This window comes from Brugia malayi (genome assembly GCF_000002995.4).
Source record: "Brugia malayi strain FR3 genome assembly, contig: Bm_v4_Chr2_contig_001, whole genome shotgun sequence".
NCBI lineage: Eukaryota > Metazoa > Nematoda > Chromadorea > Rhabditida > Onchocercidae > Brugia > Brugia malayi.
In genome coordinates this window covers 7,696,151-7,984,508 of record NW_025062476.1, presented here as the reverse complement: position 1 = coordinate 7,984,508, position 288,358 = coordinate 7,696,151, and the positions used below count along the sequence as shown (strand labels likewise).

The following is a 288,358-nucleotide window of genomic DNA, read 5'->3' as shown; positions in this document are numbered from 1 at the left end:
ATAGATGAAAAGAATAGAAAGGGATGAAAGCATCAAAATGAAATTGATGAAGGTTGGTGACACGAAATTATGAATAGAAATGCTAATCATATATTCAGACAATAAGTTAATGAAATGAAAAGTTATTACAGCGATATATGCAGATCTTACTTGAAAAGCAAATGATTAATTGTCGTGCATAACTGCAACAATGATATGTATTCATATCAAAAATAGAGAATAAAGTTTCTCTTATAAAGTCAGCAAAATTTAGGAAATAACTTCTCGCATATAATCTTCCAGATTGTCTTGCATTTCAAATGACTCTTCTCAATTTTATCCAACTCATTCTTTTCGCCCTAATTTTTGGACAAATAAAGGAACAGTTACATAGCGGCATGCTTCATTTTCCATTTTCGTTGGTCCATAAAAAGTTGCCAAGCTTTTAGGGAGAAGAAACAAGGTAGTACTCTGTGTTTCCGAATTTTATTTTTTTCCTTTGAATTTTTTCTACTATCATTGATTTTACTTATCCGTTCTTTAACCTTTCCCTAGATCAATTAATTAACGTGGCGTAGCACAATACGATACACGTGCGTGTGTATGTATGTGCATGTCTATGTATATATATCTGTGTGTGTACGTGAATGACTCTGAGGGATTTGCCTATTTTTAAATGAATGTCTGTGAGGGTTTGTCTGTGCGTGTGTTGAAAATCGATGCATTTGCATCGTTTCAAAAAAGCTATTAAAATGCATTTTCCAATTTCGTTGTCACAAGCTCAAATATAGCTTATATGTATGAATATGTGTGTAATCATCCTCCCATCGATGTGTTTCTTCATCCTTTCTACTCCTATCATATCCTTTGGTTCCCATTTTATTTCATTAGCTAATTCTTTTTTCCTATTTAACTCTTAATCTTCCTAGCATTTTTCCTCTCAATTTTCTTTCTGCTGTTATTTTGTCAGCACATGTGACCGACATTAAAAATTTTAAATTTCAACTGAAAGTTGTGGCATAAAAAATTTGTTATACATAGATAAAAATATTAACTTATTACTATTAGGACCAATGAAAACATTAATTGTGAGGCAACCAATTTAACACTAATTATGAGGTAATTTAAGTTAAATGTGTAAGTCTGAGAACGACCCAAGTTAATCATGTATTGGAATTATAAAAGGTTACCATCCACAAGGAGTCACCCTCAAATGGCAGTTAGGAAGTTATTAAGCAAACAAAGAAGGTTTTAAAAAGTAATAATTCAATAGATTTGTATTCACCAACAAGTTTGTATTTTATTAATCATATTGATTTATGACCTGCGCTATTGCTTCTCAAACCTTCTTTATTGACAAAGCCACATTTTCTCTTCGCATTCTTTCGTTTTCAAAATTCTAAAAATTTTTAAGAGGCATGTGATGTGAGAGCGAGTGTTTCCCCTCTATCGGTGCTTTTTTGGGTTAATTTTTTCAATAATCAAATTTCAATTTCAAATCGTCTTTTCTTAGCTATCTCTCCCTCTCTTCCGTTTTATAGCTTTCATTTTTTTTTTTTTTTTTTTTGAAAAATTTTTAAATTAATTCTATCTTTTTACTACCCGATTTCAATTGCTTTTTCTGCTTTTCATTGCTCAATGTCTCCTTTCCTCTCCATTCTCAATCAGTTGACGTCTGTTTTCACTTAACTTCAACAATTTAATGACACTGCACCGCTAATTTTAATGTTTTTAAAATTTGGAAATGATTTGATATCATCCTGTACGTTTTGAAGACAGCAAACAAGAAAACATTTTCTGAAAGGAGGGAGTGACATTAATAAAGAGGGCAAAGGTTCGGAAATAAAGAGATTGGTTTTGAATTCAGGTAAGGCTTATGAGAATAATGTTTGATTCAAAAGAAAAGAAGAAAATGCAAATGGGCAATCAAATATGAAATTTGTTGTACTGTAGATGAGGGTCAAAAGTGAAGTGTCAAGGCAAACAGAAATGAAATTGCAAAAGCTAAGGTCTTCGAATTTGATAATATTCTCTTAATAATGTATTCAGCCGAGCTCCATATGGTTAATGTGTTCATTGAAAATAGATATAAATATTCACAATAATTTCGAAATTAATGTCAGTAAATCTTTCAAATTTAAAGTTTAAATTGCGTTTGATCAAAACATAAAAATGTTTTTTTTTTTTTTGTTCTAACTTGATTTTACCAATTTCTTTTTGCTTTACTTATTAATTTAAATTATTACGATGAAATCAGTTGTACTCAGTAATTCTAGACATTGAAATGGAAGATCAGAATTAATTACTAGCATAAATTTCAAATGATTTTTTTCGTTGGTTCTTATGACTTTTAAAAACTTTTTCAAATTTTTAAGCTGCAAAGAATTTGGAAACTATGGATAATGACCAATTCTATTGTTATTATTGCTGTTTTTATCAGTGATAGCGTGTCTGTGATTGCCGATATTAACAGCATTGATAAGGATGATAATTAATGATGGAAGTATGTCAACACACGAGTAAAACACTTGTCCTTAAGTACTCGACAGTTGCATAATCTAATCATTATTATTCACTCGAATAGTTTATGTTTGTTTGATTTTTAAACAGTTCTTTTATTGATAGTCTTCTGTTCGACTTTTTTCTTAAGAATGAAAAATCTAGCAATTCCATTAAAAGAAAAAAATACTGGTTGTTTGTAAACATCCTATAAGTGATTTCCAGTTTATGCCAAGTTTTTGAAATAAAGAGGGAGTACCGTTGAAGCGAATTATTTGTATTATCTGTTGGCTATATTTATTTCGAATTAGTGTTAAATATTTACTACCAAAGCACAATCAAAAATTCTTAAAAAAAAAAAAAAAAAAAAAAACATTTTTCATGTTGGCTCATCATTTTCCGTTGCTCACTACTGGGACTGATGTTGTCCCTATCCAGTAGGAGTAGGAGTCCATTTATAGCAAGCATTGCTCCCACCAATCTGAAAAAAATTAATTTTGCATTTTCAGGTTACTTACTTGAAAAATGTGTTACAAATGGATGACATCTCATTTTGAAACAAGAACGCTGAAATTTAAAATGGATTTAAGTATGTTGTTGCTATGTTGAACTGAAGTGAAAGAAGCATTTATTGTTGCAAATAGCTTCACTTATCCAATTTCATTGTTCAACATCCATTTAAATTTTCATATTGGAAAAAGATGAACGATGTTTTTTGATTTATGTTCTACAAATGTCTTTTGGTTGTTAGCGAGAATTAGCCTTTGAAATCGCATTATGTCGCAGGACAGTTGTGTCCCTCTGATCAATTCCATTTATTCATTAACCTAAATATTAGCAATAAATTTCAAGAAGCTCATTAAATTATAATTAGCTCGGTTGTTTCGTGCTTTTCCTTTCATTCTTATAATTTGTTCAAAATTTTCACTCCATTATTGAAAAAGAAATTCATTGTTGTGGTAAATTTCAACTGTAATTATTATTAGACTAAAATATTTAAAATGATTAAATTTTTTAAATGAAAGACATTGGACCACTTTAATTTCATTTATAGTTCAGTTCAGTAAATTTTCATGAAACAATTAAAGGTATGTGAACATTAATTTACAAACTCTAGATTAAAGGAGTAGATATGTATTCGCTTGGCTTGTATTTGCACAAACAGATAGATACTCAATAACTACAACTTTCTCAACAAAGCTTTAGTAAAAGTTTCATTAATGAGTTTTGAGCGAATGAGGGAGAGAGTGAATGAAAATGAATTGGAAATAGTGAAATAGTATTCTACTAACATGCCGTAGTAGTAGTATTGATGGTTGTGATTTTGCAAATGGCAATTAGTGAACTGCTTTTGGATTTAAAAGCTGAAAGCGAGAATAAGGGTGGAGTTTCGCAATGAATTAAATAAAAGTTATTCTCAAAAACAGTTTCAAGTTAGTAGTAATAGCACTAGTGGTGATAACTGCTGCATCAAATCACAACATTCATTGGTCACAGTCTCTAATATTTTCATTGTTATTTTTTAGTGTATTGTTGTTTTACTGAATGATTATTCTGTTAAATAATTGATCCACAACGAATGACAAATAACCGATTAAAGTAGAGAAAACTGATTTTTTACTCCTAATTATATTACATCAACTTAAAAATTTCTTTAACTGTTTGAATTATAATTTATATTGCATTTATATCGAACTGATATAAAATCAGTCTTTCCTTCGATATTAATTTTTCAGCCATCATTTACAAATGGTCAACTTTTCTATCCGTTGATGTAATATTATCTTTCATTCCGCTCTGCTCAGTGCGCACATGAACGCTATTTTAAAATCTAACAGTGATTTCATAAATTTAATTGTGAAGAAGTGAAAAGACTAAATATTTCTAACATTTCGTTTAAAAAATTTGAAATATTCTTCACCTTCTAATTTTTTAAGAGTGACCAATTTAGAAGTACTGGCCTATTATAACATATCCATAGGTTTACTTCTGCATGGAAAATATTGAAAGAGTCTGAATTATATCATCAATTACGTTTTGAAACCAAGCAATCATAGTTTGACAGCTATTTGGAGAAATTCCATCTGCATGAAGTCAAGAAGCAAACTGTAGTTTTTTGATCGTCGCATGCTGGAAATCTCTTAACAAAATTTTCACAAACTACTGTTTAATTTTTCTACATAAAGATATTAATTAAATATTTTGCTATAACGCATTAATCTTTCAAAATGCGGTTGTGTTCTTACAAATGACCAATTTTGTGAATGATGACCATTAAGTCACTTCAACGAATCAGTATTTAGAACTTAGTGAGGTATTTTGAAGTAAGAAAAATTTGTTTGGTTTCTTAAAAATGCATACAAACAACAAAACAGTCTGATCGATTTACTTTTAATTTTATTACAGCATTGAAATATTTTTCCCGACGAAGTCACCTTTTTTGGAAAAGATTCGTAATTTTAATTTGCTTGAAAGCATGCACTTACAAATCGAATAATATTTCAATTGCTTCTTTGAAATTGGAAAAGGCTTTCAAAGCTTTTTAAAAATATATTTTTTCCCCACTCTCCGTCTATGCAATGTTATATTTAATGGATGTGAAATTAAACTTTTTGGAAAATATGCTAAAAAAAGTTCAAAATTTGCTTTGAATTGACAAGCTGGAGATCGACAAATATTTGTTACTCAGTTTTCCTCCATTCTTAAAAAATTCACAGACTATTTTTATAAGTTCAAACAGTTCCCTTAATTTTACCTCTGAGAATACTTCTCGCTTTCTCTCTGTCTTTTTCTACAGTAAGCAAATTTGGATAGACCCGAAATATGCAAGAAAATAACTTTTGCACAAGAGGAGCAATCTGGAAAGTTTTTAAACATTTCAAAGATTTTGCAATTAAGGTTTGTTTTCTGGTTTTGCAAATATTTTTTAAACTCATCTGGATTATATTAATTGTGGCATTATCTATTTGTTCTAATCTTGCAAGATTTTTTATAAAGATTAATCCCAAATTTTTTGCTTGATATGTGGCTTTTTAATCTTTTCATGAACAATAATTTGCTAATCCCATACTTTTGATCCCTATTGCCTTTCCTATTGATAAAGATTTCCATCATTCAAATAATTTTTTGAAAGAGTTTTTAAATTAAGTTCTATAATCTGCTAGAATTTTAATCAAATAAATAGTATCTCTTCAAAAAAAAAAACTACACGTTCCAGGAAGCAAAGAGAGAGTTATTGCTTTCTGAATAAAAGTCTGCATGATTTGCAATATCTACCATTTATTAATTAAATACCATTGAATTCAGCTAAATTCGAAACGTAAATACATTTTCTGTATAAAGTTGAAACTGATTAAAATCAAAGCGCTTTCTATTCATTGTTCATTTTTCTATTAATTTTATCACTTATTATTTTAGTTTTAAATGCCAAAAATTGTATTAAAATTTTCTTCGCTTTTGAGCGGTCAGTGGAATATGAATTCGTTTTCTTAAGGCAGTTATTGCTTTCAGAATTCGTTGTGTATTATATATTTCCGTGTATCACATAAACAAAATACCTGATACACAGTCCGTTTAATGACGATTCAATCTTATGATTATTTGTTAGGAAATGCTTGAACCGTGGAAAGACACTATGAGATGAGTCAATGGTTTTTTTTTTTTTAATTTTACAGTGAAAATTCTCTTTCACTTCATGGCACAAAGAGAAGAATGGTATCACATAAAGACTGAAAAACTTCTATTTGGAAATTTAGCATTTTATTGGAAAGAAGTATCTTATATTTCCAGAAAAGGTTATGTGCATTTTTATTTAAATGAAACAATTTAAAAACTGAAAATTATAATTGTGGCATTAGGTGAAATAATATTATTATGTTACAAGAGACGGCTAAAAAGATCATCATCATCTCTTGGTATAGAAAATGTTACCCTTTTTATGGTGCAACATTTGACACAACGGTTTTTGGGCGGTGTCATTTTTTCCTTTTTTTTTTTTTTCTTAAATTTTTCTTTAATATTTTATGTAAAATTGATCATTACTTCAATTTTTAAAAGAAAGGCATTTTATGAACCTTGAAAAATTTTTTCTTTTCATATTAATTAACTGCCGAAAAAGACTCAACATTTTTTGATATAAGAACAAGTCTTGTAAAGTGGCATGACAATGGCATCAACTTATTTTTTTTTTCCCTTTCTCACTCAAAGTAATCAAATTTCCATCTGAAATTCATGACATTCTATCACTTTTTCTTCCAAATATTTTTTCAATTGTTTGAAATAGAGATTTCTTTAATTTTTGTTGCATTTCTTTCAAAATTTTTATTCAGTTTATTTTTCTGTAAATTGCATTCAAATTTATGCTGGAAGCCAAAATTATTTTGATCGCTTTGAAATCGCCATCGTTTCGCATTGACTTTTAACTTTGAAGAATCCATTTCGGTCATCATAATATATGAAAAATTGGATAGCAGTATAACAACAGCATGATATTGATGATGGAAGGGAAAAATTACACCGTTAATTTTTTAAGCTAAATCAAGCTTTTTTAATTATTCATTCGAAAGACTTAATCACTAGAATATAATTGATCATAAATAGAATCAATTTTAAAAGCCATGCTTGACTTTTCCAAACTTTATTTATAAATTTCACTTCAAAAACATTATATGTCAACTAGTCACTAGAAATCTTCAAATACAGACGTGAAACCAAAAAATTGGCATTCTAACCTTTTGGTAACTTTTAGACGAATCTTTGATAATCATCCATTCTGCATTGATAATGTGAAGAATTTTTTTATTATTAATTAAAAAAAATTATTTAATATAATTTTTTTGGAACGCTACCGTTGTTGCTACGATGGCTATTGATATGGAACTGAATGCTTCGAATACACAAACAAACAGATGGACCGAAACGGAATGGGAAATACTTACATGCATGATATACATTTCAGGGAGACATAATTACACAACGTTTTTGGTGGACCCCAAATGGCTCCATTTCAATTAAATTACCAATTTTCTTTTCAAAAATAAATTTTTCTTTGTGTCTTTTTCTCTCTTATGAATATGTATTATACGTTTGTTTGCTCATTGGTCCTTTGCAAAAATAGTGGGTGCTTTTTCGAAATATAGAGGCTTTTTTTGATATAAATATGAATATTCTACTTCTCCGCTCTGTCCACTTTTCATAGCTCAGCCATAAGGCTATATATAATTTGGTCTCATATATTTCTTAATTTAATTTGTTGAATCCGAGAACAAATCCAAATTGATATGATGACTGGATGGTAATTGCTTCATTTTCATTGAATTACTGTAAATGAAACAATCATACACTTCTCACTTCAAAGACTTCAATCTGAGAAGGATCTTTTGAAATTTAAGAAATTCAATTCGACGATTTGTGATTGTTGCAATCTGAACAATGATCATGAATAATACAAATTTTTGTTTAATAATTTTAACATTTTTCGCTTCGATCATATGTCGCGATTTCTGTTAAATGCTTAGCAAGTTCTTTTTTTTATTGGCTTAACAAAACCATGCTTTTGCAAATGTCATATTATCATTTTGAATCTTTGTTGCTTTTATTATTTGCAATTTTAAGAAGTCCCGGGAAGAATTACGTTTTTTTTTTTTTTTTTATTTTAAAATGAAGCAGAGCTAATGTCTTTGAAGGCATTAGTTATGCTTCATTCAAAAGTTATGATACGAAATTGTGCTACATTTCGTCCGGTTTTCAATTTATACTTAATATTGTAATTTTCATTTCATTTTAGACCTGGAACGCTTTCACGTCCAAAGTAATCGTATTTGTTGAAGCGCGTTAACTTGCAAACTGATAGAAGAAACAATATTTGGAGTAAGTCTCATTGATAGTAGTGATAAGAAATGATCGCGCACTAAGTTTGTCTATACACAAATATTCTTGAAAAGACAAATTCGAAACTTCAGTAAATATTCAATAGTTTCAATTGCTGAAATATTTGATAAAACTGATTTTTCCTAATTGGAACTGTGTTATATGGTTAAAGTTATTCGATATAAATCTTTCATTAGGGATCGCTTAATCAGATGTTGACTGGATAAAGTGAAGCAACTCAATTTAATTTATAGTGACTAAAATTTAAGGCATAAACAAATATCTGTATTTGGATATCACTACATACCGTTAATTTATTTGTTGAGATTGTTCTTGTTACCTTGGCAAGTAGAAATGTACTTTTGCTGTTGAACGAATGTCTGAATTTTTGCTACAAATTAATCCGTAAATCTCACGATTAGCAAATAAAATGGTAGCAACAGTAACTTTGGATGTTCGTAATTTTTCACTGTCGATCTAGATATAAGGCTGAAAAATGTCATTTTCTTTTAATGGGCAAATGCTTTTCAAAAAAAAAAAAAAAATAATAAAAGGAGGTGGTTTTTCTTGCTCAATGCTAAAAGTTAGCAGCTTTTAAAAAATTTTCCAAAGAAAGCCTCCAAGCAAGAAGGCGAAATGAGGTGCGCTCCCATTCTAAGTTAAGTAATGCTACGCTTCAGTTAGCTCCTCTCAAAAGAAGTAAATTTAGGAAGTTTATTTTCCCTCCTACATCTTCCCATCCGCATTTACTTTTCTGTTTACACCTCAACAATTAAAAGGAAAAAAGCCTTTTAAACTTGATTCTCGCCTCACAAAACTTTCTCTCTTTTCATTAATTTAAAAAAGAGCTTTGTTCGTGTGCACTTCCCATTTTTCTTCTGTTTTGCAGTCACATCCACGCACAAAAATTTTCCAGTTATTTAACATTTTACTTAAAATTTGCTAGAAAATGGTCAGTTGGACATATGGCTACTTCAAATATTTTTATTTATTAGTGGTATTCAATTACTTTCTCACTACATAGTGAAGTGTAAATTTCATTGTATCAGGAACTATACGCTTAAATGCTATCAGTAGTTAGACTCTTTAAAAGTTTACTCTTTCGAAGTTATGGCTTTGGCTAACTAAAGCAATGCATATAAGAACTGAAAACCAACACTGATCACTGATCATTTTCAGAAAATATGGATGGCTGAACGAAAATGGCAGAAATTGGTGCCAACGAATGCATTCTTTATCACACTGAACTTTACTACACTATATCAGTTATTGTGATATTACATAACAGTTGGTTTTTCTTTTTTGCTTCTGAGACTTTAATTCTCATTTTTTCGGTTTGAAGAGATTATGTTGCAAATATCTGCTTGCAACTTGCACAAATGTTATTAAATAGAGCTGGAAAGAGGACCATTCACATTTCATGCTTTCTGTCTATTCAAAGTATCTATAAATTTATAATAACTGGAAGAAAGTTTCTAAATTCAAAGATCAATTGAAGATTTTTACACTCCATTCTTTTGTCCTGCATGGAATGATAGATAATGTTTGAAAAAGCTTTACCAATCTCTTCATTTTATCAGGAATCAAAAATATCATTTTAAGAAGGAGGCTTTTTTCCACTTATCTCCTGCTGAACGTCTTTTCTCAACAAGTAGCTGAGATAGTTCGAAATTTTTGAATGCTTAAGTGAGATTATTGGAATTAGAATAATTAAAATGAATTCCAAATGAATGAAAGAAACATTCAATCATTTTCCAATAGAAACTTTTGTAACAAAGGTAACAAAGCTTGTAACAAAGCTCCATTATTTACTTCATGAGTTTAAAAGTTTCCACTACTTTCCCTCACCAATTAACTGATTTGTGAACCCTCCGCCTTTCAAAAATTTCTACTTTTTTAATTCAGGAAACTGCTGGCTCATTATTGTAATTCTGATTACTTGTGCTTTCTGCAATCAAATTCCTGCACTAATTTCAGAGTTAGTTTTTGCTTCGTTGTACTTTGCACATAAAAATGGTTAGGTAATCTCCCGTCTGGAATGAAATCCAGATTTAAAAAAAAAAAAAATTTAACTGGTCTTAAAATCTGTATCAATCCTTCTGTTAACTATTACCTTCTTTAATATTGTGCACTGATTAGGCCCAATAAATTGCATTCTATTAAGCACTCAAATGTTGAAAGCTGCCTTTAGAAAATGTTGTGAAAGTCTTTTTTAACAAAAATGTATTTTCCATTTCAATTGGATTTTTGTGTGCATTTAAACAGATTCAAAATTGCTTCCTGAATGTGCCAAAAAACTTTTTTCTTGGCAAAAGAGAAGAAAAGGGAGGCTATAGACGAGAAATGGATTTACGAATTTGAAAAGGTCCAAGAAGCGAACATCTTTTCTATGAAATCCTTGATCCTCTGCAGTATTACTGGAAAGAATCATACCAAATTTGTCGATATTATTATTTCTTTGTAAAGAAACGGGAATAAGCAAGTTTTGCAAGAATTTAAAGTTTTTAAAAGCTAGTCTTATTTGCAAATGAACTTTTAAATGAGACTGAAAATTTGTTTCTGGCTAACAGCATATAATTATTGCTAACTAACAAGAAAAAATGAATTAGATTAAATAGTGGTCAATTAAGTAATAAATTTTGTTAGATATATGAAAGGATATAATTCACCAGAAAGAATGATAGTGTGATACTTGCATTGATTGAAAGTTCTAGGTTTCGATGCACAAAATTGTTTTTACATGGTCTTAACATATTTTAATGCAGAGTCAAATAAAGTAATATTTAAATTACTCTCCTATTTTCGGTCTTTAGAGTTAATTTGTTTTATTGCGAACGGATATCTTTTTGTTGAGTTATTTACTCAAAGGTCATTTACTCAAAGTTGGGCCAATCATAACCATTTAGATATTATTTAGGCGCCCAATATCAACCGTTGTTTGCAGATATAATTTGAATAATATCAAGCAATGTTTATTTTAATAGTTGAGACAAATGGAATCAAAAAAAAAGGATTCAGTTAGTTGTGTACAATTAGTTAGACTAGAACCAGAATGAATACTAAGTAACAGTCTTGTTTTTATAGCTTCATTTAAGTGATAAGCTATTGTCGAAAAAGAAACCACTGGTAAAGAATCTTTTTACACTAAAACAGAATCTTTTCTTTGGAAAGTCTTATGTTGCATCGATTTAAATGCAAATCTAATAAGAGAGCTGTTTCATTCTAAATCAAAAAATGAATTTAAATTTTTCTTCGCCAAATTTTCGTAATTTTTCCGTCGATCTCCGTTTTTTTTTTTTTCTGCAGCATTATTCATTTTCATGCGTTTTCAATTTACTTAAAGCACTTTTGAACAATTTACACAATTTACTTAACTTAATTTGTCCCCTTGACTTTGCTCTTCCGCGGTAGAAATTCAATTATTTAAAGATAGACCATTTACAAAATAATTTTGTTCTTTCGTTTTCTCCCATTCAGAATCTCTTTATGAATTTCTCACTTCATATATATGCTTGTTAATTCCTGTTACTTCATTAAAAATTTCATCGTATTCTAATATCTTTTAGTTCATTATAGTAAATATTATAGTAACTCCGATAACTATACTAGTTTGCGGTTTCAAGTAAAAGTTCTGAAGTATGAGACATATCAATAAGATATTAAGAAATGATTATTGCATTAGGTATAATTTAATTTTCAATAGATTGGAAAAAAGGCATATATAGTTTAATTTATATAAAATAAAGGGCGGCTTCTGAATGTATAAAAATTAAGATTAATTTTAATTAATAAACGACCGATTTTCACGGAAGGCAGATGTTTTTGGAAAATTATTAATTTCTATTATCTTGTCATAATTTTGGTGTTTCATTAGTCTTCTTTAGACTTCATTTCCCTACCCGCTCTCTTGTCTTTGTCCCAAAAAAAGACTAAAAAACTAATACAATTACTCACAGATTCTTTTCAAATAATTTTTCTTATTTCTGATTTCCTTTCTCTTTCTTCTTCTGATTTCACTGAATATTATACTGTTCTCGCGAACTTATGAAAAGAGTGTTATACTGATTTCGAATAGATTAGATAAATATCGTTTACACTTTTATATTCAAATCATTATTATGGATCCAGTAGAATTATTTTACCCGTGCCTATAATAATTTCATCCATTTACATGGCATAATGATTTTACCATTTTTATCCAGCTTTCCACTTAGTAATTTAAAATAGCATATGCCGTCGCATTTGATATAACTTTTCCATAATTTTAAATTTAGTGGCAAGATTAATTTCAGATGGTAAAAGAATATCAAATTATGAATTAGTCAACTTTTTTCCATCAGAGATATTTGTCGAGTTCAACATTTTAAGACCATTTTCCTTTCACTTATCATTGTTATTCCTGTAGTTATTGCACTACCCCAATTTAGTGTATTTTTACCCGCAGAAATTCTGATCAATTATGATCCTATGAAAAATAATCATACCAGGTACGCAGATTAATTAATGATTACTTGCTATTTATGAAGGCATTAATGTAAAAAATGATTCACATAAATAGCTAGCAAAATGATTCAGATAAATTCAGGTAAATGGATAAATAGTTAGATAAATTATTTATAATTATTTTATGCCATATTTTACTGGTCAGACGAAATACAGTGATTCTATAGCTTGCACACAATTAAACCACTCTTGAGCCTAATTAATTTTTACTTGAAAAAAATTTTCACAACAATAATGTTTTTTTAGTACTTATTTCAATTGATGGCGAAACAAAAGCGAAATTTACTGGAAGCTAATTTCAAGACTTCTGATTTCTACTGCATAGTTTAAAATTGTTCTAACAGACGAACTGACTTACATTTAAAATAAAACAGCTACAATATGTTCGCGCACTTTTTTTTTTTTTTGAATATTTAAAGACTATGATTTTTAAGTAGATAAATTATTATAATTAGGCCCTTAATGAAAATTTTATTTAGGATCTTTTTTTACGACTAAATTGTAAGGATATCCAGAATTAAGAAAAGGAAGAAAATGTGAAATAAATGAAATTAGCATTGTTAAAAAAGTTTAGACTGATAAGATCAAAGATTTTCTCTTTCTCAATAAAAATGACGATTAACTTCTGAATTAATCATAAGAATTCAGTGTTCTCTCTCCCGGTCCATCTCCAAGCTTCATGCCAAATACAACGCTACACGATGCTTAGACTTCATCATCGTTTTGGATAATAAAATTTTAATTTAAAAAAATTCTATCGAAAGCTTTGGTCACGCAATATAGAGTTCGTGAAGAAAACCGCAATGTATGTCAAAAAATTGGCTCCAAATTGGCAATATTAGAGTTTTGTGGTGATTCTTCATCCATTTTATTAAATTTTCTTTACGCTTTTTTCCTTTTAATCTCGTTTTTCCTCTTTCTTATACACACACTTTTTTAGTTTTAATTTTCATTTATGTGCGATTAATGCATTTCTGTTTTTAGTTTATAGTTTTTTATTTCATGTTTCTGTTACCATTTTCTTCTTGTTATAATTTCCCTATCCCTTGTAAGTAAAAAGTGGAAATCTAGCACAATGGACAAGATCATAGTGGTTAGCAGTTTTTGCAAGCAAGCTTGTCAAATTCAAAACACGCTTCAATGATTGATAGTAACACTACTGATCCGATTTTTAAATGAAAAAGGAGAAGCAATTATTTAAAAATCATATACATCGTTAAGAGGTAATACACATGACCTGCATGACCTTTTGTTGTCATCTAAAAAACAACCCATCCATATTGTGCTCGTAAGCACTATGCATTTTGAAATGTGGCAATGTTGCATTCCAAATCATTGCGATAAATGTTTTTTGGATGAGATTTAAATTATTGTTGGCAATAATTCTTTTGCAGTTTAAGTGTTACTTTTTATGTGGTAAAATTGCACTGATTATTAAACTTTTATTAATGTGTTGGTATGTGTACATGTATATATATGTATGTATGTGTGTGTGTCTGTATGTGTATGTGTGTATATATTTACCGCCTGCCTTTTTCATCCGTTTGGTTGATATTTGTAGGGTAGTCATTTGCTTCAAATCGCCAAAAAATTGGGAAAAACTGTGTGGAGCAGGAGCAGCTAAAATCATATTTTTCTTCGGAGCTATGCCATCCGATGAAAAAACCTTTCCTGCAATCCTATACCCTATCCATCTTTTCTCGGGTCGACTATTTTAGGAATTTACGCATTTTGATAGTAATAGCAGCAATCTTTTCTCTCCCCGTTCTACCTTTACTTCCTTTTGACCCTATCGTTATATTTCCCTTCTCCTCACGATCTCCTCTTCTCCCATCCTAATCCAACCTTTAAAAAAGAAAAACTCTATTTCGTATTCAACATCCAACACCGTTCACTCAAAACGGCGCCACATACCTATATTTTTACTTATTCTGTTTCTTTATGTTAACATGCTTTCTTGATCTGTTATTCCATTTCAAAAATTATCTCTCAATTCAAATATTTCTGTAACGAATGGTAATTTCTGATTTGAAAACCTAGTCGTCTAACATGAAATGTTAAGCACAATATAGTTCGGTTAGATAAGATGTAAGTTTGGCTATCTATAGTTGATTATTCAATTCGAAAGTGAGTATAAAATGGATTCCGTGAAATCAATGTATCTTCTCTTAGGTAATAATAAAGAAATTACACTGACCCGCAGTTGACACAAGCCCAATTGACAGCTATGGCATAAATATACCAACTCGCTTTAGCTCTCCTTCAATAACTCTCGGAACGAATTCCTACTAATATAGCTATTTGAAAAAAAAAAAAAAGGTGTTTTATTATTGCGAAGGATAAACTGAAAAATAGGATACAGATTGAAATTCTTGATAATGGACAATATGAATTACAGCTTTATTACAATTCACATCAAGATGCTAACAATCAAAAATATCGTTTCACAATGATTCCAGAAATTATTTTAGCGCATTCATTTTGTTAACTTTGTGGACTTCTTGACCTAACAATATTTTCAAGTATTCTTCTTTTTCTGACATTTTAAATTAGCTATTTTAAAGACTACTTAATGTTTGATTTGAATTAAATAAGTTTTGTGGTAAAATAATTTTCATAATTTCTTCACAAATATTATTTATAATGGTATGAAATGAAAAAAAGATTGAGTGAATATTTTCGAATGATAAAGTGAAGTGATGAGGTGTGCTTTAGATTTAAAGAGATTAGTGTTTTGTGAAATTGACGAAAGATCATTGGAAACAATGAGAGCGAATGATTAAATAGTGCATTTTGTTGAATTGCGGAGGAACTGGCGGGCTTCACATCATTTTGAGTGGGTTTGGATAGAAGCACAAAATGACTGACCCCTGTCAGTTGACCTCTCTGTGGGTGTACTTCCTTCCGGACGATATTAAAGAGACTTGTGTATCGTGGCTGGAATTTAATGTGAACAATGAAAAAAGAAAAACTGCAGAGAGGAAAGGTTCAACGGTTACAGAAACAACGAATCGCCTCAGTAGCATTGAAAATTTTTGGTACTAGTAAAACCGAATGCATCTTTTTCCCAAAAGCAACACTAATTTGATTTGACCCCGGGCAAATGGCTACTGCAATGTCCACTAGTGCGGTTTTATCGCCGCATTTCATCTTCATCATGCATTTGGAGTGACCTTCAAAAAAGAAATGATATTGACCACCGAAAACAACAGTCCTTCCAAGTGATAAAACTCTGAAAATTTTCACATATACCAAAAGTTTTTCAGTATTTGTGCGCTCGAAAAGATTGTTCTTTGCGAGAAAGTATATCACTGGACAACAAAAATGACCTTCAAAATAAAATTTTCAATAGTAATTCAACAATGATTTTTTATACCATCATTTTATTAAAATTCTGAACATAAAACATATATTTATGTACATTTATTTACTTGTCTATTTACTTCTTAAAGTTTTTTTTCTTATATTTGTAAACATTGTGAAAAAAATTAGTGGGTTAGACAAAGTTTTTTTATTTCTAGGAAGTTAGGTATTATGTGCTTTCACTTTGTCCTCATCATTTTCCACATTGTAAAGACACGATAACATTTGACGGAATTATTTAAGATTGAATTATCGAAATTCCTTTACAGAAAACATGCTTTACTGCCTGAAATTACTCTGATAACGGCAATAAAGGAGTGCAGCAACTTTAGACCTTCAGATTCTTTTCTCATTTATGTTAAGATGCCTTTACAATTTTAATCGAGCTAAAAAACCTGCTTAACACATCAAGTCTTTCTCATAGTTTTTTTTCTACCCTGGTTAAAGCAGTCATAATTAAAACATCTTTATAGCGTACTTTAAATATGAAAGAAAAATATCTAAACAAAGCTATAAAAATTGGCGGAAGTGCTCGATGTGTCGCTACTTCTTTGTTTAACAAATTGTTAAAGAAGCCTAATTTTTTACAGAATTGAAAATGTACTGTAATTATATTTGTCTACAATCTTCTTGTGTTGTGTGGCTAATTATATCTGATCTTCATCATTGGACATTTCATTTTTATTCTAGCATCTTTCCGAAGTAAAACAAAAAGCAGCACCTGGTGAACATACTTGGAATGAGTACAAAAGCAGAAAATGGATAAAATAAGCAGTTCAGCAAACAGAACAGATGCAAATGACCGCTATAAATTTCATATGTATTATTATTTACTATTTTTCATAGCGGGACGAAGCAGAAGGTCAAATTTATAATGTTCCAGCCTAATATTGTCCTTTAATAGAGTAAAAAGTGCTGGAATTCTTCACCTTTTAAAACTTCAGAAGGCAAGAAATATTAATATATATATGATGTTTGGTTCTTTCCTTACTCAAACATTGTTTCTATTGCAACAAAGTTCCTATTTGATGTAATGTTATGGATAAGGAAAGTAGACAAATAACTTTAAACAAGTGTATATTTCAGTTACATAGAGTCTATATTTTTATTCAGGGTTCAATTCGAACACCGCTGAAATAGAGATTTCCTTTGTGAATTTGCTTCTGTGAATTGAGTGTACAACTATAAATTGAGATTATAATATCGGGATAGAAATTTAAATGAAATTCAGTCATTAAAGCTTCGGAAAATTATGGGAGATAAAATTTAATTTCTTGAAGCTTTTCTAATCAAATTTTTGATAGCGCGGGAAGAAGGTTGAATTTGCGATGTTTCTACCGCCTTTAATTAGTATCATTGTGCTGTTACTTTTTATTGTCGTTCCAAGGCTGACCTATCATCCTTCATTGTTTTATCTTTCTTCTCTATTGTTCTAAAAGTTTCTTGTCAAAGTTTTTTTATCGAAAACTAACAAGCAGTTATAGTTTTTGTTGTCTAACTATGTCTGCCACAATGCTTCTACTCGATATTCTTTGTATCTCTCTTTAACCATTGATGTTTATCCTTAATTTATACAGTTTTTCAGAACTTATTCCAACTGTTACAATAGAATTTGAAAGGGTGGGGTCAGGCTGTAGAAATGAGGCACCTTTAACTAAATTCCTCTCTCACTTGCTTGCATTTTCACTGACCAGTGCAATATAAGAGAGAGAATCAGTGACCGTTTGGTTTTCATTTCATTTCCATATCGTTGAATGCGTAGCGCCTTCTATACCTTTCTATTCCTAAATTCAAATTCATTGATTTGACCTTCGATACGTCATTATCTAAAAAAGTATTTTTTAACTTCCAAATACTCTATTTCTATATGATGAATTGCTAATAACGTCAGAAATTAAACGTTATATAAGTCTCGAAATTCCCAATTTGTAATTCCGGGAAAAGATAATTACTTATTCATAGTGAGTCAAATTTTGAGTTCGGTTTGATTTGATTTGATTATTCATTCTTTTTTGATAAAATTGCAATCTACAGATTTTAGGAAATTTTAATATTATCTGTAAGGCACCAGGCAATAAACAGAAAGTCAGAACACGTTTGGTATCGTTGATTTTACGACGGTAGTTCAGTGAAGAATCACTGATACGAATTAATTTTGGATTCATATATTTATCGATTTAAACTGCTACAAACAGTGGACGTAAATCCCACATCAATTCGGGCGATAAACCAATAGAAAATCCAAAAGCAGTCTAAGTCGAAATTTAGGAATTCGTCGTAAATGTGAATATATCAAAATATGAAAAAAAAAAAACCAATTATTAAAAAATTGTTGTTTTTTTTTAAACTGTCGTTTCAAAAAGAAGCGTAGATTTATTTTTTTATTCGTAAGTGATAAAAATTATTGCTTTCTAAAATTTTTTAGAGCGTTTATTTCATGCTATATATCGAAAAGTTTATTATCCTTTTTTCCCTTCGATATCAATGTAGACTGCTAACACCGAATTAGCGTTTTAACTTAAACCAAAATTTTATATAAAAGAAAATGTAAGAGATCAAAATTGCCAAAATTTCAGGTAATGAACATATCAGTATAAACTGGATGACAGCGTCTGAAAAATATATTTCTAACAAGTTATTTATGCCATTTACTTGCCTAATTATAGAATAACTTTATAATCACCTTTTAATCAAGGGAGTGCTCATTCTATCTTTTGTCATCAAAAAGTTTTTTATTTAGGATTATCGAAAAACAGCTTTTTTCGAATTTTTGAAGAGATCTGAGAATGTATTGCGCTGAAGTATTGCTTTTTCAGTTGAAGTGATCGAGTAGTGTGAATCAGGGTGCACGCGTATCAACGTTTTTATACAGCTATTACGGTAATTTTTTAGTCTATTATTCGAATGCTTTCTAATCGATTTCCAATTATTTCAATTAAAATCATAGCTACATTTAATTTCCCTGAAATCAGGAAGCCGCTTAATTTTTGTGCTTTAGTCTACTTTTCACTAGATTCACTTTTTATGAGACTTTCATTTGTGTAGAAATTTAGGATTTGCTCACAACATTTCATTGATCCAACCAAATTTAATTTATTTTAGTTTCAATCACATTTATTCATAACCAAAAAAAATTTAAATATAAAACCTATGGGAGACAAAACTCTTGTGTCAGCGCTGTTTTCCCATGGAATCAAGTTAGGAAGGATTTCGAGTTATACGTCATCTGTTTTTCTAGATTTTCCACACATAGTTTCAGATAACCGGACTTCCAATAACTAATCATGAACGTGATTAGTTATTGGAAGTTCCACATTCTTAAAGTAATCATGAAATTATAATTTCCGGATTTCATATATATTAGATAGGAATTTTCAAGAAGTCAAAATTTTTGTATTCTAGATGTATATATTGTGTATGCCCTTGATGACCAAGTACCATATTAATGTCATATTTGAATGGCTGCAGAGCTTAATATTCCGACAATTTGAATAAATAAAGTCATCTCTAAATGAGCTACCACTGAAATTCAATACCAAATAAAAAATTTGTCCATATTTTGTCGATAGGTTGTCTAAATGGTATATGGTACCAAAACTTCAGCAAAATGTTGTCATCCTCCAATGAATGATTTCGGAGACTTCCTGGCGCCGCCTCCAATTTAGTCGCTCCACCTCCAACCTTCTTGCTTTCTTATTGTCGTTCATATGGTGGGTGTCCTTATACTTTTACGCTAAAAGCGGTGATGACAAATATTTGTAAAAAAAAAAAATTTACACGAATGTAAAAAAAAAAACGAAATATTGGTTAGAAAGATTGGTGTTGAGCCACTGGTCAGAAGCCAAGGAATATAGAAGTGAAACTGGAATGAAGCGAATTCATTTCTTCGTCAGCACCCCATTATACATGAAAACAACAGATCACTGCCACAAATCAATATTACAGAGGACACAACGCTTGAAATCTATGAAATCGCTTAATTGTTTTGCATTTTTTAGCTCCTTTAGAATCAACAAAAGTTGGCGTCAAAACTTGAACAGACCATTTTGTGATTTTCGAACTAGTTTTTTTTCCAAAATTTCAAACAACACATGTGTACGAAATGTAAAAAGACAAGCAATGTTGAATAGCCTGAACAGAAAAATACTCTTAATTCTTGAATATTTTCAACCACATCTTGAGTGCATTTGTAGAAAAGATCAACTTTGGGATCTTTTCAGGCATTCAATTTTAAAGCAGTTCTAAGGAAATAGAAAGCAACACTGTTTGAATTTCATTTTGCGATCAAATTGTAGAGAATCTCGGAAAAACCGGACTTACAGGTATTTTTTGGAATCTGATTCTTTGCTTGCATGATACGTGGACATTACTGATGATTTATGTTTAATATTTGTTTTCATTTCACAAATAATACCATTACGTTGTTGCTCATCAGCACACCCAACAGACAACAGAGAATCTTAGAATATAAACGTACCTAGCCTACTGTCTCATCAGTTGTGCACCGTTTGTGTATGATTTCGAAACTTGATAACTTTTTAAAAAACTTTCGTCTTTAGGAAATGCGACAATTTTTATAATATTATTTTATTCATACAGTAAAAAGGACAAACTGATCTTGCTACATTTTTTCTTCGTACAAAAATCTTAAATTTTACGTTTAAGCTTTTCCGTAAGAAAAAAACAGTGTAAAGTTATTATGCTGTGAAGGATTCAGAAGAGAAAGTGATTTTCATCCGTGTAAAAAAGCTGATTGCAAAAGAATTGGGTAGAGGTCAAGTTCATTCGGGAGATGGGAATTTTTTTTTTTGCGGTAAGATGAAGTGCGAGTAAAGGACTACTACCATTTGATCCAACTGCTCCTTGTGAAGCGATCACAAATGCAAATTTTTACAGCAGATACATTCCCTTCGCATCTTTCAGTTTTTTTTTTCCGTTGCATTTGATTATTTTAAAATAATATAAAGAAAATGAATTATTACAAAATTGTAGAATTAAAAAGTAGGTCCAAAAAAATATCCAAATGACAAGTGGTAAGATGCAAAATCACATTTAGGTTTTCTTGTTTTGCTAATTAATCTTTAATATTATAAAACGACATCTTCCAAGTTTAAATCTTATGGTTGTAACTTTCATTCACTTTGCTCATGCTTATGAATTCGTATACCCTTATCACTGCTGTATACCTGCGTTCATGTGATAAAGTATCCCACCAGACATCGAACCTTTTTAGATAGAATATATAACCTTCCGCTTTATGAGACCCTATTGGTCTACACTGTTCGAAAGTATGAGAGGAGGAAAAAACATGATGTATTCCACTTTTTTTTTTTGGAGAAGTAAAAAGTTATGAATCGATTACTTTAAAAGAGTTTACTTTGGATTCATGTAAACTGTTATCACTCATATGAAAGGCCTTCTGATAGTGCGTGCATTACAGTATTGGGCAGATTGCGACTTGGTTAAATCATTTTTGATGTGTGAGAGAGCAAAAATTTTTTCCAGCAGACGTAAATTGACCTTTGTTGGGCAGCCTAAATTAAATGACCATTATCAAGAAAGATTAGTGATCAGAGATCTGGAAAGAGCATAATAACTCGGAAATTAGATAGATAGAGATTGGAAATAGTGAGTTGCAGAGAATTAAGAAAAATAGGAAGTCAGAAAGATAGGAAGTCAGCTGTTTTGTGGCAATCATTCTTCCATTTGGAATTTGTTTGCTCGATCGTTCGAAGATGAAAAACCCAATTTATGGGATGGTTGGAATAGGAAAACGGAATACAAGAGAGGTCGAGTTACAGAAGGAAGGAGAGATGGAGTATTAAATTTGATGAGAGGTGTTGAATTTGACCAGAGAGCTCCAGCTCTTTAATAGTTGACCCCACGAATGCTGAACATACACTACCCTCTCAGCATAGTCAAATGAATGACCAACTGTCCAGTTTTTCCGCCTGTTTTTTCAAGAGGGACTGAAAACTGAAGAGGGGTCACCGTCCTTGAAAAAAAAACTTTTTTCCCTTTCCCTTACTTTCAAACTATTTCTTAGCACTGCTCATGATATTGATAATCTGGAAGACTACTGGACACAATTCTAACCTTTTTAGAATGCAAAACCTTGGTTTTTCTACTAATTATCCAATGACATCGAGAAAGAAAGTTCTTTCCATGTTAGCTTTTTCCCTGCATTATCAATCTGCTATTATGTCGCTTTAATATTTTGAAATGATCATCTCCAACTTTAGTGTTTTCGTTTTACATAGCTTCTACATAGCTAACAAAAGTAATCAGGAACAGTGGTTGCTGATTGCTTTTTTTACAGAAAAATTCATAATGAAAAGTAGCTGTCGCTTCAAAAACACCTTCAATACACTTTCTTCCAACAATTTTAGAAAGTCCAAAAGAAATTTTTCGTTATAATAAATTTTGATTGTGAGCGTAAAAAGATGAAAAAAAAGGATGTAATTCAATCAAAAAATGCCCTTGGATTGTTTGATTTTTTTGTGATTTATTCATTTTGAGGGGTGCAGAAGGCGATTTATGCCACTATTATTGCTACTGGTCTGAAGTGATACGAGGGCAAGGCAAGCGATGTTGAGAAAAAGTAGTTGTCGGAGCTCTGAGCTCTGATACCTACAATTTGCCGGCTAGCTGGATTTTTTTTTTTCGCTTAAAAAGCGAGTTTTCAAAAATGGATTTTTTGTCCGGACGAGGAAAGGATTTTTTCACTATACATGTAATAATCTTTCAATTCTTAAGCTATTCTTTCAAACGTGGAACAAAGAATGAAAAAGGATGGAGTTGTCGAGGTAGGCCGTTGAAGACAGAGTTTGGGGCTATAATGGGAATGAAGCTGGCGACTACTGCAAGGAGGAAAAAAGGGAAGGGACGAGTGCGCATTCTTCTGTATCCATATTAAACGATTTTTTGTAGCGAATTGCCTGCATCCATCCATATGTGCCTATCGTTTTTGCTTGGCGTCGAATTATGTGTAACTGCCGCTGCTGCAGTTTTTACTCAACAAAAAATTTTTGGAATTTTTTTCCTGGCTGACATGGGGCAAAGCCACATTGCTTCATAGTGCAATGATTTCTAACGTCTCAAAGAAATGGCAATTGGTTTCTTGTAGAATGAATTTACTTTCCTTCTTATCCATAAAATCTGTTATAACTTTCTTTTGTGATCATTAAAATCAAGATGAAATTACCGGAGTACTTTTCATCTTGAAGCAGTACTCTCTTTGGTGTATATAGGCACACATAATGAATTTACTTTACACTTTAATTCCAAAAATTCAGTGTTGTGCATGGAACACTTATGAATTATTTAAAAAAATTTTTTTTTAACATGAACCCTTCCTTGAAAGGTTAAAAAAGTAAAATTTTATGGGTCATTGTCACATACTTTTCAATTAAGTAATATACGTCAGTCATCTCTGAGAACAAAATTTCTAAAGCATTTCTTTAGCAAACACATAGCAGTAGGCAATGAAGAATTGTATTGAAAGATATAAAGCGATAATAAATCATCGCTTTTTAAGTAACTAATTTTTTAGAACCATTAAGGAACAGTAGGCAGCCTGGCTAACATTTTTTTAATTTTCCATAGATCATACATTGTTCAAATCTCCTTATAATTTTCTTCATTTCCGAAAACGAATTTCCTCTTTTAAATTTTAAAAGCATATGATCTTTCCGTAGCTCCATATTGTAATTTTGAAATTCACCAGGATTTCTTTCCTTTTGCATGTTGCTCTGTTATTGTTCTTCTCGTTATTTTGATTTATGATAAACTTAAATTTCAGCAGTTATTTTTCCTATTGAAAGATTTTAAGGAAATCTTAGAAAACATAATGGCAGTTGAAATTTTCAACTACTCTTCCTAAATTTTGTTTATCCCGTTACTACTAATGCTGTCAGTAGCTAGACATCTTAAAGGACAGTGAATAAGTCTTCTTGAAATCAGTATGATGAAATCGTCTGCTAAAGAACTGTAACAGTTTAATGGAATTGTTTTACGGCACTCCTTTACTTTAGTTAATAAGAAATCACTTTAAAAAAGTAAAATTTGAATGACTCTTCTATTATTTGAAACAGAGATCAGCAAAAATATATCATTGGTTTTTACTGAGCTGTTTCGAGACCGAAATGTGACGAGTCGTGGAGGCATCATATCACTTTAACGCAAGGAAGTATGCTGAAAATAATCTGAAGTTATTGTCAAGCGGAAATGCAATGCTATGACTCATTGAAAATCATGTTGAGAAAGCTTAAAATGTATGAACACGCACAGCGAATCAAAAACCATCTATTTAAATGAAAAACATAAAGCAGGACTGGAATCAGCATTTCACTAAAATGTTATCAGAAATAATGAATTGATAAGTTATGCTATTTCAGTGGTTTATGAATAGAAAAATTCAGGAGAGAAAAATTTTGTTTCGTCGAACTGATCTCATCTGATTGGGAAAGACTTTCTTTCGGCTTTGTGATACTATCTTGAATCATTCACTTTGAGTTTGAACGAATCAATCTTTCCAAATCTAAATCCTCCTAATTTGAATTATAATTTCGAAAAATCATAAAAATTCAAGTGATACGTCTTATGAAAGAGATTAGAGCTCAAGTCCGAACTTTCTAACTTGGCATATTCCCTTGTTTTCAGAAATTTTTTTGCAAATTTGATTATTAAGCACTCGTCTCCATTGATTGGTTATGTCTGTATGGAATTCTGAAACGTTTTGTTTTAAGGCATTAAAAATTACAGCTTTCCTTTTATCAAGGATCCATAGAGTTAAAACTTCTAATAAATTGCAATTAGAGCACAAAAGATATAGATTTCGAAAAATATGTAAGCTTAAATTCTGAGGTCTCCTTTTAATTTTATGCATTTGTTTTATGAACAACATCGTGATAATTGGTTTTCAATTGTTTCGTTTTATTCAGAAATCACGTTGTTTCATTGCAAGTTTTGAGCACTGGAACAATTTTTCTTGACAAATAGAAATTATAATATCCTTTTGCTACTAAAACCAAAATTCTTGTTTTGAAATCTGAAAGGAAATTTTGATGTGTATAAGTACGGTGGGGATAAGCGCCTGATTTTTGGAATTTTTAAAACTCCTTTTCTTGAAGTTAGAAATGTTTATGAAAATGGTTAACCTTGTTGGCAGCTATCTTTTTCTTGTTATATGGTCTAAAAAAGAATTAGAGAAAAGGATATGCCTGGTAAACAACAGCTTTAGCATTTGAGACGACTCAGAAAAGGTCAGAAACTTGAAGTGACAATGTTTGGAGCAATTCCTGATTATCTCATCTTTAAAAACTCTTCCTTCACTATCCCTTATTCTTAATCGTAGCCTAATTCTACTCATGCCATATCTCATAAAAAAATCCAAAAATTTCTTGCACGGAATTTAAAATCAGAAACGATCCGGTGGCGAATTTCTGCCAGTGCCAGGCGCCATCATCGCCATTCCCTGTTTCTTTATCTCATTGTCACTTCTACCCAACGCATACTCGTTTCTTTTTTAAAAAAAAAACTCATTGCTCTCAAAAATTTCATCCTTTTTTTTTGTATTTTGGAACGAACGGCACACAGACGAACAGACAGACAGACAGACAGACAGACAGACAGACAGACACACACACACACACACACACACACACACACACACACACATATACATATATATATTTATATACATAAAACATATGTATTATATTCAGGAGATAGAAGTACACGTAGAAACAATGATTGCGACTTATCTAAATTCTTAATTTGTGTCATTGGGAAGTTAAGTTATCAGTACATAATGCTTAATTCATTATATTATGTCATGGAAGATTGTGCCTCAGCAATAACTTACCTTAGCACATTTTTTAGCCCATTTTGCTACGTCATTATGTAAACATCGTTCGCTTTTATTTTCTAATTAATTGTTGCTAAGACAAATTCCAAATAAGTTTATACATTTTCATGAAAAAACTAAATGCTTTTAAAAAATGAATAATGCAATAGAAAATATTTTAGAAATATTATTTAGATATCAGATTTCATTTTAATATTTTGCAGTCATGGTTAATATAGAACCTGGTGAATATCATTATTTGCATCTCAGTAGACAAAAAAATTTAGGCGTCGAATATTTCATATAAAAATAAATGCTTTTAGGAAATCTTGGATTGTGTTTTTTTACTTTAGATTTATTTTTTCCATCTGGTCACTAGTAACTTATGAAAATGCACTTGGATCAATAAAGTATCTATAGATGTATGTCTCATTGGAATATGATAAGCCCATTTAATGATACTATTAATAAGTATTGCTAATAGACTACTACTTTTCATGCTTATTTATGTCACATACACAATTCAGTACAACAGTATTCTGACATTCTCAACTTTTTTGTATTTCGACATAGTAAGAAGCATTTCGAAACTTTTTGGTAATATTTAACTATTAATTTGAACTTCTGTGTTACTCATTAAGAAACCAAACTTTTTCTTGACTGTGTATACTCCATTCGATTTGTTGTGCTATTAAAGATTCATTTTGCGGTAACATTTGCTTCAATGTTATCTAGTGAAATTTGGCTTCATAACCTTTCTGTCACACTTTCCATTGGAGCAGAATTGGCAGATAAATTTTTATCAAAACTACTTGAATGACTTTCTTTGATTTCTAGTATTTCACATTCATGATTTGTTTTCTTCTTGGTTAAATTCCTAAAAATTTTCATTATTTTTGAAATATCATATGTCACTTCTATAAATATTTGTTAAAAGAAATTTATCGTCTGGATGATTATGTTAATTTTAAGTTCGATACGTCTCTTCAAAACTCTTTAGACCTTTATAAAAAGCATGGCGTCTCTCTATTCTATCCATATTTTTTATTTCACCTAGTGTTATTAAAATATCGATCTAATTGCATCATTTACATGATAGTTTTGTATTCTTTTTTTGTTTTGCTTCACTGTTACCTTCTTTCCGGCATACTTTGTAATTTTTGTCGATAACAGAAATGATGCTAATGTTTATCCAGTTTTTAATGAAGTCAATGCAATAAAAGCATTAAAATTATATTGTGTATCCTTGAAATTTTTTGCTTGTACGTTCTGTTTTACAATAACAAATATACCGGTTTCTGTTATCAAAATAATATTTATGCACCTGTCCAGCTTTTATCACCTCTTTTTTGAATAAATTTATATGTTTTAGAATTATAATAGCAATTACATAAATAACAATTACTTATTTTGCTACCATTTTAGCTTTCTTTTTCGTTAACATCTAGTTGCTTATTTATTAAATTTAACTTCATTATAGAAACATTTATTAGAATATTAAAACTGAAAGAATTATATTACCTTTCAATTTGCTTTATACGGGGGTAAATCAGAGAAATCGGGGAGCTCATTTATTTCATTTAAATATAAGGAATATAAGAAATAGTCAGATAGTAATTCTCAGGTTTGAAACTTTTTAATTATTTTTTAAGCATTGAACTTTAATTATTTTTAAACTTGAATTAAACTTCTGCTGTCGAGTAATAAATCATTCTCCGTCTCTTAATTGATCTCCTAATTTTTTACGCCATAGTTAGTTCATGTATAAGTTATTGAGATTAAGTCTCATAAAACTTAAATCTCATAAGAAATAACCTATAAATTTCAAATGCAATTTTTTAAAGTATTTGAAGCTATCTACCACTCTTGGCGATATTGAATGAGTTAAGCGTGTTGTTTTCCTCTCTATTAAAATGTTATTTTCTCAAGTGGATTAATAAATAATTGAATTTATAATAGCTTATAAAACTCATTTTATTCGTCATAAAATTAGTTGCATTATTATTTAACATCGTTATCTTCTATTTTGATTTATTGCAGGTTACAAGATGTATTTCATCTAAATTAATTCATTTGCAAAGAGATTGGTATTTTTGTGTTTTTGTTTCGCACCAGAAAATTTATGAACTTTCTGCGATGTAAAGATACGCTGATTGATGACTTGTTGCAAAGTTTTGAGGTGTTGGCCAGGATGGTAAATGGTGATAGAAGACTGGCTTACTTACCCATCTGTCTGCCTAGTACAGCAATGATAGTTTTATTCAGCGGCGTCAGGGTTGACCTTTTTAAATGAAATTTTCAAAAAATTTGTCCTTTATTTCTTATAACTTTTTTATATATATGTTTTGTTAAAGTGCAATATAAGTGTAAGATTTTTGTTTTTTTCCAGAACAGTTTGGGAAGGATGGAAGAGGAAAAACACATTTACTGTTTCTCTTTCTGCATTTTTTCTCTCTCTCTCTCTTTCCCAGATACTTCTTTTCTACCCTTTTTTTTTTTTTGATAAATTACGACATTTTTCAAGAGAAGCCATTTTGTTTTTCTTATTGCTTCGAAACCATTTCAGATTTTTATAAACTTTTCCATTTTTTTTTTTTATTAAAAAACAGCCGAACTAATGATGATGCACTTCAAAAAAGCCTCTGCTTTTGTTTAATTTACATCTTAATTTAAACGCCACTCATAGAAACTCAATAACAGCAACGTTACTGTCCCATCAGAGAAACACATCTTTCCGCACTGCCATAATTCATTTTTCATTTCCTCTCTTTAATTATTTAAAAGATAACAAAGAAATTTATATTTCTGACTTTTACATCAGTAATTGGATGAAACTTGTTGAGACAAATTAATGCATACAGCAATGCGTCGTACTATCCTCATAAGGTTGAGGTCATTCTTCTGAACTGCCAATAATTTCTTCTTTCCTGTAACGGTTGAGAATCTTGTGGCAATTGAATCATGTTGCTTTTCCATTTAGTTAATTTAGTGACTATCATTAATGGAGCTTAATTTCTTAATGGTGAAAGATGAGATTTGATAATATTTTGTCTTTTAACATGAGATTATTTTTTTTTTCCACTTATTCCAACGGCTATTTCTTATTTCTAATCATTTTAGTGTAGTTTAAAATATATAATACAATGAGTAGAAACACTAATAATAATTAATATAAAACTGAAGTAAAACAAAGAAGTAATGATGAAGACCATGTTTCAATGATTTATGAACAAATTTAATAAATGTATTTCCTACTTATAAATATAGGACTAAATTATTTGTTGCATCTACGAATTTTTCATTCATCGAACAAAAGCACATGGCAAATATACTCCGTCTATTATGATTGTTACTCCTACTATCAATGCCATTCAAATTGCAAATCCGAGTTAAACTACGGCTCATTGAGGTGAATCTGATCAAGTTGTTATTTACATTATTGTATATTGTTGTTATCCAGCCGTTTTAATCTTTCAGTTTCCATGCTTCGTTTTCTGAAAATTGAAGTCGTTCTTGAAAAAAAATTGAAAATTGAAAATTAAAATAAACTTTGCTATTATCATTACTCATAGTATTATCTTCCAAGATTCTTCTGGCGCTAAATAATTTAGAAATGGGAATGTGAATCGATGTCATTGTTCTTCCATCATTTGATTAATTGTATGATAATAGGTAGTACTATGTATATTTGCATAGAGTTGCATACGTAGTTAGTAGGTTATCGAGCTAAATCTTTTTAGGAAAGTCAAGTAGGAAATGTTTCGTAATTTCCAAGCATAAATGCAGTTTTTCTGGTTTTTGAGCTTTTATTAGTTGAAACAGTGGATAATAGAGACTTTTGTTGCTTACGTCCATAATCAAAAGCGAATCTAATTTATCGCAGTTTTTGCAAATAGCAATTAACAGATTTGCAAGGACTATTCGATGATTTGTATTATTATTTTGGACAAATAAATTGTTATTCAAAGACCTTTGTAGTAAAATTAAACTATTTAAAAAATTAATTGCCATTTTTGCTTAAAGTCTGGAAAATTAAATTCTCGAAGCATTCTGAAATTGGAATAATTAACTGATTTGATCCTCCTCTACTCGTAAAACACAGCTTATAGAACTAACTAGCATATGGTGCATTTGTAAAATCAAATTCATTCACTAAGATTTAGCTATTTTGAATTTTATGAATTAATTTGGAAGCTTACTATTATGAAATGCAGCAAAATGCTTGAATTTTTCTACAAAATAATTTCAAAATTTATGCTAGTTTGCTGGTAATCAATCCCACCCTTAGCAATTTGCTTCAATCATTTCCGACATAATATCCTGATATTACTGCTATTTCTCTTAGAAGTTGGATAATATAACTTTTCCTTATTGATAATTATTTCACTGACAACAATGCGTTATAGATAACATTTCATTTTTAAACATTAAATGTTCAGTCGCATTTCTCATTCATTTTGATTTCTTTTTCTTCCGTTTTTTTCACTCACCGATGTCCTTCACTCAACTTTCCAAACAGTAATAGCTATAGTGATTTATCGGAATTTAAAAATTAACCTGAAATAATTGCGCTGAATATCATCACAAAATCTTACAAAAATATTCACACAGATATGATATTTCTTCTGCTTCTGTTTCACTTAATGTCTGCTTATAATTTAACAATTCAAATTACTAATTAAATGTCATGTTTAAATCCCTTGTGACTACAATAGACAATATATAGAAGAGCAGTAAAAAGCAAAGTCGTAAAATGATATTTATTCATTGCTTTCTTTTTCTTAGCCGAAGTTTTTATTACTAACTATTACTTTTTTTGTGAATGCATGCATACAGCAAATAGAACTGTAGTGGTGAGACTCCGATTTTCTCCATCTGAACACATTTGATGGTCAATGTCGCCGTAGAAGGAATATGGGACGAAGAAAGAATCTGAGAATGCGAAGTAGGAGAAAAGACGAATGGAATGGTAGAGGACGGGAAGCTGTCGGTGCAGAAACATATGTTTTTTTTTAAATGTGAAGTGGGTTGTATGCAATAGAATTCGAAACATTTTCTTGTTCAGTAAGACCTCAACATACTACTACTATCACTGATATTATAGATGAAGAAAGCTGTGATTTTGCTAAGTACAATTTGCATAAAGTCGAGCCCTTTTTTGCAGAAGATGACTTTTAGTTTTAGCTGGAAATATCACAATTGGTGAGATGGATATTGGTGAGTTATCTTTAATATTACTAGTAGCAGCTACCATCCAGCACTTTAAAAATGTCATGTTAGAGTCAAGCTCGAATGGTTAGTTTCATCTGATAGTCAGAATTTAATAACATTCTTCTACAAGGTATACACTACCGTCCGGTAAATCTCGGATTACTCTCGAGATGGAAAATAATGTTTCTGCTTGAGTAATTAGTTGCGTCAAAGACATTTAGTATTTGCTGTTTGTAGTTTTTTCACAGTTTCACTGCTGCAGAAGCAATGAATTCAACCGAAAGTTTGTTTTATTTCATCATATTCTATAAAAAAATTTTCTTTAAGCTAAATCTGAGTGATTTTAGTTTATGGATTTAAGATTTACATCAATGGAAGATTACAGCAAGCTTAAATCAATAATTTTTTAGTGCAAACGTTAATAGAATTATCTTTTATGATAGTACTGACATTAGTATGCTAAATAATTTAGTCAACTGGCGAAGTCTTATATTGCACTAAATCCATTAATATTTATTCTTACCTGTTAATCTTTGAAATGTCAGACTGAAAATATCTCTTTTTTTATGATATAAATTCTATTTTATCAGATCTTTCAACAACATTTCATAATAATGTTACATCTTTCTTAATTAAAGCTTGAAACTTCTTTTTTGCTGATTGAAGCATTCGAAGCTTCTTTTTCTGATAGCTTGAAATTGTTGGAAGCTAAACAATCATTTGTGCATTGTAATCAAAATTTTTAGTAGCAGTATTTAATTGAAAAGAATGGGTGCAATAAAAGATCAGCGGCTTCTAAGCTTCTGATTTAATTTCATGGATAGAGAAAGAGTATGGGTCAAAGGTGGAGGAGAGATTCAGTACTTCCGTTATGGATCAAGAGAATGTATGAAAAGGACACTCTGCCAATTTTTTATGACTAAAGCAGTTAAGCCATAATTGAAATTATAACATAAGTTGAAATTTCATTCATTTCGAATCACACTTTAATTTGCTTTGTTTTTCTATCTGTTACGTAACACTTTCATATTTATAAACCGAGAATATTCCTCTTTTTTCAAAATCGTTTGTCTTCCTGTTTTTTCTTCCAAATATAGCTAGAATGCTTGGTATTTTCAAGGTATTTTCAATCTGTTTTAAAATTCCATATATGTATGAAAATTGTTATATTTGAAGTGTTAAATTTCATGAGATATTTTAAAAAAGAAAGAAGACTTTCGGATTGAGAAGTCATTATGAAGACATATAATAGTATGCTTACTGAGCTAAGCTTGGACAGTTTATAACTTCAATGAAAGTAAATTCAATGAAATATGTGTTGCTTCCGAATGTGATACTTTGTATTGTTTAAATTATTCATTGTGGAATTTTATTCGCTAATATATCTAGAAAATTTAAAATACATGCAAAGCTTTATTTTCCATTCTTGTAATCTAATCAAGTAGCGGCATTGGTTGCAGATAGCAGACACGAGAAAAAGTGTTGCTAAGCGCGGGTAGTGTGATGGGGGAGGGGTGGGAAGGTTGGGTCTAAATTTTAATGAAATGTTTGCTTGTGCTAGCGGAAAGCCAAAGTTTACATTTTTGTGAAATTTTTGTTGAATTTCGTTAGTGGTTAACGGGTCTGGGAAATGCAGCGCATACATTTCTAGCTGCTTGGGTTGAGTGTTTACATTCTGTATTTATTCATTCATTCAATTTGTAATCATTTCGATTCCTCCCAGTTTATTTACTTTTCTTCCTCTTTCAACTTTTTTTTTGACGTTTGGTTTTTCATTCTTTTAGCGGCAGTGTTTTCTTAAGAAATTTCAAAAAATTCAAATTCCGGATACGACCAAATTTTCAGCTGACTTGCAGCGTCTAAACTTTTTATTTACCTTTCTGGCCATTTCACAAGCAAAAATCCATTGCTAGAAACGTTTTTTTTTTTTTTTTTTTTTTTAAAGCAGTTTTTAGAATTTAAATTTTAAACATTAACTGCTAACTTGGTCTTATTTTTCGTATACAATGACATGAAAATTTCTGACCGTTATTTACAAAATTTTTACATGAAAATCATAGAAAAACAACATTTTATGCTATTACTGCTACCACTACAAATTTTATAATTTCAAAAGCCTTTTAATGATGAATACTTCTTATTTAAATTACAGGTACTCATAACCTTCAATTCATATATTTTTTTCGTTTAAAAGTTTAAAAAAATTTGATTTTGAGAGAATGAACTAATTGCCCCTTGAGGTACATAACAACCTCTTAAAAAGTATCATTATATCATTTACATAAACTTAATGGATGATTCCATCTTTTTAATTTAATTAAAAAAGAGCGAATAATTTTTTTTCATCGACATATGTGCATAAAACGCATAACAGATGCTTATAACTTTCGGAGAGATAAAGGAAAATGAAAAATTTTGTTGGGTTGAAAGAACAAAACGTGAAATTTTGTTAATAATTTGAGCGGAAATTGAGGAAGTATTTGGATTTTAAAACTGTTATGATTTAAATTTAAATAACAACGAATTTTATCACTTCTGGCAATGAATACACATATTTTTGCAATTTTGCTAACAAATCCTTTTTTCCGGTAATGATAGTAACTCATTTCTAAAAAAGTTTTTTGAAAATGAAACATGGCTATTTCTCAAGAAGAAATTTATTGTTTTCTTCATGCTCTTTTCTTGGAAGAAATTAGTTACTTATAACTAAGTTGACAGATTTTTTTTTTTTAATATATTACAGAATTAATTAATTTCCCTTTAGGTTGCAACTCAAAAACATTCCGATTTATGCCTAACCTAAAAAATTAGTTTAAATAGTTGGTTGAGTGTCAAGATGTGGAAAACATTCGTCTAAAAGTAATTATAGGACAAATATTCATTCAGAAAGCCTTTTTTGAAAATAAAACTTGGCTAATTTTCAAAAACAAGTTCATTGTTTTCCTCATGTCCTTTTTTGAGAGAAGTTCATTACTGTGTATGCAAGACCTTTCTCCAAAAATTATAAGATGACATTTTTCTAAAAAATTTTCTTATCATCAGGTCCTTTTATTTTTTTTACATCAAAGGACACTAATAAAGTAAAGATTAATTTCGGATATTTGCCAATGTATTTTTGTGTGAATTTTTGTATGATATTGTATGATATTGATGTACCTAAAATAACAAAAAGGACTGTCAAAAACTCAATGCTGATAAGATGATTCCATTAGCAGTATCACTTCTAAAACCAAAAAAAGGATTAAGTTAAAATGTCTCTGGCAAAGCAAGCCACGTATTGCTGAGTAATAAATTAAACCATAAATTCCTTAATTCACCGCACGGTTCCATATTAAGGACAAAGATAACAAGGCCATTACACCTTAAAAATTAATGTCAGGTATACTAGTAGATACTGCGTTACATCACAGAATGCCAGATAAAATATGAAAACAAAATATAGGGAATAGAAAAATGACATAAGTGGTCATAAGTAATTACAAGTTTCGCGACTGTTGAAGTCCGTTAATTACATGATCAGTTTGATGCACCTGGTGTAGACAGTGATGAATTTCGGATAGAACGATTGATCTGCAGTTTGACTAAGTGATTCCTTTTTCATCAAACAAAAGGATGTGTTGGAAGCTGAATTAATCACCTTGTGGTTGTTAAGATAGCTATACAGTGTTCAAGAAATGTCAAAAATCAATATTCAAAACTTTTGAATTTATTATCAGGTTTTTTAGTACAAATTATTATTTTCGATAAGCAGTAAGTGGATGAGAACTTTCGGGTATGAAAATTCGAAACAAAAACTTTTTTCCGTTTTAATGCCTGGGTTAGTGTGTTTTGTTGATTGAATGAATGGATTAAAAAAGTGTTTCATGACGAATGGAAGGAAATAAAATGAACAAAATTTATGAAGTTGCTTTACTGTTTCGTGTTAAAATACTTTGAAAAGATTTCAACATACCAATATAAAAAGCCTTTTCTAATGAAAAAAGTGTAGAATTACTGGTATTGAGATAATTTTGAAATGGAATTTTGTTATGCTGCTGAAATAGCAATAATGGCCGAAAAATGATGACAATGATATGTAGTGATAATAGTGATGATGGTATTAATAATAATGATATAATAATAGTAGTAGTAGCAATAATAATAATAATAGCAAGAATAATTTGTTATTATTTTTATTCATTGTTACCATTATTATTATTATTAATTATAATAACAATGATTGTTTGTAATGGTAATGATGATGATGATGACGGTGACGATGATGCTAATGGTGATGGATGATTATTGTGATGATGGATGATGACAGTGTGATCATGTTATTCAATCTTTCCATTTTCAAGCATTGCCTTTTGACTTTGCGCAATGATTTACTGAAAAAATTCTCCGATTTTCTCTGCTTTCTGTTGCAATATCGATTCGTTATTGTCTGGTAATGGTTGTCAGCGCTTTAAAACAATTTGAAACTCTTCTTCAATCAAAAAATGGAGAAAATTCACGGTCCTCTGCGTTCATCATCATAGCAGTAAATTGTAACAGTCAGTGCAGGAAGATTGAACTCTTTCAGCACTTCAATGCATGAAAGTTTCCAGTAAAAGTTTGAGGAAATACCACTTTTGTTATATGCTTCTTTAAATTTTTAAAATTTCGTTCCATAAATATATTTGTATTTTCAAAGGTCTGATATGTTCATGCAGTTTTTAGTTTTCTTTGTTCTTTCTCAGATTCAACTGAGTATATGGACAGGGCAGCCCCTTCGTTTATCATCTTATTATCATCTGTGGTACTTCAGCAGAACGATATTCCATCTAGTTTTTTAATGTTTGAGGAAGAATTTCAAATATTTGATAAATCTAATAATCACATCTCACTAACATGAGAATGTGATTATAATGATTAGATTTGTTTTTTTTTTTTCCCTATTTCATCACTGATCAACAACAACTCATCAAAGGCAGTATTTCACATTTATTTATACTAAAAGCAATAAAAAAATTCTCGCTATTGATAGTAGTAAAGATTGGCTTTTGATTCCTGAATTTACAAGTGGTACCAGCTAGGAAAAAGATAGTAAATGAAGTTAGCTAAAGTAGACATGGTGATCCGAATTCCCGAGGAAGCTCGAAGAAGCAAGCAGAGATCTTGAAACTACTAAATTGTAAATAAAAGTTTTATAGTTATGTAAAGTGCTCGCTGCGACATTTTGTGTGCTCGCATACACATGTGAACGTTTCGCCTGCTCTGTTTATATATAATATGTGGTTATATGAACATGTCCGTTCGCTAACTGATGAGTTGTGTCGCCTTACGCGTGACAGCCAGTTTGTTCTGTTTAATTCGATAATCATCAAAAGGGTTGTCAAATTTAGGAAATTTCTTCGCATTTCAAATTACTCCACAGGAAAAATGCCATGATGAGATCCATCCGTACGTGTTTATATTTTGTGGATAGGTAGGTAGATGGGTGAGCAGCAATCAACATTGAAAACATATTCCATACCTTTGCAGACAAGCAAACAAGTGGTGGGTGATATGCTTGAGACAAGTGGGCAATCAGAACTTTAGGCACGCAAAGATAGTGACGAATTCTAGTTAAAACATTTGCTAATAAGTAAAGGAGACTAGTAAAAGTAAGTGTTGATGTCAAGCTTCTTACTTTTGATAAAAGTCATTTATAAGAAATATAAAACACTGCTATTGTGTGACATGGTGACGCTCAATTAAAAACACTGGTTGTTATGAGGTGAGGGCAGTCATAATAGTTGTTTCTCATTCGATTTATATAATTATTTTGTAAAATGTGTGGAAATTTAAAAGCTGACAGTAGTAATAACACCGTAACAACCAATGCACAAACATTTCCACCTATTTTTTACCCTATCGTCAATAATCATTATTTCAACTATTTCGTCATTTGCGTAAATGATGTCAAATGCCTAAAAGTTTATTATTACATGCCGGTTCATTTAAAGTAAATTTAATTTTTAAACAAAGAGCTTCAGTTATTGTGCTACCGTTCTCAATGGCGAAATCTGAACTTGCTAAGGATAGTCAGAAGTTTACGGCAATACTTCACTCTTCAATTTTGTGGCCCAATTCCATCCAAATAGTAGTATTCAATGACAATGAAAATAAAAGACATAATCATAAGTCCACTAGATGAAATGTGAGGTACGGCTGCAGCACTCAAATAGACTAAACTTTCCAAAAAACTGAAATTCGAGATGATTTAAAACAATACACAAATGAATGTATTTATAGTGTGAAAAGTACATGAATGTTAAATTTCTTACTTTTTAGCTGTTACCTTTTAACTATTCCTTTTTCTTAATTTGTATGGATATCTTCAGAAATCTCTTGAATGTTGCTGTCTTGCAAATATGACCACCTATAATTTAGTATTTCATAGGACATAGCCATGATTACTTCATAGTTAAATCATTAGTAAGTGTGGATAAGAAGATAATGTAGAAATCATTTTAATCACTTACACAAAACACTGTACAAATGATTCATAACTTTCAGAATTAAAAGTCATTAATAAAATCGATGAAAGTGAATGAAAATTTCGTTATCGGTCAGCACCATCCATTGTGTTTGTTAATTGTTATCAGTACTGCTTGCGGTTGTTGCCGTCGTCGTTTTGATACTATAGTGAGATAATAAGTTGGAAACTATGCATATATATGCATGTGTACATTATTATAATATATAAAATTTTGGTTTTAAAAATTTTTCAAATTTTTAAAACTTTTAAAATTTTTAAAACATCTTAACTTTTTTTTAATTTTTTTTTTAAAAACAAAATTTAAAAAATTTTTAAAACATCTTAACCGATCTTTGTCCCTTCCAACCAATATTATTACTTCCCTTTTGAATTTATTGGCCGTCTTGATTTTCATGTATTTTTACCTGAACTAATATTTACTATTACTTATTGCTTCTATTATATCACTGCTATTATCACCATCAATACTACTACCATTATCACTGCTGCTACTATCATCGAAAAGGGCGGGCAGCGGCTTCCTATTATTCTGTTTGATTCTCTGTCTAATGTGCTGATCATAATTTCATGATTTTCTTTTGAGAATTTCCAATAAATCATATTTCATACCAAATCATTCATTCATTTAATTTAATCCTGTTCAAAATCAGGATTGCAGCTCTTCACCACTGGACAGCTCTTCCCACTTTTATCCCGCCTTGATTCTTTCCCAGTCCATTCATTTCGAAATACAATTGTAACTGGATTATTTTCTTCCTCCCATTGTTTTTAAGAAGCTTTTATTATGGATTGCTACAAGATCACACCAAACCGTTCCATATTGACATTTCTTTTTTTAGTGCTGATAATTTTTTGATTTTCAACATTTTTTAGTGACAAAGTACAATTTTTCTTCTCTTTTTTTCTTTTTTGATATTGTGTTTAAATTCCTATTGGCAGCTGCTCCTATTAATTTCTTGCTTTCAGTAAGCAATATTATATATTTTTATGCCATTTTATCGTATTTTGAAGGGTAGATATGTCGTACCACGACACCTTTCATCACTTAGCACTTTAAGCGTACTGTGTTCGATAATACGTGAGTAGAGATTACTTCTGATCCGAATGAGAAATTTACTCTTTATAAATTCACAATGACATTCTTATCAGATCTCTTAAACATTTAATGAATACTGAATATACAAAAATAGGTTTCATTTTATTTTATTGTTTTTTTTTTGGAGGGGGTGATGAAATTGGTTTACCAAAACATTTTCATCTCTTTGCCCTTATCAGTTGTTTATCATTATCAGTTTACCCAGTATCACCGACAATTAACACTTCTATCACTTAAGGTGTTGATTGCGGATAATTTATTGGGAATAAAGCTTTAATAAAATAATTATTGAAATAGTAGAAGAAAAATGTTCAGAAAACTAGTTATAAACCTGTGTTCTCTAGTTTTTTCTTTTTTTTTCCAAACCAAACAATAAAATGCGAAATTCTTAACAATATATTGCTGGGTATGTTTTCCAGTTTTTTTTTTCTTTTGAGCAAATGAAGGGACATCAGGACATACTATACTTGTATTTGCTGAGACTAGTCAAAACTTGCTTAAAGATGACTGTAAATGAGGACATCAGTTTTTATTCTCATTTAAACATATCATTCTTTTGCATGTTTTATGAACTTCTGAGTTTTGGTTTTTCTGTATTAAGCTTTGTCATCTATGATGAATTCATGAGATTTTCTTGGTCGTTTATTACAAAAACAAAATTCTTTTTCTCCTTACATTTTGTACAGAACGTAAAATAATTGCAATTAACAGTGAAATTTTATATTAAAGTTAAATGTACTGCAGGTTCACACATTTTGCACTTTAGACTTGTCTACACTATTACGATAATATGTTCACTTGAAGTTTTCCCAAATTTAAAGACTTTGAAATGAAAATAGTGGATGATCACAATATTTCATATCAACTTAGTCCAAACAGTTATTTCATTCAATTGTTTGAACAAAACTTTAATTCACTTACATTGTTGAAATAACTGTATATATGTGTGAATGTGTGTATGTGTTTATATGTCGATGTGTGTAAAGAAATATTACTTTTTTATTGATACTGTTGCACCCCGCTCATCCATTGTTTTGAGTGCTCTCATACCATCTATTTTTACGGTTTGTATTTCAAGCACTTAGAGAAATGTTCTAGCAACAACCGACATAATCCAAGCTTTTTCTGGAACTGATTAACTGCTGCTTCAGTTGGAAAGTTTTTAGTTTTAGTTTTTATTGTTGATTTCTTTTTTTTCATATTTTGGGTTGGAATTTTGAAAATTATTAATGAAATCTAGGAAAAGTAAAAATTCAGTTCAATATAACCAATTTCAATTAAATATGCTACATTTGTATTTTTTTTTTTTGATTAAATATAGTACATTTCTTGTTTCTTTTATCAATCCTCATTTGTCTGAGAATTCTTATTTGAACCTGGTATCCACAGACATCAATACTTGTGAGAGTACGGAGGTAAATAGGAACTGTTTCAAAGCGATTAAGAATAATGACTGATGATGAATTAGTAAATCTTTCATCGCTAAATTATATACTAGATCATCATTCTAAATGAAAATTTCGATGAAATTATATTTTGCTAGCTAATTTTCTATAGTTATCGTATCTACAACTGATCAAAAATCAAACAAATTGGCTAAAATGTTTATCGATCCTCTCTTGAGATGCCATTTTTTATATCTCGATTAAGATGTTCTTGAGGGTGGACTGATTTTCCTATAATATCATTATTGTCTGTAAGTGATCTACGCGGGAAACCTTTGTACAGACGGCATGAATTAATTAATATTCATTTCGCCATTCATGAATCGCTATAACTCGTTAGCTTTGTCAGGGTATGTTTAGTTCCTTGTTGGTAACGTGATTTCTTAAGGTCTTACGTGTTGGTAGTATATATCCTGTAGTACAAGAATTACTTTATTTTGCAAATTTTCACTGCATCAATTGCAGCTTTTTAATGATACATGGGAAGATGGAAATTGGGATTCACCTTACTCATCTACTGATTTAATTAAATAGATGAAATTCATAAAACATACTTGGAGTGGGCTTCTTTCTATCCATTCATTATTCGCTTAAATTGATTAAAATCCTAGAAAAAGTGATTTTCTCAAGAGAAGTTCAAAACATTTTGCGAAAGTCTGTAATGGCGATGTTCTCGAGTGATCAGAAAAAATAAAATAGTCTGAGCCATATTTATAGAAACTAATTAGTTAGACGAGACTTCCTTGCATGTTTGCATGTTTCTTCTGTTGCTACATAAAGAAAATAGAGATCGAATAAGATCAAAAATTTGCAAGTTCTGCAGACAAAATGATGCATGCTTGCACTCGTCATCAATAGCGTGCATTTAGAGATTTTCGTGGTGTTTGGAGATCATGACTTCTTTTATTCATATGAGCTAATGCAGTTCTCATTTACTTATACAAGACGGTGACGGTTTATATAAAATGATGAAAGGTTTTAGAAGTTAGATGAAGCAGCAGTGCTCTTGAGTGTATTTGCAGAAAACAGCGCCATGTTCAACTGTACTTGCAGGAAACAGCGCCATGCTCAACTGTACTTGCAGAAAAGAACGCCGTGCTCAATCTTGCTTGCTTCTGTCCGCACAAAACTAACGTTACGATTACCAGCGAAAAAAATTTTTCGAATTGTAAATGTTTGCATTTTTCTCGATTAATCGTATTACCGACTTCAAAGAACAGACCAGATTTTCTGTTTTGCATGACATTTGCGCTAATTAGTTTTTAATTTGAATTGCTTTTTTTTTTGAAATGATCTCAAAGAGATGTTTTGTAAAGACTTCCGTTGGAAAAAAGAAAAATATTAAGGTAGTACTTACAGATGCCACATGTCGGAGCCCATATAAGCAGTGCCAGCATTTGTTGCCAACAATTTTTTTTTTATTAATTTTAGCCCTATCGTTGTCATATTCAAATCGTTTTCATTCCATTTTCAATCATAAATTGAGCAGTGTACGTTGAATTAATGATTCTGTGCTCTATGTCATCGCCGCCGTTAATCTTCATTAATATTCCGAATTCATTCGATAAATTTGTTAAATTTTGCCATTTCTTTTCAGGGTAGTGTCCGGAATCAGCAGTAATCGAGCTTTGTTCTGGAGTCTTTAAGGTAAATATTGCAACTGATTTTAACTAGCAACTTCAAAAAAGTCCCGGTAAACTTTGGACTTGATCATCATATTCAAATCATTCTAATCCACTCCTGAACCAAAGAACTCACTGCAATGTCTCTAGTGATTTCCTCTTAACTAAAGCTGTTTTCTCAAAACGAAAGATAAACCTTTGAATTAGCTTCTTTTACATTTTACTCGTAATATTTAATATTCATCATTTCCGGTACTTTTCATTCTCGATCACAGAACTTACAACCATGAGGGCGATGATCATTTAGTAGAACCTAAATGACCATCGTAGTGACTCATCTGAATCAACCAATGAAATATTACGTCATATTTGTCAGTTTGTAAATCTTTGCTGCTTGTCGATTTGTTTGAAATATTAATGAGATGTAATGTCTTGTGGCTAATTTTACAGTTATGGTGTGCATCTTAATCTGTGTGAATTCCATTTCTAGTAATGGGATTCGCATTATTCATTTCCTCAATACTTTTTTTAATATTATGATGAGATGTGAACTGCTCATGCACAGTGTGCGCAGAAAAGCAATAAGCGCCTCCTGGAGATATGGACGGATGTACGTGCATGACTGTGTCTCACTGTGCTCTCATCTGTGTATGTTTCAGTGAGATACGCACGTAATTGGGGACTGTTGCCTGTTAAGCTTTGGTAGTGTTCGTGTGGCGCAATGTGGAGCTGAGCGCAAAAGAGGAGGGTTGGCTCGGCTCAGCTCAGCTCATCCCGGGTGCTCTTACTTTCTTTCTCCTTTCGAGATTACACTAATAAGTTACGGTAACACCATGTCTTGCTATTTAAGATTGAAATGGCCAGGCGGTAGTTGTTGTGATATGCACGTATGTCCGTATACATAATGAAATATTCCCGCGTTTCCCTTCCGAAAGAGTTTGAGGAAATTCTCGTCAGTGGCTACGTTTAGAGAGCAAACCTGCTACGATCACCTCTACCCTTTCCCTCTCCCCGTCCCCGTACCCTCTTCTCTCCCCCTATTCCTATTTCCTTAGGTATATTCCTTTGTACTGATCATTTCCATATTACACTGTTCATTTGTCATTTGCATTTTTTGCTTTTTTCTCTTTCTCGAAAATCATTTTTAATTCCTACGAAACAAAACTTTTGCCCATTCTCTTCCCGTTTTACGCCCTCTTCTTTCAGGGAATATTTTCGGTCCTAGAATTTAACTCAATTACCGCCATATCCATTATTCTTTTTAATCAATAAGCGAAAATTTGAAACATGGTCATCTCCGTTGCATACAATGGAGAATTGAATATGACTATAAGTTGTAGTTGTGTGGATTGAAGGAACAATGTTGACTTTAAATTTTCCGCGACTTAAAGTGATTATCTGTCCCATGTAGAAGTGAGGTTGAGCTGTTTATGCTATTTGCACGGATTATCATGTGACAAGATTTTTCGTCCACGCAACGAGTGGTATTCATTTCAATTCGAGTTCTTTTTCAGCTTCTTTCTGGTACAGTCAATCGTTTGTCTCAAATCGAGGAATATACCCCATTCAAAACGTCATGTGCCCACACCTCAATATTTTTTTTACTCCTAGCTTATCTCACATTACCTGCTAATTTCTTCGCATCATTTTTAGGAAACGAGAAAGCTTGATATTTCATTGCTATTTCATTTCTGAAATTTGTAGATTTTATGGAAAAATTACAGAGTGGAAGTAGTGTCATATGATGATGCCATCGAGTTTGGGTGGCGATAGTGGAAGTGCTAAACATCATCAACACCTCATGCAATCTGCTTCCATGTTACCTTCGCCTTACAATTTTTTACCATCAGTTTTTGCAAATGCGCAGTTGGATATACCATTATTCCGACCTCCTGAATCAGTACGTTTTGATCTACGAAATTTATTTAGATGCTACCAAACAAACTTAATGCAAATCTTTATTTCAGAATTTGGGAGCAATGTATCTAAGCCAGTTAGCGGCAGCAGCAGCTCTAAATCAGGGTCAGAATAGCAACAACGGTAGCACCACAAATGAACAAGAAGAAACCGTTGGTGAAAATAATAAAGCAGAAGTAACAGCGTCAACTTCATCAGAAGTGGCGACCTCTCCATGTGATGCCGAGTCACCGTTATCACCCAAGCCATTTGGTACTGTGGATAGAGAAATGGAATCTACAAACGAACAGGATTCTGTAGATGACACTGCACTAAGGTTTTTGAGCTTCACTGATTTCCACTGTGTTCGGATCAGGAAGGTTTGGTAGTCTAATTAAGAGAGTTCGGTTTGAATTTGATTTATTTCAGCTCACCGAAAGTAAATACTGAGGATATTACCCTGACAGAGAACGAAAATTTGCAACCTCCATCAGCATCGGAGTTACAGCAACTTGATCTTTCAAAGTGGATCTCTGATTTTTTTCCAGGATTGCCAAATAATGTCTCCGCCCTGTAAGCTTACCAAAACTTAGTAAGAAACATTTGATGCTTGCTTTCACAATCTGTTGGAATTCCAGAAACATGGCTGCTTTAACACAACGAATGCCAACCATGCTGGAGCAGATGCAGCTAATGAATCAGTATTTCTCTCCCGGATCAGTTGAAGACTCTCTCCGAGTCCTAGCAGCACTTGGTAGTACCAATGGTTCTGCGGGTATGGTTCCATCAGCAAATTGCAGCCCAGGCTCAATCCTCAATTCACCATTTGCTAGTAGTGCTGGGCATTCGAAGGTAAATCCGTACTGCTTTCATTCAATCGGAATTTCTTCCTCTGTTAAGAAAAAGTGCAGGGTTATTCATTCCAACTGAAAGCCATTTTGTTGGCTATTTGAGCTGCTGAGCTACACTCCGAAGGAACCCTGTTCTTCAACTTTCCAGGATACTTATTGCGAAATATGTGACAAGAATTTTTGCAATCGCTACTTTCTTCGAACACATAAGTGGAAAAAACATGGCATTCCATTTCCGGGCAAAAACTCACCATCCGAATGCAATGTAACATCACTAGCGTCACGTTAGTTAGTCTTGTACTTACAACTGCGAATTGGTGTAATTGCTCAGCATGTGGCAAAATGGACATACATTCTGGATTTGCATGAACCGAAAGCAGTTCGGTTGTCAAGATCTGTCTTTTTTCTCACTTTAGTATTTGTTGAATTGAGGATTGGGTCACATTATCTGTTGAAATTTCGATCGTTTTGGGTCTTCCGTTTTACTTTATTATCTAAATGACTTTTTTAGCAAGTGTTTCACAGAACCTTCCTCTGGATTTGCCGACTACCTCGACGGGAATGAATATTAGTCCAGCTGAGTTTATCGCTGCACTTTGCAATCAGAATGTACTGGAAGCTTCACAGATATCTCCTTCAAAAACGACTTCATCTCAACCGACTTCTGTTATTGTCAATTGCTTATCTAGTGCGGACTCATCACCCAGTAAACGAGCGAGAGTGAATGAGGAAGGAAGTAATGATGATGAGTTACTCGGTGGAGCCAGGTAGATTTTTTTTGTCCACGTATTACCACTAACGCATAATCATTTTATTTGTTGGATAGATTAGTCGTAAATAGTATAATTATAGGTCGGAGAGTGTCAGGATTGATGAAGAAGCACTTGCTAGCGTCGCAAGTCAGTTACCAAACACAGGTGATTTATTTGCTATGATTGCTCGTCAGGCTCAAGAGAATGCGATTGCGCAGGAACTGCTATCGTCATTTAAAGGTGATGGGATACATGCACAACAACAGTCGTAAGTTATCATTTTTGTTACTTCCGATTGATATTGCATTTATGAAGTTTCTTGTACTTCATTTTCTTACTGCACCACTTAAAAAATTTTTTAAGAATCAAATTTCATTTTAGATCACCATCAAGACATTCATCGGCTAATAAAGAAGCATGCGAAATGTGTGGACAGGAGTGCGAGAGCCGAGCTACCCTGCAGCATCATTTGTTATTGCAGCATAATATCTTGAACAGCTTTCTTAACTCATTCAACTTATTGTCTCCAATGGGTCAGTTACAGCCACAACAACAGTCACAGAAGCAGCAAAATAATCAAAGTATTGATGCAGATCGACCTCGTAATTCAGCAATTGCACCAGGAATGGTTACGTCGCCCATTAGTGTTGTATGTTTTTATTTATTGTTTTTTTTTTTTTTTTCCTTCATTTTGAATTCAGTAGATTTAGTGTCTTTAATACTTGGATGTTTCGAGCCCCGATCTCTCACATTTACATTCACTGGCAGGAAAAAAAAAACATGTTTCCTTAGCTTTAGTCACGACAGCCGAAAAAACAATATACAACAACGGGCAAAAATTACTGCGATGTTTGCAACAAGGAAGTATGCAACAAATATTTCCTTCGAACGCATATGCTCAAAATGCACGGCATTGTCATTGATGAACATAAAACGATAATTGCGAACATCGATACTTTAGAGAAGGAAAAATCTGGCACGATCGCTTTTCGGTATACATTACAAGAAATTTAGTAACTAATGATGACTGGCATATTAGTTTTCCAATTGTTTCAGCTGCGATATCTGTAATAATATTATATGAATTATATGCAGGTTGAAGGAAGTCGTAGACAAAGCTCTTGCTGTAAATCTGAACAAGCAGAAAAAGGGAAAAAAGCAGATTTGCTGTTTTCTTTTCAGCTGCGATATTTGTAATACAAATGTGGGGCAGACTCGTGAATCTCTGAAGCAACACAAACAAGAAGTTCATAATGTTGTGTCATTACCAACGTCTCGTGGTCATCGCGGATCTCTAAGTTCTACCTCAAGTATCACCAGCACATCGACTCTCAGCCAAGCCCTTAAAACTTCAGATCAAAGTGGAAATAATATTGAGTAATTTTTTCCTTATCAATTTTGGAGTCGGTTTAAAACTTTGTGTATGCAGGACTTTCTCTATGAAGTTCTGTTTTTGTGAGAACTTTTTTCGACATGACTTGAGGAGCCGATAACCGAGATAATGATGCCTGGAATATTTTTTGATAGGCTAAAGTAACGATCCTGAAAAGTAATGCTTTCTGTTGGAGAAGGAAGAAAGGGAAACATACTTCCCCCTTCCGAATACTAGAAGAATTTTCTTCGGCAATCATCAGCTAAAGAGAGCGCACGAAGTACATTTGTCAGTAAAATCGATCGCGGCGGTCGTGAAGTAAATGTGACATGCGTTGTTGCTGTTGCGGTGCCTGTATAGAGTGTAGTGGAGCGAGAGAGAAAGACGTCCGTTCTTTTTTCTGGGAAATTTTGCTGAAATTGATGCCCATTCTTTGTTCTCTTTGAGCTACTCTTTACTACTGCTATTTCCTGTGCCCTGTCCTATTTGCTTAAAATATTTGATGCCCCGTATTAGTTTGTTTCTTTGATTTGATTTGGCACAAATTAGTGCCAAAAATGCAGCGTTATTCGGCTCGCTTTTTAGAAGATTTGAAGATTGCATTTGAAAGAGCATTTGCCCTTCAGACGAACCTAGTCGGGTAAGCTTTAAGAACTTATATATATATTTCTAGTAGCAAAGTGAGTTAAATTAAATTAGAGATTGGCAATGCGTATTTTCCAACTTCACATTGCTGTCTCTCTAAAGTAGAATCATAATGAAGCAACTTCTTAATTCTGATGTACGAACATTAGATTTGAGGAGAGGGTGGTGGCTGGCTGAGCTTTTGAAAATTATGTAATATGTTTTATCTTCTAGTCAATTGCGATGTCCGTTCTGTGATATAAGAACCGCTGGTGTGGTTGCAATGCAGAAACATCTTAGCGAGAAACACAGAATGGATATGGGCTTAGAATCAGTAGAGGGTTTCTTGAAGGTAAAAAACCTTTTTGTTTTTGAATAATGGTGTTTCCAGAAAACCCAGTAAATAGTCTCAGACTATTCTACTAAAGAATATTTTTGGCTTGTCTGCGACTAGTCCTCAGTTCAGCCTTATCTATAGTGATGCTTACTTTGTTAATCAATAATAAATGAGTGGCATTTTGTAAGCAGTATTCTTCCTGAACTGATTCGCTCGTTTTGAGGATGCGTATGATATTAAAATCGGGCAAAGTGCTGCAACTCTTGATGGGTCTCTTACAACGAACTTACAGCAGCAAGAACGAGGTGAATTTACCTGCTTGCACTGTGCAGATATATTCAGTGATCAAATTCAATTTCAGCTGCATATGATCCATAATCATCCCCTGGTTATACGTAGTCCAGGTTTGTTGTTACTAATCATAGCGATCGATATGAAATAATAAAGTAATGAGAGTTTAAATGACACTTGAGAAAAATCGAAATAAGGGCTGCTGAGTGGTCTAGAATATCCCTACTGTTTGGTTGCTTCTGGAATATGAGATATATTCGTGTATATCAAAGAAATAATGTTTTTACAACTTCCATGAATGATTATTATTTTTTTTTTTATTATTTTACTCTTTTTAAGATGAGACGGGTTCTCCTGCAGTGACAGTTCATGGTATGGAGCAGCTTTGTACACAGTACAGTTTCCAGTCCTCTAGTATGGCAGATTCATGGGTTGATTCTGAGAGGAAAATTGCAAATAGAAGCGCAGAAAGCATGAGAGAGGACGAAACATTAGGAGATGAGCATGGAGTGACTCATAAAGTTGTGAGTAACTGATTTTATCGTTATGTTTTTTTGATCTGTCATTTCTGCACATCATTTTAACCGATTTCCTACAGATTGTTGATTTCTGGCCTTATTCTCTTGTTGTAGGCGCTTTAGGTGTCATGGTAATATGGGACTTAACTTCTGGAATCTCAATTTCTCGAAATGCTTCCGTATTACATATTGTTTACTCTTAGTATACGAAGCCATAATAGTTAACCATCAGACGAATAAAAGTGAGAAAAGAAGTTTAGCTATGAATGGAATTATGTAGGTCAGTTTTCTTTCAGTGGGAACTTTCAGTGGGAATCTCATATAGCAATGTTACTAAATGTGATTTGTTCGCTGAGAAAGCCCGTATGAGAGTTTTGAAATCTTAGGTTTAGGAAAATTTCAATTTTAGGAGAAATTTTTTGATTGCCCGATATCATGGTGTTCACGACGATATCGTAATCCTGTTATACTGAGTAAACACATTTCTGTTGTTCATCAGTGGAGACTGAAGTTTTCACCGAAGAATGGAAAGAATAAATCTCGTGATGTTATCGTGTCTCGTAAGTTTTTGTTGTGTATTCTCCATATAAGCTTATCTCAGTTGAAACATTAGAAAAGAATTGTGAAAAGGCTGTAAATTATAGTTCTATGAAAGTGCTTATTAGTAGAGGCAGTTGAAATTATGAAAGCTTTGAGGACATCTTTGCCATGCGTCTCTCTATTTGAGCAATTAAAGATTCTGGATAGGTTGATCTCATTGGTTATAAATAACGGTTTGTGACCTATTAAATGTGCTATATTTTTTATCTGCTTTGCAGTAATGCTTACTGTGCTAAGATATTACTTGCTGCATACGTTTTTATTTTAAAATTTAACTCCTTTTTGCAATGGGTTTTAACTCTATTTTTACTTCTTAACTCTTTGACAAAAGCAAATAGATTAGGTTATACTCATATTGCTAGATCTAACATATCAGGTAAATTATGGAAGAAGCGCTATATTTGCTTGTTCGAAGGCTGCAAATATCGCTTTTGGTCACGAGACAATTGCGAAAAACATCTTTTGTGTCACATTGGGAACCAAACAAATAAAACAAAATCGAAAGGACCAATAGTGAATGGTTCGACAGAAAATGGGCGAAGTCAAGATGTCAGTAAATTGTTTGGAATGAGAAAAGGGAAAATCGTGTTGAATATAAAAAATGGTAATCGAGAAGAGCATGAGCGAAATACTTATACTGTAGGTCATTATTTGAATATAACTGCAGTTCAGAATTTTGAAAATCCAGAAATACCTTGAGAATTTTGTTGTCCAAGTATAGGCTTTGTTGAAATAGAACAAATGGTTATGTTTTTTTTTTCTTTTTTTTTCTTTTAATTTGTAAGGCATTATACATTTATAAAGCACTCAAAATATTCGTTTGTAATATGTTTTTCAAAACGTAGTCATGAGGCAACAGATTGGTAACTGAATTTGTACAGTGTTTTTGAATTTTTTTGCAAAATATAAAATCTACTTTTTTAGCCAAACTCGTTAGATTTGGATGTGATGCCAGAAGGACATGGGCAACTGTCTACAAATAAAAAACCTTATACAGTTCAAACATTTTTGGTGAGAGAGCAAATATCTCAATCATCTTCCTCAACAAATAGTGCAACAGCAGCAGTAGGTGTTTTTGATGAAATGGTTGCACATTTACCAGTGCGAAACACGGTACAAGAAATGGTACGAGTGAATGTGGAACTAGTACCAGCACCTCTACAGATTTCACCCATTTTGCATCTATGAAATAAATTCAAGTTATGCGTTTTTGCTAAGGAAGTTCTCAGCAGTCCTCCAAAGCCATTTTCTTAGGATCAGAAAGTTACTGGAATGTTTTACTCTTATGTCATCACTTTATAAGTCATTTCTGACTCTAGCGTAAGGAGCTGAGAATAATCATTTATTAATTAATGATAACTTACTTTCTTTTGGAATAAGATTTTGAAATCTTACATATTCTGATTGCTTTGGAACGTCGCAGGAGCAGCGTATCCAGCTGCATCTTCAAATATTGAAGGTAAGAAAAAACGAAGATGGAAGTTGTGATGGAGCTACTAGGCATACTTAATAGTGTTTGGCGTCTTGTCTTCCCTGCACAAGACGATTTCGGTAGCAAGAAAAAAAAAGCAATGACAAATGGTTAATCGAACAAGCAAGATCTTCAAAAAAGATTTGATGAAAACGCTTCGGTTGTGTTCAGGTCATTAGAGTTGGTAGTGCATAAGTTACGGTTCTCGATTATTTTCTGTTCATTAACAGAGCTGTTTTGATGTTATCCGTTAACATTATAAATTCGTAATCTCAGGTAACTGTAATCATTAATTCAGGAAAATTTTTAATGTATAACAAGTGATTTTGATCTTTTTTAATTGTGTCGACTAATATATTTGTGGTGAACAGTTCTAATTGCTATGTTCGTTTAATATTAATTCCAGTACTACCTGAATTCTTTTTAAATGTTCTCTGTTTAATGTGTTTTTAAAAAATTTTTTAGTTTCGATATAAGTTCAAGAAATCATTTTGGTCTCATTACTACACGAAATACATATCATATAGTTTCGTGCGCATATCTCACTTCTCAACATTAGCTTAATATAATCCATTGTTAGCCGGTTCCTTTTCTTGTATGCCGGTGTGCTGTTTGCAGCCCTAGTGACATTTCTGCTATCTGCATGTTAAATGATTGGAAGATGCCTTCACGCAAATTTTTAGAGTAATGCACAAATTTCATTAGCAATTATACTATTGGACTGCAAGCAGTGCATTGAAATTTAAATATTTAGGTTGAAGCTGTAGTAAATTTTTAAACGTGCAATATCAGCGGTGATGTACCAAAGTGGGTTTCCGCCACTGTTGATAGTTTTCTCAGAATTTAAATCTGCGGCAATCTTTTTTTTTTTTTGGACATCTTAGTGCCATATCTCTTTTTTTTGCTGTTTGTATTTTGTAAGGGAATGTGTTGTTGGATGGTTTTTTAGAAGGAAAGTTTAAGATTTATGCATGAGAAGGGGAATAAAGAGAGCGGGAGTTCGATGCTTCATCTGTCACCTCTTCCATTTGTTGATTCCTCGCTAGGATTGGATTTCGTAGATCATTTACAATGGAACTAATCTCACTTTTTATGGGTGTTCGCAAAGTACAAGTGTGTAATCTTACTAGCAAAATTGATTGGAAGTAGTTTCATTGTACAGCTTTTAATGTATTAAATAATTTACCAGTAACTCGTTAGTTGTATTTTTTTAATACAGTGTCAATTTTAGCATGTGTTTTTTAATCATTTGCACTCCATTTTTGCCCATATTTTTTGACAGTTTTCTAAAGTTGAAATAAATTCTTTCGTTTAAAGTCCGTTCCAAAAAACGTGAAATATCGATATTGACAAGATCGATGTTTAGAAAAAGAAGAAATCAGAAAGTGCGATATCGTGGTGTTGTAATCCGTTAATCATATGTCATCGTTTGTTGAAATGCTGTTCAGTCATTGCAGTACTGATGGGAACTGTTGACTATAATGACTAGTGGACACGAATGGGGAGAAATGGGTTGTGGTAGGAGGGTGTAGTTATCTAGGAGTCAGTGCTTAACGAAGATTTCTATGCATTCGGTTGGGATTGTAAATAATCTATTGCTGTGAAACCTTTGTTTTGGTCATTAGAGACCAATGAAGTGTTTCACTAAGATGTTTAATTGGTTTGTGATTAGTCACTGTAATGCGATAATACTATTTCAAACAATTCAAGGAAGGTTATGCGAGTTGGATTATAGGAGTGACTTTTTCACTTATAAGCGGATTATGCCGATGCAATTTTCACTTTTTATTACTTGGAACATCCTATGTGGTTGAATTTTTTGTCGCTATGGTTATTCACTGCTGAATGTTTTCTCATGTTGGTGTTCTATGACATCAATTTAATTTAATTATAACATTCACAACAGAAAATTAAGACGATTATCGACATTACATCATTTTGTACTTAGGGATCTGTACATTGCAGTATTTTCTTGTGCTACACTCGGTAAAAATATTTTAATATTTTTGAGCTTAAGATTCAAACCAGTTTTTTTAAAATCATGTATTTGTTCCTGGATGTTGCTCCGAAATTCGCAAGTATAAGCGTTAGTCAACATAAGTGACGTTTAATTCAATTTCATTATCTTTTTCATCAGGAAGGTTATTTCAAATTTGATAAGGACGAAACACACTTTTAATTTTTTGAGAATATTTTTCTTAGAGCTAACATTCTTAGATATTCAAAAGTTTTCCTAATGATATTCTGAAAGGATGCAATTTGCATATGACTGCGCTTGCAATTTCCCTGCAGTAAACGAGAAAATAGCAGCGAAAGTAAAATTGACCATCTGAAATGTGTGATAAATGCTCAACCTCTGCTGCTTGAAAAATGTGTCGCTGAAACAGATAGCATATCAGTGTGCTACACAGTGGAATTTGCTAATACTGCTACCATACTCTACGGTTGTACTGTCCTTAGTCAGGTATAATTGCTCTGCCAGCCTAATTCAATTTTCATTAGCCGGTGATCTTCCTCTTAACAATTATTCTTGCTAGTTCATTCAGAATTATGTCTTCTTTTTATATGAATGTTCTTCTATTTTGATCAGCACCATTTTAAAGTGCTTTTATCAATTCACCACATCTATCTCTTCCATCTTAAAACAAAACTACATAATTTCTTAACTGTGAAGGTGATGAAGGAAGTAGAAGATTCAGAAAATACCAAAAATTTTGAAGATTTGAGTCAACTTTAACAAGTGAAAAATGAATGTTGTAATAATAGGTAGTATATTTAAGCACAAAACATCGACTGATAGTATAAATTGTCACAATAATATGTTCAATAAGTGTCCTGTAACACTCAATAAATCTCGATTTCCTCCTTATCAACATTTGCAATATTGCTGCTGCAATACCACGAAGTGCAACGGAAATTACCTACACAGAAGTATTATTTTTAGATATTTTTTCAGAAGTTACAATTTTCCAATTTCTTTTATACTTCATACAAGAAAATTTTTAATTCTTAAAAGTTGTGGCAGTTAAGTTTTGAATTGAAATATAAGATAGAAACTTATGTTTATGTTTTCTCTTGAATTCATAAATGCGTTAGTGCTCCGTTTTATTAAATTAATTAAAGTTATGGAATTAAACGGAACTTAGATGGTCTTTTAGGAGAAGCAAAAGTACTTCCCAAAGGAACTGATAAAAATAGGTCAGATGCGGAAATGCCAGGTTAGCGAAAGTTTTAAATTCTAAATCAACAGTTGTTTAGGAATACCAAACTGTTTTTTCTAATTAATAAATTTCAAGTTTATGTTTTTACCATATGTTAGAAAAACACTTCTATTTACATTTCTAATAATTTATAATGTGACGGGAAAAACCGGTAAAAAAAATGGAATTGAATTAGAATGGACAAACTTAAGATTTCAAATCAACTTAAGCTTTACTGATACTAGCCTTGATGCTGTAAATTATATTGTTATTATCTACGACACCAAACCTTTACTGAAATATTTCACAGAATTGAAAAGAGCAGTACTAGATGTAAATATACCGCAAAGGATGAGTGGTGATGGTGACTCAGTGGTTACTAGTAAAGTGAGTAAGACTTCCTGGGGTCTTATCAGTGGAGTGATATGCGCAGCTGTGGTCATTGCTTGTCTCGTCGGTGCTGTCATTGTTTTAATCAACAAAAGACGACAGAAGCATCGCGCTGTGTAATAACAAGTTTATCTTTGAAAATAAAGCATCAAAAAAAATTTGATGAAGCGAACATTTTAAGTTTTCACTTTTTTTTTTTAATTATCACTTTATCAACTGAGGTATAAGATAAAATGAAATGTGTAAAAATAAAATGTGTGTGTGTGAATGAAAGCTTACGATTTTATAGTTTTTCTTGAAATTTTTTAGATTTTTCAATTGCAAGTTTTTGGATATCAGCATTTTCTCAAGAGTTCGTGGAACACTGATATTGCAGCTTGAATGCGAATGTTGGAGACATGATTACTATGCAAACAGCTGCTGATGATGATGACAATAGTGAGGACATTGTCGGGATGATTTGTACTCCAGGACAGAAATCATCTACCAATGTGATCCACTCAGATCGCACAGATACGATAGTTCCAGCGCAACTTACACTTGTGGAACAAAATGCACTGCTGCAGTGTGTAATTTCAACAAGTTCTCGTGGTTGCAAAATGAATTGCTTTACTTGCCAATTCATAACTATCATTATAGTTTTTTTCTTATTCGTTGGCAGGCCTTTTTATTGATAGTAGCTAAATTAATAATTCTCATCCAAATCATTTTTATATTATTAAGGCTTTCTAGATTAATGTTGAAATAAAATTTTCAATTTTCTTAAAATTCTAGGAGGAAAATGAGTGTTTAAGTTCAATAATTGAAAATCAGAACTTCATAAATCCGTCATAAATCAGATTTCTTTAGAAAGAAAGTTCAGACTAACTTGTTACTTTATATTTCTTTCACTTCCATTTTTCTTAAGAACAATAAAACAGAGCGGTCGATTGAAAGCGATACTGAAAGGCAAAAAGCCACCAAAAATCACACGCGTGATAACTTACGCTACGTCAGACGAAATAACTAATGCTGATTGTTCTGGAAGAGATGATCACTCCTGCAAGTCTTTCTTAATCTTAATATTGCACGATTTATTAATCATGAAGCACCGAATGATAAGAAGATATTTTCTATCTGCTTCACATGACTTTTCAATCAGAAATTATTGCATTTTACATTTTCTATATATAAGACAAAGTCAGTATTCCTCAACACTGGAAAGAACAGTATTCAGGCGCTATTGAAGTCTAGCGAGAAAACCAGTAAGGCTCCACAAAATGTTGATAATAAAGACTAGGTGATTCATAACTTCTGTTTTACAAGTTCTATAAACATTTACTTTTTATGAAATATTCAGTTTCGGAAGATTTCAATGGAGATTTATTGCTGAAGTTGATTAGGAATGGTCCAAAACAATTTTCGTTCAAATTTGAAGAAATTAGAGAAATTCTCCTTCAAGGAGCTCGAGTCTTTCTAAAAGAACCAACACTGTTGGAGGTATTTGTTAGCTCAAACAGTCAATAATTTTCTTTAAGAAAAACTGGAAAGCCAGACGACTCTTACGACTCAATTAATATGGTTAAACAATAATGAAAGTGATGCTAACTGAATGAAATGAATTTTAGGTCCCATTACCTTGTGTGGTTTATGGTGATATACATGGCCAATACAGTGATTTGCATCGATGGTTTAATTTAAATGGATGGCCAAGTCAAGTACGTAGCGTATTTCTTGGTGATTATGTTGATCGCGGCTCACATGGTATCGAAGTGGTTGCATTGCTCACTGCACTTAAAGTAGATTTTTGCTCAATTTCTGAATTGGCTTTAAATATTTAAAATTCAATTAATTCTTTAATTATCTTTTCATTTAAGGTTCGTTTCCCCAATAATATTTTCTTGTGTCGCGGTAATCACGAAGAAGAATCACTAAATCGTGCATATTCGTTTTATGAAGAAGTTTGCATGAGATTTTCTGAAAATCTCGGTAAATTTAGAATCGAAAAATGATATTTACAATCTCTGAATAATTAGTGTATAAAAGAGAATTAGAAATAGTCCATAACTATTAAAATATCACTGCAGAAGGTAGAGATGGTCGGGCATTGTATCCTTACTTTCGAACTTTGTTCAGTAATTTACCATTGGCGGTACTTATTGGTGGTCGAATTCTTGGGATGCATGGTGGCATTGGACCGAGACTTACTTCGTTGCAGGTCTGTTAATTTAGCTATTCAAGACTAGCAATATATACTATTAAATTCTGTTAGATCTGAGAAGATATCACTTTCTCTCCATGGCTCGAATATGATCTAAAACGATGATAAATTTAGGCAATCCGAGAAATTCGACGACCTTTGGAAGAATTTGAGGTTGGGTCACTGGAATGTGATTTGGTATGGTCAGATCCTGATACATCTCCAGATCGTAGTGGTTTCCGAAGTAATTTTGAGCGTGAACCATTATATGGCATTGGTCAACTATTTGCATCTGATACAGTCCAAAGTCTTTGCAAGAAGCTGGATATCGACATGTTAATTCGTGGACATCAGGCTTAGTCTTGCTTCTTTGAAAGTTAAACTTTCAAAACAGAATGTTCGCCTTCTCTGATTAAATCCAAAAAATTATGGTCTTAGATACATAATTTCAAGAAATGAATAGCAAAGGCGAAATTGAGACGAAAATTGAAATAATTATTAAAAGATATTGAAAGTGATATTGCATTACAAAACTACAACAGAGTGAATCACATATGTATATATATGAAACTATGCAAAGTAATGTTTTCAATTGGCAACTGTAAACGGTTTTGGGAAGAAGCGAGAAAAACTGAAATTCAAATAAAATTTCTTGGTTTCTTCCTCTTTAGTCTTAAAGACTTTCGTTTTTGATGCCAGCAAAATTATCTTTTTTTGAAGAAAAAATTGTGCAAGATAAAACTTACAGGAAGAGTCGTTCATTGTCTTTGAAGATTAAGTTTGATCAGTATCAAATAATCTTGATATTTTGTATTAGGATGACATTTTGTAAAAGTGTGTTCGAAAATTTTCTACTACATTTTTTGAAAATGATATATATATATAGTTTTGATAGTGCAGAATAACTCGATAGAATTTTAAAAATGATCATAATTTTCAGGCACCACTTCATGGATATGCATTATTTTCGGATGGTTGCATGTTGACTTTGTTTTCGGCTCCAGGATATAAAGGCTCATCAAACAGTGACATTAATATGGGTGCATCCCTTGAAATTTCAACCTCAATGAACATCTCAATCAAACAGGTCCGTCAACTTCTATTAATTCTAACCATGTATACTCAATAGATATTCGCGCTTATTTCTATTCACTCAGTAATCGTGTGCCAGCAGCAACCTATGAATGATGTTGGAGATCGAAGAAACTAACTGTCATGAAATTATATCAGAAGTGATAACATATAATTTGCAGATTCAGGTTACCGAGAAATTTCGCCAGAAACGAATCACTGACACTGAACAGAGAAAAGCAAAAACAAATGTCACCAGAGAACTCCCTCAATCACCGGCGAAAAGCAATGAATCGATGTCGCAGTCAACATCATCACTTTTTTGATAGACAACACTTTCAAAGCAGATGATGAAATCAGATTTGAATAAATTCAGAAAGAGCTAAAATAATTGGCAATAAGAGACATGAAAATTTTTCCATATGCATAAAGTTACACACATTAAAGCTTTCCTTAATCGTTATGCAAATTCAACATTCTAGAATTGCTTGTTTTCTGTTATTTAGAATTTTCTTAATTCAAGCACTAATTTACTGGAATACATCGTACATTAGAATAAATGATTTCAGAATGGCAATATATTGCTTACAATGGTTATAATACGCTACCATTTAGCAAGAGGAATATAAAATCTCAGTTTTCAGTGTTTTATTTTTTCGATTTTTTCGCAAAAAAATCAATTTGCTAATAACGTTCAAATAGATGTTATTCCTGAGAACTGATGATGACTGTATTTACTAGTGAGCGGTATGTTTTTACAAATATGCAGTGAATTTGATAAGAAAATTTAGTGGTTATTACGACAGTTTTTTTTTTTTTTTTGAAATTAATTAGAAAAAATCCTTTATAAAATCCTCGAAAACTACTTGTAGACTGAAAGGTAAGCCATTGTTACAGAAAGAACGGATCTTATAGCATCCTTGGGAGTTTGTCTATAATTGTTGGCGTTTGATCAGAACCGAATAATGCTATTGCTTATAAAATATGACTCTTACTCGAAATCGAAATCTGAAAACAAAATGATCGTTTTGAACTTCTACAATTTCCAATACTTGAATATAGCTGATATATGCTACTGGGGACTGATCCATATTTGCATATCAAGGTGTTTCAAACAGATGTTTTTTTGGGAATTCGAGCTCATTTGGTCAAAATGCATAGAACACTACTTTACGAGAAGGGAATTTGCGGGAAACGAAACAATGGAAATGTTGGCGAAACAGTTATTTTCAATTGTGTGTGAATATTTCTTCAGCAACTAATTTTTTTTAAGAACTCGTAAAATTAAGCCATCGAAAATTTGGAATAACAACGGAACAATCTTACTTTACATCAACCAACAATTACAATTAATCAAATCCTTTTCTTCAGTAATTTTTAAACAAATGCAGTTGCTTTGAAGTTCTTTCCACATATAATTCTAATTGATACTGGTCTTATAGCTTCTCATGTTAAAACAACATTCCCTAAAAAAGAATAACAATTCCCAACTGGTATTTCAAATGTCAGGTCTTCCATCACATTGTGCTACTAAGCAATTTACGATCTTTCGTCACATTATAATACTAAGCAATTAACGTGAAATTATCTAATTCCAAATGGTAGCGTTTGTTTTTGTATTTGTTCCGAACAAAAAATGAGCAATTTTCCGTATCACAAATTCGTTTTAAACTTCATGAAGTTGACAGTGCAACAACTATACGAATACAACGTGTATTCTTCAACGGAAGTAGCAATTTTTACACAACGACTCTAAGGTACTTTTAAGACACTCGTTTCGGTTTCGGCATAGTCGTAAAGTTCACCCGCAGGAGAACATTCACTGGAACTACTGATGGAAAGAACGCAAGAAACATCCGTATTGCAAGAGACAAAATCCATCGTTAATAACTATATCTGTATAAAGTATTCCGAAGTAAAACTTATGAGATTTCTTGACTGTCGAGAATAGATATAATAGCTGGTGATTGTATCCAAATTATTCAGACTACAGCACTGAATGAGTTGCATGTATCTTTACATAGTTGGTAGGAAGTAAATGTGCTTTAGTCGAGAAATGATTCAACTACGAAAAGTGTTTAGGGCAGCAAACCCAGACAACGCTGACTTACACAAAAGACACGCACGTTTGCAGAACAACGAAACCATCACGTCATCCCGCCCGGTAAATCATGAATGGACGATGTTTGGAATAAGGCGTGGAATGTTAGTAATGATGAGTTTGAGGACTTCGGTTAGTTTGAGATTATCTGATGGGTTGTATAGATGAGTGAGTCACTCGTCACGAGTGACTCACTCTTTCTTAGAGAAGAATCTGTAAAGAAATTGCTTTTAAAGAGGATGTGACGAGACGTTTCTCAAGTTAGCTTATCTTGATTAAAATATTCCCACCTTTAATTTTTTGATATTGGGCATTTAAGGCGAGAGGGCGTCTTATTGGGATATTTAACTATTTTATCAAGTCATTTCTTTAATTATATCTTTATTCTATAAAAAATTGAACTAAGCAGTATGAATTATGAACTATGTAAAATAGAAGAGTAATATATTGCAGGTTAAATTGGATACAAACATAAATTGAAAAAATACAAGTAGCTATGTCTGATGCTTCTTCTCTGAATTCTGTTTATGGTGATGAGGAAGAAGCAAACAATCAGGATGATGAAGATCTCGATTTTTATGCGATCTTAAACGTTCCAAGGGATGTGAGTTTTCTCCGTTCATTTATAGTTTAAAAACCATAATTCTAGTTTACCTTAATCTTAAATGGAGCATTTTTACACAGATCATGGTGAGTTGGTTTTGGTGGACGACATAATACGTTCAGATACGTGTCTTTGAATGGACTATTTGTATCCAATTTGAATAAAGTTTTAATAACATGTTCAGTTTAATTTAGACATTAACAGAAGTTATTGGATTGTAGGCAACATTGGATGAAATTAATAAATCGTATCGGCAGAAGTGTTTGATTTTCCATCCAGATCGACATCTTCATCCTGATCATAAAAAGGATGCAGAGAATTTTTTTTTTAAGTTACGCAAAGCACACGAAAGCAAGTTCTTTTTTCATGTAAATTTATGTTGCCATCTTCAAATAGTTTTGCTGAAATTAATAATTATTTAATAACACCAAAGTAATGCAAGTAACGATCAATTTAATTACTCTATTTTTATAGCACTTTCCGATCCCAAACTTCGAGCGATTTATGATACGGTTGGACTGCAAGGCCTTGAATTGCATGGCTGGGAACTCATTTCTAAGTCGGATAATGCCGAGAATATTAGACGAGAATATGAGTTTCTTAAACGTTTACGAGAAACAGAAATCATGCTGCAACGGGTTCATCCTTCCGTAAGTGTATTTATTCCAAATTAATTGTTAATGAGATACTGTTTTTTCTTTATAATTCTGTTGCATTCCATATAGTTTGGCTCTTAATTCATTTTTTTTTTCAGGGTTTGTTTGTCTGCAAAACATCTTTAACGGGAGTTTTTGCTGCGAATCCTGAGCTGAGGTTGTTCTTTATATCAGTTCCCTCAACCTAATTTTTCTTTGCGGTTAAATAAATTCGATCTCTTTTGTTTTCGAAAGAATTTGAAGGGAAATCAAGTATTGTCTTGTTCTTATTGCTTATAAATACAGTTCTAATTAGTACTAAAAAGAGCAGAAGTGCTGTAGAAATAAAACTTATGGAAAATAAATCAAAAAATGTTATTTTAGATCTCCTCCACAAGTAACTGGTTTATCTCTATCCCAGAATATCGAATGTCCTATGACAGCCAAAGACAAAGTGGGCTTAAGTGGTCGTGTAAAAATGAATAATGGTAAAGGTGATGGATCATTTATGTTGCATTGGAAAAGAATGATCTCATCATCATGTTTAGTTGAGGTATTATTTATGTGACTTAGTCTTTAGAGTATGAATATGAGGATTATGCAAAGACAAATAAATATTTGAAATAGAAACTATTTTCAGTTCAATACAACTTTTACACCAGATTCGATATTGCTAGGATTCAAGTACGCTAAAAGTATATATTTAAAAAATGCAATTGTGATACAGCCCTCAGTGCAATATTTTCCACTATATTCAGCTGTTAGTCCGGTCTGCACTTTTAGTAAGTTCACCCTACATTTCATCTTAGAACTGCATTAAAAGCACATTTTTGAGGGAAATTAATTTAGGGTAATGTATGTAAGCAGATAATAAAACGTATTTTTCAGTCCTCTCTAGGAATCTTCATCCATGTTGGCAAGGATCTGTAATATATCACTGCGGATTGCAGCCATCATTGACAACATCTTTGGTTCATACCGAATTCAATATGCCAAAGTTCCTTATTAATTTGACGGTTGGTTTTGGCTTTCTGAGCATCAGACTCTTGAAATAAAAATCGTGATGGTGAAAATTTTGAGGAATCTATATTATATTACTTATATTACTGTAACTGCTTTTAGATATCACCAGTGAATTCAAACATTCGGATGGTTTATACGAAGCGGAGTGTAGAACAGGACTCGTTTACCGAAACTTCGTGTATATTTTCATTAATGGGTATTATGCCAGCAGTTGCATTTGAAAAACGTTTATCAAGATATTCTCGAATAGGATGTAATCTGTCATTTGCTTTCCCTTCTTGTCTTTTACAAGCTAAATTTAGGTGAGCTTTGTTTGGATTTTTTAGCTTCATTAGATTTAAATATGTCCATTATTTTAGAATATCATTTTTAAATGCTGTTTTATTTTTTATTTACGAATTCCATTTAAGATTGAAGACGGGTGCCTCAGTTTACGATTATCAATTTCTCTTATGTGATAGCGAGGAAGATTTAGTACGTTCAACTTTATATGGCGTTATTATGCCGATTACAACTTTTTACTTATTGAAAGGAATTTTTGGACATGTATACGAACGTTTCATGTCATTGTTTGAAGATCACTCCGAAGAGCGGCAGGTATTCAAGCATTAATTAATAGGAGATAAAAATTATTAAAGACGAATTATAGTTATGGAACTATTTAATGAGATATTTGCTTACGTTACATCGCTTACGTAAAATATACTCATACGTAGTCATTTGTTTATCGAAGCCTTCGAAAATTCTGCGTTTAGGTAGATGCTGTTAAACGTGAAGAAGCAAGCAGTGTCATAGATCTGATGAGACGTACGGCGGAACGGATAACGAAAGAGGAAGAACAAAAGCATGGTTTAGTCATTGTTGAAGCGAAATATGGTCAAATGATTGGAGAAGGCCACAATGCATTGTCGTATCCATTGTTAGGAGATCGTATTGTTGATGTCACAGTGCCATTACAAGCTATGGTTAATGATTCACAATTGAGAATATACTCTGGAAAAGTGAGCTTTCCCATTGTTTTCATAACACTCACTATCAGTGGTTTCTGGTCTATAAATCTTTAGAAGTTTGATGACTTTGATGACATAGAATAATCTGATGTATAACTTTAAAAGTTCAACAGTAACAGTTCTATTAACAAGTTTTGAAAGCTAAAAGCTATTTCACAATCACGTGCACTATAAGATACATAAAAAGTGTTTTAAAAAATGCTTCCAACTGATGTGGCAATGCTTGGTGGTAAAAACCAAAACAAAACTAAGTCGAGTGTCAAGCCTGCTATGAACAGTTTGATTTTCAGCCACATAATTTTTAAATGGATAAACTTAGGAAACCTTACTATTATGCGATCATAATGGTTGCAAATAATGTCGGTATTGGCTAACTAGTGACTGCAAGCGTGATGCTTTTAGCATTATGCTTTGTCTTCTTCCATTGTTTATATTTTTGTGAATGTTGTATGTATTTGCAGAGTCATTTACCAGGATTTTACGATCCTTGTCCAACAGAGTCGAAAATGCTACGAGTTATTTACAAGTATAGGGATCGAATTCATTCCGTATCAGTGCCGGATGAAGTTGCTTTGCACATACCAATGACGTGTTAGTTTTTGGAGAGGCAAATTTTCCACGAAACATTGTTTAGTTCTGTATTTTGTTTACATAAATATAGTTAATTTTTTTATTCGTGAAATATTTTAAAATTTCTACTTTTTGAGCAAATAGCATATACTTCAAGTTACTTTTTTCTAGAATCTTTTGAATTTCATTTGGTTAGTTATATAGCAATGTATTTAATTTGACAGAAGAAGAATACCACTTCAAAAATTAAGAAGCGAACTTATTTTGATGTGGTGAGACCGAATATTTTTTCTGAGATTTTTCCATTACAGCTCACCGTCTGTCTTTGTAATTAGCACGATTTGGGCATATTGGGCGTGGTGTCGTGCTGAAGTGGTCGATGATCCGTTTTTTTTTTTTTTTTTTGCATCATTATCACCTCTTTTTTCTATACTTTTTTTGCCTTTGTTTCTTTTCACAATTTCTTGTAAAAGTGAATAATTTAATCATTATTATTGAGACGGGAGTCATTGTATATATAATTTGTTTAATATTGTGATTGAGGGCTTTGGCTCAATCCTTGACATAGGACTTAGAAAACAGCTCGGTGTTTTTCAAATCATTGAAATTGAGAAACAGCTAGGTAATAAAAGATGAGACAGTGGAAAAAGGGCGATGAGGATTATCAGTATAATTATTATTACTATTAATGCTATAGTGTCGTTATAGTTATTATAATAATTATTATCATTAACAATGCAATACATCATTTCTGTAAATCTGATACACTTTCTAAAACGAATTTTTAACCTTCCCTTCGAATCGAAAACCAACTTTTAAGTTAACGAAATAATGTTTTTCATTCACTGTCCAGAAAATTTTACCGTTTATTTCGCGTTTTTCTACTTTAAACTGGATAACAGTAATGTTTCATGGCATTCATGTTTGATTAATATTCTTAGCAGTCTGAAGAGGTGGTCACAGAGTTTATTCGAAAGCAAGTTGTGCTATCTTTCTGCACATTTCACATTGCATGCAATTCTTGAAGGTTTATTGCAAAAAGAGTTGCGGTTCTTTTGTAATGAAGTGCTTGTTTCTCATTATTATCTATGATATAAATTTAATCGTTTGACTAGGAATGATTGATTGTGAACACATATTTTTTTTGGTTGATTTTGATAGGGAGTTACGCTTCCTGGTTGTTTTTGCTTGTTTCGTTTTTGTTTTCAGAATAGTACTTTTAAAATTCACAGACAGTTCTCCATAAGGGAATGAGAACACAGCGATCTATTTAAAAAAAATGAAAATTTTGTTATGTTATGTGCTCTTTATGTTCGCTTTCCATCAATCGTAGAAAATGTCTACCTCTAGGTACATTTCAAAAGTGTAATAGCACTTTTTTTATTGATCGCTTTTGTAAGCAAATTTGTTTTGTAATTCAAACTAGTATCTGGAAATGAATATAGTGCTTTTGTACCTCTGGAACATCAGGAAGCTAATGGTCGCCATGTTGACAGATTAGTAATTAAGCGTATTTGCTAAACGAAACACTGTCTTGAAGGACTTAAGGACTTTCTCCTTATTAAGTGTGGCGAAAAAGTGTCTTAGAATGAATTTGTTTTATGTCATTTTTTGGATGTTCCTTTCACACTTTTACATTTGCTGACCTTAGGTTGTTCTCCAAAACTTAAATTTTGTTGTGAATGAAGATTTTGTGAATGAAAAAGTTCTTGTTTTAATCACTGGATATTTATAGTTTAATTGGTTATTTAAGTGCAATTTTTAGTTTTAATTATCTTTTAGCTTTATAATTTTCTAGCTTTAGTTAAGCTTGCAGCGGATCTAGTCCTTGATGTTTTAGCTAGGAATTAAGAAAAATTAATGTCCCTGTCTGTAATTCATACTCTCATCTCATGTTTCAGTCGAAAAAGCCACTATTTACATGATAAATCGAAAACGGGATTGTTTCCTTACAGAAACTTGATAAATTGGTGTTCGTGGTGGGATGGCATCTCGATTTCTCTCCAATAAAGTTCGAGTCCAGCATTTCCGTGTTTACTGGAAAGTAAATAATAGCTTAGGAACTCTTGTTTTTTGTTTACAATTAAGTTTTCAACCATTATTTTTTATGTTGCTGACATAACAGAAGTATTTATCGCAAATGTCAGATATTGTTGCGCATCAGACAGCTGTCACACAGACTATATATTGATCTCAATGGTCAAATTGTCACCAGTTGAGATTCGAAGTGTTGTAATAAACAAGTTCTAATGCGACCAATGTTTCGAATTTTGAGTAATTATAGCTTAGATGTTATGGCGTTTCTCAGGTTGATATACTACAGTTTTATTTCGAAGAGCGTAATTAACGAGTAAGTAGATATTTCAATATATAGTGTGGTGTTAAGAAGAGTAATTAAATTTCGCAGTGATTATTACTAAACAGTTTTAATTCCATTTTCCTTAAAATGTTTTTATAGATAGCTCGACCCGTAGCATCGTATACTATTTTCATTTGTTATTGTATTACTAAAAAATTCTTAATATGTCGGGGAAAGAAAAGTCGGATAACTGCACGCCATCAGCGCCACCAGAAGGCAATTCTTTCTCATCAAACATAGTTGGTCAAAGCACTTCTCCAGTACTATATCAGCAGCCATCAGTGCAACCTCTTCTTCTTGGTCCAGAGCCTCCGGTTAGCTGCTGTATGGAATTACCACCATACAGGTTTACTTCCTTTTATGAGCGTTTTATACTCAATAAATTGATTACTAGAAGTTTCTTTTTTCATTAGAAGAAATAATTCGAATCGCTTTAACGAAATGAGTTATTATTACCATTTCTTATCCCAAATTGTTAGTTTGTTAAATTTTGTTCGTTTTGTTCATATGAGTAAAAATACCCTGATATTAACGTATAGAGTAACTCAATCAAAATTACTGTAGGCGATGAATGTTTTTGCGATGGAGTTATTAGTCCTGCAATCGCAGTCGCCTTTTCATCACCTTATGTTTCTACCTAAATGATTAAGACAATTAGTATAGATTATCTATAAAATAATGAAAGAATCAATTAGAGAAAAACGTATTTTGCAGCGAGCCTCCTCCTTCATATCAAGCAGCTATGGCGTATCCAGTTCCTTCAGGACCATATTCGACTAATACAGATGACACGACATTTCCGAAACCTTACAGTGCTGTTCCTTCATATCATTTGCTGTCGGTTCCAAATCAGATTTTTCCACCGGCATCACCTCCTCCACTACGTTTGTTTTAATTTAAAATTATGTTTAATTTTTTACGTATCTCTCAGATAAGCACATTTGAACGAAATAAAGACAAAATTCTTTTTATACTGGTTTTGCTCAGTTTCATTTCTAAGAAAATTATATTTCTAAAGCTCTTTTATTTCGCATAATTTAAAATATGTAAAGGGGAAGTTACATTGAATAAAGTGAGTTGAAGTCAAACTGATATCACAGATTAGGAAATAAAAATCACATTTCGACAATTTGGAAGACTTATACAGGGTGGGGTACTAAATGTTCCCGATTTATTGAGCATTATATATGTTCGATGGACATTTTATATGTATAAAACAGGTAAACAAATAGGTCTCAGTTTCCTATGTCAGGCAGGAGGACATGAAGCATTTACATGAAGCATTTTCATCTTCACTTAATCTTACATTTATTAATCAGTCTTTCAGCTTCTGTGTCAACACAACCTTCTCCAGTAGCATTACCACGTGCAGGACATTGCGCGTACTGTAGAGTGAGTTCAGTTTTTTCCTCTTAAATTTCGTTCTTCCATCATAGTTATCATTATCTGACTTTACCTGCCATTTATTCATTGGGACACCTCTGCTTAGCATATCGCAGTTTACTGAGCATAAAAATGCCCTTATTTAATACTGATCTTTTTCTATTTAATATTCAATATGAGTTTGCTTTGCATTTTTCCTTTCTTTTTTAAACATACTTTGTTGTTTAGGTTTTGCATTGCTTTTCGAAACTTCATTTTCATTGCTATTGATTGATTAATTTGATTCTCTAAAAATATACTTCATACTTTTGACTGTTATTTTTCAGGTTGGAGTTGTCTCTAGTCAGACAGATTTGTTTTGTTTAATCTGTCTGGTACTGTTAGCAGTATGTACCTTTCCTGTTGGTTTACTTTTTCTGTGTTTCATCCCATGTACAATTCACAAACGATGCAGTCACTGCCGTAGGATTGGATAGTCGTATAAATAACGCTGACAACTGAACGTGCACAATTTTTATGGATTTCTGAAGTCATATAACTGATCAAATTCACTTATGCATGTAAATCAAAATTTTAGTTCATTATCCCAAAAGCTAGTTCAAATAACAAGTTCGGAATATAACCTTAACCTTGACATTAATTTTTTCTCATCAATTACAGATTAGTATGTTATCCAAAAAGTCTTTGTCGGAAATTATTGTGTACAGCGTAATAAGAATGAACTTCCCTCTACTATATGCTACAGTTAATCTAGTAGATTTGCTGGTATTGTCAAATATAGGTTCAATTTTCGAATTACAAATATTTGTTGGTTGTAATTTCGATTCATTAATATTGTGTATGGGAATTGATTATGTAACCATTACAGCTGATTTCTACAAATGTTATGTTTTTATAATCGATGCTTTCTTTCATTTTTGTTAAACTCTTTTCTATGGTTTTTTGTTTCTTCACTGATCCAGAGAAAATTTCTTTTAGATATCTTCGCTAATTTTTTGTGATATTTGAAAATGTCGTTAAAGGACAAAACCTGCATATCATTATATATGAAATGTATAATGATATATGAAGCTTACCAATTACTTTGAATGTTGTTGTCTTTACATATCAGAATGCATTCGTATCCTATAAATATAGTTTCACATTACTTTTTTATCAGTACTTGATATGAGTTACTGTTTCATTATTGTAATTCTTCCTAGCTCATGTTAAAGTATAATCTTTTCTATTTCTATGCTTTCATATGTAATAGCTTGTATGTACCTCTTGTACCTCTTGCTTGTATTCATCTTTAAACACTAAAGATTTTTCGAAGTAAAGAAATACTCCATGATCGATTTGGTTTTTTTTTTTTTTTAAATCGTATGATTCCCTATTTTTATTATATAAAAAAGAAACTAATTCAGTTCAGGTTTTTGAATTAGTTCCCGAGATAAATTGCTGTTAGGCCTTTATTTTAATCAGGGAAAGTCTTTTCTTTCATGTTTCATAAACAAAAGGGTGATACTTGCTTATCATTTTGTTAATTCGTTCTGAACAAGATTCTTCCTAAATATTATTCGGTATTTTAATTTCGTTACACGCAATACACACTAGTAATGCTGTTTCATTTTCCCCTTATGTTTTTATGGCTTTCATTCATGAGAATGATTTTTAATTAATATTAAACTAACAAATCAACACTAAAAACTAACGCATAATCAATATTATAACAACGCTCAACGAATAGATGTAATATAATTGTAAAACACTAAAATATTATCAAAATACCCAAATCACCCAAAAACATAGAATGAAATAACGGTTAGTGGGAAGGTTAGTTGGTTTATATACAGAACTAAACTGACAACCGGAAATTCGATGGGAATCATTGCCATGGATGTAAAACAGGATTGGTAACAAGGTAACAAGATTAGTTTTTTTTGTTGTGAGAAAAGAGAAAGTAATTAGCATAATTTAGCATAATGGCACAGATTAATTACAAATGCAAAAATATTTGGTGATTGACTCATCACGCATCTGGCAAAACATATTAGGATTTGAATGTAATTTAAATGTTTTTACGACAAGATCTAAGAGTTTTTTCAGTACCTTTCTAGTGATTACATAAACATTGCGGAAAAGTTAAATGTATTACCAAATCAGAGCTATCTTGTCAATCTTAAACGAATAGGAACTTTAAAAACTTGACAAGAAATATCACAAACCTATGGAAATATAATAGCATTATTAATTAGTGGGTCCAAGAGTTCTGCATTGTGACTTATTGAAAATTCGATTAAAAATTGTGATGATGAAGTTACTACTTCATTTCAATTAAGTGCTGGCATGTTTTTAAAATTTCTCAGAAAAGGCTATTATCTGGTTTTATCAGTTGTTTTTCTCTGGATTGCAGTGGTTATGACATAAAATTCTGTACAATGGGATAATATCACTTAAGTAACATGTAAAAGTCAACACTAAAACGAGTGAGAAGCAAGTTTTTCCGACTCTTACCTTCTGATATCTCAGATTGCATAGTTCGTGTTAGTTAGTTGTAGGTAGTTTACTTTCATTTACTGATTCATGGAGCAATCAAAAGTAAGATTGAAAGGTTTCCTTCTCTTTTATGTTTGTGTTTACTTTATTTTAGCAACAAAACCTTTGACCATTTTGACATGACATACAAAGGATTTCGTCAAGTCACTGATAATGAGTATATCCTGAAATATACAATGTTCTGTAATTTATTCGAAGTATTGAAATTTTTGACTTGAAATATCAAGTTCATTACTTTATAATCTTAGATATTGCTTTTAACAATAATTTAAAAGAATTCAAATAAATTTTGAATTAGGAATTCTTTTAATAATAAATAAGTACATAGAATGGCACAATCCCAGAAGTTGGTATAGATGATCTTAAAATTATTCATCAAATATGAATTGATTAATTTCTCGACACAAATCGCATAATTCACGTTAGTTAATCGTATGTAAAAGTTTACTTTCATCATTGAAAAGCATTTATACTATACTTTAACTTTCATTAGATATCGTGCTTAGGTCTTTTTACAATCTTCTCGTCAATTAATTTTTTTTTTTTTGATGGAATTTCCCGATTTTTAAGCTTGCTTTTCCTTGCACAATCCTAAATTGTTAACTATAATATGCCACATCACACATGGTCATTGATTAGTTATATTGATACTCGAGCATATATTTTTTGGTCTTTTTTCCAGTGCCAAAAAAATACAAATTACAAAAAAATGTTGTTTGAAAATATCTTAAGAGAAAAATGTAAAAAGACATTAAGAGAAAAGTGTGGAAAAAATATTCTGTTATGTCAGAAATTATATTAAAAATGTTATATTTTAATTATATTTAATTATTTGATTACCTTAATTCATTATTCGTCTTAATTACATTATGTATTTAAAAAGAGGTACACCTATTAGATAATTATCCCTCTTCCTAAGAATATTTATTATTCCTTTCGAATCTTGGGGACTTAATTTAAAAAAGAAAACCCACAAAGAATAACTTATGGAGAATAAGAAAAGTATTTTAATTTTATTAGGTTTAATTATTTTTTTATATTTTTTACGAAGAATAATTGGCAAAATTTGTAGTAAATACTTGGTATATTGTGACTCGACGGATAAATGTTTTAATGAACTAAAAAAAGAAAGAATAATTTATTACGTGAAGGTGATTATGAATTTATTTTTAAAAAGTTTAATGACATCTGAAGTGGATATATGTTGCACACTTTAGCTGAAATTGAGTGGAATTTTTTTATTTGCAGAAAAAAGTTGAAAAATTAAAATTTTTACCTTAAGGAATCTATATGAACTGCTATCTGAATTCTTCAGAATAGCTTTGTTTGCAATTAAAAAAAGTTTTCAGCTATCACTTGAACAATAAGATCAAAGAACAACTATGCTTATTGCATTTAATTAATTAGTTCTCTCTTACATCCAGTGCTTTCGCAATTAAGCAGGTGGTATTATTATTTATACACGTTACATCATTAATTTTATATTTCACATTACTATTCATTTTCTTACTAGTTTTCCTGTTGTTTTATGGCTGATAAAATGATATTCAAACTTCTTAACATTATTATTATGAATTATTATAAAGTTTTTATTAAGAAGAGTGAAAATCATAAGGCTAACGGTGCCGAAAAAAAAATACATCTTGTCATAGCTAATAGTTTCGGTAGACTGATTTTCTATTGTGATCCTTAGTATTTGTTTAAAAATATTGCATAATATCAAGGTTCATTTTAGAAGGAATCATTATGATCAAATTAATTAGCACTCAATTTAAGAAAATGAAGTAAGCATGATGAGCAAATAATATATTGTCCATCAATTAAAATATTAAAGGGAATTTAAAATCACTTCTGTCAAACGCAACCCTTTGTATTACTATCTTCATTCATTGGATGGTTCATAAACAGAAAATGAAAATTCCATCACCTTTTTATCATTTTTTTCAATGCAGCTGCAGAAAATCTAATTATCAATAAAGCATGCAAATTTAATGTATTAACGTTATAAGGATATGGCGTTAAGTGTACAAGGGAGAAAGAATGATGGTAATTAATATATTAAATTTCCTATTTGAAACTATTGAATATTACTTTCAGTGTTATCATCTATTGATTTAAGCAACGACAAATCACAGCCATGCAAATTAAATCAGTATGCCAGCACTATTTACGTAAATGCATTGAATTACTTAATTAACATCACGCTTAAACCCTTATTTTTTACAGAAAACTAATGCAAGCATTTTTTTTTTTTTGTTTACTAAACATTAAAGGTAATGTAAATCTTTTAAAATAACAGTGAAGTATCTTTCTATAACAAAAATATCAACACTGACTTCGAAGAATGAAACATATGATTGACTTAAATTTATCTATCTACAATTACGTGTTTATTTAAAAACATTCAAGTTGAATTTTAAATAGTTTATTTTTTGCGAATTAAGTTACAATTGTCGCATGATAAAAGAGAAAATCATTTAAAGATAGGTAAATAAATTTGTAAAATTAATTGATAACGAATATTTTAACATATATCAAAAAAAAAAAAAAAAAAGAAAAGAAAATGAAACCTTATATATTATTTTAAAATTCCGTTATAGTTCGATTTTGGCTCTACCAAGATGCATTTTATTCTCAAACTCGCTTCCTTTCTCAGATTGTATTTTTTTTTTTCTAAAGTTTCCTATTTCTTTACAATCGACAAACAAGTACCTTGAAGTACCGAGATTAGCAAATTCTTCTACAAAATAATTGCAAGTTCTTTCGGTAAGCTTTCTCTTTTGGATTTATGAATATCATTTTTATGAATATTTTTCACCTTCCAACAGTTCTTACTTCAAATTTTCTTCTTTCTTACTCCAGTACTTTCAGTTTTTTGGGTTCAAGAATGTTATGAATTAATTCTCAAACGTGGATGTTCAAAAATCTTTATGCACTCATATTTTCAGTAATAATATAAAAATCGATAGTCCGAAAACTGTCAAATAAAAACACTTTTATAACTTGTTTTTGAAATCATTCGTATTGTCATTAAAAAAACTGATAAACAGTTCTATAGCGGGTAGCAGAAGCTGTTAGTATCTAATTTAGCAAATAATATCTCATTGATATTCCTTACTGTGAATGTTCTAACCAAGTTTACTTTCAGAAGGGACTTTTTAGAATTTCCTTCCGTTCTTTTTATATTATTGCGCAGTAGATGACAGTGGTGACGTAGTTGAGCATCCTATATTTCAAATTAAAAAAACTTACTCAGTAGTTAAGCTATCAATAATTTAACAAAGTGTTGCCAAAATATAGAAATTTTTCATTTTGAAAAACCCATTTCTAAATAAAATTATAAAAGGAGAAAGTCATTAGTACATGAAGAAAGAAAAGAGAAAATTACATAAAAAACTATTTATTCTTTAGATGTCCTAATGCTGATTAAATTCCAGCAGTTGAAGAACATGACTAGATAGTGTGTGCTCAAATGGCATGGGAATATTTTTCAATTCTACACTCGACATTTAAAAAAATGATTTGAAAAATCTGTGTGAAAGAAATTATTAAAGCTAGAATCGTAACAAGATTGGAATTTTCTGCTGGGAGCTTTAAGAAATTGATTTTTCGGAAAAATTAAAATAAGTTTTACAGACGTTTTATACATGCATACGGATTTTCACTTTTTTTTTTCAGTTTTTTTATTCGAACAAATCAAGATTGCGTTATTTAGGTCAATGGATTATTATCCTATTTTCAGTTAGAGACGTAAGCCTAAACTAAATTAGACTTAAAAGTTGTCATTTTTACATCGGAAACATCGAAAGACAGATTTTTTTTTATCAGAATCAATAAAATAACCAATAATAATTTATGCATATTTCAGTCATTATTACCAGATTTTTTGTTAAAATTAATTTACCTTAACAGCGACTGAATATGTTAAGTTTTATTTCAATCATATTTTAATTGCCATTCCTATGCGCTGTAAGCTGCACCTCACTAACGAAAATATTTGAATTAAAACATGGATGTCACTGATGGATTAATTGGTTTGCCACACCCACGTACACAACTTCAGTGTCAAAATTATTTTCAAGAAATAAAGCAAATATTTGATAGTTATCGATGGAATAATGTCAAATGGTGTCGACTGCTTTGAATGATATCTTACTTTGTGGTAACTATTCTGACATATATGTGACTTTAAGTTTAGTCGATAACAAGGTGGTTTAATTACTGCTAAAATAATTTGTTTTACGAGAATGCTATTCTTTTCCTCTTTCACCCTCAGAGTACTCATCCCTCGTTCATTACATTTCTAGATTCCATTGAATAACATTTGACTGAATACTAATGAGAATATTTTAGAAGCAGTAGTCTCGAGAATCCTAGCAAAAGTCTCGAGAATTCTAACAGTCTATTTTTTAATCTTCTCTTGTTCTATTTTTAACCTTCTTTTCCAGAAATTACACTTTTTAACATGAAAATCTTTTAATTATTTACAGCAAGTAGCGAAAAATTAATAAAATTAAAAAAAGCGCAAAATTAATAAAGTAATTCAATTTCATTACTTTATTTCTTTCTTTCAGTTGTTTAATTTATTTGTTACTCTCAATGTTACTCTCAAACCGGAACTTTCTTTCTATGCTGCCATCTTTTATTTTAGATGCAATCAGTCTTTGATAAGAATGATACCTGCAGTATTTTTTACCTTCATAGCATAATTTTTGACATTGCAGAAATGTTTTTGGACACGAATAAAATTCCAAGCCTTTCTGAAGAAAAGCGAAATTTTGAACTTTGTCTATGAACTATCTTACAATTTAGAGAATAATTTGTTTTTGCTGCTGCAGTTCCGTGAATACGTCACATTTCAAAATAGCAGATAAAATGTGAATGACGTATGCATAATTCAGGCTGCAATCATCAAGAAGTTACCAAATATTATCATATATGATAATAATAATATCACAGTACATATGTTAATGAAGTTTTTTATCAGAAAAAAACTACGTTAATAGTTTAATAGTAAGGTGAATAACATGAAAAAAGTTCAGTTTTTGTAGTTATTAAACTGAGATCGCTGGTGTTACGAAGCTTCTGCGTCCTAATTCACGTAATCATGATGTTTTATAAATTTTTAATGAATGAATTCATTAGGAAAATGATTACAGAATAGAGAATTACTAGAAAAAAAAATGCTTCCAATGGAGATTACCAACTGATAACGTTGTTCATCCACAAGTTGCGATGACATTTCAGCCGCTTCACGCATTATTCGGATTATTTGTCGCCATCGTATCTATTTTATGTATATCAGTGTATATAATCATTCAAAAGGTACCATTTCCAAAATATTCTGTGTTAAAAGATGCGATTTATCGGTGTATGGTTAAACTGAATGATCCATTTTGTTCATATGTCGTTGATTGTTTGCAATTAATTCTTAATAAATAAATCCTAAGTTGAGTCATCACAAAAAAAAAAATGACATTTTAAGGTTTCAGTAGTAAATATGGTGTTTGACGGATAACTTACAAAGTTATTTGCATCTCGGTGTGGACTAATAATATAATTGGAAGTTTGGAAAGGAATACATTTTGTATTTTGCAGATAATCATATCGGATCGTGATCTCATAAAATATTCTACTTATAAAATCATTCTTTGTTACGGTTTTATTGATATTATTCAGCTTTGCGTTTACATATGTAACGGTATTTTTGCAATAATTGGTACTTCAATACACAAATGGATCGAAAAAGTTGGTGCATAAAATTTTTGAATACCGCATATTTTGCTTCGAAGCGATGTTTATTTGATCAAAATTCGATTTAGCCCGAAATCTGAATTTGAATTAGTGATTTTTCTGTTCAGTGACTAAAACATGTAATTATTGTATTACCAGCAGTATTTTGAGAAACTGATTCCGCAAATAACTGATAATCAAAGAATTAAAATGAAAATTTCTTAAATTTCTTTATAATTAAAAGGTCAAAAAAATTAAATCAATTTTTTTGAGCATTTCAGATTTGCGGTTTTCAACTCAGCTTTTGCTGGTACAACATTGATTCTTTGACAGTTTTGCTGGCCATAAATCGATTAGCATTATTATACTTTGGTGCGCCGGCCGAGTTTTTTTTCAATCCAAGAATGACTTCGGTTTCTTAATCGACTTAAGATTATTTTTAATAAGTTTAAATTGATTAAATCACTTAACTACCTACATTTAAGTAAATGAAATATTATTAGCATCGTCATTCCACCGTCATTTCACCTCACTTCTTATTCCCTCGATATTTCCAAAAATTGTCAGTGCTTTTCATTTAAGATAAAATTTATACTGCAGCAATAAAATGATCTGTAATGAAAATAGTAACAATAAAAAAAGACGATAATGTCATAATATCTCATTATTTCCACTCACGAAATGATGATTACTGGTAGTATTGGGACCCAATCATGACAAGCAAACCTACAATGCTATAACAGTGTGTCTGTCATTATTCCATTTCAGTTCATACTGTGTTTTACAATTGCCATACCATCAGTATTTTCACTTATTTGGTTGACACCTTACGCCACTTATGGATTCAGCGCGGAAAAGTTGATGTGGGTATATGATAGTCCCGATTTCATGCCTTCCTTCGATCGCATAACTACTTTGGGAACTAGCATACTGTCTACTACCTGCTACATTCTCCTATTGGGACTGGTTTTAAATAAAGTTAGTCTTTTTTTTTGTATTATATATCATTGAAATAAAGTTCATTTCTTTATAAATGAGAAATAGCAAATCACACATTTGTTTATTCATAATTACTAACTTATAATTAAATGTGCTCTGAAAACTTATATAATTTATTTAAATAGCTCTATTTGTAGGGTTTACATATTGACATGAAATAATATAACTTTAAATTTCTAAAGTAATTCCATTTTTTTTTATTTTCGTGAGATTTAAGTATTAAATTTAAAATTGTGGAACGTGCGAACTTTAAAATTTTTTTTAGTTAAATTTAAGTGTAAATGAACTGAGAGAGAGAGAGAGAGAGCGATCTTGCTAACCACGCTATCAGTGGCGTAGAACACGAGAAAATATAGCAATAATTTTAGAGTTCTTCAACAAGTAATAAACTAAGTGACAGTTCAAGACGTCGAGATACACTGTTAACGCTACAAGTAATAATCAATGGAAGTTATACTATCTGTGTTTCCACCTATTTCATGTTCTTAAGGCCTTACTATGTACCTTATACTACAATATATAACGCAGTTGATATTATTTTATGTGTATTGTGGAATGGAAAAAGTCCTATCATGCATTTATTCTTCAATCGGTAAAATTTATAACTTTCAATTAAAATCACCTTAAAGATGATATAAATTTGATGCTTGACTAATTCATATCTGTTTCACCTCAGTCATTTTAACTGCTTTTAATAAATGACAAATTAGATTGAAAGTATGAGTAAAATCAACATTATATATCATTTCAGATATATACGTGCAAATTTTCTTGAGAATATTCGGAACCGAAAAATTTTCTCCTTAATTATAAATGTGCTGCTGCGCTTACGACACAAAATATCTGTCAGTAGCTTGCCCTTAAATCGAGTGGTACCGGTGAAGGCGGATTATGTCGACGAATGTGAGCGATATAATCCACAGTTTAAGCAAACTTTTATCGTTACTGCAAAAGCAACTACGAATGTGCACCATTAATCGATCTAAAAAACAAAATATAGAAAGTATAAAGAAAAAGTTGGAATATCGGAAAAAAATGGGAAAATGAAATTATGGACAGAAGTTATTTCGAAATGCTTCGTAGTTGTAAACTTGGAGCTTTAAGCATAAACGAAATAAAGCTAATTAGTTTCACTTCAGTTTGCTGTTGAAGCATAATCACTATCAATCATTATCAACAATATTGTAACAATGAGAACAGAGGAACATTTACTTGGTTGTTTTGTAACTAAAGATTTGTACGGATCAGAAATAGTATACATATACTTTTAAGCAAGGATGGAATTTTCTTTCTCATATTAAGTGAAGAAGTTGAAATTGGATATTTAATAACAATTAATAAACATGTGTTTTCTGAGTGTTCTTCCAAGACAATTCAAAACCCTCATTTTTTTTTCTTGAACGCGAAAAAGTCTTGAAAAGAAGAAAAAGATCTTATTTTACAATATGTTTCACGAGAAAATGCTTGATGTTGTACACTTTAACAAAGACTAATAAACTTATAGTTATGTGATATATTCATTAAATTAACAATAGCAGCAGAAAGATGATGGTAATTTGAATTGACTCCAACGTCAAAATAAGAAAAATTTTATGAAATTAATAATGTGCAATGCTACTGTAATGTCATGAAATGATTTTAGAAGATAATAACTATTAATATTCCAAACAATAATCTCTATTCTATTGATCTCTGACGATTGCGAAAAAAGCCTACTGCTTTGAAATATATTGGAAAATATCAAATGTTAAATAAAACTTAACATTCTACCAGACATTAACGAAGTAACTAATATTCGAGAATAATAGTGATTGTGGATACAGCGAATCACATTAATGTTGCATTTCACCACTGAATCATGATAAATACTGTATCTAATTTCCTCTCTTTACTGACCTCAATACAGTCAGTCTTCTTGAGAAAGTAAATCGCATAGATATAATTCGTAATAACAATTAAAATAATAACTATTAAAAATACAATTAGATTTGAATATGTTTATTCATATCACTGGAATGAATCATGAAAACGGTAAGAATAACTTATTCCTGTTATTAAAACGTAAATATGCGCAATGGATATATCTTATATAGCATTTTTCTGTGCAGTGTAATCGTACCACACATAAGCTTCAGGAATATATTACCTGCAATTTTGCATATTTCAAAATATTTCAAATTTCAAAGTTTTTCAATTTTTTCAATTTACTTGGTTGTTTCATAGATATAATTGGTAATAACAATTAAAATACACATATTTCAAAATTTTCAACTGGTTTTTAGTATTAGAATGATTTAGTCTCTTTTATTTTCCTTGGGATTTAAAAACTACTTTTATTTACTTTTTGAAGTCTAAAAGACACTGAACAGGGTTTTCAAAAAATTACTTCGTATTTATCGATCTTCTACGCACTCTTCTCCCTCCCTCGGTAGTTTCATCAGTAGTCATTGTGGGCGTTTCTACAGGTTCTGCTTCCTCTGTTGTTTCGTCCAACATTTGCTGCAATAAATTCAAAGAACTTGATTCATTTATTAAATTTCGAATACTGTTGAATTTGAAATGCACATAATCTTAACATATGAAAAATTAAGAACTAACCTCTATTTTGATATATCCCATTCGTTTCACATTAGGTATACGATTTACTGCACATTCGGCAACTGGTGGTGGTTTTAGATCACCCTTTTGCATATCATGCAATTTCTTGCATATAATTTTGAAATTTGGTCTATTATCTACATTTTTTACCCTGAAATGATTGAAGAAGAGCAATACAAAGCAGTAATAATATGAGATAGTCAAGAAACTTTTTAATCAATGATTAGTTGAACAAGAGCCATTATGGGCGAGGAATGAAATATGGTAAACGATAATAGAAATGTGATATATCCCATTCGTTTCACATATTTGGAGTATTTCACAAAAAGCAACAATATGGGTTTTAATGAGAAATTTGAGAAAATCATTGAAAAACTGAACCATATAGTTGAAACTAAAGCTTTAATTGATGGTGGTGTTATTGATGGCATTTCTGGCATTCGAATATGCCGAATATTTGTAGCTATCCTTTTATTTTCATCATCTGGCCATGGCTTTATGCCCAAGTTGAAAATCTTAAATGATATATAACATATGAAATTTAAATGATTTTATGGAAAGGATAAAACTTATCAAAAGTTAATGAAAAAAAGAAAAAAGATTGCAGTTGACAAATAGCGTCAAACCTCATATAATAGAACCCCAAATGACCATACATCACTCTTCTTCGAGAAGTGGGGATTTTTTACGAGCGTTTCTGGTGCCATCCACCTAAATATGAGAATACAAGTTGACGATGCTAATGTTTGAATTTTGAGCAAGTGATAGAATACTTTTCACTGATTATTTTTTCGCATCTATTTTTCTGTATGGAATTTTCATTGAACATCAAGTTATTCAGTATTAAGATTGGGATTACATAATAACAATAGACAATGTATATATGTAAAAGAAACTGTACATTGCATATAAATACTTAAAGGAATTTTTGATAAATCTAACCTTATTGGAATACCGTTCAATTCAATACCATTCTCTCTTTCAAGTGTGTCTGCTTTACTTAGACCGAAATCTGAAATTTTCACCAAACCCGTCATCGAAATAAGACAATTACGTGCAGCAAGATCACGGTGGAGACAACCCTGCATATGCAAATACCGCATACCAAGTGCTGCCTGCAAATTTACTTTAGAACTTGGTGAAGCCTCTTAATCTTTCGAAATTTCTAAAAATTCCTTGATTTTAAGTCCAATTCAAACTAGTACTCAAGCTATATATTTTTTTCTCCTTTTTCTCCAATTCAAGCTATATTTTTACTATTTAGGAAAAAAAAAGAATCCATGCAACCTCTAAACAATATTCAATTCGTTCGCCGATGACGATATTTTCCTTTTGCTTTTTGAGATGATTTTCCAAACTACCACCAGGACAATACTCCATCACAATGGCTATTGGTGGTCGATCGCATGCTACTCCATAAAACTACAATATACTGCATTCACTGCTTCAAATGTTTCATTTTAAAGAAAAATATGCTAACCTGAACAATGTTTTCATGATTATAAAAACTCATAATTTTGCCTTCCCTTATCATTGATTGCTTCGCTTCGCGTCCACCACCTTTTTCAGGCTTTATAATCTATAAAGTATTTTTTTTTAGTTAAAGTTATTAATTGAAGTTCAAAAAATTAAAAACAAACATTAAAATGATAGAAGAGACAAGTTATATTGATTTGACCTTGATTGCCACCGGAATTATTTGCTTATTGCCATCTTTCTCACAAGTAAATGTGCCAAGATAGACATCCGCAAAATTTCCTGAACCAAGTGGCAACTGAAAATCTTTGTTGTTAAGAACTTAATTTTCACTGGGACCATTTTTGGGGTTCTACTCTATTTGCCTCATATTGGCATAATCTTTTAATGTCCTTACATATCGTAATGCATTATAACATTTCTTGAGACCTGACATATCTAACTTTCTTCAGTAATTAGAAGCTGATAGTACCAAATAAAAAATGATTTTGAAGATATCAAGAAATGATTCGTGACATGATCAAATTTAAATAACGATGTGGGCGGAAACCACTCTCAGGTCTCTCAGCTGAAAACATTTAAATGACATGCTTTATTTTTGTCGTAATTGATCGCTTCATGTTTAACAAGCCATTTAGGCTTGGGTACTCCATCTCCAAGACGAATATCTTTGCCGCTTGCATCTTTTATCTTGATTTTATGCATCTGAAAGCGAATTTCGCTGGTATATTGATTCGAAAACACCAAGAATGAGTACTTCAGATATTCATTTTCAAAAAATAAACCTTATAATATTGGACCAAGTCGTAAATCGAGGGAAACCTAGGCCCTCTTCGTAGTACTGACAGTTGAAAATGGCCATCTTCCGTCCTACAGAATATTTCAGTGTGATAGAACACAGGAGAATCTTACAAATAATGAATGATTAGTTATAGGAAATTTTGTGAATATTTGAAAATTTTCAAACATAAAAGCATGACATTAAATAAAACCAACACAGCAATAGTTAGATGAATATTTCTTTCACCGACATGTATACTGAGAACAATTTGATGTACTCCTTGATTGTCCGTTACACGCACCAAAAAGTCTCCATTCTTAACCAGCAACTTCCTCAAATTGAATTCGTAACCCAAAAGGATGCGATGTATATCTTTAAAGTCTAATTCTCATCCTAAATAATAATTATCTGCTAATTAGGTTGTTGATACCTCGAACAGTTTGGTCTTTGTCAGCAGTCTTGCTTATCTTCTAAATACAACAAGGTCCATTTTAATTATAAATTCATTGGATTTAATTATATCCATTAATCATATATTCATTGAATGCCACATACTCATAAATGGTTATAATATAAAGCATATTAATGGGTTAAAATACAGTTATACCGCAAATGTTTCCAGAAATTTAAAAAGCCTGACTCGATGTCTTCTCTGGACAGTAAACCATGATACCAATGTTGATCTTCTAATTCCTTTCGCTGCTGTTTCCTTGACTCCTTGGCGATATCTCCTTTCTTACCTAAGATTTGCACATCTGAATAATTTACTATGCACTGAGGGCAAAATACTGATATTTCACCTTGAACGGCATCCGAGAAGTTATTATTGCAATAGAGGGAAGAAAGATTTCTATCTGTCTATCTGGGTCTCCATTTGCCGACCATAACGTTCCAGCGAAACCATATGTGCAATTACGCCAGATTTCCTCCCCTTACTACTTCCCAGGCAATTTTGAACACTTAAAAATCAGATTTGCAATTGTTGGCTGAAATACATATATCAACTCCCATTCAAGCAGTTACCATACCTGCCATTATCCGGCTGCCTACTGCGAACAGAAACAATGGCAAAAGCCGCCCTCGCGAATTCTTCAAATAAAAATGAATTTACTTACTATCTCCTATCATGAAATTTATAAGTTTTTAAAAATTTAAAAAATGATATTTATAAGTCTGCAAAAAACGCAAGATCGGCGGCGGTTATTCAAAAATCGTAACACACTTCAAGCAGTAATACAACTCATGAGAGGTTACAAGAGCGATATTGATTCAACATAATTTAAATACGCTTTCATGATCCAAAAGTTGGACAGTTAATATAATGTAGAATATCCGACTAAAATTTAACATATTTTGGAGACAACATAAGATTCTCGGAGTCTACGTGCAGCAGAAAACTCTCTTAACAAAATTTAATGCAATTTACAATGAAATTGCCACATATGTTTATTATTTGTTATTATTGATTGTTATTATTATTTATTATTAATAATAATTATTATTATTAATTATTACTATTATTATATTGCTGTAATGTTATTATGGTAATTTAATTGATGAAATTTATACATTAATTTGAAAAGTAAAAATAACGGAAACAAATATCTGAAACATATCCGTACAATACAGTAACAAAAAAATCGTGATAAGTTATCATTTCAACCGAAAACAAATCGCACATTTCCTACTCACAATTTCGAATCTTTCACCTACAAAATTTTTGGTCAAGAACTGTCATAAAATTGATAAGTCAGATACATCACGTAATGCGTGATATCACGTAAGTATATCATCAGTAAATATTAAACAATCTTCAGAAGAACTTGAAATTAGTCATGTTTCCGATATTTACTTTTATATTTAATCACTTCAATTTCCTGTTTCCCTTTACGTTGGTCTCCTTTGCTTTTTCTACCTCTGACTTCATTATCCTGACTCACTTCCTCATTATTTGTATGTTTTCCTTGATTTTCCAAATCGCTTGAATCACTTCTTCGTCTTTTCCCCTTATCACTACATTTACGTTCTTCTATTTCATTCTCTTCCCGTCTATTTCTATCGCGCTTTTTCCTCTTATTCCGTTGTTCCTTAGTATCCTCTCTTCCAGTAATGTATCCTTTGTGTTTCTCTCCATTTGATTCATTCCTTTCATTACCGGTTCGTTTCTCTTCATGTTTGCTTCCCATTTTCCTGTCATTTATGCTGTCATAACTTCGTATTTTCATTTTTTCTCCGTCATTTTTTCTTTTCTCACTTACTACTTTGCTTACTCCACCGTGAGATCCATTTTCCCAATCACTTCCATTCTCCCGACCAATATTTTTCGAGAAGTGATTTTTTTTTTGGACAATTTTTGGTATTTTTTTCTTTTCGTTTTTTTGTAAGCCTTTCATTTTATGTTTCGATTTTTCATTATCACTGCTGTCACTGGTCTCTGATGAAGCTAAAAAATCTGGTGTAATTAAATTATCCCTTCTTTAAAAGGAATACTGGTAAGAGAGAGTGGAAGAATCGCTAACTAAAAAACAAATTTCGAGAACTAACATGTGCTGGAAATCGAGTCACTACTACTTTCATCCGAATCTGAGTCACTTGATGAGTTTTCTGAAGACGACGAAATTTCTTCTTTTGCTTGAGCTCTTTTTCGAGCTTGATTCAAATGCAATCTTAGATCGACTCTAAAAGCAGTAACGAAAAGAAAAAGGAAAAAACGCATTGTTTTGGATATAACTGCTGCTCATTCATTATCAAAACGGTCATAAACTATGTTCGAACCTTTTTAGGTTCGTGAAACAACATTGTGGCAACAAAAAAATGAATAAATTATGCACCACAACATTTTCAATATAACATGGTCATCACTGTGATATAAAAAATGAAGAAAATATTAAAGTCAGAGATCTTGCTTGAGATACTCAAAATATTTCAAAAAAAAAAAAAACTCTCAAAATACCGCATTTTTTTAAATGAAAAATTCACTTACGTAAGATATCCGAGACCTATCGTAGTAAAGAAATTGATTGAAAAGCGTGTATTATTCGGATTATCACGCGGGAATATTTTATCGAAGGAAGACTGCATTGTCCTAAAATGCACTAAAATACATATAAAACTCACCGCTAGATCATTAATATTTATTGTTATAAAAGAAAATTTGTGGTAAAAAGAGAACAGTTTAAGATGGAAAAAATGAGATGTTACTAAACAAACTATTTTCGAAAATCTTAAATAATGGGAGTAGCCTATGGATCGAGGGAATAACCTACGGGTCGCGAATTCTCTGCAATAGATTTTCCACGCCTAAAAATTCGGCAAGTTCTTGGAACACTATTTTAATGTATATTCGCCCAGAAGAAGTTGTGTCCTCCTCATTTAATGATATCTGGTCCAAGATCTAGAAGAAATAAAAATAAAGAAACTCTATAGGCGATAAAGTTGAAATAAAGAAGGCAGTCCATCAGTTGATGTCTGAAAAAAAAAAAAAAAAAAAACTACAAAACAAGCTGCTTCCTCTTCAATTTTCGAAAACAAAAAAACAAATAACAGAGGAATTTCTTCTTATAGAATAATGCAATCATTTGTGTAAAAACTTACATCCCATGAAATAGCATCGGTTGAAAGAAGATGAGCCACTAAGCAGGCCATATTGCGAAGTTTGTTATACTCAAATCGATGTATGGTATTGTAAGTATCGCGAGCAATCCGCTCGAAAGCTTCTTGAAATTCCTTGCGAAGCCGGCAAAATCGCTCCGCAAGTAAACCATAAAATTTTTCGTAGGTTCTTTGCTGAGCACAGCAATCCACAATCATATTGCAAAGCTCCACCTAAGTAACAAGGAAATCAGTATTTTTTGCTACGAATTATATCATGACGAAGATAATGTAGGAGTAAAAACTGACATCTTGACCACTTTTCAAATCAATTTTAAGTAATTTATGAGCTGCTTCCTGAAAGTCGAGGGAAGACTGAATTGTCAAGTAAATGTTGCGTCGAAATGCCACCAAGTTCTGCTCTGTGTTGTCGATGATCACCATACTTTGTTTCTCCTCTAAATCAAAATTAATTTGAAATTAAGAACCGATTCATTCCAAAGAAAATAAACTTAATATAGCAAACCATGTAAAATAATTATGTTAGCACAAAATTCTTAAAACCTTGTTGAGTTTCTGTTGTCTCTTCATCTGGTGTTTCTTCCCCTTCCGCTTCATCCGAGTCTCCCTCTGCCAAACCAATTGCATCGCGTCGAATTTCTTCGTATTCTGCCTCATGTTTTTCAAATTCAGGATCATATTTGAATACATCTGAAACAGAAAAGGAATTAAATTATAATGAAGCAGATCTAAACTATTAAATTTAAAGTATGAAATATTGGTAAAAGTGACAATAGCACTGTCATCAATGTCAATGCCAATAACTGGAGCTTACTTAATTCATTTTCTGGAACAAGTGGGTCCTCCAGCGTGACGGTATGCGTTATCTGATCGTCTTCTTCTATCAAATCCAAATCATCAATCAGTGCTGGATAAGCCTTTAAAAAAAAACTGGTAGCTGGCAGCCTAATAGTTCAAAGAATCTCCGAATTACAACTGCCTTTAAATGACGTATGTTCGTCATTTTTCCAATTATATATACAGGCCACTACAAATAAAAGTGATGACTTCCTCAACTCTAAAAATTATTCTGAACTGCTTCATAACAGTACCATATAATTTCGTAACTTTATGAAAAAAATTGCAATAAATTGCACCTGGAATTTATCTTTCCGGATATGAAAAATAACTTCGATCATGTATTGAATTCTTTTGTCTATATCCGAATCACTCAGAATACTTCGTAACCGATCAAAGATTGCTGAAAATTTTTTCAAAGATTGAAAAATTTCCATTTTTTAAAAAAGAAAACCACAAGGGAACCCCACCTTCACTTGGAAATGTAAAGCTTAGCTACAAAGAACAATATTCGTGAATAAAATTTACCATTTAAACCACGAGGAGAAATTTCAGACAGTTTAGCACCGCATTCTTTCAAAAACGCTACTGTGACCTCTACTGAATCATCAGTTGGGTTTTCAAGCATCAATATCATCATTTCCAATGCAAGGATTTCGTGAATCTGCAACCAAGAATTTTTGTAGATCAGGAAGATGCATCCACTAGATACAAATTTGCTATGCATTATGTATACTGCTATTCATGACAAAGCTATGCATTATGTATACTGCTATTCATGACTATTAAAACAAAAAAAAAAAAAAAAGTGGAAGCACTGAACTATGCAAGTCAACATGATCCTTTACTTAATACTGGTAAAGATTTTCACGCTGATAAAATCTGAACAGTTGATGAAAAGAAGATAGAAAAAGAATATTCACCACTTGCTGGTTGATAAGATGAGCAATAAATTTGGATATTGTAACAGTAGAAGCTTTGTCATTTCTCTTATAACACCTTTTAAATTGTATCAGTAATCGATGAATAATTAACATTCCAATATTTGGAAAATGACTATTAATAACAGCAACTACTGCTGCATATACATTAGAGAATGTTGGTGAATATGACTGTGCTTGGATTATTGATCGTGCCAACAAACCTCTGAAAGTACTTATGTCATATTTTCAAGCAAAAGGAAATTATTTTACAAAGCATTTTTAAATTAATGTAAAGAATCCACACAGTTGCTTGATTACATCAAAATTAACATTTATAGCAAAGATAAAATAAGACTGACAAATCAATTACCATATCTCATACTCTTCTATACACATTAAATTCATAATTTTAAGAAAAAAAAAGCATATAAAAGGACAAATTTTCAAAAAACCCTCTCACCTTCCTCGAATGACGTTCTCACGCAACAAATCTCGTATAACATTAAGCAAATTACTGGTATTCGCTTTGTTCACCTAAAAAAATGCTGACGATAAAAAGTCATTATATCATAATATCACCGTGTCAAACTTATGAAAAATGCACTTGGCCATGAATCCGTTTTTTCAGACGCTCCCAGTTCAGTCTTTGATACATTTCACTGTTCTTATCACTGATCTGCTCTTGCATCATTTTAAGTTTAGCTGGTGGGATATATGCACCACCCGTGCGAGTATGCAACAAATCCATGTCTTTCTTTGGTTTTTGAGCCTTTTCCAGTTCCAATGACATCTTTGATTCCTCAAATATTCCTTTCAATCTATAATAACTCAGACATATGGTATCTCAACACAAAGAACAAAAATATTAAAAAATATGATGAGGAATGTTGTATTTAATAAAATCTTTGTCAAAACCGCAATAATGATTTATGTAAATAGAATCAATGTTTATATACTCATTCACAATTAAGCCATATGTTATGGCTTGGCAAAAACCAAAGCACTAAGCACAGTTATCTGCTAACCGTTAATCTTCCTACAGATTTCCTCATGTTTTTCATTTCGACAAAAAAGTTCAACAAAGAAGAACGGTAAAGAAATGGACTTCCCTATATCCAATTCAACAATTTCCCAACACGATAATTTAGCAATCACATTCTAATTTCAATAATCATTTCTAAACCAATGTTTCTATTTTGTACTACAAAGTTACAAGCGTTCGCATAAAGTGTCCAGCTCAAAGTGTTACTGAATGCTAACACTCACATACTCATTGTGTTAATATTGCTTCTTACTCAATCAAGATCCTTACAATGAACGAATCAGTATCAGTCCATAACCCCAATTGATTTCAGACTATAAGACTACACTTCTTCATCCTAACTGCTCACCAGTAACCAGCAACCTTACCTATCCCTGCAGTTGTCTCCACCTAAATCTCAGGTATAGGACCCCACAAGCAATTAAACAATTCTAGAGAGGACACCCTCGTTCATATTGCTTAGTTGGAAAAGACGTGCCACCGAATAGAGGTCGGCCAGTATGGTTGGTGAGAGACGTAAATTATTTCGCTGAAATTATTTTGGAAAATTCCTGGAATTTTGTCCATGAAGGATAAGAAGTGGGTAAGTTGTAAGAAATACTGTTTTAAACTTTGTTACAATTCATTTAAACACAGTATTGTCTGTATTTGTTGAATTTATTTGTCTCGTTAAAGCACGGAAAAAAATCGTATTCATTTCGGAGCAAGAAGGCTCGAATTCAAACTTCAAGTATTGTCTCCAATGAAGACACATGTTGTACGCTTTTGAACCCCAATAAACAACTTAATCGTTACAGCAGCACGATCTCCTGTGTCTCTTCTTCATCCAGTTCGAGGTTTCAAATCAAATTTTTAAACTTCTTGGTTTCTGTAATATTCCGTAATATGCAAGTTGTTTTAGGTCTTCATCTGTAAAAAAAGGAGCAATTCAGGGTGATTTCTTATCATCTCTCAAATTACATTCTGAAGGTATGTGATTTTTCTTTGATAGTTATTCAGTAATCCTGTTATGCACAACATTCATGGAGAAATTAGTAGGATTTATTGCTTTGGATTTAAGAAAAAAGAGATTTTACTACTAGCTAAATGTACGCCTTTCATGCTGCATACGTTTCTGTCGAAATCATTATTGCATGCTATTATTTTTGTCATTATAGTATCCCATTTCGATCATTTATTGTCTTCCGATAAGGATGAAGTAATTTGAAATATTTGATTGATTTATACTTATATGTAATTTATTTAGTGAGATAGGAGCATTAAAAAATTTCATTGTACAATCTACTAGTACAGTAAGGGATATAAACATCTAATTTCTAAAATAGAAATAGCCCGAGGGTATAAGTCTTTCAGAAAAGTTGAAGTCGATTTCATTTTACATTGACAATAGAGAAGAGATGGTTCGCCATATGTTTGCATCACTTCATAAAAGAGAACTTTATGAGTTGTTGCCGGAAAACTTAAAGGTTTGCTGTCATATATTGCTGATTATATATATATATATATATGACTATACACTATATATATATATATATATATATTTTTTTTTTCTGAAGCACTTTTACTACATTTAAGAATTTGGAAATAGCAGAGCTTCGCTATTTATGTGTTAAAGAGCTGAATGGGATGTCTAAAAAGAATATATACACTATTTTGAAGGGTTGGTTCAATCATTGTTAACTTTTTTGTAGATTTTCGCAAAGGCAATAGGCTGGTCATTGTATATATTTGCTTTTACTATTAAATACAATTAGTAACTTTGACTTATTTGTTTGTAGGGTTATTCGCTTCAGTATTTTATCGGATTACTTCCTTGCGTATTTGTAATCCTCTTATTTAATTAAGAAAAAAGGATCATGTAGCACTCTTTTATTATAACTATTATGTTTAGGGAAAGATTTTGTCGAAAGTGAATCTGAAGGAGAGAAAAACGAAGCACTTACTACGAGTACTGATATTAAAAGTATGTTCATTAGGTGTTCTACATTATCATTTTGATCGTTTGTGATTTTTTTTTTTTTCATTTTGATGTTTTAAGCACTGAAAACTGAGGTTGCTGTTGCTGATTCTACAACAGAAATGACTGCACCGAATTTACCTGGGTATGTTTATATAATTCGAAATATTAATTTTTATTTGATCCTAACTTCGAATTAAGATGAAAAATGCAAAGTAATTGTCAACTGAATTACGACTCATAAACATTAGTTAATTATTGCGAATTGATCAAATAAGAGAGATGAGAGAATGGTAATGCTGTCCGATGATCTTTAATTTTAATCTATCCCACTGATTTTTGAAAAAACTTGAACTTAACTAGATTTGTGAACTCACATTTTTAGTGTTTTTCAAACAATCAGTACAGATGATATCACTGCCTGCAACAGTATCATGAGCACTTCAGAAGTCCATTTTGCTGCAGTTGAAAGCATTTCTTTAACCAGGACTCGTCAAGAAAGTGAAACTGTTATTCAGTCCGACTTCTCTTCAGAGTATAAAATTTCATCAAGTCACTATGCAGATATATTTGCTAGCAAAGACACATCAAGCCCCAACCAGGTATTTCATGACTTATGAAGTCGCGTGCTGTCCGAAATCACGCCAAGAATTACGTTGCTTCTTTAAAAGAAAGCTTATCAAGATTAACATTAATCATGGTGTTTGTAACAATTTGAAGGTGAATGCAGTCATAATGGCAAAGAATGATGACGAATTGGAAGAAGGAGAAGTTGTGAGTGACCAAGAAAAAAGCACAAAATCAGACAAAGGTGACACGCTAAAGGTTTGTTTATGTTTAGTGTTTTGGCCAATTTATGTAACATAATAGTTGTATAGTGAATGTAGGGTTTTGTTAGCATTCTGGTATGGTTCAGTGGCGAAAATCCTCGTAGTGTAATGGCAGGAGTTTGATTCCGGGCACTTTCAAGGGCGAACAATTGTGTCTGAGTGATTGTTCGCTAATGTAAGTGCTAGATTATAGCGAGGTTGTGTTACTTGTGTGGGCACTTTCACTTTACCCATACAAGTGTCAAGAGCTTCCGACAGAAATAAAATCCAACGGTACATAAATTTCGGTTTCTTCGTTGCAACCAAATTGTTCAATTCTACAACTTTCTATTGTACAAATATACGAGAGTAAAGAATAAAAGCTCTTTTCTTACTCTTGTTGCTGGAAAAAAAGTTTTCTATTGTACTGTAGCGTGCGCAACAGAAATGTAAAATGGTATTTAGTTATATGTTCTTTATTAATGAATTTTCTCAATAGAACTTGATGTCCTTGCCGATTATTCCTTCTAATATTTTAATTTGCAGCAGTGAAAGTGATTGTTTATTAAATTACGAAGATACAGATCATAGAGAAAATTGATTTATATGAAGAAATGATATTTCTTGTAAATCGTACATATGGAAGTAAGAACTTGTAGTGAAAATCAAAGATAATATTTTTTTAAGGGGCATCAACATCTCACCATCCATAGAGACCCTTTTGCTGGTAATCTACATGGTGATTCATCCCCGACATCAATGTCTAAAAAGTCAGGGAAGTAAGTGTCTTAAGCAGATTTTCTATTTGTTGATTACATTTGAAATACTGAAAAGTGTCAGAGGCTCATGTTTAACCAGATTTCAATATCTGCAGTTCTGGAAATTCAGCCGATACTAATAAAGCACGAGAAGAGAGAAGGCTTCACATGCTGGAATTGGAGCTGAGAGCTCGTGCCATTGAAGCGCTTATCAGACGGAGTGACAGTAAGCCATAAGTAAACTTTATCTGATCATTTCGGTATGATATATGTGAGTTTTATTTTATTTCCTAGAGACGAGGAAAATACATTTTCATATTTATGTAGAACTTTCGTATTTATTATGCAACAAATTCAAATATTGTAAATTGATCATTTAAATATCGATAAAAAATGATTTAAAATTTCGAATTTCCATGTGTCATTCTTTTAACGCTCCTTGCTAGCAGTTTTTTCTTAGGATCGAAGTGAGTTTTTTGTGATTGTATAGATGCTTTCATATTGCACTGTAATACAGATTAACTGAGAACTTCGATGCTTAAAGATCAGAATTCCTAACTTGCATTATGCTCTTTTTTTATTCTTCCGTGGAACTGTTGGGATTAATTTTAATGACGATTCTAAATTTTAATGTGTAGATTTCTTTGTAGTTAGCTTTATGTTTGAGATATTAACGCTTCTATAAATATTTGATTGCAATTGATAGCAGGTCACGTTATGTTTAATCAACTTTATTTGTTTCGCTTACTGTTTTTTTGTTTAGGTCAAAATAAAGTAATTTGAAATATTACTTTCATTTCCTGATCATAGCTTCTGTTTTCTAGAATGAAAGGATTGCCTAACATCTTCCCTTTCGCAGTTAAGATTCGAACATCCTAGTACGAAATTACTGTTCACTCGATTACTTTTATTACTCTTTCTGAAATTTTTTTAGTTGGGTTGTTTGGCAAAATTGGGTTTGTTTGAGATTTTTAATAGATGACTGACTGTAGAAAAATATTTTGCTTCAGGGTCCTTTTTGAACCGTCTCGTAGTGAAAAACAGGTTTGGAAATTAGAATTGAAAATTTATTTCAGTTGTGTACCCTCGTTTGTCTTCAAATTTCTGGAATTCTAAAGTTTAAGGAAGCTGGTATTCCAAAGAATTTCTTACTCTAAAATTCTGCTGGAGTCGAAGAAACTAGAGCACATTCTACTGGACATTTCGCTTAAACTATTTTTTCCAAAATTTGTGAAGTCGATTTATGTAAATAGTTCTTTTTTAGGGCAGTGATAGCTGTTTGATATATATGTAAATTTTTATATATGTAAATTTTTCGCATTCAAGCATAACAGTGTCACAGTTTATAATGCTACTATGAAATTATCTGAGTATGAATGATTCCGAAAGCAGTAATCACGGGCTTTTTGCTTAGATAGTAATAGCAACTTAATCAACAATATAATTTTCATAGAGCTGAACGGAAAAGTGAGTTTTAGCTGTTTTTTGGTTTATGAATAAAAACTATACTGATAAACGGCATTTTAAAGTTCAAAGGTTTCTCTAATGACGTAGAACACAGGTTATTTTTAAAAAAGAAAAGAGACTTTTCAGAGTGATGTACTGGTCTTCTTTCTTCGCACATATGTCGGAAGATAAAGATACAAAAGATCCAAGAAAAACGCAGAAAGTATAAAATGTTGAAAACTTTATTTTCTTTTGTTTTTGGAAAAATAATGAAGAAATAAAAGCATTCATGCTTCAGAAGAATGTTTGCCACTTTTTGCTACGGATCAAGCTTGTGTGGTACCCGGACTCGATTGAGCAGCTCAGTAACTTATCAGTAACATCCAACAGAACAATCATTTGTGTCTTTACCATATTAATGTCTCACATTAGTGGTGAAGAGGCAGTCATTAGTTTATATTGCACTATGTAAAATGAATAATTTATTGAATATTGTTTTAAAAGAATCCAGCTTACTCCTTTCAAGCCATGGAATAAATTAATTCATGAGATCCTCCAAATTGATTTCAAAATTTCTTAAAAAATCGTGGTATGACCAAATATGACTTTTATAGAGCTAAAGAAAATTTAGAGAACTTAATCAGAAATATAGGTGACCGAATGACTCGTAATATTCTAATCAAAAAAGTAGTCCTAGCCAAGAAGGATCCATTTAAAATCATCTTCCTAGTCTGTTTTATCACTTAGTTAAATTCACTTTTAATGATTTGCAATTAATGCAGTTTGTTTCTTTATTCTAATGAAATGTTTTCTTTTCATTAATATTAGGTTCAAGAAGAAATCCAGTTGAAGAAAAGGTGCAAAGAATTAGTGAAGTAACTGCCCGTGAATCGACGGTTTTGCTACATCACAGAATGATTATTGCGAATTGCGGCTTTTATTTTAACGATTGACAGTTAATGCAGTCTTCAACTCATCATTTTTCGAATTATGGAGCTGTCCTGAAGGTTTAAATTATCTTCTTTTCTAAATCACTGCGAAAATTCGCGTCAGTCATAAATGGTATTATTCCATAAGAGTGAATGCATCCATTACACGACATCTGTAGAATACTTCTAGAAAAAACTTTCGGCTCTAAAATCATTAATTCAAATGGGTAATAACGAGGCAGACAAAAACGAATAATGATGATATCATTTTGACATTTGACATCAGGTTTTGCTGTATTTTGTTTGAGGAAACTGTTTAGTAAAATTTCAGTAATTCGAAATTTACAGCATAAAATGTGTAAAAGAAGATTTGTAATTAATCTGCAATTGTCACACTATAGATTTAATTTTCAGTTGAGTTAGAATAATTTACAAAGTAACTTATATATGTTTAGTTTTTTTTTTTGCTTATTTCTCTGTCAGAACCTTGTTTTTGAGAGGAGCAATATGTTACTTTAAGAGGATGAATTGAAGCCAGAAAATTTGCCACTAACTTGATGAAAAGTTTCTTTAAACCAATACATTTCATTATCAAATTCTTTGAGTAGTGACAGCTGTTATGATATATAAAGTTTCGAGAAATGTTTGGCACTGCCGAATTATTCAGTGTAGTATTAGGGAGAGAAAGAGAGAGAGAGAAAATTTATAATCTCTATTAAATGCCTACTTCCACATGCGGTAAATAATTACTCCTATTAATGACATGTTGCCAGAGGACTTGAGCCCAATACGTTGGTCAAATATTGTGGCAAGATTTCAAATTGAAAAATGTTGATAACACTTGTTTAAAATTAGCTGGAATTAGAATGACAGGTGTGATCTCTGCAACTCAAAATTAAATTATTATTGGATAAATAATATATTGTTATACATATTCAATTAAATGCTCCTTTTTTATACAGTTTTAAATATCAAACAGAAAGCAGAAAATTTTTCAAAGGTTAAAATTAAGAATTAATTTTCTTAATTATTTAATTTTATCTTAAAATTTATAAGATGCGGTAAATAATTACTCCCGTTGATGACGTGTTACCAGAGGACTGGAGCCTGATACGTCAGTTAACTCAAATTCGTAACAAATATTGTGGCAAGATTTTAAATTGAGAAATGTTTGATAACACTTGTTTAAAATGAGTCAGAATTAGCAGTAGGAATGATATGATTAACTGTAAGAATGACAGGTGTGATCTCTGCAACAGCAAAATTAAAAGATAAATTTGTAAAATTTAAGAATAAAATGATTTTAAATTTCTGAAATGCTAGTTTGTTAATTGAACGGAAATTTAAGGATTTCTGTCAGATAGACTTTCAAACGTATAGAAACGGAAGAGCATTTGAACATTTGAAAAAAAATCCATTTGAACGTGAGCTATTATAAATAAGAATAAAATTTAAAATAAACAGGCTGTGCTATAAGATTACAACGTATGATAAACACAAAGTTCGAATTTTTGAAAGTGAAACACAAATATAGTACGAAATTGTTTCGGCAAATCAATAATTTAAATAGATATTTCTCAAAAACTGAGTCCAGCATTCTCTAAAGAAATGTGTTTGCAATGTCGGCAGCAAACAATGAAAAAATATCAAATACTGATGAGATCGAGAATCCAGAATTTTCTATGATTTGCTTCCCACTTTGTAGGAAGAGCATAACGAACTTATGCTGTAAAGTGGGAACCAGAACAAAAAACATTTTTCGTCTTTGGAAAATTCCAGTTGGTGCAAAATTTGTAGGTGGAAATAAAAAGGGAACATTAATTTGAAAAAATGACAGTCTCATTGGAAATAAATAAGTAATAAAGCCTAGGAAGTTAGGTTAATTCATATTTCCAAATTCAATTCATATTTGTAAATTCAATAAACAGCGCTTGAATCAAATGAAACCGTCAAGTGTATACACTGCTAATAGAAATTTATTGCTGAGCTTAACTTATCCTATTTCAAAGATTTCAAAAAAAAAAAAAAAGTAAGAATAAAAACAAATAGCCAATGGTGGACAAAGGCTAACGAAATAATCAGTTGTTAGTGGGATAAGTCGAATTCGCTGCATTTTAATGTAAAACTATTAATACAATTAAGTTTTAATCATTGATCAATGAAAGTAGTTTAATTTTAATAAAACTTTTTGCATCAGTTCTAAGTTTTCTTTGACACATTTGTTCGATTCATCTTTGCTAGAATGAAGTAATCAATATGTTCTGTTCATTTTCGATCAAATGAGCTGCAATTTTTATTTGTAGAATTTGAAAATTAATTTTGAATTTGAAATGTTCTCATTGACGTCCATTAAAATGCTAAAACACTTTAACAACTGTCCAATAGTTTTTTAATCCAATGATTTTTTCGAAAGCATATTAAGTCTGCCAAAATTTTTAAATATTTCGTTGATGTAAGATTTTATTTGTTAGCAAGTTATGAATTTTTCAGTACAATTAGTTAAATTAATTAATTAAACAATTAGTCTATTTGTTAACGATACTTTTAAAATTATTGTGAAGACCAAAAGTTGTTGCATTAATTGGCAACATATATCTTCAATTATATCTCGAATTTTTTTTCATTTATTTACTCTTAGCTTCACCTTTATTTAACACTTTTCAATTTTAAATTATATATTTGTTTTTTAATGCGGGCCAATCCCTTTCTATTTGATGAGAATTTTTATAATTTTAAAATCTTTAAAAATTTGCAGAATTAAAAAAATTCATATAACTGAAAATAGAAAGTTATAAATGCCAATAAATTTAGAACTGAGAACATTTTAAATCTTTTGAATAGAACTCAGCTAACTACCTTCAAGACTCGTGATAACATTTAACACTTAATAACCATATTATTTGTACAGAACTTTTAAAACTTAAACTACTAAATTTCCAGTTGGACTACCAACACTTTTTTTTCTACTTTGACCAATGATGTTTTATATGGCCAACTTTAAAGGCAATGGTTAGAAAATATTATAAAAGATTTTATGCATATTATTTGTATAGCTCTAAAAGTAAGTGCTGCAAAAGGACATAAAGCATTAGGAAATGCAATTGTGGTTTTATTAATATATGCAGAAATTAGAAATAAGATAGCAATCTATAATCTTTAATTTGCCATTGTTTTGGTTGAAATATTTTCAAATAAAGATTGAAAATCCTGAATAAGATAAATATCTATTTACCATCCGTATGTGTTTTCTGGTTCAGTTATTATTAGCTAACTTTAGACTTTAAACATTCAGGTTACCTTTTATTTTCATCCTGCACTTTTCATATTAATAGTCAACTGCTTTTATTCCAATTTTTGCACAATATTTAAACTTTTCAGACTTTTAAAAACTAAAAGTTATGGAAAGAATATAGCTAAAAATAAAAACAGCATTAACTGAGACTTGCATATTTTCAAGTTCTGTGTCAAATGGTATTGCATACATTGTCAGAGTAATTTGAAAAAAAATTTTTCATCTACAAGATTGATAGTAACTCGACTTCCAACTAATATAGTTTATTAAAACACGGAAGTAATTAGAATGTCTGTAAAGTGTACAACAGAAGCGGTATTGCAATGGCACCTAAAGATTGTGGTTTCATGGACAAGAGTGACATTTGAAACAATTGACATTAAATGAGGTGCCCGCGGGTCGGCAGAGATATGGAGCAAAGACAATCACTCGAGACATTTTAATTCAACAATTGATGTTTTTGAAGATGGATAAGTCAAGTAAACGATTGGTTATAAATTTCTGTAGATTTTCTATCCTTCCATTCTCAATCAGTACAAATTTCGTATTTGGGTGAGCTCTATGGTTGTTTTATGAACATTTTTGATGCAACTTTATTTCTAAAGCATACATTGTCTACTAGCATATCTTATTGTATTCATTTAGTCGTTTTTTCCACATATTATAATTGAATTTTAAAAATACATTTATATTGAACCAACAAATTACGAAAATGATTTGGATTCATATTATTATATCATAAAAATAGATTTCATCGTAAATGAAAGTAATACTTTCATCTATGATTTTGTTCACAAAAAAATGTTAATGACTTCGATTGCTTTTTTAGTTCCTTAGTTGTTTTTTCATCAACTTTTTTTCTTAACTTTTTCCTTTAAAATTATTTCTTACCACTCAAATATACTGCTGAAAATTCATGAGAAGATAATTCAAAGCATTCATTGGAAATTTGCAAATTACAAATGAAATTACAAACAAATTTGTAAAATTACAAAATTACAAATTTACAAAATAATTCAACATGATTTTTTTTTTCGTCAGGAAGTTAAAAGAAAATTGGAACATATATGAAGGTAAGATGCCTATTTTTTAATTTTAATTCCTGAAGAATAAGATGCCATTTTTGGTTCGATATTTATTGTCAGTGAAGAAGTTTCATCGTGATAACTTACCATTTCCAGTTACAAAAATGTGGGTAATTGGGTCAGTGCTTGCGGGCAACACGGATAATGGCCTAAATAAATAACCAACGATTTATTTGACGTCCTCTTTTTGAAATTTATATTAAGTCTATGCTCCTGTGATATTCCTGGAAAATTGCAATTTGATAAGCTAACCAATTAAGATGTTTTAGTTTGCCCTTTTTGACAGAATTCCATGAATCAAAGATTCCTAAATGAAAATGTTAGTGGCTAAAAACACAGCTGTAAAGAGTTACGAATAAGTTGTGTGGAATTATAGCATCTCGAATATTCCATTGTTTTCCTTCTTGCATCTAATAGAATTCTTTCGCGGGAAGAATAATTTGGTCTGGTCCGATAGCTTTCTGAATTCTCATTTGTTTTTCAATTTATAGTTCATATTCTTCCACTGATGTTATGAGAGATGAAGTTCAACGGTATTGAAAACAGTTTGCGCGATGAGCAGGTGCAAATGCGCCGCGTTGCATTTTTTGCAATTGTTATTTCGACTGCTGCAGTGATTGCTTCCATCGTCACTCTCCCAATGCTATACAGTTTTGTTCAGTCCTTCCAATCTCACCTCATTGCTGAAGCTGATTTTTGTAAGGCTAGTTTTTGATATTTGGACAGTATATTGAACTATTTAAAATTGATGTATTAAATTAAATAAGATGCTAAACTTTCCTATTTGAAAATTAACAACCTGATTAACTTGTCAAAGTTTCGATTTGAATTTAAGGTGGTTTTCTTCGTGGATTTTCATGTCTGAAAACCTGCACAATTATTTTTCTAACAGAATTACGATTGGATTATTGATTTTTTAAGTATAGAAAATCAATTTAAAATAAATAGTTATTTTCCACACTTTAAAAAGTGTGGAAAGTGTTATTTTTTCATTTTGATGTTGGGGAGAAATTTGTTACACATTTATATGATTTAACGAAATGAATTTCAGTCCCGATCTCGGGATATGTGGCAAGAAATGACCTTAATTGATAAAGGATATCGTGCTAAGCGAGAAGCAGGCACATGGCTTTTCGGTCAATTTATATCACGCACACCCGGTAATGCAAATCATAATTTGGGAAGTACTAGCTATGGTATCGAAATTCCTACGCCATATGGTAGCAAGGGAGGAGATGGATCCAACAGTGGAGATTTTTATGGAAGTTCCAGCAGTGGCAATACTTACGGAAGTGGAAGTAATCCATATGGTGGCGATACTGCAGCTGATAGCGACTACGGCAAGTCAGAGATACCTCCCGGTTACAGTGCAGGTCCAATAATCAATGCAGAACCAAATGTTGGAAGTTTCTGTTGCCCATGTCAACAAGGCCCTGTAGGACCACCGGGACCACCGGGCGATCCTGGTCCTGATGGAAATGATGGTGAACCAGGTAAAGATGGCGATAAAGGAAAAGATGGACAGGTATTTTTCAAGATAGATTCGTAAATTTTATTCTAAGTAAGCCTATTGAGCAGTTTAAAAAAAATGTGAATATTACTAATGAATAAGAATGTATTCAAATAGGATATCAGCATTTTATCAGTAAGGCCTTTTCTGACAATGACTACTTGTAGTTTTAGCATATAGTTAACATTTGATACATCTTAACATTCTAGAAGTCCTTACATCATACGGCGCAAAAATTAAGTTTATTGTTGCTCTCATTGAAATTCTACAATATTTTTAAAGCTGGTAATTGATTACCCATTATGTAGTAATGATTTAAATGAGAATTCTTCATTTTCAATATTACTAAATCATTTAATTTGATCAATTCATCATGGAATATACTTTAAGGTGCTGCAATCAGTAAATGAAACCGATGAGCCATGCATTATTTGTCCACCTGGACCACCCGGTCCAGCGGGTCAAGTTGGTCCAAAAGGACCACAAGGACCAAAGGGAGCTGAAGGCACAAGAGGTGAAGATGGTAAAAAAGGAGAACCTGGTATGACTGGTGCAGCTGGACCAGTTGGACCATCCGGAAAGGAAGGATCTCCTGGACCTGCTGGTCAACCCGGACGTCTTATTCCAATTGATGGGCCTCCTGGACCTATGGGATTACCTGGTGACTCTTTAATTTTAATAATTATTAATAACTGTAACTTTCGATGATTATTATAATTTTAATATTATTTATTATTTTTCTTGCTTACACCAATGTTTATACCCAAAACTTTTCTAGGACCACCAGGACCACTTGGGCCGAAGGGACCTCCAGGGCCGGATGGAGCTACCGAAGATGGTCCTCAAGGACCACCAGGTGATGAAGGAGTACGAGGACCACATGGACAGCGTGGTCTAGAAGGACAACCGGGATTACCAGGAGAACGAGGAGAAACTGGTTCATGCGAACATTGTCCTGAGCCACGTACACCACCAGGTTACTAAATAGAACAAATACATCTTCTAATGAGACTATATAAGTCACATTTCTGTTGCTGTTCAAATACCTCTTGTTAAGTTGATGCTGGGCAATCCTTTCGTTTTGTTCGAGTTATTTTTTTTTGACTTCTGGACTGGTTGTAGTCTTTAATAACTCAGCCATAGTGATGGCCTTGGCTAGCATCTTGCATGAAATGTTGTCGTTATGCACTGTGCTAAAATATGAGATATTTTGGACTTCATCGTCTTCAACTTGTTGTTTTAACTGACCTTTTCAGAATGAACTCTTACACCTCTATTCTTTTTTAAAGGCTTTATCTGAATACCTTTAAAACAATAATAATTAACCAAATGCTTTGGACCAAATTACTGGGCTAATTTTGTGCCATATACTGTGACAAAAATGATTCAAAAGTTCAGAGAGTTTTTAAAATATTGAAGATGATAGGACTGTGTTAAAACTAGCAATGAACAGTAAATTAATATATATTCATAGTTTATAGAAATATAACACTTCTTGTGTGCAGTTCATAGGTCATTTCCGTTCTTTTTTTGAAAATTGTTTGAAAAATACTTGAAATGCTTTTTTTTTTTTTGTTAAATTGCTTTTATTTTCATTGCAATTGGATTTATTGTTCGTACGAATGACATCTATTCCGTCACTGTTAAAAATTGAAACAATATGAGGAAGAAGTTGTGAATTTATTTTGAATTTGGGTCATTCAGAAAGCTCATTGTTGACAGAAAGAAATGATAAACTTTTCTGACCCATTTAGATCAATCATTGCTGTTTTTTTTCATTAGTATTCATTCTCTTACATTTAATTACAGTTTGTTCGCGTGAATGATAAAAAATCTCCACAAATTTAATGCAAAAGATTTAAATTCGATTACAAAAATCTTTAGAATCGTTTAAATAATCTAAGCAGTTTTCTAAATTTCAATGATCGGTTGCCCAATGTATTGATGGAATCATATCACTTTGAATCAATCACATTCCATTACTTTGGAGAGGGTAATTTCGAGCCTACAATTTTCGATTCATGTTCCTTTTTCTTCTTTTTTAGAAGAGAAGGAAGGAATGGAAGAATGAAAAAGTTATTTATATTGAATTATATTTAGAATAAAAATTCACCAGGCCACCATAAATACTCACAACTACTCACCATATTCTTGTATTACTTAATCTAAGACTTTCCACAATGGACAACAAGTCCCTTTGTGGTCAAAGTATTTTAACCCTAACTTTTCGAATACGGAAACAAAAATCTGTCGTTGTTCTGTCATCAATTTTCGACTGAAAAAGTTTTTCCTAAAATAAGCTCCTGTTACAAGACCTTCCTAAACACCTCCTATAACAATTTGTTTCTCAGTAATATGAAATTCTTTCAAAATACCCAGACAGCAGTTTATTGCCTTTGTAATTAGTTTTAAACTTCCACTCTAGATGCAAAATTTTCGTACGTATTTCGCTTGAGTGAGCGTAAGCACTTTTTTTTTGACCGGATTTACCGGTAAATTTTGATCTGAGAGTTATTAAACTAATGAAATCAGGAAATGATACACGAATAAATAAATAAATATGATATTAAATAGTTCTAAGCACATGATTATGAAGAGAGTTGTAGCTTCTGCAGTTGTCTCTTTTTTTTTGTTTTTTTGAAGTAAAAATTTACTGCCGCCCATGACATAATATAACATTGGGATTATTAATCACTCTCACTAATAAAACAGAAATAAAAAATGAGGTACATACATCGATAAAGCATTGTGATTGTAGTAAATTCTTTTTGTTTGGTTTGGTTTGGTACAATCGGATATTTTGGTCGGTTTTCTTTTCTGGGAGAAGCTTTATGTGAACAGAAAACTGGAGAGAAGAAGATCAATAATGAATGAGATAAAATTGTTTATCAGACCGAAAACATTTGCATGAATATTGGTTTTTTGTAAATTAGCTATTAAGGCATGGGAATTTAATTAGAGATTCGAAATAAAAAAAAGAGTGAGAAATTAACCTAATGATTTACCTTACTGTAACATCCATTTATATTCATTTTATGTCATGAATCATTTGAGTGAGAATATTTAAAACACAAATTATCTTATCATTTAAAGGTTCGCGATGCTCAAAATTTGCACAGTATTTCCATAAATACTTTTATCAGCAGTATATTATTACCTGAACAGCGGGGTCAGGACAAATGACTGAATTTAATAGCTAAACTTTCGCAAATTTTGAATGTCAGGAATCTTAAAATAATTTACGATATGTCTAAATAAGAGAATATGCGAGTATTTCTCACTCAAATGATTCGTTGCAGAAATTGTAACTAAATAAATGTTAGAATATCCGTTGTGTTTAATCATCCAGTTAATTCTTTATTCTTTTTTGATTGCTATACCGGCTTAATGACTCAATTACCGGGAACGCATTACATATGTTCCCGATCCGATAACCAATTTTCAGTTGTTATGTTGTATCAGATCTTCCTTTGTCGTCGCTCTTTTTTGTTTACATATCAATTCAATAAGAATTTATCAGAATGTTTGTTGTAAACCATTCTTACTTTATTTATATATACACCTATGTGTCCTATAGATGTACCATTCCATCGACTTCAACCGCCACTTCTGGCTCTATATTAATCATAAATTTATCTATTTCTGTGTTATTATACTACTGCCATCCACGTCCCAGCGAATCCCTTCAACCCCACAAATAAAGAATTCAAAAAGATATATTTTGAAGAAAGTTAGAGAAGAAAACTAAAACGCTGAACGAAACAGTTGCTTTGTTTTCAACTTGCTAAAAACTATGATAGCTTAAATCTAACCCTAACTTCATTGCAATTGAATTTATGTGTCATCAAAAGCTTCCACTAAATTTATTCTATTTAGAATGCTTAGAAATGTTCGAGGGAAGTTCTGATATTTTGAATTCGTGGGAAGTAGTGAATTCTAAAGAGTAACCAAGAACTTTGCAAAGACAAAAAGATATGAATATTAAAAACAGTATGCAAAATTAGCTTTTAAAATCTCGAAAATTAAGATTTCGGATGCTCCACTTCCAATGAAGCCACAAACTAGGCTTGCTGAACATTCCGAACAGTTGAACTAATATAATACTTCAACCAGGTTTTCACCTAACCATCGATAACAATGAAGATAAAGCGATAGCTTAATTAATTTTACCATTAATTAAATAAGCTTAATAAGCATTTTAGATATGTTAACAAAAAAAGAACATGCGAATATACATGATACGTGTACACATTATCGTTATTATTGTTATTGCTGCTTTTTTTAAAAATTATTGCTAATTTTCTGTGGAACCTAGGGAAAAGTGAAAAAAAAAGTAAAAGAAGGTAAAATTTCCCATAAGTGTACGCCGAATGTTCCGTTTCTTTTCGAAGTTAATCAAGATACTGAAATTTAAATAAGAAGATTATCAGATGATGAAGGCCATATGAATAGCCATAAAACATATGGACAGGATATATGAATATATCCTGTGAAAAGAAGGAAAAATAAAGGATAAAGAAAATTTTTAAAAAAGATAGAGCTTTTTAATTGTATTCAGAATTTTCTAATAAATGGATGTTCTCTTTACACAGAACGCGAATATTGTCCACTCGCGTTACAGGATTTATCTGGTTGAAGAGCAAATTTTCAAAAGTTTCACTCAGCAATGAATCTGAGAATTACCGATCAAATATAAGTGTCACAAGTCACTAGTTCCACTTCTGCAATTTGAATTACAAATATTCTCGTTGACACCTCACATATGTAATCCGCATAAAGCCCAAGAGGTTATCAACTTGGTATCATACAAAGACCACCTTTCATTGCTTTTTCGAATCAGCTCATAAATTTTAAGAAAAAATTTTTAGGAATTTATGAGTTTATTGGTATGTCACAACTGAGAACTTGAAACAAAGCTTTTCTAGATTATTAAAATTTTATAACAACTTATCTGTTTCGCTTTGTTGGAATAGCAAGCTGCCATTTCATCACATATGGTAAGTTACTTCATATTCTGTTATCATGAATTCAGAAACATAAAAACTGAATTCATAATAATCACTGTCGTATTTTCTTCTTTTTTTTTTTCAATCTAATAAACCAGTAACCGAAAAAGATATAATGTTTTGCAAAAAAAAAAAAAAAAAACAAAACTGAATCAATTTTTACCACTACTTCTCCAGAGGAAGAACTGTTCATACTAAACAACTACAGAAATCAATGATTTAAAAAAGATAGATTTTTCTTAAAAATAATTTAGAAACATTCTGGCATATTTTGAAAATCTGAAGATTACAAGTAATTTTACAAATATTCCATTTGTCGCCAAATGGGAAATAAGTCCGCGCTTTGGCTAGAAAAGCGCACGGATATAGAGTCTCATTTTAGAAACAAAATAAACACACTATTTAAATATGAATAGAAGGCAACAAGGAAATAGATGGGATGATGAAAATAACTGGGAGGAGATATTAAAATAACGGAAGTTGACTGTACATGGGATTTTTAAATCGAGTTCTCCTCCTGCTTATTTCAATACTTCTTGCAGCAAGGCTTCTTAATGTACAAAAAGTTTATTTATGGAACTGTTGAGGGGAAAAAATTTATGTTAGTGATATATTGAGAGAAAGTGAAAGGGAAGGATAAAAGAAATGTGGAGCTATAGAAATTATGTGACGTCATTCGTTAGTTATTGCAAGCTCTACGGCTCGTTGTCTACGGAGGAAAAAGAGGTTCAAATAAATCCTCCCATAAGACGCTTCTCATTTCCATTCACTGCTTCTTCTGTTTCTTTCGTTTACTACCTTTCTTTTTCTTTTTTTTTGAGCCACTTTTACTTCCTTCCATTCCTTGTGAGTCTGTTCCAGTTGACGGTGTTGAAATCTGTAACAGTCGCGTCTTCAGCATTCAAAATAATTGAATATGTCATTTTTAATTTAGAAAATGAAAAGAGTAGTTTCCTATGAACAAAGATAGTTTGCGTCACCACATCTATAATATAGAAAGCAAAGAGAATGGAGTTCAGATGGCAATGCAGTATGCATATCAACAACAATATGTAATCAAAAATCTCACATACTGTCACAGTTCACAGCTCGTTTCAAAATGTCAAAACTCTCTTGGAAAGAAAAATTTTTAAATCTTGATACACCACGCTGGGAATGAAAAGTGGAAATAATGTGAAAAACAAAATAGTAGTGTTGAAACACTTGCATTAACTTCGGGCGTTGGATCCATAGGTTTTGCGGTAGCGGATACATCATCCTGAACACTTTATAACTTTAGTGTTTCAATGAATAAATTTAACAACATTTGTGAAAGAATATAAAAGTTTAAAACAATACTCTTACGGATCATTTGATATGAGGAAAGCGAAAAATTCATAGAAATGTAAAATGCTTACACGCATTCCAACTGCTGCAGCAATACCGGCAGCGCTCTTTTTCTGAAAAGAAAGTCATCACTAATTGCGTAACGGCATTATAGTAGATTTCCGTCATAATTTTCTAGAATGCATTTTTAACAGTGAGAATTAGTAAGAGAGAATAGTTAATGCAATTTACGACATTAAAAGAATAATAAGCCACTAAAGAATGGAGTGTTCTATCGGAGGTTAAAAGTTCCACCATTAATCATTCATCGCTCACAACGAACCTTCACGACAAAATAACCTACGGCACCAACGACACACATAATTAGCAGTAGGAAAAAAAATGACATCTTCGTCTTACTCTAACCAATCACCAGTTAGTACTTATATTACAATAAACAATCTGTAGTTTCTTTTTTCCTAAGTATTTTCTTTTTGTAGCATCTATTCCCACTAAATTAGCATATGCGTAGACTAATATTGAGCAGCTAATACAATAATAACAAAGAATCTCTAACAATCGCTAACAACTTCAGTACTTTCTTGCAGCGCTGTGAGACTAAATTTTCATGATGGACTGAATGCATTAAATTAGTTTCCTTTGGAAATAGCTGCAAAGTGGAGTTTTCGTCCATTGCTTTATAAATTTTGTTTAGGAAGTGATCAAATGTACTGTAATCCGTGATAACATTTGATAGTGATTCAGTTTACTGATAATATCAGTGTTGTCGTCCTTAGCTATGTACTATTCATCTTTAAAGCTCTAGCACTTCCATACTTGTACGCTTGGATATCTACTCACACCACGCTTAACAAACTGATCGCTATCAATGGCTTCTCAATGCAAGAATCGTAATCAGTTAAGTTTAGGCTTTACTAAGGTAAAGCAGATCGCTGGGTAACTGCTCAATGTTATAACGATGTTTCCTTTTTTGCAGTTTTGGAATATGGATGAGAGGTCTTCTCCTTTACTTCCGTCTTCATCCCATCAATATCAAGTTTTATGTATATTTGTGGAGATTACAAATTATGAACTTCGCACAAAATTGTTGAAAATTTTGAAGGCTAATTTATTTGCAGTTATAAAAAGTGATCCATTGGTGATCATCGTCATAAAGATTGTTGAATTCGAAAATTCCTTAAATATGTTTTCCAACAAAAGTTGTCATACAATATGTGATTTGTTGACACATTATTTAACGAGTGGCGGATACTTGAAAGTCCAGATTCCATATGGCTGATGTTTTCTTATATTGTTTTGGCGTTATGTGAGTATCGGGATTTTGCTAGGCATTTTTGAACTGACTCTATTTAGTCTTCTCAACCGGTTACTGAAATTTAGAATACAAATTGATAACTAATGCAAGACATCGCAGGAACTAACAATTATTATCTTCCTCTCTACTTATGTACATGTCCGTAATTTCAGTAAACGTGACTTCAGTATTATATTATCGTAACTTCTGTTTAGACTAAAAACATCTTACCTCTAAATCTCTTCTCAAGTAATTATTTAGACTTAGACGAAGCTTCATAATCATCCTAAAAATTGTTCAGTTAAAATATAAGTTTATTCATTTCATTTTCTCGCTTCCCATTATCGGATTCTCAGTACCCATTAAACGGACAGACGTCAGGTTAGGTGACTTCGTATCACTTCTTGAATTTATTTGATTTTGTTCCCAAGTTTTCTTTTGCTTTTATTTCTCTATTTCGCTTTATCATTTCAATATAGAACCTTTTCTGTCATCTGTATGACGTTAAACTTCTCTTGAAGAGTGTTGACGGATTATGATAGATAACGTTGACTATTTCGTAAATTGCTACTCTCACGTTATTGAATTTGATTTGAATTAGTGTGAAATGTGATGACATAAGAGAAAACAGCTTTTTGTTTGAAATCTGATTACTGTTTATGAAATAAATGTGCCAACGTATGTTCTAGATTATTGAATTTAATATGTCATCTATTTTTTTTACCAGAATAACTATCATGAATCTAAATTTTTCCAAATTATCATCCGTCTTTTCTACTCAGCTGAATTAAATATGGAGTAAAACGAAATACTTAATTTCCTTGGGAATTCTGCATATTTATCTAATATATGAGAATTTTTCAATTTTCAGCTTTTGCGAATGGTTTCATTATTATTGTGCCATCATTGGATTTACTTAGAACCACGTTTTTATGCAGAGAACCTAGTCTTATTTCAACTTTATGATGGTGTATGGTTTTAGTAATAATGGCGATGAATGAAGAAGGAGGATATCTAGGTGCGATGACATATCAATGCTTGTACAGCGGCGTATTGGATCGTGTTGTCCAAAATCGTCGAAATGACGATAGTGCTGTTCATGTGATTCAAGTAAACATTATATGAAAATATTTTCTTTTTTATTTCTGAATGAATTAGAAGTAGTTTAAACGAATGTCAGTATGAATCTTTAAACAATATTTTTAGTGTCTTATTCGACAGATTATCGCTTCCTTACCATAGAGTATATTGATTGCTTAGTTTTGTCATTTTTTTTTCATAAACCAGATCTAGTTTACTAATCCTTTTTTTTTTAATTTTCAAAACTTCCCGAACTTCTATAAATTATCTTCCAGCGGTTGCGGAGTACTTTGAGACAGGCTGATGTTTCTTCGCCATCCTTTCTGTTCGACTTCACGAAAGTCTTGCTGATTGACTCAGAGTTGAATATTAATCTGCAAGTAGTACCTTTGACATCGGTTTTGATAATTTTCTAATTTCCAAGACTTCTCTAACTTATAAAGTTTATAAATCAAGAATTATGAAAATCGTTCAAATATATTTTCACAACTCATCTTATGTTCTAAGCGATTGTTGCAGATCGATCATGCAAAAATGTTTCAAATCAATAAATCAATAAGATTATCTTTAAATCAGTAGATTGTCTGCCTTTTAAATATTGCATTTTATGATTCATGACTTTTGAATAACAGAGCCATTACCCGCCGCTCTGAGAAAGCTATTTTTAAATATAGATTGATTTTCCTTCTAGAATGGAATTCTGTTGTTCGGTAACAGTTGTTTTATGAATGTTGTTTTGAAATTATGTTCTCCTTGTTGCAGGAAGCTTTTCTGCGGAGGCAGGCAACTGCACCAACAGAGGATTTGGAATTACCAAATCTACATCAAAAAGAATATCAAGAATTGTCGTTAAGGTTAGGCCCCATTCTTTATGGTTGTGCAGTGAATTCTGAAACAGCTCGAATTTTGTGAAACTAGATAAAAGTTTCTTTCAGGGCAGTTGCTCTGCGGCGAGTTCTAGCTCGTGTACCTGAAGAAATGTCCGATCGACGGACTTTTCTGGAAACAATAAAGGAGATAGCATCATCTATTAAGAAACTTTTAGATGCTACAAATGCAGTAATGCAAGTGATCCATCCGAGCGTTCAACTTTGTAAGTAGTATTTTGGTTTTGTAATTTTTTTCTTCATATTTGTCTTTTATGATTTCTCTTGGTGACAGAATGCTTATATTCTTTTATTTAGTATTTCTGAAAAATTTTTGTATTTACAGCAGTTGAGAAGCGAAAACGGGAATTTGTCCATTATTCAAAACGCTTCAGCAATACATTAAAAGAGTATTTCAAAGATCAAAACGCAACTCAGGTATTCCGCCTCTGTTACATGCTTTGTTTGCAGTAATCCAGTTAAGTTTTTGTTGGCTAGGAGTCTCGTGTGGTGGAAAGTAAAAAACTTACCCTGCGCTGCAATTATTTCTTTGCTTTTAATTTCCAGGTTTCGATTTCGGCTAACCAGTTGATTTTCCAGACAGCTTTGTTAATTAGGACTATAAGAGAGAAAATGCGAAAGGTAATTATTGAGAATAATTCTTTTTACTTTTTCTTCTGAAAATAATTCAGAAACGGTGTGGAAGGGTAATATCTTCTCTTTTGTTTCTTTTAAAAGCTGAATTTTTTGTACGAGTTAATCGTGGAACGGTAGCTTTAATATCAAACCACGCAGCATTTTCGTAATAGAAATGAGTGAGCTTGATAAGTTGGTTGAGTTTAGAATTTTCTGTTTCAGAACTAGAAAAATTTAGTAGGTGGGATTTAGTCCCAGAATTTATTTTACTCCTCAAAACAATTCTTTTTTTTAATTTGAAAATAGGGAAATAATAGCTGATAATAATGTGTTACCTAACAAAATGAATTTATCATTTTTTGCATAATTTAATTTATGCATATTTTTGGGTAGAATCACTATATATTGATATGCTTGCTAGTTCGGTTTCAGATTCACGAGGAATATTTTCAGGTTGGTTCTTGAAAGCGTTTTATCTTCCAGGATTCTTCAAAATATACTGCCATTCTTCATTGATTTACTTGTTAAATAAATTGTAGTCTATATTTTATATTCTGCTATTTCAAAACAAATTTTGAAGCATATAATTTTTGTTTTAAAATTATTTTTTTTAAGGGAACTGTATCATTTTCAAAAAATTCCCTTGATTAATCAAGAAAGATTCATTTGGTTGTTTTTAGTGTATTCCACAACATGTTTGAAGTTTCAAACCGTGCATAACTTATGTGTCTTACCGAAAAATTAGTAAATTTGGAGAATTACTTATCTTGCTCGAAATTGATGTTTGATGGAAATAGCTTTGAGAAAAGTATGATATCTAAACTTTAATATGCTGATTTGTTCATTTTTGCTATTGTAGTCGGTTTTAAGCTTAAATCAAACTTGTTTTAGCAGTGGAAATGTTCTTTATTTGCTTAGTTAATGTTATGAAAATTTTGTACCTCATTGCAGTTGTTTTTGGCTTTTTTGTGTCTTTCTTTGTCAAACTGTTACGTTTCTTTCTGTTTCTTCTGTCTTATGACAATAAATGTTCTGCTTTCTACTAGTTATACAAACATGCTTCCTAGCACTTTCAAATCATGAAGAAACTAAAAATTCGTTTTTTTTTTCGATTCCAAATTGCATAAGTAGAAGAAGGAATCATTAATGGCATCATTTTGTTAAAATGATTTTTATCAATAGGTTTCTTGGGTCCTCTGCAAATTATAGCTAATTTGAAGGTGAGATGCTGATATTTGGATGGCAGAGTAGGTTAGGTTGTTTGTTGCCTTCCTGAATCATCGCAAGTACTAGCTGCTATTGTTCAGAACCAGATTAATGATATCTGCTCAAAGTCCAGCAAGCGCTGAATTGAGTAATCAATTGTTAACCAGTGGATATAAATGTATTGAAATAATTGGTAAGTTCGATGTGTCAGACCTATTTACAAATATAGCGAGCAGACATAATTTTTCTTGATCACTGCAATATAGAGGCAAGTTTACGAATATGGATATTTGGAACAAAAATATTTGTTAAAATTTTCACAACTCCAAATATTCTTTACATGTTAATTTATTTGTGAGAAAAAAAAAAAAAAAAAAAAAACTAAGAATGAATATGTATGGCTTTATTATAGCAATTTACTGAGAAAATCTGCTATGATCATGATATCTTTAGTAACAAATGCGTTTGATAATATCGTGATATGCAAAGTGGAGGAATACTTGAGAAATTCTAGTGTGAAAATAATAAAAGTTTTCATCAGGAAAGGGGACATATTCGAAAGTTCAATTGGCTTGGTCTAAAAAACTTTCTAAAAATGTTGCAATCAAAATTATCGACAGACGGTCAGTTACACTTTAACGACATGTTAGAAAAAAAAGACTAGGTCACCTACTTTTAAAATTCCTCTATTTCTAAAAATTAGCATATAAATATGAAAGCTTATTTAACTGTCTCTTAACATAATTCCTAATACTGAAGATGAAGAAAGTTTTGAAAGTGATACCTTATCATATTAGTTCAAACTGTAATGAAGTTCATGTACATTAAAGTATTATAAGTTTTCGACAGGACTGACAGATTCGAAATTAGCTATAATTACCAAATCATCTGTCAATTCTTCTGTGTTAGTTCGTTTGTTCATGTATTTAGGTCACAAACAGATTTTATAATCCGTTTTCTTCCACGAGAATTACAAATTTTACCGATGCTTAACCATGCAAACATTACTGGAATTTATGAAGTTCATTCGTTAATTTTTTTTGCACTGAAGAAAAAAAATTGACCAAAAAGTTGCATTTAATAAGCATAATAAAAATTTGTATTTAATAAACTAATTTTAAAAAATTAATTAAAAAAAACTGTTTCACAAGCTGTTGAAATTATTAGAGCGTGAAAATTTTGACAAAAGGAAATAACAAAATGTTTTGCATGAGAAGCTATAAATTTACTTACTTACAAATAATCAATTCTGGCACAACAGTTTGCATCATTCAAGAGTATGCTAGTGGCAAGGATTTACTGTATCAAATTAAAAAGAATGAGAGACTCAATGAAAACATTTCCAAATTTCTCTTTCGACAGTTACTTGAAGCGCTTATGGTTCTCAATTTCTAAAATCTGTTTCAGTTTCCTAGCCATTGCTGCTTTTTTAATGTAGTTTTTAACTTGATTCATAAGAAAAGTGATGAAGTTATAATTTTCCAGCATAATTAGTCTTGCATGGTATTTTTTCCTTTAATTTGTCCAAACTGCTCATTCCATCAAATAGCAATATCTGAAATGCAAAATCAAAAATGAAGCATTACTTTTGTAAGATTCCTCCATCTTCGTCACTCCAAAGTTTTAAAAAGTAATAAAAAATTGAAAGAACTAATTTTTAACTAAATTTAGCAAAAGCCAAACTCGAACAAAAGCATAACTATCTAATTTTTAATGAAAGCAAAATTCGAAACTTGAATGTAGATTGAATGAGATGCATTCTAAGCTGCTTATCATCACTGATTACTTAATGATTTCCGTATAAGTACGAGAATTTAGTATTTGAAAACACTTGGAGTAGCACATCATGACCTGAAATGTGAGAATATATTCTTGGATATCTGTGGTAATATTAAACTTGGTGATTTTGGATTCTCAAGAATAATGCATAATAATGACACATCATATACTTTTTGTGGTTCAAGAGCCTATGTACCACCAGAAGTTCTCAAGTATTTTCTTCGAATTTTTTTTTTTGAATAAAGATCTTTTGTTCGAATATATATAATTCCGATAATAACCTAATGTTGAATACTGAAATTAAAAACAAGTTTATGAACAAGTACTTCCAGATCACAACCTTACACGGGCTTCACGGTTGACCTATGGAGTTTAGGTGTAGTATTGTTTGTGATGGTTAAGGGTTTTATGCCATACGATGATCAAAATCCACGGCGAATGCTCTCGAAGCAATTGCAGCATAAGTCACTTTTATAATATTTCGTAACAGGCGATTGTAACTCAGCATATATGAAGTTTCTTTTAATGACGTGATTTCATTATCTGAAAACAATAATTCTCGAATCCGACGGGCATCTGGATTACAAAAGTTCCCGAATTCTTGATGCTTGTTTATATAATTTAATAATCTAGATTATTTTTATTATTAAATATCACTTAATTTCTTATGCTTTTCAACATTAACATTCCCTGGTGATATTGATATTTTTTACACTTTATTATTTGTTATTATATTTCAGTTATTGATTGAAGGAGTTCAAGAAATTTCGTTTTTCAGACTAACATTCCCTCATAAGATACTGATAAGCGAAGAAGTAAAAGCACTAATTTACGAAATATTACATACGATACCATCTCAGCGTAAGTCATATTCGGATATTGTAACATCATCTTGGTTAACATATTCAGTATAAATTTCGGACAAAGAACAATTGTGATAAAGATGATCTACTAGAGTTTCAATAAGACGCTCCACACTTGATTATATTTAATTCTTTATGCATTAAAAACTTTTTTAAACTAACGTTCCTTTAGCCAACATAATTCACCTTTATAAATTTGTATCTTAGGATTAAAGGTTAGACAAATTTTCATAGTTCAGATTATATATTATATTTGAATTTGTTGTTAGATTTCTGTCAAGATAAAAGAAATGTTGCAATACTGCTATCACTATTCTCATTGTTGTACTGTAGGTAGGAGTAGCTTTTATTTGGAAATTTTTTCTTTCATTACATCCGATACCATCCCATCTCAGCATAAGTCATATTCGGATATTGACAAATCATCTTGGTTGACGGGTATTCCATATAAATTTTGCACAAGGGATAATTGTGATAAAGATGACCTACTAGTGTTTCAAATTTCAAAATTTCTCTATTAAATCGAAATTTCTTAATTGGAAAAGGTGGTTGTGTTATGGATTCAAGTAAAACTAGTAAACACATCTCTCATTCCTGATCACTGGAAAGTATGAAGATTTTTTACCTCTCATCTCATTATTCCAATCACTAAACTGATTATTACTATGTCGGTCTGCTCGTTGGTTTAAGTAGACTGCTGTTTACTACTGCATGATTACTCAAATATACAAAAAATTCTATTCAATTTTTGCTAATTCATTCGTTCCTAAATTCTCAACAGATTGTTGTCTATTTTTACTCTTCTTTTTTTGTAAATTATGAGGTATTGTTAGAATGCTATGGAAACGGAATTAGGAAATTACTGTATTTTCAAATAGTGATTGGAAGCAAAAGAAAATATGGAAAAGGCTGCAGGTGATAATAGAGATGGTTGCTTATAGTAATGAGAAATATCAGCGGATCTCTTCATTTCTTTTATTTAAATCTCTCATCATTTTTATTTTTGTCGATTGCTTTGTCTCGCTTTTTTATTTCTTCTCCTACAATATTAAAATTGTTAAGTGATGAAATGTAAGTTAGATATTGAAACGACAAGTATTTAATGAGTGGAAATATTCTGCAATATGAGTTTCTGAGTTTATATCAAATGCAATCTTAAGCTTATCATCTTCAACAAATTTCGTAAAATTATACGTTACGTTATCTGGAAATGCTCGGGAAATTGTCGAACTTAGCTAACTTATGCCATCTATTTTAAAATAATACTATTTAAAAATATAACAATTTTGAATTATATATTTGTCAATTTTGCTGTTAAATATTTTGAAGAAATTAGAAATTTCATTGGATAAAAGTTAAAGGATTTATTAATGCAACATTAATTCAAATTATCAGTATCAAAGTAACCTTGTCTCTTGAATTTACGCTCTAAAGTTTTTTTTTTCTTTCTCTCTTTCACTGATTGTCGATTTTCCTCTCTTTCACTGGTTGTCTTTCCATTCTTTCCTGTTAGCATGTTACGATTTTCGATTTCTTGTTTCTCCGATTTCTGCACAACACTTGCTTCCTTCAATTTCTTCATTTTTCTACCGTTTCTAATTCACAAGTTTCACACATAATCTCTAGCTATTCTTTTAATGTCTCGGTTTCCATCTTTCAAATTTACTTTTAAAAACAAATAATAAAAACAAAATTCAATATTTTTTTTGTTGGCAATACCATTAATGTTCGTTTATAATTTTTAGTTATCCTAGTCGTATCGCCCTGATCAGCAGTTGTATCACAGTTGCTTTGTTCGTTTACATTCTCAGTTTCTTCTTCCATACTTGTCCTAACCTCAGTATTCACCGTAGAAGTAAGTTCATCATTTCCTGAAAATTATAAAAACCTCCAAGTTAAACAGATTTTCCCTTAAACTCAGCAGATTACAACTTGCACTTTAAAATTATTCTCACTGTTTTATTCATTATTTTCGTCTTTTTCAGTCGGTAAGACAAATTCGACTAAGAAAAATGGAATGATTAAAAGAGAGACGATCTCAGTCTGAAAAATGATAATTTATTAAGATCGCGCTATATTCCGGTTGTACTTGATAAAAGACAGTATTTTGGAGATGATTAGGATGAGTAGTTCAAGATCACTTGATCCTGACGTACATCTTTTCCCGGAGAGAACGCGCAATGATACTTTGTTTCAGTATTAGAGTTAAATTAAGAATTAAATATACCATCATAAAGTAATAATTACAGAATTTGAGTGCTTTGATATAAAATGATAAGTCGGGGAAAAATGGGTAATGATTTTTTCGAGTCTTCCACCAAATCACCTTTGGTTTGCCGAAAGTTCCGCATTTGTTGCTTTCCATGTTGCCTTTCTTTTTCCTTTGCTGACTTTTTTTCTATTTCTTGCTTCTTGTTTTCGAGCATTTGTAAGCTGTAGGAAAAAAGCTGAATTATGATGAGTGCGCTTACTTAGCTTAATGTCCAGACATCACACTGGACCTTTACGTGCTTAATACTCAGGGTCACATAAGGACAGATCACAAAATTCATTTTAATTGATTTGCTAGCAAGAAAAGGCTAGCTAAAGTTAAGCAAAGAAAGCTTACGTTGTTTCCTGATAGTGTTTCTCCAGCTTGCGAACATTCCTTTTGCGTCTAAATTAAATAAATTTCAATAAGTTTTAATTTTTCTACAGAAAAATATTTATTTACTGGTTTCGCATTTAATAAAAAAATTTAAGGAAACGAAAGAAATAGACCATATCGGCAATTCTAATAGCATCTCCAAATAACAAATTTTTTACCTTAAATAAATTTTCACATTACAAGCGATCCAGAGAAGAGAGAGAAGGACCCATATGCCTACTATCACAAATATCTGAATTTTATTCATAACCAAAGCATCCTTTCGTCGTTTCTAAATTACGCAAATTTGAAGTATCAAATATCAATTATGAAACAAACTGCTTACTCAAAAGTAAACAGTGGCAATAAATCTGGGCTTCTCAAAAAGTAGAATAAATTGAAAATTTTCACATTTTGCATTATTATAAAAAATAATTTTTCAATTTTCTAAAATCCTCAATCAAAACTATCCGTTCGTGTTTAGTTAACGTTGACAAACAAGTCGAATCATTCATTATTATTTTAATGTATATGCCATATAATACCAACAACATTGTTTTCCAGTTTCTCATTCATCTTGTCCACCATTTCTTCTAACGTTTTAAAACTGCTAGAAATTTTGTTCTAAAAAATACTGCGTACAAAACTGCATTAAAGATTATATTTTCAAATTTTTACTTTTAACGATGTCCCAATTAGCTAATAATCAAATGTTGCATTACAAACAAACTTTTTTGATGATGAAATCTTAATCGGTTCATTTGTTTCAATCTTTTTTCGTTGAATTAACAAATCTATCTCATTTTCCGCTCCAGCTACCAGAATCCACGAAAGCAGTGCGAATTGCATTAATGACATCACTGCAATCTGCAGAAAGACTTAAATTCTCATTTACTGGAGAAATTCTAGAATTCATCGCAGAACAAATCTGTCAGAAATATTATCGGTACTCACCTCCTTTTCTTCTTTCTTTTACTTTTCCGGTATTTCCCAACATACTATTAAAGGAAAAATGAGGAGAGATATTCAGAGCCATACTTATCTCTATGCAAAAGATTATGATCATAAAAGAAAATGGACCGATCTCAACAGTTGAAAAAGAAAAAATGGATGTTTGAAATAACTTCCAGTTGTTAAATTTTGAAGTATAATCCACTTTCATGGAAATTTCGACTTCACAATAGAAAAAATTGTTAGTATACATATACATATATATATATATATAATGTGCATACGATCATCAATACAATTTTCAGTGTTCATCCTATCATCGATTTTTCCGTGTTATTACTTTCCGAATACTCACCCAATTTTACGATCTGTTCAGATATTAATTAATCAGGAGAAAGAGTGCATGTGAAAAAAAGAAAAATAAAAAAGGAATGTAACGGGAGAAAGAAAAAGATAGAGGAAGCTTAGAATTATCAATTTTATATTCATTTCATACTGCTAAGTCTTTATCCCACACCAGCCTCTCGATCAGATTATAACCCAATGATATTTCTTCTGAGAAATATCATTTATTCTGCAGCAGTTTTTGCACCATTTATTTCAGGTTCAATGCTTCAGACATTGTTATTAATAATTTGGTGGTGACTTTGCTGTATGAATCATAGAGTCGCAAAATTATTGTTGATATTAGAATTAATCAAATAGTGGATAATTCTCGATGATCCTTCATGTGCTCATTACAGTAACTTTTTGTAATACTCAATTGCTAATATTTCTTTCACCACATCCTCTACTTCCTTTAATCTCCTTTTCAGGAAGACTTTTCTTTGACAGCTCCACAATTTGTGAGAAAAAGCATTGTTACAGAACAAGATCATTAAATATGACTTGATTGATCTTTACAAATTATACTTGGTTATATATATATGTACATATAAGGTTGCACCTATTTACTGATCGCCGTCTATCCATTGTCACAAGGTCTGATGATGATTGTAAAATTAGATGAATAAAATTACTGTATCTTTTCTTTTAATTAGTAATTTCGGTTGTGATGAATGACTTTCCATAGCTTCACTTTATATAGATACACACACACTTTACATGCACACATACACGCACTATAATGTTTTTCACTATAATGTTTTTCAAAACGTTTATTTTGAATTGAAAGTCGTATGAATTTTTGAGTGAGAAAAAATTTACGACGTATACTACCAAACCCACATATTATATCTTTGGTATAACAGATGAAATACACAGTGCAACAAAATCATAAAAAATATTATCAATATAAACGTACTATGTCAGTTTTCATGTTAATATAATTATCTAATGTCTTCCATCCAGCGCATCCAAATATTTATAGTCAATCAATCGTGGTATCAAAGTATGTCTGCAATATCAACATTGATGATATACCTATTATCGCTCATTTGATCATAACAGAAACATATAGACGTGATTATATCAATCAGAAAGAAGATGGTTTACCTGATAGGTAGGAAAAAGAAACAGACAATTGGAAAAACCATTTCAATAAATGGATAGGGTGAAAATCCGAATGCGCAAAGTAGTAAAAGCTGTACAAGCTGACAGGCAGTAAATAAGTGTACTTTTCGCTGAGGAACTTTCCTGATGTAATGAGTAGGCGGATAAGCTTGCTGAAAAGTTTTTTAAGTCTAACAATCTTCTTTGACGTACTTACGAAAATGAAGCATAAAAAATTCTGAATCGTATTATATGCGTACCTCAATAATGAGAAATTTGCTAATAGAATAAAATTCTTAAGCTTTAAAGAATTTCAAATAAATTTCATTTCCCTCTCTAGTCCAGCCAATTTTATCATTCGTTACTATTCCCTTATCTTATCAAGCCAGCTATGATAATTTTATGATGAAATTTAATTGAAACACTTACTTGTTCAGTAATAAGTAATAATAATCGTTCAAACATTTCATTACCAGCTAAAGAGGTAAGTGCCATGTACAAGAATAAACCGTGTAATACGGATGTTGGTATCCACTGGAGAGGATACGGTAATAGTGTAAATGTTGAAATTAATATCAATAAATGTGCTATTAATGTAGCTAGCCGTGTCTCGCGCACATTCATTATTCTAAAATACTTTTTTGAATTTGTGTAATGAACTCAATTTTTGAAATAACTCGAAGTTAATAGTTGACCACTCAATACGATAATAGTGCTACTAGACAATAGATATGGCAATTCAAGAGTATTTTATGGCACGCAATATAAAATCAGCTCACTATTGTGCAAATTATTAACCATTCATATTCAAATAACACCTGACTTGTTTTAAGCTTTAAATTGCTTTGACATAGCTAGTCGTTGTTGATCATGCATTGCAAAGGGAAAATTTTTGACCAGATATTCTTGCAAATCAATCTGATATAAAGGAAAATAAATTAAGCGAACGTACACTTCATGGACATGTCCTTGCAGCACTCGTTCTTCCACATCAGCAAGTGCGCGCAAATGCAAGGGTGAGTGCGGTAGTGCACCGTGCATCCATGGCAAACCCATTACTGACAAGAAACAATTCAGTATTGCAACTACAAACAAATCCAGATTTTGAGCTGGACCTTTCTTTAATCTGAAATGACGTTTTAAATATAATATAATAGTGAAAATTGTGATCAGGATTTTCATGTCAAAAACACCTATATCATTCCAAAATGATTACAAATTGGTATTTGAACTAAAGTCAATAATTAATAATAGTAAAATAATAATAATAAGTATAATAATTAGCAGTAGTAATTCATAATAGCAATAGTTAGTCTCAATAATAATAATTAATAACAATAACAATTGTCACTAATAATTAATTAATGGTAATTAATTAATATTATTAATGTTTAAAACTTATCATGTAGCATTGCAAAATTTAGTATGCATGAAACGATAATAAAAATTTGCGATCATAAAAAGTAAAATAATAAACGAACTTATTTTGTGGATTATTTACAATAGCTGAGGTGATATTTTGGTCCATGAAGAAAAGAAAAGATAATGAGAAACCAAGAAGTAAGCATACGAAGTAGCCCTGCCACGGTAGTGAGAACACTGGTGCAACAGTGAATGTCGATAAATTTGTACGCATTTTGAACTTGTCTTCTGAAAAATGTTCCAATTTATTTGATACTAGGAAAGGTGCTAAAATTAATCAGAAAGATTTATAAAAGTCAATCAAAGAAAGCAAAAGTTAAAAGCAAAATATTCAATGAGCGCCAAGTCGACAGCAGGTAGATTTCAATGAAATTTGCGAATCAGCAATTTTCAATCATCTCTAACATTTGTTTTTTCTGATTTTTTTTAAACTTATTTTTCGAGTAATACTTAATTTCTAAACTCATAATTCAAATTATTTTAAAGCCAAATTCAGGTCTTGACTGCAAAATGGATGTGACAATGAATGACACTAACTTTCGATATCATAAAAACAGTAAGCACCCGTAAACGACATGATGAGAACTGAAGCAGGAAGTGCATAATCAGCTAGCCATTCACGACGTGACCTTGTCAAATAAGGCGTCTTCCTAAAAGACTATTTGACTGCAAATTTTTGCAAAATGAAATTAGGAATACACAGATCGATATGTCCTCAATTAGACAAGCACCAATATCTTGTTACTATCAGCAAAAATTGAACGAAACTTTGTCAAAAAATATAACCTGAAGTTATATAAAAAAAGACCAAGCCACAGTGTGCCAAACATAAGAAGCATATATAAAATTGAAGTGTCTCGATGGCAAAGTTTATCATACATCTAAAACAAAATGTTTGCTCGAAGAAACAGATATGTTCCCCGAAATATTGAGAAATTACGAGAACTATGAACCTGAACATCAAACATAACTCTACTTGCTATAAGTAAAATACTTCCAGTAACCTGAAGCTTGAATTTTGGTATGTTTTTGATTATCATGATCATTTGTTTAGATTCGCCCCCTTAATACTCATTAAAACTCTGATTCTACCTGAAATGGTGTACTCGTTTCCGTTATATCAACAACAGAGGAGAATGATGTCGAATTTAACCGGAATGAAGGCAATAGATCGTCGTCAACGCTTCCTTTTTTTCGCATATTGGTACTATCACAATTGTGATAGTTCTTCTTGAAACCTGAAACTTATCTCTTCATGCAATTCCTTTGCTCCTATTTCATTTCAGAACTCCTTCTAGAAGGAAAAAAAAAAGTGAAGTAAAAAAAGAATTTGAAAAAGATCTTCTAAAAAGAGATTCAGCTTTTGAAAGTTAACAAGAAAACTAAAGAAATCTCATACTGTAGTTATTTATGCTTCCATAAAGCAATGTTTCAAAATTCCAAAACAATTCGAAAGTTTTATCTGTTTTGCATCTGATAAACTCAAAATTTGATTCCAGAATGTGAACTTATTGATACTAGATGACAGTTCATTTGGACTGGCATGCTTAGTATCTCTATGTATTATTCCTCAGTTGCTATTTCTTTGTTGAATAAGCTTCCTTCCAAAGCATCCAGATAACAAGATAATGTCAGTTAGCTTTAATAAGCAAAGACAGCAATTTGACGTAAGCTATATTTCTAGGCGGTGCAGTGGTAGTATTTAAATTGGTACTTGTATATTCTTATAACTTGCATATTCTCAATACTCTTTTACTAGTTTCTATATGTGATATCATATTCTATTTCATGATATTATATATATGTGATATCATATTGATAAGCTTCTCACAGCTTTACCAAACTGAGATTCTGATGGAAATTGTTTTATGTGAAATTATGTGAAAAGTTTTTATTTGAAATTTATAGCAAAATGCCATGCGATATATCACTGTTATTGATTCTTAAATGCTACTTGTTGCATTCCGTAACTCGCCGTTTTCATTTCCTGCTTCGATAACACCCCTGTTACTTAATTTCTATGAATTTTCTCTTTCTTTTTAATGAAAAATCTAGAACTTTTGCATATTTTGCAATTCCAATTTTCAGCTAAAAAAGATAAACTGACTTGTGTGCAGCGCTCGTATACTTTCCACAGTAAATGCTATTGCAATAAATAGCGAAAACATTTCTTCTGCAGATCTGAAAAAAACATTGGCCGTAATAGCTAAACGTAAGGTTTTCAGTGGTTTTGAAATTAAAATTTACTTTATTATATGGAATTTAATGCTTTATAAAAAAAGCACAATGAACTAAAAACGATTGAGACTACCTGTCTTATAGATTTAGCTTTATTACTAATTAACACAGATTACCATGTATATTTTTAATCTTATGTTTAATTTTGAATCGAGCAATAGATTTTAGGCGTAAAAATGAACCTTGTAGCTAGCTTCATTAAACTGCACATATCAGTAGATGCATAAAGGATCAGAAAAAGTTGACACCATAGTCCAACGCAAGCATACATTGCAAAGAAATCATAACCAAGCTCTTCTGCTATTTTATATATCACTAAAATTTCAGTTATATATTTCAGAAAGAAAATACTTTACGGACTATCAAAGCTATCACGAAACAGTAGTTAATATTACTATCAGCTAATTAAATAGCCTAACAACAAATCACTATCAGTAATGTATTCAATAAGCAGTTAGTCTGAGCAATCTGACACCTTTAATATATATTGCTAGCGGTACTGTGGTCAACAATATAATCATCGGCTGACCACCAAATATTGCGAAAAATATTCCACCAAGTGCTTGAGCAGTAATTACTTTACGCACATCTAAAAAATAATAAAATACTAAAGAAAACAAATCTGCTATGTATTTCTGTGCTTCTTTTGTTAAGCCACAAAGAAAAAATTCGCTGAGTTTTTATTTGATTAATAAAAAATAAGTTTGAACAAATAAGGTTAAGACGATCTACAATTTACACTTGTCAACACAAATATTGTTGAAAGCTTGATAATAAATAATCAAAGATGATAATTCATTAATTTGATAAAAATTTTCTTTCAGCAATTTTGCAACACTGAACTTAAAGAGAAAAACTTACTAATACTTCCGTTTGTATTATCATCATTCAAAACACCAAAAGCAATTGCTGGCAGAAGACAAGCAAAATATAGGAATACTATCGAGCTAAACAATTTTTGGATTGTTTTCGAACCGCGCAATCCTAAAAGAAATATTAAGTTAATTAAGTCAAACTGTTAAAAGAAAGTAAAAGATAAATGAGAAATAACTGACCATCCAGGTAGTCAGAAGAATAGTATTTAATACGTCTAAGGAAATCGTTACTGAGTCCGCGGAAGAGATACCATTTCCCAGGACCAAACTAAAATATAAGCAAGTCATTATTTCCCCTTAGCAATACTTCAATCTTGACCTTCTTCATCACATACTGTATCTATCAAAAAGGAAAAAAAACACACACTGCATAACACTCTGGTAGAAGAAAAATAAAAGAGTCCATTTCTACTGAATGATAAACAAAAGAAACAATTGCATAATTGAAATCGAACTGACCAATTGTTCCTTAGCTTGACTGAAATGGATCGATGTTTTTCTTTCTCGCCATTGATTCTGATCCACTGCCAATTCTTTAGCTGCTGACAGTAATGTAGATCTAAGCATGAACAACAAATAACGCTTAATTTTTGGAATTTCATGTGAAGGAATGGAGTGAACGAGAATCGAAAAACGAAATTAATACTAACACATATGAAATTATAGGACCAAATGTAATACTTATTCTGAATCGCAAGCATTTTTTATCTATGTAAGAAGTCAAAAAATCATGTAGTACCATTCTAATAGATGATCGTAGCAAATGGAGATAATTAAAAGACTTCATATTTATAAATTTCTATATAATGAAAAATTTTCAAATTTTATTTCATTTGGTGCAAAGAATGAAGATCAAAATTACTATTCACCTAAATTGATCTACACTTTGCGCCATAACAAGTCGTTGTCTGATATCCATATCCGCAAAAAGTGTTGCAAATGTTCGTGTCGTCTCAAGTGCTGTCTTGGTGCCTTTCTGAAATAACAATCATTAGTAATAACATACATTTTAAACTGTGTAAAAAACTGTGTGCAAAAATTCACGTGCAAAAAACACTTAAAAAATTTCATGTTCCATAAGCTTCAAGAAAATGTCTGTTCACAAATCTGCTGTTCTACAAACAACTTTGTGAAAATGCCTTAATGAATTGCTTAAGAAAAGTATTCGAAATTCGTTCTACCGTAGCCACATACATTATTCACTTTCTATCGAAGCATCTCAACTGCTTTATCATAGAAAGGGCGCAAATTATAATTTTCCTTCTGCTGAATCTGCTAGGTACTTTACTATCAAATTGTCACTGTCATTGCATTTATTATCAGCTTTAACAAAAGCTGAATAAACTACGATATATTACTAACTACTAAGAGATATTGATGAAATATACTAAGATGTTCTAATAATAAGTGGAATGAGAGATACGAAAGCTAATTTAAAGATCTCAGAGAATATGGGAATAACAATATGGATATGTATGCATGGATGGAAAAATTCCAATTATCCCAGAATTGTTGCATGACTGGCGAATGTCAGAGTATTTCTCATCGGTTACATGAACTTGACTAATTCTGATATCACAAATCGTTTTAAGAGGACAGTAGATAACTGTCTCGGTTTGATTTTGTTGAAGAACCTATGTTAAGTGACGCGATAAGCATGAAAAAAGAAGGATAAACTTTGAATGTCAAATAATACCGCTCGTGAAGGGGCAATAACAATGATAATAAATCGCAGATCTTGCATTGTACGACCCAAATTAGTAGGATGGCTGAGTCGAGCAATTGCTACATGCCTGTGTTGCACCGTGTTTAACATACACCTGAATTCGGAAAAGCTTCAATTTTTAATGAAATTCACTTTTGACATATATAACAGAATTAAGCAAAACATCAACTTTTCTATCTAAAACTTCTGCAGTTGAGAGATGTATGGCAGACTCTACTTTTCTTAAAGTTAATTATTGTTTTAGTAACTGCATAGGAATTTAAGTTACCAAGTTTCCAAAATCATATATCCTAAAATATCTTATTCTTCCTCTGTTAGTCTCTGCTAATACTATAGCTCATTTAACGTAAGTAAAAAAAATGGTCAACACTCAATCAATATATGTTCAAGTATGGAAATAAGTAAAACTTTTACTTTTGAAATATAAATAAATTAAAAATAAAATTCCCACTCATTTTGCTTTGTCTTGATGTCATCGGAATATCGGACTGATTATAAACTGAGAGATAGATTCTGTATTTTCATCGTATTTTTCACAAAAGATTTAAGTCATTCACCTCATTTAGAATTCGGGTATAATTTTTGGTTTATCAAACCTCACTTTATATGCAGCGATAACATTCATCTATCAGGCAGTTGAATGATAAAAAGCCTAGTAAATCTTAAATGTCAGAAGTACGAGCAATTTGTATTTAGACAGTAAGAAAGATACCTAAATCTTTGATACAATTCAAAAGAAGAATAATATTTGCTTTATGTAATTAAATAATGAAATATAAAAATTAAAATTCGAAAATTGATTAATCCCTTACAAGGCACAAATCCAAGATTGATCGTAATCGAAAGTACCACCGACTGTGCCCGTTGTGCAGATACTTTGTACGGTTCGGCTCAGTATATGGACTATAATCAATGCATTTACACAGTTATGATAACAATACATTTCTGCCCAATAAAGGAATTCTAACAAAGGACAGAAAAAGACTTACACTGATTTCCAGAATCTTGCGTGAAAAGCACCGACCGAACTTGCTCACTGGTAAATTCTGGTTCCTGAATGTCCATTTCATGAATTATTCTAAAAGAGGATAATTGCTATTAGTTTGCAGTTATGCAATCACAGTTCATGAAATTCACTGCATGATTTCTACGGATGATATAAATGCAGGCCAGAATGTTGTTAAGACTTTAGACTCCTTCCGCTAAAGACGAAATTTGTGATTTCACTAAAATCAGTCTAAAAGCGAAGTCCCTTGATTCAAATTCCATAAATTTTCCAAAATAATTCACGAATTCCCATGAGATAAAAAGGAGATATTTCCTCAAGTCAAAATTGTTTATTAAATTTCTTAAATCTAAAATCATTTCACCCCCACGTACTTCGCAAAAATCTCTTCGAGAGAAGTTTCTTGCAAATCCAAAAGAAGAACAGATTTATTGAGCAAATGATCAATGTCCATCGTTGCCCGAATTTCTGATCCAAAATCCTTCATTGGGATTTTTTCGTGCTTCGCGTACATCAATGTTATATTATCGTACTCATCTGAAACGTATGGGATCGTTCCGAGAATGTCTCAAGAAATGAAATTCAAATAGCTTAAAAAAGCCCAAAAACTAAAGAACTGTCAAAAGTAAAGTTTTTCAACTGGTTCAAATATCTTTCATTTTGGGTTTAATTTTATAATTGAAGGTAATTCATTACTTCTGTAATAAGATCTGAAATCGAGTGGTGTTTGCTATTAAATTTGCATTTTTGAATTCTTAAATCAGGATATGATTATTGAAATCATTTGGATGTGAATTTATTGAAGCATAATTGTGGAATAACAATTTTATCATTGTTGATTTCTATGGAGGATATAAATGCAACCTAAAATGTTGTAAGACTTTAGACATTTTCCGCTAAGGATAGAATTTGTGATTTCCCTAAAATCAGCCTAAATTTAAGTTAAATCCCATGAATTTTCCACTCTTTATGATAGCATTTACCATAAATTTTGGACTTCTCAATTTAAAGAGGTTAAATGTTTAAATAAAAGCTGTCCGTAAGCATCACACCAATAGTGAAAAGTACAAAAATTATGTTAATGGAAAGTAGGAAATTATGTTCCGATAAAATTTTTTGTTTAATTTTATTAGTGAGAGAGACAATTGAGATGAATCTGAACAAAGCTTTCGTACAGGCCTGAGAAAATTCATATCTTGTTATTTGATAAATTATATTGAAATTGAAATAATACCATTTATAGCATTTACTACAAATTATGGATTTCGTAATTTAAAGAAGTTAAATTTCTAAATAAAGCTTTCAGACTTTCAAACTCCAAGTTCCTTCCTTAAAGCTTAACTGTGATGTACATAACAATTTATTAATTTTTTCAAATACAATTTAATTTATTTCTAAGCAAATGAAATGTGATGTCATTTCAGATCATCACCAATTTGCATAATTGAAAGACTGAATCTAATGATCTGCTGGAAGTGAACAAATTTTCTCGTCATATCTATTTCCAGAACATTCACACACTAATAATTAAAGTTTTATAGTTTTAGCAGTATTTATAGCAATTTGCATTTGTTTACTCCAAAAATGATTCAATGTTGTACAATTTATCCACTCAAACACTTCATTGTCTCAGCAGTTTGAAAATAATCATCTGAATGGCTCAAAATAAATTTAGGAAGTAGTTCTTTAGAACATAAGCCTTATTTCATTATATAAGTTTGTGCTCTAACACAAATAAGCAAAATAAAAAGCAAAAAATAATTTAATGTGCTAATTTACTAATAAGATATTTGGATGACAGCTGCTGATGAGTTGCTGAAAGCATTTTAATAAAAAACAGCTTTAAGCAATCGTTCCATTTTCAAATGTATTCTAAGTCCAAAAAGATTACTGCAGTGAAAGAATACGATCAAAAAGTACATTTATTCATTTAAGGTAAATGAAATCATTTATGAAATTCAAGCCAGATGATTCTCTGTAGAAATATTGCAAAGTTAATGAACCCGTGAAAGATTTTTTGACATGTAGATGTCTTTATAGTTCGAATTATTTAGTATATTACGGATAAAAATAATGTATGGACAAAAGATCTATGGAAAAAAGTCCATGGAAGTATGTAATCTGATGCGAAAGATTAAAAATGGAAAAATCTTCTAAAACAAGGAGTAATTAAATTTTCTTCTTATTGATTTAAAGCAAAAAAATTTATGTTGTTTTGTAAATTTTATATTAATTAAATCCATTCAGCATTTTAAAAGATACTTAATTGGATAGTTGAGTTTGACGACGTTGAGGATGAATTAGTTAAGAATAATTGATAAAGGAAGAATGGAGAATACGAACCTGCATTACTCCAACTAAGGGTATCAAGAGGTGATGTATCAGTTTCCTTGTCAAACAAACTGCTGCGATCTAGTTGAGACATTGAACCAAATTGATTGTTCATTTGGGAACCATCTCTAGTGCTAAATGTTTCGTTGCTTAAATCAAATGTCGTTATCTGTTGATGATTATGTTTATTTGTAGCCGTTATTCCTGTGAATAGTTCGTTTCTCTGAAAATTTTTTATGGATAACCAACTGACTCGTTTGGCAAGACACTGTGACAGTGGTATTTCCGAAATATCAGATTCAGGTACTGCTTGTCGTACCAGCCCACTTTGCGCAATCTTTTCTTCTGGTATTTTTTTCATGTTCTCTTTGATATGATTTAATGAGGTTGATTCTACCAGTGATCTGCTTTCCATGGTATCAAATTCCAAGACGAAGGGTAGTTGAGAACCACTTCTCTGGTATAATTTCTGGTCAGTAAAATCGATAGCCTGGATAGACCGTCTACGTTCGTCAATAAATGAAGTTCGTAATAAAGATGCAAGACGTGTCATAGGATTAATATGAAGTACACTTTCAATGGGTGACATTAGTGGACACGAAACCATTGAATTTTCCAATGTAACTGAAATTTGTCGATGCTTCGGAGCATGAGATAAAGCATGTGAAGTATGTTTCACTAGCAATCGCTCCATGTTTACCTCGAATGTTTTCACCTGGTGACTGCTTTTCCCCGTATTTGGAGCAGATGACGAGAGAATAATTTCGTCAGAGCCAAAAATGGAATCTTTGTTTTGATTTTCAGAACTACTTTCAGATGCATGTTCTATTTGTCCTTTCGGCCTTGAACTATGTGGAATTTGGAAATCTGTAGTAATGGTACTTTTCATTTGAAATAGTTAAGTGGAAATGTTGCTTTCTTTTTCTAGATAGATTTTCAATAAATAATATCAGTGTTAAAAGGATAAATGAAGTCGATTCCGTTCCTAAATGCAAATTTGATGAAGATAAATCAATGACGGATTAACAAGTAGCAATAACCAGTCTAAAGTAGTTCAGTACCAGCGTATTTATCCCAAATGGAATTAGTTTCAACATTCCTTTCATCTTAATAAATTTACTTATTTCTAATTTTTGTCGAAAAAAACTGTGGACGAGTTGAGGCAATTGCTTGATAACAGCAGTAGTATAATGGCATCATTTTGTTGTGCCATATCTGGCAATAGACTGGAAAACAGAGATAAAGAAATTAGCGACGGGAGTAAAATTAGTTCGGTTCATTTGCTTGTCAAATAGAAGAAAGAAACGTATGATATTCTCTTCTTTTAACACTCCGAGAAAAGCTTAAGAAGGGATAAAACAAACAGCAAAGAGCTAACGGATGAAATGGAAAACAAAGAGAAGCTTGAGAAAGGCCTGAGGAGGTGATGGAACGAGGATGAACGGAGAACTGTTTAATAAATTCGATACACTCATTCAATGTTAGCTATGCTTGAAGACAAGACAAGCTAGGCAGTCTAGTTATAAGCAATTAGCTCAAATGCGACTATTATCCAACAGGAATAGCACGCATCCACAACTGATCCGGCAATTGGACAATAAGGAGAACTGAATAAGGAGAACACAATTCGCCTTCATTCAATATCCTCTCAAATCTCACCACTACAAGACAGAGCAGAGTTGTCAAAAAAATTATTTAAATATGAAGCTGATTGAAAGATTTCCATCAAATTGATGTTGGTGGCTATACGTTTGTCTGATTAGTGAATCAGTTAGATGTTAACTTACCTAACAAGCTAGCATGCTAGACTACGCACTAGATATTGAACATTCTCATATCAAAGTATCCCGACATAAATATAAATATCCCTCTACTATTATTCTTCACATAAAAATTTCAGGATTTTACAAGATCCGTTATTTAACATTTGCTTTTTCTACAAGAAATCATTGTGTAGAGAAGGTACACACTTTAATCATACAAAAGGAAGAAAAATTAGAAAGCTTTTCATCAATTTGTTATTCTAATAAGTCGAAAAAACCGAAACGAAAAGTAACTTCAGGAAATATGTGCCATAATATCAAAAGTGAGTAAACTATTAAGTTTATGCGATATAACTTCTAAGCAAATTTCTTCACCAAAAAGGGAAGAAACATCTATCAGAATTTATTCATAAAATTTTTTTTCGATATGCTAATATCAGTAGAGTAATGATATTTTTTAAGAATTCATATGTAGCAATAGCGAAATGAACTTATTTTTTGATTCCTATTTCCATAACAACAAATATGCGCCTTTTAATGCACATTTGAAGTTTTATTTTGGATTCTCAAGTTTTAGTTTTATTTTGAAAAAAGAACAAATCAATGGTACATGAAAATTTCAGGCGATCTTATGCATCAAACAATGATCAAGTCCCGAATTTCTTCCTTATTATTCTCATCAAAAATGAAAAAAAAAACTGTGGTCCGAAAGAGAGGTGCAAATAAGATTATCCATTTAATCTGAATGTTCAATGCACTCTGACAAATTATATTCCCTCAACCTGAAAAGTTAATGAATGTTCGATTCTCGAGTGGTGATATGTGGCAAATATAAAATGTTAGTATGGAATTAATTTAATTCCAAAAACACTTATCTCAGCTTTTTGTATTGGATTGGAAATGAAAGATTTTTATGCTCAAAATCAGTTCTCTTAATTTAAATCACCACCTTATTCAATTTAATGTATGCATAAATCTCTTTAAGAAATCTCAAAATTTTCAATAAAATTTATAATTTCTATGAAGTCGATCTTTCACAGCAAGATAAATATGTACCGATAGCCGAATTGTATTAGATATGAGTCTGCAAAGGAGAGATCTATTATGTAAGAGAATTATCAATATTATTTAGAAGTGAATTGATAAAATTCATTCAGTTTGTGAGGGAAATCAATCATTTGCTTAGTGGTCACTGAAAATTAAAAAAGCATTTCTCAAAAAAACCGAGCTATTATAAATGAGAAATTACAGAAATCAATGTAGTATTTAAATGTGAACATTATACTTTACTTCTTTTAATAACTTACTTTAGCTGAAGTATTTCATAGTACTTTTATTAACTGCGAATGCTGTCTTTATCGATTATGAAATCAAAATTCCAGTCAAGTAAATCGGCAGTTATACTATTTAATTTCATTTCTGAATGAATGTTCGATTCTCGAGTGGTGACATGCGGCAAATATAAAATGTTAGTATGGAATTAATTTAATTCTAAAAACACTTATCTCAGAAATGTCAAAAAAAGGCAATTCTAAACAAATTTCTCGACGTATTTGTACCACTAGAATTAGGTCACCTACTAATATGTTGTATGTTTAACTAACAAATTAATTGACAAATTATACTTATTTTGAAAGTGTAACTGATTTTTCCTTTATTTTCCTGTAAATGACTGATAGGACATTCAACAATATTATAAATATAATCTCAAATTATAGATGTATGTTGAAATAAATGAAGCTTACACGATCGTTTTGGGTCAGTCAAAAGTAATTGGTTAAAATATTTGAAAAAAGAAGCGTAGAGAAAGTGTGGTTGATTTTTTTTTATTTTTCTTTTTCTGTGTATTTGTTGGAAAATAAATAAAAAGACATTGAAATGACATTGTGGATATTAACATTATGATATTAAGTTTTGAGTGTGTGTGTGTGTGTGTGTGTGTATGCAATCCAAAGAAGGTAATTGAAATACGAGGGAGAAAAGACGTCTTTTTAAACCAAAAAATTCCAAAGTCTTACTGCAGAAATCAAACACTATTGTTACATTGTTACAGCTAAGTGATTCGGAGCTAACGATTTAACTTATTCATGAAAAGGTCATGTCCAACATTTCAACAAAGTTATATATCACTAAATATAAATCCGCCGGACAAAGGATGCATGCTTGAACGATCAAGATAAAAGCAAAAAAATACAAATTTAAAATGACTAATATCCAAGATCAATAAAAGAAAGCAAATTTAATTATTATTCAAAATGAAAAAGCTTCCAAGCATATTCCAGAAATAATTTGGAAATGGTCAAATCAACGTAAAAAATATTCTTCTCGATACTAAATACTACTTTGTACCATAGTAGCTAAATAGGTATACCGAAGTAGCCAAGTAGATGTGCATTCCTTCTAGCCAATTACTAATCACTTCGATTTTGCTTATAGAAAAAACTTGAAGATGATCGCCCACGTTTTTTATCAGTAGCCGTAATATTCTGACATTTCAGTCAATATTATCAGTCTTATAAGTCAAAATTTTGGATGACCAAGCTTTAGCAAAAGGCTGAATTTCATGTCCCATCGGAAAGTTCAAAATGTAATGAAATGATGAACAAAATGATCCATTTCAGATAACAGATCACAATGCATGGATGAAGCAAAAGGGAACTATTTCTAGAGAAGATCAATCTGAAAAGTAACACGTGAGAAGTGAATCTGATCAATCTGAAAAATAACACGTGAGAAGTGAATCTGATCAATCTGAAAAGTAACACGTGAGAAGTGAATCTGATCAATCTGAAAAATAACACGTGAGAAGTGAATCTGATCAATCTGAAAAGTAACACGTGGGAAGTGAATCTTCGTCTGTGTATGAACCAACTGCGGGAGAAGAGAAAAGTGAAGGAAACCTTTGCATTTAAATGATGATACTAGAATAAGCCTCATATTCGAGCGGTAAATAAGATTTTTATTGATTCGTCTACTTAGTATTCAAGGCATTCAATACTGGTTTGGTTATGACATTTTAATTATATTAAACTTTTAATAGTTTCTTAACAATCTTAGCAGAATGTGATGCACATTGTTGCCTATAATGAGAGTAACAATAAATTTAAAGTAATGATTAATTAAAATTAGACAGTAATTATATACGTAGATAATTGATTAAGTACAAATAAAGCATTGATAAATTTCTGAATATCTTTAAGAATTGTTGTAGCAATTTAAAATGATCACTGGAGTAATAACGCTTCCTCTATTTTAATTTTTTCAACCTCTTTCATCTATTATTCTATTATTGTGAGTTATTACTATAGTTCTTCCTTAATTTGATTAAAAATTTAAATCAAATTTAGTTCAGCTTCCTAAAATCTCTATATCTCACAATTTCATTGGCTGGACTGGACCAGTTGCACCGATTTGAAGTAATTAAGTGATAAAATATAATTATGCACATCCTTGAAAGGAAAGAAATAATAAGATATTTTTCAGAATTATTATAAAACCTATTATTAGAGTTAGTGATTAGTGCTTGATAAATGTAATATAATTTAATATTGTAAAATAAACGAGAAGTTTTAATTTATAGTTCTCTATAAAAAACAGATAAATTGATATGATTTGTTAATTTAATTAAATTCATCACTCTAAAGCAATTGTTCTTAATTTATTACTTTAAATGTTTGCAGTATCTTTTTTCACTAAACATCGAGAAACAAACTTTTTCCCCCTGTATCCTTTGTTATTTCGCATATCAGAAACGTGTCAACATTTGGATGTTTATGATCACTGTGTTATTTGCGAATCCTCAATGGAGTTTTTTTTTCAATCTTGCAAGCACTGACACGATTTCTCCAAACAGTCTGCAGATGACAGATTACAGAAAATGAAAAAAGAGGTGGAGAGGATTTTAAACGAAGTACATTACTTTGATAAATGATTTCAAATCTAATTTGGCTCTAAAACTTCGCTATAGTTCATCGCTGCGGGAAAATACTATAAAAGGAGATTCGTCTCATTCTTTTTTCTTCATTCATAGACAAAAAAAAAAAAAAAAGTTTGAAAAGACAAACTAAGCTAGGACAAAGGAGAAGTGAAAATTATTATCTCAAGAAACAGAAATAAAGGATCAAATAGTTTCGAAGATGAATTGAGTGGAAAGTGCAATAAGCAGAAATGAAATTGTTGGCAGGAATACTTCTTCTGAAATGAAACGGAAAAAATACTGCTGCATTGCTTTTTTATTATAGAATTTGATTCGAAGAGACATTCAAGCACTTTTAAGCGCTTATTCTATCGATAGTGGCAACGAAGCCTTCTTCACTCTTCTTATCATACATTTTTATCGAAATTAAGTAAGCTTAAGAGACAGATACACATACAATTAATAAATTATAATTGTTTTTAATAGATGGAAAAGATGAGAAGAATAAAAAATGAACAGTAACTATTCACAATATTTTAGTGTTGAAACATTGATCTTTTAATGACCCTAAATGTTGACCAAAAATTAATTTTCCTAGAATTTCTGTCCATATCTCTATCAACCTTAAAAACTGATAATTCAAGGTAAATTATTTCACTCTACCAACAGAGCTTTTGCTAATTTTTGTGACACTCACGCGAATCTAAGTTATGAATTGAAAAAAGCGATTTCCTGAATGCTCATCAAGTGCTGAATACACAGATGCTTTAAATGTGTTTCGAAGTCATGGGCTTAGGCTAAATCATTGAAAATTACCTAAGTTTTTTGTCGTTACTGAGTATTTAAATTATTTTAATTGTTTGAGCTAGAAAGTTCAGTCTGCTCGAAACTATCAAATTCATTCCTTCGAGCTACAATGATTTTTTGAACTTTAAATATTATGACAAGTGATTTAGGCAGTAGGAAGCTACTTTTTATGTATTAACTTTGAAAAAAAGTGATTTTTATCTGGTTAGAATGCATTTCATTCAACTTCAATTCCCTGAAACTTTCGAATTTCAGAGGACCTTAAGATTTAATAAGACGAACTATGCAAAAAAAACTAATTAATCAATTCTGACAAAAAATCGTTTTTATATAACACAAGCAATTATTAATCAATCTCATAAGCTTTATCATAGTCCTTCATGCTCACAAAAAGAGTTTTATTTTTCATATGAATTCCAATCCCCGATTTCTTCATTTGCATTTATAGTTTTTGTCCCAAACCGACAAAACTAATTATGTTTTCAAACAATCTTGATTAATTTGAATAAGTTTGGAAAGTCGCTGCCCATATATACAGTTTACATCTTCAACAATGGAATACTGTTTTTTAATTTTTAAAATTGAATGTTCTCAGATAAATGTTCAAGTGTGCGAACATACCAACCAATGAAGGCTGATATTAAAGGAACCATAAATTATCTAATTCCTAACACTGCAAATTAAAATAGAAATACAAAAAAGAATGATGATTAAAATGAAATGATGGAAGTCATTAAGGTGGACAAAATGCCTACAAATTTTAAAATGGAAGGATATTTAATCTATAGGTCGGTCATACTATATCATTTATGTATAATCATAAGGTATTCTGTTATATATTCGAACTGAAATATTTTGAATACAAAAATATATTTTCAGGTATCTTTCTCCCTCTCCTTGTATTTCCCTTTAGTTTTAAGATAAAACATTACCCTTTGGCTATATCAAAGATTCCTGACAAAAGTTTTCTATCTTTTTCATAATCAACCAATTCTGTTTAAATTTTTATTTTTTAACCGATTTCTATCCTTCCTTAAATGCAATTTCTATCCTTCCTTAAATGCAAACAACGGGTTAAAAAAAGCATGTCCAAATGTTAAAAAAAAAAACTTTTGAATTTTTGAGTTTATGAAAAACAAAAGTTCAGGGCAAAAAGATCAAGGCATGATTACTGAGATGTTGATAAAGACTTAGAAAGTCCTCAAATTTCAACTTATCTTGTCTTGAAAACAAACATGTAATCCAGCATACCGGATCCTTAAGTTAATCCATTCCAATCCTTATTGATAATACTTGAAATGTCATGAAAAATTTTTCTTTTAGAAGCTTTACAAACAAACAGCAACATATATCTAATTCTGACTTCTTGGTCTAGACCAAAACATCCAAACAATATAAAGAAAGTCTTGTGTGAATGTTTTCAGTAGAAAAATTAATTTGTCCAGCAACCTTCTATGCATTGAATGCGCAGGTTCATTAACAAGTTTATTTAATAGAGAAATCAAACAAGGAAATTTTATGGTCCATGACATATTGAATGCATTCCTTTCCTCAAAACTGCATGAATTACATAAATTAATTTAAATTAGTAAATATTTTTACTGTAAACTCAGTTTTTTTAAAAAATTGTTTTCAGTTTCCGTTCAACCGCTTTTAGACCCGTCACTAATGTAAGATAGAAGTTTTTCCATTTTTTTTAATTTTCAGATAATTTCAGATAATTAACAGATTTATTACCCAAATGTTAAAGCTTGAAAAGGCAATAGGAAAATCAAGAGGAAAAATATCGAGAAATAAAGAATTTCTCAGCGGATTTTTCGAATTAAAAATATTGAATTATTTTAAATAAGTTACCTTTTTCATCGTCGAATTCGTGTAAACTGTCATCATCTATATTGTAAAAACTACTTTCTCGACGTTCTTCCATGCTTCCTGCCATTCCCAGTCCGATTTGTTGCAAGGAATCAACGGATGGTAGTGTGGCAGATGTCGGAGTATTATAAGCATCCGAGGAAATAGATGTCCCGTACATATATGTTGAACTTTTCGGCCGATTAAGACGGGATCGCCGAGATTTCTGCCGTAAAATTGGAGTCATTGACATGCTGGCCAAAGTTGCATCACTGCCGGAGCAGCTTGCTTCACCCTCTGAATCTTCACGCTTAACATGTTGAGAACACGGAACGCTACCATCCCGAATTAGCGTACCACTATCAGCGGTTTTAACAGGTCGCACGGAAAATATTTTGTGTTTACCGATGGCTGTCTTCTGGTCTTTCTCTTTCAATAATAGGTCTGAAGAACTGCTGGCTTCCAGTGGGAAGTTCGTTTCACTGGCATATTTACGCAATTTCCGATGAGCTAGTGTTTGAGCTAGTGGTATCCGATTAGATATTGGGATAAATGGTCGAGATTGTATTGATTCAACACGTTTTTTTGGATTCAAGGAAGGCATTTCAAGTGGCAGCGAAGTTATTGTACCACTGCAATCCTCACTGCCACAACTGTGTTTTAGCGATCGAGAACGGATCCTTTTGTCTGGTAACAATTTTTTTTCGTCAGTCGGAGTTGTTGACATCGTGTAAAATTAGTTTTTACATATTTTTAAATTACATGAACAACCGCAAGCAGACCATTTTACGGAACAGGCGTAAATATGTTCGCACTCAAATAAAATTCATTCGAATCACGGCTTTTTCCATTTTTCACTGAAACTACAAATATGTATTTCGAAAATTGAATTAGCCAAATGCGAACATAGAGCGTCAGATAGCTTGTATCATTTTTTCAGCGAAATGGATCAGCACCATTCATAATTTCAGAACCATATACCTGGATGTTACGTTTGTTAATTGAGTCCTGGAGGTCAAAAAATTTCTGCAGAAGTCAAAAGGAAATCAGTGAATTGTAAAATGAAATAAAGTATCTACAAATGAACAAAAAAGAAAGAACAATTAATTTTGAGTTTGGCAGTGCGTAAAAAATTTATAAAAATAGCATTGTTATTATGTGCAGATAGAAATTGGTGATATCTTTAATAGGTCAGTAATCAAACAATCGAAAATAAGTAAACAAGATTTGAGCCCAGTGATTCTAAAAAGAGAAGAGAGGGAGGATGCTGCGTGGACGCGTGAAACTAACTAGCAAATTGTTCAACACATCAGAGGAGGTGCCAGTTGACATGTGCAGAAGGATTGGCGAGAATATACGCTTTATACTCTGCACAAAATCTCTGAATTCCTCATTACTTATATCAAGAAACAATTGTAAATCAAATTTTTTACGACCGCTATTGGTTGATTTTCTTGAATGAAAATTCAAGGAAAATATCTTTAACAGTTTTAATTTCTCATGAAATGAAAATAGCTGACAAAAGTTGACAAGGTAGTAATTCTTTTGTTCTCTCATTGCTCCCATTCACGCCGCTTTTTATTCACCTTTCTTCTTTTATTGAAATTCAGAAAATAACTTCAACTGCAACTATTCTAAAAATATTATCTATTTTTCCACAAATAAAACAAGAATTGCGTAACAATTTGAAAGCGTGATATTCCACTGTTCCTAGAAACATTCATGTTTTAAAGCTTATTTATATTGAATTAATACATTTTTTTTATCAATACTAATATTTTCAATATTATACTTTGAGGCATACTTTGAGACTTGGAAAGAAAGGATTGAATAATGGAAGTGCGGTATTAATTTCTATAAGTATTATTGGTGAAAGTAAATATTTTACTGCTAAGCTTTAATTCAAATTCTTTTCAAAAACAAGTAAAATTTCAGAAGAAAGCGAATGCTTGGTTGCTTTCCCTTTTTATGTGGAATGGATGAACAAACATAAATGTCTAGCTGAATGAGCCTTACAAAGAGAAAACATGGAATATTGAGCTGCAGCTCGAGAAGCCAAGTGGTGTTTGCCAACGAAAAATCGAAAAGGGATCCTCAAAGAGCCACATGTAAAAGCGTGTCTTTGTTTTCATCAAATTCTAAAGAAATATACCTAAGCGGTATATGTAATTCAGCTTAATAAGTTTACCAAACTTTTAGGAGATTTACTTTGATTTTAAGAATGATTTTACGAAAAAGAACCCAGAAAGGAGTAAATTGCATGGTTTCCCATTTAAATAAGTTTTAGAATTACGATAGCAGCATTTCAGTTAGCGTCTTAAAATTTTATGCTTTTAGTTTTTCATCATCTATACATAATTTTTCACTTAACTTAAGCTTCGTTAAATTATAAAAAAATTTGGGGTTCTTAGTTTCTGCTTTGCCAAAGCTATTTATCAAATGGATAAGGATGGAGCAGTCGCAAGTAGAAGAGATGGTGAATTTCAAAAAGGAAAACTGAATTAAAAATGAAATAATGTACAGCATGAAAATAAATTTTACTTTTTGCATTGATATTGGAGGAAAATAGTTGAAGAAGAGATAAAATTCGGAATCAAAGTTTAAAAAAACCATTGAAATTCCTTGAATGAGTCAAGAATGTAAACCTGTTAAATGGATTCAAATTAGTTCAAAAAAGTGAAAATGTCAAGATTAAGGAAAATGAGAATCCAATTGGAAGAAAAAATTTCACAAATTAGCTCAATGCACAATTATTTAACTTATTGACTTCTGAGAATTCTTAATAAACCGAAAGGAGAAATAAATTCATAGATTCTCCGAAATGCCTTGAAGTGTGATTGGCGAAGTGCTTGGCGTTTTTCATCAGATCTTTTTCATCGCAAAAAAATTATTTTCTGTATCAGTTGCATATACTGATCTCTAGATCCTGCAAAATTAAGTAAAAAGTTTTCTGTTTATTCTCAAGTGGCCATTTAGTCTCATCGCAATGATTTTTCAAGTTTCATTACTCTTTTTACGTCTTTCTTCGTCTTTCCATTTACTGCAAACGGGTAATCATTATTAATTACAGCAGTATCCGTATTTCTAAGTTAGCTTGAATTTGATTTTAAAAAATGTGAGATAAGCGCAGTATGGGAATAAGCCACTCGGGAATAAGCAACAAGTTAGAAGAGCACTGAAGTTCATTCTTCGGGTCTATGTAGGTAAAAGACTAATTATTTATCATAATGAGTTGAGGATTAACTACTCACAAAAAGGAACAGTATTAAAATTTGGAAATGAACTGTGGGAGGAAAACGATAACAAATAAGTATAATTCAGAAGACAAAGTAAAAAAGAGTGAACTAGAAAATAGATCTCTCTTTTACAAGACTACTACTAACTATATTGTCGAGCACATCAATAGCATCTATCAACAAAACAACTGCTTGTACATGGTTCTTCTCTCTGTGTTTTCCTAGAAAATGATATGCACTGATTAGTAGCTAAGATTACTGCTCCTAAATTAAATTGACATGGATAAGAAGAAGAAAGAAAGTGAAGTAAGAATTGTGGTGGGAAGGAGAAAGGTTGGTTCTTTCCTAAGCTTAATATAACAGGTTACCGTAAGATAATTGCATAACCATCATTCAATGATAGAACTGATAAATATCAGTCAGAAAGCTGAAATTTTGAAAGCAGAAAGTTCCAGCTCTGATGACAGCATTGTTTCCTTCATCATTACTTTCCATTTTCTTCTGCTTTCTCATCCTTAAGCTTATGTAAGTATAAAAGAGGAAGAAAACCTGATTATAACACTGAAAAAAAGGACAGTGGTCCAAGGGGTAAAAGAAGGAAAGAAGTTATATGAATTTTTTTATTTTCCTGTTCCATTGCTGGGCTTATATCTAATTTTAAGGTAGTTTATCCCGGCAAATGAACTTCCGACTACTTTGTTTACTTAGAGAAATTGTGCAAGGCTTTCCGGTTCAGCTACTTTGCCCATTGTTAAATACAAGATCGGCTTCTTTCTATGGCTTATTTAGTAGTTATTCATTTCTTTATCTAAAGGCTATAAAGAAATCTGAAGTTCTGCAAATAGAATCGCTAAGGAGCTAGAAAATAATTAGCTTCCGTTTTACCGTTTGTCGTTTGCTCAATTAGCTGAATTTTCTTATTATTCTGAGAAAGCAAAGGATATAAGATGGGAGAGTTAAGGAAAGCTAACTTTTTTTTTTGATTGTCCCTTTATAATTCCAAATGGTGTTGAATTTTCAGTTCGGCTAATAAGGAAAAAAGTCAATACACGATCAATACTTATCACTATGAATCAATATTTGGCAATGGAATGTTGCAAGTTGAAAGATGACAACAAGGAGGATAGTTTGATGAAATGATAAAAATCAAAAGTTGTTGCTATTTTATAAAGTGCTGTTAGTCGACCATTTAAACTCAAAGATCCCAAGAGAATTTATTGAGCTGCTTCTTAGATTATTATAGAAGCAGGGTTATGAAGAATAGATGAAGTGCAGTATGTTTTTGAAATGGAACGTTGAAAAAATGCAGATCTAGACAATTTTACATATTCATATGCCTACTCAACGAGTGAAAAGGACAATATTTGATGTTATCTCACTATCATTTTTCTCCCTTCTTACGGAATTATCTTTGAAATTATTCAGTATTGGTGAAAATCAAATGAACTTTTCAAAATGAATAATTTTGATTTACATAATCCAAGCATTTCCTTTCAATAGAGAAGTCGAAAAATGTTCATTGTCTTGTTATATTCCTTAACTAAAAGTGAAAACGGATTAGGCAATCACTGGGATTATTTCCATTAGGACAATGGATCGGTCAAAATTATTGTTTAGATTTCTTAGTTAAATCGTACTACTCTCTTTATACTTCCTTTTGATTCGCAAAAATCATTATAAGAAATTATTGGCAGTGAGTTTAAAAATTTGTAGAAACGACACAAGGTGCTTTGTGTAGAAAAATGATTTTTATCCTTTTTAGATTCGATTTCCGCTCTGATGCATCATTATTAGCAATGCTATATATTCTTGTAACAAAAACTGATATCTTGACCTATCTGGGCTACTTTCTTGCCGATGTTCAAAAATAATACCAGACTAGATTTACTCCATTTTCCTTCTCTTTCAATCTTTTCAAATTTGTACTAATCCAGATTCTCGCACTTTCTTACTTGTTATTGGAATGTAGACTGATATGAGTGATAAGAGATATAAATTTTTGCAGAAGTGTACAAACAAGCATATAAACCAATTTTTCTTTCCGATATTCTCTGAATAGATCGATGCTCAAATTGTTGCCATTCAAACGTATGTGGAAAATTCGAGTTGGTTGAAATAATAGAGGTGTTAAAAATGAAATTGGTGTTATCGGATAAAGAAGAAAAAAGTTACACGTGGCTAAGATTTAAAAATTCTTCTTCACTATTCTTTTAAACTTTTAGGCTAGAAAACAATATTTATGCTTACAATGCAGAATGACTTAATTTCTTTGGAGAAATGACGCAACCTCCTGCTGAAAATTGTCAACAAACAGTCCAGTCATGTTTCAAATTATCCAAGCAGTTAGAGACGTGCAGCATCTGTGCCAATGAAAGGGATATTGCTTATTGAGCCATTATTGAAGATATGAAAAATGGACGAAAAGGGATTGTGTCAACAGAAAAAAGAAATGACTGTGAAGATAAATGTCATAGGCAAATTAATGAGCCTCATTTTCTATAACAAAAGAAAATTTAACCGATTTTCGAAGTCATTGTTTTAAGATTTGTCGTACTGAAGAACTAGATCAAAAATTTTATTTCTCATAAATTTATTTTTGCTGAAATTTAATCTTTAACACACAAAGTCTTAACAAATATCTCCTACCCTTCTCCAATAATTATCTTCAGCTAGAAAATAGAAAACAAGAAGTTAAGATAATTTGTTGGAGAAATTACACATTTATCTGAACAAGAAGTTAAGATAAAAATATAAAATAAACAGATGTGAAGCAAATTGAACAATCTTATCATTAACAAAACTGATTTGAATGGTGAAGAATAGTTGAAGGATGAAACAATGGAAAGCTATAAAAGAAGCCATGAGATGGTTAATAAAAATATATTTAAAAACTGTCATTTATGTTTGTGCCTATCTTTTCTGCTAAAAAAAACCATCAAATTTTAATAAAAAGACACTAAAACCATGAGTTTGCAGCTGCTCTCAGTTCTTTTGAAATAATCATATCAGAGCCATCGCATTGATAATCTTAATAGTAATATAACAGGCGATTCTAAGGGAAACTCATCATGCGTTTAAAAAAATGCTATATTGTCTACTAGGAAGGTTAATAATGATCAAACAATTTTGGTTGTAGAAATAGCATAAATTTTCAAAATAATGATTCACGTTTTTGACAATCACTCTTGACCTAATTGCACTAAATGTCAAAAAATAAAAAAAACATCCTTCTTCATCCTAAAACTTGATAATTTTGTAAATTTTGCTCTCAGGTATTTAGACAATTTGAAAAGTAGAAAAAATAGATATATAACAAAAAGGTTCAGTTAGCATATCTTTAAACCACCAATAAGAATCATTGGTCGTTTGGATACGTTGGTAGTTTCAATGGGTGGCACTAATGGAGTCATTTCTATTTAGATCGCATCCTTTTTCATATTACTGAAAAAAGTAAATAAATAAATAAAGCAAAATTTCAAGAAGGCAAAATTGAAAACAATAAATGCATATAATTATGGTTCGTGTACAATTTAAAAACTAAAGTGATCCATAAAATTTCTAATTTGCTAGATAATTACAATATATTTCTATGGATAGTTTCAAGTTTTTCCCAAGTATTTTCAGTTCTCTCAGTGATATATAAGTACACCTTAAGCATCATTAGGCCAGTTTCTTTCGTACTCATTTGGTTGAGATTTTAATAAATGACATTTAATAAGATCATTTGCTAGTTCTCTTTTAAAGAATGAATAAGTAGTATTTGTGCACATAGATCTCGTCTCAATTATGCATTACATCATTAACAATACATTACACATCATTAAAAAGTTAAGTTTAATGGTAGGTAATCTGCTCTGCTTAATAGTAAATAGAGCGAAAAGTAAGTGGGGCTAATGAATCAAATCCGTTCATAATGATTGATTCAAATAGACAACATATCATCAAATATAACCGCGACGTTATTTTATGATTTATATACTTTTTATTTCAAAATGATGAATTGTGTAAGATATGTTATTGCTCTACTAGGAGTGCAAAAAAGCATGAAGAAGTTAAACTTGATAGAAGAGGCAAAAAAGTGTATCAAATCGGTGAAATTTCAATGAAAAGATTGGTTGTTCATGTGCATCAAAATGCCTGTCAACTTAAAATTGCCAAAAAGCACTTGGAATCAACTAACAGCAAATACATACACATATTAGATGAGATATTTCCCTTATAGCTTTTGCTTTGAAAAATATTTGAAAAGTTCATTCCCAAGGGGTAAATAGCTGTTGAATTTTACCGAAAAAGAAATATTCAGACAACCTTTTGGATGAATTGCAACGACTAGAAAGCCAATCGCTCCCAGTTTTTGACTTCATACTCTCAGTTTTGTTCCCTCGGGCCAGATGTATTCTTATTCAGTAGCTTTTTGAGCCTCAATACACATACGCATGCTAATCCAAGATATAAATATATGCATGAGTATACATACATTCGCGCAAGTGTTTATGGCTAACAAACATGTTCGCTGTTATTTGCACATTTTGCATTGTTTAGTAGAAAAAAGAAAAAGTACTCTTAATGGATTTTAGCCCACCAGAAAAAAAGAGGAGAAAAATCTAATGGATTTTAGTCCACAAGCAGAGATGAATAGTAATAAAAGATGCCACAACAATGATGCTTGAAAAATGAAAGAAAATTAAGTAGTAAAGAGAGCTGAAAATTTAACAGTGTTTTTGCTCAAATCATCCCAGATCATATGGTTTGAAGCAGAATGTACTTCGATATTGATCAGTCAAAACCGCAGCTGTTCCACTCCGTCCGCATGTCCACAGAAATTTAATCGTTACTTCTGATATACATTTGAAGTTATTGAGAAAAATTCACTGTTTGCGTAAAAATAGTTTAAAGTGTCGAAACCTCAAATTGCATATAGAACTTCCTTACTATAAAATAATTTCTTAATGTAAAAAAGATTATAAAAAATAAACAAAAATTGTGCAAGGCGAATTGTGAAGTGGCAACAATACTTGGATTGAAGAAAGTGTTTTATTTCCTTCTAATATATTACTTGATGAATTAGCAATTTGTATTTAAGCAGTATCACAACTTGGTTTTAAAAGTCTTTCCACAGAGTTAATTTATTTTTGTATGTCTATTTATTGCAGTCATCAAATTTATTGTCTGCTGCTCAGTTTATACTTACATCATGATCATCATATTTCATCCTCTATTTAACTATTTAACAGCATGCTTCTCAGTTCTTCTTTACCATCTTTAAAGTTGAGATTTAAATTCAATCAAAACCAAGCATTAAAATCTTTCTAATTTCTCTCGAAAAATTATGTTTGGTTTATAACATTATAATGATCAATCTCAGGACTGTTTACAAGATAGCCTTCTAACTTCTTTACCTTTCATATCTTCAACGAAACGAACAGCCTCGTAGAATGCTTTGCAATTCAAGAAAGGAATGGCAATAAGCCAGAGCGGATAATGGCTATCTAATACAAATTTGAGCTGACAAACTAGGTAATAACTTATCATGGAGTAAGAGTTGTTTAACAAGTGAAATGATTCAAATCAAATAGTTTATGCGAAAAAATGTTTGAATGGATGATGCAAGCTGTCGATAATCACTTGATTGATCTATTTGTTTTGCAGTATAGAAGTGGCGATAACATGAAAGATTGTGAAGGGAAGTGTAACTGTCAAGAAAAAACTGATGGAGAGATTGAAAGTTAAGTGAGAGAGAGCGTTGGTGTTATAGAATTTTAGTTAGATTAATCGTTATCAGTTCCCCTGAAAGGGATCAAAGTGGATACTTGAGGAACGATAGCAAAGATATGCAATCAGTACTTAGCAAATAGCCTTCCTTTCCTTTTCCTTTCAGAATTATTTGAAGTCAAGCTATTTTCATGACCAGTGACATTTAAGTGATGCAAAGTGAAGAAAATAAAACATCCCCAATAAGCAATACGCAATACAATTAAATGTGGACGCTCTATGTTATGAATAGGAAGAAAAGTTGGAGTAAAGAGAATTGAATAAATTGATTTTCAGCAACTGGATATCTTTAAATTTTTGATTCAAATGAAATTCGCTATACTTACATTCATTACTAGTTCATAATACAAGAAACACAACTAACCAAAGATGGATCGGTGAAATTTCAAGCAGAAAAATTTAAAGAAATTTATCTAGAAAAGAAGATGAGAAGACGATTAACTGTTGAAAGATTAAATTAATCTCTTTATCTTTTATGAAAAGGAATTGAATCAAGTTGGAAAAAAAATAGTAAAAGAGTACATCAGAAAAAAGATGAATTATTGATACGTAATTCCTGATTTCTTTCTTCTCCTTACCTCAATATAAATGAAAACATTTTCAAGGTATGGCTGCCAATATTGTGAAAAACGTCTTTCAAAATATTAATGAAGAGCAGAAGAGATAAAAACAAATTGCTAGTTATCTTAATTATGTTCGACCCGAACAAGTAATTCATTTATATTTCTCACCAGCATAAACACTCGACTGGAACTAGAATTTAAGCAATTATTCTGTTCAATATAATTCATTAAAAGATCTCATCTGTACATTCTCTGAGATGAAGCATGACAGGTGTGAGATGAAAACTGCAGTGGAAAAAGCAATGCACTGGTAACTGAGGAAAAACGGAAGAAAAAAATGAGTGCAAACCGATGGCTTTTCCTTCAATAAGATCGTTTGAAAATTGTGCATCGCCCAAACAAGATTCTAAATCCGACTGCATACTGGCAACTGAAGAATTGGATCGAGCTGTCTGTGATGTACGAGACTGTGGTACCTGTAGATAATTATGCAAAAAAGGCTGATGATGTGTAAGCGATGAAGTACCTGAAATGAGAAATGGTTGTATTGGTGGCATATTGACATTAATTCTTATCTAAATTAAATATTCTTTGTTAAACTGTCCATTATAAAATATATAATAATGATTAAATTTGCTAGTAAATGAGGTATGTTTAGTAGAATCACAAGCAGAAATGAAGGAAATTTAACCAAAAATCTCAATTTTCATTCTTCTTCATTTCCCAGGTCATCATTACATATATTTTGTCACTTAAGATTTTCTAAAAAATTTTTTCTGTGCTCAGTAACACTAAATATAGTGATAAATTCTGTATAAAAGAGCATAATCAAGCATAAATTAGTTCAAGCTTTTCATCCAAGACAAAGTGAGTAAAAAATAAGTATCCCAGCAGATAATATAAGCTACTTCCTGAAACTTTAACTATCTAATATATATATATAAGAATTCTTGAAAGGGACAACTGCTGGAAAATACCCAAAGAATCATCTTTTCTGGATGAAATTGAATATTTGATCTTCCAGTAAAGAAATATTAATATGATGAATACTTTTGAAAGAAATCAGAAGCGATCAAAAAGTGTTATGAGAGTGGATAAAGCAACTTTCAGAAAAGGAGATAATCTTATTATCAGGAAAAAATAGTTAAGGTAACAAGTAAAATGGAAGATAGGAAAAGGAATAAAATGTATAAATAGTATGTGTTGACTGTGAAAAATTTTTAAATTTTCTCAGTGTTGAAATTGAACAGCACAAAAAAAACTTTAAATTCTTTCTTTCTGTAAGAATGTATACCAAGTAATATATTTGACAATTCGAGTAGATATAAGACGGATCAATCGATCAAGTTTGATTTTATTTTAAAGTTGCAGCAAACATTCGTCTAATCAGTCCACACATCAATGTTATTGATATTTTGTTAGTGTTTTTATAATTTTCTGTAATTAGTATACGAAGACATTTAAAATGTGCTAAAAAATTATAAGTGTGAATTGCATCCTTAACTTTCCATACATGTCAATAAAATATATTTGAATGGCAAATGCAGTGTATTTCATGACTTTCCATAAATTTCAATCTAGAAAATTTAAATGTATTAATTTTGTGTTTGCATTAACTGGACAGATAGTCTTGTCTTTTTAAAAACAAAAGTATCTCTCTATGTACTCTCTTGCTCTTAGCGTGATTGAAGCTTCTATATTTTCGAAATTTTTAATGTCTGAAAAATAATAAAATAACTTGTTTTGTTCTCTTTCATTAATGCAAAGAATAATTGGTATGACATTTCTTCAGATTTATTTGTTGAAATTATGATGAAAATACACATTTCTCAGGCCATTAAACTCGTAAAAGAATGCTTCATATTTTCATGGCTGTGTTTCATTAATTAAGGAATTGATCTCAAAGAGATTTCGGAACTTCGAAAGCGTGAAGAACAACTAACTGACTTTCATTGGGAGATTTTCTTGAAATACTTTTTGTGAGAACAGCAACGTATTAATTAATTGCTTAATTAATTCTATGCTTAAAATTCCCACAGAACTCCTAAAACTTTAAATTTGAGAACTAAAAATTGCTAAAACAACAAAATCAGAAAAAGTGCTCAGACCGAAGTGATAAAGAAAACTATTTGATCCTGGACTTAATTATTTACGTAGAATTTATTCTCGAATTCTCTCTATACGAATTTCGCTCAAATTAATGATATTATCCATTATTGTTCAAAGCACAATTATGAAATATTTTCGAGATGTAATAACCAAGAATACCGCTTAATTTCATCACGTTACTGTTCTTTCTTTTCAGGAATGTAAACATGACCTCACAACTAAGACATTATAGAAGTAAATTGGAACCTTGAAGAAGATTAAAATATTCAAAAGATCACAGAGGATTAGTTATAATGACTTCAATAATCAAGACGTACGAGAAATTAAGGAAAGCTGTTGATTCAAAAATTGATAAACTTAAATGAAAAAGCAGCAATTATACTGGAAAAGCATAAAACAGAAATGTGAACCTTTTGATAAATTTGGAAGTGTACCATTACGTCTGATATTTTGCTTTATACGTATTCCATTATCACCGATAACGCTCATGCTCCGAACACTATCACGTCGAGAATCATTGTCTGGAGATAGATAAATCCCATTGCTTGGTGATGATAGCAAGGTGTCGTTATCTGCTACTTCCGTCGAATGACTCTGATTCTGTTCTGCAAATTTATTTATAAATCAGATGTTCGAAATCACCAAATGCACATACGACATATTTAATTGAACCAACAAATTAACAGTTGAAATTCATGCTATATCATCGTAGTTACAAAACAAAGTTTAAAACACTAGGCGTTTCATGAAACACACTGTCAAATGAGCACTTGTTAAAGAACATCAAGAAAGTTGTGTTTCAATCCGAAATTGCAGTTAAAATGGTGACATTTGATTGATTATGTATAATTATTTTAGGTTTGTAAATTCCATGAAGCATGCATGCATGCAACAAATCTGTCTAGAGTTATTGAGTTGCACAGGTTTCATTTTTCTAGTTTCACATGACAAAAAATGTCATTCCGAAAGAATTAAAGCTCAATAACTATAAAGATGACCGTTTGATGATTGACCTTAGTATGATGTGCCGGATTTCATTCACTCACCATTCCTCTATTCCAAAATAAATCTGCAACCCAAATTTTTTCTGAGAAATCACTGCGAAAATATTTGGATTAATGAAGAATATTTTATCTGAGATATTTATTTAAAGAAGAAAATAAAAATACTGCTTGGATAAGAGAAGAACAGGCGAGATTGATGCTAACATTCGGTGGCAACAAAATGATTTGGCAAATTCGCTTAAATATTTTTTCTGCATGGAATAAAAAGTTTCATATAGAAACATATTACATTAAATATTCCCATGGAAGTTCGAATTACTGGTAATTTTGTCTTGTTTGTTGTTTTCGTAAACTAATAATATTTTCATTATTAAGGAAAGGAGGAGATTTATCTATAAAAGGATTAGTTTAAAAATATTGACTTAGGTACTAAATTTTATCTGTTCTTCCAATTTAGCACTAAATGGCATGTGATATTGAAAGGGTTTAAAATACAAGAATTCTCAATGCATTCAACGGTAAAGAAATTTATTAGCATCTCAAAAAGCGAGTTTTTTCCAACGCTTCACAGATTGTTTTTAAGAATCCTTGCCGTTTTTTATAAAATGAGCATCCAGTTAAAAAAATCGGAAGCATATATAAACGAATAGGCACTAACACTTGCTGACAAAATAAAGTGCATTTATTGAAATTATTTTTTCTTTTCCTGAAGAAACGAAAAATACATCCATTATGCTGTTGCAGAAAGCAAAAAGAAGTGTCACTTTGAGGAATCAGGAAAAAAGACATTTTATAATACTACTGAATTTTGATGCACTGGTAATTCGACTATATATTTTTCTAACCATATTTCTTAACAAAACCTACAAATAACTTTGACTGAATAAACTTTTACTTTTATAAAATCAAAGCCGATCATAGTTTGACAATGAGGACTAATTATAGCAAAAGAAAATAGGCTGAAAGGAATATAATCATGGAAAATTGATGAATATATCTCTATCCATTAAGAGATATGTGGAAACTGAGAGATACTTTGAAAAAATACTGAGAAAATTTCGATACACATATATGTAAGTGTTTTTCAATAATTTGCTAGTATAGTAAGATTTCAAATAAAAACTCTGTGACCATTTATTTCGAATGGCTTCGCTGGAAGAAAAAACTAAACTTTATTGGAATGACCAAAATGAATTAGTGACAATATGAACTATTTGCGGTAGATTAAAAAGCAAAAATTTCCTGAATCACAATCATCTTTATCATCTGATCAGAATTTATCTTTCAAATTACGATCTTATTGCAAGTTCTACTGCTTTTTCATCGGTTCGAAACTTCCGTTATATTTGGAACTGTTGAAAATCAGCAATTTCTCTCTTCCTTTTGTCTTTTATTTACAAATTTCAGTGAATGCTTTGTAGCAGAAATTAATAAGAAATAAACGGAAAAGATATGACAAGCTTATTAATCTTTCTTTTCAATAGCCTCAAGAAGTAAAAATAATGCTACCATGTTTGAATTTGTTCCAACCCTTCATTCGTGTATTACACCTCACTTCCTGAGAAATTTTTGCATTTTTTTTTTATTTCTTTCTTATTTTATATGCACTTAATATTTTCATGACAGTCCCACTACTCCTAAAAAACTTTATGACAGTGTTCAGAATTCCATCTTTAGGTAAGCATAGTTTTGTCCTGAAAGTAGTTAAGAATTCCGAGTTAGAGATGCTAAGAAAGGCATGCCTTCTTTTTTAGGCCTTTTTTTTGCTTATCTTGTGGAAATCTGAAATATGCTAGTCAGATTACCTAGTAAGATGACGATGCCCGAAAAATAAATTCATGATTTTTTGATTCGTGATTTTTAGGACATTGAGGAAATCTTACTGCTGAAGAGATTTTCACTAATAATCATGTTTGGTTATCTTTTCTCCACGATTTATAGTGAGATCTAAGACTGGTAAAATTAGTTGGAATGTTAAAAGTTTGCAGTCTGCAATTCTTCTCTAAAGTCATTACCCTGTGAGATCATTATCCTTTCGGAGAGTAAAATATATAAGTAGTCTTTTATCACACGCCTTATTGATTTTCATAAAGATACAGCCAGATAAGCTTGTCATCCACAAATATCAACAGTAATAGTTTCCTGGGTGACTTGCCAAATTCCTTTTATCTCTTTACTTTCTTTTATGACAAATGTTAAAAAAAATCATTGATAAAGAAGGACTGAAGAGAAAAATCATTACTTGTTAATATTATAAAGTGATCGTAATTAGTTGTCTAACGTGATTAACTAGTACAAATGACACGTGAAGCATTGGACATTATTGAACTCTGTGGTAATAAAGCTTTGGTAGTAGATATTTTGTTTTCTGAACAGCAGCTCAAATAGAGCAGCAAAGGAGATCAGAGAATTCTCGTACTGAATAAGATGAAAAGAATTTGAGTGTAATTATAAGAATTATTTTTGTTAGAGGAGTGATGTCAAGCAAATGGGTATGATTGAGTGATTGAATTGTTGCAAACAATTAATCATTCATTTGAACAGCTGTTGTCTATTCATTACTTATAGTGAAAAGGCGGAGAATGCACACAATTGTTTGCATTAGTATCTTTTTCTTCATTTTTCGAAAGCAAAACTTTGTTAATTGGTTATTTGAAAAGACTTAAGTGTAAAAAGTAATTTAACTTATCAAGTATTTTAAAGACTGTTGTAAAAATTAACCTTGATTTAAGAATTAAAATCTGTTTCAAAATCACAAAAATTTCAGAGAAAATTTTATCGATGAAATGAATATGATAAAGTCAGAATGAAGATGACGTGTGGTTTTTTAAAAATATATCCACATAAATACATTGTTGTTAGTCGAAAACGGGAATTGTTGAGCGAAAAAATGAAAAACTTATAGTAAAACTTTTAAGAAAGACGCCTGGAAAAGTCTTAAGCTTAGATAAAAATGACTTAATGCTTTGATTGTGGATAGTCGAGTCATAAGACTCTTGAAATTTGATTATACTTTTTTAATTTTCAAAAAAGACAACGACAATCACTATTATACTATTTCATTTTGCATCGGAAGAGAGAAGAGTGTTCAGAAGAAATGGTATAGGAGCGTATACTGGTAGAGGGAAATTGGATTTGTTCTTTCTTTAGTAAAACTTATAACAAAGACCAAATATGGGCATGCAAATCGATAAATAAAAATATAAATAAATATAAAGATGAATAAAAGATAGTAATTAAATAGACTACTTTGTCAAAAATTATGCATGAAAAATTGAAAATAAAACCTTGATATTCATTCTGGATAGACTGTTGTTGAAAAACCGGAAATGCCGTGTTAGTCGACTGATACTCTTCAGAGTTTGGAACGTTGACCTGTTGTAAGAAAGAAATTTTAAACAAAATTTGTGCGAAAGAATACAATTTAAAGAAAAAGCACTTTTTCTCACAACATCTTGGATGATAATTTTTTTTAAAGATTCTAAAAGTCCTAAAAGCTGTATTCACACTGAAAGAATGAACTTTAATATATCGAATTAATCGTTTACGGATGTCGTAATTTCATTTTAATGATAGTCTCATAAGATGTTCACATTCCTAGCAATCTCTTCTGCTTTAAATTCCTTGAAAATGTTACACTTTTACTGTTTTTTATTTTTACCAAGTATATTATTAAAGCTATTATTATTAAACAAGGATGAATAATCTTAGCAATAATTATTTTTTTTCTAATGAAAAAGAAGGACATTAATTGAAAAATTGGGATATGATAGTGCTTGATTTAATCAGTATGTTAAAAAGTGTTCACTGAATATCCTTACGTTAGTGGCGAGAAAATGAATAAGAATCTTTAAAATTTATTTATTACTTTTCATTCATTTTGTTATTTTGAAATGGACCGATACAAGAATGCTTTGTTACTTTAATCCATTCCTCAAATCACTTGAATTTTAAAGTGTCGATTTGGAAATCTGTCACAATATGCCGTAGTGTCGACCATACATTATTTGTCCGTGAGGCATTTTGCTTTGCTAGCAGGCTAGGTCAGCCTTAAGTGTTACAGTTCTAACTTACGACCTTCCTTCCTTCTATGCGTGACCTTCTGAGTAATAAAATGTGATATCATTTATTTTTGCTGTTCTGGTCTCACTAGTTCTCAATCCATTTGTTTTTATTAGTCAGTAACAAAGAAATTTTTGAAAATTTCGAAAAGTTGTACATAATCAAAAAAACAACCATTGAAGATTGTTGCTAATGCAGTTCATATGTTGTTGCTTTTCAGCAAATTACCATATAAAACTCTTATTTTACCTGAAGTTCAGGTGTCATTGCTTCCCAAACAAATTGCAATTCATTAGACTGTATGTCCGCTTCACTGTCATCCATTGTTAATGCTTATTGCTGCGTTTTCTTTGACATTTCCTTTGAAATAGCTTTTCACAAGCAATTCGTAATATATTGTTCCAGTGATCTGTAGCGATCATTTTAACTATTCGAGTTTTTTTGTTTCAGAGTTGAATATTTTTTACGGATACTCTGCTACTAATAGTAATCTAAGGAATGAATGAAGTAGAACTATTTTTGAAGATTCGAAATAGAAAGCACACGATGAAAAACGTATAAAAAAGATTAGTGCATTCAATAAAATAAGTGAAATGTTTTGAAATCGTAATTCGGAATGTTGATTGGTTTCATAAAATGGATACTGTTTAAAAAGTTATTGAGTTTGGTGCAAAAGCAACTAAAATTTTAAATCATTTATTGCCATATTTTGTTAGTTTATATATATACATATTTTTGATTAGGGAAGCGATTCAATATAACTCTAAAATGATTCATGAAACTGCAAAATATCAATAACTGGTCCAATAGCTGTTAGCTAAATATGCAGTACGGTGACGGTTGAAGAAGTTTTAAAATAGTGACCAACTATCTGAAATTGATACTGACTAATGAAAACAGTGATGGATGAAAGCTTATAACTACTTGTGTTGTTGAAAACTTAACGTCAGATATTTTACGACCTTTCAACGAAAGTTCAACAATGACAAACTGGTGTTTTAAAATGCTTTTAGTCTAAATCACTTGTCTTATTCAACAAGAACATAACTATTTTGTCCTCATGTCTTACGAACAAGAACAAATCAGCCTTGAACTCTATTCTGATGTTTAACGAAAAGTGATTTATATACGACGAGGAAGAAATAATACTGAATACCAAGTTTTGTCTTATCCGTCATATTCGATCAGTCAGTTACTTCTGCAAATTCACACCTTCTCTATATCAGCATTTTGACAAGTTTTTGCTCAGAAAATGCAAGAAATGCTTTTCAATAGTTCTCTAATTTGAGATGAACGAATTGGAAAATATGTGCTTTTAATCCCACCGAGTAATATCAATGGAAAGAAGCATTTTTCAATTGATTAAAAATCAATCCATATATCACTTTTGGGCAGTTTTCTGTTTTCAATTTAATACAACTATTGCTGTATTCATTTTTGAATTTCAAATTACTTTGTCTATAGCAATATCAAGTCAATTAATGGAAGAGCATTTTTACATAGTTTTAAGGACACTTTTTTGCTAATGTGGACTATCAATTAACTGTGAGAAGACTATTTTTAAGGGATGTGGCGTAATTTCTAGTTATGATCAAAATAATTGCACTGATTACGTTTTAACTTCTACCTTTTTCTTTGTATGTTTTCCGAACAATAATTAAATTGAGCGGTAACATTAACTGGCATAAATATAACAAGTATAAAAGCTTTTTTGTGTCTTTTAGAAGCTTTATTATTGGTAAATCTAGTAGATTTCCTTTGCTTTTCATTTTTTTCATACGTTAGAGTTTCGCCCTCTACATACTATGTGTGCATCAAAAGAACACAATTTTCTTTTCTTTTCAAAAAAAGGTACTTTTTCAATTCGTTAAAAAGGAAAAGTGGTTTTGGGTAGATTTCAGTTGGTTCGACACATAGTATTTATTATTGATTAACTTTCACTAATACTATGCTTCGATTAGCTTCTCATTTTCAGTATGTCCACACTGCTTTGGCAAGCCAGATCAAGCATACAAAAAATAGAACAAATGAGCAAATGACATATTTTTTCTCTTTTTTGAAACAAAAAGCGAAAGTAAAATGATAAACGAAAAAGAATAAAGGGTTAGTTAGTCATCTTCCGAGAAAAGGTCTGATACAAAAGTTCACAAATCGATTAATAGTGCAGCTTAGACAGAGTGCACATAACAAAATTGCCTTAGAGATAAATTTCAAACAGAGTTGTGAAATTTTAAAGTCGTCGTACACACAGGTAAGTAATTCTTATATCAATATATTGTATTTTGATTGTTACAATTTTAAGGAAATAATTTCTTTCGCTTAGGCACTTCCATAATATTTCCAACAATAGATGAGTCCTTGAAATTCTTGGAACAGAATAATATATGCAATTGAAGTTACAAATGGTAAATTTTTTCTATAGAACGATTGATTTCTGGCAAAAACTAAAATACATTCAAATATTGCTAAGTCCACATTTTTCATGCCTGGAACTGATTGTTATTTTGCCAAAAACGACAAAAACGACATTTTGTGACTTTATCGTTATTTTCTAGTAGTCATATTTGAATTTTTATTGTCATTAGACCGGTGCCAGTGCAGTGGTAGGAATAAGCATCTTATACCTGGAAACATTGATCTATTCCTTAAATTAGTAAGTAGTGCCGGAGAATGTTATTGAATAAAAAATTAAGGATATGAGAAAGATAAAACATTTTGAAGCAAATTTCTATTTCATGAGACTAAATCTCAGCATTACCAATGTTTTAGCGAAGTTCGATTGTTAAAATCGCTTTCCCTTCTTATGATTTGAAAATACATTTTTAAAAGAGTTAATGAAACCTAAAATAACAAACAATACAAAATTGAAAATGAAAAAGTGAAATTAAAAAAAAACAAATCAACTAGAAAGTGATATATCACAAGTAACATGCATTTTAATCGTCTCAGCAAGTGTGATATTTTAAATTTTGATGACAGTTTTGAGGTAACCACTCACATCAAAACGGAACTGATGGATCGTTTTCAGTGAACAAATTTATATCTATAATTGCAAGAATAAGAAAATAACTGTGCATTCTGACAAAAAAAAAAAAAAAAATAGCATCACGATTGATTATTTGACTTTAGGATTGAATTCATACCTACAAAATAAATTTGCTATCCAACTTACTAGTTTTTAAAATTTTTGCTAAAGTTTATCAGACTATTCTGCAAGCTACATAGTAGGAATAATAATAAAACAATCGTGGAAAATGGCTTAGATTTTAATGTTGGCGAAATATAGGAATAAAAGACATTACTTATAATTAGTACTGCTTTCTCTCATTTTAAGTGGGCATGAAGAAGTACGTAAGAAAGATAAAAAGCAAAAATAAAGGCGCTAAGCAATCAACAATTTCAAGAATAATTCAATAATATTGTCAATTCTGGAAGGAACAAACATTAGGAAATTGTCTTATATGAAATTCCAAAAATGGCATAAATCATGCAAAAAAGAAACTTGGTGTCAAAGTTTTCAAGAAAACTTTCTCAAGACTTGTGATAGAAGCACAATATCTTATAATTGGGAGTGTAAAGTCGATAGAAGCTTGCTTGTTAATTTATTTTCAAATCCAAATGAGATGCTAGCTTCCCAGGATTCCATTTTGAATCAATGAAGTAAGAATTTATCATCAGCTTTTCGTCCTTCACTCATTTGTTAGCTTTCACCAAAGCCAGTTTGTCCTGCATCAAATGTGCCAGCATTTATTTTGAACTACATAAAATCCAAATAGTTTTTGATGGACAAAATTCTGTATTATATTGAAATAAACAATAAAATGCACAGAAAGAAAAACTGTAACAAAGAAAGTAAAAAATATAAATAGCTTCCTTTACTCATTAAAAGAATTTACTCAGTAATTTTTTGACTGTAACTAAATTTTGCTTTAATTTCTTTCTAGTTATAGTTATATCCTTCACACAGTGGTAAATGTGAACATAAATATAAAAGTTTGGCGTTATTGAGGCAAACAGAAGTGTCAGTCAAATTTGTTTTAGAATTACGTCGGTTTTTAAGAATAAACTAAAGAAGTTTGTAGGAAAATTAGCTGAAGAAAAATCTAAAATTTGAAATGAAATAGTTCAACAAATATACGATGACATTTATTCGCTTCTAAAAACCCGAAGAAAAAAGATGAAGATTGAAAATGTTTGTCAAAGTTTATGCACTTTGAGGATAGTGAAGCTTCCGAGTTCTTTGCGATAAGTAATATGCATTTGAAATTTCTTTTGTATGCGGATGTTGTAGAAACAAAATATACCTAGGATGAAAGTTTTGATATCCATTTTATTGCTGTCGGTTTTATTTGCTTCAGCATGAGGCCAGAAGTAATTAGTACTGAGAATTATACGAAACAAGTGCATCTAATAAGTACTGGAATTTAATTCAGGTTCAAAGGTGAAACGCGGAAATTGAGACTTGATAATTATGTATTACTAAAAATTATATTATTTAGACTTTTCAAATCAGACAATTTGTGGTACAGAAAAAGCATAACAGGGTTTCCTGAAAATTTGAGCAAAATACAAAGCGGGTTGAATTGAAGTTTGCAATATATTCAATGAAGGCTGTAGTGGATCGTGTCCTACTTAAAGTCGAATTGTTCTGAGTGACGGACACTTTTGGCCTGATAATGGAGTATCATATAAACCTGCTAGGATATGCAAGAAATCTTGATTCTATTATTATATGCTTTACTTTCTGCCATATGTTTATAATATATCATTTTATTTTTATTTGATACAAACCTCTTTCATATTATTTCTATTCTAAGCTGACAAGAGTTATCGAAATGTCTCCTCCAAATTTTTTATTTATTTCGATAACGTTTGTTTGATAAATTCCCTTTAGTAATAGTAACCACTTGGAAATATGTTTATAAACAGGTTCAAAATTCGAACTAATGAAGCAAGAGTTCAGAATCTGAGTTATATAGGCTCAATGGGAATTTATCACACATAAATATGTGTACCGGAAGTTGCGTAAACTAACAAATAATCGTGTTGCTCAAGAAATGAACAACCGACATTTCGGCTAATTTGGCCAACTGACTGATCTTCGATCCATGATATCAGTGATGCTGCTGTTGTTTGCTAATTGAATTCGAGTGATCTGCGATTTTCTCATTTCTATACCGGTGGATCCCATCATGCCATATCTTCCCAAATCCTAATGAAGCATGCATTCACAAATGGACTAATCAGTCCACTGCATTAATGGCTTGAAATACTTTACATTAAATAATATCACCAGTGTCAGCAGGATGTCCCATCTTATTATTTACATACAGGAGGAATATCGTTTTATTTGAAACTTACTAATAATCATTTTTATATGATTTCTTTTAATTTGGCTTTCCCTCTCCTATTCTCTGACTTTATTTTGAATACCTTAAATAGTGGTTAATGGATTACTTTCAGCATTATGTCAGTTTGATTTGAAAATCATATCACAACCACTTTTAAAGTATTACTAGGAACATTTTGAATCATCCTAGAAATATTTTTATCAGCAAAGAATACGAATCCATAAGTCCCTACGTCACTGTCACACATTCTTTCATGGATTTTAAATAATCCTTAATTCAATCCCACTTTCCGTATTACAGTGAGAACTACTACGTAAGAAAGGAACACGATGGATGAGTAATCAGATTAATGAAGCAATCAAGTAAAAGTAGCTGTGACGAGCAAAACTTATTATTTAAATGATTATTTTACGCATCACAAAGTTTAACACAGAATCTGGTGGGTTGTGACACAGACAGTTCGTGCAGCAAAAAAAAGATTCATAATGCCCGGCTGGAACTCTACCATTTTTACTGGCCAGGCGTGAGAAATGATGAAAATCTGAGAGCGCTTCCATCACCAAAAACGAAAACTAATGAAGATTTAAAAGTAACCAGTGTCTGGTAGATAGGGTACGACAAGCAAGTAAGCATCATATCTGGCGCATTGCGGCATGCTTCAGCACTTCTTTCCCACGTCGACATCAATAGCTTATCGATTTACTTCCACTGCATGGCATTAAATTTCAATAATAGTCTACCTCTTTTAGCATTTCATTTCCACTTCCTTCTGATTGGCAGGCTCAAAACTCAGAACCGTTATCACTTGGATTAGGAATAGTCTGTTCTGTTCTGTATAGCCACTCTTACAGGCAAATTTAAAATGGCACAAATTAAAAAATTGAAGACCAAGAAATTAGTACAAAGTGTGTGTGTCTTATAACAGGTTCACTGACCTCTGCTTTTTCGTAAGCCCATAGTGAAGGTGACATTCAGACCAGAAATGATTTTTGAAGGAGTAACAAAGTGATCTGCAATAGATCGTATACAATTAGAGAAAGTTTAGAAAAGAGAAATGCTAAGAAGGGAAGGGGGAAATATAAAAGTGAAAGGAACAGATGTTGGCTATTCATGCTGTTTTGTTTATGGTTTTTTTTTTTTTTTAAAATGAGAGTGAAATTGTAGGAAGGTTTAAATTCCGGGGATCACTGAAAGAGAATATGATGCTTTCGATCTTCTCGGGGTGCTTCTTCAGCCAAGGCGATGAGGGATGGTGAGGTGCAACATTAGAAGAATCAAGATAAACAAAAATAAATGTGGGGCAGAGAACAAAGAACCACCTTACAACGTTTAAACGGCAATGCTTAATTATCGATCGTTCGATATCACTTTGACCATAGTAGAATTCCTGATGTTAACTGTTGAGCGCGAGAAATTTCAAAGCTGTTAAACTCCAATTCGGAGTTCAACGAATGAGTGTTTATTAGTAATCAAAATTGGCAATTTTACAACCTCAACAGTGTAAAAAAAACCAAGCATTACAAATGATTCGCCAAGCTTTATTTAAAGACCATTTGTGGGTTTTATTTCAGGAGCTGTTATCGGATTGACCTCAGAAAATTCGCTTCCATTTTCATAGAAAGAATTATGAAATGTGTAAGATCGTAAGAATCATTCACGTCGCGAATTGGTTCCTGGAACCAGTCCACCACTGGTAAACTTTTAAGCAACAAATGATATTATTTTATTCTTATAAGACTAGAGCCATAAACTTAATCATTGTCATGCGTAAATGCTAAAATTTATATTGTCTTTTGTCAACTGTTCCTTTCGGAATCTCAGATATGGCTCTTTTCCAAAATGATTGAAAACTTCGGATCTAGTTGCGTATAGACCTTAACTGGTTCAATGATAGTTTTTACATTTAAGTATTACATTTGATTAGTTTGCTTACATAATTGAAGCTTATGAACTTGCATCGTCTAAAGAAATTTCGCTATATAACATGAAAAATTTATATACAACGCGGAAAACAAAAGAAAAGGTTGAGTAGAAGGGAAAATTCTTAAAGCAGCAGCTAGGGTGCTTATCGGACTTCTTTCGCATATTATTTTAAAGCTGGCCTAGTACTGCTCTATTTCAAAAAACTTTCAAAATAAATCAATATGATGAGAGCTGAGACCACCTGCTGTGAAAGAAATTTAGTGGTACTAATATGCTGCAGCTTTAACGCGAGCCTCTCTAGCAATTCGAATGGTTCTGTTTCAACAGAGTAACGAATTTGACGTCGGAACTGATATTTGTTCACCTGCTCCAGTCAACAGAATAAGTTTGAGTCAGATTCGTTCACCACCAAGAATTAATTCCTTGAGAAGAGAAGCCATGAAAGTCAATAAAAAGCATATTCATTGATCAAACAGCTACTTTAACAAGCTTTGGTAGCAAGAAAGAAGAGGTAAAAATAAATCCCGTGAAGCAAAGCAGGGACAAAGGGAAGTACTGGGATTGTTAGGGACATGCCACTATACAAACGAATACAGGAGTTTCCAGTATACGAAATTTTAAAAATTTGGTTGTATTGAATTTTGAATAATCTATGACTAAGAAAAAGTCAACTGTAAGCTGAATTTTCGAGAAATGAGAATTGTTTCAAAGATGTTAGTGGCATTAAAATACTTTCTGACCAATTTCAATTTCAAGCGTCGTTAGAATAACTTGATATCTGCGACCCATATTTGCGTAGCAGATTTTGAACCTTCGAGAAATTACAGTTGTTCTTGACCGACAGGAACCATAGGTCATTTAGTGCTTGACGACTGATTTTATTATCGACGCCAACGTAGTAGTTGTTGTTAACAATATAAGGTCTCAGATGAGCTCGCTCCGACTCCGACAGTTTAAACCATTTACCATCGGCTACCTCAGTCCATTCGAACTGACGACATACCAATCCAAAATGTTGTTGACGACATAGCTGGTCCAGAACATCCTATCATTAGGAGCATTGTGTTATTTTAGTTAATGATTTCCTTTTTGTTGTGTTCAAATCTGTGACAAACATACTCTGGATGACAGCGTGATATTATCCGATTACTCAACAATTACTCCATGCCAACTGAGAGTTATTCCGAGTCTACGTTTTTATTTCATTGCTGTGCTTTATTACTTTAAAAACACCTGATTTGGTTTCATCGAACAGTTCCTGACAGTTCAAATTTACTTTATCTCCGAATATTTTTACGATTTGTTTAGAATAAAAAATTTCACCTGGTCATACACTTTTGGATCTTTTGAAAGTTGCAGATTTAATTCGCGCATTAATACAAGAGACGCATTTGAAGGATACACGATCATTGGGTCGAATGCATACGTTAAATCATGATCTGGATAACCTACAAACGTCAAGTAATTAGGCAATAGAGTGCTGCACTTAGACCTAAATAAATATTATGTGCATATCTTATTCATGTTCATATTCTATAGCACGCTTGTTGCCCATGTAAAGTAATACAGATGCAAAAAGTTGAACAACAAAAATATATTAAGGTTTGTCTATATTCACAATTTCTTAAGAATATATGAACCTTTTGTCGGTACAATAATATCAGCATCGTCGATAAGGGTTTGGTTTTGAAAGAATTCCATGGGATCACGTAGCCAAACCGCATCGGTTTCAAATAAAATATATGGTAGTTCGAGCTGTAATACATTAATTTAAAAAGTAAAGTTACAACAAAGGTACACTGAGTAAATAAATGATTGTGTAAATCAAACCTCTGCAAGAATAAGCAAAAGTTGTGAACGAAGACTGAGTAGATTGATATACTTTTGTCGTCCCCAACTAAGTGGACTGTTGTAATCACCGTGCACTTTAATATACATACACTTCACTTGTTTCCAAATCCTCTGGATTACTTTGCAAGCTTTTGCATCCAGGCTGACAATTAAAGTCTTACGATGGATTGATGTCGGGAACGGTGCCACATTACACAACCAGTTTAGAGTTAAATTCATGTAAGCGCCATTGATTAAAGTAAATAATAGAAAATCGCTTGACCTCGAATGTACTTTTCTCGCTTCACGTTTGAAATTCTGTAATTTTCAACCATTGTCTTTAAGATCATTTGCAAGTGCCAGCACCACTTACTAAGACGGAATTGATTAAAGAAGATTCAAACTAAACTGTTACTAACGTTTTCTTAAACTCGGCAAAAGCATTATTTTCAATCTTTGTATAAGCCGGCAAATTAGCATTTTTGATATTTCTTTCTACGGAACTATTGTTCGATCAGTTTAAAAGATGAAAAGTTTTAAAATGTTTTGGTGCTGTGCATAGCTACAGCATATTAACGATATGATTCTAGCCATTCAGGGTATTCAATCTTTACAGAACTTACATTCTCATAATCCTCCAGTAACTTACCATCACTTCAAAAAATAAACCTGCAAAATGTTATTAGATGATTTGAAGCATATGTCCGTAAAAATACAATTATACTCAAGTATATAACTATACCTCAAGGAATTCATTAGTAATTATCGGCGCCTTCTGTATCGTTGGTTTAACCATATGAGGTATCAAATTTTCTTGATGTGTTTTTGAACCCAATGAATTAACTGATCTACAAAAACTAAAGGAGAACCGAAATTGTATTGAGAAACAGGAAAGATGAGCAGCTAATTTAAAGGTATTCACATTATATTCCTAAATTTTGAAGCATTAAAAACCGAGAGTGGTAAGGAAGCAATAATACATACAGTATTGTGATAGTATTGAGTTCATTTTCTTTATTCATATTTTCGGGAGAATCCTTTATAACTAGTGGACCATCAGAAATTTTTTTGGTTGGAGCTTGTGTTTGATCAACGATACGTCTGTTGTCTACCACTGTCATGATAAGATACGTCACAAGGTATACCGCAAACAATTGCGCACCTCGCCGTGTCCATTTAGACAACATCTGGCATTAGTACATCCTTATTGAACTGGAACTAAGTTCTAAAAGACATTGCTACATGATATGACAGAAGCAAAAAAAAAATGGTCAAAATATTTCTGCTGTACAATACCCTTTTGCTATAACGTTTTCATATATGGGAAGAATACAACTTACATTAAAAGACAGATAGAATTTTATTTAATCAACATTCAAACTATGATAATCTTTTATATATATATATATATATATGTATATATATATATATATAATTCTCTCAGCCTGCATTTCTGGTTTTTTAAATAACAATTATATTTTTAGGCAAATTTACATACCAGAATAAGAAACGGTCCAATAATATCCCCATTTTAAATTGCTGTCCATTACGGGAAGGACACATAGGTATGCGAGAGTCACTTTAGCAAAATTTAAGAAGAATTTGTACTAAACAAAAGTGTTTGTTTACCCCGGAAAATTTTCATCCCATTTTAGAAAAGCTAAGAATTCAAAAGCTTGGCCATGAAATGCTTGCATGTGTCACACACTGCCTATGATTAAATATATTTCTAAAAGAGGATTTTCTTTGCTTACATTTCGGATACGTTTCAATAGAGAACTTGTTGCGTTTCAGTGGTTGCAACCTACGAGCGATAAATTATGGGAGATACTGAATAGCAACAATAAGTGTAAGAGCTTGCACATAATCACCTCCATAGATATTTAGGGTTGTTCTACATAAGCAAGCAAAGATTCAAAGATATCAAATCTCAGTTTAGTGAAAAAAAGTTAAAAAGATATGCAACAACAAAAAAACAATCATATATTTCTTAGAAAAGAATGTACTCGAAGCATTCTCACACATTTCAGGTGTTATCAAATATTTATCCGAAATGTAAGCAAAGAAATTTCGAACTGCTTGCATTGATCATTGAAAAGAAACATTTACTTACGGCATATGAACTGACATTTTCAACAAAAACCGTTTCAGCGCATTTTTTAAAAATGACTCAAAATAAATCAAAAAATTTAAAGCAGAAATTTTACCTCTCCAGATTTTTCGCATTGATTGAAACCAACTAATTTTTAGATTCTCCAGAATAATTTGGTAAATACCTATAATGAAAACAATAAATAAAAATGAGACTTAAATGCAAATACATACTCATCTTGAATGCCCATTCATCTTGAACATCAAAAAAGACAACAATATTTTTTCCTAACAGGTAAACTCTCTACATAATTACATAAAAGATTATATATATATATATATATATATATATAAAGTCCCAAATTTATTTTAAATACATTTAAATACATGTAACGATTTTCGGAAGTGTATTACGTAGCTAACAACACTATCTTTCTTGATTTAATTGTTTGACGAAACACATCTTTCTTTACTAATATAACTAACTATACTCACATCCTGCAAGTAGTAACTCTGAATAAGAACTTACTGAGAATGTTTTCATGAAACCTTTAATTTCACTTAACAATCATTAATATTAAAAAGAGTTTAGATTTTTATCTGAACAAACCAGCAGTTTCTCATCAACAGAAATACTTACATTTTAAACCACAAATAAATGTACCTGTTGGTCGCAGTATGGTTATCAGCCATTAATAAATTAATTTTTAATTTTTAACAGAATGTTGGAAGATGGGAAGTACTATTAGAAAAACGATATAAGAATTAAATTTAATTCATTAAATAACAGAGCGCTCTGAAACATTGATATGAATCAGTGATAAGAAAGGAATGAAAACAGCGAATGAACTTCCATGCCTTCGTGAAAATAATTTTCAATAGTAGTGGTTGACAGTATAGCTGAAAGGAGGACAAGACCATTAGTGCGCAACTCGTTCTTTTCTCTTACAACATAAGGCAGCTGTTGACGATACACAACCGGTAAAGGGGATGTCACGGGTGGGCGAAGTTGATGAAATGCTTTGAAATAACCAATGGAGGAGAACCACTGAGCGACCACAGTGACAGACTCGCAAATGTGTTCGACAAAGACATACACATACACATATATACACACACACATATATATATATATATATTTCTGTTCACAACCACTGGTGTCGCATCCACTAAAGTGGTATTTCAGGTGATTTAGCAAATATTTACCGGAAGAATGAAAAGCTAATAGCGATCAGAAGTGACCCAGTTATGTGACTTTTCTCAACAAAAAGAAGGGTAAGAATTGGAGTAGCCAAAGAAAATCTGTGCGGTGAGAGTAACTAAAATACTAACAGTGACAGATTTCAAATTAGAAAAGTGTTTCTGAAATATGTCCTCAGCAATATGATCCGAGGATACAGCAAAGGAAGAGAAAGAAGTTACTATTTCATTTGCTCTATAAAACGATCCCTCTGAATATCAAAGAATCGAAAGCTAATCTGAGATGACCCCTAATCCGCCTACAGTACCCTCCCATAGCAAAATTGTCCGTTAAATGAGCACAAGCTGGTCCGAAGACTATAAAGCATAGCGCGGAAATGTCTACGTGCAATTTTCAAATAGGGACTGTAACTAAAGAAGGAGATGCAGGAGCTTCATGGGAGTGATAATTGGCGGGTAGGCACTGATGAGAAGCGGGGATCTCTGAATGGGACGGGGATGAGTTGTGGGAAGGGAGGTGATGAAGCTTCTGTCATCCCCCACTGCACTCTCCGTCACACAAGCAAGCTTACGTATTCATTTCCTTCTGCTCCTTTCGTCGTTTCTTGCAAGTACTCCTATATGCAATCTACGTGTGAACCGTCTCCAGGTTGTCCCCTCTTCCTGTCTTCCTCCCTTCCCTTTTTTCCTCTCTTTCTGTGTGTTTTTCAATTGAGAATTGGATTTTCTTTTCCTATCACTTTTACTTTCAAGCTTAAGTTTGGGAAGTGGGTTAGTTAGAAATGAAAAGGGTTTTAGCTCTTATTACCCTCCTTTTAATGAGACAGACAATTCTACATTATTTATCGTCTTTTGACCTTTCTAGCAGTTAAAATTTGTTAGACAAATGTAACACAAGGGATAAATTAAAATGAAGTCCAAAGAGCTATTTAAAATTGTTTACAGAATTAGAAAGAATTCAGTCTTTAGCTTACGTACAGAAATGCTACAATCCATAAACATACTTAACCAAGCAACGGCAGTTGCACAAATTTTCCGTGCACCGCCATGGCCTATCGAGTCGGTGAATTTTCATCGTTACGGATATACAGGTAGAACTATTCACATCTCAAACTTCTTTAGATTTGACTCTGAACTATAGAAGTTGAGGCCATCTTAATAAGGTAACAGATCGGTCTTTCAGTTCGGCTCAATCCTGAATTGCAAGTAAACCGAGTCGCTAATTCATTGGTTGGACCAAATGTGCCGCAACAAATGTCGTCAAATCCGGTAACAAGAGATAGTGTTACTCACACTTCACATATAATTGCTGAAATCAGCGATTAAAATCTTTTAATATCACACTAAATTTCAATAATTTAAGGTATTATATCCTGCAGTGCCTCCCTATGTCGTTCCGCTTTCTAATTCGTCTCCACCATTAACAGCTGTGCGTGGTCTCGATAACCAGAAAGAGTATGTTCCATTGTAAAGAGTCTACTCCATTCTATAAAGAGTGGAACTTTTTCTTCATGCGTAAATGTACACGGTATTCATACGGCTCTCTTTTAAAACTTAATTGACAGTTGTGAAACCATTGTCCGACAAACTCAAGCTCATAATGATCCGGTAACTTGCAAATGTTCAGGGAACTTGAACTTGATGTTAACAGAGATCCATTAAGAAAAGAATTCTTTATACATACACTTAAGTTGATCTTCCCACTATTCAAATATAAGTGACAAAAGAATATTTAGAATTTCATTTTCACTGATAAAAGCTGCGTAAAGTGAAAGGTGATTTGAGAACAAAGGTATGCGATTTCAGCATAACCTTGCTACAGTTTCCGTCATCCGATGATGCATTTGTAGTTAGAGCATTCACCGAGCATTTGATTGAAACTGGAAGAATTGATGATTATGCGATCGACAAACGTGGCTCACGGTTTTAATTTTGCTTTCTTAGAACTTTTAGAAATTTTTCTCAAGCGTCATTCTATTGCACTGGTATGGTTTACCATATAGGACACTTTTTTTTTTGATATAAAATTCAAATCTGGATAGTCTCTCGAAAGATAGCTGTTCAAGTATACAATATGATTTTTGTAACATTTAGTCTAACAGGATCAAATCATGTATTCCTTTCACCTTCCTTCAGTAAAAAAAAATTTTTTAAATAAAGTGCTAAAAGGACCAAAAGTTAAAAGAAACTTCCACACTGCGTCGTTTTGTTGTTTAAGCATCACAGAAAAGGTATTTTAAAGCAGTACAAATGCTACTCCTAATTTCTAAGGTTTGTTGAATTTACGACAGGACTTTTTATCCTATTAGTAACAGTATTTTCATCATTGCAGCTATTTTCTTGAAATTATCTTTTGATTCATTTAAAAGTGAATGTTATTTTGCTCGTTGGGACTTCCTCAGCTACAAAGCCTTATTAATATGATTGTTAACTTTTTTAGCTTTTTGCAAAAAGTTTTTGTTGGTGGAGATGTGCTCATTCGGCAGAAACTTACGGACTATTTTCTGAAAATGGACATCTTCATCAAATTGTGTAATGATATCTTTGCCAATTTCTTCCTCCAGGTGAGTTTGCTTCGTGTAATCGAATTATATCTATTTCGCAGATATCAAAGTTGATCAGGAAGAAAACAGAGTTCATAGCTTCTTTGCTGGACTCTCCAAACTTATTCGCTAAATGAACTGATTTGCATTTGCTGCTTTATATTGTAGAAATTGATCGAAGAGGCGCGAAGTAATGAGCAGGCAACTATTTGTTCACTTCTTGAAACAAACATGGTAACATTCAGTCACGGTCGCTATTCATGTCGAGTAGTGCAGAAAGCTTTCGAGTGTTTCGATGTCGCGAATTGTTTGTCACTGGTAGGCAAACTGGATGGAGCTGAGAAGGATCTATCGTTGGACCAAAACGGGAACCATGTTATTCAGGTTTTAGCTGATACTAAATGGAAAATTCGTAGTATTAGTTTATCATAACATGACATGTATTGGCGACCGTCATCTTTGTGCTAACGGACACTGGTCCATTTCTGTAAACAATATAATTTTTTCAGAAGATTTTTTCATGCGTTCCTTTTTATGGATACAGTGGTATTGTTAATAAGTATGTCGCATCAATGGATATTTTAAATGAAGTTATGAAGGACAAATATGGTTGCCGAGTTATTCAGTTATCAATTGAAGTAAACTTTCAAAACTGTGATGCAACGGACATAACCAGTTATCTCATAAATTAACATTTTTGGAATCTGTTATCTTTATCGTAGTAACTTTGCAGTTTCCATTGCTGACTGTGCGCATGAATAATCCTTGTTTGGTAATTAAAATATTTGTCGGTCTTTCTGGTCGGTATGATTTTTTGTGGTTCCACGTCTGATTTTTTTTAATATTCATTGATCATCCTGTGGTTGGTAAAAGTAATAACTAATGCAAGACAGCGAACACTTAATGGTAGAAAGAAAATGCGTTTCAGCAGAAATAGTAATCACAACAATGCGGGTGATATTTTTCATAACATCTGAATTTCATTCATATTTATACGATGACGTTGCAGAAGTTAGAAGAGGAAGTTGTAAAAAATTCCAAACCTGCCACTTCGCTTCTTGAGCAGCTTGTTTCTATGATTCTAAAGGACTGTTGGTCTTATTCAGCTCATCAGTATGCAAATTATGTCATTCAACATATCATAATATCGAATACACTGGAAAAGTATCGCAGTACGATAATATGTGAACTTCTGTAAGTCACTGATGCACCGCAGTTATATTGTTTTCACCCACTTTCAAATGGCATTTCGAGGACTTATTCTTTTTTTGTTGTCCGTAAGTTAAATAATCATACTGAATTTTCTCATGAAATCTTTCAAGTTCTGGAGACTGGCAATTCTTGCTTTTATTGTATGTTGAATTTGGACATTTAAAAGTTATTTTCAGAAGCAATTTGTTATCAATGTCGCAGGAAAAGTATGCTTCACACGTTGTTGAAAAAGCGTTAAAGCATGCTCCGCCCAAGCTCCTTCATGCAATGATGGACGAAATTTTTGATGGCTATGAATGTGACACGTGCTTTTTTGTCCATTACAATAGTGTGAAGAGTTTTTTGTAAATTTAATAGGTATCGTTTGGATGAACTTGAGGTGACCATTTTCAACCAATTCCAAATTTTCCAGAAAAGGACATGATGCTCTGGATGTTCTGCTTTTTGATCAATTTGGCAATTATGTTATACAAACAATGCTGGATATAGCTGTTGAAGCAAAGGAAAAAAAACGCGTGGGTAACGACTCGTGGTTTAAGAGACTAGCGGAACGAATTATTAAAAGTCAGCACAAACTTATAAGATATTCGTCGGGAAAAAAGATTCTGGAGAAGTTGAGCGCGGTAATTTCTTCATGTATTTTAATTTTTAATTTTCAAATTTCTTGTCGAAACTTAACTGCTTTTTTATTAAACTGCAGGTAGTATCGAACGACAAAGACATAATTCAAGATGAAAAGTTTGATCCCGCTCTCAGGTCTTTGATTGTTCCAAAGAAATTTCGGTAAAAGAACTATGACATATATAATATTGGCACGTTCGTACGACTATTCTGTGAATAATCTAACTTCTTCCTCTAAGCAAAACTATTTTTTTCCCTGACAATTTACTTTTAATGATCTCTTTACATATCCAACGTTTGCGCTGTCTTCTCCATATTTGTAAATTAAGAGCAGCAATTTTAATTACAGTTCGTTTGAAGAGTTACTGTTTCCCAGAAATCTTCATTTTCTGTCTCATATATCAAAATATCATGGTCACACCATATCCCTCCTCTTTTGTTGTACAGTTATTTACCAACTAATTATTTTGCTTTTACTCCCCTGTTCCTCTCACTGTTAATTTTCAGAATTTCCGGATGAAATATCAGTAAATTAACGTTGTGCATTTATGAAATAATTCCTGAATGAATCTAATCTAGATGAAAAGTAAAACTTCTTGTGTATAATGTTGTGCCAAGTAGTTGTTATCATTATTTGCTTGTATATAATGTTAAAAAAACGAAATTTAGTAAATACAAAAAACATTCTCTAACTAATACTTATTTCAAATGAGCAACAGAAATTCCGATACATTTTCTCGAAACTTTCAATCATTTTCATGTTCAGAGTATTAACTCGAATTAGGAGTCTTTAATGCAATTAACCTGACGTGAAAAAAAGAAATGGCAATCTTAAGGAACGTTACAAGTTAGGCAACAAGAGCATGTAATGAGGGAATTAACGATCTGAAGCATTAGGAAACAAAACCAGAGAGATTAAGGAAATCCGAAATCTTCGGGACTAAACAGGTCGTCATTAGCTTACGAAAAGCATGTTCTTTAGTATATTGTGATTGTTATTCAATTCCTAAATTTCGTTTTGCATATATATATATGTTTTCATATTATAGCATTAAAGCATTTAAGATGTGAAACTGATCAATCTTTGTGATTTGGCACGTGAAGGCTTTAAGTTCATGTGCTTTAAGTGTTAGACATTGATTATTTTCAAGCTTCTTCAAGCAATAACTTTCAGCAAAAATGAATCTGGTACGTGAAAAAGTACTGACAGCGTGGAGCATGAAATATTGCGAAGGCATTTAGTGAAATAATGATAACGGTGACAGAAACCGCATTTCGAAATATTCAATACTAATAAAAGTTTAAAAAATGGTTCAGATAACTTCAATCTTCATATAAAACAGCATTAATAGTTTCTAAATTATTTTCATCAAAATTACTCTCGCTAAATCTGTAAAAATCGTCTCATAGCAATTTTATAGGGTACAAATGAAATAAAAGCAAATACTGTCACATTTTCTGATAAATTATCCAGTGGATAATTAAATACATGAAAGACTTATTTATATAGTTCTGGTTTTTTGTGGACACGAACTTTCTGAAAATTTAGCTTCAAATTCGATATTTCTTGAAGCAAATATAAATATTGGTAAAGTTATGAATTTAAAGAGTTGATTTAATAGGTGAAACATGTGGAAGAATTCATCAATGATAACGGTTAATAGATTGGAGACGGCATATCTTCTAAAAAGCTCTCCATTTAGTACATTTCGCGTCGCATCACGTTTAATAAAATTTGTACTATGACATATTTGGCAAGAAAAAGTACAAGGATATACTGTCGTCTCATCTGCTCTTTGAAATTAGCAATTTCATTTGAGAAATCTCTCGTACTCATTGTTAAACTTCTGACATTATACTACTACTTGTCTGCACCGGTGGTCTGAAATTATATTTTATTACTAAAGAAGTAGTTGGAAATGATCATGTATAGATTTTTCTTTAATTTAAGTCTATAACCTATATAAATCAATAGCATCACTCCTTGATATTTCGCTACTTCTCGAGCTATTTAAACCAATGAGGCCAGGTGCGCCTGATGTTGCGAAGAATGCAGCATTGTTGTAACTGTAATCAAAAGTATTACTATTTTAAGGCCGTGTAAGATTATTTATACATGAAATAAGCTGGTGGCAAGTTTCACCAGTTAAAAGCAGAAATGTAAGCACAAAGCGTTCATCTCTGAAGTATGCTGATAGAATGCAGATCTGCAAATTATAGCATGCCAAAACAAATTGAAGTTCAAGTGGAATTGAGGTTAAGAAGAGATTGTCTAGGAGCTTAAGGTATGGTTATGTATAGCTGCACTCAAACACCTGTGTTGTTAGTTAGAGCCGTTAAATTAGCATCATTGGCGTTTGTTTTATAGTAGTAATACCTTGTGCTATGGTCGTTATCGACAGGTAATGAGAGAGCTGGTTGTGGTGATGCAACATTCGGCCTAAAAACCAGTGCTTCGAATGTAAAATTTTGGTGCAGATTCCAGTTCATTCACAAGATCACAAAGAAGGAACTTCGAACTCACCGAGTGCTTGCCGTTGACCGGACACCTATTACTGTCGTTTTACCATTCGTAAAATTTTGTTTGTAGTTTACTTTCCTGAAAATGAAAATTTTTATTTTATTTACATGACGTAACGTTAATGCATAGTAGATGGATTGGTGTTAGTTACAGTGTCAAAAGTGATAAGAAAATGAAGAACTAACTTGTTCCTTGCATTGCCAGATCTTATTACAGTTCGGAATCGCTCTGCTATTGTTGCCATCGCCTCACTCAGTGTAACCTTTTTGCTAATCAGCACTACAAATATAACCACTGGCATCAAACGTAGAGCCAAAAGTGTCCATAGTACACCTTTTCCTATGAAAGCTGAGGAAATGTATGGATCACAAGTGTTCTGAAATGCCATGGTGACTTTTATTCATAATGAATTGATTTTTAATATTTTAATGTTTACAACCAGTTTATCTTCATTGAAATATTCTTAACGGTAACCTTTTGTCTAGGATGTTGCATTTGGACTATTATACAGTAGGATGATACTTGCCTCTTTTCGACAAAAAACTTTCACTATTCCTTCTGCACTAAATTAGTTATTACCAATTATTATTACTATAATCACTTAACATTAATAGATGTTTCTAAAGTCGAAAGATCTATTTTTCGAAGGACAATTGTAAAGCAAATTATGTGGTTGCTAAACTTGCCAAGGGATTTTGCTTCCTCTTTTGTGCAGCGTAAAGATTTAAATCGAAAATACATCCGAGTCTTTGTTCCATCTGTACCAGTCCACCAGGATTGTACGGTATCGCATGATTTAACAAATTCTCAGTGACACCTGGTAACAGTGATGCGTGCGGGAAAATCATGAATGCCAACACGTGAACCTCCGTTATACAATATAATATTGCTAACACAAAAAATAGCTGAAAACTCAACAGTTCTTAGTTTCATTCCACCCAACTTTTTAACTGAAAGATTTTAAATTTTGGAACACCAAAAAAAAAAAAAAAATGACTCATAAGTATTACTAGAGCTTTTGTATCACATCAAACATTAAGTATTAGATGTAAAAAAACTTACCCAGAAAACAACATGTGCTTTGCCTCTATTTGTATCTGTAGTCAGATATATGAAGATACAAATGGTCAAGAAAAAGTAGCATCCCAAATCGGCGAATAAAAATAACCACAGCAAGGTCTTGTACTGGAAAAAGGAAAATGACAGATGTAAATTTTTTGAAATTTGAACGTTACTATCATTAATGAAAGACCTTTTTGAAGTTCAAACCAGAAAAGTTAATTTACACGAACCATCCGATGTTGTTCTAGTGTTTGTAGCTCATTTTCTTCAAGCTCAAAAAATCCAAGTTGTTGGTTGTAATTAATTTTGCTAATTGCAATCGATTTATCCAAGTAGTCAATAAGTTCCTCATAAACAGGTTTATCTTTAATCAGATATATTCCAATACAACAGACAGAAAGCAACACAATGAAGCACAGTAGTATGCATAATAAAGCAGCCAGTGACTGCCGCCAACCACCTGACTGCAATTTCAAATTTGATTGATTAGAAATTCGAATTCAAATCAGTAAGATTAGCAGTTTTGTCATTATATCGGACTTTTCATTATATTATTGTTATTTATAGCAAGCTTAGAAAATGAATACGTCGGAAGAGTTAAAGACTAGTCCATGAGCTTCGTCAATGGATATTTAACAAGCAAATATTAAATTTCTTCCTTTTTTCTTCAGAATAAAAATTTTTTAATTTTCGGACATTTAATTCATAGACTTAGTACCTGTTGTGAACTGGGTTGCGGCATCAGTAGAGTAGGCCCAAAGCCTCTTGTTATTCCCATATATTAGTATCTTTCCGCTTCAATTCTACAGCAGCAATGAAAATGACTTTATACCATCACGTCGGTTTCAACTTCATTTATGTAACCTATTTGCACGGGTTTTGAGTCTATCTAACCAATCACATCGTTTAATAGACCAAACGTTTACAGCACCAAAAATTTAACATTAATAAAGAATATATGTGCATGAAAAATACAGAATTCTTTTATCTTGAAGTGGCGGTAAAAAGTAACCAAATACAATGAGTGTATTTTAGAAAATTCAAAGAAGGTTTTAAAAATTGCAAGATATGAAAGGGATTTTGAAACTGGTAGCGACATACAATGTGGTCGAGATACAACGTTGGCCAATACATTAATGAATCAGCAGAACAGGAAGAGCGGTTATTAACAAGGCCAACAACAATAGCTCAGCTAAAAATTTTACTAATTATAAGTGCCGGATAATACTGTTTTAAATGTAAGAGATCAAGTCATGAAGTAAAAAAGATATGATGGGAGTATATTTAGTTTCTTTTCAGCAATCACTAAATCATTTGCTGAAAATATTAAATTTCTCAAGAAATGAGAAAAAGAAAACAAGAGAAAATAATGAAAAAAAAAAAAAAAAAAACTCGTTTTGTTTCCTAAATTTCACACATACATTTAATACCAAAATACAATTCAACGGTTTCCAACAAACATTTTGTCTTACTTTTTGCTCCAACACAGATTAATGAAATTTTAATAAGTGGCTGTGAGGAATTTTTTGAAATGATAGTCTAATTTAAGAACTTGTCTAGTTTTATACAGTGGGAAAATAGTGTAAGATAATAATTATGATAATTTTGAAAGAGTGAAAGCTTTGCGAAACAATTGAAACAAATAGATATACTGAAATTTAAGGAATCCATTCTCATATATACCCTGCTGGAAATTTTGGAATGCAGGATGAAATGAGAGAAAAAGAACACAGTGCAAAGGAAGCTTTGACTAGATGAGCAGTAGTGGAGTGATAATGACCAATCATCAGAGAATCGAATTTTAGAATTTGTGTAGCAGAATCATCCATACCTGGCATATATGAAATGAAGAAGAGCGTTAATTGTGTGACAAAATGATGACAATGTCACCGATATGATGGTGATTGCTGGAAATGAGCACCCCAATATATAATCAGTAAAGGTCATCAAATTTTATTCTCAATTTACGATTTGTCTGAAATAAAACTATTGATTACTAGAGTTTTTTCTTTTTTTAAAATTAACTTCAAATGCTTAAAATCACAAAAGAATTAAACTGCCTATGAAAGCTAATATTATAAAGATCCGAAATGTTACAACTGATAAAAATTAAAAAAATCTTTAGTTTATTTATATAAAATTTTTTAGAAGTTCCATTTTTCTATTTTCAGAAGAGAATAAAAATTGAAGGAAACAACTGAAAATTAACTCTTTAATGCAAGTAAATATGAGGAAGCGATGTGGTTTTAGACTAATAAAAAGTGAACTATCTATTCTTTTGAAAGAGTCGATAAATTAAGTTCTTGCCAATAAAGCGACCCATGAAATTTTTTTAATCTTTAAAAAAGGAAAAAACTAAAGAAAGAATCGACCTTAAGACTCCTTCGAGCAATGCACTTCAAGGATATATTTTGATGATTTATTAAGTATCACATTGAATTACAATAACAAATGGAGGAGAAAAATCGATAAAGTATCATGTAAACAAAGATCAGTTCACTTCGAATTTTAACTTAGATTCCAAATTAATACCAAATTTGTCACTAGAGAATTTCTCAAGAACTTCAGCTCATGTGTGGCTTGAAAAGAGACGATGGCATGGTAGAAATGAATTTATCGAAAAAAAAAAATTGAGCAATTTAAATTTCAATTGAAACTTGAATTTGATTTTGACAAAAAATTGTTCAGACTAGTAACTCTCATAATGCTCATCACAAATATGTAGTTATTCTCACTAATGAGCAATATCAACTTTTACGGTACAAATTATGCATCAGTGAGCTTTCAGTCTCTTGAAAATATCGAGGACGTGACGTAAAGGTTGCCGTGCGGAGTGGTGAAGGTATAAACATCAACAGCCACAAATCATCGTTTACTGCTGTCATTAACAGAGGTCCCATCGACTTCCCATAGCAATCAAAACAAAGTTAATGTCATTCCTATCCTCAGACGGCCAACAATGATAATACCAATCGATAACCTCTGTCCTTGGTAGAAAAGGGTGACGGTGAAGTCCGCACCTTGACAACACATCCACTAACCTACTACGTTGACAACGCCGGAAATGCGAACGACTCCATCCATAACAATAGAACCTTTCCATTGACAAACTTCCGTAGTACTGAGCGAATGAATCGATTTCGAATTTGTACTCAGTCAAATGCAACGATCCGACGTGACGTCCAATTATACCTGCCATTAATACCACTTGATACAGCTGATAGCACAAACTTAATAGAAAAGGATAGGGATGAAAAGTGGTAGAGCTGCTAAGTAGCTAGTTTGATAAGTTTGATAAAAATAAAAATGAGGAAAAAAAAAATAAAGATAAAAATAAAAATTAGTGGCTTGGAAAGAAGACGGAAAAAAGTTTCTTGTTTTTCAAAAAAAAAAAGTTCTTTTGTAATTAAAGCTAATTACTGGGTAGGAACGGTGCATCTGGGTGCCACTTTTCAACATAAATTTTCAACCAGATTTATCCAATTTTCACTTATTGAAAAGCTTTGTCTACTTCATTTTCAGATTTTATTATACCAGCAAAACTGAATATGAAAAAACAAATGTTCTAGATATTTCCGTCCAGTTTCGATGAGACAATAAAATTCGGAAATGAAGTTATCAAGGAATTCAAGAAGAATGAAAGATACATTCTTTAATCACACCAGCGATGATTGGTATGCAAGAGTTTCTTCAAAATTCTAAACCTAATACGGTACAAATGAATGACTCATATTTTGGATTTCAAAACAGATGATGTCAAGTAGACAGAAAATTGACAGGTTTAATTAACTTTTCGGCATCTTTCCTTGCTAGAATCGAAGTGGTAAAGGAAATGATCACATTTTGGGTTTCTTTCACTTATACTTAAGCGCAAAACCGAAAGTACTGATGACACCGCTACATCAAAAATAAATAAGACCTAGTAGAGAAATCTAAATTAATTTTAAAGTTTTGAATTAAATTTTGATATTAGATCCTAATTTAGAGTAAAAAAGAAAATTTCACCTGATTTTTTAAATTAAAGATTAGTTCAAAAGTAATTTTGTTGGCAGTGTCAATACAGCAGAACTTTCATATAAAACTCTATAATTTTCGGCAACAGATGCAGGATAAGTTTATTAAGGTCGTAAATCAAATCATAGAAATGCGACAAATAAATATACAAACTAATTTGTGGAGAACGCTAAAAAAAAAAAACTGTAAATAAAAACGAATATTTAGATTATCCTTGAGATCAGCGAATCAAGGTTTTACTTACTTCACAGAATACTGCTGTGGGACCAATCGTAGATTTATATCAAGATAGGAGACTGCGTTATTACCTGTGGAGTATTTGAAAGGAAAGTGGATTTAGAAGTGAAAAACATTTAAAATCGGGCAAACTTCGAGATGATAATGATCGGTCTGGTTAGGTATCTGTGCGACACATGGAGCAATGGTCGGTGTAGTGGGTTGGAAACAAAGAGGAAACAAGGACAGCAACCATTCGAGTGATTTGGGGGAAGACTGCAGTTCCGATCTAGTTGCTCTCACATTGCCATACTGAGAAACATTAATCACTTGAGACAATTAAATTTGGGGAAATTGATGACCGATGATTCAAATTTTGAAAAAAATTGCAAAAATCATTGGTACTCATACTACCGTGCAGCCTTTGATGGAACCTTACTGAACACTTTGAATGCAAATTTTGAACAAAAGTCAAAATTTTCACGAAGCATTAACTGGGAAAGTTACAATGATAAGGTTTTAATCATCTCGATAATATCAATTTCTCATCACATATCTTGAAAACGTCCATGCCTTAAAGTTCATCCTGACGAAAACTGAAAAAGTCAGAAATGCAGAAAGTGTTTAAAATGTTCTCTCTAGATGATTTGCTGAGATTAACGGTGCAGAAGATGGGAATATTATAACTTTCATGCTTTTCAGTTGCGTTCAAAACATACATTAAAAAGCGGAAAAATCACGTTTTACACAAATTATAAATAACTTAAAAGTGTGATTTTCAAGTTGTCAAATGATTCTAGATTGAAAAGTCTACCAACTTTGGAAGGGAAAATTTTTAGGAAGTTAATAAATCATTTTGAAGCACTGAGTCTACTTTAACCAGCAGTAAAATTTCAAGTTAAATGATATCCTAAAATATCATTCTGTGATACACCATACAGAAAAAAACAGTTATCATGAATTCAATTAAAGCCTGAAAATACTCTACTGAAAAAGGAAGAAAACGACTCAAACTTAATTTTTGTAATTTTCTGTTTTTATTATTAATATTTCACCAATATTTTCGAGAGTTAGAAAAATCAAAATAACGAAAACTTCTTATGATTTTTTCAAAAAATAAATAGTATTTTGTTAATAAAAAAAGTGAAAACTGACATATAATTTAAGTAAGATAGCAAAAAATTTTCTAAATTTATTGCTACGGACTTCAATAATTATCTTCCACTTTGGCAAGAAAATTTGACGAAAAAGAAAAATTTCCTTAAACTGCGATGTTCTATTCTATTTTAGTAATTAAAGCAATAAAAGATAGATCCGTCATCATACAGTACACCTGTTTTATTCTATAATTACCAATTTTGTATCATATAATTTATTGAGGCAGGAGCCGTTTTCATTTAATTATATTGCTTTATACATAGTGCGATTTAAAAAAAAGCATAACTGAGAAAGATGAAGGAGGAAAAGAAAGATGCGCCATCAAAATCGATCGTTGTTTTATGTGATTTTCCTTTGTGACAAAATTTTCCCTCAACTAGACAAGTTTCTATTCCGCTGTGATTTCTCCGCACACAACTTTCTTTAAAAATTTTTAACGACAGTCACAAGAATGGGCCGTTAACCTTATTTATGTAACAAAAGAACACTTTGCAAATTCGAGAAATTCATGGAAATTGTAATTGAACTTTTCATCAAGAAATGGACACTTAAAAAATTCAAAAATTTTTTGGAAATCACGTGAAAACCAAAGATTCCGCATTAGGAGTAATGAATAATCAATCCTGAATTCGCGACAAACAAAACTGATAACTTTGTCCTTGCATAACTGAATGTAATCGGGAGACTATCATTTGAGAAGCTATCCGTCCAAGTGAAAGATTTCTCTTTCTTCAAGTATGTTTGATCAATAACTGATTTATATTCATATCTATGTAAAATATGAATATGTTACGCGGAGAAATTCTTTTGAAATTAAAACTGATAATTTATTTTGATGAATACAGTGCAGTGCTTGAAGATTTTGATTGACGCAGTTAGAAAACTGTTTAAACTATCAATCTAATTTAATTATTGTTTCCAAAAAATCTTAAAAATTCTATTATTTTACAATTTTGCTAAGTGTGTGGCGCGGAGAGGAGGGGAAGGGATTGTTGACATATTCCAAGAAGTACGTTCAGCAATATTCTATTCCAGTGGTAGTATGAATAATCAATCATCCGCTGTTTCATTGTTGAAATCTGTCGGCTATTTTCAATGAGTCTCAATCTATTATCTTTTCGATTTACTATTTTCCAAAGCGAATTTCAGGAGAAATTATTTTTTTTACTAAGTTTATGTTTTAAGGAAAAATTTTTATGGTTTCAAATAAACCTAAACTTAATAAGATTCGAATTAGCCCATGCATTAAATCAATTTGAAATTTTCTCTTTTGAGCAGATTTAATCTTTTTCTTGCCTCTACATAACATAATATTTTTCCAATCCTTGCCATTACAATTTTTTAAATTAATGATGTTGACGTATTCATAAAGTAATAATCTCTCGATTCTAATTAATTCTCATTAATTCGTCCCAAGCTTGGTTTTTGCTTTAGTCACTAGAATGCTGAGACAGGTGGTCTTTGGTTTTTTCTTTTTTATGACTCTTTTTTTAGGGAGGAAGTTTTGCAAACCAAATTCCAAAAATGATCGAGGACAAGAAAATTTTATTGAAATTATTCTGTGCAACTTCGGAAAATCTGTTGTTTTTGTTTCATGGTGAAAAAAAAAATTAAAAATACAAAAGCTTTTGACAGAGCTCACGTGAGTAACGAAGCTGGAAAAACTTTTGGGAAAGTATTTGTCTTTTCTTAATCTTCTGATAGCTTTCAATTGTTTCTTCCTAAATATTTCAAATTCCACTGTTTAGAAGCGTATAAGAAATAACATTTGTAGTCGATTAAAGCAATCTGCGCAAAAAAATGTTACTAATTAAAATCCCTCAATTAAAGTATTGAGAAGTCGAATACACAGTTAAATAGACGATTTTGAAAAGCCGTACTAACAAATATTTTCTTAACGAAAGTTAGCTTTTCTCCTGCAAGAAAATAGTCTTAAAATAATTTAAAAAATTTGATTCACTGTAAGTGACATGGTTGATCGTTAATAGCGGCATTTGTCGCAATTCTCAACAAAAAAGAGTTTCTGCTATACAAAAGATGAAACAATTCTGAGATGAAGGACATTACACTATCACACAATATGTTGAGAAATTTGAATTTATTACAATGGGATGAAAAGAAGATAAAATCCAAAAGTTAAATGGATAAAAGGATGACCGCGCTTCACAATTTTAATCCCTGAAATTCTAAAGTTCGTGTGATGGTCAGGAAACCACGAATTTCTCGAGATGGCATTAAATTGGACCAAATCTAGCTCATGCAGATTGTTCAATTAAAACACACTTTGATTCTTATGCAAAATTAATATTCTTTTAAGCTTCAAGAGGTAATGAGTTGGCAGATTCAAATCAGTACGATTTGTATGTGTTACAGAGCATAAACGATCATTATCAGAAAATTAACCGTGAAAAGAAATAAAATCGCTGAAATCAAAATTGATATGAAATGGTTGATAAGTCTCTTGAATATTCAGTTCAGATCTGTCGAAAATATTTCCTGTTAATATAACGGCTAAAGTTAAAGGTGATCATCGCTGACACTTACGTAATTGCAATTGCAAGCAAACTGTGAAGATTTATAAAGTGTTTTGGAGAAACGAATAAGATACTGAGACGGAAGTGATTAACAATTGAGGTAAGGGAGAGTCAACAATCATTACTTTATGTATCACAAAGATGAGAAGTGGAGTATTATGAATGACACAACAAATCAAATAATAAAATCCAATAGAATGAAAGAACTCATTTTTTCACAGCGATTAAAACAGTTTAATTTCTTTTTCTTCAATAATGTCGTGGAGACCATTTATTGATTTACGCAATGTTTCATTGTTTGTTAATGTTTTTTTCTTTTTTTTTTCTTAAACGACAAATTTCCCCAAATTGTTGTTGGGTACGTTATGACGTAGTAATTGTTTATGAAATAATATGACTCATCTTAGATTCGAACAGAAATGAATGCTGAAGAAACTTTTTAGAAATATAGAAGAAAAAAAAGCATTTGAAGCTCTTCAGGCAAACGAAAATTACGGGAGATCAAAATATAAATTTCTTAACCGAAACGGAAATATTTAAAGGCATTTGAAGAACATATGGGTCACATTCATTCATCAAATCGGTTGACTTAAGCCTATTTTTGCACTGTTTCAAAATCCGAAACGCTTAGCAATATTCATGGATGACATTAGAATAGGAAACGAAATTCTTCAGATACCACAACCTTCAGACCAAGTGTTTTTGACTTCACTGTTAATGTAACTTCATGTGAAATTTAGCTTTTGCTTTCAGTTTGTTGTCTGCCTGTTTGGTAAATGAATAATTTATTCCTGATATATATGTAAATAATAAAATCAGATATTTTTCAAGAACAATGAAAATTTCGAGGAAAAACCAGAAAATGAAAGCTGTCTAAATTAAAATGATACAGTGGATGAATTGTGCTAATCAGCTTATTTTATTGAAATAAATTTGACAATTACAATTTATAAGGCACTCAACCGTTTCTTCTCAACTAAAAGATGAAATCTTCCTGAGTTGTCATGGAACAACCGTTTCTTCTCCATTAAAAAATGAATGATACTTCATATTTTTATGCATCTCTGCATTCTCTTTCTGTATTATTACGAATTCTGTCTGTGTCACACAAGCAGTATCACTGGGGAAAGCTTTTCGTAACATTAATGGTTTACGACAGATGCCACTGGGGTTTCCGACTTTTCTCTGATATCGAATTTCCTGTTGCCTGAAAATATGTAGCAGGAAAAGTGACTGTAATATTCACAGCTGCAAGTATCATGAAAAATAATTGAAACATAAATTTGAAATTAGTATTACATAGAATTTTTTTTTCCTTTCATTTTCTATTTCTTTAAAGTTGAAAATATGTTGTAATTCAAAGTAAAATAAAATAACCTATTTTTTGTAACACAAGCATAGTCATAAGGATCAATCATTCTCCAGACGTATCCGTTATTGCAAGCATTCATACCAAAAGTTACCAAATCTTTAAAAAATCTGAAAGTCGAGCTTTCATGTCAATTTCACATTCTCTCTATCAAAATGACAATTCTTGCTGCACCTTGCCTTGGAAATTAAAATAAGACAAAGTTCAAACGAATAAATTTAAAAACCGTAACATTAATTACAAATTTTGAATTAAAAGTGTATCCATAACTTTAGCACATACCCATTTTGTTCAGGTGGTAAAATCCTAACAGTCTCTCCTTCATTTTGAATATGACTAGAATTCATTTCATCTTTTAGATGCCTCTGTTTTCTTGTACTTCTACACGATATCTAAAATATTTTTTGAATGGTATAATTGCCTGTGAATTCAAGAAGTAAAATTGTCTTTCGAGAAATATTTTTCCCATATGTTATCAATAAAATACTTTGTTAGGTTTTATTGGATTGAATGTTGAGTTGATTTGTAGAACGGCTACTTGTCGCTGTTTGTCAATTCTCTCAACACGTACTTTAATGACTGGGTAAACTTCAGGACTGTCTTGTTCAAGGAAATGTACCCATTCAGTGCCAACCATCATTTCATCATAATCTTTACTGTGTGTAATTATGGTTGAATAGTAGGTTGTTCCTTTTCGGTCAATTTTATGTATTACAACCGCTTCCTGTAAATAGCAATAGGATTTTGCTCGTAAATGCAATGGAATACTCTAGTGCAATTTTCTTAATGTTCTTGGTATTTCACATATTTCAAGTTGAACCTGTTTGATGCCAGAATCATAATTAATTGGAGTTCGAAATTCCAAGGTGAAGACATTAGCAGGATCGTTTTTATCAAATGGGAGCATCACTAGAAGCCAATCGTTGGATTGTGCATGAGAGATACTTAATGATGACAATCGTATAATTGAGCTGCTTTTTCCATCTCTACAGACACAGTATAATCTGTTAACTCTCTTTCAACGAAATGTTTCACTTAGACGTTCAATTCTGATAGGTAATTTATGACACATCACTTTCCTTAAATATTTTAACAAAAATGAGAACCTTCCAAAATAAAGAATCCGATTACTGGGTAGCCAACCAAGATAATCAAGATGTGGTCCATTTAAGCCTGGTCCACTAAGGCCATATTGCGACTTATACATCCAAGCATTCGACGTACTCATCAAATCATAGCGATCACCGTATTCACCCATGTGTGCAAATGGAAAGATCTGAGCCATTGTTGCATCGTTTTGAATTTAAGAATAGCAGGTTTATATTTTAACTGTTGATATCTAGTTTGTGAAGGGCAATAAATACTCGGTATGTAAAGACTTTTTTGTTTCTAATTAAAGAAATGTGTACAATAATTGATAGACAAATTTATGATTGCTTGATTCATTGATTCCTCGATTGATCGACTAATTGATAGAGAAAATCATTAAATGAGTTTAAATGACCAAAGCAGTTAATAACTGCCACCAGCTTGACATGTTTCGAACTCTATTATCAATGCCTCGATATTTTATGTGCAAACTTAAAATTTAACCATTTTTTTACAGTAAAAAAATAAAAATTAATTTAAACGTGTATGACGTGCATTACCGATCGATGCTGTAATTAAAGAAAGAAACTCACGGCAATTTTACGATCGCTATATGAATGCCCAATATGAAAACTATGCACCATTTCATGGGTAAGCACCGAGTTAAATGATAATCGCGGTGTGATCAGGACACCATCCTCATTGCCATACATTGCTCCATGCTCCGTGTTTAGTATCGTTATCTTTTTTTTGTTTAATTGTGTCTTTCGTGCAGCCAATTTGACACATAATTGTTTCGCTTTAATAAAAAACTGAAAACGAAACTACTAATCAAGTAACCATTTAAAGGTTACTTAAAATCCATCTTGTAGGTTTTCCAACTAACAAAGCAGAATTGAAACTCACAGATGAATTGAAGTTGTCGTTATTCCAGAAAGCTTTATCCGCTAGAGCCATTAACCTCACTTGCTTTACTGTCCACGGGAGTGTCACCCAGCCGAATACTTTTGTATCTGCTATAGTATAAATTCCATTCGATACATTCATGAAATACTTTGCAATCGTATCTGAAAAGAAGAAAATTTTTACTCAAACTATGCATGTTTTTAATACCAAAGTTTAAAGTTTAATTAAATTGTAAAATCATGATAGCATAGAAATTCTTTTCAGTCTAATGCCGAAAACTTATTGATCATATTCCAGAAATTTCAAATAAAAATAAAAAAACTTCCAAGTGTTATTTGGTTATCCAAGTGACAATCCATCCCGCTAATTTATTAAAAAGAATTTGACCATCGTTAGTGCAATTTTTTGTCTAAGAGATTATATCCCGCATCGGGAAAGTGTTGTATAGAATCAAAAGAATAACATATAATATTTTCTAATTAAACTACCAGTGACATTAATGTTAGAGTACTTCCTTTACGGCTTGTTTTAAATACTGAGGAAAACTCAGACCTTGTTTTAAGATACTGAAGAATTAATGGATATGTGGATCATTTGGCAGATTGATTTGAACAGGAGATATATTTCTATGGAAATGAGATGATGTGAAGGTATTTCTTAGTTTAACTTCATTTGTCGGATTTGGAAACTTTTGAAATTACATGTTAGTAGTTTCATTACATGTTAGTAGTTATGGCTAACATTAAGCAAATAAATACCTGAGCCGGAACCAGTCATCCAGTTCTGATACCATTCTCGTCTTTGTGGCTCATATCTCGCCGTATCAGCGAATTTGCATAAAATCACTGACCAAGGCTCGTTAGCACGCAGTGGTATTGCAGTAGTATAAAAATTGCAATGGCTAGTAGAAATGAGAAATAGCAAAGGCAATCGTTGGATCAGTATCAGAGTATAATCAGTGATTAGCATATGACCCTATCAGTCCAGAATATCGTAATAACTAATTCGTTTCTAACAAAAAAAAAAAATTAGAGAAAGGTAAACTGCAGAACGGGAATCGTTGAGAGAGATGGGCTGAACTGAACAATTGTACTAGTACGGATTGGAATTGTGTTGACAATTTTACGGCGAAATATTTTGATTACGGAAATAAATTTATCACACACAAATCATCAAAATAACACTGGAATAGATTTGATTCAATGTATCTAAAGAAGCATTTCTTCGCATATTAATCCACACAACTATGTACGATTTATTTATATCGAAAACACTAATTGTGAAATTCATAGATGTGAAACTAAATTCTGAAAAGACTTGAAAGAAATTTTCTAAATTGAACTTTCTTCTGAAGAATAAAAAGCTTGAAATCATAAAACTTCTGCATAATACATATGCCTGAAGCACTGCGACAATGTTTGCACTGCAGTTAAGACAACAGGATTCGGTAGGATAGTCACTGGCAGTGATCTTCCAAGCTGGGTGAGCTACTGAAATTCTTCTTCAGAGATTTTCTTTTTTTAAAAAAATGAAGAATTTGAAATCATAGCTTGATAAGAAGATTTTCTTCTCATTAAAATCATTCTGTCAGAACATTTTGCTTTTTTGAAAACAAGGCTATTGTGTGAAACAAGCTATCATGTTCTTTGTCTACCAAACCAAAATAGAAGATAACGAAAGCTTAACTGCTAGATAATATCAATCAGAAAATGTTTTAATTCGCCATTAATTTATGGAAAATGCTACATTTCCCGCCACGAACGGTAAAACCGGAATGGTTAGTGTCATGCCTTTGCCAGATTATCTAAATTTTCTTCTTGTTTCAAACTATTACTGCATGAAATGAATGATTTTGAGAAAGACAGTAAGTAAAGTCGGAATTTAAAAAATTCCGCGCAGAATTAGAATGCAATAACAAATAGACATGAAATATTTCGCAAGGACCAGTATTATTGATGCTTAACTAATCAATCAACTTGTTAAGATTGTCTTCTGACATAGAATTGTTTTTCGAATTTCGAAGAAATTTCAAGTACATTTTGTTACATTTTAATATACTTCAAATTCAGTCGCATAAAAAAATGCTTTGGTGCATTGACGATTCTTAATAGTTGATTAAATTGCACAAGAAAGCTGAGCGAAACATCGCTTACTTGATTCCTTATCATGCTAGATCATGCTTAATGGAAAGTGTTATTTAAATTTTTTGCTGAAATCTATTTGTAACATTGTTTAGTGGTAAAGAAATTTCAAGAAATTGTACTGTCGCTGATTATTAACAATCGTGAACAGAAAAGAAGCCTGAAGACCGACATTAATGAAAAATAAAAATTTTTAACTAAAGATATTGATGATATTCATTGATGTAAGTAATGTGAATGAAATAAAAATTTTGTAATGGAAAGGAACGCCACTATTAGGTGAAAGGGGAACATATTTATGGATCGGTATATCGGTATCAAACAATGTTGACAAATGTGGTAGTAAACAAAAGAAATCCCAACAAACAAAAATGAACACAATTTTTACAGTGAAAAATTAATGACATTGAAACTGCGCTACTTTAATCCCTTATTTTGATTTTGCATGTTTTTTTTTTTTTTTTTTTTTTTTTTTGAGACAGAAGTTTTTTTCGGACTATTCTTTTACATAATTTCAATTTTTTTAAATCACTAATCCTCTGACTTGTGTTTAGTTGGAAGCAAACAAATTTTTAGGAACTCGACGTTTGACATGCATGCAAAGTGTATTATTATAACAAGAGATATGATGAAACATTTGACAAATAATATAATTATATCACTCAGTTGGACTATAAGTTAGTTGCTAGGTAGCACTGACTTGTGTTTAAGTGGAAGTAAACGAAAAGAACAGTTAAATCGACATTTTTGAGATTTTGAACAAATATGCGATTAACAAACAGATTTTTTACAAAATAATAGTAGACGACAATAACGCATACAAATTTAAAAAAAGTTATCAAAATGGATGTTTGCTTTTTTTTGAATTACTCGCAATTTACTAAAACCCAACCACGATGTAGTTGCAAAATACATTTTAACTTCAAATGTTCCATCTAGATTGGTAACGCTCTGAGATCAACTACATTTGATTTCAAATTCCTTAGATTCAGAGCTTCCTTCACCTAGCATTGAAAGCGGAGATTTCATTAGTCGTAGAGAATGTTAGAAACATACCAAAATTTCAGGATTTGGACTACCTTTATGATTACTGCCGTAGTTATATGTAAAAACTTGTGAAATGATCACTTACTGATATCGTGATAAGCTCCTTCAAATTCTTGCATAATTCTACTTTTGAACTAGATTTTGGTATATTGGATTCATTAATTCTCGGGTTTCCTTTTTCTTTAACACAAATTTTTGATATTATCAATGTCCTTATTTTTTTACCAGTTTTTGTATTACTCGTTCAATTTCGTTTTAATGTTTCGTAACTTCTTCACTTGAACTTTATACATTCCTTTTTCATTGCAAAATTTGTTGTTAATAAAATTATAGCCAAAATTTCTGGAAATAAATTAACGAATTAACTTTCAAACAATGCTATAGTCCCTATGAAGGATTTCTTAACAATTCCATGCTGAATCTGTACAAGCGTCCTAGACTTAGCATGAAACTGTCGACTAGCATTTCTTAATAAAAGGCTTTTGTCAAAATTTATCAAGGTTCTTTCTTTAAGAAACTCCAAAGTATATACGTCTTATTAACTTCTTCAATATAAATTTTCATTATTCTTTTCTGTCTTATCCACTTCCGGTTTTCTCGTACGATAAAAATCCTTGCTAAGATGGTAAACCAATAACAATCCATAAAGGTTTTCAACTTATGCTGCAGATATTTTCTTGCTATAACTCTATTATTCTGTTAGAATGAAGTAGAAACAAGACATTCGCATTGATTGAGTGGACAACTCTACATTGGCATGCAAACTGACCGGCTGACCGGTGATGTTGTTATTAACTATATCGACACACTCTCCTTTCTGTATTTGTTGAACACTTCGATATTTCTAACAACGTACTATCTTCCCTTTCTCCACTGTTCTCAATCCTTTTCCACTAATTTTTGAAAATTCTTTTCTTCGAGTTGCTGAAAATTTAGCGATACCATGTTTCGCACTTTTGATTTCATCGTTCTCATCGTTCTCGAAAACTCTAAACAGTGAGTGCTGAGTTGTTTGGTGAGAATATGAAATTGGCGATTTCCTCTTCTTTTGAAGAATTTTGAAAAAAAGCATTTGATAAGATAATCTAGTCGTGTAAAATTTCAGCAATGTTTAATGAGTTATTTTGAGGGAAATCTTTATTATTTAATTCGTAAATTATTAAAAAATTAATTGGTAGAAAAAATCTCAGGAAAAAAAGCTTGGAGGCGAATCTTTTGGAGCCATTTTCTTCAAATTTTATTATATTATATTTGGCCAAGAAATGGTTGGAATATATTAATGAAGCAATAGTTTCACTCATTGACGACGATGCTAAAAATGCTTTAGTGTGAATTCGAAAAAAAAATTTTCCCAGTTTTGTACAGCTGTTATCAAAATTGACAAATGAATGAACCTGTGACAATTCTATTTTTTGTTCGTTAATCTCCTTCTTCGCAATGCGAGATATATCCATTTCCTCTTTGTCACCAATAGTTTTCTTTTCAGCGGTGTTTTTTTTTATCCATATTCACATCGTATTGTCTGCAACTTACTGGTATCATCTAAATTAAAATGATGCTTGTAAATTCTCATATTGATTACTTCTTCATATTTTGGATTTCTTAATTTCGGAATTCCTGCTGTCCAATTCATTTTATTTGGTCATAAAACCTTCATTAACACCGTTTGAGGGATAAATTAAATTGTCACTGTTTAGAAGCACTGGATTACAGTAAACTTTCGGTGACCCTCTTCTCTCTCATATTTGCTACTTTTGACCGTCTAGCTATGAATGTTTTCAGCAAATTATAATTTTTTTGTTATGCGATTTTCATGTCATCTGTTGAGGCTCATCTCTAGCTCTAACTGGATAAAGATTAAAGAATTCATATATATATGAAACTGAATTACAAATACATCTTTTGCTCTAAATTTCATGGATATTTGAATACTGTACCCTCCTCCGATAATATCGGAAATCTAACCTAGAACTTATCGTTCTTATCACTCTTCCCATGCTGTCATTTTCTTTACGCATCATTCTAGTCAGCATGGACAAAATTGTTGTTCAACTATATTATTAACTATGTGTAGTATGCAATATAGTGATTTCACTCTAAACTTTAATCGGTTCATAAATTGCCTCACAGATGATAGAATTTCCCAAATAAAAGGTAATGGAATGGTGCCAATCAAGTCTAGTAAACTGTATATTCAGTTGTACAATTGTTGAAAATTAAGGAAGAAGGGAATTAAGGAGACAGTAAAGGCTGATAGTGTTTTTAAAACGAATTATCGCATAAAAAGTTCTAAGAAAGCACCAGTGTAAAATTATCGTTCTTGTTGATATTTGATTTTCACATTTGTGAAAATGTTTACTTCTTTGCTGTCTTGAATTGAACTAAATATTTTTACTTCAGTATTAGGTAACACATCTAATGCTTATTACAAAATGATATTTCTTCACTTCATAATATAATTTCCATTGTCTGTGTTTTATTCGTTGGTTTGTTTCAAAGATTAAAATGAATAAGGAAACCTCAGAAAACAAGAAAAATCTCAAGACCTTGATTTTTTTTCCACCTTGTTTTGTACTAGTTTGGAAAAATTTTATGATTTAAAAGTTAATTAAAAAGCAGGCCTTACCACGGTATACATACGTTACTCTGTTATTGACAGAGTTTTCAACATTTGGACTTATATCTTCAATAATTACCTGGTAGTTGAAATATTCATCGATATTTTGGAGTACATTTTTACCCGTTCTTATTATGTCAGAAGTTTTTTAACAATAATCATGGAGATATTAGTTAAAGAAACTAGCCAAATTTAAATATTGTCATGCCGATCGTAATAAATAAAACAGTCAGAAATTGAACTAATAAGACAAATTTCAATCTTTCGAGGATTTTGCAGTTCAGTCCTTCGAGGTACGATTCAGAAAAGAATTTGTGAATCTTGGGCTTCTGTTTATATCTGTTGTGAATTTTGTTATTTTATAAATATTATCATTTTTGGATGACTTTCAGCATAGAAATCTTAAAAAGTTAGGAAACAGAAATTTTGGAACAGTTTATCGGTTACAATTTTTGAAATTAAACTTGCATTTCAGCTTCAATATAATGATAACATGAAATTTGGATGAGCCCGTCATCCCTATCTCATCTCTCAGTTTATTGCGCTAAATGTTGTTACTTGTTAATTACTCTGGTGCTAATTACCTAAAATTCCACGTCAAATTTGATGCCGTATTTCAAACATAGTTGTCTACACAATTAACTAAATTAATTATCTACTACAATTGAAAACTCCAGGAAACAAAATTTGAAATTTGAAACATGTTCATTGTGATAACTTGAATAATAAGACCCCAGGATTTTCTGCTTTCGGAAAAAGGAATGAAGAAAAAATCGTGGAAACACTTTTTGCTTTTCCTGCACAAATTTTATATGCCACTTTATGTTTCAGAAACATTATTCAGAATGGAAAAAATCGATAACAGAGATTAATAAACCACACATTAAGTAAAGGTTTATTTTTTTGGAAAGCTGTTAATGCTCAATTTCTAAGCCTTATTCTCATATATTTTTCGTTCAACAAAGCATCAATTCTGGGCGATCTCTAATGCAGTATTGAAACGATACTGAGCCAATTTGGCTGTTATTGCTAGAACGATAATAATCAGTATGGTAATAGTTGAGAAAAGTAACAAAAAAATTCGATCTACTACTGTAGCCAAGAATTCCCATTCCAATGTGCATTGTCTGTGATACTTCATTGATTTTAATTCGGCTGATTCAGGCTAAAACAAGATGTGTTAAAAGCCAGTAATTAGAGACTCCGTTAGAAATGAGACCAATCTCTTCCTTTCTTATAACTTCAGCTATTTCATCGAGCTCATCGTACTGTTTATCATACTGAACAGAATCGATTTCATATTGACTATTATATGCCTAGTTAAACTGAAATGCTCCTTGACAACGAAACTTTTTTTATGCCAAAAAATTATTACCTCTAAATATTTGATTCAAATTATGTACTGTTTGTGCAATTCCTATTGTGTCTTTATCTAACTTTGTAAATAAAGAATATGATTTTTAAAACATTTGATAAAAATAATTTCGTGTGAATTTTCTGAATTGATTATTTCGGAGGTTATGTCCTCTCACGTTCTCCAAGAAATGTAAATTTTATTTCTATTCAGAAATATTTTGCTAATTATTGACTCAGAATTTGTTACCTTCTGTGATAAATCATTGCTTGTAAATCGTACAAATTGAACTGCACTATTCCAAAGTGATAGATTCCTCCGATTTGAGTGAACTGTAGATGTTTTTCGCATCTTTTGCAACAAAGAAGTCAGTGAGTTTTCTTTGGGTATAACTTCTGATCGATCTCAAACTTTTAACTTTTCAAATAACATGATGAATAACGTGTTTAAAATAGATTAATCGTAAAGTAATGGTTAGGAGTTTCAAATAAAATATTGCTTTTGTCTAAAATTTTTGATTTCCTTGCTGTTAGAAGTTATAAATATTACAATAACTCCACCTCTGTTTTTATGTAAAATATCTTTCAGTCTGAAGGAAATTTGAGTCCAATTTTCTTTCGCTGATAATCTCTGCGCTCCCTGCTGTGCTTCTTTATTAGTATCACTCTCGAGGATTCCTTGCATTGGTGATTTCACTGATAATTCAGTGAGAGTTAACTGGATTTGAAAATTCATTACTGGCATTACAAGAGATAATAAAAAATTATGAAAACTATCACTACAAATCTATACTGTTTTTCAATGTGATATTTGTGTTTGATCTTGATTTTTCTTACTATTTGTTTCCAATTATTTTTTTTTTTTTTCAAACTTTTCAATTCTTCTCTTTTTAAGAGAAATAAAATAAAGGCAAGTAAATTCACGTTTCCAAAGATTTTATACCTTTTCTTTATCCAGCGACTGTACCGTATACTGTATAGATTTCTTTTGTTTCAACCTTTGAAGGACATTTCCCTGTGAAAGACATGGCAAGATTATTTGTCTCATCTATTTAAAAGAGAGGTATTGTTATTCACAAGCTTTTCTGGACGTGAGACTACACTCAGAAGTAATTTATTTTAATCAAGGTAAACTAAATTATTCACCTCTTTTCCACTCCATAATATAATCAATTCGTATGGTGGAGAAATACACAAATAGTTGCAGATATACTTGAAGAATAATATTCGAATAAGAACAGGCGGTAATTTACCGTTTTTATGATGGCCATGAATACAGAGAACAGTGCAAGTACAAAATGTTGCTGTGGAAATGACGATGATATTTGACAAATAGAACCAAGCTAAAATTATATCAGTTTCATTGTAAGAAAGATAAATGATATTTTGATTAACCCACTTTCCTTTAGAAGTTTTAATCTTATTATATTCACTAATTTACTTGGTTTTTTCAATTGATTTTCAATAAAATAGTAAAGTTATGAGTTTATTCGTTTTGCATCTCGCTTCTCAAAAAATAGCTGTGACCTTTTTAAAATATTTATTTACAAACTTGTTGAAAAATGAGCTCTTTAAATAATAACTCTTATTAAATTTGCAAATTGTATAGCAAAAAAATTCATTGCTACGATACTGTTATTAATAGTTATATTGCAGTAATGACATTATTTAGAAGTTATTCAGAGATAAAAAACAGTCATATTACAATAAGATCACCAATAAGAGGCACAAAATCCGAAGTTGTTGGCATTTGATCAGAAACCATTAACATCAGGATGGATATTGCCAATAGGGCGGTGATACCGATCGTAATTTTTTCCGTTCTTTCATCGCTTGTTGAAGCTGGCGTAAAGAAGCCAACTATTGCCACTGAAATTGTAATATGAATCAGTGAGAAGAATCATGAAAAAGGAAAACTGTTTTGTTACAAATTTCTAACAATCAAAGATTCACTTCTGCATTTTCCTGACTGCACTCTTGAAACATCTGCTACATTCAAAGATGCATCTTTTAGAATTTTTAAATTAAAAAAACCCAATGTTAAAATGGTTGTCGGTATAATGAGATTGACTACGTAATATAATGGCTTCCTTCTGATGATCAGATATCCTTCGATAATGACCCAGGGATCTTGACAACAGGCATATAGATACTACAAAATAAGAAGTACATTAAGCGTTTTGAAAAATTCAGTTGAATTTTACAGTAAAGTAGAACAAGAAAAATATACAAATTAAAAGACAATTAACTTCATGGCGATAGAGATTAAATGAAAGAATATCCCATTCTTCGTTCAGTATATACGAATGCATATTAACTGCTTTATCTGTCGTATAATTAAGTAAAGCCTTACTACTTGTCCATGAACCAAGAGTTAAAGTGCAGTTCTGAAGAAATAACCATATAAAATTTTGATTAAAGGACCAAATTATCAAGAATTTCCAAATCTTTATACTTTGCTTCACTGATCGAGGCAATTTTCCATTATGTCTTTTTTATGTTATTTCCTAAATTTCGCCTTGGAGCCATTTTTTCTTTATAAAAAAATAAAAAAATTCTCTTAAAAAATTCTAAAAAATTAAAAAAAAAGTATCTATAAATTTATATACAAACCTGATGATCGTACGGAAAATAGCGTATATCTATGCGGCAACGTATAGTGTAAAGTGCTGGATATAAGAAGAATACTTCGGCACCACACTTATCTTTCCAATGTCTACTTTTTACAGCAACATTCATGTATCGCTCACTTCCCTCACGACTCATCACCACACTATATTCATGTTTTTTCATTTCAAAATATTTTAACAAAAAGTTAGAATTTTTCAAATTCAAAGTAAACAGACAACGAAGTACTGTGCCTGTTGTAGATGAAAGTATCAGGGATCCACAAAGCACTATGCGGGAGCACTGTATAGTTGATCATGTCATACTCACTAGGATTCCAATCCAGAAATTCGTCCACCCATTTCTCAAATATCAAATTAAACTTTGTATAACGATTAAAATGATTAAATGCATTACACTCAAGAAATTAGACTGGATTAAATACTTCTGTAGAAATTTTGTACATTTTTATTGCCTTATTTCAAACTGTTTAAATAATTTTACTGCTAACGAATTCAAATAAATTGTAATTGTAATTAGGTCTGTCTGAAGCAAAAAATGGAAGAAACAAAGTAAAATGTATACGAATCTGACATCAATAGAACCTGAATCATCCATATATTTAAGGTCAAATACTGTGATGGTTCATCCTGTAACATCAATCGCAATAAAACATAAAAGTCACAGAAGAACAACTAATGAATTATAGTAGATGAATGTAAGTCATCATATATTAAAGAACTATAACTGAAATCATACAGACATATAGATATATTAGAAGTTAAATAAAGCTCACTTACAGAAATGTATTTCACTTCTACTAAAAATTAGAGAGAATTTTATTCATAACTCAACTGTTTCAAATAATTCTCTTTTTATTCCAAAAAAGAGCATAATATCAATTCTCAAGTGAAAATGTTGTAAAGCGAACCACATCGACGACTTGGTATAAACTCATACTGATGTGCACCGTTAACGATTTGGAATAATTCCCAACCGGTCGAACACTCGGATCATATCTATCATAGATAATATGTATACTCCAATCATTTAAAATTCAAATCATTAAAACAATAAAAAAAAATGTTGTTTAAACAAAGTAAATTCAATCATGTGAGTCAGTATTACCTTGGATACCTTCTCGCATTAAGCATATCAAACGAAAATAATACCTCTTGGTAGAAAGTAAATCTCGAATCAATCGAATATGAGGTAACTGTTGTCGCTCTGAAATAAAATAATGCATTTCGTTGCCCTTTTCCACTTCTGCAAATACTAATAAGTGGTATTTACTTCAGATATAATTGGTAGACCAAAAGCTATAGTTTTTTAAGGTTCTAGATTAGAGATATCTTTGACTGTACCATATACTCCTTCTATATCTCCTGAAATCATGAATAAGTGAAGATAAAGAAATCAGAATACGAAGAAATACAAACCTGAAACAGATTGATGAATTTCCAAGGAAGTCACTGAAAGTGCAAAGGTTGCAGCAAACAGAAGTAACATAGCACTAAAGCTGACCCTTGTCCAGCGTTATTAAAAGCCGGTGAGGATTTTAACTGATTGCTTCTATTCTTAGAAAAAAGATCATCACAAACAAATTGCTTCATTAAATTACCAAGACAATAGGATTATATGTGATTATGTCAAAGCTTACACAAAATCTTTCATCCTTACATGGCTAAATAAAACATTTCTCTTAAATTAAGTAAAAATAAAGAAGTAGAAATTATGAGGCTCCTTAAAACAGCGATTTAGACTCCAAACCAATTAACTAGCAGGGTTTGCGTCAATTATATTGAAGGTAAACACTGTTAGAAGACACTTATAAAATTAGCATCTTAACTCCTAAAACACTGACCAAAAAAGGGTGGAAGAAAAAAAATTCTTTTTTTCTGAGAAAAACTTTTTACAATAATTTTTAATATATAATCCGGATTCTGCAACCATTGGTTTCCTTCATGAAATGAAACAATAATTTTTATCATATATCGTTGAGTTCAAATAGTGATTTTTGTTGAAATTTGTCTACCATGATTAGTTGACAAAAAATATTATAATAGGTACAGTGGTCGCGGTAGCATTTATGCACCAGCTTAAACAGCATCAGGTTTTGATGAACATATAAATCTACTTTTTGATGAAGGCATACAATCTACTCCACTTTCTCTACAGAATTTGTTCGTCGAATTAAATTTCAAAATTTTTTTATGCAAATAAAATATGCTTATGCTAAAGATGTATGCTTCAAATAATTTCAACCTCAATGAATTTCATGCAACAAAAAACTCTGTCATTAAAAGAAAGAGAGAATCACGATACGGAAACAATACGACTGCGCGACGTCAAGTGACGGTATATGTTAGCAAAAAATTTTTAAAAAATGGCATATACTATTGCATGTTGTATAGCAAAGAAATTACTCACAAGACAACTATTGGGTACTCTAATAGCTAATATAAAAAATGATCAGAAAACATAGTGACAATCATTGTTGGTAATCTTCATTGTTTGGATTTCTGTTAGGAGATTCATTAAGAAACACACTATTAACTATCGTACAGCACATGATCCATTTTGCACCAATAGTAAAAACCCAGAGAGTTGATACCAATGGTGACAGATGTAAAAATGATGACAAACAAGATGAAAAACAGTCGTTCCAATACTTTTGCCATCCAGTCATATTCATCTCGTGCCAGCCGACGGTTCTGTCGAATACTGATCTCATCTTAAAGCAAAATCATGAAGATTCATTCGTGAGTTCCAGAACTTGATAGATGTACAATATCGATGAAGGATTAATAAATTGATTAATGAATAAGCGGAAGCTTCTAAAAAGTTATTGCTATAATAATAATAATGCTGATATACAGAGATACTAGCGAAATTGCGGGTAATTACTAAACTCATACTCTTGTCTATATGTTTTCAAGCATGCAAAATTTAACAGCTTAGTTAGTTAAGTAAACGTCACATACCACATGTATTTGAAACATTTTGTGAGGGTCTTTGGGGTTTTTCCGAAGTAATAATTTTCGAACCAATATTACCGCCTTTTAATGAATCACACCGGAGACAAAAAGAAGACATAGGAGGATCCAGAGTGTCTGAGATATCGACACTTTGACCAGCTAAAAAGAGCCAAATCAATTGTGATTTTAGAACCACAACATGAATGCCAAACTGATATGAAATATGAACTAACACTGACCTTCCTTCGGAGAAAGTAAATCGGTGCCGTTGTTGTTATTGTTGTAGGACAATGTGGATAGTTCGCAGAGATGTGGTTCGATTGCTTGTGTTTTTTGCCTTCTTTGTAGAATTGCCGCCTGTTTTATCCTCGAGAAATGCTGTCCTTCTTCATTTAGTAAAGTTGTTGTTTTCAGCTCTTTCTAAATACAGCATTTAATATAATATTCTGGATATTAAGTACATATGATTTTTATTATTTTACTGTTCCTAAAACTGTGCAAATGAAGAATAACATGATTTGAAATCCTTAATTCTATTTAGTTGTGTTGTTTTTTAGATTTGCCTTTAAAATTTCTTCTACAACCTGATCTTACTTATTTTTTGGATGAACTATACAGCGATCTTGGGATAAATTTTTGCACCTCATGCGTCTCTCTCAAGTGTTTTGGTATGTCTTCAAACATAATACATGCGATGAACTTCACTAAGCAAACAATACGTGGAGTAAGACGACTCTTTTGACGACCACGTTTTTGAATAGCAATAATAACAGAGGATGCCAAAGTTCCAAAAGTGATAATTGTTATCATAGCCAAAATGAACCAGCCTAAAATTAGCTGAGTGGAAAACTGATCTCTTTTTAACTCTGATAATCATTTTAATTTGTTCGAAATAGACAGATAAATAAATGACTAATTGTCTGAAAACAATTATCTAAGAACTGTATGCTCGAAGAACTAAATATATGTCTGGAACCAATGAGCGGTATGAATGTGGATGTGGTCGGCATCTGATCGGAAATCATCAACATCAGAATAGACATTGATAATAGTGTTGTGATGCCAAGCGATATCTTTTCCTCGCGCATTCCACTTGCTGTTGATGTTCTAAACACCAAAGATTCTAAAAAAACTTTCTTGAGATTGCTAAGCATATATCTATCTTAAACTAAAGCTGAGACATCAGATTAGGAATGGAAAAGAGCTGCGAAAAGTTGACAAGAAAAAGACATGCGTGAAAAATCCAACAATGGCGATGAGTGTTGTGATACTAGTCGGAATGATTAAGTTTATGATGTAAAATAAAGGTTTTCTTCGCAAATATAGCGTTATTGAGAGAAGAGTGTATTTGTTCGGACAACATTCATACTTCACTTCTTTCTTTTTTACTGCAAAGAAATGCGAATTTTTAATAATATATAGAAATTGTGTCAAAAATTAGCATAATTTGCAATAATTTTCGCTCTTTTCTGGTCTCTTCCAACTCTTCTGGGAAAAAGAGTGAAGTGCACTTTTTTCTTTTGAAAATTTCTAGTAAATTTTTCAAAGCTTGCCAAAAAGTTGCTGCTTTCACGTTGGAAGCTAACTGAAGAGGAAATAGCATGCAAAGGTTTGGCTTCATATGCAGATTAATTGAAGAGCTAGTAAAATTTGAAGTCATGGCCGATGAAATAGTTTCAAGAATTTAAACTTTGGCAACCAGAAATGCGAGCGTTGAACCTGCTGTTCTGAGAATATGCCAACCCTCGTTCTCGATGTAATTTGTTGTACCAACAATGTCTGAATATGCAAAATAATCAATGCCTTTCTGATCAAATGTCCAGCTTGAAAATATCATCGAACAGACCTAAAATTAATTATTAATACATGAGTCAGCAAAATTGAAACTAGTATCAGAGGAAATAAAGTCACTTTAATTACTGGATTACTGAAAAAAAATGTATTGTAAAATTGTCCTCTTCAAGATTTAATTGTTTCCGAAGTAATTTAATTATTAAATAATTTTAGAATGCATTTATCAAACTAAGCAGAAACAACTTAAGAAATAACTCATCGAATCTCATACTGAATTTAAATTTGTCTTTGATTCTGAAATTATGATCCGTTCGAATAATTTCTATGGCTTCTAAATATTATTAGTTAAGTATAAATAAATCGCATCGCACATGCTATCATATTTCAATAACATGAAGATTTCTTGACGACACTTATAACAAATAGTTACAGCGAATAGCTATTTTCTGTTCTATCATTTTGAGATTTGTTTAGAAGATAGAGGAGGCAGATAGTTTTTTACTTTTCTATAAAATACTTCCCTGAATATCGAATGGAAAGAAACGAAGGTTCAATAGACATGAGAATTTGTAAATGGTTGGATAGAGAAGTTCGATATATGCAGCGCGAATATTTTCATCGGCGGTAAGTTTCACATTCAACAACCGCCTCGTATCATCATCTTTCATTATTAGCCTAAGTTGATTGAAAATTATATGATCCTATATTGATAAATCTAACTAATACATAATATCTGTTATCTCGCTGAGACTTCAATTGCGGAACTTATGATTCTCTCTAGCAGCTATATTTAGAAAATCTCAAAATAGTCCTTTTACCATAAACATTAAAATAAATAAAATGAACAGACGAATTATATAGTGTTGTGTCGGGTAACCAAATCGAACTATGCGGTAAATGAATTTCTGTAATATTATCATAATCCTCTGGACGCCAGTACAAAAATTCATCGTACCATCGCTATAAATTTTATAAATATTTAGAATTTGATAGAACCTTTTTCTGATGGGCAAATTAAGTACAAAAATTCAGTTTCTGCTTTTAAGAGCTTTTGAATTTTCTATTTTATTTCACTTAAAAAAATGCTTTTCAATTTTTTATTTTATTTCATTTAAAAAATGGAAACTTATTTAATAGAAAATCCATTAACTCATTTAGTAATTCATCAAAATGAAGATTCAAAATTCATTTGCTTCAATTAATAAATTCGAAAGCTCTGCGATGGCATTAGAAGTTGTTGTATTAAAAGTCAGGAATAAACTTACTATTTGGAACTGTTTAAATTTATAATTTGCAGTAAAAATATTTTGCTTTCACTTCTTTATTAACATCAGCTTGAACACATATAATGTAAGATAATTCAGTTAATTGCAAAAATTCGAAGCTTTGCGAAGATGTAAAATTTCCTTAATCAAATAAAAGCTAAGTTCAAGATGATAATTATCCAGACTTATAATCAGACTACTAACTTATAATCACCAATTTTAATTAATAAAAATGACACAGTTGCTACTAAGCTGTAAATATTCTGTAATTAAATGTTACAAAAGAAATGATTAGAGTTTAACAAAAATTTTCATTTTAGATGGAACTCTTATCAGCTAATCGTTTAGCAATGACATCGCTTCTTGCACTTTTGTAAAAAACTATGAGGAAAAAAGAAATTAGGAACATCTCACTAGCAATAGGTGTCAATGAGAGTAGTTGAAAGATTTTACCCACAAGAAAGGACAATTAATTATCCATTCACATCAGGTAGTTTTTGAAAGTAATAAGATGACTTAATTGGTATTAAAAAAAGCAAAGCTATTCAATAAGTATGGAAGCCAGAACACCATTCATTACTAATAGAACGACAAAAAAAAAAAAAAAAAAAACAAAATTTTGCCTAAATTTACAAAAATGAATGTGGTTGCGCAGTAATCAAAAATCTTTTTTGGCAAGATTTTCAAAAGCCATTCCAGAAATGATTTGCTTTTTGTATGTTAATACTTTTCTGTTCTAAAAATAGTAAATTTTGAAAATTTGATAGCTTTTTTTTGAAAATGTTGAAAATTTCAAAATTCACAGAATTAAAAAGAATACTAGATAAAAACTAACCTCAATTATCCAAGCATTGAGTAAAACATATTGCTGTGGCTCATCCTAAAAAATTTTGTATATTGTTTTACTTTCGCCAGCAAAATAAACTATATGGTGCCTTATTCTGCCAGTTTCGTGTCTTATTAATTGAAGTAATTAATATCTTATTATAAAAATCTTTTTTTGAAGATTTTTTAAATAACTGTCATACTTTTACATTATATTAATTCAATAAATTATCTCGAAAATTCAATATACAAGCAGAATTAGAGGCGGATAAGAAACATGATATCTAGTGACGAAATAAGGTGCAACAAACCACTTGTAGTATTTGATAGAGATCCATGCTAAATGTCACATTAATGGATCTGCTATGATCCCACACAGGTCTCGACTTCTTATCATATGTTTCTAACATATCACGCACTAGTTTCAACTGTGGTGGTAAATAATTTGAGATTACTTGTAATGCTGCAAATATTTCAAATATAAAAACTTGATGTTTCTTAAAAAGTTATTTTTCAGAATAAACTGTTGTTTAAGGCCAAGCAGTAGTTACTGGTTCCTTAGAGATAATAAGTGTCGAATCCTATTTTGTTCGAGTTGTTTAATTCGTTTTTGAGTTTAAAAAAGTTCAATTTTTTGGAACACAATATGAAATATTAATGCACTCAACATTATGTAGTATTTCAGCATTCTTTTAATTTAATTAATAGTTACAAAAAGCAGCAACAAAAAAGAAAGAAAGAATTTGGAGTAAAACGAGATCCTTATCATGCCAGCATATCGTTTATTCAAGATTTGCTTCGACACGTTTCTGACAGGTGAACTGTTTTTTGTTTTCTTTGTCCAACTAAAGGATATATGCGCAAAGGATTAACAATCCTATCTTGCAAAAAACGGATTGAAACTTTGAAGATTAAATGAACGTGGAGAAAATAAGCTCATGAATTGGTGTCCCCTCGAACGTTGTCAAAGTTTTTTATTTCCTTTATTGCTGCAATCGCATGATTAGAAGCGCAGAGGAGAATTCAACTAAAAGCGCCGGGCTACCACGCTCATCTTCTCAAGTCTATTTTGTAATTTTTTGAGCTCAGAAGAATATTTAATATATAATGTAAAGTTATGAGATTAATAGGAAAGTTGCGATTATATATATATATATATATATATATATATATATATATATATATATTTACCAAGTAAAATTCTTCATCTGTTTTCATAAATTTGAATAAGATAATATATTTGCTTAAACATACTTGCAGTTAGTTGTAAAAAAAAAGCAACAATAGCGATTTTTGCTGGTAGCATAGTTTGTAAAGTCTTATTTCTTATTTCTCGGCTAAAAAATCAGTTCAATGCCATACTGTAAAGATACCTGTAAAATTATGTCAATTAAGTTTATGCAAGAAATAATACAAATTATGCAGTTGCGTGAAAATTATCTGCACTGAGGATTAATTTAAAAATCTTTGAAAACTAGAAGATTATAAAGATAAAAGAAGAATAGTACTAATTCCAATCATTATATCAGTGCAAATTGAGAGCGAAAAAGACGAATACATTATTCTTTAATTAATCAATAACTCCTTAACGTTTGATTTCAAGAATACAAGGCACATTTTTATAAAAATCTTGATCATTTGCATCCATCACATGATGAAGAGAAGTTTTATGCAATACCATCTGGACAATTATCAAGAATTTATTGATATTTCTTCTACCGTACCATGAGTCGAAGATATTTTTTCTATTTGTCAAATCTATATATGATGATGATGATGAACGAGATATGTAGCATGTAACGAAGTTTTAATTGTTTCTTAATAGCTATAATCGAGACTTCAATATTGCGTCTATTTTCTCTTCAAAGCTTTGACATTGATTTTGAGCCGTTTTTGGACGGCTCAAAAATTTTTTCACAACTAGTGTTAGCGTAAATGCTCAAAAAGTAACCGTTGCATGAAAAGATGATTTATCAGAATGATTTATTATGAAATTGTGTTAAAGGTCCAATAAAAAAGTGATTAATTAATTGCTTGAAATAATATAATTTACACGCCTGTTATACCTATTCAATGCTTCATTTTAAAACAAAAAAATTTACTTAATCGTCTACAATTATCTGTGTAATAAAGAAAAGGAGTAGTGAAATTTAGAGTATAAGATTCACTGGAATAAAAAAGATGCAAAATAAAATGAATGATAAACCTGATGATAAAAAATGCAATTACAAATTTCATCTTATTACTTAACTCTTACATTTGCAGGGAGCGTGTGTCTCATACATCTTTTTTGCATGTCCTCGGCAATATGAATAAGCAATGATAATGATTTATAATGCAAAGATTGATGCATCGACATCTGAACAATTCGATTAATCACAACGAATGAAAAATGAAATAGAACAGGGGCATCTGAGAAAGTCTGATTTGGATCTATTCGGTTAGTTTCCTTCCTTGGCTCTGTTTTGCACTTATTTTCAGTCAATTGCGCTCAATATTACTCTCAGTATTGCAAAAGTTCAGTGTTACAAAAGCATTAATGAATTGTTGTGCAAAAACAATATAATCGCTCATTCTCAGCTATCATTTATATGAGCTTCTTAAAATACTTTTTACGGCCCATAAACATTAGCTATGTTTATAATCTATTTGGGATCTTTTCTACTACCGCTGATCTTCTACTAGTTTTCATCGATGACAGAGATGAAACCGCCGCTTCCAACTATACGCAGTTCGGTATCAACCAAATATCTTCTGCAAAGCTTGCTGTACGACAGTGGCTCATTTCTCCTATTTGTATCATCATGTTGTGAATAGATTCCTAATGACTTAGATGAGTCGTTTTTTACCGCTTCTACAAAATAGATTCATGTATGCCATCAGGTATGACGCTCTTAAGAAAGAAGAAGCAGTCGTAAGCTGCCTTGTTTGACAAAGACCACATATTCTCTTATTCTTTTTTTTATTCCGGACAGAAAGTAATCCAGATAAGAGTATGCGTTCATATAATTCATTTTATCCTCAATCATTTAAATGTTTTAAAAATCTGAATAAGAAAAGAAATTTGACAGTTAGTCGCAATTTTATGCTCAATTTAACAATTTGACAGCATTTCACTAACAAAGTTGAGCTAAATTGATTGATTTGGTACATGATATTTAACTATTCTGCCCACAACCCACTCTACAGTGTCCGTCCTCCATTCGGTAATTATAACATCCCTTTTCATTTTCGTTAAATGAAATAAATGTTACAGAAAACGAAAATAAGACGAAGATTAGCATACCGTTTCGCATCATTGTATATTATCACATATTCTAACAGTGGTATTGAGTCGATAATTCAAGAAGAAAAAAGTCCGGATTTTCAAAAATAGTTCAAAATATGAGAAGACATGGATGATTTCGTTTTTGTATTCACTTTCATTCCTCGTTTTTTTAAATAAAGTAAAAACGGAAGATTGAAAGAACGACAAATGAAATAATAGGAAATGAAATACACAAATAAATAACACGAAAAATACCTGGCATTTAATTTATTTAAAATTTTTTCATGTTTTAAATTTTGAAGCATAAAGAAAAGTGAATTAAGATAAAATCATTCCAAAGTGTAAAATAAGAAAAATTTTGAAATGAACGACATTAATTTTAGTACTTCAAAATTTTAAAGTTATTATTAATATTAGTGAAATGAACGAGCATGCATAAATAATCTTCCAGAACTTTCAATATAATGCATAAATGATTTTCAAAATTAGGACACTTTCATGCATTTACGAGAAATGACTGACTGATTTATTATGAAATAAATATTTGATTTGTGTAACATTTCATGACAATATATAAAATGGAATATGTATTTTAAGAGCAAAACAGGAGGAACAATAGGAAAAGTGAATAAAACTTGTATTTTTGTTTCATTTGCTTTGAAAGTTTCAAGCAAATTTTTAAGTGGAATTAAAAACCCTTAAATGATTGAAATCAGCATTAAAGATAGACATCGACGATAAGCTTGGTTTCCGACTAGTATTGTGAATAATGACGAAATTCATTTAAGCACTTGAGTTCTATGTTAACATGAAAATATGTTATAGAGGAAGTCCATCATTATTTTTATACAAATACGCACTACTCTAATTCAGATGTTCGTATATTGCACAAGCACTTAATAAACTTTTTTTATTTTACTTCTCAATCTCAATCAGCACTTTTTACATGTGAAAATGACATCGGATATCGAAAAGGAATTTGTTATGCAGGAAATTCAGAGTAATTTGTCGGTGAGAAAATTTCAACATTTATTTACTGTAATTTAGAATCAGATTAAGAATACAAACATTACAGAAAAGAATCTATGACGGATCTCTATAATAGAAGTTCACATACAATAATAAAGCGATAAATTACGCAGATTGAAGCACCACGTCCACAGGTACCTCTCTGCAGGGAAAGCAAGTAGCGTGACTTGTTTTTTGGAATGGTAGCGTTTAAACTGAATTTAAAGACAAGACCCGAAATCCGAGCCCTTTGATCTATTCGAGACATAAGTCGCTTACTTTTGTTCAAAATTTTAAAAGTTATTTTGGTTTTAAGATATTTGAAGAAACAATCTCATATTTCTGCATTTTGTCTAAACAGTTTTGTTCTGACTGTTAAATTGACTACGATGAAATAATGATTGGAAAACTGACTGTATCCTGAATAGCAAGGCTTACACTAAGAGTAAAATATTCGTTCTGTACCATCTCAAAATACAAAACGTCTAACTCCTTCAAAAACTTCTATGCGAGAGATCCAGGAACCTCATATTTCTTCATCACCATAATTTTATCCTTTGTAACTTTAGAAGTTTTTCGGTTATTTCCTGATGCGAAACAGTTATTGGAGCAATACCAGGATTCTTTAGAAATCTAAAATTTTGGTTAGGATAACAACAGCTTATTTGTCCCTACAGGCATAATATGTTCAAATATATTCATTCCATTTCTCTTCTACTTATTTTTCACAAAACGCTGAATAAATAACAATGTTTTGTTAGATACATTGTTTCTTAGCAGTTTTCATGTGCTGGTTAATTTAATAGACCGGTTAGAAGGAAAAATGCAAATCCATTATCTGTCGAGAAACAGACGGAGAGAGAACGGCATTTTAAAAGGACAAGGAAGCAAGTCTCTCTAATTAGGCACTTCAGTTTCATCGCATTTCTTTTCTAGGTGTTTTAACTTGTGGGACTTTTTAAAGTGCAAAAGCCAAATCAACCTTGCATTCAACACCTAGTCCCAACCATACGTCCTCTTCTTCAACAGAGTGTCCCCACCCTCCATACTTGCACCCGTTCGACACAATTCCAAGCAACATCCTCTCGTACATTGCATCCATTTTACTGTATTTTCAAAGAATACCTCTTCGCTCTCTGCAACCTCCAGCCTCGTCCCTCCCCCTTCCTCTCCCCTTCTCCATGTCGATCCTTCCCACAAGCGGTCGCATCACATGGGATCACTATGATTTGGTCGTCATGAACTTTTCAGTCCAGTGAAGAATATAAAGCTTGGGATATAGTGCTCTAGAATATAAGTGGCGGCGGAAGGAAGTCAAAGGAGATGCTTCCCTGAGAGTCCAAGAATTTACAGAAAAGTTTAAAGTCTGAGCTCCATCAGATATGCACAAACAAGGGAAAAAGTAATGAATTTGTCGTACTCCGCATGATATATTCCTGTTAGCGGGATAGCCCTGCCCGTAGCTATACATAGCTGCCCAAGTCTTGACTGCACTCTCCTGCCTGCCCTACTCCCAATCCTAGCGGCTTTTCTTGCCTGACCCGGACGGCATTTCACGGTTGGCCGGATCTGTTTAGTTGCCTTAGGTAGACGCAATGCAACAGAGATCACCCGTGCTATGCAAATACACGTGCCTTCCAATTTGTCAGTGTTATGCATATTGTTGAGAGTCTTTGGTTAGAGACTTAAGGATATCCATTTGGGGAGACTGACTGTATCGGAGAGGTGCTCGTGAAGGCAAACGTAATTTCTCCTCTTTGTACTGCTCGTTACATCATATGCACTATTATTTGAGCTAATGGAATTGGATGATACTTAAAATGCGATCGGAGTAGTTTGCTGGACGCGTTCCGTTTTGATACGCGACATCTGCTAATGATCCCAACTGCGCACTTGCTTGCTTTTTTCTATAATAGCGGAAGACTGTTCATTATCAAACCATTCTTTTTTCCTATTCCAGGTTAGATAGATATATACTACGTAGTATGATCTTTTGAAATGACCGGAGAAGCAGAAGATTGGAGGCCTATTCCTGACGAGTTACAACAGGTTGTGCAACTTCTCCAGCATTCACAGTCACCAGACACGCAAACACAACGAAATGTCCAGGAAGTATATTTTCTTTCATAATTTTTTATTTCTTATTGTCCAGTTTTAAATTCCGACGTCATCATTCACAGTTGGTTTCAGCGTCTTGATCAACTCAACTTACATCCCGAATTTTGCTGTTATCTTGTATTCATTCTCAGTGAACTAAAAGATGAGCAGGTATTACAGTATTACTATTCAGTTTCAATTTCCTGCAAAATGCAAGTGGGTGTGTTTCACTTCTAATTTCTAGTGCAAGCTAGATGTGGAAACTTTGCATTTCGATGAAATGCTACACTTATTGGTAGTTTAAGCTATATGATTGATTTTTGAGGAATAATAACATCTCATTTATCATTCACCTTTCCTATTAAGTCATGTTCCACGTATTTATTACCAATAATTGCTTTAAATAAACCCTGTGCTAGAACAAACGCACTGACAAGTAAACATGCTTACAGGTAGCAAACCGTTCATTGGCGGGTTTGATATTGAAAAATTCAATAAGAATGTTGTGGGGACGTTTACCTGAACCTATACGACATTATGTTAAGAACAAGACGCTTCTAGCAATTTCGGACTGCCATCCATTAATACGTGCAACTGTGGGCATTATTATCACGACAATTGTTGTTCATGAGGGTATCGCTCAGTGGCCGGCCTTACTCCCCACATTGTGCAATATGCTAGACGGGTCTGATGAGAATTTACAAGAGGTTTTTTTTTCTAAATATCTATGTGACTTCTCAATTTGATTTGCGTTTTACTGTTATGTTTAACAAAACATATAAATTATGCAAATTTATAGGGTGCTATGGGTGCTATACAGAAAATTTGCGAGGACTCTGCAGATATGCTAGCACCTCAGGAACACTTGAGTACACTTATTCCAAAACTTTTGTGTTTCTTCAATTCTTCATCACCTAAATTGAGGTTAGTGATTTTTATTTTATTTGATTTATGAAAAAGTAATTATTTGTTTAATGATTTTGATTTGCAAGACACTGATATTTGCAGGGCATTGGCACTTAATTCGGTGAACTGTATTTTATTAGTTCAAACGGAGCCATTAAACAACATCATGGACGTATTTTTGCAACACTTATTTGCCTTAGCAAATGATACAGACACGGTAATTCTACCTTACTTCAACAAACTTGCAATTTAAATGTTGTAGGTGTGAGTATCGTGAGCTTATGCAAAAACAATGAGGTGGAAGTGTCGAACCTTATTGCTCATTTTATTGCATTATTTTGTTTGTCTTATTTCTTTGGTTTTTTATATTTGTCTTAGATAACGCCTTAGTAAAATAAATAAGCTGGACTCATTTCTTCAAAGAAAGAGTTACATAATTGATATTGATTTGTAATTCTAAGAAAAACGGCATATCTTTTTCTCTTCTTATAAACTATTCATTGTGTGTTGTCGTATTTATCCCTTGTTTTATGGTATTTTACTGATTTCTTTCAGGAGGTGCAAAAGCAGCTTTGCCGATCGTTAACATTGCTGCTTGATTCTCATCTCGATAAACTAGCATCTCAGTTAGGAAACATTGTAGAGTTTATGCTTCTGAGGACACAGGTAGAAGACTTGCTGCTTGTTGATAGTATTTGTTTATTCATCCGTTATTACGGAATTTAAAATTTTGCTGATTTTAAGGATCCGAATGAAGCAACTGCATTGGAAGCTTGTGAATTTTGGTTAGCATTAGCAGAAAATCCACAAGTGTGCAAAGAAGCTCTGTTGCCTCATCTCCCGAAATTGATACCAGTTCTGGTTAGATGTATGAGGTATTCTGATATGGATGTTGCTGTTTTGAAAGTAAGTTATGCTGTTGCATGACTTCTTGGAAAGTTGTTCTATATTAAGTCATTTTTTCTTTGTTCTGGAGGACTGCTTTATTGCTAGATTATTTGTACATAGTTTTTCAGGGTGATATTGATGAAGAGGATGGTGCAATACCCGATCGTCAGCAAGACATAAAGCCACGTTTCCATCGTGCTAAAACGCAAACACAAACTCAAAGGAAGTCTGACATTACTGCTGAAGGGGTGCTTGAGTTTTTTAATGAATTAATTGAGACTCAGTGCTGTTCGATTAGTTTTGGCAAGCAATGTGTACCCTCTATGGTTTAGATTTTTGCAGTATTCCATTTTTTCAGATGACAGTACTTAAATGTAATAAAAAAACATGAATTTTCAAGAGGGTTTTCAAATCACTGTGAATCGATGTAAAAGTTTTTTCGAAATTTTAGGAATCGATGGATGATGATGATGATGGAGATGACGACAGTTCGACTGAGTGGAATTTGCGTATGCTTTTCGATGCATTTTTTGTATGTGCCTGTTATTGACATATGTTTGTTCTCGTTATTATCAAGGATTATAATTTTGCAGGAAAATGTAGTGCTGCTTCCTTGGATGTACTTTCTAGCATATTTAATGATGACTTTTTACCAACTCTATTACCTATCTTGAAGGAAACCCTTTTCCATAATAATTGGCTGGTAAGTCATATTTTATTCATTTGTATTTTGCATCTCAAATTTCTGTTATGGGGCATGAAAAAATAACTGTAATTTCAGATAAAAGAAAGTGGCATATTAGCTTTGGGTGCTGTTGCGGAAGGCTGTATGTCAGGCATCACTCCACATTTACCAGAACTCGTACCGTTTTTAATCACATCTTTGCAGGACCGGAAGGTATTATGACCTCTGCCATATATTTTAATATCTTTCGGTGGAATGATTTTCTAATCATTAAGAATGTTATTAACTTCAGGCTCTTGTGAGGTCAATTACTTGTTGGACTTTGTCTCGATACTGTCACTATGTTGTTCAGCAAGATCACAATATGTATTTTAAGCAATTGTTGAAGGAGGTGGGTCAATCTTTAGTCAATAAAATACACAAAATCTAGAGGTATTAGGGTTAAGTAAAAAATTCAAATAATAATTGTTGCAGAAAGGCAAGGGATATACAAAAACTGACAGAAGTGATTATGAATATTTCTACACTGAGGGCCTATTTAAAAGACCAGTTTCATCCTTTGCAAGGATTGAAGGGAATCCATTTGTTGACCATTCTTCCTTTTTCTGTAGAAAACCAAACATGTTTTTTCATGGTCACGCTGAATTATGTCTTCCTGAACTAAGAATTTTTCACTGCTGCTAATGACGTATTCTTTATTTTTTGGCTGAAATTTACGTTGCTAAATTAATCTTCAGTTACTGGCTCGTATTCTGGATGGAAGTAAGCGAGTTCAAGAAGCTGCATGCTCTGCATTTGCAACTCTCGAAGAAGAAGCAAATTTGGAATTAGTTCCATACCTGCCCGAAATTCTTGCTACTCTAGTAGAAGCTTTCAGCAGATACCAGGTTTCTGTTTTATACCTAAATTTTACAGATTAGCATTGAGATGTTTAGAAAACCATTTGTTTTTTTTTTTTTTTTTCTATTTACAACATCATATACTTTATTTTCCTAAGACATCTTTTCATGATACTTAGTCGCATAATACTCACAATTGCAGCTTACGAATGTATATGAACGTTTTTTTAATAATATGGTTTATACCAGATTTCTGCTAGCAAATGTATATTATTACAATATGTATAATTTCTTCATTTTAGGTACCATGTGATTCTGAATTGCATTTCAGGCTAAAAATTTACTCATTCTATATGATGCAGTAGGTACATTAGCAGACAGTGTTGGTCCGAATTTGAATGAACCGCAGTACGTTGAGGTCTGTTTCGCGAATAGTTAATTGTGACACTTGTCTTTCTGAATCAGAATTCGTTATATCTTTTGAATGATCTGTCTTATTCAGACAATTATGAGGCCGTTGATGTCAAAATGGGCTGCTCTTGGCGACGATGACAAGGAACTGTTTCCCTTGTTAGAATGTTTATCTTCTGTTGCTACTGCTCTTCATGAGGCTTTCCTGCCATACTGCGAACCTGTTTTTCAAAGGTTTCTTCGTTTATTAATTTCATAGCGTTATTTTTAAATGAAACAATTTAATGTTTAGTAGGATTTGTTGTACATGATTCTCGCGACAAAATATTTTAAATATTTGACTTCTTTTTTGATCACGTTTTATGTTATTTCCACTTGTCTAACTTGATAATCACTTTATTTAAGATGTACGGCACTGATTGGACGCTGCTTACAGCAGTCGCAGCTTGCCATGGAGCGACCAGCAGAATATGACATGCCAGACAAAGATTTCCTTATTGTTGCATTGGATCTTCTCTCGGGACTTGCGGAAGGACTTGCCGAACATATTGATTCTCTTGTTGGACCGAGTCAAATTATTGCCCTCGTTTATCAGTGTTCTATGGTATTTACTGTTCAATATCGTGAATTTTCATTTTGGCCAAAATTTGTATTTGTTTGAAAATTTTCCAAACTTAGCTTTTTGATTTGAGCAGAACAGCAATAATTTCAGGATTCAAGTGCTGAAGTGCGGCAAAGTTCATTTGCTTTGCTTGGTGATTTATCCAAAGCTTGTTATCATTACCTGCAACCTCATATAAGTGGGCTTTTATAATATATTTAATATAGTAGGAACAAACTGTGTAGAATGGATTAAGTTTTAAAGCTAAATTGAGATTGTTTCGCTTAAGGATTACTTTGAATTATCAATGAAATAAAATATTGTAACGTTTTAGATATCTTTCTTCCTATTTTGGCGCAGAATTTGGATCCTGATTCAATATCCGTTTGTAATAATTCGATATGGGCAATTGGTGAAATAGCTATGAAGATGGGTGAGAGTATGCGTCCCCACGTTCTTGGATTATTGCCTGCTCTAATCATCGTAATGAATAGAGAGAAAGGACCGAAAACACTACTAGAAAATACTGGTACGAGATTTTTATTATTTAGTTCTGGAGATTGTTCGTTTCTTTGTTTTGAACTTCGTATTGGGAATTTTTTTTTTTCAATCTCTTTCTCTATGACTTTTCCATTTTTTATTTTCCTTAAAAGTCAAAATTTTTTTTATATATCTGCAATAACACTTGGTCGTTCAGCAATAACTCTTGGTCGTTTGGGCATTAGTTGTGCCAGTGAAGTAGCACCGTTCTTACCACAGTTCATTCGTCCGTGGTGTTTAGCGTTGCGGAATATACGCGACAATGACGAAAAAGAGAGCGCCTTTAGGGGTCTCTGTAACATGATTAATCTCAACCCTGCTGGAGTACTTGCGGTATTCTTTTCCTAGATATTTTACATTTTCTGTGACATGTTATAAGAAGTATCCTTACGAAATTTCGAAATCAAAGCCATTTTATTATTATTAATCGCTTATTCATCAGCATAGATTTTAATAATATATACCGAGATTTACTGAGATTTTATTGAAGCATTCATCAACTTCGCGATTTTTTCAGGAGTTCATATTTTTATGTGATGCTATTGCTTCTTGGAACAATCCGCAGCCTGAATTGAAAATGATGTTTTCAAGGGTAAGAATCGTTAATGTTTTCTTAGATATGTTTTTCTAAGTAGTACCGTTTTTACCACAGTTCATTCAGATTTTACACGGTTTTCGACAACAAGTTGGTGATTTGAATTGGACAGCATTTACGTCACAATTTCCTGCTCCGCTGAAGCAGCGATTAGCAAATCAATATGACGTTTAGTGATGTCATGGTAAATGTCAGTTCGGTTGGTGATTTGTGATATTCTTATGATAATCTGCACCAATCTTCGTTATTTTATGGCTTTTGGTCGGTTCCGCACAGTAATTTGCTGATTGTTTTCACTCTCCAATATTAAAATATTCAAACGACAATTTATGTTTTGAGTGAAAATTTGAATATTTCCTTTTTTATCTTATCATAATGTAAATATCTTGAACCAGATAACAGTACATGATGTCGCGGAATAGACCGATAATTGCACACTTTTTTGGAGATTCCTTGTTCTTATAATTCAGTCTACCGGCGATGTTTTTTCCGCAACAGCTGTATCTCCCTGTGGAACTTTCTCACAATGTGTAAGTTGTCTTTGTTTTTAACATACGCTCGGTGACCTTTTTCTTTTTATTTGTTTATTTTCTGGTTTGCTTTGATGGGTTATTCTTTCCATTTTTTTTTTTTTTTTTCGTTTCCTGTTATGATTTATTTCAGTTCAGACTTTGTTTTTTTGTCAGATTTATTGTTTCGTTTGCTTTTTTTTTTTCGACGCTCTTATTGTTTTATTTTTCTTTCGATGTTTTCAGTTTGTCTACAAACACAGCTTTCTGTTTGGTGCTCTTATGTATAACGCTAAGGCAGTAGAAAATTTACAAATTGTTAGATGTTGATAGAATTTGAAGAATATTAGAATTTTCCAAGAATATTATATTTGAGGCGTTTTTTTCTTTTCAATATTCCTTCATGGTAATAATGGAAGGGAATACTGTAGTACATATAGCAAAATATCTACTATAAATATGATATTTTACTTTGGGTAGTAATAACTTCTATTTACTCCCATTTAGTTATGTTTTTATTCGAAGTTATAAATTACATTACTAATTCTTTCATAATATAACAACATAACTTATTGAACCCAATAGTATTCGTCTTACAAAAATTTTTGGTAGATTATATGGGAGGATACTGTTTGCATGAATATGGGTTTATTGTTTCATATTTTTCCTGCATAATTTATACATGTTAATTGTTATATGATTTACCCTACATAGTTGTATTATATTTGAATATATATTCCTGCAGTGAATCGTAGTTTTATGATATTTTATGCATAAGACATTACAAGATATTTATATCATCACTGAAGTAAGCAAAATTTTCGAACAAATAATGAACTTTGAATACATTTATAGGAATTATTATACAAAAACAAGTAAGTCCTTAACTTTGTCACGGGAATGCGCAAAAACTATCAGTAAAGAAGAGCCTATACAAGGGAGTGTGTGTTGGTTTTCAAATTTTATTTGTTTTGAAATTTTATTTGTTCGGATCTAGGTGTTTGTCGTTTTTTATTATTTTATACACATCCTGTCGTTTTTTATTCTTTGTTTTTGTTTTGTCCTTCAATGTGTTTCCCTACCTAAATTACGTGTATTAGTTCTTATGAGCCTCGTTTATCCATTATTTTTGGAGTTCTAGTTATAGCATCGTTTTCATATCTAGATGTCGACTCTTTTTTGTTTCCTTTGTTCTTACCACTGGTTCGAAAAGCTTTTGTTTCCACATTTCGTCGTATTAACTGGAAGCTGTATTGAGTACGGGTTCCAAGGACTGGCTCAGAAATGAAGCTCGAAAGAAGAGCAGTTGAGAGAGAGAGCATCATCGAAAAATCAAACTTCAATAAACTCAAATTTTTTCTATTTGTTATTAGGGATATGCTGCCTGATCGCTCATATTTTGTATTTGGGAATCACAGTTTCATCTGCAATATTAAGGAATCAGTCAAGTCGATATAGCCTGCTCTCCTTCTGCGTTTCACTTAGTTTATTTCATCTTTTTCGTTTATCTGCCGTTTTGAGGATTAAAGTGTTTTTTTAAAAAGTAGTGAAATACAAAGTAATTAAGATTTCTTGGTTTCATAGACGACATACTTAGCTTGTAGTGTTAATTTTGTGTAAGAGCAACACATATATAATGATTTCCTAAATATTTGTGGCATTTCTATTTCAGGAGTTGAGTTATGCTAATATGTTTACGGATAAATTAATGCTTCATAAATGACATATGAATGATATTTTTAAATATAAGTGTCATGCAAACGTGGGGAGCTTGGTTTTGAACATTTCTTCATAGAATCTCTAACCCCTTAATCTATTTGACATATTCAGGAAATGAGGTATCGGGACGTTGGTTTTGAAGATTATTTGGCAGAAATAGTTATTTCTAGAGTTGTTTGTCCCATTTCTCGTTGTCTTTCATTTATTTTTGCAATTATTTGTTTAACTATGTTTATTATATTTGATAAATGTTTCAAGATCTTTTTTTTGTGAATTTGCTGAACTTCACTTTGATAGTCGTCAAAGTCTCTTTATGTGATTTTTATTATGCCCTGTGGTAGTTATCGTTGGTACTGGTATATCTTAAATTCCTATATTTTTTATTTTTAGTGGACTAAAATTTTCAATTTAATGTCGAGGATTGTGAATTAGTAAGAGACACCGTGAATTTCTTTTGTAGAGGTTTCATTTAGACGATAGAGTTGATTTTTTAAACTCTTCTTGCGTTTGTAACAAATATGTGTGATCGCATCAGCAGAGATCCGATTGAAGTATGTACAAATATCTATGAGGAGTGCTCTGTCATGTTTAACATATTCGGCAATTCGATATGTTTTCGTCACTTTATGGGTTTGGGTTAAGTTCCAGGATGGTTGTGGAAGAATCAGATGCAACGTTTTCTCGACAGGCATTCTACAATAGGATTTATCGTCAGCGTTTCTCTCCAGATGGTAAGGAATCCATGAGGGTGGTGATATTTTGGACGCATTTTAACGTAGAATTCTTTAATAATTTTTATTAATCGAAAATTTTATAGTGGCATTTTAGAGCGACAAAGAAATGGACGATAATAAGGAGACTCCATTAAAGATATTTTTTATAGTAGGGACAGTCATGTAAGTTGCAGTTCATTTTTTCTGCTAATTTATTTCTGAATTTCCTGTACATAGGCATACGTAACTTAGCAAGAACTACGGAGTGTCTAGTGTTATCGTCTTAAATGATAATGTTCCTTAAGTAGTAATGGATGTTGCAAATAAAGAATTAAATCAATGCTCTGCTAAACAAAGTTTATTTCAGGTAATTGGTTAGTGGTTACAGATTCGCTCGCTTATCTATATCTTTTCGAACTTCGTAAGGCTCTTAATTTGAATGCTTCCAACAATGAACGACGATTCAAGTATCGGCTAAAATTGGATGAACCAGTTTTTGCTTTGAGCACTGTTCAGTCAAGATTAGTTTGTGGTAATTCAGTAGGTCAATTAGCTGTTTATAATTGGGATGATATTATCCACTCTCATACTTCCGATTATTGCGATCCGTTATATAAATTTAATGATTTTCCTACAAAATTGTCTGTTGCTCCACCATACGAAATAAATACGCTAGCTTGCATCGATAACAGCTCTGTATTATATGCTGGAGCTGGAGATAACGCAATTCGTTTGATGGAAATCGAACGTCCGGATAAAGTTTGTTTCGCTCTTTTATATTTTAGCTATACTTCCTTCTGGATTTATTGTTTGATTTAGATTTCAGCAGTGTGCCAGACAAGATTATGATGATAGCCATTAGTAAGTGATGTTATTTATTACGAAGTTTTACCACGTTCGTTGTATACTTTGCAATTTTGCTCGCTGGTTAGCTAGTGGCAATAATTTCTACAGAATAGTTTATATTTTTTGCAACTTTTTCCAAGTTTTTCAATTTCAGATCATTTCGACATTCTTTGGACATAGTGAATATATAAATGAATTAGCGGTTCAATCAGAACATGTGTTTTTGAGCTCATCTGAAGATGGTTCTGTTCGCCTTTGGGATGTTCGTTCTAAGGATATCCATATTTTCAATGTAGCTTCAGAAGGAAAGCTCAAACGAAGTAGTTTTGGTCGTGGAGTTTGTGCTTTGGATGTTGAAGAAGATTTCATGGTACATTTATAAGGATTATTCATAATTTAAAGCATTTTTTCTCTTTTCTTTTTGTTTTTCTTTTGTTGGTTTCCAAAAAAAGTATAATGATTGTTCTGATTTAAGAACAGTAAGAAAATCTTAGACGACCAATGTACTGTTGTATATTGTATATAAATGAATTAGCTTTGGTGTTACGTATGTCTAAAAAAATAGATAGCAATAAGTTCTAATCATGGTTGATTTTGACATAGTTCTATGTTTGACAGATAACATGAAAAGTTATAGAAATAAATGAAAGCAAATAAGTTTTACGGCGAATGATGTTCAAAATATTCAGTGCTGGGAATTAGAGAGCATTTAATGGAATTATTTGGGTGGATTAGAATATAAGCATCAACTGGACATATATATGTGTATTTTAATATCTAGGCTTATTGCATTTGATGCGGAAAGTTATTAAATTCCGTAAGTTTTACTTCAACATCTTTAAATTGGAAATGAAAATATGTCTTCAGGTTTGTGGCGGCGATGTGGAACCCTCTATTTGGCACATTGGTTCGAGGTCATTAGCCTCAGCTTTAATTTGTGAACATGCTCCTCTAATGAGATACACAGTAGCAAAAATGAATGGCGATCGGATTTTAATAGGAGGAACTTGTCCAAATTTGGTGCAAGTTAGTAATATTAATTAAATGGTGAAAAAAATAGTTTTTTTATAAACTGAAAAAAGAAAACTGAAGCGAAGGACAGTTATAATGCTAATATGTATAACGAATTTGGCTAATTAAGATTGGTGGACTTTCTAGTATTCTACCAGAATCTCTCGTTGCTGTTGGAAGTTACAAGCCTTCTTTTCTATTCTTTACATAATAAAGCTTACTAATTAAATTTCCTATGCTTTTCTAGAGATGTTTGTACCGTCATCATATTTGTTTAGTGTTTTTTTTTTTTTTTTTTTTTGCAGTTTGATTACTCGGGCCGGCGTTTGACATCAGTGAAGACATCACTTCGGAACATTTATTCCATAGAGACGAATTCAGTAGGTGCAAATGCAATGACAACAGTTGCTGGTGATTCACTTCTGATCGATGTTTTCTTGAATCTTGGCTATGTTTCTTTTAGTTTCTCTACTACTTCAATGTAGTCCGCCAATTCACAGCTGTATATTCTCAGAATGTTCTTTCCACATATTTTCATCTGGATGAAAAATATAGAATCTCTATGCACTTCTATAACAAAGATGTTTTTAGTTTTAGTCAGTTAGTAAAACTTGGAGAAAATTATCCTTCATCACTGTTATACTTACGAATAGTAGGAAACAATAAATCTCTGTTTCATAATTTTTTTTTCAATTAAAGCAAATCTTCGAAAAATGGGACGTACAAAATGTTTCCTTCTTTGATGGCTTCGAATTCAATCAATGAATTTGCTAGTAATAAGAATAAAATCAATGCTTCATTTTCTTATGAAGTTAGACTTCAACTTTTTTAGCGGTGTTTTGTGAAAGTTGAAAGTAAATAAATTTGATACAGGATAGATATGCTTGGATGAGAGTTTCGCGTCTACCGATATAGTGTCAAAACTATTAAACATCCAAATACTCCGTCATATCCGATGAAAATTATTTTTTTTTATGTGACGCTGTTTTTCTTAGCTAACTCAAGCTATTTCTTTTTATTAACTCAAGTTATGTTCCTTTTAAGCCTGAGACATCTTCTAAATCGAAAATAACTTACTGAAGCGATCTTAGTTTGTTTCCTTTTAATTTATTTTTGGGAAATTGAAATCTTGCTCTTATTTGTAAACAAAAAAACTCTTCATGCAATATTATTCTGTATAAAAAACCGGTACTTAACAATAATTTGATTACAGTTAATAAATTTGAATTACCCATTTTGAAATCAGTAGACTAACACATGAAAGCCATCCTCCAATTATTGAGGCTTGGAATTAATTTGTTTAAGGGGTTTTTTCTGTGAAAGGTTCGCGTGAAAGTTTTTCTTTTCTGGTCATGATGCGCTCTACTAATCGATTTCCCCTACTTTCTCGACAAGTGTAAGAATCTAAAATATTTATAGAATGCTGTTGATATCTCCAGTTTGGTGCTTGCTAGTTTTGTAAATTGATGCAGTTATTCTGCTCGTTTTCATTTTCATCGCATTAAAAAGTAGGAGAAACCAGTGCTGCGGAATGTATCCTTTCGTTATCCTTTCGTAATGAAAGGGTTTAGAGGTTCTCTTCATTGATTTAAATGTTGTATAAAATATTATTGGTTAGGTTAAGCTTGCATCCTGCATTTGCAGCCATTCGCTCAAAATTTTATTTAATAGGTAAAAATTATCATTTGCTTTATTGTGGGATTATTATAGCGCATCGTAATTAGCAAAAAAATCGCTGAATTAATGGTCATAGGAATTAAGAGTATTAAATACATAAGTGCATTTAACCGGCGAGTGATTTCAGTTGGATTTCGAAGAAGATCTCTTTCTTTTCCACAGCACCAGTGGATGTCTGAAATTACTGTGTTTTATAGTACATATAGAATTCGTAAGCATCCGTGAATGCTTATGAATTCTATATGAACTTAATATAATATAATATAAAATATAATATAATATATATAAAATATATATATATATATAAAATATATTAAAAATAAGCCAGCATGTAAGGGAAGAATATATAAGGAAGATCGCATGCCTGTTCCTACTCATAAAATTGGTTTTCATTTGCGTTTTTTCTAACAGAAGTAATGAATCACCTAACTCAATGTTTTCCTAATGATTCTGCTATTTCAGTTTCACGCAATGTTCCTAATTATAGTCATACTACATATATTTTAGGTCAAAGAGTTACTTATTTCCTTCCGTATTCCATTTGTTGTTTAAAATTTTTATTTTTGAATTAGCAAATATATGCTTTAGGTAAGTTCTTTTGTTTCAAATCCTTATAGCTTCTGGTGCCTATTGTATTTGGTACTTTTCTTTTTAGTCTAATCACAGTACCTTTTTTGAGGCAGTAAGCGATCACAGAAATCTCTGCTGAGTATTCTAAATTGTTCTCTTAAAAAATTCAGCCATTCTTAGAGTTAGTTACCAACTTAAATTTTCCTTTAAATTTTAGATTTTAACTTAACGGATTTTGTACCACAGCTGTAAATTTCCTAGCTGGTCGGAAATACTTCAGAAATGGCTGAATATACTGCTGCCATTTAACTCAGATTGTTATGCTATGCTTAGTGAAGCTGTAGCCAAGAGCATCCTGTTCGTGAAATAAGTCTTCATTATGGAATTTATTTGGGTACTAAAAAGGTTTGGCAGTCTTATGCACTATTTATCTTTCATTCATTTCTTATTTTACTTTCCTAGGTCTGATTGCTTTTTTTTAAAAAAAAAAAAAAACGATAAGAAATCGCTAATATTTAATGTTCATTCTTATTATTTATGGTCTGAATTTAATATTAAGGTAATAGAGCATTCAAATTTTTTTTTGTTTCTCTGCCTAGAAAAGAAATTAAATTACTTCATTGAAAATTAAGTTTCAATTACTTCATTCAAAACTAAATTTCATCTAAAATTTTTTCTCAGTGCAATTTTTCAATTTATACTCCCCTTTTCTGCATGGTTCCAGTTTATGTCATACAATTTCCATTGAAAGATGTTCTTACACATTAGACTATTCAGAGATATTTAAACAATTTTAAATTTTGATACAGTCTTGAAGAAAAATATCAGTATAAACGATACAAAATGATGTTGAAATGTTACATGAAAAATGAGGCAAAAGTGGCATATTAGCGAAAAAGATTATCACCTTTTGGAGTTGAAAATCTGCATAATTAAATTTTAGAATAACTAACAAAAGTAAGGAAGCTCCAGTATTCTCAACGAGAAACATGTTAGATAATGCAAATTCTTTGTCTTGCTTATTTAATCTGGAAACTGGCAACAATTGATTATTAAATAATTAATTGACACTTATTTGTAACTTGAAGATAGCTTTTCTCATCAACAGAGTTAGGGTCCTTATTAATTTTTTTCTTAACAAAAGAGAACCATTTGATAAAATGTCACTACTGTAAAATAATGACAATTATGCAGAAATCATAACTATAGAAAAAGGATTAAAAGAAGCTTATGGTATGATGAAATTTCATTTCGTATTTTTGTAAGTTTACAAGGCAACTGTGGTATATAATTCAAGTTTAGTTTTGGAGACAAAATGAAGCGAGATAAAGTACGATTAATTAAACAAATTATTCGTCTAAAATTTTTTTATTTCGAGTTTTGCTTTCAAAATAATTTTAAATCAAAAAGAATATGTCCACTGTATAAGTTTATCATTTGTGACATCTTCGAATTATTGAAAAAAAACTGAGCTGCAAAACTATCATCTGTTTCTTTTTTTTCAAAGAAATTTAGAACTATAATGCTCTGAGTGACGTTAACATCGAAACAAATCAATGCAGTAAATAAAAAAATTCGAGCATTATTACATTTCATAAAATTACACTTATGTTTTCCAATTTGTCAGCTTCTGCAGAGATATTTCCTTTTTCTTTGAACAAGTTTTATTTTTTTTTAAAGCGACGCATCATGTCACGTGGGCGGATGCGATGTTCAGTACTTCCTGATGAAAGTGGCAGTAAAATTACGGACAAAAAAACTCGACAAGGCCGTTTAATTACACAAGAACAAATCGTTGGTCGAAAATTCATTCGAAAATCTAAAGTTAGACACTTCTTAAGCTAACACTTATTGAATGAGCTTCTTATTATACCCATCAAGACGATGAAGTGAATTGCAGGCGATAACAACGATAATACCAGCAAAGTTAAATGTGCAAGAAGAGTGGATGCAGGCTGCAGTTCAGCTGGGGGTACGGGGAATACGGAAGGAATTTGTGAACAAAATTAAAAACTACATTCCTGAAAATGTTACAACGGAAGCATGGCATCTGGAACAAAACTTTGACAAAAATAGGTTTCCAGCGTTCTTTAATAAGATAACAAAGATTTGAAATAGCATTCTAAACATTCATTCTACACAGTATTACCATGCAATCTAAACTTTAGAGTTTCATAATCAAGTAAATGAACTAAAAGTTCATTGTGCAATGTGTTACAATTATTTTTGTCTTCCTTGAATATCCTAATCAACTTGAATTGTTTGGTTCAAATATTGTAGATTCGAAGATATTAAACTGGGAGATAAAACAAGAGTTAAGTTAAAAAATGCGCCTAATAGTAAGTTTGCTATGAACTAAAATTTAAAAAATTTTTCCCATAATCTTAATTTCAGGCCATCTTTGAAACGTAGGATGATCTAAAAAACAAATAAGTATTCACTTTATTGAATTTACTGCGAACTTATCAAAAAAAAAAAAAAAAAAAAAAAAAGAAAGAAAGAAAGAAAAAGAAAAAACGTTTCACATTAATCATTATTCGTTATAAGTAGAATAAAAATTGTAAAATTACATTTGAGATGACGATTATATTCATGCATCGTATGTTACTATATCAAGCGACTTGACATATATATGTGCTCAAGGACCGTTGCTGAATACTATCCAGGATTTCTGGATAATGGCTATACAGGAAGAAACAAATGTATTCTCATTTCATTATTTTGACACTTCGCTTTTTAAGTTAATGATATCATATATAAATTTAGTCACTAATTTATCTTTATTTCTTTTATATAATATTTGAATTATCTTGCCAAAACCATAATACGAGCTTTGAATACGGAAAAAAAGGAAATTTTTCAGGTGATTTTACAACTATGTCAGCAAAAAGAAAATGACCGTGAACAGTGTTCGGACTACTTACCGAATGAGACAGCTGGATGGAAAGAATACGGAGCTGTTCGAGTTCGTATCACGGAACCAACTTCTGGTATTGTTACGCTTAAAAAAGTAACTCGGACAAAAATAGAAGCTTCATATTCTGATAAAATACAAAAGGTTTGGACTACAAAAGGTTTGGACTATATTTTTCGACTTATCAAAATCTGAAAGATCACGAAACAATGTGAACAAAATTATGTGCATTTTGTTAGAATTCATTCCCTCATTTAAATTTATGCCTTTTGATTTCGATCATCACTTTCTTTATGATTCGTTGAATCGACAATTAAGCAGCGGAAATTTTCCTGTTTAATAGAGAACAGTTGCGATGAGTTTGTTGATTATCAGGTATTTTTTGTCATTAGCGCTAATAACACAGAAGCACACGGAAGATAATAGTTTTTTAAATCAAAAGTTTTTGACAAATTAATTTTGATAGGTAGTGCACATTGCTTATGCAGGATGGCCAGATCACTTTGTTCCTGATTCGGCCTCCACTTGTCGCGAAATCTATAGTATGTTGCATAAATACTACGGGAGAAAACCAATAATCGTCCATTGCAGTGCTGGCATTGGAAGGTTCTATTAAATTTTTAAATCACATTATGACTATTTTAAGAATTTTTCATTTTATATAAAAAGCGAGGTTGTGAATATCAATCAAAAAAAAGTGTCATATTTGAGGACCGGAACTTTTGTTGCTGTTGAATTGGCGATGGCAAAACTACGCAACAATGAAACTTGTATTGTTGTAGATGTAACCAAAAAGCTGCGGGAACAACGCTTGCATGCAGTACAAAATGATCTGGTAAACTAATCCTCTCTTACACTTGTTAATAATTCATTTGAATAATTAAGTTCATTTATATATATGAATTTAATTATTAAAAGAAAAATAAATTATATGTATATATGAAAAAATTTATATTACCCAAGTTAAACTTGGTCAATAGTTTAACGAATTTATTTACAGCAATACCTCTTCATTTACCGTATGATGGTTGAATTACTAATTGAAGAAGGATTGTTATCTAGAGATCAATATGCAATAGATTTCCTCAAGGATTACGACAGTCTTATTACACGTAAAAAAAAAGAACGAATATTAAAGGACGATTAATTTAATTTGACACGCATATCCATCTCTTTCAATAAATATTACAAATAAAATTTGTTCCACTTAAATTCCTGAATTTGTTTCTGTAAATCGAAACCGATCTCCGTGTTTTTTTTTTTTTTTTTTAACAAAATATTTAAAATTGCATTTCAAAGTATAAGTGAAAGTACAAAGAATGCAGACCTAACCTCAACGTTACTTGCTATATATTTCCTGCAATAAATAACTTCAAAATTTGCAGTCAGATCTATAACTGTAAAGTAAGCGTACGCTGGTTTTATTTACATATTTGTGTTATCTTTGATAAATTAGCATAATTCTTGTTTTAGCATTTAAAAAGCTGCTGAGTTAAGAACTTTTTTTTTAGAGTTAAGAGTTAAGAATTTTTTTAACCATTTCCTCGTTTTTGACAGAAGAAATTGTCATATACGTCTGATCACAACTTGCCTGTTCCAGTTCCACTTCATTAGTTCTGACTAATTTCATGATAACACAACAAATATTACTGCACGGTTCAGTAGGATGCATTTTCACATAGATGCCATCCAGCATGTCGTAAAAAGTCCGATTTTGAGTCATCATTTCATAATTTCTATTGATCATGAAGCCCACTCGAATAGCATCATGTTGTCCTGTGTATAATGTATAATAAAATTGTGTGTTATCTTTTTCACCAAATCCATTATCAAAATATTTCATTTAGCTTAGATAAGGAATGACGATAGTCATTTTAATTGAATCATAAACTTTTTAACAGAGTTATCATAGTCTCCTAATAGACTTCCAGTACGAGTTATTACATTTCTTACCACAGCATTATATCTCTGTCCTCTTTTGTCCATTCATCACAAAATGAAGCACTGTAGGTAGATGCTTAGTTTTTGCTATTTTATTATGTCTCGAGATGTAATCAAATGTGTTTATTTTCACAAAAATTATGAATTGAGAGAATATATAAAGAATTGTAATTTATAGTCTTTTTTTTTAATTTTTTATTTGGAAGCATATTTAATTATTCAGAAGTTAGATATAATATTAAAAAATGAGCCTGGAATAGCCAAACTAAACTGTTAGACTAACTTCATGACTTCAATACTTCAATAGAATTTCTCACCATCCTCATCAAATTAATATGGGTTTAAAATCTGATCATAAATTGAAGCCCGGTCCTTAAACCAGTATCAGTACAAAAAAGCTCTTGCAAAATGTTTTAACAGACTTTACTGTTGCACTTTTCTGCTTCTATAAGACTGCAGGATTTCAAGAAAGTTTTATACGCATGAAAATGAAAATGGCATTGGCATATAATTGAATGAAGTGAGTGATGATTTGAAATTACAGATGAAAGAATGGTTTTAAAGTAAAAAAAAAAATTTTTTAAAGAGCTTTGAAATAACATCGGATTTGTTAGTGTTACAAATGTCATTGCCACCAGTGGTACTTGATTTGCTCACGAATTATTCTCTTCAAAATTATTGCTACTGGTTTTCTTTAAACAAAAAAAAAAAAAAAATCAAAAAGTTGAATTTCCGAAAACAGCAAAAGTTTAAATTTTCATCTCAAAGCATTGAAGTTTTTAATAAAATATTGTACTTTATTCATTTCGAAGTGAAAAGATTTTTATACAATAAGAGGAAAGCTATTTTCTTGATAAATTTTTTATATTTGTCTTCTTTTTCCTTCTTTTCAATATTTTGGAATAAAAAACTCTGTCAAAGACAATTTTTTATTAGCAAAACTGTAGCATGAAACTGTTTTATGCGATTAGTTATGTTGTTCCTCATTCGATGTTCGACTTCTTTCAAAATGCATTATTTAAAAAGCTGAAGATTAGCCGGCGATTAGATAAAGCAAAGAAAACTAAGAAATTATTAAATTTACAGTGTCTTAAAAATAGTTACTCCCAATATTGGTTCAAATTAGTCTGGTAGAAACACTAATTTCCTATTTCCAAAGTCAATTACTTTTAATTCGAGTCATAATTTTTAAGAAAATGTTCCTAATAAGTTCAAGAATATGTAAATTTCAGTATAACTTGTTACAGATTTGTATAAAATGATGCGTAAAATCCACTTCTAATATAATTTTGAGAATGAATGGTTGCTATGAGATAATTTTACTATTTCAAATAATTACTGAACAAATTGTGGAACTAAGTGCAAAAAATATTAGAATTGGTACTGTAAATGGAATAGAAGTCATTAAGGATGATACTGAATTAGAGCATCCTGCTGAAAATGAAAATATCGGTTTGGTTTCCCTAGCAAAATCTAGCAGAAAGCATGAACGACCAGAGGAATGGACATGGAGATGCGGTGATGACCAGTCATATTATTTTGAGCCACTTAACGAGTGCTACCTTATTAGTCTCCCTCAGTTCTTGAACATAGATCCAGATCGTAAGATTGCATACGGTGGAACACGTAACGAATACATGTTTAACTGCTGGCAACAATATCAAGGCAAACTGCTTGATATTGGTTCGTTATGCCCCATAAATCTTGAGACTTTGAAAGAAAAAGTAATCATTTATTTCTTATTTGGAAATAATTTGATAGGACCTTTTCTATCATATTTATGTATTTCTTGTTAAATGTAACCTCATAAAGCACTACCTTGTTTAATTTTTTATCAGGATCTAAACAGTCGATTCATTTCAATTTACACTAATTTGATTTTATAGTAATAAATCATAAAAAAATATAATAATAAAAGAATGCATAAACATAAATAGAAAAGGTCTTATCAAATTGTTTTAGAAATTATCATAGCATTCAGTGATTATATTTTATAAACAATTCCAACCCTCAGCTCCCAACCTTGAAATTATTTCCTCCTTCTTCTTTGATTCTGAAGTCATTTTTAAATGAATTCTTAGACAAACAAATATGTAGTGAATACTGAAAACAGGTCTGGATCACATTGCTGAGAAAATGAACTTTGTAAAAGAGATGATAAAAAATTTTAATCATCGATCGTTTAATCGACAAGCAATCCAAGTTGGCTTTATGATAAGTCGAGAATATGAACTGATCTCGCAGAACGGTAAGCATTATGACGTGCTAGACAAAACTGACCTGAAATATCCAAACCGAGAAGAAGACACTTTCTGCTCCGGTGTTTGCTGTGTCGTATTTTTCGCAGACACACGAGCAACATCCGACGTGAAAATGGTGTATACGAGTTGTGATAATCGTACACGAGCACTGAGTTATATTTGTGAAGCTCCCGCACTTATATAAACATTTCATTAAATGGAAAGATTAATTGATGTTTAAGCTAATTTCTCAGCCATCCTTAATATAAAGTTCATGTCTTTCGAATATGTCCAATTGCAATTTAAATAACTAATTTTCTATTTATATATCTGTTTACATCCTTATAATTATCTTTACTTCCCAAAAGCAGATGGTTGAATTAAGCAATTTTAGTGCTAATAAAACTTTTACTGTGCCTCAGCCCAAATTTCAGAGTAAATTTCTGATTAAATCTTAATCAAAGCATAGTCACAAGTTTTTATTATTATTGATAAGACTTCATATTACTAATGAAAGAAATTAAAAAATTTGCAAAGTACTGAAGTATTTAGTGATATTCACTACTAATTTATTTTCCATGTTAAACAGCTGCTATTTTCCACATTCGTCTAATCATCCAGTATTTATACTTTTTGCTTAAAATTAAGTGCATGTCATTTAGCATGGTTCAGTAGGACGCATTCACGTAGCATTTTCTTTTCTCTTTGATGTCTTCAATCTCTCTCAAGATTTTATATTGCTAATGAAAAATAAAAGAAGAGTTGCTGAATTTATTCTTTGAAAGTAGCACTTTTTTAAAACATTTGAAAAACTCAACACAAGGCGTTAACATGTATGTTAGATCTGTGTATATCATATCAGTTACACATTCTAGTGATATAGTTTAAACATCATAAATAGTGAATAAGATCGAGAGAAAAGGCCGATTGAATGAAGGTAGCTGCTGAGTTAAGAACTTTTTTTTTAGAGTTAAGAGTTAAGAATTTTTTTAACCATTTCCTCGTTTTTGACAGAAGAAATTGTCATATACGTCTGATCACAACTTGCCTGTTCCAGTTCCACTTCATTAGTTCTGACTAATTTCATGATAACACAACAAATATTACTGCACGGTTCAGTAGGATGCATTTTCACATAGATGCCATCCAGCATGTCGTAAAAAGTCCGATTTTGAGTCATCATTTCATAATTTCTATTGATCATGAAGCCCACTCGAATAGCATCATGTTGTCCTGTGTATAATGTATAATAAAATTGTGTGTTATCTTTTTCACCAAATCCATTTTCTCTTTTATGGCCACTTCCTTAACATCAAGCAACTTCTCATGATAGAGCTCCCAGCAATTATGCACTCGTACCGTAAGCTAATTCACTTCTATCACCGTCGTAATTAGCATTTAAATTACTGTAGGGAATCTGATAAATACGATAGCATTCATCTAAGGATGGAAATTAATACGAATATGCATCACTACAATGTTCAATAATTTTATTTCGGTGCTTAGCATCAATTGAAATTGTAACCTCACGTTTCTGATAGTTTTTCAAAAATTCCATTTCTTCTAAAGTTCTTTTCTTCTGCTCACTTTTCCTCAATGATTTCATAGCAGTAATGTATGTATTTAGTAAAAGTATATTCTTTCTCGTTGATAACCATGAATTCTGTTAGTATTTCTATCCAGCGACGCATTCTTGATAAGACCGCAAATCGGCGCTCTTCCAAAAAGCCCTAAATCAATCGTTGTTCTTTTGTCAAGAAAAAGTAAACCTGCCAGCATCTGCTGATATATTAACACTGTTGCAAAACTTGTTATTTCTTTTCTCATTTATGTAACTTCTTTAATATATATACAAAATTAGCCTATCTGAAATGTTTTGTCAATGAAAGGTTAGGATAAAGTTTATTATTTTTTTTTTATTTTTATTATAAATTTTTTTTATAATTATTTTTTTATTTTTGGGTTAAAAGAAATGTAAGAATAGAATTAACATATGTAAACATCTGTCTGATTATTTTCCCAATATATTTTTGAAGATTCAAAAACAACAAGTCAGAAATCTAAAGTTGGTCTTTGCATATGCCCTTTTTTTGTAATAATTAGCAAGTTTGGTGAATATTAGGTTAAAATTTTTTTAAGCTAATAGAAATAAGTTGGAAACAGATAACAATATTATGATCTTCTATAAACGGTTTCATTCTTAATTTGATTTCGATTTAACTTTTCCACAGTATAATTCCAATGGTACACTTTTACTTTTCAGAACTTGCTGTTGTGGTAGATACTTAGCAAAACAAGGACGTTCTTTTAAAATTATGTCAAAATTACATAATTTATTACTACAGCAACATCGATCGCCACCATGTAGTGTCCTGAAATAAAAAGCGTTGTTAAGATATAGATAGATTAACATCACTGATAACAAACATGCGCAATTAATGAAGATTATGCACTATAATCTTATTCCTTTAGTTTATGAATTAATGAAGGTGAAAATAAAATATTAAAATAAAATAGTCGTCATTTCCTCATTAAATCAAAAGCAAGGTAATCTTACTATGCGTCATTTACTCATTAAATCAACTGACTGCACATTTTTCTATACTACACATCGGTTTCTAGTGACTGGTTGACAATTCTGAGACAATATAATAATATGCTAACGCTTGACATCCATTACTGAATGTGTAATCGGATTCATAGATACAAGCAAATGAATTATCACATTGTCCATTAAACCAAGTGTAGTAAGCAAGACGATAAAACTGTAAATTAATATATTTCCTATAGCACTGCATAATATCTACACAATGATATTTTTTATATTATATCGAAATTTAGCATTCTAATCATGAAGTTCAAGGAACTAAAATGTTCGCTAATGAGAAGACAAATATTCGAATTCATATTGGAATATTTGTCTTCTCATTAATAATGTTTTGAATTAAAATTTTTACTTTCATAACCTAATTTATATTTCAGGATAGGACAATAAAAAACAAAGCGGAGTTCTAATATTAGACTTATTCAATTGGATTTTCATGATTTTAGTTTCTTCACTTACTTTACCTCTGTAGATGAATTTTGCTTAAATTAATTTTTTTTTTTCTTACGAACTTCCACAAAACAATGATTTACTCCTTGATTACACGAAACAGTAGTGAGAGGCTCTGTGAGCTGGAATGATCCGTTTTCTCTGAATTCTCCGAAAAATCTGCAATGATTTAGTATTTCAGATATTACCCAATTATTTTTTGCATAAAAATTATTTTATGCAAAAAGTTAGCATGACCGATGAGGAGATAGCAAAGAATACCGATAATCATCGCATAGATTCTTCAAAATCAAGTGTAAGAATGCAATTTATTATGCCAGTCAATTTACACCGTCATACTATGCTTGTAACTCTACTAATGTCTCTCAACAATTCTAGTAATGTTAAGAAACCTACGAATAGCAAGTTGAATTGAATCCGATGTCAGTACTTGTCACTCCTTTTCTACCTTTTGTTTTGTTGCATTTCGAATTATGGCATACTGCAGCAATAAAAAAGAAATATTTGAATAACAACCACATTGACTTCATTGATAGTTTAAATGAAAAAATGAAGAAATACTCAGAACTTAAATATATTTCGCAACTTATTTCGCTGCTTCATTATTCGTTATATGCGCAATATTTAAAGTTGTTTACTATATTTAGATAAAGGTAGTGGAATATTTAGTGAAATGTATTCATAAATGTGACCTCATCAAGGCCATTGTAAATGCATTGACATAGAGAGACAAACAGTTTTAGGATCAGCTATGTTTATAATAAATTTTTTCTATTCATTGTTTTAATATTTTAAAATATTTTTATTTTTTACATAAAGTCAGTGCACAAATTGTAGAAATCTTATTCATCCTTTCAGTTCAGTAAAGTTTTATCTTCAGTTTTATCTAAATAGCTTAAAACTTCTTAAAATGGAGGAAGAAAGATCAGCGCTGTATAAAGAGAATGCATTTTTAATTATTATATATTTAGATTGTGAAAAAACTGGAAGCACTGAATATTCCGAACCACGACACTCAGTTTTTCTTTCACAGAGTAGAATTGATTAATGTAGAATGTGTTCAATTATTTCAACAGGTTAATCGCCTATTTATTGATTCTATCTCGTCTCAATAAACAAAATAAATAAGACAAGAGGAAAAAGAAAACTAAAGCAATCTAAAAGTATGCTCATTCAGCATGATTTGAAGTCTAGAGATTCATTTGCCCTTATAAATCTGAATTAAAAATCAGTTCAACTGGAACTTTTGATATTACATGCACCAGAAATAATCAAATAGTCAGATGACAATGATATCAATAAAAGCGCCAACTTCTGCTAAGACTAAGTTTGTACTACAAAAATAATGTTCAGCAAGTGAAACATTAACTATCCGGAGTAAACAAGGTTTGAGTATAACCTTAAATAAAAAGATTTTCTCCATAAATCACAATGAAGAAATTTGTTTTGACAAAATTCTGATCACCAGGATTTTAAGTGATGATCTTAATATTATTTGCGCATAGCTTCACGCCAAGAATTTTCGGTTATTTCCGGATTTCATTTCTTATGGATACCGTTCATACTGCTATCAACTCACTGATTAGTGATTAAAGTTGTGATGCTTCTTGGTGGTCCTGCAAGTAAATTTATTTATTTTAATTTCAGTCTTATCAAAAACTAAAAATTCGTAGTCTTCTTTCTTTTCATATCATTTACTAGGGTACTCATGTCATGTGCATATGCATTACGTAAAATCAAAAGTTGATTATTTCCGTCAGTGACGCGTCGGACTGTAGCATCAAGTTTAATTATGGAAGTCAAAGATCACCGGAGTGCTGAAATAAACTAGAAATATTTCATACACCAGAGTGTGGGTATTTCATTTTTTATTATTAATGCATATTAATTCACAATTTTAAATGTTCCGTTATCTTTCGGAAATTTAGTATAATTACCTGCCAACTACTATTAAGAAAGCACTGATTTTGTTGGAAAACCGAAAAATCTTTATTACACACTAAGTGTTTAGAATAACGCTAATGATTCATTGCTATAAATCAATCCGTTATAAATAGTAAATGTACAATAAATGTACTTCATTGTAAATGCTAATTTGCTAACGACAGATTTATTTTTTGGCCGTCTTTTTGCTCACCACTATAGAATTAAGCACCTATTCCCTTCTGAGGAAAATTGGTAAGGGAGCACATTGTTTTTTTTTTCCAGAATTTCTTATTCCTTTGTCCTATCACATAAAATGATTTTATTCTTTGAGAAATATTCTTACATTATGCCAACAAAACAAAGTATCTCACAGTGGACCTCACGTATTATTTCATTTGACAAAATTGTATGTTTATTGACCATGTGGATTGCATGAAACGAGTGTGGAATGAGTTCGCCACTTTACTGTTCGTTTATTGCGCGTTATTTTCTACTGTTCATTCAATATTTACTATTCAATTCGTATACGCCACTCTGACGTCATTGTATTTGGCTCTGGATTGCGTTTATTGTATTTGGCTCTGGATTAATAAAATATTATTGGAATTTGAAGCTGCACAACTGTGCTATCTATAAATTCGGATCAAAAAATGGAATATATTCTAATCAAGCAAGTTTCCGCTTACGGATAAAAATATCCAGTGACTTTATCATTTCGTTTACCTTTGGAATAAAATATTATTGGAATTTGAAGCTGCACAACTGTAATGGATTAATAGCTTAGCACCTCAGTACTGCTACTGCAAGACAAGACAAAAGTATTTTAATATGTAGAGATGAAATGTTGATTAACTGAAATACCAAATTTACGGCAAAGTATGATAACTTGTAATTTTCATTTTCACCTCTGCTAATTTTCTCCTTTGCAACTCATATTCCCACTAATCAATGTTGATTCGAAGTTGCTGGTGATTGTCCAATCTGAATAAATAATATGTGCAAATCAAGTTCTATAATTGTACAACTTATCTTCCATAATTTCCTAAATATTTACTTCCTTTCGTTTGCAACAACTGTTAATAATAAGTGTTGATTTGCAATAACGCACTGCTGTGTTGCTAATGCTATATGTGCGCGGTTCTTCATTTTATGTAGAATAAATTATCAAATTACAAATCGTTCCGACCAGTGTTTTGTCGGTTGAATGCCAAAAAGTATGGTTGCACAAATGTAGTTTGGACAAGGAAAAGAGACTTAAGCAGTGGATAAATTTGAAATGTAGTAGTTCATGTTTTAGTCTCACTTTAGGAACATCTTCGGCAGAAATGATATTTATTGGCATCTTCAGCATTTCTGGTGACCTTTGTGAATTTATTTTAAATATTTCTTTTGGTTCCAAATCATTTGGCTCACAAACGAAATAATGGAATACTAATTTATCAGATTTTGCTGGACCTGTAAACAGGTATAGGCATTTAACATAATTGTATGTATTTATATAATAGAAATTAATTTCATGATCGTTTTTCCTTTTTCTCAAAATTAATCCCATAAAATATGATTTGTTTGCAACTATTTATGAACTATTGTTTTAAAGATCGTATTTTGAATTCCTGTAATGATCAAGAATCAAAGAAGAAGAATGTTGCATCCCAGCACAAATGTTAAGACAAAACTGCAACTTCAGTGACTATTCCTGCTTTGTTGATGCTTTCTTTTCTGGACCGCATAATCCTATCACTCCTTTACGTAGAAATTTATTTTGGATTTTATAAATCAATGAATTGAAATACCAGGCAGTCTTGTTATCACAATATTACCACATGAACCTGGCTCAATGAACATGTAAACTGGGCTTACTCGGAACAAGTTATTATCGCTACAACGTACCTACAATTATATATTTAAGATTATCACTCCTGAAATGTCATTAGTCGTTGTCATTTACTATATGTTAGCCTTGAGAGTGATGTAACTTTTAATAATACAAGAATTAACTTGAAAGCCAACTAAGTTCTCATTATTTTCTAATGACATGGCAGTAGCATTTATGAATATTTTAGATACCTTTTACCCACACTAACATATACATTCTTCTCCTTTCTACTTCTCTATTTTGTAAGTCTTATTTGTCAAGCGGATATAAGCAATAAACGATCCCCACTTTTACAGCAAGTCGCTTTTCACTTATGTTAACAAGCATATGTTCTGATTTCCCGCCATTCGCAAGAAAAACTGCCGTTTCTGGATCTACAGATAATGCTGGTTCTCCTTTCTGTGTCGGCGCAGTTGCCATATCTTATTTCCTTTGTTTATTTGATAAATTATGATATTATTATGATATATCAATTATGATATATCACAATTATGATATTATTTGTTTAAGCTGGTGACCTTTGCAAGTAACTTTCGGAAGATTCTGGAAAAATATGGATAATTGCATAATTCACTCGTGCCGCTCATATGGTTTTTATAGTATCTGACTAGTTAAAATTCTTTGCTATTATTCATTAGAAATTCCTACTTACGGCAATTGTATGTTGGAAATAAGAACTCACTGCAACAGATACTTGCAAGTTTGTTTAAAGAAAGACCGTCTCTCAGATTATAGAAATGCAAAATACATCTCAGATAAATTTCAAAACTTAAATACTAAGTGTTATCATGCAGTCGTTAGAGAACATGAAAGCACGGTAACTGATTTTCATGTTTTGTTTCAATAAATTTTGAAAGATATTTAGTCCTCGACCCATATGATGCTGAATCTCTCAATCATTTACATATTCTAGATTTTGACTTTCTCATATTTTTCGAACATTTAAATTTTGTAATTACTGATTTAAACATAAATTTAGGCGGCTAATTACTTTGAATTTTTGTTCTTTGAAATACAACTGAAATAACAGCTTAAATTGTCCTGTTTTGTGCAACCATCACCTCCTTCTCCATTTAACTTTGCCATAACATTTCAATATCATGAACATTATAGTCCATTATTTTCACTGCAATTATATCAAGTTGTGATCACATCTGCTGTGGTTTACTGCAACTTTGCTTATAAATGCTGCTTCAGTCGTTTAGCTGATTTAGAGAAAATAAATTTTCATATTAACTTTATTATTTCATGAGATGCATAAGAAATTAACAAATTACATTTTTATCTTTCTTATTAGCAATTTCAAAGGATTTCATTTGGGTAAATGCAAAGGGTTTAAACGAATATCCATGACCGTCATAGAATTTGCTTTGAAATTCAACCCTGCAATGAAGTTTTTTTGAAAAAAATAATTCGTAGGAAAATCAATTTTCAGAAATGCATATAAAATAGTTAAATAACACTTAAAATATATATTTTCATAACCTATACAAAATAGTGGTCGCAGCTAATTCCGGAATCTAAAAATTGTTGGTAATTTAAGCAGTACCAATGTAGTCGTAACACATGCAAGAAAGTAGAAAGTCCTTCCATTAATATCAATATAGCAAATGTGAGCATTCCGTACAGCCAAAATATAAGATACAACACTGGACCACCTAACCAAGTATTCAATGAAAAGGCCATACTAAGCACCATTGACCACAGAACTTCAGAAAGCTCTGGAATTACAATTAAATAAACTTTTCTTTCCCTTGAATTCCAAGAACCTTCCAGTTAAGTTTGAATTTTTGTTTGATTCAGAAAAGATTTTGAAATTAGATCAAAGTGAATTATGAAATACTTACGCGCATGAGCCAAAGAAAGTGCCCAAAGGCGAAGATAAGAGGCAGTATGTGATATGCATCCAAGTACGAATTCAATCGTATGAATTCCTTGGTACATCATAACATCCATAAAATCAAACTGTAAATTATTATGATTCACATAAAAGTGAAAAATTTTCCACCAAATCCCGAAATTCATTAAAGGAATTAAATATAGCAAAGCAACTCTCTTGTAACCCTTTGCTGTATATTTCAAAGTATTGGATATTCATGTGCTCATAATAAAATAAAGAAAAATATACGCCATTGAAAAAATGAGATGATTTCTGCAGTGCAAATGAGTAGGATAGTTTTCGAACCAACCTTCACTGCATAGGTATCAATGTTGGCAACTTCGTCATGTGCGATTTTCTGAGTTTTGAATTTTAGGTAAATAGGTTTCACTAAAAGCATTACTGGTATGCAAAGTACAGTCAGCATTAAAAGACCTTTCTCGACCATACCCTGCAGTCATATGATTCGAACTTTTTGATTTTCGTTTTTTAAAAATGAAAATATTGTTAGGATAAATTCTATCGGAAGAGTAACTGGAAACTGATATGAATAATTCCTACACTACAAAGTTAGAATGACTTCAGTGCGATGGAACCGAACAAATAATTTTTTTTTGCATTCTACAGTCTTAATTTCAAGTTACGGTATTTTCTTTCCGTATTTTATGAATTCGACTGACCATATTAAGAATCTCAAGAACCATACATTATTTTTAATTCATTATATATCACTATAATAACTTTATTACCTGATTTGGATACCATTCGTGTAAATAACATTGCTCGAACTCGCTAGATGAAGATCGATTCCAGAAACCTTCCTTCCGTGGTTTTAGCATGCACATGTTGATTAATCCGATCAGAAGTGATGGAGCGCAATGTGATCCTGGATAAAAGAAGCCGAAAACATTACCCGGTATGGAGCTGAACATCAACCACTTAACCGTTATCTATAAAAGAGATGATATCTGTCTGTTACTCTCACATATAGCTGTTTATTTAAGGTATTTTTTTTTAGAAATTTCGTGAGAAGAATTAGACAAAATCTCTCGACTGAATAAATGAACTCGACTATATATATATATATATATGAATAAATAAACCTACAAGAAGAAAGAAAAGTAAAAGTATTACCAAAATTTTTTTACATTTCTCAAAATCAGAGAACCATTGAGTGAAAATATAAACTTTACCTGAATACATAGATAAATCAGCATACAGGATAGAAACAAAATCTGTGGAATAAATGTGAAGTAAATATCAATTGTTGATCGAAAATACCTGCAAAATTATGCACATCAGTTCTTACCACTAATTTAATTTTAATTTTTTTTTGTTAATTTAATTTGAATAACTTAATTTTCTCCATAACTGTTGTACCATATGTCCTTTAAAAAAAAAAAAAAAATTACTTGTTTTTTTTGAAAAGAAATAACGACTAAAAGAACCGAAACGAACAAGTAATTCATTAAGCTCAGTATAACACCAAACGTCATTTGTATGATGCCAAAAACAATGGATGCTTTCATTTTCATTGAATTTGTAAATGTTAGCCGATTTTCTGCCAAATTCCAAACAGGATCTAAACCAAAAACATATGGACCCTGCAAATCTCGTATAAGTTGTCAAGAAGCGATATTTCCTTTAATTATTAGCAAAGTGAAATCTTTTCGAAAGCGAAAGCACAGTGGTTCAATCAAGAATGAAGAAATTCAAAAAATGGTAAAAATCTAGTTTGCTCTTCAGAACAAATGAGAATTTACTTTGTCTCTGTCGTAGGCATACTGTGGCGGCAATATTAAATCAAATTGCATATCAACTGGCGTTAATTCCAACAAACTAGATCTTAAAGTTTTTATGATAATAACAGTATTTGAATGATAATAGTATTGAAATGGAATTGTGATAAATTCTATTCTTATACAAAGCAAGGTAATGAAAATGTAAGCGGTAAGTGGCAAGCATGAGTGTATATTGAGTACTTAATGCAATAATAATTTTCTTTGAGGACTTCTTTAAAAATTAATCCAGATGTTCCTGACATCTGTTAAACAATTAAAAGACATAAACAAGCAAAAGATAACAAAATCTTACTTGTAAGGATTGTACCAGCTACTACCAAATAAATTCATCGAACGCGAATAAAAATCATTATAGATGAAGCCTGTATAAATTGAAAAAAGTCCCATTAAAAGAATGATATAACGTCCACAGTAGAATGATCCCATTATCTGCAATATTCCTAAAACTTTCCCAAGACTAAACTTTTGAAAGTACAAATTTATACAAACTTTGCAAATTTTTATAAACATTACAGAAACGAAATCTCTCAAAGCACATAAGCTTGATTGCTGATTTATTATTGTATTATGAAAAAGAATGCAGAATTTAAGAATCCTGCGTATAATATATTATTAACAGACTTCATCATCGATTTTGATTTTATTTTCGAATAGAATGAACGCAAGAGCAACAAAAAACATGATTAAGCCATGACCAGCGTCGCCGAACATTACCGCGAATAGGAATGGAAATGTTATCATTGTCCATGGAGCTAAAATATCACAGTAGTCCGAAGTAGGTGTTATATATAAAAGTTAAAATGAAATGGTTATTAAAAAGGTCATGATGTCTTGTTTACGAAACAAAACAGATAACCTGGATTTATTTCGCGGTAAGTTGCTATACTGTAGGAATTAACGATGCTTTGAAAAATTTTTGTGAATTTGTTGACACGAAAATATGTTGGTGGCACTTTGTTCGTTTCAATTTGGCACAAGAAGACATAGCCGTTTTTTTCCTGTGCAAGCTTTATTTAAGTCATAATACTTTAATTTGAAGCCTCATCGTGATTCGTTTGACTTTATCAATTTCGTTTACTTCTAGGATAAATGGCAACAAATATTGTATAATATACCATGCCAGTTTTATCGAAGTTTTTTCGAACACGTATTATATCAGCTGTCGGAATCCAGCATTCAGCGATTAGATATCGTTGAGTGATGTCAACATTGCACATGTTCATCACCATGAATATAGCGGTCATCTTTTGCAACTGGATTTTTTTTTTTTATCTTTTAATATGAGCTTATGACACTATTCAGAATTTATTTTGTCATTTTACAAAAATTTATTTTAACGGATATTTTTGCTTTCGCTACCATTGTTTAAAAAAGGAAGTTTTTCTTTTCCGGAATTTTAGGTTGAGCTGTAAAGTCATTTTAGCACTAAAAACAAATAAATTTTCATTCAATTTGCAATTGAACTAAACTTAGAGAGACTGATTACTTTCTAAGCATATGACATGATACTTAGAAAGTAATCAAAATTTCTAACACAGTTTGCAAGAAATCAGGAGATATTTCAAATAAAATATAATAAAATAGATCGTTTAACGAACTTTTATGTCCCATTCATGAGCTTTGAAAGCAGCTGCTCGGAGCAATGTGTTACGATATTTCCTTGTTTCTTCAATGATCGATTTGATTTCAGCCACACGTCCAAATAAACTTGTTACATGTAATACTCGGTTGTTTGCTGGATCTTTATAATCGTATATTTTTGCTTGGTAGCTAAAATCAATTGCTAACTTAATTTCCCACTCGAAAATAACACTACACCATAAAAATACGACACTTTCACTGAAACGAACCACTTGCATATCTTTCTCACTCGCAATCCAAGTACTGCACCAGAGAAAAATACCATGAAGACATCTTTCGGTGTTATATCATTCTGAAAAAACATAATGACAGAAAAAAATGCAAACAAATTTTTCGAATATGGAATTGGAAAATGAAATATCCAAAAGTCTTGTTACTAAATGATATTGGATGACTAATCAATCAATTTCTAACACAAATGTTTATTTAAAAAAGAAATGATCGGGGAGAAAAAATGTAGAGGGAAGAATGGATATCTGTTTTATTCAAATCAAAATTACTAAAAAGACCTACAAGTAAAGGATCTTCGCTGAAATCAATAGTGACAGTGCGTACAAAAACATTCAGACCACACGTTCGCCAAAGTAAGCGTTCCAATGCCGTTGAATGACAGCGTTCCACAATTCCGGCAACAAAACTGCAATAACTTTATTTATTTAACAAATATTTGCGCTTAATTATTCTTAGAACTTTAAGTTTTTCACTAAATTTTTACACACTGTAAAATTTATAGATTTTGAAGTACTTGTTACCAAAATTACTAAAGAAATCAAAAAGAAATGAGAAATAAGGTTGCGTAAGTAAGTGGAAGGAAGGAACTAATCGGTCTAGTATTGATTACCTAAAACATACTCATTTTACATTAAGCAGAATGCATACAATAGTTCAAATTTGACAAGAAATACGAAAAAGCAATGAATTGATCACAAATCCTAACTTTTTAGACTAATAATGCTTTAGACGAAATTTAACATCTAACTTTTCGCCGGAGAATATACTTGACATCCGGTCTGGGATAATGCTGTCCTTTCTCCCTATCATCACATTGGTCAGTTTGCGACGGATGGCACCAATACCGGAAGTTGGATTTTCCATTCCTAACAATGACTGTCTAGCTTGTTGTCGCTGTCCCTACAAATATAAAAATTTGTTGGAAATTTTGTTTGCTTAATCTTGTTTCTGTTTCTTTAAAAAATTGGTGTTATCAAATTACTTTTTCATTTCCCGCTTTTTCGAAAGTTTCGAGAACTCCTCATCAAAAAGATTAACATTTTATTTTACTTATACTCAAATGCTTACATCTGTGAGGAGTTGCTGCACTTTATTGATGCACTGCATGCATTCATTTAGCTGTGCATAATTATTCATCAAATTTTTCATATTCTTGTTGTTTTCTAGGAGTTGTTCTTCAATTTCCTCAATTTCAGTCTGAAAATTGATTCCAGAACAAGTTTAATTAAAATCCCGAATTTCCAAGATTTGAAGGTAATTACAAGTACTAAAGCAAACTGTCTGATTAGGAAAGTTTTTTAAAGTTGTTTTCAGTGGGGAAGTTTAGAATGTCGTATACGGTAATTTATTATCTACACTTTTTTTTTTAGAATACTTAAGTATCTGACGTACTTCGAGCGTGTTCATTTCGCTTGGTCGTGGTGCAGGAACAAACTCATTTAATCGCGGTATTGGGATGGAATCTGCTAGAATCTGTTCTTCAATAAACTCTAAATAATGCTTGTTAACTGAATATACAAAATATTGTTCGATTCTTTTAAGATATATTTTATATGACTGAATAGTATAACTAATGATTGAGTGGAATAAAAGAACGTCATATAAAATTAGACTAAGAATAATACTTAATTTTTGCGCAAGCAGATCGCATCGTTTCAGATCACCAACAAAACGCCTTTGGAGTGAGCTCATTTCAGAATTCAACTGAAATGTAGGAAATTTCCGGCTAAAATTAGACAAATAAAGGCAGTCAGTAAAACGGATGAAAATTATAGCTAAATTATTTGTCATACTTAATTTCAATTGTTTAATTTAAACCGTGATATTTAAAGCCGTAGTATTTTTGAAATTTTTAATACCAATCATTAATAGTGTTGTTGAAAAAACAGGTCGAGTTAGTGGACCGACCTAGCACTGAGAACCTGCAATCGCAATAAAGAGAAAAGAAAAGCCATGTGAGATAGGTTGAAAAGAGAATGACAAATTATGAAACACATTCTGGATGGGATTAAGCATGATAAGAACATTAAATGTAGAAGGAAGTATTAGCGAGAGTTGTAAGTTTCGGCAGAATATGCAGATATTCACTTTTCCTTTAGTTTTATCCTGGTTTGGTAAAATTATTAAGTAAAGAAAATAAACCGCCTATTCCGCATGTGAAATCATGAAACACTTCCCGATTACACTAATCTGATGCTTATTCTATACTTTAGTGATTCAAATTCACCTAAACATTCTAAGAAATCATAAGTTAACCAACATCAATGAAATGTACGACACCCAGTTCGCCAAGTTTCGCTATTTCATCATATGCCATCTCGGAATGCAGAAAGAGCTGACAAAGAGACATTAGTTCACTGCGATATAGGGAACCCATCCTGCTTCCAGTCGTACTCTGCGAAAGATTTATCCATAGTTCATAACATTAGTACTAGTTAAAAATAAACGATTAGAGATACCTATAGAACGTCGGAAGTTTTCCAGGTTTCTTATACTAATTATGAATATGCTGAATAACCAATTCAAATAACCAATACTTTATTGTAGGAACCTTCTTCAATTTTCTCCAAATCAAAATACATTCTAGAAAAGTACGAAGCACCCATGAATTCTTGGATAATGGTTGGGTTTTGCTTCATCATTTTACACTTAAGCAAAACTACTAAATCGGTTGATGAAAAAACCAACAAACAACCAAACGAATTCTCTCCACTCAAACACCAAACTCTTATCTGTTTACCAAATTCCTTAAACTGCAAAAGCATTCACACACACTCTATTTGCAAATGATGTGCTCTCTGATCATCAAATATTTTGCCAACATGAGTGGGTTTAGATTAATTACATTAAAAACAAATATATTTACTCTCTTGTCTTCATTAGATTTAATTCACACATCAGAGGGGTAAACATAGTTTTTATTGCATTGTTCTTTCAATATATCATTAAGTAATATCTGAATACATCCTTTATCAGAGCTTGACGCTGAGACGTCTATCATGATATTTTCAGAGATTGCAAACTTATTATACAACACGGCTAACCATTTCGACACATGAAACTTTTGCTACTCAGCTATTATACAAAGAAATAAAAGCTCACAAAACAATATAATAGATACAGTTGTCGAGAATCATCAGCTACTTAGAGCAACTGAATTTTAAGTCCAACACAAAACAACTCCTGTATAAATGATTGGTCCATAATGCAAAAGTTTCATGTGGTCTTTTAAGTTCATAAGTTTTTTCTTCCAGCCCTTTTAGCTCTTGAGAAAATCCTCTTCTCATTAAATTGAGAAACAATCAGAAGCATAAATTTTGCTAAAAGCTAACGTATATACAAAAAAACTATTCGATGACGGCCTTCATCCTGTAATTTATGGTTTTCCAGTGCATTTTCAGCATTTCTGATTCTCTTATTTCAGTTGCGATTTTTTCACGACTAACGTTTTTTACGACCAATGACCTATATCCTTCTTCGAAAGTTCGGAACATTAAAAAAGAAAAAGCTCTTGATCTAGTGTCACCCAAAAAATCGCAGATAATTTAATTTGGAGTATACAAAAACCCACTCCCTTCTGAAAGCATTTCTAGCTGATCCTTCTCAACAAAAATGTGACCGATCAGAAAACAAAACAAGACTTTTCTATTTATTTATTTTTCGTATTAGATGTATACAGTAGCAGCATGTCTATTCAAATGAGCTCGGATTCTGGCAATAGAGAATCGAGTGCTCCACAAAGTAAAAAACCGGACCTACCACATGAGGATAAAAAATGTATCAAAATTTCACCATGTGACTTAAATTACAAATGATATAGCATTTTTTTTAAAACGTTTGGTAGCTCTGACAAAGTTTTCGCAATTTATTTTGCAAAATGGGTAAAGTGAAAGAATAGGAAAGACAAAACTTTGCTTCTCCTTTGCATTTAAGATAAATAGTAATAATAAGGGATCAAGTTAGGAAGTAGTGTACATTGTTTTTTACAAAAGACCGATAAAAAATGATAAAAAATTTTGGGAGTGTTCCTAGTTAAAATAACAAGATATAAACACATACTAATACAATGAAGAAAAATATTAAACTATAAAAACGTCTCTACTTGGTTAGCTTTCCACCTTGTAATCGCCATCATCACATTCCTCATCCTGCGTCCATTCGTCGCGCATTTCTGTACTCACACTACCAAAAAGATAGTCCCATGTCCAAGATACTTTCTCATCATTCACTTCTTCTTCCAAACACAAAAATCGTGACAGAAGTGATAAATCTAAAACAAAATCGACAATTTTAAAATTTCAACAGAGTTCTCCCAAAATCTTTTTCGGTAAATAACGCAAAAAAAAAAAAAATTCAATTTACCAGAACAAAACAGTTTGAAAACACGATTTTTTTGCGCAAAGTATTTAGAGAAAAAAAAGTTACTTCCTTTTTCTTTTTGGAAGCAAATTACCTATATCATCCAATTTAGCTAATGAAACATTTTTCGCATTCATAAACTCGAACTGACACACGGTTGATACCTGATTGATGTTTATGACCGGAGCATTAGCAACATCATGCAAAACCTATTGCAAACATGAAATCATATAATAGCAAGATCAAACGCCTAAGAACGAAATACCAATACGGATAAAGAAATTTACTCTTCCACAAGTTACAAGAAATTTATTGCCGATTATACATGACCACAAAATTGTCTTAAGGAAATATTTCGAAATTTAAGCAAGCATGAAAAACAAACCCCTTCCAAACAAGGTGCCTCCAGGCTCTGAGAAATGAGATTTTCTGAAATGAAAGATCATTTATCTTCCCAAATAACAGAAGGCTCTTGCTATAAATATCATAAAGACAGTTCCTCTCTAACTATGCCTTATGTATAAGATTCACGATAAAATAACCTTATAAAGATTAGAAACTTCCTTAATAAAAGCTCGCACTAACCATTCCTACAGTTCGAAGCTTCGGATGCAACGATGTTTGTTTCTGCCTTGTTTTCACTCTTTGACCCAAATTTGGAATTTGAGCGATATGTTGGCCTTCGAAATAACCCTAAAAACCCATTCAATAATTTAACAATACAAAAAAACAGCTCCAAAACTGCTTAACTCTAAGCATAATGAAAATTATCAAAATGATAATGAAAGTTCACTAATTAAAAGATGAAAGGCCGACAATAGAGCAATCTTTATAAACTATACAGATAGAAATTAACAATCGATGCGCTTATAACTGCAGCGCTTTGAGTAGCAGGCCAATTCTACTATTCCTGCCCTAGAAAAGCACATAAAAAATCAAGACCAGTTGAAAGTGAGACCTGTAAGAGGCCGTTTGATAGTGTCCTTCAAGTCGTGGCTGGATTCTTTGCAGAAAAGACCTTTAATAGTAGTGGTGGATGTATCTTTGAAGATGTTTCCCAATGGGCTTTTTCTAATACCGCTATTTTCTCGTTCCTTCACGCGCAGGTTTAGAGTTATATTCGAATCTCATGAAAATTTTGATTAGGACAATTCACGGCTCATTAGTTTATCTTCTTTTCCAAACTTCTCACTTATAAAACTGTGTGACTAAACCAAAAAAGAATTCTATGCAGAGAATCCATAAGCCTTGAAAGAGGAATACAACCATGCTTTAATACTTCGAACAACCATACATACATACAATAGCACAAGCAGAAATGAATGCTTTCTGAGGACTCATAGCTAAAATGAATTGAAGTGTTGAAGAAAGTAGTATTGAATCAAACTTATGATACCAGTGGAGTCGCTAATATCGTCACTACGGTCACGGGCCAATGTCACCAGTCGATCAGCGAAGCGACGACGTCCTCGTCGAATTCGTGGCTTGCTGTCTATTCCAATGTTAATATCCATTCGTCATCATGAACTTCTTCCTTTTCCATTCAACCATTATGAGAAAAATAAGTGAAGTCATAAAGTATGAGGCTGCTCATAAAACAACCAATACAAATGTAGTAATGTCACTTAAAACTTTATCTGACAAAGACCAGATGGTAGAAGCCATCACGGGATTAGAAACGCGAAGCAAAGGAAGACTTGCAAAGATTTAGCGGGATAAGATAAAATGATAGTGTTTATCTCTGGTTCTTGTCTGCTTTTCACCACAAGGTGAAGTGGATCTGAAACAGGGTTTCAGAAACAGTCCTTATGGGACTTCATATACTAATTTTTTGATACGTCCCAAAACAAGACACTTGCAAAAATAGCACGCTCTTCTCCATAAAATCGTCGCCTTAACACTCCGTAGCGATCACCGAACATCCAGTTTGCACAACGCAAGAAAAAACTCACACGTAACTCATACGACAGGGATGAGACAACTGATTGCATAGCAGACAGCTAAAAGTAGGGCCGCAATACTCTCCCAATGCGTGGTCAGGTGGTGAGGATGCGAGGGTCAATACAGGAAAAGATGTAGAGAGGCAGAGGCAACATGGGAAGAGGTATAAAAGGGCTAAGGCGGGTGCAATCGGGGCAGAGTGAGGAAGAAGTCCTGGACTGGACGGTTCGCTCTGATCGGACGGGGATGGGGTAGGCGTAGGGTATGTGGGTGGTGGATGTGTGTTGCCATGTTGTACCGTACCATTGTACGGTACTGTACTCTGCTGTGCCGTGCTGTACTGCTCAGTACCGCATTGCTGTCCGCTGCAGAGTGGTTCCGGAATGAAACGTTGGGGATATAAGCCCGCAATTATAATTTGCATTCTAGAGTTCAAAGCGGGGGAGGGATAATAGTGGCGCATGCATGCATACTCATCCATGTCTTGCTGCTTGTTTACCTAGAAAACAGCAAGAAGCAGTAGCGGCAGCGGTGTTAATACCAGTAGCAAGAAAAGAGCGAGCAGTAGCGTGACGACTGTACCCTCAGCAAAGAAGCGCTGCATGCAGCAGCAGCACCCAGCGGCAGCATCCAACAGCGGCTTATCAGTAGCGGTACCAACAGTTGAACCCACAACAGTAACTGTCGTTGATCGCCTCAAGCATCAACTTCTTCAGGCCTATGACAATGTAAGCACTGTTGTTCAATGCTCTCCATCAGCCAGCAATCCACCACTGCGAAAACGCAGTAGACACTGCATGTAGCGTGTGCCGTTGCATGACGTATTCCTGTATTGCTATCAGTACCTGCTACATAAGATGTTTTGTGTATGCTTAACAGGGATGGGTCAAATCTAGTAACCGGGACTCAACCTATAAAGTAATTTGGCTAACCTGTTGCACTGCCTCGAATTCCCAGCGGTGGGGTATGTTTTTTTTAACACTAATGAGCATAACGAGAAAGCGACAGCAGACGAGGATGGAATATGACGTACAACTATTTGCAGGGCGACACAAAGCAGGCCACGGATGTGATCATTAAATTGGAGAAGTCCAATTTGACGAAGGAATTACTCGAGGTGAGAATATCAGTGACTTTCACCCAAAATTGAGAAGTGAAGGAGATGAGCTGGGTTACGTCTCAGAGAGTGCGCAGATGTAGAGAGGGGTTGCTCTGCACGGCATGCAGCGCTGATTACTTCACAGGAGAGCATTCATTCTGACATCTAACCTACTCGATCAACCCACCCTTTTCCCGCTGCATTCACGCATAGGACTGAACCTAACCCATGTAGTCGACACACGGGCTGTTTGCGGGTGGAGCTATCTCTCCTCTTACTCTCTCGTCTTCCTTTGATCTCACTGGGAGCGATCGATGGACAAAGTGAACTGAATGGCAGTGCTCTTCTCCCATAATGCTGCATGTGCAGAAGGCAGTGATGGTGATTACTTATTGTTCAGATCGTTTGTGGGAGAGGAGGAGAGAAAGAAGAGAAAAGAAAACAGGGTAGGGAGTTTGATGTGTCGAGGACAAGTGTGATAGCTCGGTGTGGTGAATGTAATGCAGGGCGAGTGGAGAGATGAGAGGTTGGACATATCAGCTCCGGGACTGCTTTGGTACACCAGAGCAACCGATATATTGACGGGTTGTTAGGTACGTCGATGGTTGCGAGTCTTATACGCAGAGTGTGCTTCAATGAAGGTAGATCATCTGTTCATACCGATGGCTGTTGGCAGCTAATTGGATGGATTAAATAGGAAAGATCATGTCGATGAAATAAGTCAGCTAATTCTGGCGCGTACCTATGACGGATATTTTCCCCTCTTTCAGCCCAGATCGTAGTGAATTTCTGTTTCTGTTAAGATTCATACTAGTTGTTATTTGTTTACGTCTTGTTTATATATAAAAGATTGTGAATATATAAAACAAATAGTACGGATATGGGAATAATTCGGAAAGCTAACAAAGCCAAACAGTAAGAAATGTGGCGTCTATACGGAAGTCGGCCCTTGAATCTCACACTCTTATTTGAAAGAGATACCATGAGATTCAAAGTATTGGTAACATGCATGAAAGCATATTATGGCGCCCGAAAAAAATTGCAAACCGTTGATAGCACATTTAGTTTGTGCAATAAAAATATAAATTCTTTCGGTTGAAAGAAATTGAAATGAAAGACTGCAGTGAGAAATTGAAGTGAGTGATTGAAATATGAGGGAAATTGTGTGTTTGTTTTGCATTTTTCAAAAGTGGTTGTTTTACACTTTTCACTACCAGGATTTGATCTATGTATATGAATTGCAGATGACAAGAGTTGGTGCTGTAGTAAATGACATCCGGAAAAAAGTGGCTCAGTCAGCACCTGAGCTATCGAAGCGGTGTCGAACGTTGATCAAATGTTGGCAGAAATTGGCTGAACCGAAACCAACGTCTAGTGGTTCTTCTTCTGCCAATGGTACTCCCAGCTACGCTTCTCCGGCAGTCAAGAAGGGTCTTACGCCAGGTACCCCTGCGAGGGGTCCACGAGTTATTTCCGGTGGCAGTCCACGCCTTACACCTGCTGAAAAATCTCGCTTTACAGCTTTGCCCAGTTCAGTTCCTACGCCATCTGAAAGTTCCGGTGTGATTATTTTCCCACTTTTTTTATTGTCAATGTAATTATAAATGTGAAGCATTATAGATGGTGATTGTCTCACAGGTTCGTGGAATACTGATGCTTCACCAACATTTTCAAATGGGCGAACGGTTACTCCTTACCAAAGATCTGAACAAAAAATGTCAGCGAATATTGTAGCGAATACATGGAAATCACATGCAGTTAGTGCTGATCTCACAATAAAAGCAGTCGAAAATTCGCTATTATCAGATGACAGAGTTATTCGAAATGGAAAAAGAAAAGGCGGGGATATTGCAACTTCTGACATAGGTAAGCTTATTGAGTTATTCTTAAGTGTCTTTCTCTGTGTGCAAATTAACCTCTATTCAATATATCATTAACATACGCAAGATATTCAGTATCATATGAAAGCATTCATGTACTTAGGTACATCTCTGTGGAGATGTACATATTCACTGTTACATGTTAACAGGTGCTACAAACGGGTTAAGTGCTACGAAACGTCTGCACTACACTTCTGCCTCAGTGTCTCCAACAGCACCACATCAGTCATTGCTTGCTGCTCGACGTGCTGATGTGAAATCAACGAGTGAGTTGGTTGCACAGTTAACTGAAAATTTACCAGGCTACTTAACAATAAACATATCCCAAAATCATCGTCTCACTGGAAGTGAACATGGCGATAACGAAGGACAGGCAAATATGGTATGCAATACTTACTAAATGCGCAGTAGATTATGTGCAGAAAAAATTGTTTTAAAGAAAAAATGTTCTTCATTTTGAATTGATCAATACTGTAACACTCCTTGACCATTGTCCATTTTTAATACATATTGAGCAGTTAACAGTTATTAACATCATGCTGAAAAGGTTCCAAATTCGTGTCAATAATCCTTTAATTTTCAGGACACGGGTCACATATCTAGAACGCCCATTCTTTTTATTCAAACGGAAGCTTCTAAGAAGAAAGAGAAACGTGGTCGTTCTAAAAAAAATAAAGAAAAGGAAGGAAGGATAAAAGATCAATTTGTCGCCAACGAAAAAGTGATAGCAGTGGACAATGAAAAGTAAATCCTTAATTAACTTATTAATTCGTTAACTTATAAATGTAATTTCTGATATGCACCCAATCAAACATGTATTTCGGAAGTCTCCATACGAGAGTGAGTAGTAGATTTAATCTTGACCATGTAATTGTATTAATGGAACTCACTGTTTTCAGAGCTTCTACATCGGCAATGGGAAATGCTGATTCAGTGCCGGTATTCAATGTAGCAAATAGCGTCCCTTCGACTGATAAAATGGTAGTGCCGACGCGTAACGGGAAGTACGATTGGTATGCAATGCTTCCAAGTTTGGAAACGTTGCGCAATCGTGAACATTTCCGCTCTAAACCCTCCAGCAATCAGCGAAAGTCATACATCGTGAATGTACTGGGCAGGGAGGTAACTTTTTTTCTTCCGAAAGTGAGTCCTTCACATGTGCTGCTGAGTAAACCAAGAATAGCTTCAAGTGATAGGTACCCATTGCAGGTATTGGCCTTGCCTTATATTGATGTTGGTTTGCCAGATTTTCTGGAGTACCAGTATCCAAAACCCGAAAGGTTTTATGCGGAAGAGAATTTCATGTACGGTGCTTCGCGACCAAATTGATTGCCAACATAGGTTTTTGTTTACCCGAATTCAGCAAAAAAAAAAAAAAAAAAAAAAGAAAAAAACTGATGCTTTCCATAACTTAAGTCCATTCACCAGTATCCCATATTGCATTGCATATTTTTTTTTTTTTTTTTGTTATGATTGTAGTTGTTTTCTCTCATTAAGTAATTGATCTCATAAATATATTTCTTTGAATTTTAATTAACCGTTGCTTTAGGATTCTAACTTCTGGTTCTCTGTGCATTATTACAAATTAGATGCCGAAAAAGACAGTTGTTTCTAAGAATTTTCATACACATTAGCAAATTCTTTGAGTTCATCATAAAAGTATGAAAGTACCTTCGAAATGCTGCATTTACAAAAATACTCTGCAAGAAATTAAATTATGCGATAGTTTTCCAGTATCCTGAACAATGAATTTTCATTAGATGTTTGCACTGGTGTGCGTGGTTTTGCTTTTGGTATGCATTATTTGGGAACGAGGATATTAAAACAAAGCATCAAAACTTGAATTATAACAGTAATTTAGTTTTCGAATTTGAAAGTGTGGTTTCGTAATACTAAAGAATAAGTTGAAAACTAGGTATCATTTCCATTGTTATTTTTTTGTTATCATTAGTCTCGCTCAAATGAACTCAACTTTGATAATTAAAAGTAGTGGACGCGAGCCAAGAATTATCGTAGTTTCCCGTTTCATATAACCATGTATTCAAAATAATATTCCATATGAGGGTTATGCAGTATTCATCATAGTTCAATCTTCATTTGATTTTTTTCTTTGAAAATTTTGATGTGAATGTATATTTTTTTGTGACCTTCGCAGGTATAGGTTGTGCCTTATTTGGTTATATGAAGGTGAATTAAACTTTTTTTCCCAATGATGTTTTTTCTTTCCTGCTCTTCAGTTATTTAGTTTTCCTTCTAGCCTTGCTTTCTCCGTTATGGCAACACCATCATTCCGTGTTTGACTTGCGTCCATGAAAAAAACTCTTGGTCTATTAATGTCTCAGATCTGCATGCTTTTGATACATTTTCAAATGGTCATTTTCTCAACATAATTGTATCCTTATGAGTGGTGAATAGTGCAAGCTTACTGTGGAATTTCGTAACCTTATCTCAAAGGCTCTTTCAGGGAGTTATTCGTATGACACACCGGTTAGCAGGTCCGGCATTGTTTTTCCTTGACTTCCAATGCATTTTCGCTATATTAGCTCTGTAGTTCGGCTTTACAAATAAAGAAAATATGTAAATGGAAAACGTTTTCCTTAAACATTTGGTTGTAACTAAAATTCGGTTGGAGCTGGTGTCTGTTGCATAACAATTCATTACTTGTTCTTTTGTTCTTATCTCCTAATGTTGTTCGTTTCCTTATCATTCTGATTTTGCTCATTTTCAAAGCTATTATATAGTATGCGAATGTTAACATACATGTTCGGTTAGTTTGGTTGTGATGAGCAAAACAAGGTCTGAAACAAAAGTAAATTCTTAAAAATGTATACTTGCCTCTTTACTCATTTGTTTGGTATTGAAAATGTGATATTAAAATGAATGAACAGTGTTTCATGAGGGGAAGCTATAGATTATGACAAATTACTTGTAGACATTTATAGAGACTTGCTGTTGTAGAATTTAGCAGAAGTGAGAGCTACAAAATCAAGAAATGAAGTCTTAATTGGAGTGGGGAGGATTTAGATTGTCAAAAAGTGGAATTAAAATGGATATTAATATAGGCTTGATAAGTTTTCATGTTTATTTTGCATAAGGGTATTAGAGGTAAGGTGGGTCAGTGGATTTTTATTTTTGAAATGTGTTGGAAGCATTAGTAGTATGCTAGGTTGGATTTTTACTGCTGTCATTCTTATGTTGTGGCTGCTTAGGTTGACATCTCGTGTCTAGTTTCTTCCGAGTTTTGGCAAGAGCCCGTTATGGAGCGGCGATATCTGCGACCCAATGAACGTTATCCAGTCCCACTGGATGAAAGTTTCTGGACGAATATCGTATGCACCAGTAGTATAGGGCGAAGTGCCGCAGTTGCGCATGAGCTTGATCGGATGCATACGTCGAATGTTGTGGCTGAAGTTGAGAGAGCTCTTCGAGAGAACAAAGAGGATATCAACGATGCTATCATGAAACAGGTTTTTTTTTTCCAAAAATTTAAGTGGTGAAAAGGTAATTCACCAAAGTAAGCGGCCAGTATATTTCTAATTGCTCAGCAAATTTTACGACTTATCTCTTGCAAGATAAGATAATAAATGTTTAAGAATTGCACTTTGTACTTTTCTTGCGACAGAAATTCAATGCGTGTAAGTAAATCTGTTGGCATTGTAGATAGCACCTTCAGCGGTAAATGTTACGGGAATTCAGTACGAAAATTTGATAAGCTTGAGTTTCGATCATGATGAATTAATAAGACAGGAAGAAAATAGACGAAGACGAATGCGTGAAAGGATCATCAGTGCTGCACTCAGAAAAGAATAATGATGATAGATAATTTTTTTCAGTTTATTTTTAAAAGTGAACTACTTTACAATATTGAGTTGAGATTTGGATAAAATGAAGTTAACTATAAAAGAAACCTACTTTTGATTTCTATTTTTAAATTATATTTCTGTTTCTGTTTTTCCTCACTACATGTAACTCATGCATTTGTGAAATTTTTTTTAAAGTAATAAAGAGAAGTGGTGCTCAAATTACACCGAAATATGGGAATGTCCCGTACGTATCTGACAAGCTTAATTTCCAACAAATACTTTTGCCTACTACAATCTGTCTAACGCAGTGAGTATATTATAGCATCTTTTTGAAATGTATTGATTGATCAGTAATATAAACTTTTGGTTGAAGCATTTATTGTTTGTTAAAAGGAACTGAGCAATAAGTTATTGTATGTAGATTGATGAATGCACAACCAGGTGGATTATTCGGTCATCAGCATGAACCCGAACGTCTTGCGGGTGCCATTTCTCACATCGAAAATAAAGCGCTCGATGTAAAAACGAATATTGAGCAGCTCTTATTTATGCTTGATCTGCAGGAAGAAGTGGAATGGTATGTGGGATATTTTTCTTTCTGAGTTTGACATTTGGTTAAATTTGAAGGATTTCTGTTTTGTTTTTCGTCCAGTCCATTTCCTACAAAGGTCCTTAATCTTAAAGCTGATGCAGTACGTTGTTAGTTAATTTGTGGACCGGGCTATGATGTTCCGTAAGCGTGGTATCTGATGACTTTAAAAGATGCACTTTCTTTAAGAGTATGAGTATGTAGAGTTCGTGTGAAGAAACGAAGCGCTATTTTTGATTATTTTATTAAAATGAATGAAGCGCTATTTCTGATTATGTTATTAAAATGAATCTAGGAAATAACCGTTTTTTTTTAACTTTTTTTTGAAATTTACTCTATAACTTTTAAGGCCTGATATGTTGGACAAATTTTCATCACTTGCCAGTGCAATGACTCAGTTACAATTTATATTAAAGAAGTCAGCACTGCCATCAGGATTCGAAGATTTTGGGTTTTTTTTGAGAACTCATGTGCTGGTACCTCATTGCCTTTCAAATGATATAGATCCTAATCTTCAGGTGCATTTTTATATAATACATTTGCTGCGAAATATGTAAATGGATTTCCCTTAATGTTCATCCAAAATGGGCGTCTCAAAACGAAGAATGCTGCAAACTTATGAAGTGCTAGACTTTTATGCAGTTTTTCCTAAGGTTGGAATAGGTATGCAGATTGAGTCGTTGAACTAAGATGGCAAAGAGGAAGTTTTTATTGCTTCAAAAAAATTTCTGGAAACTTTTTTCTGAAAAAAAAAAAAAAGAGATTCATTGAGAGTTTGTTACTTGCCTCATGACCTCTTGTTGGATGCGTCTTTCAGAACCCTTATTTTGAATCAATATTTATAGCAAGCCACTTCAAATCGTATTCACTGCTGGAATCATGATGCTGCTCCAGATTATTTGCGCACAAAATTAACTCCTGAAGTGGAAGCCGACGAATCACATATTGATAATGAGAAGAATACGCGAACTTTTGATCAGGTTATTTCTATATGCAAAATTTCTGCAAATTTTGTTGTCTATCAGATTCAAAGTGTGAAAATTTCGTCGAATAAAATTCTACGAAAGAAAGAAGGAATCAGTGCATATAAGTCGTTATGTCAGTAAAACTACTCAGTCATTTAGTGTATCATGTTAAATGTGGTAAAAGACTACTGTGTTGAAATTGTGTTAAATTCTGACCTTGTTTTAGTTCAATATTTTGAACTGCTTAGTGCAAATGTTAATGGAAAGCGGGAAGCCAATTCCATAATTCCAAACGAATCTAAGTTGCATGAACTTCCATTAGTTTCTAAACATTAGAATTGAAACGTGTTACTAGATAGATAGGCGAAGAAATCTTTTTCAGGTAAATAAGCAAATATTGGCAATGAACAAGCATATTGAGACGTTGTTGACATCTATGGCTGAGAATGCCCGTAGTCAGGCAGAAATACAGCAAGACATACCGACTTATAACAGTCAGGATACTCAGAAGTTGGTGAGAGCTATTGTGAATGGTGAAGGACTACGTCCATCAAAAACTCTTGTCTCAGCAGAAGGTAGCCTTACAGGAGGCTCTGTCAGTGGATCACATGGAGCTGTCCGACCACCAGGATGTATAGCGTCTCCACAAAGACGATAATTTTGATAGCTCATTACGTATCAATTTCTAAAAGAAATTAAAAGCATCAATGTCCGCAAACATGAAACACTAGTCTGCTATTGCGCATATTTCCCTACACTTTTTTGATGCGTGACACAAGATGCGACTCCCCGTACAGGCGCCTAAATGTTAAAAGGATTTGTGTCCTAAAGACCGTCGGATCGATTATGTTCGGTGAAGGAGCAATGTCCTGACTAGAAAACATATACAAACTGTTTCCCATCCCAATTTGCTGCTTGTTTTTTTGTCCAGTTCGAAGTTCTTCGAGTTTAGGGACCAACACGTGGTCCTCTTGGTTATCACTGATAAAATGCGAAGCGATTCGTATAATGTTTATATTTTTTGTTCATTCACGTAATGCTCGTGTAAATGGTAATTGAAATTTATGACTGAAATATTAACTGCATATAAACAAGTTCCAAACGGGTAGGTAACGAGGGAAGAAAGGTAGTGTAATGTTAACCAACAAATATAGATCTGGACGGTTTTAACCACTGAGAGAGAAATAACAACATCAACAAAACATGGTATATGAATTAAACGTCACAACGAGCATAAAATATTCATTCGAGAGAGAAATAGCAGCTGTACTAGTAAAAGAAGTCATTTTATTGTCACTTTTTCTGATAAGCTTTCAAGCTAACAATAAATTTAAAAATGAAGTCTTACTCAAATTCCGAAAGTGAATTTTGTTTCCTTTCCATTACATCGAGGGACGCAACATAGAACACACCATATCAATGTATATAGATATTAGACTGTGCGAGAATTGAAGTCAATCACAAAGAACTAATGAGTTCACGTAAATCTGTCCATAAATAGCATAAGGGATTTTCAACTCTTTTGTTTTGAGATTAAAATCTGCTTGAACGATGACCTTGAACATATACCAACATTCGGTTTATTCCCATTCTGTGGTGCCTGGTGGTTTTGATGTAAGGTCGATCATGATGCGAGATGTCAAAGGTACACGCTCCATAATGCGACGTACTATTTCCAATATGTTCTAGAATAATTATGCCAGTAATTACAATTAAAAAAAAACTGTATTTATACACAAAATAGGTACAAATTCGAAATCACATCAGAGCCCAGACAGCTATTTTTAAATGTAAATTCACTCTAAAATAAGTTTTTTAATATTTAGTAAGAAAAACTGATAATTTTGCACTTCAAAGCCAGGTACAATTTGAACCGAATTTTGCAGTGCTGGTACCTGTTCGGGGATGTCTTTTCCGGGTAAAGCAGCAACACCAGTCATAAAATCGTTAGTGATAAAAGGACGAAGAACGAAAGATCGAAGTGTTGATGCTCTTCGTTCTAAAGGATCTCTGTCAAAATGAATGGGAATCATCACCACTGGCATCTAAATTTGTGAAATTATTAATGTAAAAGTGTGTGTGTGTGTAAGGAATCATATCTCATATTTACATCTGAAAAATGAGGAACCTGCTGTATTTTTTGTAAACACACATCCAGAGTGAGGTCTCTCTTACCATTCTCGCCCAACCCACAAAGGACGTCAGAAGCTATCCTGTCCGCCCACTTTATTAGACCTACTGTGAAGCCATTCAAATATGTGCGCGTAACATCGTTCACCGGATATTCAACTGCATTCCCGAAAACATAAACTACTCTGAAATAGAATCAATCATGTGGAGAGAGTTAATAACATTAAATTTAATAAAAGCAACAGCAACAGCCAGAAATGTCATAAACCAATGCGTCAATTAGTTACTTTTTTCATGCATATTCAATAAGAATAACCGGTTTATATTGTGTAACAAGCGAGGTATAATATGAGCCAGTCGTTCTAATAACTCCCATGGAATAGGCCTTTCGTTTGTGGACAATGCTGCTGCATATGCATAAGATCGTCCGTCACCTAAAATACTTTGTATCAGTTGATGAAACTTCTGTTTGCAAAGCAGATATTCATCTCATAAAACCATTGTCGTTATACAACCAGTTAGTTCGAAAAATTTTTCAAAATGCGAAGATTGAAGTAATTTTGGATTAATTAAAAATTAAATTGAAATAATTTTTGGAATGGGAAATAAAAAGAACAAAATTTTCAAACTAACTCTAACAAACACAAATCAATCAAAATATTTTCATTTCTTCTATTATATAAAAGGACAAAAGGCAAACAAACCCTGTACTCCAACTGACTGCACTGGCAAAAGAGTAGTTGCAATTTCAAAATCATGATCACTGATGATTTTCAAATCAGCTTTTGATAAGTGTTGAGTTATGGAGCTGAATTCTTCAGACTAAAACTAATAATTCTTCCGGTCTAGTTCGTTATAATAAATTTTTTTTTCACACTGTACAAAAGAGCTATTTTTATAATTTCATCTTTATCCCTAAGAAAACATGAGGGGATTCCAAGACCAATTACTGCTGCAATCGTTCTAAAACATATCAATATCAGTGAAGCAGGTTTACAGAATGATACGCGTGTCTGAACCGAATTGGAACTCATTCTGTTAAAAAATTCTGTATAAGACTTTTTAATTACATAAAATGGATAACACAAACATACATCCTTATCACAAAGTGAAAGATTTGCGATCAAGTGCAAATGATGCTGAGTAGTAACGAAAAGATCGAAGTCACTAATTAATGGACGTTCGGCACAGACGATCCGAATAGCTAATCCGGGACCTGAAACACATTTCGTAAGAATTTCAAATATGAAATTTTGCTTCCGTTGTAATAACTGGAATTTTCTACATCGATCAACAGAAATATTCGGTAGTACAGATAGCACCTTCTGTTGGACTATTGTGCCAAGCACGGCTAATAATCACTACAAAAAAGACCATGACACATTTTGTTACATGTATTCTGCCTAATTTTGACTTACATTGGCGACCAATGTAAGTCAAAATTAGTAAGTCATGAATATTCTTACTTTATAAGCCAATTTATACAAAAAAGGGCGAACTCGGATGCTGCAAAAAGAAATGGAAAAATGAAAAACAAGTAACCCGGGAAGGGATGTCGGTGGACAACATGTTCGGGTAATCCTAAAGATATTCCTAATTCACGAACTTCATCCTTGTGAAAATCTTTCAGTGGCTCCAAAACTTTGCCCTGAAAATAAATTGCTGTCATTTGATTACAATTTATTATACAGTCATTTTTTGCATTTGAGGTTTTATTATCGGTCAAAGGCAAATACAGGATCAGTTCATTGTCATTTTTCATATTAAGAGGTATCCAAAAATTGATGAAAGCAAATCACACTTACCAAATCTCTTAGTTCGCGGACAAGAGCACTATCATTGTGATGGGTTTTAATGACATCTGCATGGGAACTAGCCAAGTGTGACGCGCTCTCAATCAAATCTGGTCTGAGTGTACCTTGTGCCAAAAATATATCCTTATCCAACTTCAACTAAAATGAATCGGTAATTCAATTTGAATTCAATAAATTCATAAGATTATCGCCTCTTAAACTTTAATACAAAACATTGCTGACCTCATCCATTATTTTATCTTTTACTCGCATGAATGTATCACCGATTATTTTGCGCTTCAATTCGGGCTGTATTGTCCCCATCAGTGGTGTTGAAAGTTCGTTTCCAATTTGTATTCGGCCATTCATAAATGCATAGAAGGCACTGTACTCTAAAAAATATATTATTCCTTATTTTTCTGAATAAAATAGCCATTTCAGGCACTTCCAGATCTTCCGATTCAGATCCCATATAATTTCATATCAAACTCAATCAGTGTTATTTCCAAGAAGCACGAACATTACAGTTGTCTACTTAAACTATTTTTCGACACACAAGAAATGAGAAAAATATCATTGCACCAAGTTCACCAAATTAACTTCTGGTTTAACAAATTGAAGAAATACAAACATCGTTATCTGGACAAAAAACTAAGAATAGTGAGCATGTTCATTACCATAAAAGGAAAAACCAAAATAAGAAATACAACATACTTCGCACTTTCAAATTCAATTCATTCAACAAGTCCACTACTTGATCACTTTCATTGGAGCGCATAAAACCGTTATCGATGTGTATAGCAATCACTCGATCACTTCCTAAAGCTTTGTGAAGAAGAGCAGCACATACTGTTGAGTCCACCCCACCCGACACCATCACCTAAACATATTTCTGGTGTTACTACAATTCGTAGATCACTAATATTTTAGAAAACATTTTAACACAAAATTCATTGAAAAATAACTTTTACATCATACAATATCTAATATGAACATTAATTGGTAAAGACTTACCAACACTTTTTTATCCACCACAACAGAACGAATTTCTTGAATACATTTTTGTTCACGATTATCAATCGTAAAACCATCAATAACACCAGCAATGCGAAAGAGAAAATTATGCAGGATTTTCTTTCCAGAGACAGATAAATCTACCTCAGGATGAAACTGAACACCGTATAACTTCCGCCTTTCATCAGCAATTGCTAAAGACCTTTGAAAATCTACACGATTTTCGCTAACAAAAAACATGGATGCATGTATAGAAAAGCACAGCGCTGAAGGAGTGGCAAAAGTTTTCTAAATGCCAAATATTATAAAGTCTGGAAGATTGGAAGAAACCTAAACCAACCTGCAACAAAATTTCCACTCCTACCCACAACTTTGAAATCATTAGCTACAGTTTTATCAGTGACACTATCACCATGGGTTAGCAATACCTTTTGCCGCGTTGCAAGTCCCTTGAACAATGGACAAGTGGTATCAACTTCAATCTGCAAAGACCAAAGGTTGTGGCGACGTAGAGCTAACTGTAGCGACAGAGATTTGAAAGAGGTTAAAGAAAACTGCATTACAACGTTATAAAAGCTGTCTGGTCATTTTTAACCTAGAACCTTTGACAGATCTTCTTCACACGCTTTGATGATGTATGGTCGTTATTACTACAATGTCTAGTTTTTTTTCAATAGCTACTTGCATTTTCAAGAAATATTTAGAAATACCTCAAGTTGTCCATCTTCCCGTACAGATTTTTTGGACACACATCCTCCAAATGCTTTATTTATCAGCTGAAAATAGCATTATATATAAACCTATTCGCAAAAGAGTAAACATGATAAGAACCCTATTGAAATAATTCAATCATCAAAAAACTTCACTAAATAATATGATGCAAGATTAAATCCACTTAATCAGTAAAGAGATGTGCAAAATAAAAAGAACTACCTGAAAACCATAACAGATACCAAGGACCGGAATACCACAAGTCAATATGGAAGGGTCGAATTCAGGTGCATTAAATGAATTTACAGAATTTGGTCCACCACTCAATATAATCGCTCTATAAATAAAGTTTTGGTTTTTCAAACTAAGTAAATATCATCAAAAATACAAAATAATTGGAATGGAACTGATCCTAGGTTTATTAAATAAAAATTATTAGTTATTTTCCTTATAAAAACTCTTATAAAAGACAAAATGAATTAAATAAGATAGCACCCAACGAGATGATCTTGAATAGAGGCTTAACACGTACTTGTAGCATCCCTTCTCAACCATGTCAGCTGCTTTTGTGTTAAACGGTAAAATTTCGCTGAAGACATTTTGTTCACGAACTCGACGATCAATAACCTAAAAATTGAAGACACTGTGAGAAAATATAGGATTGCATTTGATAAGAACTTGGAAATGAATGACCTGAAATGCAGTGCTTCTGCTTCCAGATCTCTTAGTAGGAAAAAGAAAAAAAATATAAACAGTAGGGAATCACTAAACCCCAAAACAGTTTAATAGAAACAAAGCCACGTCTTTTTAACCTATGATATAAATACACAAATTACTTTAGTTTTACAAATAATATGCCTAACGTTGAAATTAAGAAAGACATATGCATTACCATACAGAGAAGTTAAAAAAAAAAAAAGCAAGACAATTACTATTTGGCTTTATTTCACTATCATTTTTTTGTGACAAATGCACTTCAGTTCCAGAAATAAATGTTTTCAGTCTGGTTGACTTTTTACAGTCTTAAAAAAACAATTTTTTTATGTCATTTGTCTGTTGAAGTATAAAATTCTTTGGATTTCGAAATTTATTATGTATATTAATCTCCTATTTCACTACACCTACACTTAACTACACTTAACAACAATCAAAAAAACATAAATTAAGCTACCTTTCCGAACTGAGCGCCAAAATCAAGTATTGCAACACCTCCTTTGTAAGCATTCTCTAACTTTGTATTATTCAGATGAACAGCAGAAGTGATTCCATTTGGAATATCCGTAGCTTTTTTACCGTTAGTATAGTCAACAGGCTGTACCTTCATGCTCACTGATGCATCAGTAGAACAAAGAGTACGAGAATCTTTGTTCAGTGAAACCGTACGTTGTAATGACGATTCCTCTATTGTTTTTCTTTCCTGTAACTGAAATATAAAAATCCAATATTTAAAAAAAATGAAATATAAAAAATAAAAAAAAAAAAAACATGGAACAGCAATGGGAAATTTATGAGTTTCGCTTGCAGTGTACTTTCTTCTATTGCAAACTATGAATAAATCGATTCTCACTTCTTTTAATGTAATATTTTCTCCCCCCGTTGCACTTGAAAATCATTATAAGTGTAGCTGATTTTCAAATCGAAAAACAATTCCGTAAAACAGCAAAGAAAGCTAAACCGTAGCAAAACGAATCGGCAGTGAGCATAAACCGGAAAAGTGTACAACTGGGAATATTTTTAAAACATTAGTAGGTGCGCACATATATACATAAGCACACTCCCAACAACAATTAGCACACCAGCAGTAGAACTGACGCAGGTGATTAAGGGTAAGACGACTAACGCTGCATTCACAATACGTAGTTATTTGCCTTCCTCGCTCTTATATTGCGGAAGAAACTTGCACCAAGCACGCAGTTGCTCTTGCATATAGACTTGCCACCATGTATACCTATCACACTGCCACGATCCCATCCACCAACAATGATCACAACTGTCCTTCATCTATACATCAAACACAAACACTTCACAATATCATTATCCAACTGATTTCTTTTTATATTTCAAGCTAAGTACTACTTAATAAAAATATTTTACGACCAAAATAATTATAAGCACCTAATCTAATGACCAGAAAAGAGCTCATCCGAAAAATTCATGAACTTACACGAAATAAGTGACAAGAAAATTCACTGCGAGTTAACCACGTGAGACAACTAGAAATCTTATTAATGAGACAATCAAATATGCCCAGTTCTAGAGCCAAACCAGCTAATCAATATTTTAAAAGAAATCCTACCAGTCGATTAGAACACACCAAACATTATTCAGCAAAGTTAAAGTTGCCTCAACATTTCGAAACACATGAGAGATATTACCAGTGTGGTTATACATGTACCAATAAAAGTACTTGTACGTTTTCCATACTTATTAAAGAAAAGGAAACAGAATAATGACCATGCGATCGATACTATCATTATAAAACCTGACCTCTAGAAGCATAAATTTTTTAGAAATAAATTCCTATGCAGTAGAGTTCTCCGATTCCCAATCTTTAATTCCACCATATTTCGACCGACTTTTAGACAAAAAATAGAAATAACCCAACAAATTTCAAATAGGAACGACTCTGAATAAGCAGCATTTTTACACGTGAAACAACTAGAATACAGGGTATACTGTGAGTATAAAAACAAAAATATGTTCCAGTTTTTAAATAAAGTCCCATAGTGGGTTGATGTTTTCTTATAACCTAAATCCATTTATCATAAATTATTAACAGTTTGAAAACCAAAAAAACATATATTAAGATAACGACCCTGGCTTAAATCTGGTTTTAATTATAGCGCAGGAAGAGCTACGATGACCACCGAAAAAACAGGCAAGAGAAAAGCATAAATTTTCAGATATTAGAATTCTGTTGAAATAATTAATTTAGCAGGTCACTTAATCAAACGACCACCAATAACAGACGCACACCATTTTGACTTTGGAGCTATATTAGTACTTGATTCATTAAACATTCACAATACAAGAAATCATGAGACAACAAAGTAAAAGGAACTACTTTTAATGTAAAAATGTACTACTTCGACTAAGACAGTCGACAGCTTTCCGCTGTGTCGATACCCGTAGTTTTGCTAACCCACTTTTCCACATAAATGCGATAGTGGCATTCCACTGCATCACAGACCGGCGAATTTGAAATGCCATTTTTCATTATCTAATAGTCGCACTGTTACTGAAGAGCGTTCTGCTGTAACCAGTTTTATTTTTTTCAAGTATTCATAAACTTCTAAGGTAGTTGATTTGATGGTTTAAGGAAAGAAGATTTACTTTCAATGAATCCGTGCCAATTGTGACATTAACCGCATGGAATGAGCTAGATACATCAATTTCTTCATTACATATGGTAGAGTCATATTTAGCTCGTGTCGCACCGCCCGGCAGTGTCGGAGACGCTGTTCGTTTCATCGCCTCACCTTCAATATTCCTATTTGTTTCACGGTGGTCACTGCCACTTCCAGGGCTATTACTTGATGATGAGGTTAGCTAAAAAATACAAATCGTTCTACAAATGAAATGGAGCTATAATTACAAATTTTCAAGAAAATACACAATATATTCATGACGCGACAAATTAGAGATTAAATGCAAATTATTTTGCAGAATTTGTAAGATACTTCATCTTCGAATCAATTGATTTTGAGTTGACTTAGAGTTAATTTCAAGTGAAAATAATAATGAAAAATTAGATCTAACAATGGACACGCAAAAGCTATCAAACTCTTTGACACTCCATAAGCAAAATTATTTTGAATCTCAATTCTCGAAATATATGTACTCATATAAAAATCGTCTTTATTCGCATTAGAATAAGATACATATAAAATACCTTTGTTTTCTTTCGCAAAAATGGTCGTAAAATACTGGTGTGCTTTTTCGATAAATTGGGTAATGTCCTCGCCAGAGAGGACGAATCGCTGCTCTTGGTACTGTCAAGTGTGTCGGATTTGTTACGTGAGGAATCAGAAACTGGACTGATTGGATTATTTGGGTCAAAAGATGAAGATAGCGAGGAACCCGTGTTCGGCAACTTTAAATGTACACCTCGAGGTGATGATACTACGTTCTCTCCCTGCTCACCGGCGGCAAAATATTCGTCGGTATAAGTGCAAGGCAAATTATGCGGTGAATGCTGCAAATAGAATCATTTCAAGGACTAATAATGAACATTTTCGACGGCTACATACCTAATTAAATCATATTTATGAAGGAAGAAGTCAAAAAACTATTTACAATATAACTCTTTTCAGTCAAATTCAATTCAGTACCTTGGACATACTTATTGACATTACACCACCTTTACTTTTCGACCTATCACTATTTTTGATTTTATAAAAAAGTTATATCATTCTAGTACAGTTAGGTTTAGTAATGAAGCCTCACAATATTAAAACTGTCATCTTACGTATTAGTAAATAATTACTACATATTCTTAAATATATGTTCATCATCATAAGACTTCACGAATCACACGAAATCGGGAAAAACAAAGCAAAAAAGTCAGTAGTAATTATATAAAGATGAAAGTGAGAATATGTACAACATTAATTCTAATATTGCATTATTAAATTAGAATTAAGAATAAAAGCGGTTTTTGAAAAACGAACAAATCTAATTTCGTTACAATTTTTTTACAAGGAAAAACAAAATAAGAAAAACATACATTTCCGGAGTTAATACCTCCCGGAATTAGTACCATATCTGGAATTATTATATCAAAAACAAAGGCACAACTAGAATCCTTGTTTTTGCTTTTGTTTTTTAAACAGTATTTTTAATAAAACTAAGTAAGGCAGTCAGGATGGAAAAAACATTCACATCAGGATAAAGACAAAATATTCACAAAAAAAAAAAAAAAAAATGGGACCTTTAAGCATCTATATAAAAGCATCAATTTTCACAATAAATAACACCAAACTTGAACTAGGTTAAAACTTCAGATTTATCACAGGAAATATTAAGTAGATAAAAATACTTCAAAGTATTTATTCAAAATTTTGTTAACAACATCAATTACCTACGATTTATACATATGCATTTTAAGTCACACATTTCTATGAGATCTTAATATTATAATATGTGCAGACGACATGCACTGTCGATACTGAAGTTTTATTACTACTACAGTGCACGGCAGAAGTATTAGTTATTCTTTGATATTGGTTCAAGTATTTACTTTCCTTTATTTTTGCTTTAGAAAAACGGACGAACAGATAATCATATGCCTGAAGTGCAATGTGTAAGCAAAAATTTGTGTGCAACATGGAAATCATATCGACCGCAAGAAAGGACATTGTTGCATGCTACTTCCACCATTTAATGGGAAAAGAGTCGGGAAACTATCATTGTTATATTAAAAATATCGCAACAGTTAGGTTAGGTTCTGATAATACATGTTTCAGTCTTCTGCTAAAGCTGTAATGGGGCGCCAAACGATCAAATTCTATGCTATTGTCGAAAACATCATATGAGACGCGAAATTATAATGCAGCGGTATTTAAAATATTAGAGAAAAAAAAATGAGTTCATAATGCATCTGCTCAATAATGTTACATGCTCGAACCAGAAGTTTACAGGGGCACTTAAACTTTAAAGAGAATTCTCTTTGGGTAAGTCCATATTTAACTGTTGCCGACTACTAATGAGTGATCTAGCTATATTTATGGGTGAAAACGAAACGTTTTCACCCATAAATATAGCGTGCCACAGCTCTTTCAATCTATACAAATAACACACTGAAATATATAACACGAACTACAGACGAAAAAATGTCAAGAATTAAATAAGACAGACGACGTTAAAAAAGATTCAAAATGCCAATTGCCTAACACACACACGACTCACATAAATACGGTTAGGATAAACACAAATACATGACTTACTTTGCTCGTTCGGCCTCCAATTTTGATTAAGGAAGCCAAGCTGAACCAGTGTGTAATGGGATATATCTAAAAGTGATATGACAGAAAAATCCAGAAATCTCGTATTATAAAAAATTATGCTGCATTCATTTTGCAGTCTTTGTAGCGTCTACAAGCAGTCCATAGATTCCTCCACTGGGTTTCATACGAGAGACCACGGAAGAACAACTAACTTTAAATAAACCAAACCACTCCCATGCTCACTACGCGCCAAGCCTTTGCCAATCCAACGAACTGGCAGAAGATCAAGATAGATTACGATATATAATACAACTACTCTGAGACCTATAACATGTTTAATAGCTATATGTTGGAATAATGATTCAGTACGATGCTGAAGGTATTGTAATTTAATTGTTGTAAGGCGTTGTTAACACGTTAATTGCCAACTTTGGGAATGGGATGAGTTTCTTTAGTCGGTTCACTGATAGATTGTCTTCTTGTCATTACGTCGTACTTTGACAACAGTCTGACATTGCATGACAATCAGTATGATCATCATTTTTGACATTGCATGACCATTAGTTTTCTATTCTCACAGTTTGTTTCGAGAGTGATTTAAATAATTGTATGTATAAGTAATTTCTCGATTTCTTTCCAATGATTCCTAAGAAGACTGATTCTTAATATAAATGCAATTAATGACGAGTTCGTTGCTATACCTGATGATATTAAACATTATCAAGCCATTACTTTTTTAGATTAGCATTAAGATATTGCGAAGGTGTACAATTGACATCTGGTAGAAAAAATGTGAACTTGATTGGGAAGTCTTGGACTGAAATTGGGATAATCACTGAGATGTTAACACTAAATATGATGTGATTCATAAGTTCAGTTCCAAAAGACGTGAAAATTCCCTGGCGAGTAGTCTCTGTTTTGATGAGACTATCCCTATCATTGCTTTTATTGGATGCTTCCACTTTTATTTTATTATCAAGATTGGGTTAAGCAAAATCAACAATACAATTTGTTTTGCTGACTGAAAATTTTCAATTTTTCCATAAAAATAGTGGAGATTCAAAGTTGTGCATATTTTTCAAAGATCTTACATAAGCCAACACGGACGCAAATTTCGAAAAAAGGTAAAGAAAGAAAAATTATGTAAAGAAAATCGAACTGCAGTTCTAATTTGAAGGATGGAATTGCTAGAAGTACAGTTAGAAATCACTAAACCAGATCTAACACGTGAACATCTGCGACATAGTTTGCAGTAATGTTAGGATTTACCGAAGTCTGTGTTAATTGGAAATAAGGTCCTTCGGATTCACTAGATGTTTATTGGTTTATTTTTCTTATGTTTCAGAACCGGGAAAAAAATTATTCGAAATCGAAGTACTTCCCTAGGACGTCAGACCTGAAAATGGGTAAGAACCGTAATAACAGCAGTCATGGCTATGGCTTCTTCAATCCCTCCGATTCAAATCTGGGAGAGTTCTCTCACTCTCTTATTATAATAACCATTCAAAGAAGACTTAGCCTTCAACCAATCAGCTTGAATTATGTAACAGAGAGGAAGGGCTGCACGTGACCACACTTCCTCTGTTTACTAGCTGGAAGAATCGGGTAAGTGGAGGCAAAATACTCACCACCGTCTGTGAGACTTTGTAAACTCTGTCAATCAATTTCGTCTCGTACTCTTTACCCATACTACTGCAGATTTTATTGCTGAAGATGACATACCACCTCTTGTGTACTTTGATGTGCTATTGCAAACTGTTGTATTTTACACCATGTAACCGAAGTCGTAAGCTCACCAAACAGCCCACTTCGTTGTTATCTACGTTTGTTAATGATACAACCTTTCCCAAAATTCACAGCTGTGTATCATTTATTCATTCCCTTCCCGAACTGTTTCTTTCAGACTAGCTTGTGAGAGATAGCGAGGACAGTAGTTACAATTTTTACCATACAACCCAAATAGAGAACTTTACTAAAGTACTCGGACAATACTCAGTGACATTGTCAAATTATTGGCAACATAACTAAATTTGTTGATGATCGTTTCCTTATTCAAAAAATTGTGGAAGACAAACTGTTGCTATTTGTCACAACGGTTTTCGGATATATCTATATGAAAGGGTTGGTGAGGTCAATCCCGTCAATATTGGCGCATTGGCTCATTTTTCTCACCAGCACTTTGTTTAAAATTGATTCACAGCAGTTAATTTCCATTATGTTTCTTTTCTTTTTTTCTAAAATTTAACTACAACAGAGACCCAATTATAATATTTTTTAATATTTTTATTCAACAGCTTGCAGAAGGTAATCTAGTAGCAGCAGTTTTTACCAGTGAAATGGGCACCTCTATTTCAGCACTACTACCATGATTTAGATTTTAAGCACCGATTTGCAATAGTTTCTACAATATGTAGCAGTTCTGTTAATTATTCTTTCAATACAAAACATAAGTATTTTCTCTTTCTTGATTTACTTGAATCAAATGTAACATAATGAATAGATTCCTTCATATTTCATTTAGTCTTATTGATGCATTGGGAATGGTTGAACACGCTATTAATTAGCATTGCTTTTTAAGTCCATTCGATTTAGCTGGCAGTGTTATAATTCATCTCTATGGCTTTGAGTGTTACAGTAGTCGAAGTAGCTCGTTTTGATCAATCTGTTTCTGGGGGAAAAATTCTTTTCTAAATAGCTTTATTCGTTATTTACCGTTCGATCTTTCCCTGTTCTCAGTAGCTATTACTATGTTTCTCATTTAAAACATTTTTTAGGTAGGTTCTAAGTATCTTAAATAAAACAATAACAAATAAACAAAATGTTTTATCTGCTTGCAACAGAATTACTAGAAGCAACTGATGGAAATAGTCACTGAGAGAGAGAAGATTGCAGGAAGTGTACTATTTCTCAAGAGACTGTACACTGCCTTGTTTTCTTTTCGGAATCCACTCGCATGTATAGGATTTATCTACTACCTTAGCCTTTGAAATGGTTTCTAAGCTTATTTTACTTCTGAAGTATTAATGTTTAATCGACTGTCTTCATATACACAATTGCCGATGGCTGCTGTTTCAGCCTTCCATTTCAAATGCGATATGGTTGCTTATCTCAACTTCTTGCAAAAGCAATTCGATATCAATGTTCGACATCAATATTAGGACCTTTCTTCATTTTTTTTTTTTTTTTTGGACACAAGTTTTATCATTGCTTTTATGTATAATATTCGGTTTTCCATGTATAATATACATGTGATACTACCACACTAATTCATGATTGGAGTCTTATCTCATAACTTAAGACACTGCTTTTGTTTAGATAACTTGAGGCTTAAAATCACCGAGGCTTGATAATCAGTGGTGCCGCTCCCAGCTTCTAGGGTCATACATGCCAAGAGTCATCGCACATCCTGTGGAGATCTTGCCAGGTAGCGAAATGTGAATTAGGGATACAGTTTTCACAGTGGGGAGTGAGGTTTGGTTGGTTGATGGCCACTGGTCGGTCGGTTGTTGTTTTGACGAATGAGGATGCATCGATTATGGATGAAGGGCAGTGGTGACACGAGAGCGCTGGTATGGATGGGTAGCAATGTCGATTGCTCCTTCTTCATTGGTGTTTATATAGGTGTACTTGATTATTATACCTGAGGGGGGAATAAGAGTGCCTTCGAGCAATTAATTAGTGTCCAGCGGTATTCCACATCTCTAATACTTGCTCTCTTTTCTAGAAATAATCTCTTCGTTTCTAAAATTTATTTGCTTTCATCTGTGTATATATGTGTGCGTGAGCTTTCTGATAATTCAGGCGTGAATTGCTGAGTATTTGGCTGCTGTAATCAGTAATCAGTGTAACTGTCATGTATGATTTAATTTCATTGGGGATTCTTCTGCTACTTTTTGGTAACACACAGTCGCAGGAGGAATGTGTCACAGCGTGCATCCAGACGCAGACCACTGAAAAGGTCGTTTTGATTCTTGTTTGTTTATTTTATAGTATCTATATTTCTACTATCCGGTGGTTATTGGTAAATATTCAGCAGGTTGCTTCAAAAACCTGAATTAAGTTACAAGTTATGTCTTTTAATAAATGGACATAATTTCAGTCCCAAGCCGCATGCAAGGAAGGATGTCGTCTGCAAATAATTTTTGCATTTGCTTCCAACAGCGACATCATATCGGCGAGGGAAGATTGTTATAATGGTTGTGCCAAGTCATACAATGATGATGTTGAAAAGCAGTCGTGCTCATTTGGCTGTGATAAACAACCAGATATGAAAAAGTCTGGAGTGGGTTACACTTCACTATATCACATAGTAAAGATAGTAATTTAGTATTAGACCTAGCTCTAGTGGTGGAGAAAGTCATGCAGCAATTTTAATTTTCTACATCGCTGTTTTAGTGAATGCTTCTATTTTTTATTTTTAATATATTAGCCATATTAAAAAAAAAAATATTTATTAGAAAAAATTTCAGATAAATGGTTTCAATTCAATACCTAGCTAAATTCAAGTCTTTTGTCATGCAAAATTATAATTTTAAAGCCGTCAAGCTTTAAAATATCTTTTATTATTAGTTTCTAACGTTCTTCTTTGCAGATTCGTATATCAATAACAAATAAGAGTCCTACATTTCAAGTGGCTCGGGGAGCTATGGAGAAGATGATGCATCGCATAAGCAATTCATTCCCATCATTGGGGTACTTTTATTCCCATTTCAAATGTTGAGTGTTCAAGTCTTAGCTACCCAAATCAAACAGTTCTTTTTGAATATTATAAACTAGATTTACTAAATTCCATGTATTTCCGAAAAGTTATTGCTACGAAACTTGAAGTAGATGCTTCTAACTTTTTATGCTTTGCTTAGGACTTTTGCGAAAAGTTTGTGATTTCAGTGATATGTAGTATACTTAACTGAAGATCCTTCCTCTGTCTGCTTTTCTATTAAGCAAAAAAATTTATCAGTGTTGTTGAAAACGGGAGAATAAAACGGGAGTCTTTCAGCAAAGAAAAATGATCGTATGATATATATTGTGAAACAAAAGCACTAAAAAGATTTTTTTCTTGTGCGTTTATTTAGCGTACATCTGATGTTAAGGGATTTAGAGTCTTAACTTTTTCTAGTTCGAGTATATTAGGTTTTGTTGGGTTTCTTTTGTGGAAATATTAAATTTCTTACACATTCTTGTTCGGCGGAAAAACTTCGTTTTAGTAGCATATGTGTAACTATTTTGCTTAATGATTTTTATACTTAATGATATAACTTAATGATTATCTTTTTACAAGATCATGATCTCATAACTTATATCCTTTTCTCCAGTTGCAGTGGCTAGACACTTTTTTGGAGAGATCGAATCCTCGTGAGAAATGTTAGCGCATATCTTGTATTTCCAATAATTAAAAACAGGATTGTCTAAGAATAGAGTGATGAAAGGAATCTCAATAATATTTTTAAACAATTTCTTTCTTGTTCTCGTCTAAAATTTGATCAAATTCTAGGGGATTTGGTTCGACATCTTCAGAGGAACATGGTGAGCGATTTTGGGAAGATCATTTTGCTCAATTCCATCTTCAAATGCAAAATGAAATGGCACGACTCCACCAAATTGCTCAGAATGTTCTCAATTTGCAACGTGCGGAAACTGTTATGCCAGTTATTGCTAAGAACAGACCAGAGGGACATGAGGAGAATGCAGTGGAAGGTTTCTCGATTTGTTCATATTGATATTTAGTTCAAAGTGCTCCTCTTTAAATAACTTTTTAGGATTTTACGTTGGAAACAATGACAAGAATGGTGAAAAAATTATGGAAGTGAATCCAGTAGAATTGAAGAGTAAAGAGCAACGGCTTCTGGAATATGAAGACGGAAATCCAACTGTTATTGACAACCCGGTTAGTTTCAGGATTCCTTTCTTTTTGTAGATTTCGTTTATTTGCCTGTAGGATATTATGTTTGGTGTCATCCACTTTTATATTACTGTTATGTGACTAAAAGTACTTATTGTAGGAGTCTTCACTTCTCTCTCGGCTAACGTCACGAGCTCGTCGTCTTTCAGTGCTTAGTCAATGGCTTGTTTGCGTTGCGCTTTTCCTTTGTTTTATTTCAATGCTTTCTATTTCGGTAGCAGTTTTGAAACAGATCAAGTCACAAAAATATCTTAATCTAAGGGTAAGGACTCTTTATCAGAATAATAATTTTGTAATGATTTAAGCTGTAAAACAGATTTTCTACCGTAGTGGTCCGGAAAGGTAAATCCACTTTACTATCTGACTTTTGTGTCAAAACACTTCAAAATTTGCTGCAACTCACTATGAATAAGGTATTCCAAGATACTTCGTTATAGAACATGCATTCGGTTGTCCCACCAACATTCGCTGATCCCCTTGCGGCAAAGAAAATACCACTCGAGACGACAGCTGTAGTAACCGATTATCCACTGATCCACGATTCTCCTCCTCCGGCTTATGATCAACTTTCAGTTCATAAGGAGAAACCTGAAAACATTGACAATTCTGACCGGAAAGTTTAAACCTGGTAATTGTTTATTCTTGAAATTGTGGTTGGTCTTTTCACTTCATATGATCCATTCCATAAGACGCTGTCGCTCAAGTTGACATTTCGTTTCCTAATTATGACTTTTCAGTATTAAAATTATAATTTGGAAATTGTGACCAAAATTTCAGGCTTTCATTTGGCTACTGTAACTTCTGTTGTCTGCTTTTATTTTTGATAATATTACTTCATTTAAATTGTATTTGAAGAAGAATGACTTGATGTGATTGCGTACTTTATGGATTAACATGTTTTATATGAATGCAGTTTTTGAAAAAAAAAAAGAAGTAATTGGTTATTAGTTCCATATCTTCTAAAATAGTACCTTTAAAAATCTATCACTACGTTGCGCTTTGGTCGTTCCGACATAATTGTACAGATATCTTTCTATATTTTATTGGGTCGTATGTAAATGGCATTGGTGTATATTTTTCATTTTTTTCAATAAAATATTAGAGGATAGTACGCAATGTTTGATTACTGCGTCTGCACGGTTTGGTTATATAGATATTTATTTGAAAAAAAAAAAAAAAACTCCTTGATAGTAGTATTTAATATATTTCTATTTAATATAATATATTTCTTCACAGTTTTGTAATCAATAAGAAATATTGAACACAAACTTGTTGCGATTCACCACTTGCTTATAATGGCAAATATTACTTGATTTTGGTAAGAAGGATGGCATGCTCTGCTTAGAAGAATTTATGTGTTGCAAGTATAGTAACGCACGTCTAGACTTTGTTTTTGATAGAGTATTGAATGTATAAGTGCGACATTTATTAACAGATATTAATATCTTCGCGTGATTAGAAGGGTATTAATACCAGGCATCGTGAATTGCAGCTAAATGTTTTGGGTTTTACTGGAAAATGTTGAGGTGTCCTTAAAATTTCGAGAAGTTCTTAAGTGTTCTTATCTTTCATACTTTTGAATCCTTTTACATAAACTGTTCCAATCTAAACGGATTCTGCTTATTGTCATATCTATACACTTATTGCAGACATTTACCGAGTATATATACTCCATTAGCATTAATACATTACTAATGAGGCTATTGTTTTATAGTTGTAAGAAGTATTTCATTTCGGTATATGAAATGTCTAAGTTTCATTTATGTCTGGATGATCATGCTGATTGCGACGATAAGTTGAGTATTAACACAGCCTATGCAAAGCGCTATGACAATTGGCGACATTTAGAGGAATTGCAAAAACGTTCGTTTGATAATTTAATTAATGAATAATGCCATTTTGGATGTTGTGGAAGGGAATGGAATTGGGAATATAAACAAGTTCTTTAAAATAATTTAACGAATTGTCGGAATATAAATATTTTTTTGAATTTGAAAGTTATTTAATTTCTCATAACTAATGAGGCTATTCAGATTAACTGTGTCAGATTAACTGACGAAATAGAACTTAGACTTTTTGGCAATTTGCAGTGAAAAATAAGTATGGTAACGATGTGAAAGATGACGATGACGCAAACAGCTCGTCTAGTGAAGAACCTGCTGTAAGTCTATGTTATTTTCTTTTGTGGTCACAATTGAATACTGGGTGCTATTGTGTGTCAAGCTGCATTTTTTTAGGCACTTTTACTAAGGACGCATAATGGCATTACTTTCAAAGCTTTTTGGTTTTCTTTTTCTCAGCTGTTGTTGATGAATGAGATCATTAGTAGAGGTCATTACATAGTGCTTAATTAATTTCTAATGAAAAAAAAAGGTATAAGTTATAAAGTATGTGTTTATACATTTTTTTTTTTTTTTTTGTTTTTGGAAATATTTGGAAATTGGGAAATATTTGAGGATTTCAGATATGGTCAGTAGAGCACGAAAAAGATTTCCTTCGTACACTGTCTGCTTTAAAAACTCATGATCCAAGGTTATATTCGGGTCAAAAATTCTTCACTTCTGAAGATAAAAGGTTGGTAATTCTATTGTTTTCGCTTCCGATGTTAGCTAATAAAATCCTTCGATCTTTTACCATTCATGTACTGAAAAAATCAAAAAACTCGGCACTGAATATTCTCTTAATGTTTGCATATGTTTCCTACACTTACATTTTTTTTGAAGTCTATGGATATATATTTTTCAGAACTTCTACTGATAATATCGTCAAATTAAAAAAAAAAGACGCTCCGATGTTTTTGAAAGATTACGAAAGAAAACTTATCCTTGAAAGACAAGGGTAAATTATTTTATTCATCTGATTGTTTATATGTGTAATATACAAATAAACATGGTAATTATTGTTTGTTACGATACAAATTAATTTTTTATTTGTGTTTTAAAAACTTTTGTTGTTGTGTTGCCATTCATTAGTTAACCCAAATGCTTTTATAGGGATATCAGTGAAGATGAGAAAGAAAGGAAGACTTCTAAGCATGGCTATTACGAAGAGCAGGAATTAATAAAACGAGAGTATGCTTTTGTTTTTATTTCATGTTTAATTCTGTTATACTATCCTAACTGATTTACTTTTCAGTGGTGAGATATTCTGTTTCTAATTTTAAAATATTGTAGATTAAAAGCCATGCTCGCCGAACAAAATGATGATATGGAGCCATTATTGCGGCACCGTATTAAGACTGAAAATGAAGTGGTAGATTACTTCATTGCTCCTTTTTATTGCTGAAGAGTGCTTATGGAACTTTTTTATATAGAGATGTTTCTTTCATGAAATAATTAGCATTACATATGTTTGCTAATCGAACAAATAAATAGGAGCAAATGTTTCAGAAAAATGAAGAAGATCAGTATTATGGATGGTTGAAAGGACAAAGGGATGAAGATCTTCCTGGTGTTGAAGAACTGGTGCTTAATATTTCTTCTGTCGCTTGTCTCAGATATTTATAATTTCAGCGTAACTTTATCTTAGTAGAGTCCGTTGTTTGATCTGTTCTAGTAGTTTGCTTCAATTATCATTTTCAGAAGGGACTCAAAGAAGCATGGAGTGATATGAATTTAGACGAAAATGAGAAATTTCTGCGTGATTACTTGCTGAACAAAAAATATGATGTTGAAGGCAATGATGAGTAAGTTTTACTTGCATGGTGGAAAATTCGAGCTAGTTCACTTTTTATAGATAGGACTGAAATAGAATATATGTTTTCACTGCTGTAAATGTCAGAATTCCTTGCTACACAAATCCCATCAATAATCATATTAAATGTATCTGCTTGTCCTTATTTGCTAATTTGCTATGCAATTCAGTGTTCCATCGTATGAAGAAATTATGAACGTCGAAAAGGATGAGGAAGAGTTAGAAAGAGAGGACGAGTTTGAGAGGAAGTATAATTTTCGATATGAGGAACCTGATCAAGATTTTGTTAGTTATTGTTTGTATTCATGAATATCATTTGAATACAAGGAATGCTCTGCACTTGTAATATGTAAGTTTGGGTCAGATGTATGCCCGTGTTTAATTGAAGGGCAGTTTCTTTTCTCATAATTAAAAAGTTACTTGAACATAAGTTTAGCTAGAAAGATTTCTCTATATAAGTTTGAGAGAAAAGACTTCGAAAAGACAAATCTTTGAAATTTTGTTAAATACAAAGTCCAATATTTTCAGATTAAACATTATCCTCGGATAGTAAAACAGTCTTTGCGAAAAAAGGATGAACGTCGGAAACAAAAAAGAGATGCATATAAAGAGCGTAAAAAAATGCAAAAACAGATTCGGAAAGATGAAATTAAAGAATTAAGAACTTTAAAAAAAAAAGAAATTGAAGAAAAGTTAAAAAAACTGAAGAAATTAGCTGCGGACGACGATCTCCCACTTAACGTAGATGATTTGAAAGCAGATTTCGATCCTGTGGTTTACGATAAACGCATGAGAGTATGTTCATGGTACTCTTGTTTCAGTAATTGTTTACAACTTTGTTCTACAACACTGTTTTACAACTCTTTTATTGCTTTTTCATGTTGAAATTTTTCTCTCAAAACAAAGTGATGTTAATGTTTTATAGGAAGTTTTTAATTCTCATTACTATGAAAAAGCTATGGAAGAAAACGAAAAAAAACCCGTTTTCTCTGATACTTCCGATATTTCAACCGACGATGTTAGTTTACGATAATTGATTTTTTTCTTTTTACTTACATAGTATGTTTTGAATATCTTAGTAATAAGAATATTCTTGTTACTGTCAGCTATTCGGCTGTATTGCTTTATTCTTTTTTCTGCAGTCAGATTACGACACTTTCGATGTGAATAAAGGAAGGAAAGATAAAGAAAGCGAAAATATTAGCGAGGATTGTAATGGTAGTGAGGTGTTGCATCCTGAAATGAAATCAAGTCGGAAAAAAAGGAAAAGAAATTCGCGTTTTCTAGATATTGTTCTTAAAAAAAAACCCATATTTAATCCAGGTTGTTTTTTGGAAATATTGTTTTTCATACTAATTTTCTCTACGATCAACAGTATTTTATATCATTTATAGAAGAGAAGTCATTTGAAGAATATTTCAACGAATACTATGCACTTGAATATGAGGATATAATTGGTGATGGCTTAATAACTAAGTTTAAATATCGCAGTGTGCCAGCTAACGATTTTGGAATAACAATTGATGAGGTGACATATTTTATGCTTTCTTCGCGTCCTACTCTTTAACAGTATGTACCGATTACTTATGTTTATTGCTAAACGCGTACTTATAATAGAAATTTAAGTGTCGGAATGTATGAAAGTAAATCATCATGATATGGTTTTAGATATTGCTTGTATCAAGGCGTTTGTGATTTGTTAAACGTTTTTCAGCTATTAAATGCGGATGATCGACAGTTAAACGCTTGGGCATCATTAAAAAAAGCTACAGCTTACCGTTCAGAAGCCGAAGAACTATATGACATTAAAGCGTACAAAAAGAAAGCACTAAACTTACTGAAGAAAAAGAAAATTTTCAGCACCGATTTTGGAGGGTATTGCATTATTTGTTAATTTATTTTCATGGAAGAAGAGATTTAGAATATCAACGAATTGAAAATTAGTAATGCTGATCGTTCTTTATTGTAAATAATTTGATATTTTAAATTCTAAAGCTATTTTATTATTTTCTAATTGTAATTGAAAGTCAAGAAAAGTACTTCTGTCCAATGAAATGAATTTTGACTGTCAAAATGCATTTGTTCTGACTCTGTTTACGGAATCTAATTGCAGGAAGAACTCCAAGAAATTGGCTGACAATACTTGTAATATATTTCAAATGGATAAAGCAGCTGAAAAAAGGAAGAAAAGTAATGGAAAGTTTCCTGATTTGAAATCGACAAAGGAAGGAGGAAATAGCGTTGTAGCGCAAGAAGTGAGTTATGAAGTCCATTTCTTGCAGTTATTAAATCTTACAAAAGGTTGTTGGTCGAATAAAATTTCGAGCGATACATGATACTACAGCACGCTTCGTGGGAACTGTTTAACATTATTTAGCATAAAAGGGATTGATCAGTAGACAATAATTTTCAGGAAATTCATATTTTTTTGTAACAGAAATTCTTGAGCTTTGAAATGAAATTGAAATTATGAAGTTGAAAATGTAAGGGGTTGACGATGATTTTTTAGCGTGTTCAATTTCCGAGTCATTTAAAAAATCCGCATAATCGTAAGAATCACAGCAAATTCCAGTGGTCTGATTCAACAGTTGGCATTGATGATGATAGACTTCGTGCTTATGGCATTAATCCAAAGAAGTATAAGAATAAATTGTTTCGCAAACAATAAATCTGTGCATGTCAAGGTGTTAAGACGTGTTAGTAATGACTTTTTTATTCTCATTTTCATTTTGTTGTTTTTTTTTTGTTTTGTTTTTTGAGCTTCCGAGAAGCATAAAATACTGTTTACGCACGTCATATGCATACAACTTGACGCTTCCATGAAAATTTTTGTTTTATTTGCAATAAGTCGTCTTAGATATAGATGAAGTGACGTTATTGGACAACGTCTCCGATAAATGTAGGCAATCTTGGTCGAATGGAGGACGGTGCTGTTCAGCTCATTTATGGAATCACTATAATTCAGAACTATAAAAAAACCGAGCAAGAAAGTGCTGACTTATCCTGTCATTCAACAACACACCAACCGTGCAATGCAATAAATTCAAAGGCGCTTTTTTAATCACCAGCAACATCTATCGGAGAGCAGAACAAACTATATAAGTGATGTTCACAAACGATATACTCTTGAGAATGCCCGACTAGTTAAAGTATGTAGTTGCACACTACACATAAAAATTCAAATTGCTTGGTTTATTGTCAATTATTTGATTTCTGTGGGCTCACGTAAAAGCCAATTGTTTCCCATCTCGCGTAAGATCACTGTAAATCTTCACAAGCGTCAAATATTTTAAAAAAAAGCTTTCACTGCGCGATATTTGAAAAAGACTACTAACACCTAGAATGTGACTACTAAAGTTACAGCAAAGTAAAAACCCGAATTTCACTTATCTCTTAACAATGTCAGAACTGTTCATGCCTTAAGTTATATATTGCTTTCTATCATGATGCGATGATAATATAAATAGAACACGCACCCAACTGAAAATTAACTTTATTCAACATAGGACGAAAATCAGTTCCAAAACACAAAACAGTTCCAAAACTAGCAATAATTCTAGTCAAAAGATTGGAGAAATGAGCTCGCAACAATGACTCGCAACAACTGAGATCACTGAGTAGGAAAAATTTTCCCATTTTAATCAGGAAAAGCACTTTAAGCTTTACTGAATCTAAAGGAAAAAACTTGCTTCAAACAAGAAATGAAAACATAAAATAAATTCATTGCCGAAGAATAATCATTACAATTTGGAAAAGCTGTAAAGAGATTGGCATAGTCATTATTGCAAAAGTGGCTGGATGAATTCGATGTGACAGGACAACTTTTAGCCTCCCACGTAGAAGACTTTTAGAAGATGAGCAACTACAGCGGCATCATCCATTTCAAAGAAATATAAAGACCCATCCAGATGTACTTCACACTCTGGTTAGGTGAAAAATGAGTCTAAAAACATTTATGATAAAATAAAGCGAAAACAAAGTGAAAAGAACGAAATTTTAGGGTTTGAAAGAAAAGAATACGCCACTTCAGGTAAACAAAGCACATCCATTCTTTATAGCAATAAAAAAGAGTAATGATAATTTCAGCAATGAACGATGCAACAGTACTAAAAGCTTGACTATTTCAGGCCCAAAACTTATATTTCAATTTATTGGCTAGTTCTGCAGACATCATCGGGAAGTAATCCTCCGAACCATCGTTCGTAAAATGACCTCTTCCGTCACTATCACTCGATGTTGAACCGTTATCATCGATAACATTTCTGATGATATATTATGTAAAAAAGTAGAAATGTATTACGCACGCAAATTAAAAAACTATTCCTTACAATCTGATGTATTCAAGCTCCATTTTGAACAGCAAATTTTTACAATAAAAAAAAAGGAATAAAATATCGTTAAAGTACTGATCGTTAACAAACATTATTTCCAATTTAAAACTGAAAGCCCGACTCAAGTATAAAATATAAAGCTATGCTTACTGTTCAGTCTTAAAATTATTTCGTCCTCTTTTAGCGAGATCAGCAGCAGCATAAAGATGCGCCGGTAAAGATATTGGTGAAGTGACAATACCATGGGCATAACACAGAGCATTTGTTACGCCTTCTAATTCATCCATTGACATACGAGGTTCGTCATCAATTAGAACTGTGGCACGCACAGGACGTGCAGTACCCTGCAGAAGTTTAAATCGCAATACTAAGTTCCAAAAAGACATTCGGTAGTTATCAAGCCAGAAGTTATCTCTAATAAAGCCAATTGTATTCATAACAAACATCAGTATTACACTAAAGGGGTCTCTTTCATACGCGGAAAATTTGGCTGTTGGATGAACCAAACTCAAAGTTTAGTTCACCCCACAGCGCCAGTTCTGCTTACCAAAAATGATCCTATTTGGAGGAAATATCTCATATTTACGAGTTATACTCATTGAAAGTTTGAGAAAAACATAAAATTTACAAACCATGATAGATTTATGAGGAACAATAATGAACTCCGTGTGGGTTGGATGAACAACATCCACATCTATAATTGTACCAGGTGGGACATTTTGCTGAGAGGCACTTCCCTGTTGAATATGCTCTGGGTAAATGCGATAATTTGAATGCGCCTGCATGACAACAATTGTAAGACGAACGCGTTCCGCATGACCATCAGCTGCCGCAATAAAAGCTTCACGAAACTGTCTACCCTCCTCATTAATGATCTGTAACAAATTTGACAAACAAATATGACATAAAACAGTAACTAAACAGAACTTACATCCTCATTATTCCCGAAACCTCCAAAAAAACTTATTTAAAATTATAAACCATTTCTTTCTTCGGTTCAACGGTTGAGGATATTCTCTAAAATTTTATTAATGTTTGTTCATAGGTAGCATAAAAGAAATCTAGAGAGTCGTCGTACTTATTTTTGGAACCCCGACCTTTGCATACTCTCCTTCCGAAACACCACTACGAAATACAACGACATGTTCCGGTAAACATTTCGCCTTCGATGTATTTCTGAACGACCTAACTGCTCTTTCGACATGTTCTTTCAAGAATTTAACAACATGAAGGCGCGGCTCCTGCATCCAGTATTCACCCTGCATTGCAAATGGTTCGCCACATGAGAACGTCATCTAAAATAAAAAATGACAGTAACGGACAGAAATTAAATGACCTAACCAGCCATAAGGCTTTAATTTAGTCAAGTATATAGATGATAAGTTTTCAAAAAAGAAGTGTTAAAAAAGCACAATCTTACAGCAACAATAGTTGGTTCGCTGGGTGGAACCTGAGCCTGTCGTTCATAGAGTGACTGCGGTGCTGCATGTGACATGTCGAGACCAAAAAACATTCTAGAATGCCGCAGCCACTCCATATCCCTATAAGAACTTACAAATTGTTAAACCACATCCAAAAGGCAAGAACCTAGAAATTTTATTGAAGATATACGATGGCATAGTATGCCAAATTGTTGTTTTAATCTGTACACACTGTATAAAATAGCTCCAGTTCTGCAGTGGGGAGATTGAAGAAACTTTAAAGTAGTTTTTTAGTCCTGTTTTTATTGTTACATTTAACCTACTTTATTTTTATAATCATGCTCGCTTGAAAATTCTGTCGAAACAACCTTCGCAATCTATAAGAGATTGGGACCGGAACTGATCTAAGTTAAGAATGCTAAATCGACTTTGATAATGCTCAACTAGTTACTAGTTTCAAAACAAACAGTCGTATTGATAAAACAAACATGACATTGTTGGTAAGACGATTTTTGCTCAGGAAAGCAGCAGATGAGGTAAGAGCATGATTTATACCACCAAGCTTTAGATTCATTTTCATGACTAAGTTATCCAGCGTCATTTCAGCACCACGATTGCTGATTGCTTTAAAGAGAGTACTAGAACAAATATGCTGCGTTACCACACCGCATTTAATTTCTGTCAGTTTCATTGCATCTAAAAATTATCATCGCTTCCTAATAAGTGTTTTGAAAATATGAAATAATGAAATGACAAATCTATTAAATACAAACTAATGAACTTATAAAATCAATACCCAACTGGAATAACCTTCATTACAAGCTTTGATAAGTTCTAATATTGGAAACAATAAAATCTATATTGGAAACAAAAAAATTGATAATAGATAAGTTGTGATGCTAGAAAGAAATGAAAACTAGTTTACCATGCACAGGGTCATATCTATCTTTTGTGATGAACAGAATATACTCTACTCCATTCCTACGCATAAATTCAATCTTCTCAATGAGGAAATCCATATCAGTGCGGTCATACTCTTCGGAACGTGATGGATTCGGCATTTGTATACCATGATCACGAGAACGATTGACAAATGCAGCGATGAAGCGACTGGAACAAAAAAACTTAAACTGCAAATACAATTCACCTTTCTCAACGTTTTTAAATTTACTATTCCCAATTCATAATTATACAAAAAACTGAAGACTGACTCTGCAGATTGTTGGTCTGAAGCGTTGTGAAACATAAAAACAACCCAACGACGAGGAGCAGTTGCAGGTTTAAAAAAAATTTTATTCTGCATGCCACGAGGGACTGAAAGACGCCAATCAAGGTCACCACTTGGGCTCGGTTCAACTTTGCTATTTTTATAAACAATTGCTGGAGGGAATTGCACAACAGCATCTCCTGCACGTGGAGTACTAATGACGTGGATCTGCAACAAGTTTAAATATCTGAAGGTAAACTAAATGAAATATAGTTCAGAACCTAAATAAAGGACAAACTTCAGTACAAGTTTAAATTATAAGAAAAATATGAGAGAGCAAGCAGCCAAGAGTGAATACATCAATTGAGAATGTATAAAAAAGCAAAACATCAGTATATATGTATAAATAATTCAATAAAACAATACTAACTCCCAGACTGTGAAGATATGGATTTTCATTAGTAATTTGCGCTCGGCAACGTCGATGTTCATTTTCATTCTTCAAGTTCATGGGTAAAAGACGACAATTTTGGATGAGGTCATCAACCTGGAAACAATCAAAATGTAATGGTATAAAAGATAATTAATTATATACATGGATTTCCAACTATGAAGCCAGATAAAAAAATCATAGTACATCAGGAAAAACGCGTGAATGAACCTTCTTGAAACAGCAACAATGATCAATAAATTCCTAGCATTTAATCTAAACACCAATATTTCAACAACATGAGTGAAGTGTTTTAATAGTGAATTTTGCATGATTTTAATAACACACAGGAAAAGAATTATCTTGAAAATGTTATGACATGTGCAATAGGTCAGAATAAAAAACATGCATACCAACGTCTGAAAATTATTAAGTGAAAAAAAATCTAAAGAATATGCCCGTTAAATCAATATAAGAATGAGGCACTCACTAATTCCGGTGTCTGCTTTTTAGTGTCAACACGTTGTCCTCCGACAACTTCCAAGAACTCCATAGGATGAAAACTGTTGTGTGGAAGTTTGTCTTTGCCACCAACGCGTCGCTCAATTATACAAGGCAAACCCGGATAACGTAATCTACGTTGGTACTTATACAACATGTAGGCCGCCACAGTTGTATCCTGATTGTTGACCGGAATAACCAATCTGAAATGTGTTGAAAGGGATCATAAAAAATTAGTAAGTATTTGGGAATCCATACATACACATCCCCACATTGCTTAAAGCAACATGTTTTCAGGATTTAATAAAAAATTGTCTCAAGAACAATTCTACCCTGCATCCTACAACTCTACGGCCAAAAATGTCAAGTAATTGCTGACTAAAAAAATGCCAAAGCAAAAAACATGAATCTTAATGAAATAAACAAAATAATGAAAACGTGACACACCTATCTGCAGTTGCAGCTGTCATACCAAAAATACAGAAAAGTCGTTGAGTTTCCAAATGAGTTGTACGTACAACAAGATCTAAAATCCAACTGCTAACAAATTCAAATTTCAATAATAAAATGTGATATTAAGATATAAAAAAATAAATATGAAATAAAAATACCTTTCAACTGCCGTGCAACTCGTGCTCTCAACTTAGCGTCTTCGATAAGCATTTTCGGATGTGCTCGATTGCATAACGTGCCGACAAGTTCCACCAAGGGTTGCTTTTTGAAAAACGCTGCTTTCCTTGCTGAAAAATTCAACGTACACAAGAAGTCACAAAGAATTACTTATTATGAAACTACTTGAGCTCAAATAAAGTAGAAGGAACCCTTTCATTAAAACAAAACAAAAATTTTACCGTCAATTTGCACGACAGGCATTGCCTGCTCCCATGAGTTACCAACGAAACGCACGTTTTTTTCCATACCTGCGGTCAAAACTTTACCACCACTAACTCCAATATCATGGTCACTGGGGCAATCATATGCCTTATTCCGAAAAATTAAATGACTCTGTCTGAAATCACAAATTTCTGTAGGAAGGAAATTCCTATAATAAAGCTCGCCTTAAAAAGTTAGCCTTGCACACACAGAAAGACTACCATTGTGAAGAAAATGAGCAAAAAAAAAAAGAAAAAAAATTAACATACTCATGAAGCATCATTTGTGAAGTAGCTATTTCCAAAAATTGCTGAAGTGATCGTTCTCGAGCACATAGATCCGCAGAAACAGCTGTAGTCTGATGCAAGTTGATTTCTTCACATGGTAGCAAGCGAGCAACCAATCCAATAATTCGTTTACTCAAAAATTCTCGTGTTTCTTGGGGCAACAATTCCTTAAAGATAAAAGTATTATTCCCCGTTGATATTTAAAAATAAAGCATGCAGTGATGTAATAGTATACCAAACCAGTCATAATCTTCGCAGACTTCTGGAATAAGTACAGAAATTTCAGTGCTAAACTAGTTCCAAAAATGTTGTTCCAGTTAGAAAAACATGTGGAAGACAAACGTTATATGACAAAAAACAAGCAAAAAAAAACATACGACACTGATCTTGAATTCCTTCTCGCCTTCGGAACGATCATAAAGTTTATTTACAGAATAGAAATTAATTCCGCAATCATAGAAATATTTTTTCAAATCGTTACCAAAAATATCTTCATAGCTTTTCAGCAACTGCTGATAAATGGACCACAGAACTCTATGGCGAAGAGCAACAGCCACACTGAAATAAAATGAATTACGTACGACGAATGAATTATGTACGACCAACATGAACTGATAAAACTAAGCAAGTGACTATGAAGCACTAATAAACACAAGGCGTACTCATTTTTCGGACCGCGGTGAAGTTCTTTTTCTTTTGCATCACTTTTTATACCGTAGATTTTCAGTTCAAACTTATATACTTTTTCAATAGCTTTCGACATGTCTAATTCGTAACCATTGACACAAACACGAAATCTGTTTGCATGGTTGTAGCGGTTTATCTGACGAGGCTTCGCTAAAATGCAGTGCATATTTCTAATAATACATCGCAATATTAATCAAATGAAGTCATGCATAAATACTTGAGCACTTAAAGTAGTACCGGAATAAAAAAGAAATGCTAAGAAAAAAATAAAAAACTGCTCCATCCATCGAAAGACCATAAAAATAAGTTATTTACCACTTAAAAAAAAAAAAAAAATTGCTTGATAATCACAAATGAAAGTTTCAATAAATAAAAGAATGGAACCACATGCCTGGCATAGTTACACAAGTGATTTCTTCTATTATCTTTCCGCTTTTATTAATTTTCGTTACATCCATTTTCTGCAAAAGACGAATCTGATGAATTGAACGTATCTTATAAATTCTATACCATGCTCTATATCCTACCCAAAACTCAGATAAGCTTAATCTGAACAGCTTATCTTTATAATAAACCTTTGATGTTGGATGGAACTCTTCACATGATTAATCAAAAAATAAAAGTGCAAAAGAAAGCATATTAGTTTGCTACAGAGACAATTTTGGATGGATGATATCGGGGAAAGATCTAACCAATCTTGTTAAGAGTTCCTATAAGAACAAAGACATTTGTTGACCAACTAACTGTCTGGAATAAAGCAAAAGGGACTAAATAGATACTACGATGAATCAGTAAAGTAAGCACAGAGATGGATGTAAATACCAGCGATTTAATAATCACATCCATAGCCAATCATCGTTATCCATCCATCCATCATCCGCTCGACAACAATGCACAAAAGACACTGAACACAGGACCACTTCCCATGATAACGTGCACTCTGCAAATATGTGCAATCATCTCAGTACTCTAACATTGTCTGTTTATTGTACGTCATTTGCACGTAATCTCCGATAGGGAAGAGGTATCGGTCGGAGCAAGCCGATGTCATTGTATGTTAATGTTACTATGTAATTTGCATAAATCTCAACAGGGGTGAAGAAATGAACTGCGTTGGCCATTAAAATTTAAATTAACGTTTGATTGACATGTTTCAGTGCAGAATAAAATATAACAAACTAGGTTCACATTCCAGTTGCGAATTCCTCCTGACCTCCCTCTGCTCCTTAAGAGAAGTCTTTGCTTCTAAATCCAAAACCTTGAAATTAGCGACACAAGCATTTACTGCTCTTCGTTGTTACCATAACTTTTCTGTCTGTAGCTTCGCGAGTTATTCAGATTTTGTTATATGAGTGATTCAAAAAATGATTATTGCCGTGAAAGTCTTTATTTCGTTTCACGATATCACATACTAATATTTTTGACAAAGGTTTTAATGATTGCAAAGGATTTATTTTTCATATACTTTAAAAAACAGCTGTCAAAGAATATTACAGGTAGAATCGACCACCAGATTGTTCCTCACTATTGTTAATAGAAAAATTTTGATGGGAACTTAATGTTATCAACTTAATCCCTAATGAACTAAACCTTTATCGAAAAGGATTGAAACATTTCTATGATCTATTTTTATATCGTAGAAATTTGTACTACAATGATTTTTATTTGAACATTTCTCAGATGAATGACTCATCATACAAAATTAAATAAAACAACTGTTTCAAACCAAAATCATTTTTTACCTACTTTTTTAATCAGCTTTAATTTACTACGTAACTAAGTTTATACGCATTGTCTAAAATATTTCAGTTTATTAAAAAGAACGTGCACTGCATGAATCTCTCCAAATTCATTGTAGAGATGTTCCAGTTTAGGTGATTAAAAGGTTGTAAGCTTTCTGTATTTGTTTTTGTTATAAACCACAATATTGTAACATCTTAATACCATACAAGTTAGTTCTCATTTGAGTTTCTTCCACAAATTGTACTAATAATCACATTTTACCACCCCTTTACTAAAAGATAACCTCAACTAAAGAAACACTTAACGAATTTACTAAAATACAACATCAACGAATGAATCCCAACGAATTTTCCCAACACTGACTCTGCCCACAACATTATCTATTGCTCTAGAGCGTCAACCAACAATTCCAGTCCTGTGCCAACAATCAAACAAACAAATTTCCACTAAACCTTAAATCCTCGTCAGATCTTTCCTACCAGTGACAAAAACTAGTGGTCCTTTTACCTGTGATATTCTCAAATAACTCTCATAACGATTACGAGAAAAATTCTGCGTCAATTAACAAAATTTTTGTCGCAACTATTTGCCTATGGTAATTGTCAAAAGAATACTACCAGTTAATTAATGGATAATTATAATGAATTGTTTGGTAATCAGCATCTCAACCTTTTCCTCAATTCTTCATGTAAGATGATTCAGTTAAAAGCCCAGTAAATTATTGCAATAATTTGGCACTGTGTAGGACTTTGGTTATTTGGGCATATTTATACTATAAAAATATTCCGATTTTTTGATATCTAACCAAAGCACATTATGTGCATTTTGGCGTTTACTCTCAACACATTCTCCATCTCTGTTGTACTGCAGTGATTGTTCACTGGTGATTATACGAACACTAATGCCAGAATAACCAAAACATTTTACTGAAATACTAAAATAAACAAGATATCCTTTGTACTACAGAAATATTTCGTAACAATTGAAGTTTTGATGTAAACATCCTGATTCTGTAATCATTATTATACCATTTACTTCCAATTTGTTTCGTGATGTTTTGAAAATCTTCCAACTTGCTGATGAAACTTTCTTGTAAT

The 288,358-nt window shown here is 31.9% G+C and overlaps 38 protein-coding genes across 48 annotated transcripts; 20 read left to right on the top strand and 18 right to left on the bottom strand.

The window, feature by feature from the left end:
- Positions 1–41,349: 41,349 nt before the first annotated feature.
- Positions 41,350–50,367, top strand: Bma-die-1 (Uncharacterized protein; the record flags this gene model as incomplete). Of its 3 annotated transcripts, none has more annotated exons than XM_043078845.1 (16): positions 43,680–43,838; positions 43,906–44,171; positions 44,264–44,407; positions 44,473–44,686; positions 44,834–44,969; positions 45,197–45,452; positions 45,538–45,705; positions 45,819–46,086; positions 46,236–46,429; positions 46,620–46,814; positions 47,668–47,785; positions 47,994–48,174; positions 48,401–48,585; positions 48,989–49,139; positions 49,556–49,728; positions 50,104–50,367. In XM_043078845.1, 16 exons carry the CDS (start codon positions 43,680–43,682, stop codon positions 50,365–50,367), a joined length of 3,072 nt encoding a protein of 1,023 aa, XP_042934779.1. The 3 variants fall into 3 exon arrangements, with proteins under 3 accessions (XP_042934780.1, XP_042934779.1, XP_001900276.2); XM_001900241.2 differs by having other exon boundaries at positions 49,556–49,818; XM_043078846.1 differs by lacking the exons at positions 43,680–43,838; positions 43,906–44,171; positions 44,264–44,407; ... (11 more) ...; positions 49,556–49,728; positions 50,104–50,367 and adding exons at positions 41,350–41,484; positions 41,914–41,937.
- A 3,434-nt stretch (positions 50,368–53,801) lies between these two features.
- Bm10090 (Uncharacterized protein) lies at positions 53,802–56,779 on the top strand (the record flags this gene model as incomplete). The annotated part of the gene is made up of 8 exons (XM_001900243.2): positions 53,802–53,868; positions 54,161–54,356; positions 54,617–54,831; positions 55,580–55,719; positions 55,848–56,018; positions 56,097–56,208; positions 56,307–56,437; positions 56,555–56,779. Coding segments are annotated over 8 exons (1,257 nt in total), but the record flags the coding sequence as incomplete, so codon positions are not given.
- A 619-nt stretch (positions 56,780–57,398) lies between these two features.
- On the top strand, positions 57,399–57,816 carry Bm10091 (uncharacterized protein; the record flags this gene model as incomplete). Its single annotated transcript, XM_001900244.2, has 2 exons — positions 57,399–57,506; positions 57,673–57,816. 2 exons carry the CDS (start codon positions 57,399–57,401, stop codon positions 57,814–57,816), a joined length of 252 nt encoding a protein of 83 aa, XP_001900279.2.
- Positions 57,817–60,087: 2,271 nt separating this feature from the next.
- On the top strand, positions 60,088–63,764 carry Bma-dnj-9 (Uncharacterized protein; the record flags this gene model as incomplete). Its single annotated transcript, XM_043078844.1, has 12 exons — positions 60,088–60,195; positions 60,417–60,546; positions 60,670–60,845; positions 60,950–61,008; positions 61,215–61,383; positions 61,471–61,612; positions 61,719–61,846; positions 61,953–62,155; positions 62,264–62,450; positions 62,609–62,854; positions 63,325–63,454; positions 63,745–63,764. 12 exons carry the CDS (start codon positions 60,088–60,090, stop codon positions 63,762–63,764), a joined length of 1,698 nt encoding a protein of 565 aa, XP_042934778.1.
- Positions 63,765–65,956: 2,192 nt separating this feature from the next.
- Bm3314 lies at positions 65,957–67,651 on the top strand (the record flags this gene model as incomplete). Of its 2 annotated transcripts, none has more annotated exons than XM_001900246.1 (4): positions 65,957–66,138; positions 66,507–66,676; positions 67,120–67,184; positions 67,502–67,651. In XM_001900246.1, the coding sequence occupies 4 exons, from the start codon at positions 65,957–65,959 to the stop codon at positions 67,649–67,651; spliced, it is 567 nt and encodes a 188-aa protein (XP_001900281.1). The 2 variants fall into 2 exon arrangements, with proteins under 2 accessions (XP_001900281.1, XP_042934777.1); XM_043078843.1 differs by having other exon boundaries at positions 67,120–67,188; positions 67,502–67,518.
- An 8,199-nt stretch (positions 67,652–75,850) lies between these two features.
- Bm17517 (Uncharacterized protein) lies at positions 75,851–77,422 on the top strand (the record flags this gene model as incomplete). The annotated part of the gene is made up of 4 exons (XM_043078842.1): positions 75,851–75,859; positions 76,215–76,424; positions 76,814–77,037; positions 77,197–77,422. The coding sequence occupies 4 exons, from the start codon at positions 75,851–75,853 to the stop codon at positions 77,420–77,422; spliced, it is 669 nt and encodes a 222-aa protein (XP_042934776.1).
- A 1,165-nt stretch (positions 77,423–78,587) lies between these two features.
- Bma-kin-24 (Uncharacterized protein) lies at positions 78,588–82,335 on the bottom strand (the record flags this gene model as incomplete). Its single annotated transcript, XM_043078841.1, has 14 exons — positions 78,588–78,591; positions 78,832–78,944; positions 79,044–79,194; positions 79,425–79,558; positions 79,670–79,754; positions 79,986–80,158; positions 80,331–80,465; positions 80,524–80,622; positions 80,722–80,817; positions 81,096–81,224; positions 81,305–81,389; positions 81,516–81,632; positions 81,941–82,040; positions 82,329–82,335. The coding sequence occupies 14 exons, from the start codon at positions 82,333–82,335 to the stop codon at positions 78,588–78,590; spliced, it is 1,428 nt and encodes a 475-aa protein (XP_042934775.1).
- A 794-nt stretch (positions 82,336–83,129) lies between these two features.
- Bma-let-858 (Uncharacterized protein) lies at positions 83,130–87,462 on the bottom strand (the record flags this gene model as incomplete). Its single annotated transcript, XM_043078840.1, has 13 exons — positions 83,130–83,743; positions 83,845–83,978; positions 84,284–84,385; positions 84,567–84,694; positions 84,895–85,125; positions 85,201–85,349; positions 85,456–85,602; positions 85,727–85,829; positions 86,049–86,152; positions 86,278–86,413; positions 86,673–86,895; positions 87,133–87,206; positions 87,277–87,462. The coding sequence occupies 13 exons, from the start codon at positions 87,460–87,462 to the stop codon at positions 83,130–83,132; spliced, it is 2,331 nt and encodes a 776-aa protein (XP_042934774.1).
- Positions 87,463–88,279: 817 nt separating this feature from the next.
- On the top strand, positions 88,280–91,475 carry Bm10092 (Uncharacterized protein; the record flags this gene model as incomplete). Its single annotated transcript, XM_001900248.2, has 11 exons — positions 88,280–88,297; positions 88,390–88,550; positions 88,616–88,683; positions 89,068–89,180; positions 89,290–89,374; positions 89,606–89,677; positions 89,753–89,816; positions 90,057–90,273; positions 90,392–90,496; positions 91,168–91,259; positions 91,355–91,475. The coding sequence occupies 11 exons, from the start codon at positions 88,280–88,282 to the stop codon at positions 91,473–91,475; spliced, it is 1,116 nt and encodes a 371-aa protein (XP_001900283.2).
- A 7,035-nt stretch (positions 91,476–98,510) lies between these two features.
- Bm10093 (Roller protein 8, putative) lies at positions 98,511–100,484 on the top strand (the record flags this gene model as incomplete). The annotated part of the gene is made up of 4 exons (XM_043078839.1): positions 98,511–98,618; positions 99,042–99,515; positions 99,891–100,161; positions 100,279–100,484. 4 exons carry the CDS (start codon positions 98,511–98,513, stop codon positions 100,482–100,484), a joined length of 1,059 nt encoding a protein of 352 aa, XP_042934773.1.
- Positions 100,485–103,672: 3,188 nt separating this feature from the next.
- Bm506 (Uncharacterized protein) lies at positions 103,673–103,774 on the bottom strand (the record flags this gene model as incomplete). Its single annotated transcript, XM_043078838.1, has 1 exon — positions 103,673–103,774. A coding segment is annotated over one exon (102 nt), but the record flags the coding sequence as incomplete, so codon positions are not given.
- Positions 103,775–105,272: 1,498 nt separating this feature from the next.
- On the bottom strand, positions 105,273–106,193 carry Bm14748 (Uncharacterized protein; the record flags this gene model as incomplete). Its single annotated transcript, XM_043078837.1, has 4 exons — positions 105,273–105,383; positions 105,720–105,764; positions 105,904–105,945; positions 106,155–106,193. The coding sequence occupies 4 exons, from the start codon at positions 106,191–106,193 to the stop codon at positions 105,273–105,275; spliced, it is 237 nt and encodes a 78-aa protein (XP_042934771.1).
- A 1,920-nt stretch (positions 106,194–108,113) lies between these two features.
- Positions 108,114–110,173, top strand: Bma-ccm-3 (RE18871p, putative; the record flags this gene model as incomplete). Its single annotated transcript, XM_001902871.2, has 7 exons — positions 108,114–108,236; positions 108,482–108,586; positions 108,969–109,060; positions 109,142–109,299; positions 109,419–109,510; positions 109,640–109,714; positions 110,162–110,173. 7 exons carry the CDS (start codon positions 108,114–108,116, stop codon positions 110,171–110,173), a joined length of 657 nt encoding a protein of 218 aa, XP_001902906.2.
- A 2,664-nt stretch (positions 110,174–112,837) lies between these two features.
- Bm17516 (Uncharacterized protein) lies at positions 112,838–113,607 on the top strand (the record flags this gene model as incomplete). The annotated part of the gene is made up of 3 exons (XM_043078836.1): positions 112,838–112,905; positions 113,026–113,157; positions 113,472–113,607. The coding sequence occupies 3 exons, from the start codon at positions 112,838–112,840 to the stop codon at positions 113,605–113,607; spliced, it is 336 nt and encodes a 111-aa protein (XP_042934770.1).
- Positions 113,608–114,531: 924 nt separating this feature from the next.
- Bm10094 (Uncharacterized protein) lies at positions 114,532–117,040 on the bottom strand (the record flags this gene model as incomplete). Its single annotated transcript, XM_043078835.1, has 8 exons — positions 114,532–114,596; positions 114,964–115,123; positions 115,276–115,427; positions 115,883–115,989; positions 116,165–116,212; positions 116,362–116,474; positions 116,732–116,792; positions 116,913–117,040. The coding sequence occupies 8 exons, from the start codon at positions 117,038–117,040 to the stop codon at positions 114,532–114,534; spliced, it is 834 nt and encodes a 277-aa protein (XP_042934769.1).
- Positions 117,041–118,465: 1,425 nt separating this feature from the next.
- Positions 118,466–137,286, bottom strand: Bma-abts-3 (Uncharacterized protein; the record flags this gene model as incomplete). The annotated part of the gene is made up of 20 exons (XM_043078834.1): positions 118,466–118,529; positions 118,628–118,797; positions 119,054–119,252; positions 119,577–119,750; positions 120,106–120,274; positions 120,584–120,696; positions 120,833–120,927; positions 121,139–121,284; positions 122,154–122,227; positions 122,467–122,599; positions 122,760–122,873; positions 123,146–123,268; positions 123,340–123,427; positions 123,619–123,718; positions 124,029–124,135; positions 124,856–124,979; positions 125,698–125,788; positions 125,875–125,963; positions 126,266–126,428; positions 136,563–137,286. 20 exons carry the CDS (start codon positions 137,284–137,286, stop codon positions 118,466–118,468), a joined length of 3,060 nt encoding a protein of 1,019 aa, XP_042934768.1.
- A 9,071-nt stretch (positions 137,287–146,357) lies between these two features.
- Bm1362 (Uncharacterized protein) lies at positions 146,358–153,629 on the bottom strand (the record flags this gene model as incomplete). Its single annotated transcript, XM_043078833.1, has 4 exons — positions 146,358–146,656; positions 148,650–148,844; positions 152,531–152,618; positions 153,555–153,629. The coding sequence occupies 4 exons, from the start codon at positions 153,627–153,629 to the stop codon at positions 146,358–146,360; spliced, it is 657 nt and encodes a 218-aa protein (XP_042934767.1).
- A 7,701-nt stretch (positions 153,630–161,330) lies between these two features.
- Positions 161,331–163,530, bottom strand: Bm3987 (Uncharacterized protein; the record flags this gene model as incomplete). Its single annotated transcript, XM_001900253.2, has 6 exons — positions 161,331–161,624; positions 161,903–162,027; positions 162,220–162,334; positions 162,410–162,727; positions 163,152–163,257; positions 163,394–163,530. 6 exons carry the CDS (start codon positions 163,528–163,530, stop codon positions 161,331–161,333), a joined length of 1,095 nt encoding a protein of 364 aa, XP_001900288.1.
- Positions 163,531–166,682: 3,152 nt separating this feature from the next.
- On the top strand, positions 166,683–170,242 carry Bm7105 (Uncharacterized protein; the record flags this gene model as incomplete). Its single annotated transcript, XM_043078832.1, has 11 exons — positions 166,683–166,791; positions 166,884–166,969; positions 167,064–167,155; positions 167,507–167,623; positions 168,141–168,264; positions 168,412–168,627; positions 168,753–168,881; positions 169,253–169,437; positions 169,632–169,760; positions 169,868–170,078; positions 170,156–170,242. 11 exons carry the CDS (start codon positions 166,683–166,685, stop codon positions 170,240–170,242), a joined length of 1,485 nt encoding a protein of 494 aa, XP_042934766.1.
- Positions 170,243–171,915: 1,673 nt separating this feature from the next.
- On the bottom strand, positions 171,916–174,437 carry Bm5199 (Uncharacterized protein; the record flags this gene model as incomplete). The annotated part of the gene is made up of 9 exons (XM_043078831.1): positions 171,916–171,958; positions 172,036–172,143; positions 172,454–172,516; positions 172,601–172,675; positions 172,783–172,973; positions 173,284–173,502; positions 173,660–173,782; positions 173,890–174,123; positions 174,378–174,437. The coding sequence occupies 9 exons, from the start codon at positions 174,435–174,437 to the stop codon at positions 171,916–171,918; spliced, it is 1,116 nt and encodes a 371-aa protein (XP_042934765.1).
- Positions 174,438–182,583: 8,146 nt separating this feature from the next.
- Positions 182,584–185,914, bottom strand: Bm10095 (Uncharacterized protein; the record flags this gene model as incomplete). Of its 2 annotated transcripts, none has more annotated exons than XM_001900257.2 (9): positions 182,584–182,788; positions 182,959–183,060; positions 183,233–183,342; positions 183,438–183,674; positions 183,771–183,936; positions 184,057–184,226; positions 184,633–184,851; positions 184,946–185,106; positions 185,704–185,914. In XM_001900257.2, the coding sequence occupies 9 exons, from the start codon at positions 185,912–185,914 to the stop codon at positions 182,584–182,586; spliced, it is 1,581 nt and encodes a 526-aa protein (XP_001900292.2). The 2 variants fall into 2 exon arrangements, with proteins under 2 accessions (XP_001900292.2, XP_042934764.1); XM_043078830.1 differs by having other exon boundaries at positions 183,522–183,674.
- Positions 185,915–191,717: 5,803 nt separating this feature from the next.
- Bma-deg-3 (Uncharacterized protein) lies at positions 191,718–196,219 on the bottom strand (the record flags this gene model as incomplete). Of its 2 annotated transcripts, none has more annotated exons than XM_043078828.1 (14): positions 191,718–191,915; positions 192,354–192,508; positions 192,665–192,821; positions 193,047–193,118; positions 193,250–193,446; positions 193,820–193,972; positions 194,138–194,255; positions 194,353–194,490; positions 194,717–194,876; positions 194,965–195,074; positions 195,316–195,360; positions 195,642–195,729; positions 195,883–195,976; positions 196,150–196,219. In XM_043078828.1, the coding sequence occupies 14 exons, from the start codon at positions 196,217–196,219 to the stop codon at positions 191,718–191,720; spliced, it is 1,755 nt and encodes a 584-aa protein (XP_042934762.1). The 2 variants fall into 2 exon arrangements, with proteins under 2 accessions (XP_042934762.1, XP_042934763.1); XM_043078829.1 differs by having other exon boundaries at positions 195,883–195,937.
- A 1,043-nt stretch (positions 196,220–197,262) lies between these two features.
- On the bottom strand, positions 197,263–202,878 carry Bma-des-2 (Uncharacterized protein; the record flags this gene model as incomplete). Its single annotated transcript, XM_043078827.1, has 12 exons — positions 197,263–197,444; positions 197,695–197,847; positions 197,928–198,108; positions 198,331–198,515; positions 198,665–198,795; positions 198,923–199,076; positions 199,408–199,534; positions 200,004–200,157; positions 200,333–200,442; positions 201,583–201,627; positions 201,884–202,035; positions 202,827–202,878. The coding sequence occupies 12 exons, from the start codon at positions 202,876–202,878 to the stop codon at positions 197,263–197,265; spliced, it is 1,626 nt and encodes a 541-aa protein (XP_042934761.1).
- Positions 202,879–207,846: 4,968 nt separating this feature from the next.
- On the top strand, positions 207,847–213,584 carry Bma-imb-2 (Uncharacterized protein; the record flags this gene model as incomplete). Its single annotated transcript, XM_043078826.1, has 21 exons — positions 207,847–207,960; positions 208,039–208,116; positions 208,398–208,652; positions 208,745–208,869; positions 208,954–209,068; positions 209,407–209,517; positions 209,596–209,757; positions 209,868–209,987; positions 210,191–210,248; positions 210,333–210,442; positions 210,521–210,637; positions 210,717–210,815; positions 211,162–211,311; positions 211,595–211,681; positions 211,766–211,908; positions 212,080–212,278; positions 212,387–212,474; positions 212,610–212,804; positions 212,973–213,148; positions 213,333–213,407; positions 213,477–213,584. The coding sequence occupies 21 exons, from the start codon at positions 207,847–207,849 to the stop codon at positions 213,582–213,584; spliced, it is 2,685 nt and encodes an 894-aa protein (XP_042934760.1).
- Positions 213,585–216,287: 2,703 nt separating this feature from the next.
- Positions 216,288–218,693, top strand: Bm10097 (Uncharacterized protein; the record flags this gene model as incomplete). Its single annotated transcript, XM_001900263.2, has 5 exons — positions 216,288–216,369; positions 216,719–217,110; positions 217,352–217,567; positions 218,065–218,223; positions 218,514–218,693. The coding sequence occupies 5 exons, from the start codon at positions 216,288–216,290 to the stop codon at positions 218,691–218,693; spliced, it is 1,029 nt and encodes a 342-aa protein (XP_001900298.2).
- A 3,451-nt stretch (positions 218,694–222,144) lies between these two features.
- Positions 222,145–224,516, top strand: Bm10098 (Uncharacterized protein; the record flags this gene model as incomplete). Its single annotated transcript, XM_001900264.1, has 8 exons — positions 222,145–222,279; positions 222,356–222,531; positions 222,736–222,794; positions 223,033–223,157; positions 223,319–223,513; positions 223,836–223,975; positions 224,081–224,204; positions 224,370–224,516. The coding sequence occupies 8 exons, from the start codon at positions 222,145–222,147 to the stop codon at positions 224,514–224,516; spliced, it is 1,101 nt and encodes a 366-aa protein (XP_001900299.1).
- Positions 224,517–226,605: 2,089 nt separating this feature from the next.
- Bm10099 (Uncharacterized protein) lies at positions 226,606–227,755 on the top strand (the record flags this gene model as incomplete). Its single annotated transcript, XM_001900266.2, has 2 exons — positions 226,606–226,993; positions 227,424–227,755. The coding sequence occupies 2 exons, from the start codon at positions 226,606–226,608 to the stop codon at positions 227,753–227,755; spliced, it is 720 nt and encodes a 239-aa protein (XP_001900301.2).
- A 1,418-nt stretch (positions 227,756–229,173) lies between these two features.
- Positions 229,174–231,135, bottom strand: Bm1363 (Uncharacterized protein; the record flags this gene model as incomplete). The annotated part of the gene is made up of 5 exons (XM_043078825.1): positions 229,174–229,280; positions 229,807–229,922; positions 230,215–230,315; positions 230,668–230,764; positions 231,002–231,135. The coding sequence occupies 5 exons, from the start codon at positions 231,133–231,135 to the stop codon at positions 229,174–229,176; spliced, it is 555 nt and encodes a 184-aa protein (XP_042934759.1).
- A 2,341-nt stretch (positions 231,136–233,476) lies between these two features.
- Positions 233,477–234,827, bottom strand: Bm2367 (Uncharacterized protein; the record flags this gene model as incomplete). The annotated part of the gene is made up of 4 exons (XM_001900267.1): positions 233,477–233,512; positions 233,835–233,986; positions 234,325–234,421; positions 234,696–234,827. The coding sequence occupies 4 exons, from the start codon at positions 234,825–234,827 to the stop codon at positions 233,477–233,479; spliced, it is 417 nt and encodes a 138-aa protein (XP_001900302.1).
- An 845-nt stretch (positions 234,828–235,672) lies between these two features.
- Positions 235,673–242,337, bottom strand: Bma-vha-6 (Uncharacterized protein; the record flags this gene model as incomplete). The annotated part of the gene is made up of 20 exons (XM_043078824.1): positions 235,673–235,790; positions 235,957–236,128; positions 236,255–236,372; positions 236,597–236,737; positions 237,036–237,236; positions 237,480–237,567; positions 237,745–237,890; positions 238,050–238,131; positions 238,381–238,517; positions 238,710–238,840; positions 238,945–239,086; positions 239,204–239,341; positions 239,687–239,858; positions 239,939–240,021; positions 240,243–240,366; positions 240,709–240,860; positions 241,029–241,157; positions 241,353–241,450; positions 241,586–241,664; positions 242,221–242,337. The coding sequence occupies 20 exons, from the start codon at positions 242,335–242,337 to the stop codon at positions 235,673–235,675; spliced, it is 2,568 nt and encodes an 855-aa protein (XP_042934758.1).
- Positions 242,338–244,066: 1,729 nt separating this feature from the next.
- Positions 244,067–245,833, bottom strand: Bm507 (Uncharacterized protein; the record flags this gene model as incomplete). Its single annotated transcript, XM_043078823.1, has 6 exons — positions 244,067–244,230; positions 244,414–244,528; positions 244,705–244,748; positions 244,905–245,012; positions 245,278–245,445; positions 245,716–245,833. The coding sequence occupies 6 exons, from the start codon at positions 245,831–245,833 to the stop codon at positions 244,067–244,069; spliced, it is 717 nt and encodes a 238-aa protein (XP_042934757.1).
- A 1,029-nt stretch (positions 245,834–246,862) lies between these two features.
- Bma-mdt-26 (Uncharacterized protein) lies at positions 246,863–250,568 on the top strand (the record flags this gene model as incomplete). Of its 3 annotated transcripts, XM_043078821.1 has the most annotated exons (8): positions 246,863–246,988; positions 247,306–247,377; positions 248,604–248,919; positions 248,998–249,225; positions 249,389–249,621; positions 249,823–249,983; positions 250,139–250,361; positions 250,449–250,568. In XM_043078821.1, the coding sequence occupies 8 exons, from the start codon at positions 246,863–246,865 to the stop codon at positions 250,566–250,568; spliced, it is 1,479 nt and encodes a 492-aa protein (XP_042934755.1). The 3 variants fall into 3 exon arrangements, with proteins under 3 accessions (XP_042934755.1, XP_001900306.2, XP_042934756.1); XM_001900271.2 differs by lacking the exons at positions 246,863–246,988; positions 247,306–247,377; XM_043078822.1 differs by lacking the exons at positions 246,863–246,988; positions 247,306–247,377; positions 248,604–248,919 and having other exon boundaries at positions 249,075–249,225.
- A 1,928-nt stretch (positions 250,569–252,496) lies between these two features.
- Positions 252,497–253,049, top strand: Bm6957 (Uncharacterized protein; the record flags this gene model as incomplete). The annotated part of the gene is made up of 2 exons (XM_001900272.2): positions 252,497–252,706; positions 252,900–253,049. The coding sequence occupies 2 exons, from the start codon at positions 252,497–252,499 to the stop codon at positions 253,047–253,049; spliced, it is 360 nt and encodes a 119-aa protein (XP_001900307.1).
- Positions 253,050–253,467: 418 nt separating this feature from the next.
- Positions 253,468–255,254, top strand: Bma-mdt-8 (Uncharacterized protein; the record flags this gene model as incomplete). The annotated part of the gene is made up of 4 exons (XM_001900273.1): positions 253,468–253,619; positions 253,981–254,149; positions 254,477–254,611; positions 254,979–255,254. The coding sequence occupies 4 exons, from the start codon at positions 253,468–253,470 to the stop codon at positions 255,252–255,254; spliced, it is 732 nt and encodes a 243-aa protein (XP_001900308.1).
- A 922-nt stretch (positions 255,255–256,176) lies between these two features.
- On the bottom strand, positions 256,177–266,704 carry Bma-gmps-1 (Uncharacterized protein; the record flags this gene model as incomplete). 2 transcript variants are annotated; one of them, XM_043078819.1, is made up of 21 exons in its annotated part: positions 256,177–256,281; positions 256,492–256,641; positions 256,725–256,911; positions 257,043–257,160; positions 257,431–257,548; positions 257,821–257,942; positions 258,269–258,374; positions 258,532–258,678; positions 258,763–258,911; positions 259,234–259,399; positions 259,534–259,727; positions 259,874–260,015; positions 260,244–260,309; positions 260,467–260,581; positions 260,777–260,871; positions 261,416–261,667; positions 263,578–263,793; positions 264,137–264,439; positions 266,190–266,255; positions 266,413–266,513; positions 266,686–266,704. In XM_043078819.1, 21 exons carry the CDS (start codon positions 266,702–266,704, stop codon positions 256,177–256,179), a joined length of 2,937 nt encoding a protein of 978 aa, XP_042934753.1. The 2 variants fall into 2 exon arrangements, with proteins under 2 accessions (XP_042934753.1, XP_042934754.1); XM_043078820.1 differs by having other exon boundaries at positions 261,416–261,661.
- A 3,338-nt stretch (positions 266,705–270,042) lies between these two features.
- Positions 270,043–272,711, top strand: Bm10105 (Uncharacterized protein; the record flags this gene model as incomplete). The annotated part of the gene is made up of 7 exons (XM_001900276.2): positions 270,043–270,147; positions 270,289–270,471; positions 270,781–270,881; positions 271,681–271,883; positions 271,946–272,073; positions 272,189–272,350; positions 272,526–272,711. 7 exons carry the CDS (start codon positions 270,043–270,045, stop codon positions 272,709–272,711), a joined length of 1,068 nt encoding a protein of 355 aa, XP_001900311.1.
- Positions 272,712–273,833: 1,122 nt separating this feature from the next.
- On the top strand, positions 273,834–278,449 carry Bm4353 (Uncharacterized protein; the record flags this gene model as incomplete). Of its 2 annotated transcripts, none has more annotated exons than XM_043078818.1 (16): positions 273,834–273,951; positions 274,179–274,249; positions 274,553–274,662; positions 274,834–274,926; positions 275,082–275,159; positions 275,262–275,340; positions 275,478–275,552; positions 275,670–275,773; positions 275,952–276,066; positions 276,310–276,576; positions 276,707–276,799; positions 276,924–277,104; positions 277,176–277,309; positions 277,496–277,656; positions 277,895–278,036; positions 278,354–278,449. In XM_043078818.1, the coding sequence occupies 16 exons, from the start codon at positions 273,834–273,836 to the stop codon at positions 278,447–278,449; spliced, it is 1,917 nt and encodes a 638-aa protein (XP_042934752.1). The 2 variants fall into 2 exon arrangements, with proteins under 2 accessions (XP_042934752.1, XP_001900312.1); XM_001900277.2 differs by having other exon boundaries at positions 278,291–278,449.
- Positions 278,450–279,904: 1,455 nt separating this feature from the next.
- On the bottom strand, positions 279,905–286,364 carry Bm5200 (Uncharacterized protein; the record flags this gene model as incomplete). 2 transcript variants are annotated; one of them, XM_043078816.1, is made up of 18 exons in its annotated part: positions 279,905–280,043; positions 280,263–280,456; positions 280,745–280,987; positions 281,210–281,407; positions 281,533–281,653; positions 282,022–282,229; positions 282,459–282,643; positions 282,745–282,968; positions 283,171–283,287; positions 283,661–283,874; positions 284,119–284,197; positions 284,283–284,411; positions 284,523–284,680; positions 284,814–284,998; positions 285,209–285,389; positions 285,494–285,668; positions 285,925–285,979; positions 286,341–286,364. In XM_043078816.1, 18 exons carry the CDS (start codon positions 286,362–286,364, stop codon positions 279,905–279,907), a joined length of 2,829 nt encoding a protein of 942 aa, XP_042934750.1. The 2 variants fall into 2 exon arrangements, with proteins under 2 accessions (XP_042934750.1, XP_042934751.1); XM_043078817.1 differs by lacking the exon at positions 286,341–286,364 and having other exon boundaries at positions 285,925–285,976.
- Positions 286,365–288,358: the final 1,994 nt, after the last annotated feature.